Source organism: Myxocyprinus asiaticus, chromosome 12 (genome assembly GCF_019703515.2).
Source record: "Myxocyprinus asiaticus isolate MX2 ecotype Aquarium Trade chromosome 12, UBuf_Myxa_2, whole genome shotgun sequence".
Taxonomy (NCBI): domain Eukaryota; kingdom Metazoa; phylum Chordata; class Actinopteri; order Cypriniformes; family Catostomidae; genus Myxocyprinus; species Myxocyprinus asiaticus.
Window position 1 is genome coordinate 27,414,681 of NC_059355.1, and position 236,771 is coordinate 27,651,451.

The window sequence follows — 236,771 nt, forward strand, 5'->3', positions numbered from 1 at the left end:
ATATATGTATTCTGAGTGTTTCCCTCCTGGCTCACCATGAGGGTCATTGACTTGCGGCATACTCATGTCAGTCACCGTGCTGCGGGACTGCGGCATCATGTTTCCTCTCTGGGAAGGTTATGTCGTGTAGTGTGGTGTGATGGGAATCTTAAAAATCCTTCTGAAGAAAGGCAGAGGTCTGCCACACGGACAGCTTCACGCCTAAAAGGGTGGGGTTTTAAACACCATAGCCAATCCTGCCGTTGTTGTAGAAAGGTTTCGACTTGGTTGTGTAGTAGGACACTCCCCATAGCTTCAGCTTAGTGACGCAATGTCTCGTTCCTTTCATCTCAGGGAACCAAGGTTACATACATAACCGAGACGTTATCCCCGTAATTTACATCTACAGCGAAAACTATTTAAAATGTATAGCTTAAATAATGCACGAGTTTTAACAGGAGAATTAATGTAAGTGCTTTTATTAAATTATTAGCTTCACATGTCTGCCTTTAAACCCTCCAAAATTGGGCCCCCCACTGTAAGATCCTCACTGTAACCTTGATTTTTTTTTTTTTTTGTTTTAAGGAAAAGGAGGTACGAGTCGAAATTATTTTTTATGGTGATCAATGTTATCCCACAAATGATGTCGATTGAGCTTAATTTGAATTGAACACGGAATATTCCTTGAAATTCAGCAAAAGTTCCACACTTGAATAGTTGTACAGTTTAAATGAGTGTGGCTACACATAGTGAACAGCAGAGGTCGCTGTTGCTCCTTATATGTGATTTGATTATCAGCAGCATACAGGTAGAAGAGTCTCCCCCCATCCTATGTGCGTAATCCACTAACGACCCAACAGGTCAACCTTATGCCATCCAGCATTTCAGCTTTAGTGCCTCATCACAGAGTTTTTTCTGCGTTAGGATGAAATCTAAGAGGGAAAATGTGTTGTTACAGTTCGAACAGCAGTTGGAAAACTTTTAATGTGGTTCAGGGAAGAGATATAAAGTGCGGTGTTGATCCACTTCTTGATTTGCGGTTAGCTGACTAGCTCCACCGGTACACACACATACTTAGAGCAGGATTGGACGAACATAACCTATAGCGTGAACACAGCGAAACCTGTATGACGCATCTGTTGTGGGTGCTTACGTATTGAATCCGGGTGGTTGCGAGCTCTTCAGGCATCGCAATGATGCTTTTAAATTATTTTTATTAATTACTTGTTTTCGGTGGCGAGAGAAACTTGAACTGAATCCTTTAGCTAATGCTAACATAATATAAGGGGTTAGATAATACAACCGTTAACAGAATCAAGTTTAACATCTCCGTTCATCGTGGGGTGTTTTTCAACAGTGCGAACCTAAATATATAAGTTTGGAAGTTTGTTTTGGAAATTTCATTTGCGGTTTATTTAATACTGTTTTTACATGATGGGCAAAGCCTCGTCCTGGACGCATCAAACAGAGGAGATGATGGGCTGTGAACCCATTACTTGTTGCATTTAATTATCTCATGGAATAACATGAACAAAGTCATACTTTTTGGACTATGTAGGAACTTGACTAGGAATCTACCCCCGTTTTTATTGCAATAAAACAGAAGCCGGACATATTCTGCTATTTGAAACAGACTGTTTTTGAAATGGACACTATCAACCAATATCCTTTAGACTCTGCGTTTGCTGAACGAGATCACAGGATCATTTACAGTTCAGAAAGATCTGCGAGCTTTCATGAACATCATGGTAGTAGTGAAGGATGGACAATGGTGGACGTGACCCTCTCTGGGGGAGCACCATGGGGTTTTACCCTCAGAGGTGGACTGGAGCATGGAGAACCTCTTCTCATTACCAAGGTAAATAATCAGCCTTTTTCTACATAAAAAGAGAAAAGTAAGCTCTAACTATTTAACTAACTTAAGTTTTGAGTCTTAATAATGCTCAGAGTTAACCTGTTTCTATATTTCATATCTAGAAATAACAATTCTCTTTAAAAAAAAAAAAAAGTAGACTATTTGCTAAAGTAAAGGAGTATTCCTTTTTATTCATTCAAAGCCATAGAAAGAGCTTATACATGTACTGATAATTCCGTTGATACGTTACATAGCTAGTTAAAGTTAAGAAGCTGAAGGATATCGTTAGAGATTAGTATTGAATGATTTAGTTGAATAGTCATCTAAAATGCTTTCGGAATTTTCGGCTGAATCCTGCAGTTCTACCTATCGAGCGTTGGTGGTATAGTGGTGAGCATAGCTGCCTTCCAAGCAGTTGACCCGGGTTCGATTCCCGGCCAACGCAATCATGTTTTTCTACAAAATGTCTGAGCTTCATTTCCATCCTGGGATCAGTTATTCTCATTTTGTATATAGGGAGCTTGAACATTGTTTAGAAGGAAGAACTAGTCTCAGAAGCCCGTAGCCTGCTTTCTGAGACTTTCAAATGTAATCTTTCAATCCCACAAGTCAGCATTTGAGCCGACTGAAAATTGCAAATCCATTCCACTGATAAAACACTTTTGTCCATTATTTATGACAACAATCAGATGGCTAATTGGGTTGAGTTGGAATATCTGTAATGGCCAACTTAAATGTAGGTGTCTGCTGTTTTCCCATGTGTCATAAAGAATGGACTTTCTCTTAATGATTGCAGCTGCGACCGATATCTGCCTCAAACTAGGTTTATAAAATACCATTTGAAAACTTTTCATTTTCTCCTTTTCTTAACAGTTCAGCTGTTCAGTATGACCTTGACAGGAAAAGTTGCCTTAGTCGCATAGCTTAGGATGCACAACAGATATGGGCGATTTAAAGCACATGCTGATAAGCCAGCAGGTTAGATGCACTAGGCAGAGGAGAGCAGCCCTAAAGGAATATTCCAGGTTCAGTACAATTTAAAGGAATAGTTCACCCAAAAATGTAAACTCTCTCATCATTTACTCACCGTCATGCCATCCAAGGTGTGTATGACTTTCTTTATTCTGCAGAACACAAATGATGATTTTTAGAAGAATATTTCAGCTCTGTAGGTCCATACAATGCAAGTGAATGGGTGCCAAAAATTTGATGTTCCAAAAAACACATAAAGGCATCATAAAAGTATGACTCCAGTGTTTTAATCCATATTTTCAGAAGTGATATGATAGGTGTGGGTGAGAAACAGATCAATATTTAATTCCTTTTTTGCTTGAAATTATTCTCCCTGCCCAGTAGGGGGTGGTGTGCACGAAGAATGTGAATCACCAAAAACACAAGAAGGAGGATGTAAAATTTTGTTTAATTTTAATTACAGATCTGCATCTCAGTCAAAACCCGATAGCATCAAATCTGTATTAATGCATCATATCTAACAATAATTCTGTGAAGACTTGGAAACAACTGAGAAATATACTTTTTACCTCTAATAATGTTTTCCTTGAACATGGACTGATTAACTGTGCATGTATATGTAGTAATTATACGTAGTTGTTAAAAAGGTCTTCATTCACAGAATGTGACATCCACAGTGGGCAATTAGGCAAAGAAATGTGTGATGCAGCAGTTTCCTTCAGCACACGTTTTATTTTTTCGGGCAACATGAAGTGGTGTAATTCCATAAATGTACTGTTATAAACACTTTGGCCTTTGGTTTCATGAAAAAATTATCTAAATGAAATTAACCGGTTATCAGCATTTTAAAATAACGTTTTTCACTTTGTTCCTGTTTTCGGTTACGTTCCTTGAACTGTTTTTAGTCCCTGGTTAAAACTCACTGTTTCAAAAGCATAGCAACAAGACATAAAGGATATTCGTCTAAACATGATTTTAGTTTGATAAAATCACTTACAGACCTTTTCTGTGTAAAGTTCTAGCCAATTTTACAACTTCGATACCATGACGATGTGTTGTAAACAAACCCTAAAACGACTGTAAAAATGACAATTTAAACAACTTTACAGCTCAAATATTACACAAGTTTTAACAGAAGAATTAATGCAAGTCCTTTTATAAAATTATTAGCTTCACATTTCTGTTTATACCCTCCAAAAACTGGCCACATTCACTTCCATTGTAAGTGCCTCACTGTAACCTTATGCCACAAATGCTGTCGATTGAGCTTAACATGTACTGAACCCGGAACATTCCTTTAACCCTTCAATTTCAACCACCAAAAGTCACTTCTTTTGTTGAGAAACAGAGCTTCCTCTTAAGTTTCACTGAGGGCACTAGAACATTTAGTGTAATTAATAGTTATTTAGGGTATTTAAATCTGCTCATCAGCTCTCCTGTGCTCCTTAAGTTTTGTACCCCCAAAAAGCCTATAAAGCTGTCCTTTGTTTACATTACAAGGAGTTAATTATATCATGAGGCATATTACCTCATATAGAAAGAATGCTCTAAAATAAAGATATACACTTTTTGGCATGGTCATTTCAAACATATTTTGTAAAAATGTAAAAGGAGAAACTTGATGCAGTGTATTGAACACAGTGACAGAAACTATGCAAATGGTGGGAATGCTTGAGTTACACAGGTCTCTTCCGATTTGCTATTATTTAAAGCATATACCTTCTGAAGTGGTTTAATCCAGTGGTTCAAAACATTTTCAGACCAAGGACCAACTGATTTAATCAGACCATCCAAGTACCCCCAAAGAAAACTTTCATGACCAGTTGTGCCAGTATGGATTTGGAATGTGTTTGTAAAGTTTGTAATGTGGAGCCAAAGTGTAATCGAATGGGATGAGCTCATAAGTACAGTTTATTTTTACCTTGCACCAAGAATGTTAGCTACGTATCCGAGTCTAATTAATAGAATCACAATTATAATGGTAAATAGATTAAAATTGTAAAGTTAATGGGAAAATAAACAAATGGCAATTTCAGTGCAATTTATATTTTTTGTGTTATGTTCAATTTCCAGAGACATGTGGTTGATCTACGTACCACTGGTGATACATCGGCAGTAGCTTCGCTACAAATAGCAAAGCTATTAGCTTAACTACATTTCTGAGTAGTGAGGTGGTAGCTACGCTAGTTTTTAAATCAAGTAGCTTTTCAGTAGCAAAGCTATATTTTTGATTAGGTAGCGGTGTAGCTTTGACTACATCATGCCATGTACCCGCTGTTTACTAATGCCAGTTTTAAATCAGAACTAAAAATGTCAGACTCACAAATGAATTGCTCGTCTGAATCGGTTCTTTAAAATGAATTGGTTACACATGATAGCAAAGCGGTCTGAATCGGTTTGCGATTCGATCTGAATGACTCAGAAAGCTCACACATTCGCTGCTGAATCATTTGGTGTGTGCTCTCACTTGCCAAAATACTCACGGTATATTTTAAAATATGGAAAATTAAAATAACGCTGGTTGCAGTGGATCTACAATGAATGGAAACCAAACCTGCAAATGCGTCCTATCGTTTGCCATTAATGAAGAAGGTCTTTATTAAATTCAACACGTGTCGTCTGCAGCTTGTGAACAACACTGCAGGTAAAGACATTTCTCCACAAAAGGAGAATCAAAAAGTACCATGACATTACCATGTTTTTTAGACATGTACAGTTACCTGGGGGCACCATGGTAAGACAATGGTATATGAATAAGTTAATCATGTAGGCTAGTAATGGACCATAGGTGTCCCATTGTATTCTTTGAACTACCTTGAAGCACCATTTAAATTCAATTGTACAGTACACCGATCAGCCACAACATTAAAACCATCTGCATAATATTGTGTAGGTCCCCCTCGTGCCGCCAAAACAGCGCCAACCCGCATCTCAGAGTAGCATTCTGAGATGCTATTCTTCTCACCACAATTGTACAGAGTGGTTATCTGAGTTACCGTAGACTTTGTCAGTTCAAACCAGTCTGGCCATTCTCCGTTGACTTCTGTCATCAACAAGGCATTTCCGTCCACAGAACTGCCACTCACTGGATGTTTTTTGTTTTTGGCACCATTCTGAGTAAATTCTAGAGACTGTTGTGTGTGAACATCCCAGGAGATCAGCAGTTACAGAAACACACAAACCAGCCCATCTGGCACCAACAATCATGACACGGTCCAAATCACTGAAATCACATTTTTCCCCATTCTGATGGTTGATGTGAACATTAGCTGAAACTCCTGACCCGTATCTGAATGATTTTGTGCACTGTACTGCTGCCACATGATTGGCTGATTAGTTAATCGCATGGATGATTGTTGGTGCCAGATGGGCTGGTTTGAGTATCTCTGTAACTGCTGATCTCCTGGGATTTTCACACACAACAGTCTCTAGAATTTACTCTGAATGGTGCCAAAAACAAAAAACATCCAGTGAGGAGCAGTTCTGCAGATGGAAACACCTTATTGATGAGAGAAATCAACAGAGAATGGCCAGGCTGGTTCGTACTGATAAAGTCTACGGTAACTCAGATAACCGTTCTGTACAATTGTGGTGAGAAGAATAGCATCTCAGAATGCTATACTGAGATGCTGGTTGACACTGTTTTGGCAGCACGAGGGGGACCTACACAATATTGTGCAAGTGGTTTTAATGTTGTTGCTGATCGGTGTATATGAATATGGTAATCATATATCAAATTACCATGAGAGTACCATGGTATTCTTTGAAATACTTTGAAGCACCATGTAAAAACAGAATTGTACATAAATATGGTAATTGTATCTCAAAGTACCATGGTATTACTATCTGATACCATCAGATATCACATTGTTATTGCCCAGATGTGCGCGCGCACACACACACACACACACACACACACACACAAAGAATTTGGCCTCTGATCAGAAGCATCTAGTACATACAGAAATATAACAGCTAGACACAGAATTACAGGATAAGATGAATAGTATATGTATGAGTTTTATACAGGAGTGTGCAAAGAAAGGAAAATATGTTCAAATGGACATGGGTTTGTATAGGTAGCATGTATAAATATAAATGTACATGACTTGTTAATGATTAATTGCACATACATTTTATATTGCATCATACTGTATACTTGTATACTGTACTATACTGTACCATGGCTTTTATAAACATCATGTGATTAGTATTTGAGATGCTTTGTCTATGACAGTATGCTCTGTGCATCTGGTTGGAAAAAAAAATTAAGTAGCTTAAATGTAGCATGCTACTTTTGGTGTGTAACTTGCTACTTTCTCTGAGGTGTAGCTTTTAGCTTAGCTTAACTAGTTTTTTTGTTAAGTAGTTGGTAGCTTAGCTAGCTACATTTTTGGAGAAGCTTGCCCAACACTAAACAACACAGTTGTTAGAATAATGCATGCTATATAGCCTAGATCACAGGATCTGCACAAAAGACATAAAAGAGTCTTAAATCTGGTGCACACATTTGTCTTTATCCAAAGCACGAAACATTTAAACATAAGCAGATGATTAACTGAGGATTTTTGTTTATTACCTCATTCCTATTTTAAAATAATAATAATAATAATAATAATAATAATATATATATATATATATATATATATATATATATATATATATATATATATATATATATATAAATAATTTCAACAATACCACCAATATCTCCCTCAGAACAGATGTCATTTATTGAGAATGCAGTCCCAATGTAGACCTGTAATGACAAGTTATAAACATTAAACAATTTTGTAGTTGTAAACTTCCATTATGGGCAGTGTGTTATCTTTATGTTTGTGGAAATGGCAGTTTGGCCTCTTGCACTGTAGTTCTTTAGAAAGTCATTGGGTGACTGAAAGTTTTTGTGTGTTTTTCTTGTTAATAATCAACCCCGAAGGACCTTGCAGATAAATTTGGAAAGAAAACGAGTTGCTCTTTCTTTCAGTGTGGAATTTGCATGATGTTGTCCATGAATTGCATGATTCTTAGCCATACTTTGCTCAGAGTCTAGATATTCAGCATGATTAATAGGGCAGAACTTTACTGTGCCTAAAACTCTGGTAACTACCCCTACATACTCTGTATGACTTTGAGATGTGAAATTCCTGCCATCGCTGAGGTCTTTAAAGAGCAAACATTTTAAGTTGGTTCATTTCGTGGTAAACTTTGACTTGTTAGCATATGCAGGATTGTTTGGAGACGGCAAGGCTGAGTGGGTCTGTGTTTTTTCACGTCTTTGGAAGTGTATTCATCAGGAAACATATTGGTGTGCCCTACAGACGCTGTCACACTTCAGGAGCTGGTGAGAGTGGTTAATAATGTACAGAAGCTTTTTACCCCCCTCATTGATGCTCTTAAAGTCACTTGTTGTTCCTGATGGATCATATGATGGCAAATCTTGCCATAAATTAACCTTTGCACCAGATTTAAAAGATTTAGGCATAGTCCATTAAGTTTTCATCAAGGTTTCTTTAATTAGTGCCTGGCCAAAGTAATGTTTAATATGACATCAAAGTGTGTTGAACAGAGACTAAAAACAGTTCAAGAAACAAACCGCACTAACAATTTTTTTAAATGTAGAATGTAATTGAAAACAGAATGAAAGTTCCTTTCAGTTATTCCATAATGTTTTTAAATGCTTGTAACAGGTTAATAACTGGTTAATTTGGTTGAAATACCTCAAATACTACAGGCAGTAATACAGTGAAGAGGAATGCATTTTATAAACTGTACCTCACAACCCAAATCACCAACCTAAACCTAACCATCAGAGTAAAAGTGCAATGTTAGAGGTAAAAATGGAACCTCAGAATTGTGCTTGTCACTGATTATGCGAACGCAATTACTACCTAGTTTCAACGCAGTATAGGAACACAGGTCTCCCACACTGCAAACATGACACACATCCGTTCATGCCACAGGGGAAGGCTTAAAACGTGGGAATCGATGCAAACATGTCTGATATGGAGATGGCGTTTGTCGATGAGTCAGCATAACGTGGCTCATCTTGGGGTACCGGAATTATCAGAACAACATGCCGACCTCTGTGATCATGTTGGAAAAAATTAGGCTTCTGTACTTTTAGTTGAACATTAGCATGTGCTTTGATCCGGAAGTAAACTACAGCATCACACGTTTCTTGGCCTAATTGCACTTTGTGGATGTAGCATTCCATGACATGCTGTAGACCTCGTTAACAATTATATATTATTACTACATATACATTAACGGTTGATCCAGATACAAAGAAAATAGAAGTATACTGACTTTCTCAGTTATTTCCTAGTCTTCACTGAATTATTGTAGATATAATGCATTTATATAGATTTAATGCTGAAGGATTTTGACTAGATCTTTAATTAAAATTAAATTATTCTTATCGCAAATTTTTTAATCAAGGCCTTAAGTCCAAAATATACTTCAGGCGCAAACGCTGAGCATCTGCGTACAGGATGTGTGACGCAAATCTCGTCATCAGCAGAGTGCTCGAGCACTGAACGTGTACAGCCCGATTTTTACTGTATGTCTTTGAATGCGCAGAATGCGCATGCACTTGGAATTGTTTGCACAAATTTGTTGGTCCGCAAGGTGGCAACACTCACATTTGAGCCATTGTTGTCATGAAGAAGTGCTAGATAAAGATGTAATTGCCGGTAAATAACAGGAGATGAAGGTAAAAACAACAACTGTAGATGTGCACGTCAATAACGCGTTTGTCAGGCGGTAAGGAGATACCCGCATTTGTATAACTCGAGTCTGAAGGAATATAAAGACATCTTTATAGGTCTTAACTCCTGAAGAGAAATAGAACAGTGTCTTGGCATGTGCCAAACTTCTGCGTATGCGCACACAGTCATACGTAGTATACTTTTACAGGCTTGCATTTGATTGTATGCAAACGTCGAGCATTTGCGTCAAAATCAAATTATACTTTGGGCTTTACTTTGTGAAAATGTTTGGTTTCAGATGGCCTATTACAGCTAAAGAGCAGAGGAATGAGTGTGTGCTCCCTTTTGTTTTACCCCAATGTTGGTTATTAAATCAGTATAAAGTTGATTCACGATTGTATTAGCTTCAGAAGAACATGGGCTGTGCATGCACTCTCTGCAGGTACACCAACGTTTAAAATAATACAAATAATTTGCCTGTATGAAGTGACGTTTAGTCCAAACATGCCCATGTATGCATGAATACAGATATTTTTGGGATAGAATACATTTATTGAAAAGATGTAATTTTATATAAGCTATTGTACACTATGTTTGTTATGATTTCTATGCTTATAATTCTCCCGTATCTGAAAAAACCGAATAACTTATTTTTGCTTATATTGGGTGAGGCAAACCCCTTGTTTTGAGCTTGTTTTTCCAGACAAGGGCCTCGTTTCCCGAAAACATTGTAAGCCTATAAGTAGATTGTAGAATCCATTTTACAATTCATCTTAGTTTTGCGGCTCGTTTCCAAAGCCATTGTAACTTAAAGGTATAGTTCACCCAAAAATAAAATGTCTCAGCTGTTTTGGTCCATACAATGCAAGTGAATGGGTGCCAAAAGTTTGAAGCTCCAAAAATCACACAGGTCAGTATAAAAGTAATCCATATGACTCCAGTGGTTAAATCCATGAAGAAGCAGCGATACGATAGGTGTGAGTGGGAAACAGATCAATATTTAAGTCTTTTATTTTTTTTTACTATAAATTCTCCTCCTTATTCAGTCGACGTCCACTTTAACTTTCACATTCTTCTTCTTGTGTTTTTGGTGATTCACATTCTTTATGCACATGCCCACTACTGGGCAGGGAGAAGAATTTCTAGCAAAAAATGACTTAAATATTGATCTGTTTCTCACCCACACCTATAATATCACTTCTGAAGAGATGGATTACACTGGAGTTGTATGGATTACTTTTATGATGCCTTCTAAAAAAACACATAATTTGTGTTCTTCAGAAGACAGAAAGTCGTGCACATCTAAGATGGCATGAGGGTGAGTAATCGATGAGAGAATTTTCATTTTTGAGCGAACTATCCCTTTAAGTAGAACTTAAAGATGCTCGTAGATTTACGTGTGCCATAGATTTATGTGTGAGCTAAGATCATTGTAAGGACATAGACTTATGCAGACATCTGCAGGACAATTGCCAAATTACACCTTATACAAATAAATACTTATAACTTCACTTTATGCTGGGACTTAAATATCAGGATACATATGTTTTATTTATTTTTATTTTAACTGACAAGGCTACTAATAGTAATAATAATAATAATAATAATAATAAATGCATTAAATGGTTAGTCAAAATTGGATGAAGAGAAATTAATTGGCAAACAATTAAGTTATTTGTGCACTAGTTCATAATAACAAAATGGTGGCATTGTTGTTGCAGAGAACTGTATAAATTAAAATTAGAGAGAGAAGGAAAAAAGTCAATGACTTTCTTTAAAAATTGTCTGTATATTGATTCATTATCCTCGTCTCCTCGTCCTCTCTGACACCCAAGGGTGCTCTCGCCTGCACCACAGGTTGTGTAGATCCAAACATGTTTTGTAGCATTGCTCTTACCATTATCATTTTTGGGACTAAAGGGTAGACCTTCCTTTGTATAGAGTAGACCTTCCTTTGTATAGAGTAGACCTTCCTTTGATTGGTGAATGACACTAAAGTACATCTTCTACATATCTCCTTATTTTGCGCCTCGCAAAAACCCACAGAGCAGTTTGTGAAAACGAAATATTACAAATGCACACCTGATGAATGTGCAGTGATTGTGTAAAAGAAATAGAACGTTCTGCAAAAACTGTTGCAAAACAAAATGTGATTATTTCGTAAATAAGGTTGTACTTTTACGAAAATATCTTTAAATATTTCTATCAAGGTAAATTACAAATGTTTATAAAGTTACGCACAAATATAATGAATTTACAGTACAATGACTATACGGTCACATTTTAGCGTTTCACATATGCGGAGAGCGACTCTCTTAAGTAGCACTTAAAGTGCACCCTCACACATTCATGTTAAGTGCAGTTTTGGGAAACGCATGTAAAAAATAACAAATGTTTGTAAAATCGCATGTAGAAAATGCTCTTTACCGCTAAGATAATCGTTATTGGGAAACAAGGCCCTGGTCACTTGTTTCTTTTGCACAGCACTTTCTTCTAAGCACAGAGTACTTTCATTTTAAAAAGAAAGTTTTGAACCGTTCTTTTATTTCATTCTAACTAGGGATGCAAATTGCAAGGACTTCTCTTAATCGACAATCATTAACGTTAATGAATGAAATTCGATGAATCTTTAACTTTAACAATAATTAACTGTAAGTGCTGAACAGCTTGAAACTGAAAAATACTATACATATTTTTCTTTAACAAATGCTTTATAACTGAAAACATCAACAACGGAAAAAATAATACTTACTGTAGAAGGAAACGTGAAAAAATGAAACAGCCACTGAAGTATGTGCATGTAGCCTAATCATTTTAATAAATACACTTAAGAAATGCAAGTATTATTTTCCTATGAATATATTTTAGTTGTTTTCAGGATGCTTTGTGCAGAATATGTACTGTTCATCTACAAAGAAATGCACAATGATAAAACTGACCCCTGCTTCATCTTTACCAGCTGTGTTTCTTATTCTGTGTTGCTGATAAGACATGACATAAAGTGTGCCCTCTAGCCACGGATGACTGTATAGACAGTCTTTTCTCTATCTGCTGAAGATTACTAAAGGTATTTGTGCACATTAATTAATCAGTGATCGATAAGCTTAATCAATCAAACTATTACCGAATGGTCTCTTCTAGATTGTTCATTTACATCCCAAGTCTAACCGGTTACCATTTGAAAAGGCTGTGAAACGCAGAAACCTCAATAAAATATAACATTTTTGCTTGGAACGAAATTAAATGAATAATAATTTATTTTTAGTCCCTGGTGTTGAATCTTTTTGCCAAGTTTGCTTACTTGGTAAAAGCTGCTATAATGGCTATAACTAGAACACAAACCTCACCATGTAGAAAGTTTTTGCATCTGATTTTTCCAATGGTCATGTTCCTACCTTGTTTGCAAATAGTTTACATGGTGAGCATGTCAGTGGCACACAAACATTTTCAGAGAGGTCACTGCCATTCTGCATTTATTGTGATGGTTATCTCTGTTGTTTATTGGACTGTCACGCATACAGTTGTTACATACAATTATCCGTTGACATCTCCACATTCCACTTAACAAGTTTAGAGTAAAAAATAAGTACAATATCTATAGCATTTTCAAGGTAAATATAAAATATCCATGAGCCATTTAAGCCTGTTTTCCCTGGCCATCATATACAGTATAGTCATCTTTTTCATTTTCTAGAACCTCTTGTTCATTTGTTAATAGGTTTGATATTTTATAGGTACAGTACTGCATTCCATTGCAGAAAGCCTCAGTAGCATACTGTTTAATCTTCGACTGGCTGTGTAAACAGATAGATGTACTTTATTGATCCTCATGGGGAAATTTATAATAGAAGCCAATACCCCTGGAGCAACTTGAGCTAAATTTCCTTGTTCAGGGGTGCATTGGTGGTATGACTTTCTCAGGAAATCTGTTTCGGCTAAAGTTTCGGCTACCTGGGATTGAACCTGCATTACCATTCCAAGCCTTAACCACAAGTCTTAACAATAATTCCACATTTTTAGAGGTGTAATGCTCTTCCAAGAACAAATCTACAAATTTGAAAAGAAGCAAATTTTTTGTTTTTTCATTACCCAATTAGAGCTCTTGCCATCTGTGACCTCATTATATAACATACATACCTCATTTTCAAACTTTACAAGTAAACACGCTACTAAGACGGAGGGAAAACATGGACGTGAAAAGGAAAACTATCGATGATTGTTATGTGGGATAGTGCTGTGCCGTGGTATTTTTTTATTCGTAAAGTGGCAGAAAAAAGGTTGGGAAACACTGAGTTAGTGTCTTCTGAAGCATATCCATAGGTTTGTGTAAGAAATAAATTGATAATTCAAATGTTTTTAACTTTAAATTGTTGCTTCGCCCAGCGCTGTATTTCTGTTTGAAATAAACTAACACTCGTGTGACATTTGTTCCTCTGTTGTGAGCAAAGCGTGCTTCCGACTTCTCGCGTGAACACGACATTGTGCTTACGTCACAAGATAGTAATGTGATGCATCGACTGCTGCCAGGAAGCGGTTTATAAATGGAAGTTAATAAAGTTTTATTTGTTGATTTTATTTTTTTACACAAACGTATCGATTCTGTTCAGACTGGAGTCATGTGGATTACTTTTATGCTGCCTAAATATGCCTTTTGGACCGTCAAACAGCCAGCAGCCTGATGACACCCATTTACTTGCATTGTATGGACAAACAGAGCTGAAATGGGCTTATAAAATTCTTCATTTTGGTTCTTCTGAAGAAGGAAAGTCATACATATCTGGGATGGCTTCAAGGTAAGTAAATCATGAGAGAATTTAGATTTTTGGGTGAACTAACCATGCAATGCATTACGAACTAACATGAGCAAGCAATGCACAATGCTGTAAAATATAATGTTCATTGTTAGTTCATGATACAATGCATTTGCTAATGTTAACAAATAGAACCTTATTGTGAAGTGTTACCAATGAATTATACTAAACTTATTTTTTTTATACTTAACCTTTAGGTTCATACATTTTAAAAATGGCTACAACTTACATTCCACAACTTTTTTCCTTCTACTTAATAAATCAAAAGTGAACTGTTATGAACTCCTGTTGTGCAAGAGGTTGTCGGCATTAGCCCAAAAACATGCACGGATGCACAAAAATCCTTTTGATAAAGTATGTAATCTGGACACATTTGGCTTACTCTACTATTTCTTGAGATGTGCTAATTCTTATCTTGCATTTCGAATGGATAGTATGAGAACTGGGTCACAGTGCTAGTGAAGTTTTCTGTGATCAGATGATTTTGGAGATTTGTTAAAACTGTTCAACAATTGCTCCATTGCTTACAGAGATAAGGCTGATGTTGTACTGGTCTTTGTGAAAGTACACATTTCTTGCTCATGGGCTGGATTTCATCCAAACCTCTAGGCATGTAACAAGTGACAGAGATCTGTTAATGATGTGACAATTATATGTTGTCAAGTGTTAAACAAGAACTTCAAAAGGTCTAGCTTATAAACTGTCCATTACTTGAAGTTTATATTAAGCCCATTTAGAATGTTACAGAGACTTACAGACAAAAGCAAGAAAAGATTCAAGCTGAAGAATGCAACACAAAGAGTGTGATGTACACAAGGGAGTACAATTGAGGGTTTAGACTTTGCAGCAAATACTTAACCACTGCTACAGAAGTGAAAGGTTGGAATTAATGTATTTTGTCATAGGCTGATTGCAGGGTGCAGTTGATGAAATTAATTGTTTAACATTTCATTGTATGGTATTTATTTTTTGCTCTCTGAGTGTTTCAGTGGATTATCTCACTACATTCTCTGAGATTCCTGAGGCAAACTGGCAGTGCCAGGAACAGCACAGGAATGTTGGAGATTTGTTTGATTATCCAAATCTAGTGAATTATCTTTGACAGCCTGAAGCCCATTGGACTTGCATGATTCAGCATCTGGGATAAATTTGGACTGGATTAGATGAACCTGTGCAAGTTTTAAACTTTCACTCTTTGCATTTGACTCTCTCAAGTGAAGGATGAGAACATTCTGTAGTCTCACATATTTCTTTAAATAATTTCTGGGAAAAAAGTGAGGTTGTTGATACCCTTTTGGATACAAGCTATCTGTATTCTGTGGTTTTTATACTGGGCACTATTGCTGTGGTCCGAATTCGAGTGCATTTGTTTCCGTCGCCCCACGCAGCATTGGTCTGGGTTCAGACTCTTTCAGATTCTGTTGAATTCCGATGTTTTTTCTTCATCAACTTGCGTCATCACAAACGCGCACATGATGGAAAACACAATGCGGATCGCTATATTTGTGTGTTTTTTTTATTAATTTTGTGTCATTATGCGCACCACAGTGAACGACACTTGTGTCTTTGTGCGTCATCAGATGCCATAATTCAGCAGATATGCATGTCCAGGCCAAGGCGACTATATCTGATTCTCGCAAACAGTTTTTTTTAGAAGATAGCTGGTTGCGAGCAATGTTGCAGCTTTGCTTATGTTCTCCTGCCTTGTGTGTAGATTATAGTGCTTCATGAACAAGTGAGGATCTGAGTACAGGTTGCTTTCTCACTCAAGCGAACCATGCCACAGTTTAATTTAATTTCACCTCCTACAGGTAGTCTCAGGTTCGGGACCAAGGTCCACTCCTCAGTCCGCAAGACAGCTTTCATATTACCAATTTTTCATGTGAACCTTGCTCCGTTTCGGACCAAACTTCCAGTGTTAAAGCCTGTTGCATTTACCTTGGTGCTTAATTTTCCTGAAAGTAATATGGCCTGTCAGATCCATTTCATTTAAACATTTTTAATTGAAATATATGTTTATATAGTTCCGTTCCAGAAACTAGTGAGCTGCCTTGCTTTCTACTGCCTACAAAGGCATCTATCTTCTAAAGCAGGTCACAGACAAAAAGTACATACAAAGGTTTTTGTCTTTTTGATGTCAGTGAGTCTATTTTGGAGGAGAACAGACCAAAATATAACTTCTTTTTCGTTATAAACCTTGACATCAGCACTATTCTTGGAGATCATGATTCCAAGCTCGATTGTGCCATTTAGCGCTCTGCACAAGGATTACTTCAGAAGACATGGATTTAACCACTGGACTCATATGGATTATCTTTATGCTGCCTTTGTGTCCTTTTTTGAGGTTAAAGGTTAGTCACTATTCACTTGCATTGTATGGACACATATCTCCATTAAAGTATCTTAGTTTATGTTCCATGTTTTGGGTGAACTGTTCCTTTAATATTGAGAGAAAACTATAAGTAAGCCATTTGTAGGTGGATTTACTCGAAAACTGCAAATACTGTACTCTTCCAGACAACATTTGACTCAATCAATGAGTTGGGGGTGGGGCTATCTGTTTGTTCGATCAACAGAAGTCGGCGGCGTATTTGGAACAATGGTTATTTTTGCAGTTCTGTTTGGTGGTACTAGTTGTGCAGAAAGTGAATACTTTAGGTTTAAAATTTATAATTCTCACAGCAGACATTAAAATAGTACATGGAAACTGGTCTAGTATATTTTACCATTTTTAAATCCATTCTTCAGAATTCCAAAAAAGTCTGCAGAAAATGCCAAAAAAAAAAAAAAAAAAAAGTCAGCAGATTCCACCTGGGCCTGCTCATAAATGACCCATTGGGACTCCTTACATGGGCATCATGCACTCACACAAATGGGCACAGAATACTTGACTCCTGTGGCAAAAGAGTGACATTTTTGGGGATCTACAATTCTCTTACTTCATCTACCATCTTAGATAAAAGTTTTCACTGAGCTTTTCGCAATGCATTCTTTATAATCCTATGTTAGAGTTGTATTTGTGCATCCTTAACACATTGCTTGAGGCAACAAGGTGTTGGGATTTTAATAAAGTTGATTTTATTAGTATGTGGTAAATGTGTGGGTGGAACGTGTCTAATGCGGTGTTCATACTCTCTTTGTCTCTGTTTGTTCCTTGTATTTGATGGTAAATGGCTGTAAATTAATTTAATTGTAAAATAAGTTTCCATGAAATAAGAAAGTTTATTTGTTTTTACTTTATTTGTAAAGTACATCTTGTATTCTGTGAAAAAGGGGTGCAGGATGCAGCTTTATTTAAATCTAGTATTTATACCGAAAAAATGTAACTAATTAAAATTCCCCTCATTCCTCTCATACCGTTCATTTGCCAAAGGTCTTCATAGCATTTATTTTAAATCCTCTGTTTCAATAAACCCAAATAATCCTGTTTTACACCATGTGCATTCTCTGTGTAGCCTTTCACAAGCTCCTTATGTTTGTTTTTCATTTGAGCGTTCTCTCATGGCACACAGAGCCTAAAAGGGCAGCCATTTAATGAGCACTGGTAAACCTATTTGCAGAAAACAGCATTCATCAGTTGGCATGTCATGCCCCAACCCGTTTTGAGCAAACTGACAGTGAGGAGCTCTTCACCTACATACTGAAAGGCATCAGTATCAAAGTCTGTAATGATAGTCTTTTTTTGAGGAGTGGCAAGTATAGAAGGAAGCAACAAGTAGATTATAGACCAGCATTCATTAGTGTGTGTTTCAAATGAGCTTTACTTATAACTGAACAATGCATGGATATACACGTTCACTTTTAGAGAAAAAGTCACCTAAGTCACCCAAAAATTAAGCCTTGTCTTGCTCCAAACCAGTTTTAATACTTTTTTCTATGGAAAATGAAAGAAGGTGTTAGATCAAATGTTAGGCCTTGTTCAGACTGCCACTAAAAATCAGATTTTTTGCATATCCAGATTGTATCCAGATGAGTTTTTGATACTCTGGACAGCAAAAAACCACATGAAATCAGATTTTTCCGAATCTGATTCAAACCACATTGGGAGGTGGTTTCAAATGCGATTGAAATCTGATTTTTTCAGATGTGTCTCAGTCCGGATGCTCTGGCTGCTCAAATCAGATTTCAAATGGTTTTTTGCATCACTCTTAACGCGACACACAATGATGACGTCAAAAATCGGTGACTGCAGCATGGGACATCACAATATTTACCAGTCTCCTCCGTCGCTGAGTTTTTCTTGTGCGACAGAGGAGTTCTGCACCGCGACTGGACAGGGCGCTTATTTGGAGAGCGAGATGATGCACCTCCATTTTCCCCGCATCTGTTTTGAAAGCATCGTAACGTGGGTAAGCCTACGTCATTACCAAAGCAACCCATGCAGATAGGTTGGTTATGTCTGAACGCGCAAATCTGATTTGACTCACTTGCAATTAATAGTGTGGACAGTCTGCCTGAAAAGATCTGATTTGAGAAAAAATCTGATTTGCCTGCAGTCTGAACATAGCCTTAGTCTCAAGTCAACATTTAATTTTATGGAAAAAGAAGCAGTGAAAATTAATGATGACTCATTTGGTCATTTTGCCTAACATCACCTTTCGTGTTGTATGGAAGAAAAAAAAAGCAATTATGGGCAATGAGTTATCCCTTTAATATGTTTAAACCTTATTTTTAATGTATTTCAAGAGCTTTGTGCTCATCTTTTCTGAGTGTGTACTCGTTATATCTACATACACATTTGCACACATCTAGTATTTAGGCTCCTCCAAACTGCCAAAGGCTGGTGTGAACATAATGGTGTTTGTTTAAAGAAACAGTCCGCTTTGTGTAGGCTGCCCTTTGTGGAGTCATCCCATCTGTGGTTTGGAGGATATTATGAAATGTCAAACAAATTATGGTCCATTACCTCTTTAATAATTCTACATGCTTCTATGGATGCTTTGAACATACTAGGATCTGTCCATTCCCCTGCAAAAGCGATCTATTAAAGGGATAGTTCACCCAAAAATGGACATTCTGTCATCGATTTACTCACCTTGTTGTTTAAAACCATATGACTTTCTTTGTTCCGTGGAACACAAAATGAGATGTTAGATGGAATGCTAGCCTCAGTCACTATTCACTTTCATGGCTTTTCTTTTTTCTACATCATGAGGGTTAGTTAACTTTCCCTTTAACCCTATGGAGCATACCTGCCAACACTCCCGATTTTATCGGGTTTCTCCCGTTTTTCACCCCTCCTCCCGCTGTACTCCCGATTTACAATTTCTCCTGATAAACTCACGATTTTCCGCATCCACACTTTGCTCACGAGAATGTATTAGACCTCCAGGAAGGGTTGTCACCCGTCCCGTAAAATAACGGCATCGTCCTATAAGTCCACACATTGTGCTGAATTTTTTTATTGAAAAACAGTTCTATATAAATGTTCAATAAGATGTACAAAATTAAACAGATCCAACAAAATATGAATACTATTACTGATCATAAAGACAAGAAGTACAGCCGAAGGAAAAAAAATGAAATAAAATGAAATAAAAAAAAATCGTAAAAATACATAAACTCAGGACAAAAAAAAAACTTTTTCAGGACACTATATTTTAAAGATAATTTTGTAAAAATCCAAATAACTTTACAGATCTTTATTGGAAAGGGTTTAAACAATGTTTTCCATGCTTGTTCAATGAACCATAAACAATTAATGAACAAGTACCTGTGGCACAGTCGATAAGACACTAACAGCTTACAGACGGTAGGCAATTAAGGTCACAGTTATAAAAACTTAGGACACTAAAGAGACCTTTCTTCTGACTCTGAAAAACACCAAAAGAAAGATGCCCAGGGTCCCTGCTCATCTGCGCGAACGTGACTTAGGCATGCTGCATGGAGGCATGGGGACTGCAGATGTGGCCAGGGCAATAAATTGCAATGTCCTTACTGTGAGATGCCTAAGACAGTGCTACAGGGAGACAGGAAGGACAGCTGATCGTCCTCGCAGTGGCAGACCACGTGTAACAACACGTGCACAGGATCGGTACATCCGAATATCACACCTGCGGGACGGGTACAGGATGGCAACAACAACTGCTCGAGTTACACCAGGAACGCACAATCCCTCCATCAGTGATCAGACTGTCCGCAATAGGCTGAGAGAGGCTGGACTGAGGGCTTGTAGGCCTGTTGTAAGGCAGGTCCTTACCAGACATGCCCTTACCCTGGCAACAACGTCGCCTATGGGCACAAACCCACTTTCGCTGGACCAGACGGAACTGGCAAAAAGTGCTCTTCACTGACGAGTCACGGTTTTGTCTCACCAGGGGTGATGGTCAGACTTGCGTTTATCGTCAAAGGAATGAGCGTTTCACCGAGGCCTGTGCTCTGGAGCGGGATCAATTTGGAGGTGGAGGTCCGTCATGGTCTGGGGCGGTATGTCACGGTATCATCGGACTGAGCTTGTTGTCATTGCAGACAATCTCAACGCTGTGCATTACAGGGAAGACATCCTCCTCCCTAATGTGGTACCCTTCCTGCAGGCTCATCCTGACATGACCCTCCAGTATGACAATGCCAACAGCCATACTGCTTGTTCTGTGCGTGATTTCCTGCAAGACAGGAATGTCAGTGCTGTGCCATGGCCAGCGAAGAGCCCGGATCTCAATCCATTGAGCACATCTGGGACCTGTTGGATCTGAGTGGCTAGGGCCATTCCCCCCAGAAATGTCTGGGAAATTGCAAGTGCCTTAGTGGAAGAGTGGGGTAACCTCTCACAGCAAGAACTGGCAAATCTGGTGCAGTCCATGAGGAGGAGATGCACTGAAGTACTTAATGGAGCTGGTGGCCACACCAGATACTGACTGTTACTTTTGATTTTGAGCCCCCCCTTTGTTCAGGGACACATTATTCCATTTCTGTTAGTCACATGTCTGTGAAACTTGTTCAGTTTATGTCTTAGTTGTTGAATCTTTTTATGTTCATACAAATATTTACACATGTTAAGTTTGCTGAAAATAAAAGCAGTTGAATGTGAGAGGACGTTTCTTTTTTTGCTGAGTTTATAAACCATCACGGATGTATACATAAATAAGATAAAGAAGATAAATAATCGAAGAAATAAAATAATTATATTTAAGTCATGGATCAGGAAAGTTCTCTGCATATAAGAAAGGATATACACTTTTATTATTAATACCTCAAAAAAGCATTTATTGCTAGAACTGTGAAGGATGTGGTAAGGGACCATCTGAATACATTTCTTGGTATTATTCATCTTCAGTGTTGTATTACTGACCAGTACCGCCGCTCCTTATGAGCATATTATGCAGTCTGCGTAGTGCACATACTCCCTACGAGGGCACAATTTTAACCTAGGGGGGCACCAGAAACTCCACCGGCTGCCGTTCCTCGCACATACGAACCATGTATATAGCACATTCCATTGCAGCAACTTTTTTTGGATTCTGTCTTCAGTCTTTATTTTATTGCCTGGAGGGGCAGGAATTTAGATGCATTCCTGATTGTAAGCCACAGATACAATGGTCATTCAAGAAAACTTAAAGGGATAGTTCACCCAGAAAGGAAAATTCTCTCATTATTTACTCAACCTCATGATATCTAAGGTGTGTATGACTTTCTTTCTCACCAGAGCACATTTGAAGAAAAATACCTTAGCTCAGTAGGTCCTTAAAATGCAAGTCAATGGCAATTTCTCTTTTGAAGCTCCAAAAATCAAAAACAGTTAGCATAAATGTCATTCATACTGACTACAGCAGTTAAATAAAAAATAAAAATAAATGTCTTAAAGCAATACGATAACTGGTGCGAAAAAATATAAATATTATGTACTTTTAAACTATAACCCAACACTTCCGTTAGGGCTGGTCGATTAAGCACATTTTATTTTCAGTTACGATTTTGGCTTCCAACGATTATGAAAACAAGATAATCGAGATAAAATTATTATTGTGCTGCATTCCATTTCACAATGAAACACCCCGCTTTATATCTTTAAAGCATCCTTTATTAAAGTTCAAATAATAAGGAAGCGGGTTATGAAAATATACTCCAAAACTGGCATTTCTCTGTACGGTCAGCGACACGTCTATTAGTTGCATGTAGTGGCCAGGGAAAAGATTGAATCTTCTCCTGGCTGATGCACACTCTGTAGTGGGGACACTCATCACTCACGCATGTTTGCTGCAGCTAGATTATAACATGATGGCTCGCAACGTATTGATTCATAATATATGTCACGTTCACTGTGTGTATCTTATCATGAAGAAATCGCTAATTCGCAGCTCTATTAAAAAGAGTTTATTAAATTTGTTTTTTTGTGAGTTAAAGAGTTTTTTTTTTCTTTTGCCTTGTTTTCCAAAATATCTAAAACTCCTTTTAAAACAACATACATTTACTTCAGAAGGTATAATGCAGATTGTTATCAGAGAATGTTGAATACAATATTTAATTAGGGCTCGACATTAAAGCTTGTCCAGGACAAGTGGATTTTTGACGGGGCAAGTGAAAAATAATTTTACTTGCCCGACCGGACAAAAAGACTGATTAAAACATCAATAATGAATAAATAACCAGCTATATTTGTGATATCCTAGGCCTGTGCCACTTTTTAGAAAGTTAATATTCTTATTCTGCTGTTGAAAGTAATCCAGAGCATGTAATTTTATAGTTTGCTAGTGATCTATAACAGCGGCATCCTGTTTGATTGACAGGCGGCGTATGTGTGCTGAACATGTGCGTGTTCCGAAAATGCTCTCGCTAATGCATGCCTGAACAGTCAAATACTTTTCAAAATTCCGCCAAAATGCCCATCTTGGTGAGGTATTCATGAAATCACAGAGAGTGAGGTCGAAAGTGAATGTAAACAGTGGAGTAAAAAGCAGATTTGTATTAAAATGTCGGAATTGTAAGTATAAATGTAAGGTAATATACCTGCTGCCATCTAGTGTGCCATTATAATGATCAAACAACCATAACAAGAAAATGAGAAAACACTCACTGCTCTTGACTGGGTAACTTTAGTAGCTTTAAAAGTATTAATGTATTATAATCATACAGTGAAGACCAGTAGTAGTTTTATGTTGCATTTCATTCTGAATGTTTACTTGAATGCTTGATAGCCTACTGCTGTTAAAAACATTTGAAGCTGTTAAAAAAAGCACTGAATTTTCTTAATTTGTATTTTTTGTTATTACTGACTGTTTACTAGTCTTGAATAATTACTTGAAACCATTCTTCAATAATTAACATATTAGTTAGTGTTATTATTTGTTGTGATTTTGAAGCTGGTATTGAGAATCTTCAAATTTCATTATCAACTACTGCAATTTTTGTATTTTGATAATGTATAGCCTTTATTGTACATGGTAGATCTTGCAGCAATAACATGATGAAAAAGTAGATCTCATTCCATAGAAGTGTGAGCACCCTTGTGGAAATGATGGTGATGGAGGCTTTCCTTTATTTGACTACCATTCGTAACATAAAATAATTATCATATGGCAATAGACTCCTCCCCTACCCAGTGCAGTTTACATTTCAAGTTCAAGGAAATTGACTGTTAAAAAGACAAGTTGTTTTTAAAAAAGTTCAATAAATACATGATCTTTCCAAAGTCAATGAGTAATCATGTTAAATAATCGTGATCTCAATATTGACCAAAATAATCATGATTATGATTTTTGCCATAATCGAGCAGCCCTAGCTTCCGGTAATCTTCACGAGAGGGTGGAGATCATGCGGTCTCTCATGTGACGTATTCCATTGCCATGATATAGACATAATCTCACATTCTCCAATCGGTTGAGACATCCAGGATAAGCACACAAATGCACCATTGTGAGTAAAGAAACAGATAAATACAGATCTAAACCAAAACCAACCAAGCTACTGTACAGCGTCCCTTCTCACTTGTAAACAGCCCCGCTCTTCTAGCTGTGATGCAAGTGTGTCGGTTCTCGTATGTTTCAAATGCCAATGTGATTATGTCACACGCGCATACCGATCCTGAACGGAAGCATGATTTAGAGTTGAAAAAAATACTTAAATATTTATCTTATCGCACCAAAAGTGATCGTGTCGCTTTAGAAGTCATTAACAGCTGGTGTCGAATGGATGACATTTATGCTGACTGTCTGTGATTTTTGGAGCTTCAAAAGAGAAATCACCATCCACTTGCATTTTAAGGACCTAATGAGCTGAGATATTTTTCTATTTTTCTTCAAATGTGTTCTGGTGTAGAAAGAAAGTCATACACACCTGGGATGTCATAAGGGTGAGTAAATAATGAGAGAATTTTCATTTTTGGATGAAGTATCTCTTTAATCTACACAGTCAAACTCTTGTCGCGTGGCTCGAGTTGACTCACATTCTTTGGTGTTCGATGAAGTTTAACTAAAAAAAAACAAAAAAAACCTTAGTCATAATATTGAGCTGTACTGCATGGCCAAGTCCTGTTATAACACAGTGTGTATATTGTACATACTCTCTTTGTCAAGATTTGACAATGGCCCATTTGAGGGGAGGCAAAACACTTGTGCTTTGGGTGCTCAAGTAAATTTATGACAAGCACCCCAGTGTGTGTGTGTGGAGCACAGCGGGATATGCAGTAGCCATAAAGCTCGTTGCACTGTCGGTGTAGAGCAGAGGACACCAGTTAGCAGAACTCACACATTCCTTTGTTTCACATCCTTCCCCCACCCTACCCCACGCTGAGACTCTCAGAACTGCAAGGTCATGGAGTGGTAGAAAACTGTCTCTCATGCCTAGTGGACACTACACGACTCAAGCTCGTCTCCTTTGATGTTTTGAGTCGGTGACGAGAAGTCTTAGATCTCATGATCTCATGTACACATTGCATCAGTCGGGGACGAATGGTCGTGTAGTTGAAACACTACAGTCCTGTATTGTGCGCACCAGCACGACAGAAAACAAGACTGTGAGTTGCAGAGCGCCAACTGCAAGTCCTGTAGTGAACGCTTCGTTTCAGGCTCTTGAAAATTTCTAGCAAAATTCAGTGAGCTGTGGCACATGGGTGAGCACACATTTGAGTTCGGCCTGTGACGTCAAAGTCCCTTTAAAATAAGTCACTGCAGCCATATTGGTAGCTTTTCCGGGCAGCTATTACCGTACAGCTTCAATCCAATTCCTGAATGGGGAAAGATTGAAATCTGCAAAACTCTGGGTCAAGATTCTGTTATAAAAACATATTTCAAATCAGGTAAGAAGTCTGATTGTAATGGTATCATTAATAGTCTAAATCATGCAAAGAAAAAAATCTGGTCTAGCTCTAATGTGCATGCACATTCTAAAGTAAGCAAACAGGTGTTTGGCTCTTTTAACTGTCAGGCGGTACTTCCATTCCTACAGCCACTATATTGAGGATTGCAAAGCCTGTATCTAAAAAGAGTAGGGATGGCAATCTTAAAGGAATAGTTCACCCAAAAATTACAATTCTCTCATTATTCACTTACCCTGATGCCATCCCAGATGTGTATGACTGTCTTTTTTCAGCAGAACACACATGAAGATTTTTAGAAGAAGATAAATCTCTGTCAGGTCCTTGCAAGTAAATGGGTGCCAGCACTTTGACCAAAAGTCAGATTTAGGCAGCATAAAAGTAATCCATGCGACTCCAGTCGATCAATGAATGCTTCTTAAGCAAATCGATACATCTGTGTACAAAATAAATAGATAATTAAAACGTTATTAACTTTTAAAAAGCGCTTCTTGCAGTTGACGCATCACGTAGCTGTCGCGTGATGTAAGTGCATTGCGAGTTCACGCAAGAATTCAGAAGCATTGCTTATTTACAACAGAAGAAGGAACGTCATGCGAGAGTTTAAAACCGCATCAGAGCCCTGGATGGAAGCACCGATTTAAAGTTAAAAACGTTTTAATTATCAACAGGCTACACTGGTCATGCTGTGTATTTTTCATTCTTTTGTTTTGTAGATTCAAAAAAATCGGCTCATAAGAGTCCTTCGTCCAGGAATCAGACGACACTGGTCATGCTGTATGTTTTGCACTGCTAATTTAGTAGCGGTGTTGCAGTGATGCCGAGTAGTAGTGCAGGAAACACTGTCAGTTATTTTAGCATGGTGTTTCATCTGCATCGGGGAAAAATGCACGTTCGAGAACCGTTAACAGAACGGAAAGTCATAAATTATTTGGTTGCAGATAAAAAAAAAATAAATGGAACTAGTTCCGAATAAGAACCAGTTCTTGGTTCCCAACCCTAAAAAGCAGATTGGCTCTAATAACTGTAAGGCGAGAAAACAGATGTCCATATTTAGTGTTACATATATCTATGAGTGGTCCCTCTCATCCCCCTATAATGTCACTGGCAACATGTTCTGATCCCATTTCCTTCCCCCAAGCAAAATGCCCAAAAATAGAAAAAGAAATGGAAAAAGTATCATGGAAACAATACCCTTACAAACAGCACACTGTAGTGGAACCATGATATGGTAATTTCAGAGTACCTTGAGTGATAACCGTATACCAGTTATTTACATAGCACACAATTGAACTTCAAAGAATACCATGGTACATGTCTGAAAGGTTTTGTAATACCATAGTACACTTTGATATGTTTTGGTATTTATTTTTTTCATTAATGCTGATGTTGCTTAAAAGAAAGATCACTCTTGACATTTTCACTCTCACCTCCACCTTTAACTCACCTTAAATAACACTGCCACCTCCATTCCTGATGCTCTGGCAGTGTTTGCTATGCGTAGGCAGGCCTGAAGCCTCTCCAGTGAACATTTCCAATGTTCTAAGTCATTTATTCTCTCAGTATGTTGCGGAATGCCAGAGGGGGGCATCTAGTGGTGTGCCTGTTTTACATTAACGTTTGAGATTATTCTAAGTGCTTCTTATTCCGGCAAAAACTCTTAGGGGGGCTCTTGAGTCCGGATGTCACAGAGTCCTGCTGGTTTTAAAAATAATAAACTCAGGGTGGACCACATACAACAAAGTAATAGCTAAAATAGCCACATTTGTGCATTCTTTACTGAGCACAAATGCACGGTGTGATGGTTTATTATGGGGTCGATCGATCAGTTTTTGGATCTAGCCACAACTGGTGATAAAGCTGGCAAAGAAGAATGTTAGTGTAATCCCTCAAGGTCTGTTGTCCTTTGAGCTTAAACTTTACCTCCTGAAAAACACAAAAGGAGATGTTAAGCAGAATACTAGCCTCAGTGAAGTTTTACTCTCATTGCATCTTTTTTTTTTTTTTTTTTTTTTGTGCCTTAGGTACTTGTGTGTATCATGGAAGAAAAAGTCATATGGATTTGGAACAACATGAGGTTTAATGAATGATGACAGAATTCCATTTTTTGCTTTGAACTATCCCTTTAAGTTTGTGATAGTGCCCCATCTATAAATATTATAGTGTCCGAGGATCATGTTAAGACGAGTTACAGGCATACCTGTAAAGTAAATAATGAACAACCTTGGGCCAAAGGCTCAAAAGCAGATTACTGGCTTACTGGAAGATATGGCAGCATTACATTTCATGTCAGGAATTTACTTTACTGTACACCAAACCAACTATTTGGCCACAGGCTCCCTGAAATGTGCTCTTTATGACAGAATATGTATGATTAACTTGGTTCTAGCTTGGCTCTGGAGGTGAATGTGCTGATGTGGAAAGCTTAAGACTTGCCCCCCTGAGTGCTTATTTAGAAAGTTGAACATGCTTTTCTCATGTGGTCATTTAAGGGTAAAACTCCCACAGCGATAACATATTTGGCACTGGAGTGTGTGCAGTTGTTTAGGAAATGCTTTGACTGCTCTGCACTAACTGACAGAGTCCAAAGTCATTTAGAAATGTACTGAGAACAGAGTGACAGTGTGTGCTAGTGCAGATATGCTTTGTGACAGATCTTACACATTGTCACTGTTTGTTCAATGTCAAAAACCCGTGTGAACCTGGGTATCTCAGCGAGTAAAGACGCTGACTACCACCCCTGGAGTCGCAAGTTCAAATGCAGGGTGTGCTGAGTGACTCCAGCTAGGTCTCCTAAGCAACCAGATTGGCCTGGTTGCTAGGGAGGGTAGAGTCACATGGGGTAACCTCCTCATGGTCGCTATAATGTGATTCGCTCTCAGTGGGGCGTGTGGTGAGTTGTGCGTGGATGAAGCGGAGAATAGCGTGAAGCCTCCACACACGCTATGTCTCCGCGGTAACGCGCTCAACAAGCCACGTGATAAGATGCGCAGATTGACTGTCTCAGCCATGAAGGCAACTGAGATTCATCCTCCGCCAATCAGATTGAGGCGAGTCACTACACCACCACGAGGACTTAGAGCGCACTGGGCATTCCAAATTGGGGAGCAAAGGCCAGGCCTTCTTTTATCACTACCCATGCACATCTATACACACAGATACATTCTGAATGTGAAGGCATAATATTTTTCTGTTTAACGAGCATCACATTGGCCCATTGCATTTGAAAAGGAACAGGCAGGTCTGTCCACTTCTTTGTGTGCCAAAAAAAATTTTCTTTTTTTTTTGTCTAAATCCCAAAAACATTTGGATTTAGAAATCCAGATCTATTTGTTGGCTTGTTTATCTGCTTTTTATATATATATATATATATTTATTTATTTATATTTTGTTTGGATATTTTTAGTGGTGGTACTTTAATTAACGTGCTAACAGCATGTTGTGCTCTAGCAGTTTAAATGATAAAACCAGTTAAAACCAGCACGATAAAACCAGCACGATTGAAATTGTTTTATCTTTAAATTAATCCCCTTTAAAGCGCAGCCGCTACAGCTATATTCAGATGGATGTTATTGTCTAACACATCGTGTCTTGCACAATTTTATTTCTCTGCGTTCCACTATGCGCTTTGCATTTTAAGACAGCATGTTAAAAATACAGCCTGATCTCATGAAATTTACGTGAACATGACAACATTTTTGCAGTTCAAAATGTACGTGGTGTTTAACACGATTGGCTGCAGGTTTCCAGTGAAATGTCCAACTGGGGGTGCCAAAAGCGAGTAAAATGGTGTCGTATTCAGACGAGGTTTTAAGGATGGATATTTTTAAAACATATCTCTCTAACGTAAAACTTTTGCCTGAACCTAACCAATAGTGTTTTCAAATGCAGAAGCAAAATGAAAAATCACATTTTCTGAACCAGCCACATCATTTCATGCTAATTTTATGACTCTGTAATGTCACTTGTCAGCTTGAGTACATGGCTGGACTTGAACCATTGTCCTATGACTCTAAGTTGGATGCACTATCAGGTGAGCTACCGCACAAGCTAATAAGTCTAATAAGTATATATATATATATATATATATATATATATATATATATATATATATATATATATATATATATATATATACACACACACACATATATATATATATATGTAGGTGGGTCTGTAAAACAAGCATTGTAATTTATTGTTTTTTAAAAGATGTGTTAGATTAAAAGTGTGTCGACATCATAAAATTGCAGGATCTGAGTAATAGAGAGAAAAATAAGTATTTATAAAGTCATAATCAGCCATTAAAGTCATGATTTGAGTGAAAGGGAATAAAATACACAGTTATTGTTGCACCTCTAGTGTTCATTCACCTGGAAACTGCAGGGAATTGTACTTGGGGACACATATAACAAGTTTTGCTAAAAGATATATAGAGTCACGTTTTCACTATGAGACCAGGTTGTAAAAATAGTTAAAAATAGTCAAACTTTTAAAAACACGTCTTGGCATACCTGCATTCTGTTCCATTCCATTGTGCTCTGTTTAGCTGTTTTTTGTTTGTTTTGTTTTTAATGCAAGTACTCGTCTTATGTAGACACCTCTTAGAACGCATCTGATCAGAGTCAAGTTATCTTGAAACCAGACTAATCATACAGGGCTTCCTTAAAAGCATAATTCACCCAAAAAATTTGAACAAGCTTCTCTAATAGCACTCATGAACATGCAACAGATGTCAAAGTTTTCACTGAAAAATAACTTGCATTTTAGGTTGTTTCTCACCAAACCCTATTGTACAGTATGCCGTCAGAAGACTTGAAATATGACGCATTGACTGCATGGACCAATTTTATAATACTTTTGGGTCCTTTTGTAAGCTTTAAAGTGAGGTATTATCTGCAGTCAATTTATTGACAAGACAGTATGCAGTAGTCATTAAAACATATTTTGTGTTCTGAACAAGAAAAAAGTAAAACGGGTTTGGAACGGGTGAGTAAATTATGACAGAATTAAAATTTTTGGGTGAACTAGTCCTATAAGACCAATAAGTCGAGTAGTTCAGGCAACCCCACTACCTAGACGATTTTGAAAATATGTTGTTGTGCACATCCCTAGTCTGTAGCTGTATGGTTGTTTGAAACAGAGGGCATGTTGATTGAGCCAGAGTGTATTGTGTCTGTGCCACAGGTGGAAGAGGGCAGTAAGGCTGCGGTTGCAAGACTGCAGGCTGGAGATGAACTCCTCAACATCAACAACATTTCTCTCACTGGCTACCGACAAGAGGCCATCTGCCTAGTCAAGGGCTCCCACAAGACTCTCAGCCTGGTGGTGAAAAGGTAATTTATCCACAGACACACAAACAAACTCACGCCCTTTTTGGACTTTAGACATCTGTGCGTCTTATTGGTAAGATATCCCATTTCCGTGGTAATATTCTCAGAGTAACAAAATAAGGAATGGGAATATTGTGTACCCAGCAATATTGTATTGCTCTGTTGGGTAGAAACATCAGTGCTCAAATGTGTTCAGTTTTTTGGGTGGAGAGTGGCTACAGCCGTTGGGGATTGGTGTTGATTGCATCACTGGCTCAGCTGACGCTGAGGGGACCGTTGAATGCTTGACAGTCCAGTTCTGCCAGATCGCTTCCTGATGTTATAGCACTTCTCAGCATAGCCAGGTAGAGGAATAGAAAGCTAAAATGAAACAGAATAAGTTTCAATTGTATTTGTCATTCCAATTTACGCATCTATAGAATGGAACAAAATATTTTAAATAAATATTTAAATTAATTCTCATGGCAAACAATTCCTTGGCAGAGAATTCTGGTAGGACGGAATTAGCAAAGAGAGGATTTGCAAGTATGATACAAATATGCAAATATCTGCAATTTTCTCATGAAAATTTTTATACTAATCCAGTACCAAGGCAAAAGTGGCACTAAAGAGGTGTTTACACAAGAATTTAAATCGCAAATGTTATTGTCGCTAGTAGGGATTACTGCTCTAGAATCTATACTGTAGAATCCAATGGTACCATGACTGCATTTTTATGCACAATCTTAACTAGCACACCGAGTATGCTTAATAAGCAGACAACATGTAAGGTCATGTAAATGCCTTTAAATGGTTTTCTTTATTGGGGTAAGGTCATGAATGGTTTAAACGCTAACCGAATGACACACCTAGATTTTTGCCCATTATCCCAATTCTGCGTTGCATGTTAACACCTTTACCAACGTTTTTATTGACTTATCCATTGAGTGCAAGTGTTGTGCGCATGACTGCTCACGTTTTGATGCCAAAAGCAGAGAATAACCTGATGATTTCAAGTCTTATGTAAAAATGCAATTTTTTTGCATTGTCTGATTTTGAGCTCTGAAGCCACAGAACTCTTAATTTGATTTCAAGAGGTCTTAAAGAACATATTACTGTCTGTGGAAAGTGATTCAGTAGGTCAGTGAACATAAGGCGTGCCACGTAGTGTTATTTGTGTATTTGTTTACCCTCTGGCATTCTGCATATACTGTAGTTACAGGCTGACATTAAAGCAAACAGCCACTGTGTTTCACCAACAACCACCTCTGAAGTTTCTATCTGGGACAGTAGATTTGCATGCCGGCTGGAAGTTATATGCTCAGCCAGTGGACGCTGTGGGTAGAGAGCGTGTGTCGACTCTGTGATGCAAATGAAGTGATTTGGTCCTGATTCACGTTGGCTGATTGTTATCAGCTTTTCACATGACTTCTTGGTCTTGTTTTCAACTTCACTGAGAGGAGAACACAAAGGTGAGAGACTTTCTCACCTTGAAAGCAATGTGTGCAAATGTTTACAGCAACACTTACAGCCAAAGGAGCTCTCAACAAGAAAGATACACAAGAAAAGCTGAAACTGGCATCAGAGTGTTGCATTCTTTTTTTTCCAAGACGTCAAAAGTCAGAGAGGCCAGGCCTTCTTTTTTCACTACCCATGCACATCTATACACACACAGATACATTCTGAATGTGAAGGCATAATATTTTTCTGTTTAACGAGCATCACATTGGCCCATTGCATTTGAAGAGGAACAGGCTGGTCAGTCCACTTCTTTGTGTGCCAAACACTGTCCTCTTTGTCTTAGCTTGGCTTGTCTGGGGAGCACTAAGTGTGTTTGGTCGCATTACAGCATAACTCTTAAACAAACAATGTCGTCCAGGGAGAAAAACTGCCTCTGTTTATGCATTGCACAGAGCCATTACTGCGGGTCTGTGCGGCATAGAAGTTGACTCGGCTTGTGACCCACAATATTACTGAAGTATTGACAGTACCTTGGAACATATGGAAATGGAATAAAGTTATCAATTTAAAGCTCGATAACTGGAGTTCCTCCATCTTAGTTCTAAGTGATCTTACTTACTTAGTTCTAAGTGATCTTATTGCTTAGTATAATGGAGGGAAGAAGAGGTCTATTAGTCCTCCGTTGAAGACGTTGTAAGACACCCCCTCGTCTATTAGCCCTCCGTCGAAGACGTTGTAAGACTCCCCCTCGTCTGGATTTTTGGGTGAACTATTCCTTTAAGCTCCTGTTTAACCTGTATTAAAATATATTAGTTTACAAATAAAACATTGGTACATCACTCCACCCACACCCTCATGTTGCCTTAAAAACCTGTCGAGGCGGGTGTCATTGTCATAATCCTTTATAATTGCAACACAAATTTGTCAATTGAGGAGAATGGCAATGTGGCCATTGCTCAGCCAAATGCAGATGGGTTGTGTAACCTTAACAACCCTGGCTGTATGCTTCAGCGCATACTATTTGCCTCGATCTTAGCCAATATTTTAGAGCAAAGGGTGATGGGTGGCCTTTAACCAATGCATAGTGGCCAGTGCATCTATGTGAACTGCAGTTAATCCAGAATGAACTTCAAAGACATTAGTCATTAATCTTACAGTTCATACAAATCTTTGTTCAAACACTTACTTAGTTTACTTATTTTAAACCATGACTTGCACTGCACATAAATAACTAATACTGGCATTATATTCATGCTGTTTAGCCAGAGGGGAACTGGCCCCCACAGAGAGCCTGGTTTCTTCCAAGGTTATTTTTCTCCATTAACCAACATCTTATGGAGTTTTGTGTTCCTTGCCACAGTCGCCTTCGGCTTGCAATTATTGCAGATACAATTATTATTTAATTATATTTTTTAAACACAATTTACAATAATATTTAATCAAACTACACAATGATGACTCTAAGACTTTATAGATGTTACAGTTTCACTTTCTGTTAATGCATGATTTACTGTAAAGCTTTGAAACTATGTGTTTTGTGAAAAGCGTTATAAAAATAAAATGACTTGAATTCACCTCACACAACTTTTGGTAGAGATTCTGTGTCCATGTAGGGCCTAAATGTGGGTTTTGGCTAATGAGGAAATAGAACTTGTTAAGATGTGGCCCTGTGTGTGGGCGGTGCCTGTGTTTTGCATGTGATGCCTTCATTTGAAACTATGAGGTCATGGTATCAGCTGGAATAGATTTAGTTTAGCATGTCCTAGGTACTGGACAAACAGAGAAAGTAGGTTTATTTGTAGAACAAGGCCATATCTATATGCTTGAATATGCATTTCAGTTGTTCTTGAACATTTTTAAATTAGTTAATCATTCTTTTGTCTTCATGTAACTGTTAATTTACACAAGTAAATACTGAGTAATACTAATGAACTAACAACACAGATGACCCACTGATTTTGCAGTGTAACTACACAGATATTATAGACAACGTCGACAATAAAAAATTGTTGACAAAAATTTTCGTTGTCGAACAGTCGTTTGATGTCATTTAACGTAACATGAGATCACATTAAACTCTAATGATGGCGCGCGAGAGCAGCACCGCAGTTCACGCCTGACTGAGGAGAGGAAGAATTACACAGCTCTCAGTCCAGATGCACTCTAAATTTCCAAACAGCTTCCGGTTATGTAGATTGCAAAGTATGAGGGAATTATAATGCAAAAATAAAAAAATATTAAAATGCAGAAGCACTCTTTTTGTGGAGCTGGAGCTCTGCTGAAGCAAGACTTGCGTGTTGAGCGTCTTTAAAGGAAACACCCCTGAGTTACATCTTAAATGCAGTTATATTTAATGCATTATAGCTTTATTAAAGTACAAATAATATGGAAGAAGATCATGTAAATAACTACAAACTCTGAAACTAGCATTTCTGTGTGGTCAGCACCTCTCCTATGAGTTGCGCGAATGTCCCGATCTAAGGGGGAGAGATTGAAACTGCACCCAGCTCGCGGGGATGCTCATCCCTCGAGCGCGCACGCTTAATGCAGCTAGATTATAACGTGATGGCTCGCGACTTATTGAATCCTAATATATGTCACTGTGCATTTTCTTTTCGTGAAGAAAATTGGCAATACGCAGCTTTGTTAATAAGAGAGAGTTTGTTTTTTTGTGAGTAAGAGATGGATTGAAGTGAACAGAAAGGTGAGAGAGGGTAGTCTTCGCCCCATTATACACCGCAACAAAATACGTTTTTGATTTGTTTTTGTTTTGGCTTGTTTTCCAATATAAATATCTAAAAGTTTAATACAACATACATTTTCTTTAGCAGCTATACTGCAGAAGAAAACAATTTATCTGAGAATGTTGAATATAATATTAAAAATACAAATATTTGTACATATCTCAAAATCCTTAAAAAAAAAAAAAAAAAATGCATTCACCTGAGAAGCAGCATATTAGATATTTAGGCTTGCTTTTAGAGAATAGATCTTGAATATAAGTATATTTTGTCTTTACTGCAATTCCAGAAGTATAACCAAGTGAAAAAATACACTTATATACAAAATACACTTATATTTAAGATACATTCTCTTAAATCAAGTCTAAATATCTTATATGTTGCTTCTCAAGTAAATGTATCTTGTTTTAAAGATTTTTAGACCATTTTAAATGGAAAACAAGACAAAAACACTTGATAACAATAGGATTTTTTGCAGTGAATTTCTTTACTGAATAAACTTAAAAAAAAATACTTTTTTTCCTTTAATTCAGTGAATGTCATTTAGAGATATTATTAAAAGATGATTTTGTCCTCTTTATTGTTAGTAAGCACGTTTAATACAACCTTTTAAGTCGGGGCACAATCTGAATAATCAGTTAAGAGCTAATGATTAATTGCAGAATAGTCGAATAATCATTCTAATAATTGTTAGATTAATCGATTATCAAAATAATTGTTAGTTGCAGCCCTAGTCTGGTGCAACAATATGCACAAACATAGAACAGAGGACATACATACAGATGTACACTAGAGTTCAAAAGATTGAGATCACTGAAGCTTTGGCTCAAATGATACACTATATATACACTGTGAAAAACAGTGCTGACGGGTAAAAAAACACATTCGAAATCAACGGCCCCTTACGGTGTGAATAGTCCACCAACACTAGCATAGAGAATCTTTCAGTTGAGGCAATTTGAGTTTAAAAAAGAATCAAAATCTCCTCATCATTAATTTGTCCTTTTTTTAAAGGTAATGTTAACTGCCTTTAAATGTGTGATGACCATGACCTTCCATGAACCAACCACGAGACCTTCACTAAATGACTTTTAACATTAATTTAGCACTTTGCACACTGACTTTGGCAAAGGAGGGTAACCTTTAGGTGTCTCATTTACAGTAGCCCCAGGCCCAACAGACTTCACATACAATCCTGAGGCCTTTGATTTTGAGACACAGAAACAGCTTGGAGGAGGCAGTCATGTGACAGAGGAGTGCCTGGATTGATGTTTAGAGTTACTCAGACTTGTAACTGGCTTAACCTTGAATTCCCTGGTGAAACTATCAAAGAAAATGTGGATCATGTTGGGATTCACGCTTCTTCTGAATTTAGTTGATTGTTTATTTACTATTCTCTGAAACTTTAATTGGAAAAAGACCATGGGAGAGCAAGTTTGATTTGTTGTTTTTAAGCTATAAAAACGTTTTAATTAAATGTGGTTGTTTCTGTACCATCTTGTTTTTGAATGCCCGAATGACACAGTTGACCTTAGGGACCTAATGAACTAAAAAAGCATCCACAGGCCAGTCTTCTCCTCCAGCCAGCTCTTTATATAGAACAGCTACTGCCATGTAGTGGCCGAGAGAGCCAGGAAACAATCATGAATTAGATCATGTATTCTCAAAGAGGACAAATTAAAGGAATAGGCATGAAAAAAGAAAATTGTGTCATCGTGTACTCACAGTAATACAAAAGTAGTTATCCAGCAAAATGTCCAAGCTGAATATATGGACTACTTTGATGATGCTTATTTATCCTTTTTGGAGCTTGACAGCCTCTAGTCCCCATCCACTTTCAATTAGTGTAAAAACCTGGGCCTCGTTTCCCAATAACTTCTAGTGCTACTTAAGAGAGACGCTGTCCATAAACTTGAAGTGCTAAAATGTGACCGTATAGTGGTGCTCATCATTGCAACTTCGTTATATTTGTGCGTAACTTTAAAAAAGTTTTTGTAATTTAGCTCGCTGGAAATATTTAAAAATATTTTCTAAAATGTACAGCTTAATTCACCACATAATTGCATTTTGTTGTGCAATTGTTTTATGCAGAACAATATATTTCTTTTACACAATAACTGCTTTATTCATCAGATGTGCATTTTAATATTTCGTTTTCAAAATTTGCTCTGTGGGTCGAGATTAAATCTTCCAGGATCAGTGAAGACAGCGGAGTATGTTCCTGCTAATGACAAGCATTAATTGAATATAACAAGGTTCAGCATGTTATTGTGGAGCGCAAAATAAGGAGACGCTTGGAAGCTGCACTTTAGGGACATTCGCCAATCAAAGGGAGATCTGCTCTTTACTCCCAAAAGTGATAATGGTAACAGCAATGCTACACAACATGTGTGATACTACACAACACATGGTGCGGGCGAGAGCACCCTTAGGTGTCAGAGAGGAAGAGGAGACAAGGATGTGGAGCCAGTACACTGTACAGACGATTTTCATGTACGGCAGCAAGTTGTTGACTTTTTTCCTTCTCTCTCTGATTGTAATTTTTACAGTTCTCTGCAACAATCATGCCACCACTTTGATGCTGCCAACTAGTCCACAAATAACTTTATTTGTTTACTTATTAATTTATCTGTTCATTAAATATTGACTAACTAGTTTCTGCATTGATTATTGTTTTTATTATTATTATTATTATTAGCCATGTTGGTTAAAAGTAATAATAAAATAAAACTTATGTATATGATATTAAATTAGCATAAAGTGTAGCTATAGGTATTTAAATTGTATTAGGTGTAATTTCGAGATTGTCCTGCAGGTGTCTGCATAAGTCTGTGGCCTTACGATGTTCTTAGTGCTGTACGAGTACGAGAGCATTCGTTAATCTAAAAGCATTTTCAAGTACTACTTAAGTTACGATGCTTTTGGGAAACGGGCCACAAAACTAAGATGAATCGTAAAATGGATTCTATGATCTACTTAGGCTTATGATGCTTTTGGGAAATGAGGCCCTAGACAATTTTCAGATGTGGGTTTTTATTCAACTTTAAAAACACTTTAAGCACTGTGGAACAGAACATAAAAAAATTTCACACTCAAGAGATTTATGTCATTTCTTAAAGTCATGGAAACTCACACCACAGTGTAATTTTCCACCACATCTCAAATTCTGTATTGTGTTTAATAGAATTCCCTGGTAATGACTTTTTTTTATAAAAAAATTTTTTATCCCCTTTTCTCCCAATTTGGAATGCCCAATTCCCACTACTTAGTAGGTCCTCATGGTGGCGCGGTTACTCACCTCAATCCGGGTGACGGAGGACAAGTCTCAGCTGCCTCCGCTTCTGAGACCGTCAATCCGCGCATCTTATCACATGGTTCGTTGTGCATAACACTGTGGAGATTCCGCACGTGGAGGCTCATGCTACTCTCCGCAATCCACGCACAACTTACCATGCGCCCCATTGAGAACGAGAACCACTGATCACGACCACAAGGAGGTTACCCTATGTGACTACCCTCCCTAGCAACCGGGCCAATTTGGTTGCTTAGGAGACCTGGCTGGAGTCACTCAGCAACACCCTGGATTCAAACTCGTGACCCCAGGGGTGGTAGTCAGCGTCAATACTCACTGAGCTACCCAGGCCCGAAAATGACATATTTTAACATTTTTAAAATAAAATGAACTCCTTTGTCTTGCTATGGCTGATTTCATATCAATCATTTTATGTATCCTAAATACACATAATATATTTTTAATACTTTTTAACAAACACACTTTTTGCATAATTTTGCAATATTACAGCTTGATTGGAAATTACACCCATTAAAATACTGTGCTCGCAAATTAAATACCTTGAATTTTCTTTGTTCTCTTCAGACATCACTTGTCTCATATGTCATCTCAAGCATGCTCTTCACTGACACTGTTGTTGACTTGCTAAGTACACTAAATTTTACATAAAAATAAATTAAAAAGACCAACTTGTCTGAAGTTGTGGAAATGACACCACAACTGCGGCACAGTTGTAATTTTTGAAAAATGCATAGAAATCATTTTCACTCAATACATTTTGAAAATTTTTATTTCACTCATTTTTTATTTTCTTTATTTTGTTTTGTGATTCATCATTTAATATTGAAAGTCTGGGTCTGGGACTAGGCTAAAACAGTAAAATCTATAAAAGGCAATTGATAAGTACTCAAAATAAATTATGAAGGGCTGGTAAATAGTTTCAAATTCAGTTTTAATGAGACCTTCATATTACAAAAAGTAAAAGGTGAAACACATGGGACGTGAAAGTGTCTGAAGTTGAAGAAACACTTCTATACAGTATATTATAATTCACCTATGGAGGGGGAAAATATCATACATGTTTTGAGTGCCATTAGGGTGAGTAAATGAGGGCAGAATTTTCATTTATGGTAAGTATATATACTATCTCTTTAAATAAATACACACCCCAGCTGAGAGAGAGAACATGTTGACTGAGAAAGGGAATTGTTTTGATCCTAAATAATCCTGAAGTAACTGAAACTGGGGGAGAAAAGGAATGCTCTTTTCATTTCTTGAATTTTTGGGCCTGTGTTGACATTTGTGTCACACTTCCTCTAAAGCCCTCTGTTGAAGCAACATGATCACACGGGAGGTCAGAATGTTGTTTCCGATAGTTCCGATACACTAGGATCAGCGACATTATGCCGACTCACGGACCGCCGTCATGTCCTCACAGACATCTCTGCAATGGCTCCAACTCAGTTGCTTTCCCCTGTGGCACAGCCAGAAGCGTGTCGCATCTAGATGCATGTCACATCAGCGGGGAACACCGTGGATTGAATTCTGTTGTGATCAGGGAGTAATCGCGATTGCATAATCAGTGACGGCCGCACTGCAGACATTGCGTTTTCATATCTAACATTAAATTATTCCTACACTAATGGTTAAGGTTAGGTATATGTTTGGGTTTTGTAAACTTGATAAAACGGTCATTTCTCATATGTGCCTGTGCAGCAGAAAACAACTCGCTTCGCGGACATTACACCCAGAAAATGGCACTCACACGTGACCGTTACGCCCAAGAACACTTGCCACTTTGGCCACATGGGGCAGTGTTCCAAATTTCTGTAAGTATATGCCGATTTAGATAAAGAAAAGTCGACCTACTCTTTCCAATCTCACTGTGAGCTCAGCCTGGTTAAAGGAAGATTAGATTGCTGCTCTGAATGAATCGATATCCCCCTTGCATAGGGCACTGAGAATAAATTAATGATTTTCCCAGGATACAGCTGGTTTGGGTTTCATTCTTCATTTGGCTTTAATGTGGAGTATAGTTGTAGCATTGTTCTAAGATGCTGCTTTAATTAGAAAGTTAACATTTTATTTTCCCCTTTTCAACTGTCATTACTTAAGTATTCAACTATTAAAACTCATTTGAAGAGCCTGTATTTCTGGAGTAAATTTTTCAACTACAGGATGTACTAATGATGCATTTGGTAATAATCTCTCATGTGGATCCTTTCAGTATGTGTCCTGCCAAAAGATATGATTGAGGTAAGATTCTTTCAAGCATAAGGCTGCTCACTGTCCATGCCTCTACCCAATGTAATCAAGTAGCTCTGTGTCTATAATGACCAGAGTTGTGTCACTCTGGGCTTCAGAATCCAATTATAACTGGCAAAGCTCTTCTGTGGCATTAGCTGAGAGAGGAGCAGTTGGAGCTGATCATAACAGCAGGGGTGGGGTGCAGGTGTCTGCGTCTGATTTATAGAGGTTCTTAGTGATCAAGTAAAACAATGCTGATGTTTTCTTAATTGCACACTTTATAACTTTTGACTTAACACCACCTAAGTCCCAAAGAGGTTTTTAATTTACACTTCTATATGATGGTAATCCTTGAACTACCCTTTACCTAAATGATTTGTGGACCTGTCCATCAGCAAGGTGAGTGGACACCCGTGGGTTAGACGCATTTCATTAGCATTAAAGGAAGAGTTGTTGTTTACAGTACTTTGGGAGGAAATATATGCAAACACGGATAACCACAGTGGCGTGAGCTGGCCTTTCAAATCAAGCACATTATGACTGAATCAAGCCAGAGGCTCTTGTGGACTAAGACCTTTTGATAAAGGTGTAATTGCGGTATGTAAACTTTCGAAATGTTATGTTTGATGAGGTGATTTTACCAATTTTGAAAGTTATAAATGTCCTGATTCGTGATTCAGAATTTATTTATTGCACTTCAAAAATGTAATACTTAAAAATGTATACTTGTGAAACCTGACAGATTTTTTTCAGCGCTTTTGTTTGAAAAATGATTTTTGTTTCAATTACTTTTTTGAAGTCATCAGGTCATATTTTAACAGCAGGTGGCTTGGCTTTACAGGAAGCAGCATCAAACAATGGTTCAGACAAGCTCCAACAGTGCTATGGTAATGAGATCTCCCAGAAGTGGTGTTCCTTTCATTTAGTTGTCATGACACCGGTTACATCACGAGCTGGTGAAAGTGAAAGATACATGGTAAAGATGGTGCTGAGGGTTTTGTCTGCTCTTCGATCTTGAATTATTGCAACAACTTCTCGTTTAAAAATCTGTGGCAGATTGTAGAAGATTTCAAGAATTTATGTTAAAATAGTTGGGGTAATTTGCAGCAATAAGTGACTTTGAGAATCAAAAACTGAGCTCACATTATATTGTTTGCATTGTAACATCTTTAATTAACAGATATGCTATGTTGATGAGTGACATCTAAAATTTGTTTTGGTGCCAATCGCTCTTCGTTTTTGCCCATGATTAAATTCCAAAAGTAAGCCAATAAAGTTCTATTATCATTAATATTTTCAGAATTTGCAATATCTGTGTATTTATTTTTGTGAAGGAACGCAATGTACACTTTTTATTTAATCTTTAAGTCAAATATTAGGTTAACACAGGCTAATCCTTGGAGTATTCAGTCTAGGTCTGTGATCAGATGTCGATCCAGAGGTCACTTGAAATCATTAGAATGAAAAATTTTGTATAGAGGGATTCAGTCTCCTGTGCTGACTGTTTCCAAGAAATGTTGGCATAGAGCGGTGAATTTAGATTCTGAAACAGTCCTGTGCTCACCTTGTAAGTCTGATTACTGTGCACTTTCCTTGCTTCTTACAATGTTAGCTGAGGTTAGATCAAGGGCATCCTTGGCAAATTACTTAAAGTGCTGGAGGAAGCAGTCAATTTCTTGTTTTTATTGTGAAATTAAATATAATTTGAAATAATGACTTGTAATAATCATTTTTGTTTGAACTGCAAAAAGTAATTGTGTTAAGATCAGGCAAGAGGTAAACTTAGATAGGTGTTTAAGTCAATAGCTCCACATTTTGTGTTTGTAACAATGCTTTTACAATGCGCTTGATTGAACCATGATTTGAGTAACAGATTTAGATTGTGTATGCTCCACTAAGCATTTTCAAATCCTTTAAAACTCTGTAGATGTCATTTAATAAAGCTGTGTTACTGGAACTATAGATAAATAGTAACACATAGTATGCATACGTTTAAGGAATGCTTTACACTTAATGCATCGCTGTACTGTACACCCAAATAAAAGAGACGCAGCTGTGAACCCGGCAGGGGGCTAGACAGCTATTGCTTCTATAGCTGGTATGACATGCAGCTCAGGAATGTGCCTGTCATTACAGGGACCTCACGGTTGGCCTCTCCTGGCCTGGTGTAAGCGGTCTGATTGAGATGCATTCTGAAGACGGCCTTTGTGCAGACACTCGAGAGCCAGATGAAAAACTGACTCTCATGCAGCCAAAACTCAATCTGTGTCCCTGTGTGTCCAATATGACATTGAACAAAACACTGTTTCCATTTTTATATTCACAGAAAACAAAGTCATATTGATCAGATATTCATCAGATAAGATCTTGTTGGACATGATGCAAAACAGTTCTTCTTGAACACCTCTCCTTGAAGATCTCACCTTTGACAAACAAAGTGATTATTTCAGATGGATATTTCAACCATAACCTAATGGCTTGACTGTCTGGAATTAGATCTTTTGCATGTGATTTTGAAAAGTAAAGAAAAAAGAAAAATCTTTGCCTGCTTTACCTTTTTGTGACAGCAGGAAAAAATGCAGCATTTCAGGAAAGGTAAAGCCTGGGATTGATTTCCTGTCTGGAATGAGAAGTCGTCTCACAATAAATCATTGTGAAAGATTTAGTTAAAGCCCACCCATCAGTCATTGGTCAAAACAATTCTTCTGTAATCTTCTTGCCTGTCACCAGACCACTTGATTGGATGCCAAGAAAAGTTTGAATCAAACCCTAAACTCGGTAGGTCAAACTCAGATTGCAGTAAAGTCTCTCCTCATCACCTTCTCAGAAGACATCTGTATACAGTTTACTAAGCTAACAGGTTAATTTGACATCTCAAACATCTCTTAACCCAAATGACTTTTGTCAGAGCTGGAGTGATCATCGACCCTTACAGAGCCAGTCATATGATGTGTTTCATTTGTGGCGGTGGTGGGGGGATGGCTGAGGTCAATGGTCATGCCTGGAGACGTCCAGTGCCGCCAGTGAGTGTGGCGCCTCTACAATCAATAGGAAAACTGGTGTCATGCAGTCTAGAGTCACTACTTTTATATTCAGTGTCTTGGCTGTTTCTTTGCAGCTTTTCTAAGTAAATACTTTTCTGAGCTGTTCAGCGGTCAATAAAATCCTTTTTCACTGATTATCTGTTTTGATGGGTTCGCTCCACTTGAGAGACCAGTGCACTTAACACTTCTCAAAAATCAACCCGTTACTATAGTAATAGAAGAAACAGAGGACTGCTGCACGAGGGGTTCAACAAGAACATTTGGCCCTCTCGACTGCTCATTAGCATACAAGCCCACAGCCAATAGGGAGGCAGAAGCAGCTAGATTACTTAAAGGAGACTGGCTATGACAACAGCCCCCTCCTCATTCCCTCCCCCCCATCCTTCTTGGGTAAAATCAGCATAATCCCTGTAGAGATCTGCCTTGACCTCAACAGTCACATGGGTATTGGATATGAGAAGTGTATGTGATAAGGTTTGTATGATCAGATCTCTGCACGGGGTTCCTAAAGGCTACCTTTTTCTGTAGTCTTTTATATGGAAGAAGTGTATGGCTGAAAAGACTCACACTGCGGTCAGGGACTGGCCATCTATGGAGGGCCCTTTGTCCAGGCCTGTCTTTGATGTGAATGTGGAATGTGCTGCCTGGAGAGTCCTCTGGAGCAAATCCGGACTCTCACTACCATTTCATCCATCAAAGTGTCTCAGGTCTGCTCTTTTAGGGACCTGTTTGGAAAACATGCTCGCTTGAGGGACTGTTTGGTGAGTTTAGAAGTTTTTTGCTTTGGTGTCTGTTTTATCTCACACCTGTTGTTGTTCTTGTGCTTTTATCTTGACATCTGTTTAGTCTTGTCTTATTTTATTGTTTGTAAAGTCTGAGGTTTGATATACTGTAGATTGTACTTCAAAAGGTACATGATCTTCAACAGACTTGGTCTATATGTGAAAGTATGTAGATGATCAAAACTTGACCTCATGTGAAACCTGTTGCATTTATCTTGGGCAAACCAAATGTAACTTCTTTTTAGTTGTCAAATGCTGCATCAGATCCTTACTATACATAACTGATGTAAACAAGATCAATATATAGAAATCTGTATATAAAAAAACTTGTTAACATAGACACTTTTAAAACACTTTAACGTTGGTTCCTCTGTGAATATAATTTAGATTTTAACTCTTCCCGAGCTGTATGATTTTCAGTTGTGCACATTGGATTAGCTGTTGTCTTTTCAACGTAGATTTAGATAGTTTTTAAACATGCCTTGCTCTGAAAACGTCGGTGGGGTACTTTCCTCTCCAAACCCCCCTCTTTGGCCTCCATTCCGCCTGGGCGCCACTGATTCGGACCACTGGCATATCTGCGCTAGACCAGCTGTAGCCCTGACAATACGTCTAATAAAGAGAATGCCATTAGCATTTGAATAGCTAGCCCCATGTATGGCGAGCACATACACACTTGAAGCTTTTGCACAGGAAAAGAGAGCAGCATTGAGTGAGTGCAGAGGGTGTCTTTTGGACACTGCATAATTTGCACTCTGTCCATAATTTGCCGTTTAATCTGTTCTGCTATCATTTAAATCTGTGAGGGGAAAGTGTATGGATATCTTGTTTTAGGCAGCATCAGTTTATATAGGCAAAGGGTGGTTTAAGCAAATGATTTGGGGCAGGTCAAGCATATTTGGGTTAACAGAGTAGTTTTTTATTTTTCTTCTGGTAATATATCAAATAATTATTATTATTATTTTTTTTTTTTACTGTTAACTTTCTAGTGGGTGACTAGCATTTGACCTTGTGATTTCATGGAATAATACTTAATACCTTTGACAGACTGTTGTTCTAACACCCCAAGGCCTAAGGGTAGCCTCAGACCTGGGCTTTAAAGTAAAAGCCAAAGTGTGACGAAATTCAAGGAGACGGATTTTTCATTCACCAAGTTGAATGACCTAATTTCTGGTACTTGTGAATGTTTTGACTCTCAAAAACTTAAAGGTCATATGTCGAGTGTGGGTGGACTGCGAAGTTTGGGGAACTGTTGGGCATAGGCCTGTCACGATTATTAAATAACTGTCTGATGCGATTTGTCCTGTATTTAAACTGGTCAGATGGCGTTCCAGATTGCTAATTTAACATTGATATGAGTTAGAAAATGTGCCTATGGTGGGTAAAGGTCGAAAAGTCCACAAATGGTGCTAAAACTGTGGATTTTTTTTCAATATAAATGTTCAATAAGATCAAACAATGTATGAATACAATCACTGAGTCATAAAGACAAGTACAGGTGAAGGAAGGAAAAAAATACATATAAACCAACCAAAATATATAAATAAATAAGATAAAGGAGACAAATAATCAAAGATAAAAATAAATATATTTTTAACATATATATATAAAATAATACATCTTTTATAAGTCAGGGGTCAGGAAAGTTCTAATTTCAGCATATAAGAAAGAGTATACAATTTTTATTAATAACACATTAACTCTTCATGCATTTATTGCTAAAACTGTGGAGGATGTGGTTAGGGGCCGTGATCAAAGCATTAAAATAAGGTGTGAAAGTGAAGAAATTAGGAAATAAATATTTTATTATAGCATAATATAAATAAATATAATTTTTTATTTACAAATTATAAAATATATTAGTTCAAAAAACAAGTGTAAATGTAGAATTGACCAAAACTAAAGTTGACTAAAAAGAGACATATTTTAAGATTTAGAAATATTTTGCTATTTAAAGCATTACTTTTCATGTCATTCACAAGTTTTTAAAGCCTTAAAAGGAAATAATTGTTTATCCCAATTTTATTATTTGATTTATATATTTAAAGTTAAATATGTAAAAATAAGGTGTATGAAGCACACATGCAGAAAAAAGTACACCTTAAAAAATGACAATTTATATGACAATTAATCGTCACATCCCTAAAATATACAATTCATTGTTATAATCACAAATATTTGTTTGACAATTAATCGTCAGCCAAATGTCATACTCATGACAGCCCTAGTTGGGCAACATGCTGAGTAATGCCTCAAGCCAAACTCATTGATGCTATGCAGCTGGTATATATCACAAGAACAGATCTGGAAAGAGGTTGAAATTTTCGATGATTGTCTGTCTAGCTCCTTTATGTTTGCACACTAGATTTGTCACATAAGGAAAGGAAAAGTAGTATTCGGACCTAGCCACAAGATGTCTCCCTTTGTCCACTATTCACACTAAGACATAAGTTACTGATCTCCGGTAAAAGGAATGGGGTCTTTATTGGGGAGGTCACTATGCGTATCATAGGAATTATCCTTTTTTAAAGAGGTTTTTAACCTCACCCCATGATGGGACTGGTGTTTCCCTGAGGAACCATATGACAAAAGTCTTTGCTTGCAGCGATTCAGCAATATTGGTTTGGACATGAGAGTTTCAAACACAGGCTTGTTTATTTTCATCGTCTGTGTTTTGCTAATGTATGATATATTTTTCAGTTGTTAAAAGCTGCAGTCTAACATTTTGTGGTTATGTTGTCTGAATTGGTTATGGGGTTTATGCAGGGTTATATTTGTGTTTGTGTTCTTGTGTATAATGCTTGACTAATTACAGACAGTGTTGTGGCCCATGCTAGTGTGTCTGTATTTTCCCATCACAGAGGTGGCTTTTCATGTCTCCATTTGGATCACAGCACTAGAATCCCTGTCAAAGTGAACTGAAGATTCAGACTTTATGTCCCTACCTCCTTCACTTTTAACCCCCTTCAGGAAAATGAAAATGGTGGATATTGTAGCACAGAAAATGCCATCTGAGAGCGACGTGCATATGGCCCGGAGCTTTCTCACAAAGATTTTGCGAAGCTCCATGAGGTATGGAATCAATTTATCTACCAGCAAACCCACATCCATTCCTGTACCATCAAGTCAAGTCAGATCTACAATCATATTCCCTCCATGGCCTTGTGATATCATCCCATCAGAGTTTAAATTTCCATCCATTAGCTTTCCACCATACATGTGTTCTTCATTCTTCACTAGTTTGTACAATATTATTCTAAGAATGTTTCATCTGCATTTGTTCAATATTTTCTTGCTTTTGTTGTTTAGGCATTTTCAAAAGTGTGGTAGTATCAATTGAAATGTATATGTATTTTACTGTTGATTGTAAGGACCGTGGGTGTGATTCAGTGACTTCTACCAGATCGTTTATTAAATTCAATCACCATTAAATGTTTTTTTTTTTTTTTTTTCTGTTTTACTTCTTCATGCATTACAGAAAGAACTGCTTTAAAGGGTATGTTACTGTGGCATGAGTAGTTAAAGTGAATTTATGGGTTACAGCTAATTTAATTTTGTTTTTGTAGGTGTTTGTTAGGCTTTTCTTGTATTTGTGGTTTACATTCAATAAACATTTTGCTAATGGTGAATGACTTTAACATTGACATGCTCACTGGCTACTTTCTCTCTTGTCATCATCATTGCAGTGTTGCCATAATCATCTACAATTTTTTGATATTCTTCTGTCCTTCAGAATAGTTGTTGTGGTGTTTGATTATCTGTTGATGCCATTAGTTGTGCAGATGGTCATAAGGTACCATTTTTCTTGCCTTGTTTTCTAATCTTTCTTCTTTTGCTCTGCCTCTTTCTCTATCCTTCTCTCTTTCCTGTTTGCTGCCCACAGGAGAAATGAACCCATGAGCAGACCTCACTCCTGGCATGCAACCAAGTTCAACGAGAGTCACTCGGAAGCCAAAACACAGTCCACACCCTCAGCAGTCCGGCAAGCAAAATATGATGCAAGGTAATTGGATTCACCTAGAATTTTTGGTTTGTCTTTACTGTTAATAAAAAATAAAAAAAAACATGTAGTTTTGAAGGCCCACATTTCTTCTGAACTGTACATTAAAAAGGCATAAACCTTTCTTATGGCTTTCTGCAGTAACATTTAATAGTTCATACAGTCTAAAGCCTTATTATCCATGTTTTTCTTTTTTTTTTTTTAGTTCATTCTCCTCTGACCTCTCTACTGACTGGGAGACAACAAATCTATGGAGAGTGTCCGATCAGTTCAGTTCCTTGGGCAGTATGGACAGCCTAGGGCACAGCTCTCATCCCTATCCACCAGGCCACCTTTCCCCGAGCAAGTCCAACAATAATAGCGTTGAACATTTGGGTGGTGGTAAACGAGACTCTGCATATAGCTCCTTTTCTACCAGCTCAGGAACGCCAGATTACACACTGTCCAAAAGTAACGCCGCATCCACCGAGAACATGCTGTACAAAATTAATCACTGGGACTCGAGTGGTAGGCACAGCAACGGCAGGCACAGCCGAAGCCTAAGTGAAGGTGTCCGACACGATGAAAGGCCTGGAAACGTGCATCATCCCTCAAGTCCAGGAAGCTATGAGAACCCAAGAACCGAAAATCAGCCAGGCACTCGGCATTCAAGCTCTGGAAGAGCTAATATTGGACCTGTCTGGCATGTCCCAGATATGAAGAAAAACATTGCATCCTCTACCCCACCTCCTACTCCACCTACACGCAGTGATAGTTTTGTGGCTACCAAGGTTCATGAAAAGGGTTTGATCACAGGCACCTTTGAAGGTCTTGGAGTTCATGCTCAGGTAAAGCCTCTAGTGAAAGGACTACACAAGGTTGTAGAAACCCATGACAGCACTCTTAAGGGTCGAAACGATTATATCCTGCCATCCAAAAACGATTCCTCTAATTCCTACATTTCAGCCGATACCCATCATCAGTATCCCCAGCGTATATCCTCAGACAAGACATACTCCCTATCGACCACAGACATCAGAGATAGACTTCCATCCTACACCCATATTCCATATCATCCACGGCAATACAGTGATGAGAGCAATTTCCATGCTCAAACTAAGACTGTGCCGCCAATAAAGCCTCCTTTCACTGGTTACTATAGCAGTATGCAAGAGCTACACACAAACAACCACATGCAGCTAAACAGCCAGATTCAGGGTAGTAGACCAGCTGCATCTTTGTCCGGTCTAGCCACAGATCCTGAAACAAGCAGTCAAAGCTATTGTTATGGAGTCACCTCCCACCAAACCCCCCAGGGAATGTCCCAGGGTTCTTTAATGAGAGCTGATGACTCTAAAGCTTCTTCAGTGTCAGAAATGTCACACGGTGGAAGGGACAGGATGTCCGTAGGTTCTCAAGGAGGAACTAAAGAAAGGTATTTTCCACCTCAGTCATATCACCATGACCCAGATCATAAGAACAATAATGCCTGCTCCAAACTGATTGACAACCACCATCGCATCAGCTCTAATCCCTTGAATATGCCCAATTCAGCAACCGCAAAACCTGAGCTGAGGGGGAGCCAGAAGCAGAACCATATGTCCAGCTCAGATATGCATTCTGGTAGTTATTCCCCCAGTAAGCAAACTGAGCACAGAAGTGCTGGCCATCTCCATTCTAAAGAGTACTCTAAACAACCCTTGCCAGCTACAAATGAGTCAAAGATATGTCCCCAGAAAACACCTATGCTGTATTCTCTTGCCCAAGAAAACAATGACATGGATGACTATCAAGATGAGTTGAACAGTGGAAGCGTTCAACAGGAAGCCCTTGACAGTCAAAGTGGCAAACAGGCGAGACGAAGTGAACGCTTTGCCACCACTTTGCGCAATGAGATCCAGATGAGGAGGGCCCAGCTTCAGAAGAGTCAAAGTGCATCCACTTTAGGTAGTCCTGTTGAAGCTGTAGAAGAGGCTGCTATCTGGAAGTCCACTGGGAGTTCTTCTTCCTGTTCGGATGGCTCATTTTCCAATTCTTATAAAGACCATCTAAAAGAAGCCCAGGCCAGAGTACTCCAGGCTACATCCTTTAGGAGGAAAGACCTTGAGCCAGTGCTGTTCGAGCATCCAGGTACTGAGGCCGCTACTTGGAGAGAGACACCTCCTCTTCCAATCGTCTCAGAGATCCCACCTGTTAAACCCATCTCAGGTAGTAATCAGATGCTTCGCATTGGAAGTCGAAAGAGGTTTTCTGCGGAAAAGAAAATTCTGTCTTTTTCTGAGCCGGATAAAATTCATGAAGTTGGAGCTGATGAACGCTCCCCTTTGCCTGACAATGCTGCACTCTTAGAAAATCGTTCCAAATTTTTTGAGGCGACAGGAAAACCAGCCTTCTCTAAACCCATACCAAAACAAAACCTGCAGATATCTGAATACTCCAGACTTTCCAGGCCTGGAGGCATTCACCACCCTGCAAAGAGCAACACTGCTGGGCAGAATAACAATGGAAGCACAACCCCCAGCGAACAACACCTTAATGAAGGTCAGGATGGTCCTCAGTCAGTGAACCGAAAAGCCATGCTAGAACGACAGAGACTTGGCACATTTGCAGAGTATGAAGCCAAATGGAGCACCCAGAGGAACACAACTGAACCAAGAGTATCTGGAAGATACCATTCTGCTGATAACATCCTTGATACAGGAATTGAAAAACGGAGTAAGCCCACCTGTGTGCACGAAAGATCTAGATCTTCCCCTTCTGCTGACTTCTATGGTCAGGTTGGTTATTTCTTCTTTAAGCACCCAGAAACATCTTAATCTAAAATGCACTATTGTTGTCAGTGTTTTTATTAAGCAGCTCTATCCTAAATCAAAAGTGACTTGTTTCTGACATATAGTCTAAATGAGTGATAGCAATAGGTCATAACTTAGTTAAACATTAAACTGTGCACAAAAAAGACACACCCACAGACCAAGAAAGTTGCAAGTAAGATCAATCATATCAACATTAAACCAACCTGGAAAATAATTTAGAATGGTAGCCTCAAAATAGGAAAATCTTAGAGCAGTTGAGATGTATTATATCCTGAAAAAGGAAGTTAAGTTTTATCTGCATTATATTCCTCTTAGAAAGTTCCAGTTCAAGAAAAGAGGTCAGCTGACTACTCCAGACCTGAGAGAAATCTCTTCGAACAGGATAAGAATGAAACAGGGTGAGTAATATGTTTTGTTTAATTTTTTTTTTTAGAATTGCAATGCATTGCAAGCAATAGGGATTTATGAAAAATCTATGCTGTGTTTTAATGGGAACATAGATTATACATTAATTATAAAGTACTGATTTCATTCAGTGTCACTTGTACTTTTAAAGTACCCTTTGTATTGTTATTTATGTTCAGGATCCTCCAGGATATGTCAAGCCAAGCCAGGCAAGTTTCCAATTGTAATTTAAATTATAGTGTTATATATTATATTGTGTCTGTGTCTCAGTGAAACTATGCCAGTGCTAATGGCTCTGATCTTGGCTTTGTCATAGACAGAAATCCACAGTTGGGCCACTTAGTTGGCCCTCACTGGGTTAAAGACAAACAGTAGACTCTTTATGGTCCTCACAAGCTTTGGATTTAGCCAAGCTGTGACAGTACAGCTATTCTCACTGAGTGGGCTTTGTGTTTGGAGGAGATAGTTTTAGGTGTGGGCATGTGAGTATAGGACAAGGAAGTGTCCAATCAGCCCATTCATGACACCAAAGAGAAAGGTTTTGTCATTTCATTTTTCCTGTTCTATTGCCTGTAAGAGCTCCTTTATAGAAATGTTTTGCCTATTACCTTACTGAAAACCTTACTGATTCAATTCAAGTTTTACTTAGCATTATTATGAGCATTTCATACATGTAATGCTTTTAGTATGCATTGCATTTCATCCCTGAAGATCTATGAATGGTAGCACTGTACCCTGCAAAGAATTTGCTAATCAAACAGAGCATGTATTTCATGACAGTCTGAAGGAACTTTAACACTTAATCCAATTTAAAGCTTGTATTGCTCAACCAGAATTCAAATTTCAAAAACCATCTGGATGACTAATAGAGGATTTTTGTGTATTTTTTTGTACTTCAATAATGCATCAAACTGGCAGAGATGTAGCATCACAGCTTTACAGTTCCACTGCTGGAAAACTTCCAAACAGTATAAAGCTGAGCTTTAAATGACCTCCAGTTAACTTAACAACTTTTGAAATCACTTCTCTTCCTGTCTAGCTTTTATTCATAAATGTTTGATTGATTCTGCAAATCACTGAATTACAGTACCTTGTGGTATAGACCAGTGATTCTTAACTAGTGGGTCGCAAGTCTGTTCTGATAGGGTCATGACCAGCAGTGAAAACAATGCTAAATGCAAATTTATAATAGATCAAATTACTGTGACGTCACATAGCAGGCAACTGCACTTCCGGGTTCTTTTGAGCAGCAGATTTCAATGGTGGTTATGAGCTGTGCTGCAGTTTTAATAATCTTTATAAACATTATATAATGTAATAATGTTTATTAATATTATTAAAATGTACAATACATTTATAGCAATGGTTTACAGTAAAGAAATATATGTAGGTTCTTTCTGAACTATCAGCAACAAGTTTTAACTTGGTTCAATAGGCCTGTATGATTATGTCGAGTATGTAACAAGTTGATGAATGCAGTACACATCCTCACACATTTAGCACACTTCTAAAGCCTGAGAAATGTGGCATATAAAAAGTAAACTATGATGAGACATGAAAATGATTATTATTATTTTATTTTTATTTTTTGCCTTTTACTGCTGTCGGTGGTGCCTTTTCTAGTGATATCAAATAATTTCAATTTATATTCCTAAGTAGGAAAACAATTTCACTATACACAGAAAAGCACATTATAGTACACAAATAAAACAAATAACTAAAGACATTCATTAGGGTTGCAGTTTATGTGTGATTTTGTATGTGCTGCAATTAAAAAAAAAAGAATTTGGTGCAAATTCACCTGTCACTTTGTAAAAGTTAGACAGCTGCCATCATCATCCTCAAACCATGAACAAAACTAAACATGGTGAAAGAAAATACAACTGAGAATTCATTAAACATGTGTTCAACAAGTTTAACATGGTTTGTGAGGTGAATTATTAGCTTTAAGATTAGAATTATGAGATTAATATTATTTTAATTATTTAATTATTAGTAATTATTATTAGTTTTATTTAAAATTATATTAATACATTTACATTTTTAATTTTGAGGACATTTTAGTTTACGTTTGCATAAGCAATTCTGGGACTGTTTTGGGTCACCACTTAATGTCCAAAATCTGGGTCCTGAAACAAAACCAGTTGAGATCCACTGGTCTGAAGAACCCAACATGAATGCAGATGTACAGTATAAGAATATTTTTTCATCCTTTGAAGATGGAGTTTAAGGCAAATAAAAGATTGTAGGTTCATCAAGATATTATTCCATTTAGATGTAAAGTGCTCATTTACCTGCAAGCTGTGTTCTTTAGGTGGAGCTGCTGTAAATATGAATTAGGACACAGTGTATATTTGCTCTCAAGGTTTCAGGTTACATTAAAAAGCAATGTGTTACACCATATTAAAGTTTCATTTTGTTTCCATTCCATTAATTTGACTCTTTTCTATGAAAGTACCATTTTCTAATGTCAAAGACAGCTTTGCTGTTTTTCAGATGATCATACCTCTTAAAGGGATAGTGGAATGAAATAATACCTGAACTTCATAGTTTTACTTCACACTTGACTCTACATTTAAATGTATTTCATTTTTCATCAGACACTTACTTTAGAATGGAAAAAATATATATACTTTGCAAACCCAAGAAATGATTTGCATCTTCTTTTCAACATTCCCTTGATACAGTATAATCTCATCTTTCAGGTATTTCATCCACTGACTTCTCCTGACTACTTTGTGTAGATATAAGGAGTGGCAAACTTGAATAAGAATGTAACCGCCAAACATCCATCATCCAAAGCCTTGTAAATTGCCCCCTATGAAAGGTTTTGTTTTGATTCTTGCTTGTAATTAAGGTGTTGTGGAGAGCATGATTACTGCTGAGACTGTTCGTGGCCAGCTATGAATTATATTGTAGCCCTGCATCTTTATTCCATCGCACAGGAATTTTCTTAGAAATCGTTATTTAAAGCTGCTGTGTGTAATTTTTGCAATGCTTAAATACTGACTTCTGTTCCAGTTTTATGTGCAGAGAACACTGTAAGCCATTCATAGGTTGATTTTAACATTGTGGCTCTTTGGCGCTTTCAACATTTCTGTTTGTTGAGCATCCCAACAGAGAAATATTGGCTCAACCAATGCCATGAGTTTCGGGCAGGCCTACCTGTTTGTCCAAACAATGGAAGGTGGAGGAAAATTACAAATTGCAGCTTTTTAAAGTCTCCCTTTCTCCTACCCAATGCAAACACACTTGACTTGATTTTAAGACTTAAGTATAAAATCTGGGAGAACTGTTTTGCTGCTGTTGACTTTTATGAGTGCAGCAAGTGTTGAATATATCCAATTGGAAAAATGTCAGTTGAGCTATAAGCGTTCTAGCCCCACCCAGGTGAGATTACATATGTTCAGGGCTCCAGGAAGCACCTGTCGCTGAGATGAGACACCCCAGTCAGCAGAGGTGAGCATAGAATACTATTTAGTCTTAGAGCGACTTTTAGAGCGCAAAGCTTTATTGACGGTGTGTTTTAGTTGCGACTGCCTGAATTATGAACTTTTCATCATTGTATTTTACTGCCATTGATTAATTTCAGAGGTGTGATTGTGTTCACTTGGTGAGAATTCTCTGGACCTCTTGTACTAAATAGAGGAATACTGGTCCATGGCTGCAAGTAAAATGCACAATAATCTTTGAAAATGTGTTGTTGATTATTCACAAGGAAAGATGATTAGAATGTCTCCTGATTTGACATTTCTTGAAGAGAATGTTTTGTTGTACAAACTTGATCAAACAATGAAAGTTAGCAGGGTAACACTTGACAGATTTAAGACTGATGTGTTTGATTAAAGCTAGGGTGTTCCTTGGTGTTGGGACAAAGTGCTTACATAGTGTTATGGGAGACACTCTGCATGCCAGTTCATGCTGAGAACAAATGCATGTATTTGACACCTTGCTAAATAATATAAGACTTTATAGAGAATGCATCCAAGCATGAATGCTCTACTTCTCAGTGCACGTTAAACTAATGATGTCTGCCATGAAAGCATGTTTTGTAAAGTTGGCTTTTTACAAGAAATAATGAATGGCTGTTCATGATCATACTCAATACAGTGTCACTAAAAATATTTGGTTACACTTAAACATGGATGTCTTTGCACTGTATAACAATATATCAAACCAAGTGTCATACATGGCAAGATAGCACAAGCCCATTCAGTAATAGCATTTAAATAAAGAAGTTTATTTTGTTTCAGATAATTAAACAATATATATATTGTGACACTTTCTAGTTGTCAAACATAAAAGGAACCGGTCCATATAATGTAATGAACTACACCCATGGTTACTCTGCTAGGACATCTGTGTGAACTTCAGTGGAACAGAATTACTCAAAAACATACATCCTCTAAAAAAGACCTTGGGACCAGATGGTTAAAAGTAATTGCAAAAATGGCTAAGAAAAGGCCTCATTTGTTTGCAGATGCCTCTTGGTTTGATAATGTTTCTAATGCAGTGACATTTCATACATTTTCAAGTGTGACCAAACGTGTTCTATTTTTTGGAGCCACTGAATGTTTGCATCTGCTATTTGCTAATTTTGATCTTTTCTACACTTTGTCTTTACTTTTGTCTTTGTGTATTCCTCTCTATGTCTCCAACCACTATTTATCTTCTTTTTTACTTTTGCTTGTCTCTTTCTTTCCCCAGTCAAAATCTCATTATGTCTCTTTCTTTTGAGCACAGCCACTGGTTCTTTACACCCAGCAGGTAATTGAATATAATATGTATGTGTGAGTGGAAATTGTTGGTGTCTGTATTTTTGTGCAGTTCAGATTTATTAAATCCTATATTATATATAGTTTGCAAACATAGACCAGAATCAGAAATTAACCAGGGCTCGTGGCAAATATGCCATGGTAAGTAACAGAAATGTCCCAAATACTTAAAGCTGAAGTATGTAACTTTTTCTGTGTTAAAATATTTTCTCCTATCCAACCTTAATATGCAACTATAGGTAAGCTATTCATAGGTTAATTTTCTCAAACTGTATGCCCCTGTGTCTCTGTTGTGCTATGAAAATCCTCTGTTTGTTTTGATTGACCCATCAATACAAACACAATGACATTGACTTGACCAGTGGCATGAGTTGGGGGTGGGACTATCTCTTTGTTTGACCAACAGCAGAAGGGGTGTATTCAGAAAGCTGTTTTGAAAACCAATTTTATTTTTTAAATACCATCTGGTGGCACTAGTGGCGCAGAAATGTCATACATCATACATAATTCCTCAGGTTTATATATATATATATATATATATATATATATAAAAACTCAGCAAAAAAAGAAACGTCCCTTTTTCAGGACACTGTATTTTAAAGATAATTTTGTAAAACTCCAAATAACTTTACAGATCTTTATTGGAAAGGGTTTAAACAATGTTTTCCATGCTTGTTCAATGAACCATAAACAATTAATGAACAAGCATCTGTGGAACAGTCGTTAAGACACTAACAGCTTACAGACGGTAGGCAATTAATGTCACAGTTATGAAAACTTAGGACACTAAAGAGACCTTTCTACTGACTCTGAAAAACACCAAAAGAAAGGGTCCCTGCTCATCTGCCTGAACGTTCCTTAGGCATGCTGCATGGAGGCATGAGGACTGCAGATGTGGCCAGGGCAATAAATTGCAATGTCCGTACCGTGAGACGCCTAAGACAGCACTACAGGGAGACAGGAAGGACAGCTGATCATCCTCACAGTGGCAGACCACGTGTAACAACACCTGCACAGGATCGGTACATCCAAATATTACACCTGCGGGACAGGTACAGGATGGCAACAACAACTGCCCGAGTTACACCAGGAATGCACAATCCCTCCATCAGTGCTCAGATTGTCCGCAAGAGGCCGAGAGAGGCTGGACTGAGGGCTTGTAGGCCTGTTGTAAGGCAGGTCCTTACCAGACATCACCGGCAACAACGTCGCCTATGGGCACAAACCCACCTTCGCTGGACCAGACAGGACTGGCAAAAAGTGCACTTCACTGACGAGTCGCAGTTTTGTCTCACCAGGAGTGATGGCTGGACTTGCGTTTATCGTCGAAGGAATGAGCGTTACACCGAGGCCTGTACTCTGGAGCAGTATCGATTTGGAGGTGGAGGGTCCGTCATGGTCTGGGGCGGTGTGTCACAGCATCATCGGACTGAGCTTGTTGTCATTGCAGGCAATCTCAGCACTGTGCATTACAGCGAAGACATCCTCCTCCCTCAGGTGGTACCCTTCCTGCAGGCTCATCATGACATGACCCTCCAGCATGACAATGCCACCAGCCATACTGCTCATTCTGTGCATGATTTCCTGCAAGACAGGAATGTCAGTGTTCTGCCATGGCCAGCAAAGAGCCCGGATCGCAATCCCATTGGGCACATCTGGGACCTGTTGGATCGGAGGGTGAGGGCTAGGGCCATTCCCCCCAGAAATATCCGGGAACTTGTAAGTGCCTTGGTGGAAGAGTGGGGTAACATCTCACAGCAAGAACGGGCAAATCTGGTGCAGTCCATAAGGAGGAGATGCACTGCAGTACTTAATGCAGCTGGTGCCCCCCTCCATTCAGGGACACATTATTCCATTTCTGTTAGTCACATGTCTGTGAAACTTGTTCAGTTTATGTCTTAGGTGTTGAATCTTTTTATGTTCATAGAAATATTTACACATGTTAAGTTTGCTGAAAATATAAGCAGTTGAAAGTCAGTTTCTTTTTTTGCTGAGTTTATATGGTTAGGAAAAATGCCCTCATTGATGATAAAAAAAAATTGTCCATTAAAATCAATTCCAAGGGACAAATATATGAAACAGGGCATTTCTTAAACTGATATTGACTTTATAAATTTGTATTTAGTGACTTGGTCTGCAAGTCTTTAAAGAAATGAATTAATGTAAGAATTTTGTCTTTAAGCTCTGTAATATTACAAAGTATTCTATTTACTAAGCTATTTTATACAAAATAGTGACATAAGAGCCTTTTTGTCCCTCCTTGCCTCCATGAGTTATAATATCTGAGTTCATAGAGAGGGAGGAGTAAAAACATAAACGAAAACAATCGAGGTTAAGATGGGGAAAAGCATTCTCCTAGCCTATTGCTGCAGGGGAAAGATCATTCATTCTCACTGCATGACAGGCTTGTGGGAACAGAAATATGCTGGGTATGACAGCCAGCTTGGGAGTAACCACGGAGAAATCTGGGAGAAATGTCTGCCTGCCTATCGATTTACGCTCAATACAGTGCAGCTTTGTGCACCAAAAAGGACAAATACATTCTGTCTGAAAGTCTGGGCCTTTGATAAATGCATCTTTGGTAGCGTGCATTGGTGGACTGAGTACTTCACTTCAAAGCACTTCTCATTTGTTTTCGCAGGTTAAATAAAAAAGGATACAGTGAACTCATTTACAAGGAGAAACCAGAAGCACCTCCTTCAGCTTTGACTAAAGACCTGGAGAAAAAGCCTTCAGATCCTCCAGCCAGTCATCATAAATCTGGACTACATTTCTCTGACAATAGCACTCGCAGTGAACCATCAGCTCTTTCCAAAAATAAGAGCTCTGTTCTCCAGGCACCTCTTTTGTCCCATCTGGATAAGTACAAATGTCCTGAGGGCACACATCCTTCTCTTGGAAAACTTTGGGAGGTCCAGCCTGGATCACAAGGAGAAGTCTTGGCCTCACTCCCTCTTGCCAACAGTCAAAGCTCCATCCCCGTCTCAGCCCCAGTTCCCTGGAAGGGCTTGGAGCATAGCAAAAGGCCAATCAGGGAGGAGGAGCTACAGCAAGAGCTTGTGCCTCCTCCCTTTCCACCTCCTTCCCCTCCGACTGCCCTGCCCACCCAACAAAACACTGGCCTGACCCAGCCCACCATGGAGGGGCAGCATTCGCTCTCACCCCAGTTCGCTCCCCAAAGGCTGACTGACAAGCCCCCTGTCTCTGTCTCCATACAGGATGAAGCTCCTGGGAGGTAAGGCTCTCTGTATTTTAAAGCAAAGTTCTTCCATTCAGGAATTCTTTCAGGTCTGTGCTGGAATTTGAGGAGGTTTCCACTAGAAGACCACAGCTGGGCTCCTTTCGGCTGCAATCTTAAAACCATCACTGGAAACTCTCCCTACAGCCCAGTATTTTAATGACAGTGCTGCTCTGGCTGTCTCTTTATTGTATTCATACACATAAAAGGGGTTTATTCATATGTGTCCTTACTGCAGGTTTCCTATGTGTACTGCAGTTCTTCAGATCAGGCATAAGTGGAATATCCCCAACCTCAACTGAAGACCGTAGCAAATTATCATTGCTGGGGCTTTATTTTCAATTTTTGTTAACTTTGCTCTATTTTTACTGATGTTTACTAGAATGTTTACTAGAAAGTTTTTAGTATTCTTATAGTTTCTAGCCTTCAGGTGCCTCTTAAGAGGCACTAGTCCAGGGTGAGGTGAATACCAGATTTTTGGTCAGGGGCAAAATATGCTTCAGTGACATTGTGTCGATTGATTCTTAATTATACAGTGCATCCGGAAAGTATTCACAGCGCTTCACTTTTTCCACATTTTGTTATGTTACAGCCTTATTCCAAAATGGATTAAATTCATTATTTTACTCAAAATTCTACAAACAATACCCTATAATGACAACGTGAAAGAAGTTTGTTTGAAATCTTTGCAAATTTATTAAATAAAAAATGGAGAAAAAAAAAATCACATGTACATAAGTATTCAAAGCCTTTGCTCAATACTTTGTTGAAGCACCTTTGGCACCAATTACAGCCTCAAGTCTTTTTGAGTATGATGCTACAAGCTTGGCACAAATATTTTTGGGCAGTTTCTCCCATTCTTCTTTGCAGGACCTCTCAAGCTCCATCAGGTTGGATGGGGAGCGTCGGTGCACAGCCATTTTTAGATCTCTCCAGAGATGTTCAATTGGGTTCAAGTCTGGGCTCTGGCTGGGCCACTCAAGGACATTCACAGAGTTGTCCCATAGCCACTCCTTTGTTATCTTGGCTGTGTGCTTAGGGTCGTTGTCCTGTTGGAAGATTCCTTTGCCCCAGTCTGAGGTCCAGAGTGCTCTGGAGCAGGTTTTCATCAAGGATGTCTCTGTACATTGCTGCATTCATCTTTCCCTCGATCCTGACTTGTCTCCCAGTTCCTGCCGCTGAAAAACATCCCCACAGCATGATGCTGCCACCACAATGCTTCACTGTAGGGATGGTATTGGCCAGGTGATGAGCGGTGCCTGGTTTCCTCCAGACATGACGCTTGCCATTCAGACCAAAGAGTTCAATCTTTGTTTCTCATGGTCTGAGAGTCCTTCAGGTGCCTTTTGGCAAACTCCAGGTGGGCTGTCATGTGCCTTTTACTGAGGAGTGGCTTCCGTTTGGCCACTCTACCATACAGGCCTGATTGGTGGAGTGCTGCAGAGATGGTTGTTCTTCTGGAAGGTTCTCCTCTCTCCACAGAGAAATGCTGGAGCTCTGTCAGAGTGACCATTGGGTTCTTGGTCACCTCCCTGACTAAGGCCCTTCTCCCCCGATCGCTCAGTTTGGCCAGGCGGCCAGCTCTAGGAAGAGTCCTGGTGGTTCCAAACTTCTTCCATTTACGAATGATGGAGGCCACTGTGCTCATTGGGACCTTCAGTGCTGTAGAAAAATTTCTGTACCCTTCCCCAGATCTGTGCTTCGATACAATCCTGTCTCTGAGGTCTACAGACAATTCCTTGGACTTCATGGCTTGGTTTGTGCTCTGACATGCACTGTTAACTGTGGGACCTTTATATAGACAGGTGTGTGCCTTTCCAAGTCATGTCCAATCAACTGAATTTACCACAGGTGGACTCCAATCAAGTTGTAGAAACATCTCAAGGATGATCAGTGGAAACAGGATGCACCTGAGCTCAATTTTGAGTGTCATGGCAAAGGCTATGAATACTTATGTACATGTGATTTTTTTTTTCTTCCGTTTTTTATTTTTAATAAATTTGCAAAAATTTCAAACAAACTTCTTTCACGTTGTCATTATGGGGTATTGTTTGTAGAATTTTAAGGAAAATAATTAATTTAATCCATTTTGGAATAAGGCTGTAACATAACAAAATATGGAAAAAGTGACGCGCTGTGAATACTTTCCGGATGCACTGTATGTATGGATGTGTATGTATTTGATCACAGGAATTTACAAGGATATTTTTTCTGTGTACAAATCCTGAAATAAAAGCTCATATTATAAAAAAAAAAAACAACAACAACAACAACTACAGAGTATTTTCACACACATTAGACCCTATCAGGCCCTATTTTAAGAGTGCTAGCACTAAGCATTTGAGTCATTTTATATAGACACTGTATGCTGATTTTCAACTCAATCAGACTATCGGTTGCATAGTTAGAGCTGTTTTCATTTTTTTTTTTCCTGTTATAGCACCACCAAGTGGCCAAACTCCATTTTTTTTTTTACTGTGACCTCAGATTGAGCTCATAAGCATGTGTTCCGAGTTTGTTGAAAATATGTCATTTCTTTCGGGCGTTATAGCCATTTTAGTAAAAATGGCGCGCCCTTTTTGAACGTTTTGGCACCCCTTAGTGACCGTGAGTCGAAATATCAACTTTCTTTAGATAATTATTGATAATCAGATTCCAGAGTATATTTCTGCACTGGTTTGGTTCCGATCGGGTGAAAAACCTAGGACTAGTTCGCAATCCCATTGGACTAGTAAGTTGTTTAGAATGAGAAGAGCTATCAGATGATATATATTACTTGTGTTTTTCACAACACTGTATTATATACAGCCATTAACATCTACAAAAATCGTGATAGCACCACCTAGTGGCCGATTTTTTTAAAAAACTTTGCACAACCCTCTCAGACCAAGAGTCAAATAGATCCACCAAGTTTCATTCCGATCGGTCATTGTTAACCTTATGTAATAGCTGCTGAAATTTGATTGGCCGATGGCAGCCATGTTTTTCAACATACGTGAATGTCCATATAGACAATGATGGCAGCTGAGACAAAGACAATGTATGCACATTTTGAAGTCAATAGGATTAACGGTTTCATAGTTACAGGCAATTTCATTTTTTTTTTTTTTTTTGGTATTATAGTGCACCATGTGGCAAAACCATGCCAACACCTCTGGGCGACCAAAGATTGACCTCTTACATAAGCATGCCAAGTTTGGTGAAGATATCTCATTTCCTTCAAGAGTTATAGCCATTTATGTAAAATTGGCCATTCCAACTTCCGATGTTTTCACATACCGTAGCTAGCTCGAGTTGAAAGTTCAAACTTTTTTTGATAACTTTTGATATTGAGACTCCATAGAATCGTTTGGCACTGGTTTGGTCCCGATCGGACGAAAAACCTAGGACTAGTTAGCAAAAGTAGGTTTTATGAAAAATCCAAGATACCGAAAAATTTTTATAGGCGGAAATGAAATCAGAGATATACGTTTTGTTTGTGAAGGATTCCAATGTCTATGCCAAACAGTCTAGGAGTTATGAGCAGTTTCACGTTTTTGATCGATGTAGCGCCCCCTATTGACCGATGTGGCCGAGTCCGTGTTTCTGAGTAGCGAGCAGTACTACTACCATCTGACCTAGTTTCAAGTCTCTAGGCCTTACGGTTTGCTCTGCCCGATCAGTTTTATGGCAGAATAATAATAATAATAATAATAATAATAATAATACTAAAAATCGTAACCATTACAATAGGGTTTCAGCGCTAAGCGCTTGAACCCCTAAATATAATAATAATAACCGAAAAATAAACCATGACATATAGATAGTTTAACACAAATAGCATAATCTTTTTTGTTCATAAAACAGCTATAACAGTGATTGATGTTCCACTATATTTTCAGAGTTTGGACATTAAATTTACCACCACCTGCTGGTGGAATCTCCAAACTGCAAATGCAGGAACTGAATTTAGACTTTTCGCTGAAAATAGACGTGCTTTTGAAACGTTTTAGTGCAAGTACCTATTTCTCAGGAAAATAGCAAATTGTGCTTTATGCCACTTCATTAATATATGCAGTAATACACCCACTGTTTGCATGCATACACCCACAGATAGTGCAAACACTCCCACCCACACCTACTTGTACTTTGCGCTGGCACGAAAATTGCACTTAGAATTAACGTTCCCAAGAAAATTGGATAACACATAGCGCACAGTGGTTGAGTGGCAGCGCTGCGCTTTGAGCACTCATGAAAATAGAGCCCAAGGCTAGCAAGCGAATTAGCAAATCAAAACCAAAATAAATGCTTATCCATTATTCACAAACAACTGGAAAATTAATTAAAAAGTTATGTTATTCCATAGGCCAAAAATTGTGGGAACCCTATTATTTGCATTTGCAATATTTATTTATTTATTTATTGTCGTTTTCCAGGATGGAGAGGCTTAAAGATGAGAACACATCAGTGAAAAAAGTGCCCATTAAGATTGTCCACTCTGAGAGTGACACAGAAAAAGAAAGTCGACAATACCTTGACTTGCCCAATGAGACTCCACTCAGCTCTCAAGAATCTGGAGTAACTCATCTTCAGAGCTTGGGAAACCCTGATCAGTCGTACTCTCTGTTCTGTACTTACACAAGGCAAAAGGACCAAGGACCTGAACCAAGAGACACAGTCATGGGACTTCTGAAAGACCAGGAGCCACAAACCAATATTAACCCAGTATCTCATGTGGTACATAGCCTGAAGACGGTCCCTTTATCGGATCAGAGCAGCAACGGAGTGTCTTCGCATTCCTCCCGGGTAGCAGATGATGAAAAGAGACGGGAGCTGGCTAAAGACATCATGGACAAGGACAAAACCCTGGTGGAAATTTTAGACCAGAGCAAGATGAAAACCACCATGGATCTGATGGAGGGGATTTTCCCTCTTGGAGAGCAGCTACTGGAGGAGGCTCAACAACGCAGGAAGGCTGTACCTAAACAGCTCTCCCCTCGCAATTCTGTGGAGAAGTCAGTACCTCTTACATACTTAATCTTACTTGTATATGTATATATATTTTTATCAGGAAGTCAGGGTTATTGTTGAGCCCCACCCATGTGGTTTTCATAAAATGCTAAGAATGGCAGTTAGTGGATATTCAAAGTATAAACAGTCCAATTTTGCTTCCTCAATAAAGTTATGATTCATAGACATGTTTTATTTTTCTTGTTGGAAACTGGGGCACTAACTCATGTAGCAGTCTGGCACACTGTTGTTTAACAGGGTTCCCACAGATCCTTAAAATGTCTTAAATTCAGTTTTAAGGTCATAAAAAGTCTTAAATATCTTAAATGATACAACAAAATTCTTAATATTTATTTAAAGAGGTCTTAAATTTGGGGGCAGAAAGACAGGAATCGTGATATGATCTAATGTGATTATCAAACTTCAAAAGAATACAATTGAATTAAATAAATGCATGTGCTGCGTCCTTCAAAGTAAAAACGCAGCACTGCTGTATTCTCTCCAAGCACGCGGGGGCTTGTGAGTGTTTTCAGCTGTTGCAGAGCAGTTCACTATTATTAAGCCATATCGGAAATTTATGACAAACGATCACTAATGATCAACTGTTGATAATGATATAGTGTTGATGAAATATGACAGTGTATACTTTGAATTGTTTATATTGTAATACATTGTAGATTATTGCAGGAGTGCACATTTTATAACCCTTATTTGTTTGAATGAGAAGCTGGAAGCAGTGAAGCACAAACATTTCAAAATAAGTTTTAAAAGTTAAAGTGCCTTTAAAGTTAAAAGTTAAACCAATTTTAATGTGATATACAGTATATGTGGAAAACATGCCTTGAGTGTTTTAAACGTGCATATATCCTACCCTGTTTTACTGATGAGCAATATTAAGGCCATGTTGAATGTGTGACCCTGCCTGTTTAAGTAAGAGTCTGTGATTCATGATTTATTTTGAGATTGTGTTGGTATGGGGATACAGTATTAATTTTATTTCTTCAGGTCTTGAAAAAGGTCTTAAAGTCTTAAATTTGATTTTTAAAACTCTACAGCAACCCTGTTTAAGATATGTATACTTCCTTCAATGAATTTTATGATGCCTTTTATGTTTAGTTTCGATTATATTGCTCTACTTTGGGCAGACTCAGCATTGCTTTATCTTGGCATTGGACCCTAGAAAGATATTATAAAGTATTAAAAAAAATCTTAAAGTGGTATTTGGATCATTCAGGTTATGTTTTCTCATAACACTCATCTGTGGATTCTCAGGAAAGAGGAAGACAGCCCGGTGGCAGCCACTGCCTTAGTGACCAATTCAACTTACTACAGTACATCTGCACCTAAAGCAGAGCTGTTGATTAAGATGAAGGACATGCAGGATCAGAGCGTGGAGCACATGTCAGAAGAGGAACTGGAAGAGGACAATGAAAATGATCTCGCCAGCAAGAAGGTACTACTTAGATCTCATCCTCCAACACTCTGTTCTTCATTCATCAAAAACATAGCAGTTCAAGTACATCTGATTATTTGCATTGCATTTTGCAATCAGATGCTTTCTAACAATTTGCCTTGTAAAGTGACTTCAATTAAATTCACCAGCAACAATGTACCGTTATATTACCATTTTATGTGTACCATGTATTGGAAATTTCATGGTATTCTTTGAAGTGGCTTGGAAAACCATGTAAATACAATGGTATATGAATATGGTAATTATTTTGTCCCATGGTATAGGGGAAGTTGGTCCAAGTTGTACATCAAGTGGTGTGACATGCAATTCTCTATCTAAAACTAATATTAACATCATTGCTAAATATTTTATACTTATTATAAATTCAGTTTCTATTACTTTTAGTTAAAGAGAATGCATTAATTATTTCTACTTTTAAAAATCCATTTGTCAAACTGTAGGACCATTTAAAGTTAACTAGTGAAGGCAAAAAGGTGTTTGAAAATGGTGAAAATCTTAAAAGAAATGATGACCGGTCGTAGCATTTAACCATAACATTTCTCTTATCCTCTTGAGACCCGAGCGTGACTACTGTGGGCAATTTTCATTTCCCTTTTTGATTTGTAACTAGTAGCACCTAATAGACTTGGAAAAAGCAGGCCTAAGTTGTGAAATTTTACATAATACCAAGCTATAGAAAGTCTGCTTTTTTAAATCAAATTGTTTATGATGTTTCTAGGAGTGTTGGTTGTTATATTTTTAAGATGTTAAAGACATTACAGCTGATTTTCTGTAAAGCTGCCTTGGAACAATGTGTATTGGGAAAAGCACAAATTAAAAAAAACTATTCAAATAAAAATTATTTGACTTTTATGTTACTATGTTTTTTTCTACTTTGGCAACAAAATCTCAATGTTCCCTCTTTGCACTGTCAAACAAATTAAATCTGTTTCTCCCATGGGTGGTTGAGTGGTGCAAACATCATCTGCAGCCTGAAACCAAACTTTTGACTGTATGTTAGGAGTGAATTCACTTGGCTGCATAGGAAAGATATAAGATGCTCCCTTGCACCCTAAATAGTGGATGACTTAACCTCCAGTGTGTTGTCTGACTGCACTCATCTCAGAACAGTCTTAAATACACCTTATTTTCATCCTAACTCCGTATACAGCCTCTAAAAGCAACATTTTCCATCTTTTGAGTGCACCCATTGATTCTCAATGGCGATAACACACAGTGAACAAAGGATTTTTAAGGTAATATTGTCCTCACAGGAGGTCATTGTGTTTAACAGTGTGCTGTTTGCAATAAATCGCTGAAATTATCAAGATGGAATATTGGATGAAACTAGTGATGTTACTCTTTTGATACAAACAGGTTTCAATGTAAAAACATATTGAGGTTTCTTAACAGATAAAGGTGTGTTGCCGTTTTTTGTCCCAAAGACAAACTCCACTGAGATCGGTGCCATGTTGTTGTCACATTACTCCGTGCATCGAAAGTTTAACCCTTTACTGACAACCCACAGTGTACTGAACTGAGATCAGTCATTTTAAATGTAATTTAATTATGTGTAGTGTATAGCAAAGCCAAACACAATGTACGTGCATGAGGACACTGGGTCGCACAAGGTTGTACATTTATATAAACTTGAAGTTTAACTTAAACAGTCCATGGGTATGTTATGCATCAACTACCCATATATCAAAGTACCATGGGATTATCATCTGATTTCATCACTGTACATCATACCACCACAGTACTTTTTGTGGGTTTGAGTATCCTAATTGGGTATCCATCTGGTTGTGGTGATACTGAAGATGATGGCTGTCTTTCTCTCTCTCGGCAGCATGAGTTGATTGACAGCCTCAGCAAGAAGTTGCAGGTGTTACGGGAGGCTCAGGAAAGTCTACAGGACGACGTGCATGACAACAATGCTCTTGGGGAGGAAGTGGAGGCCATCGTACAACGTGTCTGCAAGCCCAATGAACTAGATAAGTTCCGTATGTTTGTGGGAGACCTTGATAAAGTGGTCAACCTTCTGCTGTCTCTGTCTGGACGCCTGGCCAGAGTAGAGAATGCCCTCAACAGCCTGGAGGATGATGCTTCAATGGAGGAAAGGGTGAGGAACAGGGTAGAACTAGAGCTTAGCCTACAAATATTGTATCTAAGTATTTGTCTGCTCTTTGATGAAATTTGATACATGCAGTACCTCTATTTATGTTATGATATTTATACTCTGCAACGGCTTTAAAGGTCATCGTCCCCATTTCAACCAAATTGCAGAGTAGATGCAAAATCTTTCATGCAAGAAGTAAATTACAGTTAAAAAAAAAAAAAAAAAAAAAAAGCAAAGCTTGTTTTTTTTTCACAAAGATAATAAGAATGATATTTAATTATTTTCATTTATATGCACGAATATAACTAATATATATATGTGTGTGTATATATATATATATACACACACACACACACACACACACACATATTATTTATATATATATATATATATATATATATATATATATATATATATATATATATATATATAAATAATATGTGTGTGTGTATATATATATATATATATATATATATAATATGTGTGTATATGTGTGTGTGTGTGTGTGTGTGTGTGTGTACATATATATGATATAATTAATTAATTAATTACACTCACTGAGCACTTTATTAGAAACACTCTGGTCCTAATAAATGTGGTCTTCTGCTGTTGTAGCCCATCCATCTCAATGTTTGACATGTTGTGCATTCTGAGTTGCTATTCTGCTCACTACAATTGTACAGAGGGGTTATCTGGGTTACCTTAGCCTTTCTGTCAGCTCGAACCAGTCTCTATTGCGCATACGCTGGGTCTCCCTTGGGCGGTTTCCCTTGACACCGATTCAGATGAAAGTGTAAGTGAACATTTTCAGGCGATGTGAAGAGATATGGCATTACGGTGTTTATTATGCCCAGAACATTCCTCGCGCATAATGAAAGACTGAAGTGTAATTGAGCTTGAAATCGTGATTGCCAAGGAGACTGCTGTGAAGATTTATTGTGAAAAAGGAATTACATTTTGGTCTGTTCTCACCCAAAACTGATTAGATGGCAAACCAAATGTGGCACCTAGCTCTCTTAAACTGTTGTTAAAGATATACTGTAGATATGCTTTTTACCCTAGATGGATAGAAGATTTGTGAAAGCAGGAAACTTGTGGGGTAAAAAGTAGCAAAAAATAATTTGGTTAAAGAGTAGATAAAAGACAGAATTATAAGGCTGTAGAACGGTAGGCTTATATACCGGTGGGTTAAAAAGGGCTTCCAGATAAGTCAAATGCATTTACTTACATTTTCACGTTTTAGTTGACATCCTTGTGTTAGGCAAGATGCTAAAATGTTCATCCTCCTCTTCCTTCTACAGCGCACATTGACAGAGAAGCGTAAACTGCTCATCCGTCAACATGAGGATGCAAAGGAGCTGAAGGAGAACCTCGACAGGAGAGAGCGTGTGGTTTACGAGATCCTGGCCAGTTACCTGGCAGAGGAGAGCATGGCTGACTATGAGCACTTTGTAAAAATGAAGTCAGCCCTCATTATTGAGCAACGCAAGCTTGAGGACAAGATCAAACTCGGGGAGGAACAACTAAAGTGTCTGATGGATAGTCTCCCAATGGATCAGAGGACAGCCAACTGAGGACGTCAAACCTGGTCATTGCAATGATCCAAAGCATATCTTCTGATGCACCCTGAATAACAGGCTTCCAAAGCAGTACTTAACATGGTTTATTTACTGCAAGTGGAATCCCTGCCTCCCTCCAGACACTATTTTGGCAAGACTCGTTATGTTTTTAAAACCCTGACAGTGCTGGGCACTTTCAGATTGTGATTTGAGCAAACTTGATTATATAGAGAATATTGTGGCTGTTACCTTTTTTAGAGCAGTCTTAGCTAACTGTTCTTAAAGGGATAGCTCACCCAAAAATGAAAATTCTCTCATCATTTACTCACCCTCATGCCATTCCAGGTGTGAATGACTTACTTTCTTCTGCAGAACACAAATACAGATTTTAAGAAGAATATTTCAGCTCTGTTGGTCCTCACAATGCAAGTTAATGGTGGCCAGAACTTTGATGATCCAAAAAGGACATAAAGGCAGCAAAAAAGTAATACATAAGACTCCAGTGGTTAACTCTGTGTCCTCAGATGTGATATGATAGGTGTGGAGGAGAAACAGATCAATATAAGTTCTTTTTTTTCCTGTAAATCTTCACTTTCACTTCAGCCACCTACTGGTTGCGGCTGGTCAAAGGTGGAGTTTTATAGTAAAAAAAAAAAAAGACTTAAATATTGATCTGTTTCTCACCCACACATATCAGATCGCATCTGAGGACATAGATTTAACCACTGTAATATGGATTACGTTTATGATGCCTTTATGTGCTTTTTATGTGCTGGTCACCAATCACTTGCATTGTGAGGACCGAAAAAACTGAGATATTCTTCTAAAAAACTTCATTTGTTTTCTGCAGAAGAAAGAAAGTCATACACATCTGGGATGGCATGAAGGTATGTATATGATGAGAGAATTTTCAAATTTGGGTAAAATATCCCTTTAAGCTTTCATAACCTTTCAATGTTACACAACCCATAAAATTTTATGATGAAATAATCATTTCACACTTTTCACTTTTTTCAGAACTATTTAAATACAGACTATAGCACTGTTTTCACAATGTACCTGTCTGTACATGCTGTGTGTGCTCATTGTGCTGTAGCTTTTTAACCACTAGAGGGCAATGAAAGACACCTCCATAAAGTGTCTTCTCTTATACAAACACAAGCTATTCAGACAAACACTCAATCAGAGAATTGCAAAAGCATCTCTATGCAGGTTGCATTAATTTTCCACCCATGCTTGTCACATGTATGCTGTGATGCCATTTACATCAGAAGGTTGAATGAACTCCCAATAATTAAATTTTGATGGTGCATTATTTCAAATGACATGCCCAACTATCCTGGTCATGTTAAAAATAATTCAATGTTATTTTTAGTAATTTATTTTAGCCTTTTGAATCTTTGTATATAACTAGAATAGACTAGTATTGTACCCTTTCACTTTATTTTAGCCAAGCAAACTACCACACTTTTTATAGATGTATTTCAACGTAAGATGCATTGTAACATCAGAATTAGGATTGACTGTAATTATTCTTTTGTTTAAAGAATCTGAGAGACTTGCCTAAACTATGTAATATTATATCATTAAGGATTAAGTGCTTGTCTATAAAATACCTGCTGCCTTTTGCTCCAAGTCTCATGTCTGTGTCAAGTCATTTTATTTGAATTGTACAGCTCTTTTTACAACACATCGTTTCAAAGCAGCTTTACAGAAAATGATGCTGTAACAGAAAATGATTCTGTAATGTCTGTAATGTCATATTACAATGCATTTGAAGTAAACGTAAAATCAAATTGACCCCATTAACTTTCTAAATACACATTTCTGGTCTTATTGTGTACGATTCATCAATGCACATTATTCCAAAGAAAAAAAATGTTTGTCTTCGAATTTATCAAAATGTAGTAACTTTCTCCACCTCTGAAACAGCTTTCCTTTTCTTTGGATGCCACCAAGCCCTCCTATTTTTATAACTCCTCCAACCATCTTTCATATGCAGCCAACTTTTCATGATCAAATCAATTGCTGATGGATAAACTTGGGTTCATTTCAGTTTTGCACTTCTGCAGTTTATATTACAATGTGGCAAAAGCACTTTTCCATAAAAGACACATTGTGCAGAATCATATGTACTACTGGAGTCACAGAATTGGATGTACTGTAGCTGTACTATTATTGGCTGAATTTATAAAAGTCCCATCTGATTGGCTAAAGAGGATGTACTTAACAAAGTGCATTTTTGAAAATATCTGTCAAAGTTTAAAAAGATCCTCGCACACATTTAAGGCGATCCGCAAATATGTGACAATGCGCACATGCACATTCAGCTATCAATAAATAAATTAATTTTCACAAATGTTTTGATACATATTAATACATCATTTTAACAGATGCATAGCCTATTTGTGAAAATGCTTTGCATTTAACTTTAAAATGTGAACATACTTTTGTATTTATGAATTGTGTTTTGCAATTCTGAATGCCGAATTAGAATTTGGCACTTCTGATTTTACTCATATTCTCTGGCCAAATTTTTAAAACAGTGTTATTGAACCTGGATGTAGTTTAAAATGCAAAAACTAATTTTTGTTTATGTGTTGCTGGCTTGTATGACAGTGGTGTGAATGCATGCAACATCATGCTAAAGGTTTCAGTTGTCTGTGCCATTGTAGAAGCAATCTTTTACTTTATCATTTGATTCAATCAATTAATCAGGCATTATTTAATCTGAAAAGCTCTGATCATCATTAAGGTTTCAGTAATATTTAACTCTAGACACAGCTCTGCTGCATTGGCCAGTAAGGGAAGAGACTTTGCAGGTGAAGAAATGTAATGGCATGGCTTACATAATGGCAAAACCATATGTATTGATCTGCTGAGATGCAAGGTCTACGTTAATGGTGTCTTTTCTGAGGAGTTTGTTATGCAATGTAACAAGTTATGCAATATTACAAATACATATTACTATTTATATTTTCCGTTCTGAAAACAAATAGTGCTATATAATAGTTGTCACAAATAACTGTTTATATTTTAGTGAAATATTCTGTCTAGTTTTTTTATTAGTAAGAGTATACAGTATAAAAGCACACAAAAATAAATACACATTTGAAATAACCTGCTTGTGCTGAGAGATAAAACTACTCTAGAAAAATTTTACATTATCATATACATACACTAACACAAGGTATGTTTTCAATAAATTTAGACCATTTTATCTTGCACAGCCTGTTTTATACAACCTGGAATTTCCTGTTTATTTTAACTGTGCAAGAAGCATTGAGATGGAGAGGCTGGAGCAATGTTTTTTGAGTAATATGAGAAATTGGCAAGTTATGGTAAAGAAACTGGTCCTAACCACACAAGTTTAATTGAGTATGTAACATGTAATTCAATGATACAGAACAGAGTAACATTTCTTTGTTTTGCATTGATTGATCCTCCCCGCCCTCTATCTTTCATTTATTGAATCTGCTCTATTAATTATTAACCACAGTTGTGTTTGTCCTGTACGTGACGGTTCAAAGAGTTGTCATTTTCTACTTTCATTTAAACAGTGGAGGTGACAAATCCTATATTTGGGCTGAGCTATGATTTACAACTTACAGTTTGAAGATGCTTCAGATCTCAAAGCTTTACCGAGGTAAGTGTTTGTGTATGTAAATATTAACATTGGAATGGTTGTACAACATGTTTAGTCAAAAGTCATTTTACAAAACCTAGACTGAGAGGTTACAAATCAGGATAAGGAGCTGGAGAAAAAGTTGTGAATAGTGAACAAATAAGAAATAGCACTAGTGTATGCATTTAATAGGCTGTTAGTAACAGATCAAATGAAACCTACACTGTAAAAAATGTCTGTAATTTTTATGGTAAATGACTGTAAAAATGCTACAGAAAAAAACTAACTGTAAAATATACAGTAAAAACTTTTAATATATTTGAAAAGTCAATACAGTAGTTTTTAAAATAAAATGTTGTAAAAATTAAATGTTTTGGATGTAAAAATTATGATTTTCCTGTATAATTAATGGTAAAAATTTACATTTTGTTTAACAAGAGAGTACATGTACTTTTTACAGTAAATTGTTGTTAAAATTACAGTAAAAAAAATAATCGGGCATTCCCACAATTCCCTGCATGACCCATAATATTTCATTATATTTTATTGGAATGTTTCTTCTTATTTTTATAATCAGTTACATACATTGGGGTGTTCTGTTTTATATTTGATGTAGTTTAGTTAATGTTTACTGCATTATTTAAATTTCACATGTGTTAACCTGATGGTGTTTAGTGTTTGTGTGAGTGACACTGAGCACTGTCTCTACATGTTTATTGGTCATTGCTCCAGGAAAGGCCTCTATTGATGAACTTCATGTCATCATGTGCTCTTCTGTAATTTTTATGGTGATTAACAATACCCTATATAGCAAAAAGCAGATTTTTACAGTTTCAGAAGATTAATATCAAGTTTATGACTTTTGATTTTTACTGTAAATTTAACAGAATTTTTTTTTTTTTTTTTTTTTTTTACAGTGCCATTGTGGTCATGTAAATTACAACAGGTTGTTCTGTAAAGTTGTTTAAATTTTTTGCTGTATTTTTACATAATTATTCTGGCAACCACAGCTGCCAGTTTTTTTTATTTTTTTGTAAAAACAACAGGATGTTTTTTACAGAGTATAATGTTTTTAGCTGTATCATATATATATATATATATATATTTACTTATCATTGGGGAGTCATTGGGATATAATAATATGAAAAGGAACGTGAATGATTAGAGCAATTCTCCAAAGCTATATTGAATGTAAAAGTTTATTTATTTTTCTTCTTTTTCTTTTCCCCCATCTCTGATTCCTGTGCGTGACGTACTATAAATGACATTTCAGCTTGTCCTGGAAACATTCCACAACCCCAGTTGTGCAGGGAGCCAAGCATGAAATATTAGTTTCAGTTCCTTCCGTCTCTTTCTCTGTCTGAAGGATTCCCTACTTGGCCAAAGTCTTGTGCCTGGTCTTCAATGCTCAGTGTCCCTTTTCCTCCCTCTGGAAACATTGCTCTTTGCCATTATGTTTTTTTTTCTTCTCTCAACCATTGAATATTAGGGGTGTAAATCACCAGTTTCATCACGATACGATCTTATATCGATTCTCTAAGCCAGCGATCCGATGCTTGCGGATACCTCAAAGTCTGCCACAATACCATTTCGATTCAGGGGCCTGCGATCAATATTACGATATTTTGTGCCTGTTTTACACAATCAATTACATTTAATTATTTACATTAAAAATGCAACCAAAATATGATTTGAATATTTTAATGAGTTCTTCGAAAAATGCAAATCCAGTATCCACATTGGGACATTCACAACAATATAAGGTACTTTAGTTAATACAAATAATAATAATAATAATAAATATAGCTGCAAGCAGCAATTATCGGGGTTCAAGCCTTTTAGGAACTTTGAAAGTATGAATACAAATATATGTATTATTTTGCATTAAGCACAATTATCAGGGTGAAGCCCATCATTGGCAGAATGAGCAGCCAAAGAAACATAATGATGTGTGAGGTATTAAATGTTATAAGCTCTGAAAATATGTAATGACCTAAATTGTTAAGGGCATTCAGGGTGTCGTGGTGATGAAACATCAAGTTTTATGTTGATATAACAATGCATAAAAAAAATGTAACAAATATGAACAAGAATGCTTCATCAGAGGTTAATCTACCTGATCTCAACCTATTAGTTGAGTCTTCCAGCCTTTAGTCTCAAAAATGTTTCATTGTCTGTGTACAGTATGTGTGTGTATAAGTGTGTTCACATGTGAGTGGGTGTGTCTAATATACACTCCTGATATTTTAGAGTTTAACCCCTTCATTGATGTGTGCTTTGTTCCTGCATTGTGACTGAATTATTGATTGAATATTATTGATCATATGTGTGTGCATAAGTGCTTGTGTGTGAGTGTGTATTTTGCAGTCTTGATGTTTTAGAGTTGAATCCCTTCATTGCTGTGTTCTTTTTATCTGCAGTTTGTATTCCCCCAAAAATGCTCTGTATTTTAAAATTTTTCATATTTCCAATTAATTTGTTATATTGGTATTTTTTTACTTTTTAACTGTTATAAAGCCACAAAGCACCGAATCTCCAACTAGATGGCAACACTGATTGTTTAAAAAAAAAAAAAAACGATGTGCATGTTTACAAAAAAACCCAAAAACAATACAGATTCATGATTGGTCCTTGACCACGCTGTTTGCACATGCGCAGCTCATTCACGTCTATGTCAGCTGCCGTGCGGTCAACTGATTGTGCTGCTCCGTCTTCTCATTGAACAGAGTAGACGCAGAGAGAGGTGTGCCTCCGAGTCCGGGCAGGAAAGCAAGACCACGCACTCGCGGGGCAGTACTGGCAACTTTCTTCTACGGAAGGTAGCTAAGGTTTGTCCAAAAAGTCGCTAGATTTGTTGCTAGGCGCTTTTTTGTATAAAAGTCACTAAAGAGGTCTGAAAAGTCGCTAAATCTAGTGATAAAGTCGCTAAGTTGGCAACACTGGTTCAGATCGGTCATTGTTAACCTTGTGTAATAGCTGCTGAAATTTGATTGGCCGATGGCGGCTATGTTTTTCAACATACGTGAATGTCCTTATAGACAGTGATGGCAGCTGATACAAAGACAGTGTATGCAAATTATGAAGTCAATAGGATTAACGGTTTCATAGTTACAGCCAATTTCATGTTTTTATTTATTTTTTGGTATTATAGCGCCACCATGTGTCAAAGCTGTGCCAACTTTTCTGGGCGACCAAAGATTGACCTCTTACATAAGCATGCCGAGTTTGGTGAATATATCTCATTTCCTTCAAGAGTTATAGCCATTTACGTAAAATTGGCCACTCCTACTTCCGATGTTTTCACATACCGTAGCTAACTCAAGTCGAAAGTCGATAACTTTTGATAATGAGACTCCATAGAATCGTTTGGCACTGGTTTGGTCCCAATAGGACTAGTTCGCAAAAGTTGGAAAAATCCGAGATGGCGAAACATTTTTATAGGCGGAAATCGGAGATATACGTTTTGCACTTGAGTCTACGACAAATGGTCTAGGAGTTATGAGCAGTTCTGCATTTTTGATCGCTGTAGCGCCCCCTATTGACCGATTTGGCCGAGTCCGTGTTTCTGAGTAGCAAGCAATACTATTACCATCTGACCAAGTTTCAAGTCTCTAGGCCTTACGGTTTTCTCTGCCCGATCAGTTTTATGGTGGAATAATAATAATAATAAAAATAATAATAATAATAATAATAATAATAATAATAATAATAATAATAATAATAATTAACAATTACAATAGGGTTTCAGCGCTGAGCGCTTGAACCCCTAATAAAAATTGTAACAGTTACAATAGGGTTTCAGCGCTTAGCGCTTGAACCCCTAATAAAAATCATAACAATTACAAAAGGGTTTCAGCGCTAAGCACTTGAACCCCTAATAAAAATCCTTACAATTACAATAGGGTTTCAGCCCTTCGGGCTTGAACCCCTAATATAATATAAAAAATAAAATCATACAATCAAATACTCAGCTCATTGCTTTGTGGAATGAGGTAGGCTAAACATACAGTGACAATTTGTCAACTCTACAACAGTCAAGCAATTTGATGTGCGTGTTTACATCTGGAAGATGTATTTTTTAGGTTGTATGCTCATCTGCAATATGTCTATAAGATGTTTCCTCTCAGATGTCAATAAAACATTCAGCAGATGTCTTTGAGACGTTTATGATTAAGAATGTTTGTAAATATGATATTTTTAAGATGTTTAGCAGATGTTATTTAGAATGTGATGCTTTCCAGATGAAAATATCTAAAACACACATCTTGGAGAGGTACATGTGCTATCTGGGTTAAAACAAAGGTGCATCTTTAAAAAAAAACATCGATCTTTACACATGTATCGATGACATTGAATCATTGGTTAAATGATCGATGCATCGATCCAGATCGATGGATCCTTACACCAGCATTGCATACAGTATATATATATATATATATATATATATATATATATATATATATATATACTTTATATATACTGTATAAAAACCTATTCATAAATGGCTGCTCAGTTCCTGACCTTTTGTGTCTAAACGAAGCCCTTTATAGATTGCAAACACAAATGTTTTGTGAATATTCTTCAAGGATCTTTTTACTGTCCAAGATATGTCCCAATAGGTGTTGCAAGTGTGCTTGTGACACATAAATAGCTATTATGCTCTTGGAGATGCAGGTTTGAATCTGACCTGCATCATGGCCCAGTCTATTTTCCTCTTCTTTCCTGTTTCCTCTCTACTGTCCTATCATTTAAGACAAAAAGTATTTTAAAAGTCTCTATAAAAGACCTTCATTATAAACAGTAAAATATTTCTTTGTTTGCATTTATACCGTTAACACAGTGGAGTTGGTGCCCACTAGGGGGCCTCAAGATGACTTAAAATAATTTAAGTTAATAATATAATAATCTAATTTACTAGATTTAATAGATCTGAAAATAATAATAATAATAATAATAATAATAATAATAATAATAATAATAAAAACAAGATAAATGTACATTAATCCTTGGAGTCTTGGAGCTTTGGAGTCAAAAAGGCTAAGAAACACTGATTTAACACATTGATTAATCCATAAAAAGCGTATTTATAAAAAAATAAAAATAAAATATGTATATTTTTAAATCCATAAACAGTACTGTTTATAATGTGATAAAATTGCATGACAACAAATCCCGGTATAGGATATAAGTTTACACATAAGGTTAGTAAGTGATTTTGCATCTTGTAGCCATACTTTTGAAGCAGTGTTTTTTTAGAGTTTATAAATTGATACATTTCACTTCCATTGTAAATCCCGTTGCTGTAACTTTTTCTTTTTTTTATAAAAAAATAAAAAAAGAAAGAAAAGAAAGAAAGAGTCAAAATATTTTTTTGTGGTGATCAACATTATGCCACAAATGCTGTTAATTGAGCTTTGCTTGTATTGAACCCAGAATATTCTTTTATTTGCCAGTTTGGTATGTATGTAATCTAAAGGCATTCACTCTAGGGAATGAAACTGGTAAATTCCCTGGTAAACTTCTCTTTGTTTTACCCCAATAATAAGGTGACTTTTTGTCTAATCCAGTGCTTGACCCAAAATGAGCTTGACACCCCTGACTGATAAAGTTCTTTCTGATTGATAACTGCATCCTGTTTCCCATGCTGGGCAGCCAAACATAACATCTGGATCAACGTGATTAAATGACAGAGGGAATTTCCTTATTATTTTTATAAATTGCCTTTTATCTGGCTTGTGCCACCACCCCTCAAAATGTCTGTGCACAGCCCTGTCTGGAATTGTTTTTGTCTTTAATGGACAAATGTGATTACAACCTCATTTAGTTCTCATCATCAATGACTTTGTAGTTAAAAATTGCATTTTAACTTTCTTTATTCGATCTGACAGAAGTCTTATGACTGCAATGCAACAACGGTCTAAAGGACAGTGTGCGGACCTGAAGGGAATTATTCATCACTATCTGGTCCTGGATGTTCTTCAGCTTTAGTCATGGCTTACCTGGCCCAGTCAACCCATTGCCAGTTCTTGGGTCTGGTGCTTGGGTTTGTAGGCTGGATTCTTATAGCATCAATTTCTGGGGTGAACGACTGGAGGATATGGTATGTGGATGATCAGTCTGTCATCACCGGAGGACTGGCCTGGGTGGGCGTATGGAGGGTCTGTTTCAACACCCACATTTTGGATTCAGCTGAGTTCTGCAAAAGCATCAGCCTTACAGATTCATTCACACCTCCAGAGATAGCAGCCGCCCAGGTACTTTGCATGACCGCCACTGGTGTGGGGGTGGCCGCAAACCTGGTGGCTGGATATGCTGTTAGAAATGGATTCATTGGGGTTCACAGTGGGCATGTCAGACTGACCTTTGTGATGGCAGGTATCTTGTACTGGCTAACTGCGGCATGCTCACTTGTCCCTGTGCTCTGGAATATGACTTCTGTATTATCAAATCTGACTATAGACTTCCCTTTAGACTTCTACATGCCTCCTGCCCCACTAAGACAGGAAGTGGGTCCAGGGATTGGGATCGGAATTGGCTCATCTCTATTGCTTATAATAAGTGGACTTCTCTTCCTGTGCTATACGCATCCCATCAAAACTAAAATGTCTAAGAGTAGGGCAATGAAACATTTAGGTAATGTAAATCTCAAGGCTGATGACTTTCCTGATGCAATCAAAGAGAGTAAGCATGAGGGGATTATCAACCCAGCCTTTGAGGCAGAGGAGAACCTTTAATGATAATGTATAATTATTCTAAGCTCTAAAAACAAATCCTTCAGTAACTTTGATGAATTCTTGCCGTTAAGAGCGTAGAATCAGCCTGAATATCTAAACAATTTATACAACAGAAATTCCCAGTCCTATAAATTGATTAGGCAAGCAGCATACCAAGAGTCCTATTATTTTGTATAACAGCACTGGTAAGTTTCACTTTTTGTAACACTCCAATTTCTCAAAGTCTGTATTTGCTTCATAGAATTGCAATTATTTGGATTTGTAATTTATTTATTTTTTTCATTTTTTTTTTTTTTCAACTATTTTCATTGCCGTAGCAAAGCTGAATAAAATAACTGGCCATGTTGTGTCTGAATTTGCCAGTTACTCGATTTTAATTTATTGTTTATAGAACTGTTGTGCAAAAGCAGTATCACACAACTGGTTGTGCTGTTGTACTGAATATCAGCACAGCTGTGATCGTAGACTGATGGGCACAGGAAGTCACAGTAATTTACCTTTTTCATTTGTAACATAAGCCATCTTTAAATTGCAAAGGTGGCACAGAAGCTGCATCTTAAATGGCATTTAGGTGTATTTACACAGACTGTTTAACGCTGCTCAGAGGTGGCATTAATGCATTTACACAGCAATTGCAACTGCATAAATAATCTAATGAGATTAATGTTTCAAATATAAAATTACGAATACACTGTAGAAGTATGAAATGAATTAAAATATGCAATTACACTTTTAAATATAAAATGAAATTATGAAATATATGTTCTGTCATGACAACAACAAAGTTTAAGGCTGCTCTGATGCTGTATTTCATTTACATAGAATTTAAGCAGCATCAGAACTGCCTTTGATACTAGGGGCTGAGGTGGGTCAGAGCAGGCATAATTTAGACACCTTTAGTCTCATAGAATGAAGGTTACTATGACCAATGAGTTTTACCAAAGGCCCTTTCAAGGCAAGTCAGTCCACTCAGCGGCCATCTTTGGAACGCTCCTGGGCAGGCTGGGCAGCTAATTTCTATGTAAACAAGCGGCACAGTACAGCTTCTATCTACTTGAAAGAGGAAAGACCGAGATCTCCAAAGTTGTTGGTCAAAATTACGATCAAAGAACATATTTTAAATTGACAGTAAAATCTGACAACAATAATGTCATAAATGGTACTTTAACTCAGATCAAGCTTCAAAAGCACTATTTTTCATGCTGGTTCATCTAATGCACATGCGCATTCTCGGGCTGACTGGCAGCGATGTCTGTGTCTAAAAGGTGATTGGTTCTTTTACCTGTAAGGCAGGACTTCCCTCCATCTGTTGTCCATTGGGTGTTCCAATTTCTCCCATTCATTTTAATACCAGTGGTACATTTTGGGCTAAATAGTCTTTGGTTTTACGTGCCATTTTCAAAGTTTTACCACAGTTTCCTGGTGAAATTGACACTAGAGGCACTACAACAAAGGTGCGATTTTTTTTTTTTTTCCACACAAATCATGAGTACAATGGCTGATTATAAATGTATAATTGTTCAATCTATTACTCACACACTGCTGTGTTATGATATCTAAACACTTTAACTCTAACACATACTTGAAACTACACATTTTAATGCTTGTATTACAGACCCACCTACATTTACACACTTATTCCAATGTGATTAGCTTGCTTGGTAGATCACCTTATAGAGTGTTGAATTTTGGACTTGATAGACTGAGGGTTAAGCCCAGCTAAGCATGCAAGCCGACATGTGAGACATAGAAGCGACACAAAATGACGTGGTTGCTTTAGAAAACGTGCTTTTCATGTCAAATATGCTTTTAGAACACTATCGGTTAGGTTTATGAGTTGGTTTAGGCTAAGGATGTCTGTTTTGCTTAACTTTCATTTGGAAAGTTAAGTGGAAATTACTGGTTAGGTTTAGGTTAAACTTTTAGGTTAGGGACCTTTTAAACCTCGTCTGATTACAACACCATTAGACTCACTTTTGGAGCCTCTTGCTGGTCATTTCACATGGAATCTGCAGCCAAACATGTAATGAAGCATGTAATTTCGCTTTACAAAAATTTTGCCTCAGTAATGTAATTTGGTTAATTTATTTTTCATCCTGCATTTTTAAATAATTAAAAATTTATATTTATATCACAACAATTTGTATTATATTTCAGTCATATTAATGGAAAACCTACGCTGTTGTGATGGGGTTTCAAATGCAACTACTGAGAGAATCATTTTGGCATTTTTCGCTGTTCTGACCACCGTAATCTATAATTTAGAAATACTTTTCTTTCTTTCTTTCTTTCTTTTATTTTTATTTATTTTGTATTATTTTGGAGCAAATGGGAATGCAAAAATAATATTTGCTTTGGTCTCCCATGTACCTCGGTAGATGTTTGCCCCACTATAGTTTCCTTCTGCATTCCAAACCTGGAAATGTGAAAATAGTCCATTGATTAATTAAACTAAATTCCAGAATTTTCAATCAATGTGAATAAACAATAAAGAATGCCACACTGTTTTACTTTTTAGGACATTTTTGTTGGTATCAAATGTATCATGTACAGTATCTAAGAGATAACACTAGACTTTCAAACTGATTTTTTCTCTATTTTTTGTTACATAATGTGCAGGACACGTAGTGATTATAATTATTGAATCTGTTATCAAACACAGCATTGTGCATGTTATTATTTTATAATAGTCATAACATAAACATTTATCTATTTTCATTGCAATATACATATCTCTGCATACATAGTTACATAATGGTTATAATGATGAAGTGTTATTGTGGTTAAAATGAGTGTTATAATGATGAGTATTAATCAACCCATTTGTTTAAAATGTTTTATTAAGTAGTGCATTATGAACTGTTTTCCTACATAATATACAGACACCCCAAAAAGTATCTGGACACTTCAGCCACACTTAAAAATGTGCCATTATGTAATTGTATTAGATAATAACATATCAAACCAATTTATTTTAAAGAAACACAAGCAAATTCTTCAAGCAAAAGATTTAGCAAAAAAAAAAAAAAGTTTATGCTTTAAAAAACAGTTGATCTACTGTTCAAAATGAAGTCAAAATGTATTGGACACTTTCTGGTTGTTAAACTTGGTTGTGCAACACGTCCAGTGTTCTAAAGTACACCTGTGGTTACTTTGCTAGGGCAACCTGTGTGAACTACATCCACTAGAAATTACCATGAACCATCTGGTTAAACGTAACTGCAAAAATGGCTAAATGCTAGTTCTGAGAAAAGGTCTGGCATCATTTGTTTGCAGACACCCTTGATTTGACATTTTCTTATCTCATGCAATGACGTTCATACAATTATTAAGTGTGATTTAAGTGTCCAAACACCTTTTGTGGCCACAGTATATTCACCTGCCACTAAATTGCATCAACGCTAAATGACCCTGGATACGTCTTGGCTTGCATGCCTCTGATTACAGTTATGATTAAGCTGACTAAGAATGGATCTTGGAGCAGGGACAATGTGCTTTGGCTTAAAGAGGAAATAACCCCTGCAATGCGTGGAATGAACTTTACTGTTATTCCTCAGCTTGACACTTGCCCTTATTACTGTATTTTTCAACACCACTCATGGTCCTCGAGTTTGTTAACTGCCAACATTTAATCTTGTTAAAACTGAACATTAATTTTGACAAATCCTACTGGATATTACATGATTTTGTCCATTATAAAATCACATAATCCCCCTGATTACGCCACAAAGGGAAATTATTTCTTTCCAATTAAAGCTGCTTTTGTTTTCTGTGTTGGTTCACTGGTCTGTCAAGGTTGCTACACCATGTAAAACACTCAAAATTAACTCTCAAATCAAACATGAGAATATGTGATAAGGTCCTAAAGAATAGTGAGTTTAGAACAGCAGAGAGTTTGTCTGCCGGGATGGACTCTCAGGGCCATTGCTGATTTGATTTTCAAAGAGCTGACAGAAACATCCTCACAGTGACGAGTCAAGGCCCCATGTGGAGACAGATGTCTCGAAGAGGGCAGCTTACATAAACACATTTCTCCTCTCATGTGACTGAGAGTGGGGCTTTATGAATCTCAGTTTGAAACCTCCTGTACAACAGACTGTTAGTATAATGGCAAATAACACTCTTAGTCTGTACGCATTTGGGCCTGTTTTTTCTTAAACCTGGCTCTGTTTGTAGAGTGTATGAGAGAGGCCTGACCCGGTTCTCCCTATGGCCAGTCTGCCCCTGGGCCTGACACCAACATTTCTTGTATGATCATACATACTGTGATAAGATAAAAAGTGTTGACAAGTGTGAAGGCCAGTAGCATTCGTGGTTGGATAAGACATTACTCTGGATGCACAATGTCTGTATTTGAAGAAAACTATTTGATAAAAATCTAAATTTAAATGTTTACATTTGCATCAGTTGCACATTCACTGCACATTCATATTTACTGTAACATTAGTCCTCACTTGGATGACAAGGATGAAATGTGTCATTAAATATTTGTGGCATAAAGTGGTCATGAGCAAACAAAAATTTTCAGGAATGCCAACGTTTTGCTTTGTTTTAGGGCAAGAAACATATCTTAAGTTTAAAGGTTTTGCCATATTAATGTCAGTAAAATCACTGTATAATTAAAAAAACAAGATCAGATCTCTTTCAGAATACTGTGTACATACACTGCATACAATTAATTAAACAAATTTTATTAAATTAATTAATTGAGGTGCCTGTTGATTAACTGAAATAATCACAATTAATCACATATCATTATTCACTGAGAAGGGCCCCCACATAAATATAATTTAGTATATAACAATTTAAATAATTAACATAATAATATATAATATTGTAGTGCAGTTATGTTCAATGTTTTCTTTTATCAGCTTCTTTCACTCTCGATTGTTTGTAGTGAGCTGCTTTAGGACATTGCTCCTAATGAGTCGAAGACACACCATTTCCCCTCCCTGAGAGCCGAGAGTAGTTTCCCTCTCAGCTAAAAGCTGGAAATGAGCGTTAACAACTAAACATCTAAATCTAAACATACCGCCCATTTTCATTTTCACTATCAATATCCATCGCAGGAAGTTTGATCAGGGCACAATCTCTTTGGCGCCTTCAAGTCTGAGAACTTTTCGTCCATAATGCAGTTAACCAACAAAATCACTATACACTGTGTTGTTACAGAAGATTAGTGAAAAAGAGATGACCTATGTCTATGCTGGGACAGATGTAGGGAGAATTCAGGTAAATTAGTCCACTTTTTGACAGGCAATGTCAAAAAATGGCCCAACTTACACCAATTCATCCTACCATTTAATATGGTAAAGGGATAGTTTACCCAAAAATGAAAACTCTTTCATAATATACTCACCCTCATTTAGTTCTAAACCTGTATGACTTTCTTTCTTCTGTCCAACACAAAAGGAGATATTAGGTAAATCATTAGTCTCAGTCACCATTCATTTTTACTGCATCTTTTTCTTATTCGTGTGAATGGTGACTGAGGCTAACATTTTGCCTAACACCTATTTTTGTGCTCCATGGGAGAAAAAAAGTTGGATTTGGAATGACATACAAATTTGGAGCAACATAACGGTGAGTAAAATTGCCAAAATTGTCATTGTTTTGTGTGCACTTTCCCTTTAATTTACTTGTATCACAAAGTATATAACATCTTTAGGGTAGAACTGCATCTGGAACAATCACCAGTTAAGAGATGTGATTCAGTTCGGATGACACCTCTTTGTTGTGCATCAATCTGGCATGGGACGATACCTGTTGCAGTATTCCGGTGGAAAGTTACACCCTGTCTGCTCGTAGCCTGGTCAAATCAGAGTAATGATGGAAAGAAGAAGGCAGCACTGTTTTGCATTCCTCAGAGGACATGCTGCTCGTTAGGGCCTTCATTAAACACAGCTTAGTGTACATTCTAATAGAGAGACCATCAGAGACAATTACACTCAAACAGGCACTTCACTGCCGTTAGCTCATCTGACTACCACACTAGAACACCAAAAGCTCTTATTTTGTCCTGTTTATCCTATTTGTATTCTTTTTGTTTCGAAGCTGACATCAGCCTGACTTCACATCCTGTAATAAATTAATACATAATGCTTTTATTGCATTTACTCAACAGACTAGAAATGCATAAACCACTACACAGAAAGTACTATGTATGCTGATATGTATGTCTTATGAGCTCAGATAACTTATGTAATTCCTAAATAAAAGTACACAGTATTCAGGATTAGCACCTGGCTGTTTTTTTAAGTGCTGTTCACTTGCTCTCCAAACAATATGCGCTGCTTTTGCAGGTGACATTAAGAGTACCTGTCTACTTTATAAGCAGTGTGTTAATGCAAGTGTGACCAAAGTCTTACCTTTACACATTTTCTTGTACATTTTTGTAGGCCTCATGTAGTATGACTTTAAACCCTATGTACTGTTGTTGTACAGTATGTCTTTAAACACTACTGTATATGACAGTGAAGAAAAAAGAGTAGGGAAAACACCTCAAATAAACCTCAAAAGGAATTTGACAAACAATACTTTTGATCAAAATTCCTTTATGAAAATCCACAAACTGTTTACTAAAAAAGTTCTTACCTTTCATTCACTACAGCTCTTTGAAAGCAATTAAAAACATACAAACAAACTTTAAAGATTTATATTACCTATATGAGGAGAATCAGATATACTACTCAGATACGGAAAGATAAATACATAATAATGCTTCACCTTTTTTTATGGGTTTAATTGAAGGATACACCGAGTGTAATTATAAAAGGTTTCCAAAGGGGCAAAAAAGCCTTTACAAGATAAATATTCAGTTCATAAAGTAAAATCTAAAATGAGCTTTTCTCAATATTCTGTACAGACATTTGAAGACAATATACACTCAAACATACTCAGTGCGTCTCCTTGAAGATCCATCAACAGTTCTGATCACTTGTCTTTGATGGTGATACACCAGATGTTGTTCACTGTCTCTTGAGCCAAAACAAGAAGACGTAAATAGCAGTACAGCTGCAACAATGTCCAAAAATCCTGCAGCCCAGCCAACAAATAGTGCGTCCCCAAACTCTGAACGTGACACTACATGAGGTACCGTCTCATCAAAGAACTTCTGTACAGTGTCATGGGCGACGTACGAGACGGGAGCAAGCACCAGCAATCCAGCAATGCACAAAAACACAGCCGCTGTAATCTTCAAACCTTTCTTGGTCCGCTGCCCCTCCTCACCCTTACAGCAGTTGATCTGACTCATTGCAGGGATGGCCAGGAGAAGTCCAAGAAGAGATGTGGCATCCGACAGGCACATCAGAACCCGACCCAGCGTGAACATTTGCTTTAGGCCTAGGATAGTGTCATAGGGACGACACTCACTTCCAGCTATTTCCTGAACCACACAGGCCTCCCATAGCCCTGTCTCATAGCTTTCTGTGGCCAGCAGTTCAGATGACTGTGACAGCCACTGAGGCATGATAGTGGCAGCCAGTGTGCAGAACCAACCTCCTGTCCCAATCAGCATCCCCAGTAGTTCCAGAGCCAACATGCAGGGGTTTGTCATGTTTACTGCTAAATACTGTGTCCGACTCAGGGTCCGACAGCCTCTACGTCTGGCTCTGGTACCTCAAGAGCCTCCTCTTGATGAGAAAGAGAAAAATGGCGAGAAAGAGAAGAGTGATGAACTCTTATTACAGTGCGACCTTGGATCCAGCACTAACCTATACAGTTCTGCTAGCAGGTTCTTCACAGTCAGTCAATCTCCACTAGAGAGGCACTCATCATCTGAGCATAAGAGGTACGGGAGGGGTACAGATGGAGAGAGAGGGCACTCAGATCTTAGGCCCTGCCCTCTAGGATCCTTTTGAGAGAGAGAGAGAGAGAGAGAGAGAGAGAGAGAGAGAGAGAGAGAGAGAGCTTCAGACCCCAGTCTGGCAGCTGAGACCAAAGGCCACACGGGATGCCATTAAACTGTAGACAGGATGACATTAAAAGGTTGATTGTTGTCATTTTAATGGGACAAACCATTTAGATTTTACCACCTCATTACTGTTTGATTGCATCATTTAATTTTCTCTATGCTATTGGTAACAACACTTGACGTAGGGTTGCCATGGGGAAAAGAGAAAGGTTTATAAAGGCAACAAACAGTGAGGAACATTTTTGCTGTTTACAAAGCTTTTTTGGAAAGAACAAATGGGTGAGAGATAAGCTCCACTAAGTGCCTGGCAGCCGATTCTGTAACCCAAAGTAGAGTACGGCAAATATGCAACGAGTGCCTTACCATCTTACATTTGATGTCTGCTAACTATAATTCCAGAATAAGGTTTATCATTATTATTATTATTAATCAGTAGATTAGAAATTTAGTATGTATCTGAAGTGAACTTCTTCTTTTAGAACCGTTAAAACAATTTGACAGCTTTTTCTTGAGCAAAGTGGAGACTTTTTTATTTTATTTTTTTATTTCAAAGCCCTTTCAATATCATAATGATCTTGTGAGACATATTAAACTATGAACATGCCAACTGGTCCATTTCTTTTTTTTTATTTAAGAATGGTCAAAGCTTCATTTGTTGTATTATAACTAGCAAGATAGTTTCCACATATATTCTCATTGTCTTAATTAAAATATCCATGCAGCTTTATGGAATAAAGCATTGCCATCAATATTCACTGGTCAGTATCCAAGTTACTGTATGTCAATTGGTTACTTCTTTTGCTGTGCCTAAAGAGTAGTCAAGGATATGAGAGTGTTACAGTACCTTAAGCATGAGGCTGCTTCATTTGTCTGAGAGTTATGCAGGCTTCTGCAGCATTTGAAAATGGTGCAGAGAAAGAAGTGTGTATTTTATGGAAGTGGGAAGCTGAGGAAGAATTCTGTGACGTGACACAGTGGCTCTCAACAAACACATCATTCACACACACACACACACACACACACACACACACACACACATGTTGGTGCAGCTATCATTATGAAGACTCTCCATAGACATAATGATTTTTATACTGTACCAACTATAGATTCTATCCCTCACAAAAAACTTTCTGCATTTTTACATTTTCAAATTTTTGGGTGAATTCAGGTAAAATAAGCACTGTCATTGAGATGACTGTCAAAAGTGGTCCCATTTTTCTAAATGTACACCACATGATTTAATATGCATTGAAGTCATAAGCAGGATCAAACGTTAAATTATGCAACAAGGGGAAGAGGGACAGATGGAAAAGAAGATGAAAAATGAACAGGGATTAGACTGAAAAGACCAAACAGAAGTAAAAAGATACCAAACAAAATATACATATTACACCAGTGCTGGCGTCTCTCCATTGGCTATGAGTTCAATACAGAATCGATTTTAAGGTTCTGTTGTTTGTCTTCAAGGATTTACATGGCTTAGCTGCACAATACATTGTGGATATTATCTGTCCCAATCATACCGCAAGACCTCTGAGATCTTCGGGTCAAATGCTATTGTCTGTCCCCCGGTCTCCATTAAAATCTAAAGGTGATGATGTCTTCCCTGTTGTTGCTCCCAAAGTTTAGAACAATCTTCCTCTTAGATGCTCACCATCCATATAGACTTTTAAATCTTATCTTAAAACCTTTGTTTGTATTTGGCCTCTGAAATTGTCATCTGGATCTACAACGTCTTCCTCGCTCTCTGACTTGCTGCCCTCTTCTAAAGATGGCTGCTCTCTCTCCGGAGGAGTGGGTACGGGGTGCTCATGGCAGTGTTGCACCGGGGCGATGGATGAAGGAAGGTCCGGATACGTGATAGCAAGTGCATTCTTGCCAGTCCGACGTTTGGAAGAGTCCACCATGCAGAAGTAGCAGTTGCTTGATTGGTCAGTGGGTTCCCGCAAATTCTTGGGATAGCGAACTTCATGGCTCTCTGTTCCCCTCTGTACCATCCCACAAAAATACATTTATTTCACCCATGACTAATGTGTAAGAGATTCTCGCAACATTTTTCATATATGATATATTTTTTCAATAACATTGAAAATTGTAAAACATTTAAAATTAAAAACTTTTACAATTTTAAAAATGAACAAATTTTATAACATAAAATTCCGAGCAACAATTGTCCATCTTACCTTCCAGAGTTTTTTTGCAGTGCTCGCAGGTGAAATGAGGTGCCCAGGGTTTGTCTTGATCCCTGACAGGCATGCTGAAATATGCCTTGTAGGCCTCACACATCTTAGCAGATGCTTCCACGGCGTACTTTTTCACTCTTGTCTTGATAAATTGGCCACAGACATAGCAAAATTCATCTGCCGGATGCTTGCAGCCTCTTGATGCCATCTCAGAAAAATGCAGATATGTATCCACTTAGGCAGCTGGAACTAAACTGAACTTTGGGCTTAAGGCCCCTGTATTTACACCACTATTTATATTACTGGAAAGTTCTAGAAAGTTCTAGAAGTTACTCCAAGTTTACTCAGCACTGAATCTATCTGGAATGTTATGGAAAATAAGTACATTTCAAAATATCACTGTCCTGGTCACAAAAGCAATATATGTGGGGAATAATAGCCATTTTCTATACTTTTGAGGCATAAGCAATTAGGAAATAACACTTACTACCCAGGAACCAAAAAAAATAAAATAAAAATTATTTGTTACACGGTGTAACACGTGTCGTTTCTTAAAGAAAAGCCTGAGAACCTGTGAACTGTGATTTTTTTTTCCCACTAGATGACGCTCTTACATTAAGACAATGGGAACATATGCTCCCACAAATCGTTGGTTTCATTCTGAGATTGGCCGGAATATTTCTTTTTCTAGAAGAATATCCAAGCACAGACTATAGCGATATCACTAAAGGAATAATAATAATTATTATTATTAATATTATTATTTTGTACGATTTTAAGCGTATTTACACTTGTAATGATCTAAAGAAACGAATTACAAGATAAAAAAAAAAAGAAAATGAAAAGATAAATAAAAAAATCGAAATAGTTTAAAATTGGTCCAATGAGATTAAATATTGCTTTGAGGAATTTTATTAACAATTCTTTACATTTATCAATTGAGTGGGTATGTACAAAAATAAAAAAAATAATAAAAACAATGCTTGTATCCATCAACAAAAATCCCCAAATCATGAGAGTGTCGCTATTGGCTCGGTTTCATATGCGTGTGCGTGTGGGGGCGGTGCTTATGCAAATGTGCCTGCCCGAATATGGACACTGTGGAATGAAAGATGGTAGATAGAGTCAAACATGGAGGACCGACACACAGAGACATGAGAGCGCCGCAAAAGTTTTTGGAAAAGGTGGATGCAGGACAGCCTGTGTCGATTTGAGTCCCGGTCGTTACCTCGTTGTGCAGTTTTGTGTTTTTCAGAGAGTCGATGGGAGTTCAACATTTGTAATGAAACTTGTGATATATTTGTTGTTGGAGTAAAGGCAGGGGGTGCGACCCCCCTACCGTCCCAGCAGCGCTATGCCGTGGGTGAGCAGCTGTAAACGGAGAGAGAGCTCGGAGCTGCCGCTGCCCCCGGGCTGGGAGGAAGCCAGGGATTATGATGGCAGAGTCTTTTACATTGACCACAACACTCGACAAACTTCATGGATAGACCCCAGAGACAGGTAAAAGTGACCGTGAGTGGAGCTGTATGCTTTATTGGCTGAAGTTTAATGATTATATAGTTGTGGAGGGCGGGGGCTCAGATTGAAGTGATGATTAAGAAGCGAGGGAAGTTGCACAGTTTGGGATGGAAGTGTTTTCATTTCAGAGTCCAGAGCTGATACAGTGTAGCAATGTGAAGGAAGAGAGGAGGTTTTCTGAACATGAATTTAAATAGACTATATAACCTAATAGAACCCAATCATAACATTATGTGCAAATCATATATTGTGAAAAGCATTTCTGTTCATCAGGGACTCTCCAGTGTAATGGCCATTTAAACTATCTACTGACCAATTACTCAAAATCACTGTGGCTAATTGTTGTGTTTAAATCTCTAACTGGATGAGACTAATCTTACATTGTACTGTTAAATCAATCCATTTGTCTTGTTTACGACTGTTGGGTTGGCTCTTGCATGTTACAGCACTAGGAAAGTATGATGGCATTATTGTTGTTCCCCACTGAATGCTTTTTGATGGTGTAAAAAAAGGTCCTTGAAGTTCAAAAAGAGTCACTGAATAACTGTAATACCTGACAGAGCATGCCAGTCATGTGTTGCCTTCAATTAACAGTGGCACACAAAATGTAATGCATTGCAAATCTGTGGATACTCTTAATACTACCTTTTCAGTTCATTAAAGCAGGCTGAGTACAGAAGATTACAGTGATGGATAATTGAAAACAATGTCACTTAACATCTGACAAGCAGCCAAAATAGCTTCTCTCAGATAGTGCTTCATTTCTCTTTGAGAACTGTAAGAAATAATCAATTTCATGTTGCCATTTAATGATTGGCAAGATAATAACCATTATAGCTACATTACGTTTGGAGAATAACTCCATTGGCTTGGTAAATGTCAGGGATGATAGTGACTGGTTTATTATTTACATTTACATTTACATTTATGCATTTGGCAGACGCTTATATCCAAAGCGACTTACAGTGCACTTATTACAGGGACAATATCCCTGGAGCAACCTGGAGTTAAGTGCCTTGCTCAAGGACACAATGGTGGTTGCTGTGGGGATCGAACCAGCAACCTTCTGATTACCAGTTCAAGAGAGAGAGCCACATGCGGCCGCTGTGTGTGTTTGTCTATGTGTTTGGGTTTAAGTTGATTTGAGTTACTTTGCTATTAAAGTTTACGTTGACTGTTCTGCCAGTTCCCGCCTCCTCCTCGCCCATCCGTTACAATCATTATTCTCATTCACAAGCTTCCGATTCCAATTAATGTTGGTATATTCAGATATAATGTCCATTTTGCTTCCATACTGTATGAAAGAAATTCTCTTTCAGCTAATGCCTTTATGAATTATACAGGGTACCTTTTAACTTGTTAAATTAGAGAAATATAAATTTAAATGTTATAATTTTATTTTATCATTAGTTTTTTATAATTTCGGTTACATTTTAGCTTTTTAAAAATATACAAATTCCATGTATTCCATCAATAAATATGATGTCTTGAAATTGCATATATATTGTATATATAAACTGTATTAGCCTACACTCAAAAAAACCAGTTATGTGCTTTTACCCACTACGCCACCACCACTCGAAAAATTATAGAGCTGGGCTTCTTTATGTATGAAATGAGTCTCATTTTACTTAGATCTCCCTTTACCAATCCTCACAATTTAATTAAAATATAAAAGTTGATACATATATCAGCATTTGCTCCTGTGTCACCTGCATGATTTCCACAAAAGCCATCTTGGCTAAATCTAAATTTTAGATTTAAATTTTACATGGCTCTAACTAATAGTGGGTGGGTCATAACAGAATCAGAATTTTTTTACTTAAAAATGCAATGCTTGAAATATAATAAAATGGGAGGTTGTCTGTTGGCTTTAAGTTTGAAAATTTCTGACCAACATTTCAACAGGAGGCATGCACCACTATTGCAGTATTCCTAAGAAATAGTCTGCTGTATATTCTTATTGCTGAAAGTTGAGTTGGAAATCACATATTGTATTATGTCGGTATTGTAGTTATTAAAAGCTTGGCTTTTCATTCCATTAATTGTTTTAAGTGGTTGCATAATGTAAACAGTGTCCAAATGAAAGACAGAATTGAACTGTAGCTCCAAGAGTTCCATGTGCAGATATGTATGGAATGCTAGTTGGGCCGCTGGGAAAGCAGTGTGGATGTGCTTTGTGAGGCCTGTATTTTCACCAGCAGAGAAACCAGCCTTTCAGCCGAGTCATTTAAACACGAGTTCACTAGAAGCCTTGTGTAAATTAAATAGAGGGGATTTGCTGTCACTGGGAAAGTTATAACTCTTTTTCATCTTGAATTGTATGGTCGGCTGCTCAGCCAAACAATGAGCAAGTAGCTCGCAACCTCAAAGGCAATTCTGTCATTGTGCGGCACTATTTCACTGGATGGTGTCATTGTGCTGAGCACAGAGGATACATTCTCAGGGGAACTGGTAACTATTAAAATTTCCACTCTAATCTCTAGAATGTCTTTGTACTATTTTAATGAATAGCAGTAAAAATAGGGGTTGTTGCGACAGTGTGTTTAGCGGGCCCCCTCATCATATCGTGGCCCACTTTCGCCACTTTTCTGCCAGTCTAATGGATTTCCCATGAGAGATCATTTAATATGAAACTTGGTTTACTTGGTTATAGTTTACAGTGAATTTTATTAAGGATGTTGATGTGTAGTTCAAAAAGTCTTAAGGCCAAAGTATACTTCATGCGTCTGCATTGCTGATTGCTCCACGCACATTATGCGTGATGTAAATTTTGTCATAATCCAGACCGTGCGCCGGCCAGATTTTCTTAACTCGCGGACGTGGGACGCGTCTGTGCGCATTGTCAGCGCATGCGCCGGCCATTGACTCTGCAAAAAGAGTATCACAAAGAAGTTGTTGTGGGCATGCGTCAAACACGTTCATTTTCGATCGTGATCAGAAAAGTATACTCACAAAGGCAACGTGGTCGACCAGCCGCGAACACACAAATACGAAGAACACCTGGGACTTTATAATTTATGTTGGTGCATGAAACAGTGTTGTCTCCTCTTTTCCTAGTCAGTGCTGTTTAGAATCTCTTGCTGTTTAGCAGAATTACATGTTTTTTAATTCCACGGTGCTTTAAATTAGAAAATTCTCAGTGTAATTTAAATGGGTCACTAATGTTTGAGGTCTGCACTGCAATATCATGGTAAGTCCGGTTGAAGCGCTTTGTAAGAGCGTAATGCTTTTCATCTGAAACACATCTGTGAGTGGTGATTGACGCTTGGCTTCATGTGAGAAATGTTACGCCGAACCACTTGCGCAAGTGATCTGCTCTGCGCTGTCCTATTTCTGGAACATGTATATTGAGGCAAGCCGGGCCATGAGGACACAAGCCCGGCTCTGAATCGGGCTAATCAGCTGGGAGGGGGATAAATATGAGCCGGAGGTGCCAGTTCGAGAGAGAGAGCCACATGCGGCCGCTGTGTGTGTTTGTCTATGTGTTTGGGTTTAAGTTGATTTGAGTTACTTTGTTATTAAAGTTTACGTTGACTGTTCTGCCAGTTCCCGCCTCCTCCTCGCCCATCCGTTACAATCATTATTCTCATTCACAAGCTTCCGATTCCAATTAATGTTGGTATATTCAGATATAATGTCCATTTTGCTTCCATACTGTATGAAAGAAATTCTCTTTCAGCTAATGCCTTTATGAATTATACAGGGTACCTTTTAACTTGTTAAATTAGAGAAATATAAATTTAAATGTTGTAATTTTATTTTATCATTAGTTTTTCATAATTTCGGTTACATTTTAGCTTTTTAAAAATATACAAATTCCATGTATTCCATCAATAAATATGATGTCTTGAAATTGCATATATATTGTATATATAAATTGTATTAGCCTACACTCAAAAAACAAATAAAAAAACAATTAAGCCTTTCTTTAAGATTTACGCATTTCAATTTCATAACAAACTTCTATAAAAAAAATTTAATATACTGTGTTTAATTTTATTAATAAAATTATATTAAAGATTTCCCAATTTAATTTGATGGAATTTTGTCATGAAATTGAAATGCGTAAATCTTAAAGTTTTGCAAAAATATTTTTTTTTGAGTGTATATAACAGAACATACAGAATATTGGCATTTATCAGCCATTGGCAACCCCACTAGCCTAGTTATTGGTAAATGGCATCAACCGTTGAAAAACCCATTTCAGTCGTCCACTATTTGTTATCATAAAAGTCACTCACACTGCTGTTGTAGTCATGGAGACAGCAGCACGCACAAAAGTGAAAGACTTTCGCTTCTGCTTTTATTGCTCTTGTGTTGCTTTCTACATATTCCATTTTCACTCAAAAGCATTTTTCATGCCCTTCTTACACTTTTCCTCTTTTTTTTCAAAAGTGGGAATGGAGTAGTTTCAAATGAATCTAGATAAGAAAAACCTGATCTGCTTGAAGACTTCCCTTGGCAGAGTCATGTGACATGCTTTGTAATGTGAAGCTGATTGGAGTCTGTGAAATCTCATATTTTATGTCAGAAGCGCAATATAAGGAGTTCTACAGCAGATGTTTGATGTGGACAGTAGCCTGTTGGTTAGCGCACATCCTCCAACATGTTGAACTTTGATGCTCATGTGGGCAACATGGGTTTGAGTTCGGCTCATGACATTTTACAATCATTTTTCTCCTCATTGTTTCCTGCAGTCTCTGTAATAGAAACAATATACGTATCAAAAAGAATGAATGACAGGTATCCACAATGGAACCTGTGAATGTTTTTCTGTTTGTTGATCATCTGAGATACTAATGCTCTATTGACCTGTAGAGATGTCTGGTTTCCCCCTAATTCTGCTTTTATTTGCCTTTCTTTATCTAAATATTATTTGGTGTGCTTCTCCACTACTGTTTTCAGATTAGCCTATTATGTATTTTATTTTTTAATTGTGGAGACACTTAATCCACACCTAAATTTTTTTTAAAAGTGGCATTTATTTTCAAGAAATATAGCTTGTGAATTAAATTAAAAAGACTTGTTAATTAAAAAAAAATGTATTTATTGATTCTTATACATGAGACAGATTAAAGCATAATATATGTGTACAAAACCATTATCCCCCTTTCTCCCTCCCACTACCCAATAGGGCTGGGCGATATGTCTTAAAAAATTATATCTTGATAGTTTTCAGCCTATTGACGATATTCTATATACAGTTGTGCTCAAAAGTTTGCATACCCTGGCAGAAATTGTGAAATTTTGGCATTGATTTTGAAAATATGATTCATCATGCAAAAAAAATGTCTTTTATTTAAGGGTAGTGATCATATGAAGCCATTTATTATCACATAGTTGTTTGGCTCCTTTTTAAATCATAATGATAACAGAAATCACCCAAATGGCCCTGATCAAAAGTTTACATACCCTTGAATGTTTGGCCTTGTTACAGACACACAAGGTGACACACACAGGTTTAAATGGCAATTAAAGGTTAATTTCCCACACCTGTGGCTTTTTAAATTGCAATTAGTGTCTGTGTATAAATAGTCAATGAGTTTGTTAGCTCTCACGTGGATGCACTGAGCAGGCTAGATACTGAGCCATGGGGAGCAGAAATGAACTGTCAAAAGACCTGCGTAACAAGGTAATGGAACTTTATAAAGATGGAAAAGGATATAAAAAGATATCCAAAGCCTTGAAAATTCCAGTCAGTACTGTTCAGTCACTTATTAAGAAGTGGAAAATTCGGGGATCTCTTGATACCAAGCCAAGGTGAGGTAGACCAAGAAAGATTTCAGCCACATCTGCCAAAATAATTTTTAGGGATACAAAGAAATACCCACAGGTAACCTCAGGAGTAATACAGGCTGCTCTGGAAAAAGACGGTGTGGTTGTTTCAAGGAGCACAATACGACGATACATGGTCGAGTTGCCAGAAAGGAGCCTTTACTGCGCCAATGCCACAAAAAAAGCCCGGTTACAATATGCCCGACAACACCTTGACACGCCTCACAGCTTCTGGCACACTGTAATTTGGAGTGACGAGACCAAAATAGAGCTTAGAACAAGGCCTGTAATGAAAAGAATACCATCCCCACTGTGAAGCATGGTGGTGGCTCACTGATGTTTTGGGGGTGTGTGAGCTCTAAATGCACGGGGAATCTTGTGAATATTGATGGCAAGATGAATGCAGCATGTGATCAGAAAATACTGGCAGACAATTTGCATTCTTCTGCACGAAAGCTGCGCATGGGACACTCTTGGACTTTCCAGCATGACAATGACCCTAAGCACAAGGCCAAGTTGACCCTCCAGTGGTTTTCTGCTTTGTGGTGAGAAGAATAGCATCTCAGAATGCTATTCTGAGATGCAGGTTGGCACTGTTTTGGCGGCATGAGGGGGACCTACACAATATTAGGCAGGTGGTTTTAATGTTGTGGCTGATCAGTGTATGTGCATGTGTGCTTGCAAACATAAAGGCCTCGGATCTGTGCATGCGCACACACACACGCACTAGACTAGCACACAAACACAAACATGCTCACGTACACGCTAGGGGTGTAAATCGGAAGTTTCATCACGATACGATCTTATATCGATTCTCTTGGCCTGCGATCCGATATTTGCAAATACTTCAAAGTCTGCCGCGATACAATTTCGATTTGATTCGTTTCAGGGCCCTGTGATCGATATTCCGATATTATTTGCCTATTTTACACAATCAGTTAAAAAAATGTTTGCCCTCAAATGCAACTAAAATATAATTTGAATATTATATTGAGCTCTCTGAAAAGTGCAAATTTTGTATTCACACTGGGATATCCACAACAAAATAAGGTACTTCAGATGTTGAAAAAAATTATACAATTAATAATATAAAAAATAACGTCACACGTGATCATCAATCATTTGATTACAGCTTATTTTTCAGTTTAATTCAATTCAAAATACTTACATACCCATGACTTGTTTCCAACTATCCGTGCCATCCGCGTTTTTCTTGGCTACAACTTCCACAGTTGTAATGAAAAATTCTGTTACAGTTAACTGGGATAAATGTTAGTAAGGGTGTTGATGTGTAGATGTGTAAAGTCTTATAACTGATGTTAGTGCTTGGCAGCAGGTGTTTCTCTTTCCCTCATTAGTGCTGTTCAGAATGTCGGCATTGTCAAGACGTTTCACATGATGGTTGAACTTCTCTATGGTACTTTTAAATAGCAAATTCTCTTGTAAAATTCAAATGGGTTGCATGCACAACAGTATTGATGGAAGCCCGAATTAATTGCGCATGTTAGCTGCTCTGCGTTTGTCACGAGAGCTCGCATTTTAAAGAGTGCCCGGTTGATGTGCTCGCACTGATCCTTTAACTAGTGCACATCCGTCTCCCACATGAAAAGCGTATTTAGCGCTCATAAAGTGAAATGAATGTAATGAGGTTACTTCATATGGAAATGCGTATGGACGAGACTGACATGAGAGTATTTAAATAAAGGTACATATTAAAAAAAATTCTATATCGATATTTACGCATTGTATCGATAACACTGGATCATTGGTTATTGGATCAATGAATTGTTACACCCTTAGTACACGCACAAACTCTGAGTATTACATGCTTTCTTACATGTTGGTTCACATATTTGCATATGTGCTTGCAAACATAAAGGAATCGGATCTGTGCACATACACACACATGCACACGCACACACAAACACACACATGCGTGCAAACATGAACACACACATAGTCACGTACATACACAAAAACTTTTGAGTATTACATGCTTTCTTTTTCAGAGAGATGAACTTTATCCTACCCTGAACTGCATCCAACATCCATTCATCCATCCAACATTACCACACACACACACACACACACACACACACACACATACACACACACACACACACATACATACATACATACATACACACAAATCAGAACTGTCTTTGTCTTTGTCCTACAGTGACCCCTCTCCAATAGAATCAATAGAATTGTGGTGTTCCCAGTCAAAGATGTACGGCCATTGAACATGAATGGAGAAGATCATAAAACACAGGACTTTTATTTTGAAATGCTTTTATTTTCTGAAAAGCGGCACAAAGTAACACTTGTGGTGTTCCCTTTCAAATCTGACCATAGTGACAAAGAAAACTGGCATAAGCCTATTTACACATTAACACTGTTATATAAAGAATATTTCATGGAACAGAAATACCAACACTGTTCATATTTCTGTTATATCAACAACAACAACAAAACAAATCACCGAACACCTGGTGGTTTTGTGTCCTCCTGCACATGACTGACAATAGCTTGTTGCATGTGCCTTGTAAATGTGTGCTCTACATTTGAAACACACAATGTTTGTTGAAAGAAAGATCATTAAAGAATGATTCTATTGGAAAGGGGTCACTGTGGGGCAGTTTTGGTGCGTGTGTGTGTTTGTGTGTGTGTGTGGTAATGTTGGATGGATGTTGAATGCAGTTCAGGGTAGGATAAAGTTAATCTCTGTGAAAAAGCATGTAATACTCAAAAGATTTTGTGCGTGTACGTGAGTATGTGTGTGTTTGTGTGTGCATGCACGTGTGTGTGTGTTAGTGCGCATGTGTGTGTATGTGCGCGTGCACAGGTCTGAGGCCTTTATGTTTGCAAGCACTTATGCATATATGTGAACATGAACATGATGAACATGCTCCTGAACACAACATTTTTCTCGTATTTTTGATCTCCCCCATTCATTTTCAATGGCTGGTCATTTAGTGTGATAAATAGTACAGAATGTTTTCATATTTTATGTAATATTGCCAAAATTATCCTCAAATAATGCTTTTTTTTTTTCACTAAAAAACGGAGGTGCATAAGCTCAGGTCAGTGAGGCCTACGATCAATAAGCTCCAAAAAGAAATACAAAACCTGTGCTAATTGAAAGAAAACAAGTTGAAAATAAGATCTAATCCAATATTTGGTGATAATGTAGCATAACGAGAGATTTATAAGCAATTTTTCATAGGCCGGTCATTTTTGACTGGAACACCAAATTAGGTAAAAAATTTAAACACAGCACAAGGGTTAAAATGACTCAAGTGTGAAAACCCCAGTAGCCTTTTGGCAGCTGAACTTGTGAAAAACATTTAAAAAAAAAATGTGTCTCTCATAATCACAGTTCAGATGTTTCTAAATAATTGCAATATGAGTTTTTGTCCAAATCATGCAGCACTAAAATAAACACAGAGAAAATAATATTTGTAAAACATCAAAAAGGGAAAGGAAGAAAATATTCTACATAAGAGGATAAAATTTACAGTTTCGAGCAGAATCAAGTTTCTCTTTCTCCATGTGGTCATTACTGTGTGCCCTCCAGAAAGGTCAAGTATTTGTCCCATTTCTTACTATACACTTCTGCCAAGCTGGCATAAACACACTTTTTAAAAAATGCACATTAAGACAGTTGTTAGGTGTAACATTACAGAAATTAAGAAAAAAATTATTTTGGTTGTCAAACTTTGTGAAATATGTTCGTAGTTAATGTAATGAAAAAATACACCTGTAGTTACTCTGCCACAGCACCTATGTGAACTTGAGGGACTGACATTCATTAATATATATTGCAAATATTATATAATTAATTGCAAAAATGTTTGTTCGGGGAAAAGTCTTGAATACTTTTTTCTGATGTTTTGCAGAAAAGGTTTGATATTTTGTTATTAAATGCAGTGGAATTCAAAGCCTACATTTGTAAGTGTCCAAAAGTGTGTAATAAATGTTTTCATTGTGGATTTTGTTGCTTAAACAATAATAATAATATGATGATCTCTTAACTATTGTTCTCTCAAACAGAACAGGTTAGTCTAGTCTGGGTGTATATTATATTGAAGATATATTATATTGATAATTTGCATCTGGGTAACCCCTATTTGTGAATTTGTTTTGTTTGGAAGCTTAGAAACTTAATAATTTGTGAACCCTACATCTCCTTTCAAACCATCATCATGATTAAAAATAAATGTAATTAGCATGATGAAACTTCAAAAATGACTTGCAGAAAATGGAATTGATATGTTGATATGGCCTAAATGTTTTACACCACCTCCTTGTTTAAGCAGCAACTGTGTACTAGTGGACATGAATTTTGGGGTTTTTTATGCAAGGTGACAACTTGTAGTGAAAATTGGAATGAGTATGTGAATTCACTGCACAGTCACCTGGGAAACCACTGGATCTCCTCTGTGAAACAGGGCCATATTCCAGCACCTGGCCCACATTACACACACACACATACACACACAAACACACAAAGAGTTACTCTGAGTACTCAAAGAGCTTGGTAGATGGTCCAACGAATCAGATCTTATGTTGTCATCGAGAGTTGAACTTTTCATTTGGAAGAATTTAAATTTGAACAATTTTTATAGCATTTCTACCAACAAAATTCTAAAGATTGAAGCCAGTTCTAAAGAGGTTTAACCATTGTGTTGTGGTGTTTAATGGTCGCTGTCATTTAGGATGGATCTGTGATGAAGTTTTCCTCATTTTAGCTGGGTGTGACTTCCTTTGAAAAAGGGTAAAACAAGTCTTTGGTATTGTTTTTCTGTCTTGGCTTGAAATTGTTGCTTGACTGCAATTCGAGCAGCAAATCTCACAGTGTTGGATGTGCAATAATAAGTCTATCTCCTTCATCCCTGAGGAGTCATGTGACACCATGCAAGGAGCGGACATGTAAACGGCGAGCTCTGCGCACTTTGCTAGTTTTTAATTATTTTTATGTCATAAACCAGTGAGATTCAATACACCCTGCTACATATCTTTTCTTTGAAGTCAACATGGCAAATAATTCAAAATCCTCTGGCTCTGGAGATATTCAAAGACACTTACGTGCTCAAGCTGAAACCTCTGACAGGCCCGCAGACCAGGGACTCGGTTTAGACGGTGTTGCAGGAGAAATTCAGCGTCATCTGGCGAGCATGTCTGTGATGCTGACGAAAGTTGTTGCTGACTTGGAGGATCTTGCTGTAATACGTCGATCGATTACTGCAATGGAAACGAAATTCTCTGAGTTGGTTACAAGAATTGGGGATGTTGAGAGACTGATCGATTATCTGGAGTCATCGGAGAGGGAATTAGCTGCTAATCCGCTATCGAACAAAATAGACTTGGAACGCATTTTGGAAAAACTGGAGAATTTGGAGAATCATAGCAGGCGAAGCAACGTCCGAATTGTTGGAATTCCTGAGCATGAGGAGGGCCGAGATATGGTGAAATTCCTAGACGAGCTCTTCCCGAGTCTGCTCGACATAACAGGCCATAAGCTGGATAATGAACGAGCTCACAGAGTCCCGGCTCAGAGATCCTCTGAGAGAGACAAGCCCCGATAAATTCTGGCCAAATGTCTGAGATCATCCGATAAAGGTCACATGTTATGCGAGGCAAGGAGCAAAGGAAGGCTTTCTTGGAAGAATCACAACATTTTATTGTTCCCAGACTTTGCGAATTCGACCAGAGAAACGTGATCGATTCAAAGAATGCAAGAAACTCTTACATCAACGGAAGGTTGCTTTTGCTCTGATGTTCCCGACCAAATTGAGAATAGATACTAAGGATGGCCGCAAAATATTTACATGCCCAGAGCAAGCATTGTCTTTCATAGAGGCAATGGGGTGAGTAAGCCATTTGATGTTTCTCATGTGGCCCCCGAGTGAGCTTGTCTCGCTGTACATACTCTTGGCTGTCTGAGGAAACTGAGTGCCTTTTTTTTATTTTTATGCTGGTTCCACCTAGCGGCTGGAGTTTGTTTTGTGGAATAACACTCCTTCGGGACAGTTGTGGATGAATCTGCTCATTCTTTGTACTTGTGCCTCCTATTGGCTGGAGTTTGTTTTGTGGAGTATTTTTTGCTGGAGATTGGAAGGATTACGTCATCTGCTGCACTCATGAATAGCCGGCTCACTGAACATTCGTTTGACTGCCCGAGGAAACTGAACGGCTTTTTTTTTTTTGGTGCTGGTTCCGCTAGAGGCTGGAGCTTGTTTTGTGGAGGATCACACCTTCGAGACAGTTCTGTGAATGAATCTACATGTTCTTTGTGTTTATTCTGCATATTGGCTGGAGTTTGTTTTAGAGTATTTTCTGTTATGTAATTTTGTCTCACAAAAGTTGTATAGAAGCACCGGACTTGAGCAATCCGACGGCAAAGTTGTCGCGGGGACACTCGTAGGCGTACATGGACTTTTTGAGTTTAGAGGGATGGACACCGGTTGGCGCTGTCATGTGCGGGTTTAATGCACACGCTTTTCTTTTTTCTGTTTGTTTGGTTCTGGGGAAAGTTCGGGGTTTGATTTTTGCATTAATGGTGAATGTGGTCTTTATAATCTTGTTTTTGACACAATTTATGTTTTCTAATATGTCAAAATGTCAAGTGTTAATATTAGTGGATTATCTTTCTCCACGTGGAATGTGAAAGGGTTGGGGCACCCCATAAAAAGAAGGAAGGTTATTTCTTTTCTTAAACGTAAGAAATATGATATAGTGTTTCTTCAAGAAACGCATCTTTCCCCACTGGAAGCTGAAAAATTTGGGAAGATATGGGGTGGACATATTTTCTTTAGTCCTGGCTCAAGGAAGAGCTGGGGAGTCATTACATTGATAAGTAAACATCTACAATTCAAATGTCTCAAACAGATTAAAGATAAATTAGTCATTATTGTTTTAGCTGAAATTCAGGGGCAAATGTTGATTTTGGCTAATAATTACGTACCTAACGCTGATGATTAGGGCTTTTATATAGATCTTGAAGGGATGTTGCAATCTGCTGGCACCCCTCATGATATAATATTGGGAGGAGACTTTAATCTATTGATGGACTCAGCCCTTGACCATAGTGAAGCAAAAGTGTGTAAGCTCCCTAGAGCAACATTGTTGCTTCTCAGGATGTGTAAAAAATCTTGGTCTTGCAGATATTTGGTGAATTTTGAACCCATCTGGTAGGGACTATAAACATTTTTTTCATCAGTCCATAAAATTTATTCTAGATTTTTTTTTATATATCTAAGTCCCTAATTTCATCTGTTGTTGATTGCTCAATTGGAAACATCTTAGTCTCAGATCATGCCTTGGTGTTGCCACATAGGGTGAAAAAGAAATCATATAGTTGGCATTTTAATGTGTCCCTTTTGCAAAATCCTGATTTCCAACAAATGTTAAAGGCTGAAATCAATGTTTATATGGAGACCAACTGGTCCTCAGTGTCCTCTGTGGGCATGGCTTGGGAGGCACTTAAGGCGGTTTTTAGGGGTCGGATCATACAGTATGCCTCATACATAAAAAAATCCAAAGCATGAGAACTCGTGGAGTTGGAAGGGAGTATTAAAAGTGCAGAGGCAGAGCTGAAGTGCCGAATGTCGTCTGATGGCCTCAGAGAATTGACCCGATTTAAATACAGATATAATACTATTTTGTTGTGGAGTTTTGGTTATTCAGGGCAAGACAGTCATATTTTGAGTCGTGGGACAAAGCATGAAAACTTTTGGCTAGAAATATTAAGCAGAGAGAGTCTTTTTCTACTATTCCCTCAGTGAAATCTGCTGGTGGTGAAATATTTACCTCAGCCATTGATGATAATAATGTTTTTAAAAAGTTCTATCTTGATCTTTATAGTTCCATGTCTTTGTCTACGGATGAAAATATTAGAAACTTTGTGGAACCTCTAGAATTCCCTAAATTGATGACTGAGCAAAAATTCTCTTGATTCTGAGATAACCTTGGAGGAGCTTGACGAGGTAATTAAAGCCCTGCCTACAGGCAAGGCTCTGGGGCCAGATGGCTTTGCCACTGAATTTTTTTTAGATCTTATGCTACAGAACTGGCTCCACTTTTGTTAGAAATTTACACAGAATCATTAAAGAATGGAAAGCTTCCGCCAACCATGATACGGATCAGTCTGATACTTAAAAAAGACAAAGATCCAAGCAAGTGTAAGAGTTACCGTCCAATTTCCCTGATCCAGCTAGACGTTAAAATATTGTCAAAAATTTTGGCTAATCGATTAAGTTATGACATCTCTTATACATACAGATCAGGTGGGGTTTATTCGGGGCCGCAGCTCTTCTGATAACATTAGGCGTTTCATCAATATCATGTGGTCAGTGGCGAATGATCAGACTCCGATCGCTGCCATCTCACTTGATGCCGAAAAGGCATTTGATATGGTAGAATGGGATTATCTTTTTAAGATTTTGGATATGTATGGGTTTGGGAGTACGTTTATTGGATGGATCAAGTTACTTTATAGACACCCTGTAGTGGCGGTACAAACAAATGGATTAATTTCAGATTATTTCACTCTGGATAGGGGCACCCGGCAGAGTTGCCCTCTTTCCCCATTATTGTTCTGTCTTGCCCTGGAACCATTAGCAGCCGCAATAAGAAAGGAGGATGATTTTCCAGGGGAGGTGGCGGGAGGTATGGCGCATAAGCTTCTGCTTTACATAGATGATATTTTATTATTTGTCTCTGACCCTACTAGATCTATGCCTTGCCTCCACAGAATTATTAATTCCTTTTCTAAGTTCTCAGGATACAGAGTTAATTTGTCTAAATCCGAAGCTTTGGCTGTGACAGCGTACTGCCCAGTAACTGCTTTCCAGCCAGGCGCCTTCCAGTGGCCCAGACAGGGCATTAATTATTTGGGTATTTTGTTCCCAGCAAATTTGTATGATTTAGTTTGACCCTTTAATAAAAAGGTTTCGGAGCGATGTGGGCTGGTGAGCTCCATTACATTTATCGATGATTGGGAAGGTTAATGTTATTAAAATGAACTTTATTCCAAAATTCAGCTACCTGCTACAGTCACTCCCTATAGATGTCCCCCTCTCTTATTTCAAGCAATTTGATAGCATAGTGAAGTCCTTCATCTGGAATGGTAAGCGTCCTAGATTACATTTTAATAAGTTACATAGGCCGATTGACAAAGGTGGGCTATCCCACCAAGATTTTGCCTACCCAAGATTTTGTTTTACTATTATGCATTCGGTCTCAGACATTTGGCTCATTGGTCGCTTCCGCCTGAAAGAGCCCCTCCCTGGTTTTTTATTGAACAGGAATTTCTTGCCCCTATTATGCCATTGCAAAGCCTTTCTATCAATCTAACCGGAGAAGTTAAATGACACCCCGTTGTCTCGCGTTTGCACTCTGTATGGACAAAAGTATCCAGAGTGTTTAATTTGGATATTTATCTAAATGTTGCCTCGAGCTTATGGCTGAACTCTAAACTACGTATTAATAAGTCCCCTTTCTGCTAGTCAGAGTGGATTGTGAGAAGGGTTACTACACTCGGTGAGCTATATGAGAGTAGTGTGTTAAGGTCCTTTGAAAATTTGGTTCAACATTTTGAGATCCCCAGATCTCAGTTTTTTAGGTATCTACAGCTGTGCCACTTACTCTGTACTATTTTTGGAAATAGCATTCACCCCCCCCCCCAAGCAGCAGATACTATTAGAGTGGAGATTACTGCTTTTGGAAAAGGTCATGAGACATCCGTGTATTACTCCCTGTTAATTCAGAGTCTGGGGGACACAGCTTCAACTTCTCTCAAGAGATTATGGGAGAAAGATTTAAACCTGGAATTGGAGGAGGGAGAGTGGGCTGGGATTCTAAAAAACATCAAGACTGCATCTAGAGACGCAAGGGTGCGCCTTTTGCAATTCAAGATTTTACATCAGTTCTATTGGACCCCCTCTAGATTGTATAGGCTTGGTCTTAAAGACACACCCACCTGCTGGCGATGCCAATCAGAGGATGGAGACATAACCCATGTCTTTTTGGGGGGTGTTGAGATCCAGGAGTCTTGGTTAAAGGTTCAGAGTCTGGTGTGTGATGTATTAGGCACTTGGGTATCATTTTGCCCCAGACTCTGTATTTTGGGCGATGTGGCGGTCATCGAAATTGAAGTCAGACACATAAAGAGTTGGGTCTTAACCAGTGTCATGATCGCCAGACAGATAATTTTAAGGGGCTGGAGGTCAGGAGGTTGAGGAGGGGTCGTTTAGTAGAATGGGGAGTACAACGGGTTCGTGGAGAAATGGGGCGGGTATATATCATTTATGGAAGGGTGATTATTTTTATTATATATATATATATATATATATATATATATATATATATATATATATTGTTTTTTGTGTATGTGTGTGTGTCTTTATAATTTGTGACCACTGGGATGTTGTTTGGGCCAGGGTGGGGTTGGGGATTGGGAGGGGTAATAGTGGGGGTTAAGATTGATTCTGTGTATATATGTTTTGTTTTTCTGTGTTTATTTATGAGAATCAATAAAAATTGTTAATCTGAAAATTTTTCATCCCTGACAAAGTCAATGTCAAAATTCTGCATTCACTAAATGTGAATCGGCATATCTACAGTATAATGTCAATAATGTACTGTAAATGTACAAATATAAAAGAGGTCTTTTTATACAATATTTTCAGTATTGCCTTTAAGGGAATAGTTCAATTAAAAATGAAAAATCTGTCAAATTACTCACCCATATGACTTTCTTATGCTGAACTCATAAGAACTCATTTAATACAATGGCAATTGATAGTGCCTCGCTTAACCTTAATATTTGCCTCAAAATTATCATTCAAATAGCCCGTGCGTTATATTCAGAGTCTTGCAATAGATTTTGGTGAGAAAGGTCCTGAAATCTACACCATTTCTTGTGAAAATCTTGACGTCCGTTGTGTAAATGCATTGTGGCATGTGTGTCAATATTTACACTGAAAAATGGCTTACTGGCTAAAAAGTGAAAAATTTAAGGGTTTTCACCAAAACCAAAAATCGTATGCCTTTTATGATACTTGTCAGCCTCATCTCATTAATATATGTAGCTATTTGTACGTTAATATTTGTAACATTTAAACGTACATGTTTGTACGTTTGGATAGACACTAAAATGTACAATATGGACATTTGAAATCATCTAAAATGTAAACATTTTTAAGTATTTACAGCTTTAGAAACGTAAAATATTGATGAATCCATTACAAATATATTTGAATACACGAATCGATTATAAATATATTAGTATATTTTTACTGTTTTATAACCCTACTTCAACCTCTAAACATAACCGCATTTCAAAAATATAAAAACAAGCAGATTAATGTACAGTAGCAATAATTTGTTACAATATACTAATTTATATATTTTTACAGCCACTAATCCCACACCTAGTTCTAAACCTAACCATAACCATAACCATTTATTAAGCATATAAAACACGTAAAAGGCAGATCAATTTAATCACAATAATTTATTCAGAAAAATTGCAAAATTCTGCACAAAAATAGTCCAAAGGGTGATGCGCTGCATACGATGTGCTCCCTGATGGCATACAATAGCATTGTGTGAGGTGGAGAATAGAATTTAAATTATTGATCACTGTAAATCATCTGATGCACTCCATAACGGTGCTGTCATTTCTCGTTCAAACAGATACATTACAGAATACGGCATGTCGCAAACGGTCAAGAGCCAATGAGCGTTCGACATTGCCATAAATCCACTGGTTGTAACGCTTGAGGCAGCAATTTTTTAATTTTGAAAAGGAAACCAATGCATGTTGACGGTTACAGCGGGCGCGATGGCGCTGCGGCGGATGGAGATGGAGGATTAATTTTATTATCGTTTTATGGTGTTTTTTGTGGTTTATTTTGCTTTTTGGTATATTCCGAAAACTCCTTTTGTGTCCCATGACAAACAAAAATAAAATTAAATGCTTAATAAATGATTAAACAGAGTTTTTATTCATTTTAACATTTTAAAGTTTAGTCTTGATTAAAGTGGTTGAATGAAAACATTAAAATGTCATATTATAATGTCAACTGCATTAAATAAATGTGATTGCATTTAACATCTCATTGACTATAAATTATTAATTCTATGAATTATTCAATATTAATCAATTCAAACAGTACACGTAAACATTTGTAAGTTTCTGTAGGTGTTAATACATAAAATGATGATGTTTAGATGCTGTCAATACGTCAATATTGTACGTTTTGGTGTCTATGTAAACGTAAAATAATGTACGTTTTCTAGAACCAAACTTTACGTAAGAATACATACGAATTCTCATGAGATCACATTGTACTTGTGGGTCTTTTTAAGCTTTAAATTGAGGAACAATCAGATACCACAGTTTTGAAAAGACAGACATCATAACATCTTTTGTGTTCAGCATAGGAAAAAAAAGTCATACAAGTTTAAAAGTAATGACATGAGGGGTGTGTAAATTATCACAGAATTTTCATTTTTGGGTGAAATATTCCTTTAATGCTGTGCAAGAAAGGCAGCTTTGTGGCAGAAAGGGTGCTTCACAGCAAGACAAGAGTCGGGTAAACAGCGAATACAATCTGTGTCCGTTTGCTGCAAAAACTGTCTGCTGGTTTCCTAAGGTGGCTCCATAAGAGTCCACTCTTCTCTGTCCACATGCCCCAGTGGAGTTACTGTGGGAAGGCTTTTGTGACTGTGGAATGAGTGCAATGTCAGGCATGCTTACACTAATGCCTGAGGGACTCTGTTGTGATCAGCCCCTGACAAAGCTGCCCAATGGAGGCAGCAGTTCCCTTGTGTCTTCACTCCCTCCATCCCCATGCCCTAGCGGCTCTCCTTTATTCTTTACAGGCTCTGTTATGCAATGACCACAGCCAGGCCTGCCGCTTGGCAAAGGGAAGCCTTTATACGTGGTCACAAAGCACACCAAATTCAGTTATTCTGGAAAGTGGAATCCGTGTTGCCAGCGCCAAAAGTTTATTCACATGAGTGCGAACCCCTCACCGCTATTTTGCTTCCCTTGGTGTTTCATTATGTCGTCTAGGGGAGGGCGAGTTTTTTTTTTTGTTAAATGGGGCTTGGTGAACATGGCCTTTGTTTCATGCAGAGTAATAAAAAACAATTTGAAAACAGAAATGTGCATTATCCATAGATAAGTCTGGAACTGACACTAGGCAGAATTGGGCACAGTTATCGGTCAATGCAGAGAATTTTAAAATAGCCAGATATTGGCTGATTAATCGTCCTGACCGATATATATTAGTCTATCATTAGTCTTGGGAATCCTCACAGTTCCAGTAAGGCTCAAGTACCAATTCATCTAGCTTACACCAAACCAGATATTTTTTCCTTTTAAAGCCCTGTTCACACCGCTAGCAACTGTCGCTGGATGCCTCCACTCTGTACTGTGAAGACACTAGTGGGTGTTCGTGGTTCCTGTCGCTTTAGCGTTATTGGTGGACTGCATGACTGGTCATATCTTTTGAAAATCTGATCACAGATGAGAGGTACTGCCGATAAAACTAAGATATCATTCTGATTTGACAAGGAATCAGATCTTTTGCTTCTAAAATCAACATTCTGCAGGGAGAGTGTTTTATATAACCTGCACCAGTGCTTATTGCAGCATATTATTATTTTTTTTTTCTGCCCAATTCCCAATACGCTCTAAGTCCTCATGGTGGCGTAGTGACTCTCCTCAGTCCCGGTGGCGGAGGACGCGCTCAACAAGCCACGTGATAAGATGCGTGGGTTGATGGTCTCAGACACGGAGGCGACTGGGATTCATCCTTCGCCACCCGGATTGAGGCAAATCACTACGCGACCACAAGGACTTAAAAGCGCACTGGGAATTGGGCATTCCAAATTGGGTGAAAAAGGGGAAAAAATCCCCCCAAAAAAGGAGATGGATGGATGCACAGCCTTCCCTCCCTTCGGTAGTCGCTCCTGAATGTCGCTTGTCATTTGCATAAAGTTAAACTTTTTTTTTTTTTTTTTTACTTTGTCGTATCACACGCTACACCCACATCTTTTCGCCAGCGGTCTCTGTCACTCTGCTCTCATTGAAAAGGAATGGCATCCTATCGCTTTGTCTCTGTGTGTTGCTGCGGTGTGAACAGGGTTGAACTCATATTGAGCTTGTTCACAAGGACACCAGAAAGCCGTTCATTGTGGGAGAGCGGTATCCACATTTACATGCACTGTGTAAGCGCCAAACTCTTTACCCATGCATGCTGTCCGGTCATTGAGCAGCTTTCTCCACAGTAACATAATTTCACTTCGATGCTGGTGTAAATAACAAAGATGGCATCTGATGATGACTTCGATGTTTTTTTTTCATTCTCTGTTAATTGTTTTGCATTATTTCGAGAAAGACCCAATGGGATATGTACCCTTGTACCCTTGAACAGTCTGTTCAATGTTTTGTGCTGTTATGTACCATGGTATTAGTCCTTCAGATGGTGAATCTCCAAAATTCTAGTAAAAAAATAAAAATAAAATCATGGGTTGTTAAAATAAGACATGACCTGCATGGCACCTTAAAACAGTAAAACCCATTTTACAGCCCATTTATCTATCCTTCTCTGCCATGTTTTCATCTGCCTTGTGTTCCCTGACTAAGGTCCAGAATGAAAGGCTTCACATCTGTACGGAGTCAGGAATTCATTGAGGGAAATTGATTAATTGTAATGCACTCTAGAATTTAGGGATGCACCAGTGGTGTTTGCTCATTGCTAAGAGTGTTTCACTGTGAGTGGGAGTGTCTTCTGATTCCTGTTGTCACAATGCTCACACATTTGTCAGCACTGTCCTGTTTTTTTTTTTTTAAATATTTTTCAAATTTTTAGGACCATTTACTCTGTCACAGTATTAGTGCAATACAAATACATTTTTTTTTTTGTTTCATCTCTGAAACAATGAATAGACTTTTGTGAAACTGCGTGATATCAGTGCTATTGACCTCTCAGTATTCATCCTAATGTCACGAAGACAGTAGATAAGCATTTCTTCCTTAGAAAGTATTTTCCTACTTAAAAGCTTAAAACTATGAAACATAGACCTCTGCCTCTCTCTGATTTTAAAACACACCAGGTGCTCTCGGTCACACTCAGGTTATGCCGATAATGCTTGGAATGCTAGCTTAGCAGCAAACTCGTCAGGGCCGTTTACGGAGGAATTTTAATGCGTTGCTGTCTGAAGAAATCCATCATGTTTGTAATCAAGCGCATGACCAATCAAATTATCATAATTTTACCCTAAATATCACAAACACTTATTTACTCTCAAGAACCTCACACCTTGGTGTACGTACATCTTACTTAACTTAAAACAGATTATACGTTTGGTTGCATTTATGAATGTTTTTTTTTTCATTAGGCCTTTAAGTATGCTGTTTGAACTGCAATATGATTAACATAAACCTAGTGATTCAAATTTACGTCATTGGAAAACATGCTCTAGATACTGTTCAAGAAAGGGTGTTTACACATGAGTCATCTTAGGCTACGTCTACATTAATCCGCATACATTCGAAAACGGCGTTTATAGGGTCTCAGCCCACTTCTTGGAACCTGATAATAATTTATATCTATAAATTGTTCAGCCCCAGACCATTTCTTTTTTTGGGGGGGGGGGGGGATTTTCTCCCCTTTTCTCCCCAATTTGGCATGCCCAATTCCCTATGCGCTCTAGGTCCTTGTGGTGGCGTAGTGACTCCCCTCAATCTGGGTGGCGGAGGACGAATCTCAGTTGCCTCCGCGTCTGAGACAGTCAATCACGCGCATCTTATCACGTGGCTTGTTGAGTGCATTACCACGGAGACCTAGCACGTGTGGAGGGTCATGCTGTTCTCCGCGGCATCCACACACAACTTACCAGGTGCCCCACCGAGAGCAGGACCACAATATAGCGACCATGAGGAGGTTAACCCAACGTGACCCTACCCACCCTAGCAACCAGGCCAGTTGGTTGCTTAGGAAGCCTGACTGGAGTCGCACAGCATGCCCTGGATTCGAACTTGCAACTTCAGGTGTGATAGTCAGCATCTTTACTTGCTGAGCTACCCAGGCCTCCCCAGCCCTAGAGCATTGTAATTTTCTTTTTCTTTTGACATTATTTGACATTATCAGGTAGAGACTGACTGATAGTGGATTTTGCCAATACCGATAACTAAGGTGTTGGGAAAGGCCTATAACCGATTAATAGGCCGATAGTTTTTAAAATTGATTGATAGAATATAAAAAAAAAAAATTCTTGTTCATTCCTTACAGTGACAGGCACAGACAAAGAGTCCTAAATGAATAAAATCCCAGATGCAGTTTATTGTTCAACCAAAATCCCCAAAATAACAAGAAAAAATGAAGATTTGGTGCATAACGTTGGACTTTTAAGTATAAATAAGTCCAAAATACACTGCGGACTCTTATTTTGAAATGACGAAAAGATGAAAAAACTATCGTCAACTATCGCCATATATTTTTGCAGATAATGATAGTTCCAAAAAGCAACTATCGGCACCGATTAGTTGGTAAAACTGATATATCGGTCTACCTCTATTATCAGGACAATTAGGCACATTTTTTTTTATCCAATTACCATAATGCGATTTAAAAAAAAAAGAAAATAGGCATAATTTTGTTATGCAGAAATTCTCTTTTTTTATTTTGGGGTGAAATGTGACCAAATGACTTTTGATTTGTGAGATACATCAAGGTAAAAATATGCTATTTTCTATTTCTCTTTAAACAATCTTCCATGTTTTTGATTGTCTTGCTGTGAAAGTGATAGCAGGGGTTATGGCTGTATCTAAATGTGTCTGGAGACAGAGGTTCTTCCCAGTGCTACTTTTAGGCAACCTATTTCTATAAGATGCTGGATGTAATGGTAGAAGGGGAAGTCTGTCTGATGTTCTCAGCTGCCTAGAATTAAATGAACATCATAAATGAAATTCCTCCTAGAGTTTTAATGTTTAAACTGAGAATGGAATTTTTGACACTTTTGAATCCTGGCATATAGATAGCACAACCCTTGCATTGTTGTGGTTACAGGATTATCTTTGCTATAAGTGTGTCTTCTTATAATTGATATGTGCTGTCTGTGGACAGCATATGTCCTTGTACTTCGTGCCTATTTATCTCATACAAGTAGTCACTTTGATAACAACATTTTTATGAAACCAAGTGGAATACCTGCTGAGGTTGTGAGTGACGTGATTTACCAGTGCGTAAGTTATTCCATGCCTCTTAAAAACCTCTGGTTTGTAGAGTGGTGACATGTTTTCTTAACAATACAATATCTCTGGTGGAAAGCAAGCCATTAAACAATTAAATAGTAAACCACAGTGAAGAGACTGTACTGTGGCATGGTGACAATTTGTCTAAAGGCTGTGAATTAAGCCAATAAAAGTCATACTGAGCCGATAAATCCACATGAAAGGTGACGTCTGTAATAGGGATGCCGCGGTGTGAGTTTTTGACGGTGAGATTACCATCTGAGAAAAAAACGCGGTTAACGGGTTTTACGATTATTTGAGATTCCCGAGCTCAGTGATGTGCTTCAGTGTAACCGGAGTGCTTCAAAAGTGTGTAAATGTAGGATTATTGTGGGTGCGCAATGTGTAGCCTAGTTCAAGGCATCCAACAGTTTTTTCTTGTGCATCAGTTTATTAAAGCAATCCGTTGTCTGTCAGACACCCCAACATAAAAAAATCGGCAACAGCCTCTATAAAAGTACTGTCCACAACACCTTACAAATAAACCTGTGGACTATGCATAATAACAGGAACATTGCTCACAGCAGTCAATTTAAAGTCTGATAATGACTAAAATTTACATTTATTGATGAACGTGATGAATTTGTAGGCTACAGAAGCAATGCTTTAAATAATTAGGACGATTTAAGATGCAACTTTTCAAAGTTTACTTGCTAATAGTAACTACACACAAATGCACTCTTAAACATTACAAAAAGTAGCATCTTTTAATTCACCACTTTAAAATCACCACAGCTAAAAATATTAAACTTACTAGCTTGTTGTTGGACAACTAGTGGAGCATCCTGTTCCATTTGTAGGATGTGTGTCTTTCTATGACTTCTGTCTGCGATTTAAGTAGCTTTTTTTGGTGGATTTGAGTGTGGTAGATCGAATTCCTCTGTTATTTTGGAGTTTGTGTGTAGTTGCCCCAGTTTCATATGAATTCTGAATTGAAAGTGCACGTTCAGTCCGAGACACCTGGCTAAGCACCACATGTCCACCGTCCATAACAATAGCAACAGCTCCAGTGCACACAGGCACAAGAGTTTTCACTTTTAGTCTTACAAAATCTTATGAATAGCTCTTTTATATTATATATTTATACATTATTTATATTATATTTGCCATGTCTAAATAAAGAATTTCATGGTTTTAACGGTGGATTCTAAATTCTTGTGGTTAAATGAACCATAACATTTTTAATCGTGGTTAATAGTGAAACCGTATAATCGCGGCATCCCTAATCTGTAACAGCAGCTTTCAAATGAAATAGCTTCTTCAAACATGTGGTTGCCAAAACAAAAGTCCTGCCACTGGATTTTGCAGAACCAAGAAAGGAGAAGTGCTCGGTGCTCCAGAGGCATTAAAACTCTGCCTCCAGGCTACTATAATTAAGTTTATTTGGGTATATTATTTTTAGAGAAACACATTCTTGAAGCGGAATGCAGAGCCTGTTGTTTGGGAGAATCTTAATTTGCAGGCGGAATGCTGGTCCTGCCCTTTGTTGTCGAGAACTGCACAAGCCGAAGAAGCGACAGGGTGGATGTCCAGACAAGGCCTGGACCTACGGCACAGACTCCAGTTACACATGCCTTTCCCACCAGGGAGAAGAGTGTCGTTCCAGATGGAAATATCTAATGGGAAACATCAGGGAGACGGCGAAGTCGAGAGTCGATGATTATAGAATTAGCAAATGTCTGCCACTCGTGTGTCGTGTGGTAAATTGCTTGTCATTTTTAATTTTGGCCCGCACACTCAGCCTGAAATTCTTTTACACTCCCCAAAGGAAGACTCCGCTGTAAAATTATCCCTCTCTCCCGGAAGAGAAGACAATCCTAAGATGTTTAAGCATATCCTAGAAAGTTTTTTTGATGAATTTCAAAGTGTTATAAATATGGAATTGTTCAGAGTTGCAGTCCATAATAAAAGAAGATCATTTGGCTTTAGAAGTGATCTCCTCTTGTTGTCCTTTTAAACTGGGATTTTAAGTGGGTCATTTTTTTTTATAGTATTGTGTATGTTCTGTCTGGTGATCAGACCTTTGTGTTTCCAAAAATCACATAAAGGAAACATTAAAGTAATCCATATGACTCCAGTGTTTAAATCCATATCTTCAGAAGAAATATAATAGGTGTGGGTGAGAAACAGAACGATATTTTTGTACTTTATTACTCTAAATATCCACTTTAACTTTCACTGTCAGATGTGAAAGTGAAACTGAACAGGCACCACATGTGACTTTCAGATGTAAAAGTGAATGTGGAGATTTAGAGTAAAAAAGGACTTAAATTTTGATCTGTTTCTCACCCGCACCTATTATATCACTTCTGAAGATGTGGATTTAACCACTGGAGTCTGGATTACTTCTATATTTTCTTTGTGATTTTTGGAGCTACAAATCACTATTCACTTACATTGCAAGGACCAACAGAGCTGAGATATTCTTCTAAAAATCATACACCTCTGGGATGGCATGAGGGTGAGTAAATGATGGGAGAATTTGTATATTTGGGTGAACTATCTCTTTAATCTTCTCATGTGGTGCGACCGGAAGCATGTTGCGTCAGCAGCATAAGGAGACCTGGGTTCTCATCCTGCGTTGAAACCATGAATAATCGCGTTCACATTATGAGTGATGACCGTGCTTCGGAGGTACCATTTTCTCTCTAAGATTTCATCTTTACTCCACTGATGGTTAGGTTTAGGGTTGTGGTTTGGGTTTGGAGGTAGAGTTTATAAAATATGCTTTCCTCTTCACCGTATTACATTCAAAAACACTTCCCGCTTCTGCCACTGCGGACAGTGCTTCAAATTTTGGTAAGCACAGACCAAGTTTTGCTCAAGAAAAGTCAACCTATATGCTCCATGCTACATAAATGGCCTTGACATTCATTCCTTGTTTGTTTAAAAGTTGGGACACATTTCATTTATCCAAGTCTATTTGAGAAATTCCCAAGTCTTAAAATAACCCATGGACCCGTAACTCTTTTTTTTTGTTTTTTTTTGGCTGATGACGGTTTCTGGGATTCAGCCCACTGAACACTCCGAGATCTCTCCTTCTGGCAGAGCTGCTTTCTTCTCTGGAAGAAAAGGCGTGGTATGGGAAGATTAGCTCTCTCCGAGCACACAGGGTCTCTCAGGAACTGAAACAAAACACTCGCTTGAGAAACTCACAAGTAACTTCAGTGCCGAATTGAGTCTAAAGCCAGAACTGGTTTGATAGTAAATGTTCTACCAATCTACGAAGCATTTACTGTAGCATATTGTTGTTCAGGATTGTGCTGTGGAAGTGACGTGTTAAAGGGATAGTTCACCCAAAAATGAAAATTCTCTCATCATTTACTCACCTAGATTTGTGTGACTTTCTTTCATCTGCTGAACACAAACAAAGATTTTTAGAAGAATATTTCAGCTCTGTAGGTCCATACAATGCAAGTGAATGGGTGCCAAAACTTTGAAGCTCCAAAATCCTCATAAGGGCAACATAAAAGTACTCCAGATGACTCTGGTAGTTAAATCTATATCTTCTGAAGCGATATGATAGGTGTGGGTGAGAAACAGATCAATATGTAAGTCCTTTTCCTTTACTTTCACTTTCTCCTTCTTCTGGTTTTGGTGATTCACATTCTTCATGCATATCGCTCCCTACTGGGCAGGGAAGAGAATTTATGATAAAAAAAAATTTTGATCTGTTTCTCACCCACACCCATCATATCTTTTCTGAACACATGGATTTAACCACTGGAATCATATGGATTACTTTCATGCTCCCTTTATGTGGATTTTGGAGCTTCAAAATTTTGGCACCCATTCACTTGCATTGTATGGACCAATAGAGCTGAAATATTCTTCTAAAAATCTTCATGTGTGTTCATACACATCTGGGATGCCAGGAGAGTAAATCATGAGAGAATTTTCATTTTTGGGTGAACTATCCCTTTAAGGACAAAACTAAATTTATTTAGCAAAATTGCAGCAGAAAAAAATATCAATGCAAGTGGAAGGTCAGTTTGATAAATTTCAGCTTAACCTCTTAATGACGGGTGGTTCAAAAATGACCCACTTGGGTATTTATTTACATTTAATTTGTTTAGTGCATGTTTAAACTGTGAAATTGTAAACTAATACTGACATCCAATATATCATTTGAAAGATCTGGTCTCAAGATTTGATATTTTAAAGCGATTTTGATGATCGCAAATTTACAACAATAAGATTTTATTAAACGTGTCAGGAGTGAAAATCAAAACACGGAAAATGATACTGGACATTCTGACCTTTATTGTCTTCCAGCCAAACACAGATGAGCACAGTCTTCCAAACTTCGGTATGCTTTTCATTGCAAAACTCCAATAAATAAAATCCATTTGAGATTTTAGTCCAAAATTTTACAAATATGAAGCAATATTGATCAATCTGTCTTTGTTTAGGTTTTACATATTCAACACATTATCATTCATGTCAATTCTCTGCAAAATCTTGCACTCTGTGAAGTGTTTCAGTAGCAAAACACCCAAACATGATATTTGGAAGGGTCTTCCCAACAAAATGAGCCCTCCCTCAAAATTTTCTGTGCAGTTGTAATTGGGTAGTCATTCAAAATAGCCAAACAGGGCAGTCGATATGAGTGATTGTGTCATCCATGTTTGTCTCTGGATAAAGCCGGCCAATGAAAAGCTAGGTCTTTTTTGACTGATGGGTCGTGTAGCTAATGAAAAGATGAAAACAATGATAAGAGGGTTGTATATATCCCTGATGCCGATTCGCGAAGGTTTGGAGTGGAAAACCATGGACTGTGTTTATTTGTGTTTGCGCTTTTACGCACGGTGTGCAGTTTTAGCATGTTACTGCCGTACTGTCAACAGAGAACTCTGTTTTTGGACCCGGGATCTGATCCACTCTTCTCGGCTTCAGTCACCATCACTGAGGGTATGGAGAACACACGCTCCTGACTGCATTTTTTCATCAAACCCCCTGTTCAACAGCACATCCAGGGGGCTCGGACATGTCATTCAAGCCGAGATGAGCCACCCTCCCCGGCTTCGCTCACCATGAGTTAGACCCTGGAGCACACGCGCTCCCAATGCATTGACAAAGGGCATTTTTTCACAGATTTTCTTTGCCGTTCACCCAGGGCCTTTAGTCTCTGCCTCAAGCCGAGAGGCGCCACCCTCCTCGGCTTCAGTCACCATCACCGAGGGCCTGGAGAAACCGCTCCTCCCAACTGCATTTTTTTAATAAAACCCCCTGTACAACTGCACATCCAGGGGGCTCTTGCATGTCATTTAAGCCAAGATGAGCCACCCTCCCCGCCTTCGCTCACCGTGAGTTAGACCCTGGAGCACACGTGCTCCCAATGCATTGATTTAGACATTTTTTTCCACTGCTTTTCATTCAATTTTCATTGGGAGCAGGTGTGCTTGAGGCTTCACTGACGGTGATCGAAGCCAGGGACAGCGAGGTTCCCTGGCTTGAGGCAGTAGCTAAAGACCCTGAGTGAATGGCAGAGCAAAAGCTCTGAAAAATGACTAAGTCAATTTACATTTGTATGGAGTAAAAATGAACAGAAGCATCTTTATTGTAAGTAAAAGTTTATTTCCATTGCAACATTTCAAATTGTAATGTTCTTTTCACATTGTTTTTAAAATGCATAAATATACACTACCATTCAAAAGTTTAGGGTCACTTTATTTATTTTTTTTTTTTTTTATTTCACATTTTAGAATAATATTAAAGTCATCACAACAATGGAATAATAGAAATGGAAATATGGGAATTATGTTGTGACCAAATCCAAAATAAATCAAAACTGTGTTATATTTCAGCATCTTCAAAGTGGCCACACTTTGCCTAGATTTTGCAGAAATGTACTCTTGGCATTTTCTAAACCAACTTCTTGAGGTATCACCCTGGGATGCTTTTTAACCATTATTGAAGGAGTTCCCATCTATATGCTGGGCACTTAGTGGCTGCTTTCTTAATTATTCAGTACAAGTCATCCATTTAAAAAAAAAAAAAAAAATTTTAAATAAAATTTTAGTTTTGTAATAAAATATAATTTATTATTATTATTATATTTTTGTTACAAAACTAATTTCAAACATTTAAGCATATGCTTCAGATCAAAAGGTTTTTAAGATCATGAGAAACTTTTCAGGCAAATGACCCTAAACTGTTGAACAGTAGTGTATATGGAATGCATTATAATATATTCCCAAATAATAATAAAAATATCTTCATGTATATTTTGGTTTTTGTGGTATTGTTTACATTGAAATATAAATAAATTGTGTGTTTTGAACCACTTTGATCATTGGTTCATGGAGTTACTACAAGTGGTCTATTGGCACCTCCAAGTGGACTTTTTTTGGAAGTACACTTACATAAATCATTATGGAACAGAGTTTTGGTCATATCGACTTCAAAATTGTGTCAGACCTTCATCAGACATGTGGCTTTGTATCAGATGTGTTTTTGGGGCCCTGAGCATAGTCTTGCATATTTAATGCGGTCACTATTCAAAATATTTGAATAGCTCTAACTAGGGCTGCACAATTAATCGAAAACTAATCGTGATTACGATTACGGCTGCCTCGATTATGTAATCTTGAAAACTGACGATTACAGCATTCAGTTTAAGTCTGCTCCTGTTGCATCAATTGTTTCTATTTACAATGTGTTTTTGCAGCGGTTGAGTATTCTAACCAATCACCAACATGTCCGTTGAGCAATGAAACGGCAATGGCCAATCAGAGCCGCTTAAATTAATCCTCCGTTCTATCAGTAATGATAACTGATCCTAATGCGCAAGTTTTAAACCATCTGAATGCCCAGATGCCTACTTTATGTCCCACCTCTGTTCGTGGTGGCACACGAAAATTAATACTGAAGAAATATCACTTGACACTTGAAAAGAAGCTGTAGAACAAGAGCAAAAAGTGCTTTGGAATTATTTTGGATTCATTGCATATTGCACCGCTTGCTTTGAATGTAGATGTTATATGCACTGCAAATGAGCAACATGACAAAACTAAAATGCTCCCATTCTAATCAAGGCATAGACGCGGTGTAAATAATTGATTTATTATGTTGATTAGACAGCTTTGTTTTTAATGAGAGCATTCGCGAGAGTGCAGAACTTTGTGCAGAGTGTCACTGAGCTCGCGTCGAGGATGCAGGACTCAAACAGTGTAAACCTACAGTGAGTGACAGCAGTCACTGTAATGGGAGAGTTTGTCGCGTTGCTCGATTTCTGTGTACAATTTATTAAAAATGTAATAAGTTTTGTTTGTCATGTTAGTAAGTAGGCCAATGTGAATTTGATTTGTACAAAATAGCAATAAAGTAATTCAGCTTAACTGTTCTAAGTTTGTTTTGGAGGTGTATCCAACATAAAGAATATGGCATGAATAGCATATTTCAGGAATCACCGTCATTGTTATCGCATCTGCTGTAATAAAACCCATTTGCCACGCAGCTGGTACTTGTAGATTTAACATTTTCATGAATCGCACAAACTCCAATAGCAAATGACTGTTTTTAATTTCCAAAGTGCAACCACTGAGGCCAAAAATGATCTAACGATGATCTTACATGAACAAGATCACCATTGAAGATCTAATGGGATGAGTGGTCCCGTCTCGCCACCAAAGGGCTTACTGAACGCAGTAAGTAACCTGGTCAATTTAAATCGGCTGTTAATAAGTTTGAAAATTGAATATGTCATACTATTTACTGTATGTGGACTAATAATTTAAGAAGTAATTTAGCAATAATTTAATTTAATCTATACCATAGATATCCATTTAAAATAAGTTTTATTTGGCCTAACATTAACAAACATTATTGCAATATTTAATGCTTAAAAGATGCTTAAAAAAAACTGGAGTGCAGCTCATATCCAACATTGAAATCTGCTACTTGGCTTACTTTGTGACGTCATGGTATTTAATATTTTAATCGACATTAATAATCGCGATTACAATATCAAGGACAATGATAGACAATTATGATTTTTGTTATAATCGTGCAGCCCTAGCTCTAACTAATTTTTTTATACTACAATGATCATTTTTTACTCTTGAATAACAAATGTCTACTTTCAAACGAGCCCAAGTTTGTGTTTGTAGACCAAAGGGTTCAAGAACTGGAAGAGTTTTACTTTGGGTATGTCGTTTTCAAGCTCATGCACAAAAAGAGGCCGGATGTTTGCCCTTTAAGTAATGGGCTACCTTTACAATATTTAATGAACCAAGTTGCGAGTGTAGCCTATATTCATGATGTTATTGATTAATTTAGTACATTTAGTGATTTTTTTATTTAGTTTGTGGGACATGTTCGCTGCAGAGCTCTGCTTATGGAATCTGCCATTCTTTTGTTTTTGAAAGCACTGCAGAAAGAGGAAACTGACCCGAGGTTCCTGGTGAGAATGTGGGGTGGTCCCGTTTCCTGTCAGAGGTCCACATCTCACATTATGTTCAATGTTACAGTTTCTGTGAGAATCTCAACTACATGGACAATGTTTTTCTTCTGTCCTTGGGAGAGATCGATAAAGCTGGCAGGAGACCTGCTTTAAAGCTTTACTTCAGGCTTAGGAAATGGACATTGTGCTTGTGTATGTGATGTTTCCTGCTGTGCTGTATTGTGAGAAGCGAATCTTGGTGTATGTTTGGAGGCCTGTAAACCTGAAGACTGGTCACTCACAGCTGATGCTCTTCATTTTTTAGAGTCCTTTTAAGTGTGAATATTTATCTTTCCCTTGTACTGCAATATTTTACCTCACATCACTGTGTCGACAATCTCACACTCAAAATTAATTTTAGTTTCATATTTCATGTTAATGGTTTTGGAAAAAACAAGGTTGAACACCATTCATAGCAAGTGTGTGAGATTGGCAAGTGCTTTAGAATTATTTAAAAAACCACACTAATAAGTTTTTGTTTGAAATAGGTCTGCAACTAATGATTATTTTGATAATCGACTAATCTAACGATTATTCGACTATTTGGGCGATTATTGCAACGATTAATCATTACCTCTTAACCAACTATTCTGCTTGTGCCCGAAGTCATAAGGTTGTATTAAACATGCTTACTAACAATGAAGAGGACAAAATCATATTTTAAAAATACCTCTAAATGACATTCACTGAACAAAATTGAAAAAAAAAAAAACTTTTTATTAAGTTTAATTCTTTAAAAAATTCACTGCAAAATCCTTTTCCAAATCCAAATCCTTAAAACAACATACAGTTGTGCTCAAAAGTTTGCATACCCTTGGAGAATTGGTAATAAATGTACAATTTTTAAAGAAAACAAGAGTGAGCAGGCAAAACACATTTCTTTTATTTCTTATGGGATTCATATTCAACTGTAGGTTATAACAGAATGGCACAATCATAAAACAAAACATGGCAACGAAGAAAAAAATGAAATGACCCCATTCAAAAGTCTGCATACCCTTAGTTCTTAATACTGTGTATTGCCCCCTTTAGCATCAATGACAGCGTGCAGTCTTTTGTAATAGTTGTCTATGAGGCCCCAAATTCTTGCAGGTGGTATAGCTGCCCATTCGTCTTGGCAAAATGCCTCCAGGTCATGCAAAGTCTTTGGTCGTCTTGCATGAACCGCACGTTTGAGATCTCGCCAGAGTGACTCGATGATGCATTCATCTTGCCATCAATTTTCACAAGATTCCCCGTGCCTTTAGAGCTCACACACCCCCAAAACATCAGTGAGCCACCACCATGCTTCACAGTGGGGATGGTATTCTTTTCACTATAGGCCTTGTTGACACCTCTCCAAACATAGTGCTTATGGTTGTGACCATAAAGCTCTATTTTGGTCTCGTCACTCCAAATTACAGTGTGCCAGAAGCTGTGAGGCATGTCAAGGTGTTGTCGGGCATATTGTAACCGGGCTTTTTTGTGACATTGGTGCAGTAAAGGCTTCTTTCTGGCAACTCGACCATGCAGCTCATTTTTGTTCAAGCATCGTCGTATTGTGCTCCTTGAAACAACCACACCGTCTTTTTCCAGAGCAGCCTGTATTTCTCCTGAGGTTACCTGTGGGTTTTTCTTTGTATCCCGAACAATTCTTCTGGCAGTTGTGGCTGAAATCTTTCTTGGTCTACCTGACCATGGCTTGATATCAAGAGATCCCCGAATTTTCCACTTTTTAATAAGTGATTGAACAGTACTGACTGGCATTTTCAAGGCTTTGGATATCTTTTTATATCCTTTTCCATCTTTATAATGTTCCATTACCTTGTTACGCAGGTCTTTTGACAGTTCTATTCTGCTCCCCATGGCTCAGTATCTAGCCTGCTCAGTGCATCCACGTGAGAGCTAACAAACTCATTGACTATTTATACACAGACACTAATTGCAATTTAAAAAGCCACAGGTGTGGGAAATGAACCTTTTAATTGCCATTTAAACCTGTGTGTGTCACCTTGTGTGTCTTTAACAAGGCCAAACATTCATGGGTATGTAAACTTTTGATCAGGACCATTTGGGTGATTTCTATTATCATTATGATTTAAAAAGGAGCCAAACAACTATGTGATAATAAATGGCTTCATATGATCACTATCCTTAAATAAAAGACAGTTTTTTTGCATGATCAGTCATATTTTCAAAATCAATGCCAAAATTTCACAATTTCTGCCAGGGTATGCAAACTTTTGAGCACAACTGTACATAAGTTACTTTATAGACACCCGGTAGAGGCAGTACAAACAAATCGATTAATTTCAGATTATTTTACTCTGGACAGGGGCACCCGGCAGGGTTGCCCTCTTTCCCCATTATTGTTCTGTCTTGCCCTGGAACCATTAGCAGTCACGATAAGAAAGGAGGATGATTTTCCAGGGGTGGTGGCGGGAGGTATGGCGCATACGCTTCTGCTTTACGCAGATTAAATTTTATTATTTGTCTCCGACCCCATTATATCTATGCCTTGCCTCCACAGAATTATTAATTCTTTTTCAGGATACAGAGTCAGTTGGTCTAAATCCGAAGCTTTGGCTCTGACAGCATACTGCCCAGTAGCGGCTTTCCAGCCGGGTGCCTTCCAGTGGCCCAGACACGGCATTAAGTATTTGAGCATTTTATTCCCAGCAAATTTGTCTGATTTAGTTAGTTCATTTTGACCCCTTAAAATGTTTTCGAGCGATGTGGGCTTCATTATATTTATCTATGATTGGGAAGGTTCATGTTATTCAAATGGATTGTATTCCAAAATTAACTACCTGCTACAGTCACTCCCTATAGATGTCCCCCTCTCTTATTTCAAGCAATTTGATAGCATAGTGAAGTCCTTCATTTGGAATGGTAAGCGTCCTAGATTATATTTTAATAAGTTACATAGGCCGATTGACAAATGTGGGCTAGGCCTACCCAAGATTTTGTTTTACTATTATGCATTCGGTCTCAGACATTTGGCTCATTGGTCGCTTCCACCTTAGAGAGCCCCTGCCTGGTTTTGTATTGAACAGGAAGTTCTTGCCAATATTTCACCATTGCAAAGCCTTTCTATCAAACTAATCGGAGAAGTTAAGTTGCACCCTGTTATCTCGCATTTGCACTCGGTATGGACAAAAGTGTCCAGAGTGTTTAATTCGGACATTTATTTAAATGTTGCCTCAAGCATATGGCTGAACTCCTAAATTATGTATTAATAAGTACCCTTTCTGCTGGTCGGAGTGGATTGTGAGGGGGTTACTACACTCTGTGTCCTATATGAGAGTGGAGTGTTGAGATCCTTTGAAAATTTGACTCAACATTTTGGGATTCCCAGATCTCAGTTTTTTAGGTATTTACAGCTGCGCCACCTGCTCCGTATTATTTTTGGGAGTAGCATACACCCCCCTAAAGCGGCAGATACTCTGGGAGTGGTGATTACTGCTTTTGGAAATGGTCATGAGGCATCAGTGTATTACTCCCTGCTAATTCAGAGTCTGGGGGACAGAGCTTTATCTTCTATCAAAAGATTATGGGAGAAGGATTTAAACTTGGTATTGGAGGAAGGAGTGTGGGCTAGGATTTTAAAAACGTCAAGTCTGCATCTAGAGATGCAAGGGTGCGCCTTATGCAATTCAAGATTTTACATAAGATTCTATTGGACCCCCTCTAGATTGTATAGGCTTGGTCTTAAAGACACACCCACCTGCTGGCGATTTCAATCAGAAGATGGAGACACAACCCATGTCGTTTGGTGGTGTGTTAAGATCCAAGAATTTTGGTTGAAGGTTCAGAGTTTTATGTGTGATGTATTTGGTACTCAAATTTCATTTTGCCCCAGACTCTGTATTTTAGGCGATGTGGCAGTCATCAATATAGAGAATAAGCACATAAAAAATTTAGTCCTAACCAGCATCATGAATGCCAGATAAATAGTTTTAAGGGGATGGAAGTCGACTGGAGCGCCCCCATTTCAGGAGTGGTGCTCGGAGTTGGGGAGGGTGGCAGCTTTTGAAGAAGGGTCATCTTGAAGACGTGGGGGTTAAGTATTGATTCTTTTTGTATGTTTTGCTTTTCTTTGTTTAATATATGAATCAATAAAAAAAATTAATCACAAAAATAACTTTAGAAGCAACATTTCAGATATTAAGAATTGCTTTCAAAGAATGTATATATCTTGAATATGAGTGTATTTTGTATATAAGTGTATTTTTATGTTTATACTTCACTTATCTATACTTCAGTGCAGTGAAGACAAAATATAATTATATTCTCTAAAAGCAAGTCTAAATATCCTATATGCTGCTTCTCAGGTGAATGCATATTTCTTTAAAGGATTTTTAGATATTTTGAAATACTTGAATTTTTAATATTATATTCAACATTCTCAGAAAACACATTTTTCTTCTGCAGTATAGGTCCTAAAGTAAATGTGCATTGTTTTAAAAGTTTTAGATATTGTAAAACAAGCCATTATATAAACAAAAAAAAAATAATTTTATTTTGTTGCAATGTATAATGGGGCGAAGACTACCCTCTCTTACCTTTTTGTTCAATTCGATCCATCTTTTACACACAAAAAACAAACTCTCTTAATAAAGCAGCGTATTGCCAGTTTTCTTTACAATAACAAATGCACAGTGACACATATATTATGATTCATTACATTGTGAGCCATCGCATTATAATCTAGCTCCAGCAAGAGTGTGCGTGAGGGACAAGTGTCCCCGCGACAGAGTGTGCGTCAGCCGTGATGCAGTCTTAATCTCTCCCCCTTAGATTGGGTCACTACATGCGACTCATAGAAGCGGTGCTGGCCAAACAGAGAAATGGCTGTTTTGGAGTTTATACTTGTTTACATGACCTAAAGGATGCATTAAAGATATAACGCTCAAGTTAAAGACGCTAGAGTTGCTTACGTGGAATGGCAGCTCCGGCTCCGCTTTATTTCACAACGAGAGTGCTTCAGTATTTACTTATTTTGTATTTTTGTATAATTCCCTCATTCTTTGCGATCTACATCACCTGAAGCTGTTTGGAAAGTTTGGAGTGCGTCGATCTGGACTGTGAGCTGTATCTTCTTCCTCTCCTCAATCAGGCACGAGCTGCAGTGCTCCTCTCGCACGCCATCATTAGTTTCATATGAACTCATGTTACATTAAATGAGATCAAACGACTATTTGACATTGAAAATTTTTGTCTAAATGATTTTTATTGCCGATGTTGTCAATAACATTTTCAGACCGTACCTGGAATGGCAATTTTTCGCATGAACAGTAAGGGGATTTAAGCATTTTCATACGTTTCAGTGTGAAATTTATCTGGATTAATGTGGATGTAGCCTGAACTGAGGACATATGAGAGGTAGTTACAGTCTTCTCTGTCAGAAACTGGACTTTCAAAATCACATCTCCTGGTTGTGATACATACTGAATTCTCACATGACCTGGTGATCATTTTAATAACTCGGTTATTTTGTTCTTTTCACATCTATTTCACTTTTTTCTCATATGTACTGTATGTATTTCTTCATTGATTTAGTGTTTTGAAATGAGAGGAACTCACAGTTCTTCCAAAAAGCCTGTGCAAGAGGAATTACCAGCAGGCCATAAAAGCTCTTCTCAGCTGAAATGTGAATTGGAACCTGTTTTCACACACATTGTGTCCATCTGCCTCTCACAGTCACAAGTGTAAATTCCCCTCTAGATCTATTTCAATCTCATCATGTTTTTATTTGTATTTGAAATTTTGTGATACAGCATCATAAGGCAGTGTTTGCCTTCTCTGGGAGAAAATGGACTGTTGTTCATTCTGTAACTCAGGTTAACATAGAAGCAATAAATTAAAGGTAATGGGTGATTTTAAAAAAATGCTTTCTCTTACCCAAGTTTAATGCCCAGAGGCAATAAGTAAGTCATTTGTAGGTTGACTGCTCAAAGGGTGTTAGTACGTTAGTATGATTCTGTGGTGCTTTCGGAGCATTACTGTTTGTCAACTTCTGGCTAGCATGCTAGGGCAAGGATCACTTGCATTACTCTGACTTACTAGCTGGGTCTTCATCCAAATGTTTAGCATTTTTAAGCACATTTCTAGAAAAAGTGAATAATTGCGCGTTTCCATCCACCACATGCGCATTATCTTGAGAGAGCCCACCTTGTCATGATGAAGCAGCTGAAAGACCTCCTTGCTTTGGGGAGAGTTGTATTTGCGGTATTGGAGCAATCATACATTGTTTAATTAAATGCTGCCAGGAGACACAGCAGAATGAGTGTAATATCTCAAATAAGGAGGGCTGAAATGGCTGCTATGCCCAAACCCCGCCAGCCTCCATATACCTGGGAGTGCATGCATTTAAAATTCCAAACTTCCAAACGTCAAGGGCTATGTTCGAAATCTTGTGTTCCAAAGTCAGACCTTTTGTCGGGCCAATAACATCAAGCTGTCGTACACCTTTAACGTGCATGACTTATGCAAACCTCTAGAAAATCCACCTCTACCTATCAGATAAACTTTAAAGAGAATTTTGAGAGTTTATGTGTATATCAAAAGTTTCCATTCAGGTTTTCTTAAGTGCAAATGTAAAGTTTGCATAAAATTGTTGGATGGAAACCCAGGTAGGAATTTGAACCAACCCCTAACCTTAAGAGTTTAACAGACTGATCGCACTGTGAATTCGGCAACAATAGGTCGAAAGTTCTGGTGCTGAAATCAGTTTGTGCTTACAGAAGTTCGAGCCACTGCCCCTAGTGGCCGTTTCTGGGAGGGTTGTTGAACGTAAAGGCACGTGTGAGATCCAGGTTCCAAGGGAAATATTCACAGAGTGGTGCCAAAAGCGAGTTGTAGTTTTAATTGTAAATTATGTTATACAGTCGACAGTAATGAATATTTTATTAACCATACTCCCATACCCCAACCCTAAACCTAACCATCAGTGGTTTAAATATTTAATCTTAAAGCAAAAATGCAACCTCAGAATCGCGCTCACCATTGTTTATGTGAACATGATTACTTTCTGGTTTCCATGGAACAAGAACCTGTGTCTATGAGGTTGTTTAGTATCAGTAGCGCCATAGGAAAAGGTGAATATGGTTGAACTGATGCAAAAACGTCTGTTGGGGAGTGGCACTTGTCAGTAATTCGGCAGAATGTGGTCAATTTCAGTGTAGATTTGCACTGGAGTGACTTGAGGCCAGAATATAGACTAAAGGGTAGGCTCTTTTGACTTGTAAGAAAACACCTAGCACTAAAAAACATCCTAGCAGCAAGTTTTGCATGGGCAAGCACCACTCACATTTTCAAAAATTGTGTGAAAATCCATTTCTTTTTGCAATTCCGTTTGATGTTATTAGTGGTGCAGAAATTACACAGTGGAAAAAAAAATTATATCTCAATTTGCCTCTAGAATCATGTCAAATGATGATTCAAGAGACTTTGTACAAGCACAGATTACACTGTGGATCTGTTAATGAATAGAGTTTGTGAGTCCAGAATGTTTCAAGCCTTGTCCAACAATACTTTATAGCCCTGCTAACTAACCCATTCATCTCCCGCTTTCAAAGCATTGAGATAACAGCTCTGCTTTCTGGGCTCTGTTCCAGAATTGACATAGTTGGTACAGTGTGGTTTTGATTGGAGAATAAAGAGGTTTTTGAAATTTGATGATATGATTGCCACAGTGCGTATGTTTTCTCTTGTATCTTAGCAATATGTTTGTATTGGCTTGTGCTGTAGATATTATGATCTTCAAACAGCCCTTTGTCAATGTGTTAGTTTGAAGACACTGACAAATGTACCTCAGCTTCTGTATGTATGTCTCAGTTTTTTTACTCTGTTACTCATAGATTTGGAATTACAGGTCTGTTATGTTCTTAATTTGTAAGAATAAGTTAAACCAAGAATGAAAATTCTTTAAATTTTGTTGTTTCAAATAGGGATGTGCTAATCAATTTTCATAATCGACTAGCCAGTCAGTTATTTGAGCGATTAGTTGGATAATAATGCATAACAGGGTTTTTCCTGGCTCATAATGAGGCAGAGGTGGTACCATCCTGATCATGTGCACACATGCACTTGTACCATGCCTTCCACTGGCTGAAGCAAACACTTACAAGCAACATATTTTAGGTGTTCTAATAATTAGATGATTGAAGAAAATGACAATTATCGACTTATAGCATATTTAATTAAAGAAGCTAACCTGTTCAACATTAAATTAATTAAATACAACTTAACAGTTAATGTGTTCATTTATAGTTAACAAACAGCAAACTCGATTAACCTCTTAAACCCATAATAAGATCATCTCTGATCTCAGGTATGTGGGTGGGTATGGTGGGAAGGGACGATGTGTAGAGACCAATTGGCCACTGTTTTACAGCTTGGATTGGACTGATCGCTTAGATTGACAGGTCTTGATTTACCATGCGCACAACTGAAACAGTGCTGGATCTTATTACTTGTTACTTATTCTATGTAATTATGTGTCTAGTTTATTGTGGCATTTACAAATGTAAGTAGTTCTTAGGTTCAGTAAAACCCTCAGATCACTTGTTTGGAGAGTTTTTGACTTTTGATAAAAAAAGGCTACCTTGGTTCCAAATGCCATAACTTGCTTTGAGATAACAATACAAAATTTTGCCCAGATACAGTTGACATGATTGTAGTCATCATGTCAAGCATGAATAATTAACAAAATGAATAAATAAACTGCATCACTTTCTCAGCAGTGTTGTAACATAAGAGCCTCCAAACATGAGATGTACATGTTTGCATTTTTGAGAAAATCAAGATTATGCGTGGTTAGTAATTATTAAGTAACTGGAATAAGGCCATGAAACACATAATAGATTTTGTAGACTCCAGTTTTCGCTCACAAAATTAACTTTTGTGGGACACTTTTTGTGTTAGAAAGGCCGTATCGGATCACGCTCTTCTTCTGAGGTAAATTCACAGCGTGTCTTCTTCCAAAAACGATAATGAGCTCAAACAGGAAAGACTGTACCTCTCGTTGGTTTCATACGGATTACACAATCAGAGAATATTTGTTTTCGTTTTATTTAAATTGGTTCATTTAAAAGTAGACAATTAAAGCTTTCTATAGACATATTTCTCATGTCTGCGAGGCAAGTATATGCTGACTTCATTTTCGTGACGCGCTCCAGAAAGTTCACGGAGACCGAGACAGCAGAAAGCGCATCCTGTAGGATTTCTTTATTTTACAAAACCACAGCGTTTTGCTGTTATTGTGAGTGTACACAAATAAAAGTAAACCCTTTATAGTTTCAAATGATGTCTTACTCTTATCTGTATGACCAAAATTACTGGAGTATTTCTTTCTGCTGTTTTCAGGGAAAAAGTCAGGTGATCGCGCCGGCGCCTCCGGGGACCACAGAGGATTGACTATGTTATGTTATCAATATAAAAAAAACAACTCAAACAGGAGCAATTCAAATATTGAATTTTGGGGGCATTTCCGACCCTGCGTGATGCTATTTTGAGCCAACGTCTGATTAGCTTGCTTGTTGTTAAGCTTAAAGGAGGGCTATTGCCTAAGTTCTGCTGGCTCTATGGAGATTTTTTTATAGTGGTTTAATTTCACAGCAGTGGCAAACAATGTCGAAGTTTAGGGCAAACATTATCCTTACCCTGACAGTCAGAGGCGGCACAAAATTTGACGGAGGCGGCCGCCTCATAATTCTCTACATACTTTAATCCTTTAATCTTTAAAGGAGAATATACTTTAATCTCTCCACAGTACAAATAAGGGAGCATTACTCACAGCGGAGGATTTAACGTCCTTTTTTACTTGAAACATATTGTTGATGCGCCACTTTTCTGTAAAAACAGCACATAAAAAAAGACTAAACCCAAAGCATTAAAAAGATCAAACATCTTGCAGAGGCTTTTACTGTTATTCACTGTTTAGCACAGTAAGCTATCATCATGCAAAAATGCTCTCTAAAGGCCCGGGAATAGTTTGATTTTCTGTGTTCTGGAATGGATCGTGCCTGGCCGACTGCGTTGCCCTTTCTGAAAAGTATACTTTTCTAACCGCGAATGAATATGAACGTGTTCGACGCATGCCCACTATAACTGCTTTGTGATACTCTTTTAGTACAGTCCAAATATAGCCGCCTGCACCGACGATGTGCACAGATGGAGACGAGTCTGTGCGCGGGTCGAGAAAATCTAGGCCATGCACGGTCAGGCCGTACGGACTATGCCGATGATTAATAATGTGCCAAAAGTATACTTTGGCCTTAAGAACTGCCGTCTCCCAATTAATTTGAGAATTGCGACTCCCATTAAAACCACCATCACTAAAAATATTAATGTTAGTAGTTGACCCCACTAATCGACTAGTCAGTTGTTGAATAACTTTCATTATTCGACGACCCTGGCACACATTTAGTTTCAAACTCATGGCTTTCTGCCGTGGAATGCAAAAGTAGACATTTTAAATAATGTAGGCCTTCTGATTGTACTCTAGAATAATGTAGTCTTTTCCATGCAATTACAATGAGTTTTAATGAGCTTTAAAAGGACACAAAAGCACCATAAAAGTATCATAATAGTGGTCAGAGATGAGGAACGTATTAAGGTTGTGTAAATAATGAGAGAATTGTGTGAACTGACTGTTGCTTTAACAAGAACATTTAAATGATTAATATGTTGTTATTTTCACCTGAACTCTGAAAGGCAGTCAGGAAAAAAAGAAATTCTGGATTTACAGACTCAGTGTGGCTGAACGGAATGTATTGCATGAATGCCATGAGTAGAGGGATCCAGAGGCCGTCAGCAGATGGACCAATATTCCAGCTGGACATTCTAAGCTACGTTCGTCTTATGATGGAATCATATACATGCCTGACAATAATGATTTTTGTTGACAGAAATGTATTTACTTTTATTATATTGTGTTCAGAATGGAGCAAAAAAAGTTGCAAAGAACAAATTAAATTGGTGTCTTCAAAGTCTAAGGATTGCATTGAAATCTCATGGATTGCATCACCATGGTGACATCAGTGGGATGTAATTCTAACTCTCACTGCTCAATAACAATTACATTACAAATAGTCATTCTTGTGTGAAGGGTTTCCTGAGTATGTCTATGTATATAAATGTCAGACATATGTCTTTGGCTGCTGTTCCAGTGTCTCGTCTTTTATAACGTAATCTGTTACAAAAACTACAAAAGATTGCAAAATCAAAATATATTGTATAATTTTTTTGTCATTGTTTGGAATCTTGCTGGTCAACTCAATTAAAGAAGGCTCAGAACGTGCAACTCTCTGCTCTTCCTTCAGGATACTGTAATTATCTTAGGAAGATGCTGTGTCATTGTGGTTGGCTGAACGTTGTATTTGCAAACCGTTTTGGCTGGCTGAACTGTGTATTTGCAGTTGGCTTGACCGGATATACCATAACTATTGTGTTTTAATACACCATGTTATGTTGACCGTAGTTTGAAAGACCCTTCGTTCTGTTCCATTCAGCTGCGCTCCATCTAGCTGTTTGAAAGAAAGTTGTTGAGCACTGTCTCTGCCCCGGACAAACACTCTGTGCTGTGTTGGATTTTGTTGCTGTGATTATTCATGATGCGTTTCATTAAATTCAAAGACTCTAAATTTCCAACATCCTACTGGGAATGGAACGCCACTTTATGTCAGACTCCTAGCTCGGAAAACTATAACTCAGATTTCGCAGAGATGCAGGTGTGTGACGTCATGCAAACATGTTGGCACCCAGAGAGATTTACAGAGTCAATGATAAACATTTACTTATATTAAATAATATTAATTAATGAGACAAAGTTCCCACATTACAAGATAATATAACTTCTTTGGCAAACATTTTCAGAGACTGGTGTTCAAAACACGTAATCATTCTCTCTTTTGATTATCGTGAACCTGTAGAACAAACGCTAGCTTTGCAGTATTGTTTATCAGTTTGGTTGCAATGAGACGTCTCTGTGGACAAGGTACCACTGAAAATCACAAAGTAAACAATCTCAAAATTAAAAATGACACAATTTTAAATTTAGTGTAAAGTCACATCACACATGATCATTATTGATCATCGTTTTCATGATCGCTCATTGCTGTCACGAACGAGTACTTGAGTGCTTGTGCCCATCCCAAGTAGGTGAAGAAGTGTCAGTCATAGGGTTGCGCGGTTTACCGGTACTAACGAAGTATCGCGATACCAGAAAAATTAAAAGGTACAATATCATCTTGTTACTAATTTCAGTATCATATTACAGTATGCTGTCATTAGCAAAAATGATGTGACAGTTTTGAGATGAAATCAATGACAATTTGAAAATAAAATAAAAAAATTATTTTTATTAATAATTAATAATTAATAATTTAATTAAATGTTATACAGTCACATGCGTTGCATGCTACAGAATGTACAAGAGGTGCTGCTCTGCTCTGTCATCGGCTCCACACGCATGCGCACACACTCACACAAACGCAACACACACTACTGTTGCTTAATTTTTATGCATTGTTTTTAGAGTATAAACGGCTGTTAACACTTAAATGAACTCCTCCGGTGCAGCTCAGAGACTTCAGCTTGAGAGTTGCGACAGGATTATCCCTGCATTAATGGGAAGCTTGATATAACTAACCCGTCACAAACAGGAAGAACTCAAAGTTCTGTCAAAATAAAAGTCCTGCTAAAATAATATGTGAAATTGAAGACAGAAAGTACTGTATAAAAATGTAATATTCAAAAAGTAGCAATAATACTCATAATAATAATAATAATAATAATAATAATAATATAATATTAAATGGATGTTTTATTATTATTAGTAGTAGTAGTAGTAGTAAGCAATATTACAAATGCAAGTGATTCAGCCATAGCAGCCTTGTTCCACAGGTAATCAGATTTTTTTTCATTCATGTTTTCATTAATACTGTGCAGCTCTGTTGAGCAGCATTTTATTTTAGCAAAAATAAAATTGCTATTTTCTTTTTTTGTAAAAAAATAAAATAATAATAAAAAACTATATATATATATATATATATATATATATATATATATATATATATATATATATATATATATATATATATACACACTATATTGCCAAAAGTATTCGCTCACCCATCCAAATAATTGAATTCAGGTGTTCCAATCACTTCCATGGCCACAGGTGTATAAAACGAAGCACCTAGGCATGCAGACTGCCTCTACAAACATTTGTGAAAGAATGAGCCGCTCTCAGGAGCTCAGTGAATTCCAGCGTGGTACTGTGATAGGATGCTACCTGTTCAACAAGTCCAGTCGTGAAATTTCCTCGCTACTAAATATTCCACAGTCAACTGTCAGTGGTATTATAACAAAGTGGAAGCGATTGGGAATGACAGCAACTCAGCCACGAAGTGGTAGGCCACGTAAAATGACAGAGCGGGGTCAGCGGATGCTGAGGCGCATAGCACCAACTTTCTGCAGAGTCAATCACTACAGACATCCAAAGTTCATGTGGCCTTCAGATTAGCTCAAGAACAGTGCATAGGGAGCTTCATGGAATGGGTTTCCATGGCCTAGCAGCTGCATCCAAGCCATACATCACCAAGTGCAATGCAAAGCGTCGGATGCAGTGGTGTAAAGCACGCCGCCACTGGACTCTAGAGCAGTGGAGACGCATTCTCTGGAATGACGAATCACGCTTCTCCATCGGGCAATCTGATGGACGAGTCTGGGTTTGGCGGTTGCCAGGAGAACGGTACTTGTCTGACTGCATTGTGCCAACTGTGAAGTTTGGTGGAGTGGGGATTATGGTGTGGGGTTGTTTTTCAGGAGCTGGGCATGGCCCCTTAGTATGCTTCAGCATACCAAGAGATTTTGGACAATTCCATGCTCCCAACTTTGTGGGAACAGTTTGGGGATGGCCCCTTCCTGTTCCAACATGACTGCGCACCAGTGCACAAAGCAAGGTCCATAAAGACATGGATGAGCGAGTTTGGTGTGGAAGAACTTGACTGGCCTGCACAGAGTCCTGACCTCAACCCGACAGAGCACCTTTGGGATGAATTAGAGCGAAGACTGTGAGCCAGGCCTTCTCGTCCAACATCAGTGTCTGTCCTCACAAATGCACTTCTGGAAGAATGGTCAAACATTCCTAAACCTTGTGGAAAGCCTTCCCAGAAGAGTTGAAGCTGTTATAGCTGCAAAGTGTGGGCCGACGTCATATTAAACCCTATGGATTAAGAATGGGATGTGAGTTAAGTTCATATGCGTCTAAAGGCAGATGAGCGAATACTTTTGGCAATATAGTGTGTATATATATATATATATATATATATATATATATATAATTTTTTTTTTTTTTTTCATTAAAGCTGTATGTATCAATTTGATTAAACACCATTTGATCATAACATTTAATTAAAACATTTAACGTGGAATCCAGAAAAAATGAAATGGAAAATGCATAATTTGCATTGCAGATCTTAAAATCAAGTAATTTTCTGTGTAATTTAATGATTTTTTTTTATTTTTTTAAATCGGAGGCTTTTTATTTGTTGATTATAGTATCAATACCAAGGTACCAGGGAAGGTATCATACCGAAGCCAAAATGTTGGTATCGGAGCAGCCCTAGTCAATCATGTGATTTTATTTTATTTATTTTTTTATTTTTTATGTGAATACCTTTGAATCCTTTTGCGAAGTATTCATTTCTGGATAGTATCTGAATAATATTTAGCTGAATTTACACCTTGCACTTCAGTGCGTCTCTAGTGTGACTGGACAGAGATTTGCTTGCATTTACCTCCGTAAAATTACATAGTTCTATGCAGATAACAGAAACCCATTAGCATTAAGACTTTTGTTGATTGTAGGTAGAATTCCTTAACCACCTCTAAATATAGTTTGAATGATCCGATCACAATCCGATCACAATGCCTCTTGGGTGCATTTATACGGGCTTTTAATGTGGTCAAGCACTAGCCTATCTGATAGGGATCCGATCACCAAAAATTGATGTATATGTCAGATGTAAAGTGGAGCCAAAGATATGTTTGCTAAACCTGTTCTGTCCACTTTAAAATGGTTAAAGGAGATTAACATCTCTAATTGTGGTGGTGTTTCAAAAATCTGTTAATAATGGTAATTCCAGGGGTTATGGAATCTCGACATTCCTCAGCTATCTCCTCCTCTCATCTTCCGCACAGAAATTCGGTTTTAAATCCACACAGCCGCCCTGTACATATCTTGAATTTGTGGAAGTGTTTTAAATGTGAAACACATTTACTTGAAGTCCTTTGATTTTCATGAGTAACTGATGTCGTTTCCTTTGGGAAATGAATGTTGTCAGAACATTCATGAAGATAATCATAATCCTAAATCATTCACAAGCTATTTCTGACTGAAATCCGATTGAAGTCTGAAAACTATTAATTAAGAGATTTTTGTGTGTGTAGAATTTCAGAATTATGGGTGTATTGTGCTAACTGATTGCAGGTTCCACATGCTTCCCAGGAATTCTTTTCATAACCCCACTGTTATCTGCCACAGACAGAGAGAGGGGTCAAAGCACAGAGACAGTCATACAGTGCACCACAGGGCAAACAGGGGTTAAGTAGCTCAAGGGCACAGTGACAGGCATTTGAACCTGGAATCCTCCTGTGACTCCTCCTGTAAACTTTTAATGTGCATGTAAACATACCAAGGAGTAGTTCCATCAACTGGCCCCTAATTCTGTCGCACTGGCCCCGGCCTCAAACTATGATTAAAGAGCCCTTCCTTGAAGTATCATGTACAGTAAATACCATGGTGTATACCAAGTACAATGAATATGTGCCAATATATGCAACATTGAAAATTCCTAGGGACACAGAGCTAGTTTTAAAGATATTTGAAGAATGTGATTTGCTTTAGAGTTTAAGGTTGGTGTGGTTCATTAAATGTGCGAAAAAGTGATTTGTGCAGAGTATCCCGTGTACTGGTTGAGTTTGTTGGCTGTGGGGCAGGCCTGCTCTCTGCTGTGTGGAATGTGTTTATGGGCCTTCTCTTCCTGCAGTGCCTATATTACACACATTTTTGACCCAGGGTGAGGAGATCAGTAGCTGTTGACTGACTGAACACACATTCATTAGGGATTTCAAGGAATGTTCCAGATTCTTTCAGTGTCCTCACAGTTTTCTTTGCCCAGTATGATTCGTTCACCAAAATATTTTTTTAATTTTTTAATTTGTATTTTTTGGACAATGTTTGTAAACACTCAGAATGACATCAGACATCCCGTAATGTTGTGAAAAATGCACATCTTGTTTGCAGATATTCTAATGTTAATGCTGTTGTATTACATAACAGCACAAAATGTTGTTACTCGCCCTCATGTAATTTCAAACCCGTATAACTTTCCTTCTTCAGTGGAACACAAAAGGAGATGAATGTTAGTCTTAGTCACCATTAACTTCCCTTGTATGAAAAAAAAAAAAGATGCGATGAAAGTGAATGGTGACCGAGGCAAACATTCTTTCTAACATAATTAGTGTTAATTCCACAGAAGAAAGTCAAATGGGAGACAGGTTAAAGATTACATGATTTTAATTTATTGGAGAATGTTTTTAATTTTTTTAATGTTTTTTTATGTGATGTTCTGGACCAGTTGTCCAGAATATTCCTGTTTTAACGTGTTTTCTACTCTTATGTTCATTCTGGCATTCTCTCTTTTTCTGTAGGATTACCAAGCCCCTGACTTTTGCCGACTGCGTGGGGGATGAGCTTCCTCTTGGCTGGGAGGTGGTGTATGACCAGCAGGTGGGCGTCTACTACATCGACCACATCAATAGTAAGTTTAGCTCTTTAGTTCCGTCTTTAAACTACATATTCTGCACAGCTGCTCCAGCAGCAATTATGTTAAAACTTGGTGAAGGAGGGGCCTGGGTAGCTCAGCGAATAAAGACGCTTACTACCACCCCTGGAGTCGAGAGTTCGAATCCAGGGTGTGCTGAGTGACTCCAGCCAGGACTCCTAAGCAACCAAATTGGCCTGGTTGCTAGGGAGGGTAGAGTCACATGGGATAACCTCCTCGTGGTCGCTATAATGTGGTTCGCTCTCGGTGGGGCGCGTGGTGAGTTGTGCGTGGATGCCGCGGAGAATAGCGTGAAGCCTTCACATGTGCTATGTCTCCGCGGTAATGCGCTCAAGCCACGTGATAAAATGCGCGAATTAAGCCTCAGACGCGGAGGCAACTGGGATTCGTCCTCCGCCACCCGGATTGAGGCGAGTCACTACGCCACCATGAGGACCTAGAGCACATTGGGAATTGGGCATTCCAAATTGGGGAGAAAAAGGGGAAAAAATAAATACTTGGTGAAGGAGGCATTTATACATTTTGGCTTGTTGTTAACAGTTTTGTAGGTTTGTCAATTTTATGTGTAAATTCTGTGTGATTAATTATATTAAAATTAAAGCGTTCAAAAAAATTAACGCAATTAATCATGTCCCCGGAGTGTAATAAGGAATATTCCTACCATCGGAGCATTTTAAGCTTGAAGTATGACCAGTTTTCAGCAAGGGGCAGTAAGCGAAACTCTATAAAGAAAAAGCTAAAAAAATAAAATAAAAATACCCTAAATACTGTATTTGTGAGCTTTACAAAGTTTTTATTTAAATGAGATATGTATTTTTTTTATACCTTTTTTTTGCTTTATATACTTTTACATTCCCCTGGCACTTTGTTTTGCTTTTCTGTTTTCTCTTTTGTTTTAAAAGTAATCTTATACATTTCCTGATGTATAATATTTGTAATTACACAAATTTATAACACTGAGGTGATTTGAATAAAAAAAATAAAAAATACTCTCAAACTTGTTTGACACTAGTAACAGCACAAGATTAGAACATGTTCTTGCTTTCAAACACAGCTGGACGGAGTGCAATTCCAAATGCAGGGATCTTAATACATGGTTATCTATTTTTCAAACTACATTTAACTTGACACAGCAACCTAAAAATGCTGTGTTTATGACACAACACAACCAAAGTGAGATGCTCCAAAAGCATCCATCTGACACAGGTGTACATTGATGCATCCTTAGACGAGCCCTTTTAATAAATCTATCTCGGACAGACTGACTAATTCAATTGCAAACTGGATTGCTTTGGACATCGATAGGCTTATGTTCAATAATATGGAAATAAACAGTATATTGCCTTAAAAAGACTTTACTCGTCTACCACAATAATGTAATGCATTTTAATTATCTGAATTATTAAATTTATAATGTAATATTTATAATTATTGAAAAAATAACTATTTATAATGATTTAATCATATATTGAACTATAGTTATTTGAGGGCATTTTCATCAAATATTTATAAATGTTATTAATTGCTATTAATTCAGTTAATTCATCAGAATATCATGTAACAAATTCTAAACAAAATTTTAATCAATCGCAGTATTTTTTTTTTCGGCCAGTCTTTAGGAATGACTGTTTGTCCTGACTGATTTTGCAGGTGAAGAAATCAGATCTGTTTGTTCAGATAGTGTCGTCAATATCCAGTATACAGTGGTTGCCAAAAATATTGGCACCCTTGGTAAATATGAGCAAAGAAGGCTGTGAAAAAAAATCTACATTGTTTATCCTTTTGATTCAAAAACATCACAAAAATCGAACCTTTAATTGAAGTAAAACAATTGAAACGGGGAAATATCTCATTATTAAATAAATATTTTTCTCCAAATTGGCCATAATTATTGGCACCCTTTTATTCAATACTTTTTGGAAACTCCCTTTGCCAAGATAACAGCTCTGAGTCTTCTCTTATAATGCCTAACGAGGTAGGAGAGCACATGGCAAGGGATCTGAGGCCATTGCTCCATATATCTCTACAGATCCTTCAAATTCAGAGGTCTATGTTGGTGGACTCTCCTTTTCAGTTCACCCCACAAATTTTCTATGGGGTTAAGGTCAGTGGATTGGGCCATGGCAGAACCTTGATTTTGTGGTCAGTGAACTATTTTTGTGTTGTTTGTTTTGGATCATTGTCCTGCTGGAAGATCCAACCAGGGCCCATTGTAAGCTTTCTGGCAGAGGCAGTCAGGTTTTTATTTTTTATCTGTTGGTATTTGATAGAGTCCATGATGCCATGTATCCGAACAAGATGTCCAGGACCTCTGGAAGAAAAACAGCCCCAAAACATTAAAGATCCAGCACCACTGGTAAAAGACACTGGCTACCACCCCTGGAGTTTGCTAGTTCGCTACTTCGAATCCCAGGGTATGCTGAGTGACTCCAGCCAGGTCTCCTAAGCAACCAAATTGGCCCGGTTGCTAGGGAGGGTAGAGTCACATGGGGTAACCTCCTCGTGGTCGCTATAATGTGGTTCATTCTTGGTGGGGCGCGTGTTGAGTTGAGCGCGGATGCCGGGGTGGATGGCGTGAAGCCTCCACATGCACTATGTCAACAAGCCATGTGATAAGATGCGCGGGTTGATGGTCTCAGAAGCGGAGGCAACTGGGATTCATCCTTCGCCACCCAGATTGAGGCGAATCACTACGCGACCACGAGGACTTAAAAGCGCACTGGGAACTGGGCATTCCAAATTGGGTGAAAAAGGGGAAAATCCCCCCCCCCACATAAAAAAGATCCAGCACCACATTTAACCGTGGGCATTGGGTACTACATCTCTGTGTGCGCCAAACCCATCTCTGGTGTTTGCTGCCAAAAAGCTCTTTTTTTTTGTTTTGTTTTGAAGTTCCAGTAGTGTCTGGCAAACTGAAGACACTTGAGTTTGTTGTTGGATGAGAGCAGAGGCTTTTTTCTTGAAACCCTCCCAAACAACTTGTGGTGATGTAGGTGATGTCTGTTTTTTTTTTTATTATTTTTTTTTTTTATAGACTTTCTGACCCCAAGACCCAACTAATTTCTGCAATTCTTCAGCTGTGATCCTTGGAGATTCTTCGGCCACTTGAATCATCCTCACTGTGCGTGGAGACCATATAGACACACGTCCTTTTCCAGGCCAATTCTTAAGATCTCCAGTTGATTTTAACTTGTTAATTATTGCCCTGATGGTGGAATTGGGCATTTTCAATGTTTGGCTATTTTCTTATTGCCACTTTCCATTTTGTGAAGCTCAACATCCTTTTGCCGCACATCAGAACACATCAGAGTCTAACCCACTGTGATTGATGATTAAGGGAATTTGGCCTGTGTGTTACCTCATATTTATACCTTTTATATATTAAATATTTATTTAATAATGAGATATTTCCCCTCCTTCAAATGTTTTATTTCAATTAAACATTAGATTTTTGTGAATTTTTTGAATGAAAGATCAAAAGGATAAACAATGCAGATTTTTTTTTCACAGCCTTCTTTGCACATATTTACCAAGGGTGCCAATATTTTTGGCCACCACTGTATCTACATCAGTTTCTAGTAATGATGTAGACTCAAAGAATATATATTTTTTTTTTACCATGATACATGTCCAAAAATATGGAAATACCATGTTACATTTTGGCAGTGGCATAGCCAAGGGTGGGTCGAGGTGTGTCTAGGCCCACCCAAATTAGACCCTGGCCCACCCAGAATATTAGAGATTATTCTTTGACTTCAAATATATATTTATAAAATAGTTTCAAAAATGCAGAGATTCTAATTTTTGAAAGTGTGAAAGAACCGTTTGAATGCGCTTCTCTATTGTTAAGGAAAATTTGGTAAAAAAAACAAATTGGGTGAAAACTTTGCCCTTTCATTTTTATTGAGGCCCACCCAAAAGTAATTTCCTGGCTACGCCCTTGCTTATTGGTACCATGTGAGATCAAGTTTGCTGAGCTCTGAGCTTGAGGTTCAAATAGTGGTTTTATGTGACTTATGTGAACATTTCTTTCTTGTTGCATTGTTTTGTCCCATGCCTTTTTATATAAACAATGCAAGTTATTACCTTTGGATTCATCTAAGCATAATATGATTGCTGTTTATAAAATGATTATCAAATACTCATTATGGATTCAAGAGGAACAGGTCAGTCATGTCATTATAGTCATGAGTGACGGCTTTAACACTTGCTACATTTCCGTGCCTCCTAATAATCTGTTAATAGTTCAACTAATAGCTCAATGTGAATGAACAGCCTTAATGTAATTGGAACGACATGATCCAACTGAGTTTGATCAAAGGAAAGATGCGATGCAGATAATCTTTTAAATAGGAGAATAATTGACATGTTGACCTTTTGAATCTGACTACTTTCACATTCAGTGTCAAAAATACCTCTCCGTGTACTCTCATCCAGAGATGTCTAGTTATTGGAGGAAGAATGGGCATTAAGACATTGATCTTATCTTAAAAAACAAAACAAAAAAAAACTGTGCTTCTGCTCTAGCATTGCGCTTATTGAAATTTGATGCAGTATTGCAACTTCTCTTGTGTTCTCCCTTTGATTAATTGTTTCTGCTTGTAATATTCTCATTTAGCTTCTGCTGAAAATGATGTACACTCACAATGCATGAAGACTCCAGTCATATCAGAAGCCCAATAAAAGCTGTTTAATTTGACATGGAGCGAGTCGCCCCCTCATGGGCGCTGCCATGTCGACAGCACATGACAACCTTTGTCATGCAGTTGACTGAGTTACTGCCATTAATAATAACATAAAAGTACTTGTAAACTAAACAAGCAAACAAAACAATAAAACAAGCACAATATTCTTACTTCAGACTACAACGGGGCATAAGTCAACCATATAGTCCATAGTTATGGTATGGTATTAATAGACAGGAGTGTGATCCACCAGACAGTCTGAACAGAATGACTGCAAGTGGAAAGATAAAATGTCCAAACAAGTCCCTGCTGGAGTCATGAAAAAAATCACTACTACCTGCAGCTCTCACGGATAAGCGGAGCGACATCGAACGCCAAGCCCAAGCACAAGGCGGTGTTCAGCCAGGGCAGAGAGCTCTCAAGCCAAAACAAAAAAGTAACAAAACAGAAGATAAACAAACGTATTCAGTGTAAAGCGCCAGCACTTGGTAAACAAACTTCCAGTATCCAGGATGATGTCAGTATAGAGTCCAAAACCAAGTACTACTGGGACCGATGGGATGAGTAAGAGCCAGCTAAAATCTTACCCTGCGTTCCAAACGGGATAAATCCGCCTTCGTAGGGGAAATGAACGTGACCGCCATGTTGAAGGGTCATTCCAAACCGAAGGGCTAAATAAATTGCTGCTTCTAAAGGCCCTTCAAAACGGGCGTTTCCGTATGGTTCAAATGATGGACACTTCGCTGCCAAGCAGACCGGAATGGGACCATAGGTCATAAATCTGAAGGCTTGTTGTAAATTAACCATTCTGTTGTGTTTGTTTTGTGCTGACACATTTTATGTTTCCGGTCAAAAATGACTGGCCCAGTAAGATTGTTTATAAATCTCTCATATTGTATATATTATCACAACTCTTTATAATTAAATATATATATATATATATATATATATTAATTGATAGAAGGATTCATTAAATTGAGCTTAAACTGGACCAGAGGGAGGCACTCCCTGTGGGTGAAAAAAAAAAATTATTATGTAATTATTATTAATTAATAACCACTTTCTTGATCTGAACAAAATAGTTGTCATTTTAAAGCTTAGAATCTGGACTTTACAATGCATACAGCTGATCCTACCAGTTCTCTAATGCTTTTTAATTAGCTGACAAATAAGAACCGTTTCGTTCTCATTATTTGCAAATTTGTTATCACAAGTTGCTAAAACCATAAAAAAGATGAGATAGCCATGTGTTATATATCGTTGGAAAGGTCTCAATTAGTAGAATGCAATGAGCAAATTTGTTTCACTCAGAGGCCAAATTGCAATGAGTATTAGTGTATGAAATTCCCAGTGACACACGTAAATACACCGATCAGCCACAACATTAAAACCAATGTTGTGGCAGATTGGTGTATAATAAGCAGGAGTGGCTTTTTATCATGTTTTTCCTTATTACTTCCTGAAACATACATATAACATAGACAATGACATATCGTAACTTACAGCAGACTTTCCTGTTTCAAACGAGCCCAAAAACAACATAATAAAGTAGATCTTGAAATATTCCTCAAAGATGCACATTGTGTGTTTGTGTGTGTGTTTGTGTGTGTGTGTGTGTGTGTGTGTTTGTGTTTGTGTTTGTGTTTGTGTTTTTGTGTGTGCACACATCCACATATCATCTAAAGGATTGGGATATTCCTGAACACTTAATTGTTCTGTATTTTGTAGTCTAATCTATTCATTTCCATTGGCCGGTCATTCTTGACCGAGAACACAAGTGTAATAAAGTGAAATAAACCAAATAAATGTAAAGAAAATTGTCTTTTTTTGTGTGTGTGTGTTTTTTTAGATACCATATGTGAACAAAGTCAAGGAATTTTATTCCAATTGGATTAAATTTAAAAAAAAAAAAAATTTACGAAAAAAAGTGTCTGGGTCAAAATGGCCAGAACACAACATAAGGGTTAAACCAGCTACACCTCTAAACACACTGTGAATCTATAAACAAAAAGTCTGTGGTTTAAAAGTGCTTTTAATTATTATAATTAGCTTTTGTTAAGCTTTTAAACCCCTAGCTTTCTGTTTGAAACTGGCTTTTTCTTGTGTTATTTTCCTGTAAATTCGCTTGATCTCTCATTCTAATAAAGGAGTTGAAATAAATAAATATACACAGTGACATTTTATTTATTTAATAGTTGAACATATTTGTATACTGGTACATTTTTTGGTTCATATTTTTTAAATAAATAAAACAAATATTTAAACAGGAAGCTTAAATTTCTCCATAAACTTTTCGGTTTGATTTTTCTGAAAATATTTAATAGTAAGGCAAATTCATGTATAAATATTTCTGATTTGGTGCAGGTCATTAGCGTCACCTTTTTTTTTTTTTTTACACAACGGCAGTGGCTCAATTTGCTTGAATAGATGACATTGAAGTGCATTCCGAATGACTGATATTTTTTAACCTTACACCCTTCAACCCGCCGAAGCTCTCAATCTGAGGGAAAAACCCTCTGAAGGGATTAGGGCATAGGCATAAGCCCTTTGGAATGGAATGCACCCTTACTTAGTGCACCTTTAAGTGATATAGTGAAGTTATCATCATGAGAAGACTTTCTTTGCTTATTTTAGATATGTTAGAAAAGGCAAACATGGCAGTTACACACTGGCTTGCTAAATAGCCCCACTCTAAGGGGGCGTTCACACAGGACACGTTCTTTAATTTTGTCGATGCTGTTTTTCAACGCGATAGACTGAAGTTCTATGCCAGAATACATCTAATTCACATGTAAACAGATATTTGCATCATATTGCACAGTTTAGGATACATATAAAATATACATTCAAAATCAGCAATCAATTTGAATTAATTCAGATTGATAAAATCTGTGCATGTAAATGTTGTCATTGTGGTTTGATGTTTCTCTCTCACAGAGACAACCCAGATAGAGAACCCTCGCACACAATGGCGTCAGGAGCAGGAGCGCATGTTAAAGGAGTATCTGGTGGTAGCGCAGGAGGCTCTCAATGCCAAGAAAGAGATGTATCAGATCAAACAACAAAGACTGGAGCTGGCACAGCAAGAGATGCAGCTCTTCAATCAGCTCACTCAAGATGACAACCGCTCCATCACCAGCTGTGAGACACATACTCTTTCCTTCTCATTTCTCTCCCACATTTTCACTGCTGATTCAGCATTCTACAGTGCCAGTCCATTAGTCATATTGTATGAGGTTTCAGTGAAGTCATTGTAACTGTAGGTTTGGTTCTATGCACTCATTGGCTGGAATCTGTCCCTTTCCTCACCCGTACTTCCCTGTTCTCCTCCCTTCCTCTGTTTCTTTTCCTCTCTTCTTTACCACACCTCACCTCTACCATTTCACCCCTCCTTTTCCCTCCACCTTCTCCTCCTCTTCCTGCCTCCATTCAGCAGTTCTGCTTTTTCTTCCTGCCTCTCACTGAAACATGCCTTTGCATTTATTCATACCGGTCACTCACAAAAATGTGCCATAGCGTTACAGCTGTTTTTGGACGTGGTACCATAGTAGTACCATATATTAGGGTACTACCATGATGGTAATATCAGGGTATTTAAGTACCATGTAAATACCGTTGTACTGTTTATGTATTTGCAAAACTTTTTACAGAATCATAGTATTACTAGCATCAGTGTACACACTATGTTACCGGAGTGGTTATGCGAAAGATAACATATGATCAGACAATAAGGTTGTATCTGTGAAGTAAGGGATGAGGAGTTAGCCGGTTGTTATTGTTTCACGTCTGAGCCCTGATCAACCTGCCGGGGTTTATTTTGCGATAACAAATGGCTGACTGTACATCATCCCACTTATTACACTACTACTAACCAAATAAATAAATAAATGTTGATTTGCTTTGAAATTATGTTATTATGTGAGAAGTAGTAAATCGCTAAACAGCTGAAATCCACCTTTGGTTTGCATCAAAGTTGTGTTGGTGTTTATTCTGTAAATAATGACATTACACATCTTATTAAAAGACTACTTGCCAAATAAATAATCAAATGGACATGAAACATTGATTTGAGTTTAAATTATTTTATCAGCTTACTTAAAGAGATCGCAGAGTGATCCGAGAAGCAGGAAAGATGACTCGTTAAACCTGCATGGGCGGTCTGATATAACCTTATTGTAAAGTGGTACCAATTTATAAGCATAATTTGAGTGAAATGTTTTATTCAGACATTTAGATAAATGTCAGAATTGCTTAGTAGTTTTGCTCTAATGACAGAATGCTGGCGTGGACTCTTAACAGTTTGTGCAAAAGCTGATGATCAATGTTATTTCAGTATGATTTGTGAATGTTCCAAAGAGTATCTTGTGTGCTTCAATGGAAGCAAGGACATCTGGCCTTTTGTACAAAGGAGTAAACATGGTCAATGTCACATTTTCTTCTTTGATTAGTTACTTACACTCACCGAGCATACGAGTTACCGTAGCCTTTCTATCAGCTCAAACCAGTCTGGCCATTCTCCGTTGACGTCTCTCATCAACAAGGTGTTTCCGTTCACAGAACTGCTGCTCGCTGGATGTTTTTTGTTTTTGGCACCATTCTGAGTAACCTTTAGAGACCATTGTGCGTGAAAATCCCAGGAGATCAGCAGTTACAGAAATACTCAAACTAGCCTGTCGAAATCACTTAGATAAAAAAAAATTCCCATTCAAATGGTTGATGTGAACATTAACTGAAGCTCCTGACCTGGATCTGCATGATCTTATGCATTGCACTGCTGCCACACGATTGGCTGATTAGATAATCGCATGAATAAGTCGGTGTAAAGGTGTACCTAATAAAGTGCTCGGTAAGTGTACATCCAATAAAAACAGACTGTTGTCATTTTAGAGCAGGAAAAAAGCTTGGTGACAGAATCTGAGAGTAATGAAAACATGCACATCAGCTTGACATCTTGTCCGTTCATCAGTAAAAGAAGAATTTCATTGGTCACTTGACGAGAACACAAGACCCCGTCTCGGTGACAGAATGATTTTTTTAAAGCAGGCCGAATGTGTTTTTTCAGTTTTTGAAGCCATTAACTCAGCAGGTAGTCCAGACAGTCAGGTGATTAATACCTCCCGCTTAGAGACACTAATGCGAGCTCTGTCTCCCTCTGCCTGGCCAGTGATTACGTAAATAAAGCTAACACCTGAAAATCATTGGAAAAATTAGCAAGTTTGATATCAGCTTAAAAGGATGATGGCCTTAATTCATTATTAGGGGGTGGCTAAAAATGCATAGCACAGATGAGATAAAGCCGTTCGAATGTCTCTCTCTTGTTAATATGCACTCATTTTCAGACACTCTTTTTTTTTTTTCTTTTTTTTTTTTTTTTTTTTTTTATTTAGAATGGCCAGTTCCCAATGTGCTTTTAAGTCCTCGTGGTCACGTAGTGATTCGCCTCAGTACGGGTGGCGGAGGATGAATCCCAGTTGCCTCCGCGTCTGAGATCGTCAACCCATGCATCTTATCACGTGGCTTGTTGAGCGCGTTGCCACGGAGACATAGCACGTGTGGAGGCTTCACTCTACTCACCACGGCATCCATGCTCAACTCACCAAGCGCCCCACCGAGAATGAACCACATTATAGCGATCACATGGAGGTTACCCCATGTGACTCTACCCTCCCTAACCGGGCCAATTTGGTTGCATAGGAGACCTGGCTGGAGTCACTCAGCATGCCCTGGGATTCGAACTAGTGAACTAGAGAACTCCAGGGGTGGTAGCCAGCCCCCATTTTCAGACACTCTTGAAATGCCGGTTTTGTTAAAGAGACAGTTCTGGTTTTAGCACTGGTTCAACAAATCAATGTACTGTGGAAATAGTGCAGTATCTTAAATATTTTGTATTCATTTTACATCATCACGTTTCGTTTTTTACATTTTCAAAATCCTAAAACTTTGTTTATTTCCATGTCTAAATTACATTTAGAATCCCACATTTTCAGTGTCGACTCTGAATTTTGGACCCCCAATGTTTGTTGGCTCATGCTTTCCGTTGTCTTGTTTGAATTGCTCACTTGGAGTTTTGGAGTTTCATCAACTTACTCCATCACTTTTTCACAATTTTTTTCTCTCTCTCTCTCTCTCTTAGCTCACTCTGGTTCCTCTTCAAATGCAAAATATGACCCTGACCAAATCAAAGCGGAAATCGCCTGTAGGCGTGAGCGGGTAAGTCATTATCCTCTGAGAACAATGCCTCATACGTCAGGCCCTGGGGGAGGCAGGGGCCCCTCACATTCTGTGTTGATTGTGTGTTTGTATATGTGGGTTTGGGGAAGGTGGGCACCTTTAGAAACAAGAGGCCTAGGTTTGGGTAAACTGCAGTGTTTCTCTGTGAAAGAGCCACTGGGCCCCTCTGGATTAGTGCTGTGCTACAGGAAGAGTCATTGTGTTAGGAACGCCGGCCTCTGGATGATGAAGTTGTGTGCTTGGCTTGCCATTTCATGTTGATGACTAAAGAAGTCATATTAAAGGAGGAGTTCTTCCAAAAATGAAAACTGTCATTATGTACTCACGCTCATGTTGTTCCACAACCGGAGTGCTATTTTTTTTTTAATGCAGCACAAAGAAACATTTTGCAGAAATGTTCCAAACAAGCTCTATACAACTATGCAAGCTCCATACAACTCCTGTGCTATATTCCAAGTCTTCTGAAGTCATTTGCTATCTTTGCACAAGTAACAGACAAAAATGTATGTATGTCATTATTCACTGATCATTTTCCCCTCCACCAAAGATCACAAAGCTAATATGTTCACGTTTAGATTCAAAAACTGATGTAATGACGCAAAATCACAATTGGTTCTCTTGTGTCGTAACCAAACATGAAACCAGTTTGAACATGTGTAGTGGAGAATGGAACCTAGATCCGGATTTATCTTTAATGGTGGGTGCCCCCCCCCCCCCAATTTGAACTGGTATTGTATGGAAAAGGGCTTCACAAAGGTTATTCAGATTCTCCTTTTGAGTTCCATGGAAAAATAACATAGGGGTTTGGAATAACATCAAGGTGAGAAAATAATGACATAATTTTCATTTTTGGGTGAACTGTTGCTTGAATGTTTTTAACGTTAATAGCATTAAAGTAAACTTGTAAAAACTCTTTTGTTTTTTGAAGCAACTGTGGACATATGTATTTTGAGTTGCATTGACCCAGAATCACACTAAATTAAAAAAGGTCTCTAATGCTATAGTTTTTATGTTTCTATCCCAAAACTTTGCTGAGATATAATCATTGAAGGGTGACTGTCATAAAACTTTTGAGAAATTGTCTGAATGTCTGAATTTTTCAGACATTAAACAAACTGAAATACTGTAAGTTATGTCAACTCTGCATCTGTTGTTGCATCTCTTACAATGATGGTATTTAAGATTTTAGCAATTTGCTCTTGAGATCATTTTTTTTAACACACTCACTATGTACATGGGATAACTTTCCTGAGGTAATTGTACCATTACGTGAAAGTTGTTCACATCATCAACTTCTTTCTATAGCTGAAGCACTGATTCGCTGATTACATTAGAGATGATCATTTCATCCAATTGCATTGTATCTTTCAACATCCCCTATAATGTTCATACAAGTGTTTTTGTATTGCTGTAATTTGTAGTTAGGGTTAGACGAGGGCTGATTGAAGGAGAGACGCCAAATGCAGCGCTCCCATTTGAACGGACAGCAGCTACAGTGATTTGACACACTACATTAAATACCATAAAAACATCATGTATATTTTGAATGTAATGATAACCTTGACATAATTTGAAAGCTGAGACTTTGTTTTATCAATAACAATAGATTTCATTGTGTTGTGGCTTAATTTAGTTGTTTTGTGGCTTATTTCCGTTGTGCTGTGGCTTTTCTGTTGTGTTGAGGCTTAATTTCTTTGTGGTGTTTTGTTTTCAGCTTTTATTTGCTTTGCTAATTTGGTTGTGTTGTGCACCTCTTGGCCACTGTAGAAAACATGCATTTTTTTCAAAAATGGCTCATAGCGACTTGTGACTCATTTTGATAGAGCATGTCACATATTGTCGTATTTTGTCTACTGGTGCTTATTATCTACTGTTAATGTGTGCGTGAGGATTACTGCAGTATGGGTGTTCATATCTGGGTGTTTTTTGCTTTATATTGAATGATCCTACATTCCTCAGTTGCGGTTTTGGGAGGGCCGTGTGTGTGTCTGTGTACTATAAGTTCAAGGTTCCTGTCAGGGTGAGTGAATGTGTGTTGGGCGGATCGGGAAGCGTTAGACATGTCTCTCTATCGATGACTCAAATGTTTTTTGCCATGGTGGCTCTGAGGGAATCCCACTGTGTTTTGATGTGTATTGACCGAGTGGCTCTTGTGTCCACAGCTCTCCAGACTCAAACAGGAGCTGGCTCAGATGAGACAGGAGCTGCAGTACAAGGAAATGGGAGTGGAGACCCTTCAGGAGTGAGTCTTCCTCACACACAAACTCATAGGGCTCGAACCTTGTCTAGGGAACAGAATATCAATAATACTTGCCGGTAAATACTTGGGGCTCTTTTAGCAACCAAACAGAATACTCATGCAACCTCATAGCAATGCACTAAAAAAACCCTCAAAACACCTTAGCAATCGCATAACAACGCTCCTTTATTCACCCACAACACCCCTGCATTGTGCTTATGAGTTTTGCACCGTCAAGCACTAGCATTTTCTTCAGCATATGTAGAAATCTAGTATACATTTCTCAATGAATTTCTAATCCTCCCTGTCCCCATTTCTTTTTTGTGATTCATCACCACACCCCACTCTATCAAAAACTGTCATTATTTTTTTTATTTTTTTATTTTTTTTTCTCCAGCCTTACCATATGTTTCCTGTTTGTTCATGTTTCTGTTTGTCACAATTTGTGTTTGAATGCATCTCTTATTTAGTGGGGTATTTCTGTCAACATGAGTTTTCTTTTAACAAAAAAGCAAACAAAAAAATGTTCAAGTTAAAGTTACAACAGCACCCTCAAACTGTGTCTTTGGTTTTAAATGCACAGATGGATGCAGTATGTTACCAACAACAATATAATTTGATATTACAGAAAGCAGTACCGCTTTAACAATAATAAATCTCCAAACATGTTCTTACTTGGCATGATGTCATACATAGCTTTCATAAATAGCAGCAAAATACTTGGGAGTGAAAACTGCGCAAGTCAGCCTAAATTGGGTCACTGTGATTATGGCACCAACAGCCACATACCAGCCCACACTTTGTGTTTTCTGTCCATGACACAACATAGACCAATCACAATTCAGTATGTCAGTAGATGTAAGATGTAAGGACCAATCTGACTTCTGTATGCATCATTGTTGTCGGTTAGATTTTGATTTTTACATTCTAAACAGTTATACATTCCATTAATGTGAGTCAATAGGAGATTCTGAAACTTTAATCTTCATAATCTTATAATGTAAAAGATATATATATAAGTTTACAACAACAACAAAAGAAACTGAAAACAAACAGATAGCCCACTTGAAAATATCGACTGAACAAAGTTTGAATCTGTATGTTAGTGTCTAAGTGCAATTTAAGGCAGAGGTTCAATACTTAAAGATGCACTCAGTACTTTTCTCCTCATTAAAAGTGTTTTACACACAAAGAAATGAAGAGTAAGTTTGAAGTATATGTAAACAATAAAAGAAAAAGAGCACTAACGTGAGATGAAGACTATCAATAACCTTATAAATATGTTTTATTCTACATGAAGTGGGTCCACTCATGGGGGCTGCCATGTTGAGATCACATGACCAGCCGAATAGACTCCCTCTATCTCAGTAGCTGTCCTCTTATTTGACTCTTTCGTTCATAGATTAAATTCATTATGGCTGACTGTGAATAGTGAATTTCTACAATGGCATCGGTAACTGAAAACTGTTAACTTTGAAAGATGCTACATCCGTGCCATTAAGTGTCAGTAAAAGTCCAAAAAAGACATGCACTATATGGCCAAAAGTTTGTAGACACCATATGTGCTTGATGAACATTTGATTTCAAAACCTTAGGCATCAATTTCCCCCTTTGCTGTAATAACAGCTTCCACTCTTTTGGGAAGGCTTTCCACTATACTGTATGTAGTAACATGGCTGCAGGGATTTGCTCTCATTAAGACACAAGGCTATCAGTGAGGTCAGGAACTGATGTTGGTCGATGGGGCCTGACTTACAGTTGCTGTTCCAGTTCACCCCAAAAGTGATCAGTGGGGTTCAGGTCTAGGCTTTGTGCAGGCCAGTCAATTTCTTCCACACCAGACACAGTAAACCATTTCTTTATGGACCTCACTTTGTTCACAGGGGCATTGTCATGCTGGAACAGAAAAGGGCTATCCCCAAACAGTTGCCACAAATTTGGAAGCACACAAAGCCCAAGACATTACAAAAAGATTTGTCTTTACTGGATTTAATGGAGTAACCAAATTCATTAATTAGAAGAGGGTGTCCACAAACTTTTGGCCATATAGTGTACATACAAAATTACTGAGTGCACCTTTAAGGTTAGGGGTTTAGAAGAAATCAAGACAGTGCAGCCTTGCAAAAAAAGAGTTCTACACTAAGATAAAAAGTGGTCTTTATAGTGAGCGCAGGTAGCTAGTGCATTCAGAGCTAATTTCAGCCCTAATTTCACTATTAATCAATTCGTTGGAGCAGCAAACCAAACAGTTACCTGATACGAATCTCCAAAAATCCCAAATTAAAAACCTGCTTCTAAATGAAGGTCTGGCTAAACACTGTGGTCTTGTTTGCATTGTTTTCATACTATTTTTGAATTGAGTAGAATGAACAGAATGAATGGACATGAGCTGTTGGGATTGCTATTTGTTGGCTTTAGTGTTTGTGTAACATTTTGCGTCGATTTCATCAGTTGTTGTTTTTTAGAGTGATCTGGGAGTGAGTGTGTCTGGAAAAGGAGACTCCACCTCAGGAAGAGGATGCACCAGTTGACTGTGGGCTGCCAAGGCAGGAAGAGCTCAATAAGCAGAAAGAGTGAGAGTCTGGAGTAGAGTGAGAGAGAGGGAGGGGTGGGAAGAAACGAGGAGGGGGCAAAAAGTGCTTTAAAGCAGTTTGAAAAACACAGAATTATCTGGCAGCAAATTCCTCCCTGCTTCCTGCATCCCAGTGAGGGCCCTTATCTCTTAGATAGAACGAAACTCTACTTGCTCCCATAATAGCAGGATTAACTCTTTACTCAGTGCTCTTAAGAAAATGGGAGCTCCCTCTTACATAAGCAAGTGTCAGAGTCTGGGGCACTGTTGGGTTTTAAACCCAATCAGCTGGAAGCAGGAAAATTTTTTCTTCATGATACTAATTCCATCAAAGAAAGAAACTTTTCCTTTTAAGTGATGTCACATTTTTAAAGACCGCCATATTATGCAGATACCCGTTTAGGTTTGATGCAAAATGAGGCAAAGATGCTGTAAAAGATTGTTTGGCTTATTTAAATATCAAAATGGACGAGATGGTTTAATGCAGATGATTTTGACTCTAGACCAGCACTACTAAGCTTTGCGTTACTGTGGTGGTAAAATCCTCAGTACTCAAGGGGGTGATAGATTTACTGTCAAAAGTTTGTGCGATCAAACCGGATGTTATTATTCAGGTAAGTTGCTATAAATATATTGACTTTACCTTACTTGCTAAGTAATATTCTTTTCAAACTGTTGACCTGAAAGAGAAAATTCATCGTTGAAGCAGACAGTTCACACATTTGATATAGCGCCCCTTGTGGCAATACTGAGATTGCTTGCATTGTGTTACGAACTGCGGTCAGACTTTGGAAATCAATGGCACGTGTACTTGTTTAGAGTATATTTTGCACTGAATAGTTTAAAGGTGCACTCAGTAGTTTTTTCCTCATTAAAAAACTTTTACTTCTAAAGAAATGAAATGTTATTTTGAAATATATGTATAAAACGATGAGCACTCACATGAGATGAAGACTCTGGTTATATCAATAAACTTACAAAAGCTGTGTTATTCTACTTTATCAGTAATAGCCCTGTTATTGGACACTTTCAGTCTTGGATTAAATTAATCATGGCTAACTGTGAATAGTGAGTTTCTACAATGGCATCTGTAACTGAAAACCATTTATTTTGACTGATGCGGCAACCATCACTGTCCAAGGTGACACAAACAAAAAAGTCACTGAGTGCACCTTTAAAGCAATTAAATGATACAATTCATTTAATTTAATTTAATTCTATTTAATTGTATTTTTTTTTTTTTTACTAAATGTGTGCCTTCACTGCAAATGTACCAAACAATTTTGGTAGGAACATACATTGGTGAAATTTCCTAACCTTAAAATAGTTGTAATTGTGCCACATTTTTGCAAATTTCACCCCAAATCAAATTGTGCATGAACATCATGACCTTTATAACCAAAGTCTTTCTAAAACACTTTCAAGGAGGAAAAAAATAAAGTATAGGCTACAATTAATATTCATGCTTGGGCGCGGGTTAATATTATATATATCGCAAAATGGACTGACAGATTTTTTTTCCGGGTTTATGAAGCCATCTGGGTTTGTAGGTTGGGATAGCAACAGGTTAAAGGATGGTGGCCTAAAGTCATCATTGGGGTGGGTAAAAATGCAGAGCACAGATGGAGAAAAAGCTGTTCAAGTATCTCTCATGCGCTCATTTACAGATGCTCTACACAGAAATGCCTGTTTTGTTAAAGAGACAGTACCGGTTTTGGTACGGGTATGTAAATACTTGTAAATAGTACAAATTATGCAATTAAACAATAAACATGTAACAAAAAATAATATATGAAACATAATGTTATTAATTCATTAAATACATGGAATTGTTAATTAAAAAGGCAAAATGTGACCAAAATGATGAAAAACTATTAAATAAAATATAATTATTAAAATTAGTAGTTTCATTATGTACATAGTTACAATGTTCCCTGTATTAGCTGGAAAATAGTTTATTTCAACTGAAATAAACCCATAACTGAAATATACCCATATGAATCGATATCCAATCGAGAGCTTGTGAATCGGAATCATATCGGGAAATCTGTGTCAATACCCATCCTTAGTCATCTTGCAGAGTTTGTAATCCTAATCCCAAAATTTTCAGTTTCATTAAACGGTGCTTTTTAAATTATAAAAACCATCAGACTGTCTTAGCTCTGACCTCAGTGTAGGTATTCCACAGTAAAAGTGTTTAGTTTCTCTCTCTCTCTCTGTTTCTCTATCACTTCTTCCCCCTCAATCTGGCTTTTTTTTGTTTTAAAACTAGCAGCCACCATGTCTGTTCAGTGTCACCAGCCAGTAGTGCACTGAAGTATTGGGTGTTAGGTGGAGTGCGTAGACATCCGTAGTAGCCTGGCAGGCTCAGGCCCTGGACAGCCTGGGCTGTGAAGGTTGGGGCTGAAGGTTGGAGGTTTGAAGGGGGAAACAAAGCCCTGCTTGTGTAGTGAGGAGGAGAGGAAGAGGTGGGGCAGGCAAGCTGACTGTACCTGCTGTTGGAGGAGGTTAGCCTGCAGGAAGTGGCCTATGGCAAGAGCTCAGGCACCAAGCCAGAGATATTCTAATGTAAAAGACATGCTTTACATGGCCTCTCTCTATTTCTACAACTTAATATGTATTTCTTGTGTTATTTTGTCATGACCAGTATCTATTGTATTAAAGCTTAACAATATAACAGTTTTGCTATATACAGTTCAGTAGTATATGTATACACATACAGGGGTACATGTGCCCCAGATTTTGCTTTTGTTTTGTTAAATGTATAATACAGAAAGTATTACTTAATATATTAGGGCTGTCAAAAGGTTAAAGTAATTAAACACAATTAATCTAATCTAATCAATAGTACTACTTTTTTGAGTGAATTGTCCCTTTAACACAGCAGTGTTTCCCCTATATGCATTATGCAGTGGCACTGTGCCACTGCTGGGATTTCACATGGTTAATTTAACATTCTTGATGCAACATAACACTTGCCAGCCCCAGTCAGCTGTATGTTTTGGAGAGCATTTTGGTCGCTTCAGAAGCTGAATGAAACAGTGCTACACGGGTCAATTATCAACACAGCTTAATCATAGCAGCATGAGGGCAGAGCAGGTGCAGTAATTCACAGACTGGTCTCAACCAATCAACAGACTATTTTAAATGCACTTGTGAACCAATGAGATTTGCAGCGGGGATCACGAAACCCATTTGAATGTGGTACAGAATTGTCTGTTGCAATTGTCTTATGTCTCTTATGTGATGAAACTAGTTTAAAACATACAGCCCCCGCATTCTAAACGGCACTGACAAAGAAAACAGGAGAAAACAAATTAGAAGGCTTTTCAATTCTCAGATCACAACTCTTTCAAATCTTTACCATGGATTTATTGTAGTAACTTTAAATGTACTGTATTACCTATGGTAGTCTAAATGTATTTAGACTGCTGTTTTTTCATTACAGAAATGTCATAGTTCTTTATATAGAAGTCATAGTTACTAACCATGGTAGTGAGAAGCCATGCATGGTTTTACCTATAGTTACCATGAACTATTACAGATGTCACTGTTAAAACTATGGATACTATGAAAGAACTGTGGTGCATTTTCATAATTATGGACCAAGCTATCAGTGTAAAATCTGTACTCTTGTAATGCTCTCTGATTGGAGGAAAATGTAAATGGTTTTGTTTGCCTTCAGAAATTCCAAGGATGACTGTAGTTTAATCAGTAGAAGCCTGATGAAAGGAATCTGTAAAGAAGACCCAACTTATTCACACTGTCAGAATATTTCAGTTTAGCCATATAAAATGTAGGTGTTAATTTTTTCCACACTGTTGTTAATATCATAATTTTCATCTGCATCCCAACCTCAAACTCAGTGCTGTACTGTCAAATGTGCATTTCAATGCACATGACATGTAATATTATTTGCATGGATGCTACCAAAGCAGGTGCTGGTGCCACACTTTCAACGGGCCCTTTGAGGGCACAAATAAACCCTGATGTGGCCCAGGCTGAAATTGAGCTTGACACCTCTGTTTTAATCTATTCTTTGACCAACATGCGTTAATACGGGTCCAGCGTTGTGGGCTTGTGGACACGCGCACAACAGCACCGCTGCTGAAAAAAATCCTAGTGGAAAACACTGCACAGTCCAGTATAATACGAGTTACACATCCAGTATTATGTGGGTTAAAAGGAAAACATTTCAGGTCTGGTGTCGATGAAGGGGTACTAGGGGTGTGGGGGTACCTAATACAAAACCTGTTATGAAACACTGCAATAGTATATTGACAAAAGAGTTGTTTACATTGGTTTGCTGTGCATATTGATGTCAGGTAGGCCAACCTGAGGCATTTAGAGACATTATTAAAATTTTAAGTATTAGTTCTGCATGTTTCTGTTTCTAGAATGGCATCCTGTGTCTATGCCTAACATTTCAGGCATTACACTCTGGAGGAGATATATCCCACAGGCCACAGCGCTTTGGTGCTTTAGAAGGCAGACATTGCCTGATTGGAGAGTTTTAGTGTGAAGCTCTCCAGTTTCACTTGCCTAATTATTATGCCTTGGAGACCAGAAGCTGGTTTAAGTTAAAACAATATTATTCCAACATGGCTAAATAGTTAACCAGTCTGTAAGCCAGGTCAGTGAGGCACGTTTTAATAAATCTAAGTTCACAACTAGCTCTGCCATCTCTCACAGTTTCCCTTTAAGAGCAATAGTGAGATTTTGAGTAATCAGAATATTTTCTTTTGAATGTTTTCACACAATATTGTATGACTCAAATGGTGGTTTGTTAGCTACTTTGCATGAAGCGGTGATGCTGACATAGCTCTGGTAGTGTAACACCCTGTTTGGCATAAATAAGCCCTGATGTCATTGCTAATTTAATTCTTTATAATTAGTTGAGCGACATGGGTATGGGAAGATTCTTCAAACTATATTTAGGTGTTTGTAAACATACGCATCCAGGCACAGTTGGTGCATGGCCATGTCGAATGTTAAATGTAATGCAATGTCTTTGGGAAACCTGGTTTTCTCAATTCAGTCTACATTAAAGGAATGTTCTGGGTTCAATACAAGTTAAGCTAAATCGACAGTATTTGTGGCATAATGCTGATTACCACATAAATTAATTTCGACTCGTCCCTCCTTTTCTTCAAAAAAAAAAAAAAAAAAAAAAAAGCAAAAATGGAGGTTACACTTAGGCACTTACAATGAAAAATTAATGTGGCCAATGTTTGGAGGGTTTAAAAACAGAAATGTGAAGCTTGTAATTTTATAAAAGCACTTACATTAATTATTTTGTTAAAACTTGTGTATTATTTAAGCTGTTAAAGTTGTTTAAATCATCATTTGTACAGTCATTTTAGAGTTTTAGGGTTTGTTGACATTACATTGTCATGGCAAAGATGTAAAACTGGCTATACTTTACACAGAAAAGGTTAGTAAGTGAATTTATCACACTAAAATCATGTTAACATGCATATTGTTTACATCTTGTGGCTTTGCTTTTGAAATTGAGTATTTTAACATTCAAAATTTGGCCTCATTCACTTCCATTGTGTGTCTCACTGGAACCCTGATTTTTGCTTTTTTTAAAGAAAAGGAGGGGAAAGTCCAAATAAATTATATTATGCTACAAATGCTGTCGATTGAGTTTAACTTGTATTTAACCCGGAATATGTGTTGCATATACAGTACAGCAAAAAATTATATTTAAAGGAATAGTTCATCCAAAAATCATCATTTTTCTAACCCTCAGGTCATCCCAGATGTGTATGACTTTCTTCCACAGAACACAAACAAAGATTTTTAGAAGAATATTTCATCTCTGTAGGTCCTCACAATGTAAGTGAATGGTGACCAGAACTTTGAAGATCTAAAAGCACAGAAAGGCAGAATAAAAGTAATCCATATGAATCCAATGATTAAATCTATACCATCAGAAGTGATATAATAGATGTGGGTGAGAAACAGATCACTGTTTAAGTCCTTTTTACTATAAATCTCCACTTTCACTTACACATTCTTCTTTTGTTTTTTTGGCAATTCGCGTTCTTCGTGCATATCGCCAACTACTGGTAGGGGCTGGAGATCTATAGTAAACAAGGACATAAATATTATCTGTTTCTCACCCACATCTATCATATCGCTTCAGAAGACATGGATTTAACCACTGGAGTCTTATGGATTACTTTTATGCTGCCTTTATGTGATTTTTGGAGCTTCAAAGTACTGGCCACTATAAACTTGCATTGTAAGGACTTACAGAGCCGAGATATTCTTCAAAAAATATTTATTTGTGTTCTGCGGAAGAAGGAAAGTCATACACATCTGGGATGGCCTGAGGGTTAGTAAATGATGAGAGAATTGTAATTTTTGGGTGATCTTTCCCTTTAAGAGGGAATTATGCCCAATTATTATTATTATTATTATTATTTTTTTTTTTACTTAATATGATGTTTCTCCAGTATATTATGTGTCTCTGTTTGTGCAAAAGAAACATGTTTGTTTGTATTTTCTATTCAGTTCTATTCCTAGCACCACAATAACAATCAGTGTCTGAAAAATAACACCAGTGTTCGTGGCTGATGATTTAACCTTGTGTTGTGTATGTTGTGTTGATCAGAATTGACCGCAAGATGTCCAGCAGTCAGACCAACTATAAATTAGATGAAGCCCAGGCCATCTTCAGCGAGCTCCGCAGCATTAAGAAGGCCATCAGTACAGGCGAAAAGGAGAGGCAGGACCTCATCCAGGTCAGCTACACCCAATTCATATGTTTTTCTCTTTTTTTTTTTTCTTCTTAAAAAGAGAAACTGTAGTTTTGTATTGGGTAGTTAACTTTTCTTTGTAAATATTTAGTGCTTTCACTCATTTGTAAATCACTGTAAATCAAACTCTTATTTCAAAAGAGCAAGGGATATCCTTATTTCAATTAGGTGTCCCCCTTTCATATATTAGTCATTTCAATGCCTTCAGCTTCCCTTCAAATGTCGAATGATTGAGGTGCTGCCATCTTGTGGTCAAAAGTAAACTCAAAAGAGAACTGCTTTTGTTATGGAGATAACCAAGTTTAATTGTTTTTTTTGTTGCTTCTTATGTTGTGCATTTACCGCAGAGCCTGGCCAAGCTGACGTTGAACTTCTGTGACTCCATTAATGAGGTGGCCAACACTGCAGAAACCCTGGGTGACTCCTGTAGTGTGCAACAATACACAGACACTGGCTGTCAGACTGATCTGATGGGAGAGGTTTGCCAGCATTCTTCTATGTCCTATAAGCAAATTCTGTGTAATTCCATCACTAAGGTTTACATAATTTTCTTTTGTGTCATCGCAGAGATACGTCTTACAGATATTTAATCATAATCGTCTATACTCGATAATGTATGATAGTTATTTCTCTCTTACAGTTTGGTACCCAGGAGCCATCACTGTTAGCAGACAGAGTCAAACTCAGTTGGCAGTATGAAGAGGCTAAGAAAAAGTAAGTACATTCACAAAAAATGGATTGTATCCATATTTAAGACAAAAGACAGTAATATAGCAGTAGTAAAATAGTAATGGAAGAAAATAAGTGGTGCTTGCTGGTACAAAACATGCCTCCACAATACTAGTTAATACTAATACTAATACAAGTTCTGGCCCAGGTTAAACGAGACCACCCCACACCTGTATTCTGTACTGGTCCTTATATACTGTATGTATGAGGCCCCTTTTCAATTCAGGTCTATGGGATATTTTCCCCCACCCATTTTCATCTGCAGTATCAAAATCTGATAATTTAGCAAACCTTTGCATGCACCACTAATAAGTAATATAATACGTTTTTTCTAATAATGATTTTATGGATTACTTCTTATAATGGGAAAGTAAAGTATAATTGGTTAAAGGCAACTGATTGTTATTAAACTATATGATTTTAAGGATATTTTGACAACAGAAGTTGACAAAGTGAAATTTATATTCAGCCCTGCTGTGCTTCCTGAGACTTGTGGTTGAATTTACCTTGTAATAACTTGTATTAAAAGTAGTTGGAGTGGTGCATTAATGTGGCCTACATTGCATTTGGAAGCTCCTCTGTATTTTTAGGAGGTACAGTATGGCTGCTGTGGCAGTTGGCTCCTGTGTTATAACTCCATGCAGACCTCTTTACAAGATGCACGTTTCCATGGCGATAGAGCTAGCCACAAAGCACCAGCAATGACATCAGAGAGAGAGAGAGAGGAGAAACCTGTGGAGACTTGCATGCTCTCTGACTGAGTCATGATGTCTGAACTCTGAAACTCATAAACACAGATATTTCACCTAAAACATAAAGCTGCAGTGTCTGTTATTGCATTCATGTTTTATGGCAGCCTTTTGAACACAACACACATACACAAACAATATTACATGCCGAGCACACGATTTTTCTTTTTATTCGATAATCTTATTTATTCTTTTTATAGCATTTCAGTTTTTAAATGAAGGGTTGCACCCAGTTTGTGTCCCTAAATAGCACCTTATTTTTCTTTACTGTATTAAAAATGGAATTTAGTTTTTTCCTTCAATATTTGTCATGGAAAAGTCAGTGAAATTTCTACAGTAAATATACATTAATTCTTTATTCTAGATCAGTTCTCTGCTCTAAAATAATTAATCAGCTAGAGATACAGTACCTTTTGTATAGAGCGGTGTTAAAAATTAACTTTTCCATAAAGGGGCAATAATCGCCCCCTGGATTTAATTTCAGGGGCATTTTTTATGTTTATGAGGGCATTTTTTTCTAAACATATCAAAAATATTCTGTGACATTCATTCAGACACTTCAATTTAATAAATTTATTTCATTCATACATAAGTTTTCAATCTGAATAAGTACATAGGGAATACATATTAGGCTAAATCAACAGCAAATCATATCTTATGTGACAATGTGTACACCGGCGGCCAAAAGTTTGGAATAATGTACAGATTTTGCTGTTTCGGAAGGAAATTGGTACTTTAGTTCACCAAAGTGCCATTCAACTGATCACAAAGTATAGTCAGGACATTTCTGATGTAAAAAACAGCACAATCGCTATTTGAAAAAAGTCATTTTTGATCAAATCTAGACAGGCCCCATTTCCAGCAGCCATCACTCCAACACCTTATCCTTGAGTAATCATATGAGTAATCATTCTAAATTGCTAATTTGGTACTAGAAAATCACTTGCCATTATATCAAGCACAGCTGAAAGCTATTTGGTTCGTTAAATGAAGCTTAACATTGTCTTTGTGTTTGTTTTTGAGTTGCCACAGTATGCAATAGACTGGGTTGTCTTAAGGTCAATATTAGGTCAAAAATGGCAAAAAAGAAACAGCTTTCTCTAGAAACTCGTCAGTCAGTCATTGTTTTGAGGAATGAAGGCTATACAATGCTTAACATTGCCCAAAAACCTGAAGATTTCATACAAAGGTGTACACTACAGTCTTCAAAGACAAAGGACAACTGGCTCTAACAAGGACAGAAAGAGATGAGGAAGGCCCAGTTATAACTAAACAAGAGGAAAAGTACATCTCTAGTTTGAGAAATAGACGCCTCACATGTCCTCAGCTGACAGCTTCATTGAATTCTACCCGCTCAACACCAGTTTCATGTACAACAGTAAAGAGAAGACTCAGGTGCAGGCCTTATAGGAAGAATTGCAAAGAAAAAGCCACTTTTGAAACAGAAAAACATTAAGAAAATGTTAGAGTGGGCAAAGAAACACAGACATTGGACAACAAATAATTGGAAAAGAGTGTTATGGATCTTAACCCCATTGAGCTTTTTTGTGATCAGATAGACTGTAAGGTGCGTGAAAAGTGCCGGACAAGACAGCCACATCTATGACAAGTGCTTCAGGAAACGTGGAGTAAAATGTCACCTGAGTATCTGGACAAACTGACAGCTAGAATGCCAAGGATCTGCAAAGCTGTCATTACTGCACTAGGAGGATTTTTTGATGAGAACTCTTTGAAGTAGTTTAAGAAGTTCTGAACATTTTCTTCAAATTGTAATAGTAATTTTTGACGTTATTAATGTCCTGACCATACATTGTGATCAGTTGAATGTCACTTTGGTGAATAAAAGTACCAATTTCTTTCCATAAGAGCAAAATCTGTACATTATTCCAAACTTTTGGTCGCCAGTGTATAACTAGGCTTAAGAGTAGGATATTAAGTATTATTTGAGATATTATAATTTAAACAAAACAGAAACCTGGGGCATTTTTGTCACTTTGGGGGGCTTTTTTGCTATAAGCCCCCCTTAATTTCTGACCCTTGTGTAGAGTAAAACTCGACTGCAAGCCATAGTTTTATTCAGTATGTGAGCGAATCATTCTTTTGAGTTTGGTTCTTTTCAAGAAATCGGTCAAACTGGTTCACAAATCGGTCTTAATGATTCAACTTATTTTTTTTAATTCTCCATCAGTAATTATAAATGACTGGAAAGGTCATGGAAAAGTTATGGAAAATCAATGGTCAAAAGTGTGGGAACCCTGTTATTTGCCAAAGCCAAATTTAAGTTTATTTTGGCTCTGGACAAGTGTTATTTTTGGACCCTGCTTGTATTTCTTTACAGATGTTAAGATTAGCTCTATTTGTCTCTTCCTCTTTCAGGATGTCCAGTATTCAGCATCAGTTGGCTCAGTTGGACAGTGAGAGCTGGTCTGGGCGTGCAGAAGCTGACAGGGATTTGGACTGTCTGCAGCTCCTGCGAGAGAAGGAGGCGCTGCTGCAGGAGATCACTCTGCTCAGCCAGCAGCAGCACTCCCCAGACACTCTGCTCCAGCTGCAGGAGGAAAAACACAGGCTGGAGGAGGAGGTGCAGAGAGCCCAGATCATCCAGAGTCAGGGAGCCAATCAGAGGTCTGCATTCACACTTAAAGCTGTATTCCTTCATACACAAATATTTTTGTGGACTACAATGATTTTATCGATGTTAAAAGGGTCATCCATAATGTAATGTCAGTGAAATGCATGTCAGTCTCCAAGCACAGAACCACTTTTTTTTTTTTTTTTAATTCTGAGGGATTTTGCAGGCAAGTCAACATATCTGAGACCTGCAGCTCATAGTAAACCTGGTTACCACTAGGAGAAAAAGTTGCGTTATCATGGCAATAAAGAAAAGCAAGTCCCGTAGACATTAAAGAAATAGTTCACCCAAAAATGAAAATTTGCTGATAATTTACTCACCCTCAGTCGACAAATAAAGTTCTTCTGAACGCAAACGATTGCTTATTTTTAGAAACAAAACAATACTTATATACTTTTTAACTACAAATGTTCGCTTCTGTACATCTCTGTGACGTGCGCTCATGAGAGGGATGACGTAAGCTTGTTGGTAAGGTCACGCGTCACGTGGAGGAGGAGTCAGAAAGCGCGTCGTTGTTTACAAGAGAAACTTGTGCCGTTCACAAACCAAAACAGTCCAAAACAATATAAAAAAATAAAAATAATTTTTTTTCCAAATAATAATAATAATAAAAAGTAAACAATGGCGTGCTTCCTGACTCCGCCACGTGACACGTGACCTTACCAACGTGCTTACGTCATCCCTCCCATGAGCGCACGTCACAGAGATGTACGGAAGCGAACATTTGTAGTTAAAAAGTATATAAGTATCGTTTTGTTTCTAAACATAAGCAATTGTTTGCGTTCAGAAGAACTTTATTTGTCGACTGGAGTCGTGTTGATTATTTTGATGCACACTAAATATGCATTTTGGACCGTCAAAAAATGGAGTACATTCACTCGCATTGTTTAGAGGAGGCGGCCTGAAATGAAATTCTAAAAGTCTTAAATTCTGTTTTGATGAAGAATGAAACTCAGATACATCTTGGATGGCCTGAGGGTGAGTAAATTATCAGCAAATTTTCATTTTTGGGTGAACTATTCCTTTAAATACTTCCATCCAAAACATGTACTTTATGTCAGAAAATCTTGCCAACAAAATAGTTTCGTGAATGTTTTGTAGATGCCTGCTGAAGTAAATCATGGTGCCCCCATTTCCCTATAGATCAAAGCAGATGTGTTTGTGCCAGTTCTGATCTCCTCATTATGAGAGCCTTATATCCGAGACATATAGGGGTCCCTTTATTTTTTATTTATTTATTTATGTACACTGGTGGCCAAAAGTTTGGAATAATGTACAGATTTTTCCTCTTATGGAAAGAAATTGGTATTTTATTCACCAAAGTGACATTCAACTGATCACAATGTATAGTCAGGACATTAATAATGTGAAAAATTACTATTACAATTTGAAAAAAAATGTTCAGAACTTCTTAAACTACTTCAAAGAGTTCTCATCAAAAAATCCTCCACGTGCAGCAATGACAGCTTTGCAGATTCTTGGCATTCTAGCTGTCAGTTTGTCCAGATACTCGGGTGACATTTCACCCCACGCTTCCTGTAGCACTTGCCATAGATGTGGCTGTCTTGTCGGGCGCTTCTCATGCACCTTACAGTCTAGCTGATCCCACAAACTCAATGAGGTTAAGATCCATAACACTCTTTTCCAGTTATCTGTCATCCAATGTCTGTGTTTCTTTGCCCACTCTAACCTTTTCTTTTGTTTATCTGTTTCAAAAGTGGCTTTTTCTTTGCAATTCTTCCTATAAGGCCTGCACCTGAGTCTTCTCTTTACTGTTGTACATGAAACTGGTGTTAAGCGGGTAGAATTCAATGAAGCTGTCAGCTGAGGACATGTGAGGCGTCTATTTCTCAAACTAGAGACTCTGATGTACTTTTCCTCTTGTTTAGTTGTACATCTGGCCTTCCACGTCTTTCTTTCCTTGTTAGAGCCAGTTGACCATTGTCTTTGAAGACTGTAGTGTACACCTTTGCATGAAATCTTCCTCAAAACAATGACTGACTGACGAGTTTCTAGAGAAAGCTGTTTCTTTTTTGCCATTTTTGACCTAATATTGACCTTAAGACATGCCAGTCTATTGCATACTGTGGCAACTCAAAAACAAACACAATGTTAAGCTTCATTTAACGAACCAAATAGCTTTCAACTGTGTTTGATATAATGGCAGGTGATTTTCTAGTACCAAATGAGCAATTTAGCATGATTACTCAAGGATAAGGTGTTGGAGTGATGGCTGTTGGAAATGGGGCCTGTCTAGATTTGATCAAAAATGACTTTTTTCAAATAGTGATGGTGCTGTTTTTTACATCAGTAATGTCCTGACTATACTTTGTGATCAGTTGAATGCCACTTAGGTGAATTAAAGTACCAATTTCCTTCCAAAACAGCAAAATCTGTACATTATTCCAAACTTTTCGCCGCCAGTGTATTTCAAATTCCGTCAATATACATATTAGCTTCCATACTTTGCCTGCATGTTTTTTTTTTCTTTTCTTGCCCTTAAGTGTGGAGTTATTGAAAAGTGTCATTAGGAGCCATAAAATAATAGATAACAAATTTTCACTTCAATGACATAAAAGAACATAAATACTACAACACTTCTGCAGGCATCATTGTGCTGACATCATTACCCAAAAATAATTTCCAGTTGTGTGCAATTAACAGTTGAATAAATTGTTGAACAGTTGGCATCGCATTTGTGTTCTCAAGTCTGGGAAATTGTGTGGAAGAAGCAGAGAAAAATAAAATGGCCTTTCCAAGACCTCTAGAGAATGGACTTTGATTTAGTGAGATGAACAGACATCAAATATTTAGACAAAATGGACTGATACTCAATGTGGCAAATCTGTAAAATTTGTCATATTATGTGTGTATGTGTTGTGTAGGATATTACAGCAAGAGAAAAGGAATGTACTTATGAGACAACTAGAGGAGGCCACCCGTATCACCACCTATCTACACTCTCAGTTGAAGAGGTACATCACACACACACACACACACACACACACACACACACTGCTTGCACACTTAAAAGCTTATAACACACTAGGGATGTCACAATTCCAAAATGTCAATAGCATACCAATTTTGAATCCTACAACTAAAAAATGTATAATCCTAATTCAGCACACTCCTTTTGTTTAACCCTTAAATGCATGGGAATTTCACCAAACACTCTTACATATTTGGATCTTTAGAGACCTGGCATGTATATCTATCACAAATGGATCCACAAAATGCCTAGATAGTGTAAAATGTTCCAAATATTTTCAAGAGAATTAGAAAATAATAAAATAAAATATATTTTGATATACTGTATATTAAAGAGATAATGCAACAAATCAGGACAAATCTAGAACAGGATTCATTACTTTCCAACTGAAATGTCATGAGACACAACTGGAAGAAGATACACATATGCTACACAAGCTACACAAGTATTTTCTCAGGTACTTGAGTCTGAACAGATGCACAACTAACATAATTTCAGTAGTACACCCAAATGACAAGTCATGTCATACTGTTCATGGGTTGTATTTACTATAGTTTACTTTCATGTTGTTTCTTCATCAAATAGCAATGTCAAATGTAAATCAAGTCAATCACTGAAACAACAGCACCACCTTTAGTAAGAAATAGCATGTACTGTATATTATGTGTGTGTACACGCATATGGGATACTGATAATTCACCACCGTTGCTCAGAAAATCAATGTGATATGGAAGTAATTTGTATGAATATAATACTAATTTCTTGGATATCTGTTCAGGATGTCTACATCATATGAAATAGATATCCTGTGATCGTAAACTTATATAGATAGGAAATAATCATAAAAATATAATTTATGGAGGTGCAAAAAAAAAAAAAAAACACTTTTACATTCCTAGGGTCTCTAATGGCCTTATACACTTTTTTTTTTTTTTTTTTTTTTTTGTGTTACATTATTCATAAGAGAAAGATTGAGGAATACTAAAGAGGTGTGGGCATAACTCCAAAAAATGGATGAGGTACAGGGTATGGTATTAGGTTAAAGGGTTAATAAGATAAATATTCAAATTAAATAACATTACATGTAGGCTACAAGTATTTCTACCATAATTAAACATTGCTTCAAGTTTTTAAGTAATTATTAAAATAAGTAGTCTCTAATAACAAAGAAATAAATTAAGAGCAGCGTGTATTTTTCTCTTGTCTTGCCAATACTGTTGTTTGAGTGATTTTTACAACATAATACCATATACTGTTTGTACAAATGCCAAAAATTGTGTAGTTGAATAAATTATTCAATTTAAACGGTAAGGATAAAGAGTAAATTGTAAGGATAATGAAGAGCATTCGAAAGCAGTCGCCCATCAGTATGCCCTTGAGTACTCTGTGCTACCAGTACTGTATAATGACTGGTATTGTTGCATTTTATTTTAGTATCCACTTAGCAATACTGGTACAGAAGTACCATTACTTTTGACATCTATAATATATACATTTTTGCCATATACTCAGAAGTCAAAACATTTTCGCTCCCACAAGATGATCTTGTAAAAATGGGATGCACAACCACATCGTCCCAAACGGAAACTTCTGAACCATCTTCTCTCTTCATCTTTCTCTTTGTGCAGCCTATCAGCCAGTAATCTGACTGTGTCGTCCAGCAGTAGCCGTGGCTCTTTAGCCTCCAGTCGTGGCTCTTTAGCTTCCAGCCGTGGTTCTCTCAGTTCTGTCAGCTTTACCGACATCTACGGCCTGCCCCAGTATGAGCGTCCAGAGGGCGGCTCTGATGTTCCGGACCCTTCTTTCCGATACCTTCTCCCATTGGAGACCCACAGCAGGGACGGTTCAGCCTTTGGCCCAAAACGCTCCCATGACACACCTCAGTCTCTCACCTCTCTATCCTCTCGGTCCTCGCTGTCCTCTCTTTCACCTCCCAGCTCCCCCATGGACACCCCCTACCACTCGGCCCCCCCAGATTGCCTTCTGGCTCAGATGACTGAGGAGTACATGGAGGTGGCCGGCAGGGGGTTGTTGATGGAAGGGCTGCGGTGTCAGACCCAAGCCCAGCAGCAGTCAACTCTTCCTGGGGAAGGGGAAATGGGAGGCCCAGCCACTGCATACCTCCTGGAAGGAAAGAGCCATCGAGATGGAGGGCTCCAGGGCACACACAGCTCCACAGGTGATGAATGTCTCATGGAGATTGCAATGGGAATTTTAACTTTCCATTGCAAAAGTACTTATCTTGGTGTGTTGTATTGTGTTTGTAAATGTGACTTAAAAATAGGAGTGACTCTGCGCTGTAAGAGTGTGAGTAGGACCAGCAGAAGGGCAAGACGAGTGTCTGCTGGAGTCAATGAAGATGTTTTGGCAACAGACAGTGGGGTGTTTGAAGCTTGGAGCAGAAGGTTAGAAAAGATTCTCCTCTAAAGATCTACACCCAAACACAAACAAAAGACCTGTTTTTAACACAGTGAGCTGCCTCTTTTTAAAGAAATAATTCACCCAAAAATGAAAATTCTTTCATCATTTACTCACCCTCATGCCATTCCAGATTTGTATGACTTTCTTTCTTCGGCTGAACACAAACAAAGATTTTTAGAAGAATATATCAGCTCTGTATGTCCATACAATGCAAGTGAATGGTGATCAAAATTTTAAAGCTCCTGAAAGCACATAAAGGCAGCATAAAGTTAATCCTTAAGACTCCAGTGGTTAAATTCATGTCTTCAGAAGTGATATAATAGGTGTGGGTGAGAAAAAGATCAACATTTATTTATTTATTTTATTTTTTTTTACCATTAATCTCCACTTTCACTTTAATTTCAAAATTTTTCTTTAGTTTTTTGGTGATTCGCATTCTTCATGCATATTGCCAACTACTGGCTGGGGCTGGTAAAAGGTGGAGATTTATAAGGACATAAATATTAATCTGTTTCTCACCCACACCTATCATATAACTTCAGAAGACATGGATTTAACCACTGAAGTCGGATGGATTACTTTTATGTGATTTTTGGAGCTTCAAAGTTCTGGCCTCCAGAGCTGTTTATTAAATTATTCTTTTAAAAATCTTAATTTGTGTTCTGCAGAAGAAAGAAAGTAATACACATCTGGGATGGCAGGAGGGTGAGTAAATGATGAGAGAATTTTCACTTTTGGGTGAACTATTTCTTTAAGGTAACATAGGCGCGCTCCTGATGCGAAGGCTGTTCCAAAACGTAATTATGCTGCCTCTTAAAATACCTAATTTTTGCCAAATTCAAAGGCAGCATCGTATGTATCATATTATAAATATACTTATAATTTAATCAGTTTGGAAAAGTGTCAATAAATATAGTATTGATTAAAAAAACTGACTATTTTACCCAAAATGTGTGTGTGTGCTATGTATATTTGTGCTCATTAGAGTATTGCGGTGTTCCTCTCACATCATCTGTATTAAAATCAGTTGTGAGTCTAGTCTCCAGTGCGCTGCTTTTGCAGGGTGCTATTTGTGTGGCACACGAAGTTCCTGCCAATGGAGAGCGTTTCAAATCAGTCACTTATGAGGTTCCATATCAGTTATGATGCTGCCATAGGTGGCAGATGCCCATTTAGACTGGAGGCATTCCACTAGATTTTGTATAGATCCAATGTGTCACAGTGAGATGATCATAACATGTATGTAACACTTTTTTTTGCAAGTCTTATTCACTAACCACCTGCAATCTAGTTTAAGCAGGTGCAATCAAGGGCGTAGATTTGGCTTGAATATTGGGGGGTTGCAGCATAAAGCATCTACATGTTTCCATTGATCATGGTATAAATATTGGGGGTGGGGGGGGGTGGGTTTACTTGCTTGTTTTGATTATTTGGGGGGTGGTTGTACTTGCTTGTTTTGATTATTTTTTTGGGGGGGGGGGGGGGGGGTGTTACCTCTGCACAGTGTTTTCAAGTGCACATTCGACATGTTAAAAAGATGATTTAGGATCACAGTACTAGAGTGATGCTGTTCAGTCCTGCCAAAGTGTGTAAGGTGATGGTGGTCTGCTGCATCCTCCACTAGATTGCGCTCCGAATCATCCAGCAAGATTGGAATTGCGTGTGCAAATAGCATTCAGCAGCATTTTTTGTTCCCACACTTGCATGATGCCTGATCTCCATAATTCCTTTAGTGAGTTAGGCAAGTACAATACGTGCAAATAAACAGCGCTTTTACCGGGCACAATTCATTCTTTGTGAATTTCCCCCCTATGTCTTTTGATTACTGAATATTGCCAGTGGTCATCTGTACATTACAATGAAAATTGGATGTGTTATAAAGATTGTGTTGTTTATCTCTTCTGTCAGTTAAATCCTGGTCCACTCTCTGCAGATTTTCTGTTGTGAGGCCATAATTACTAAAAGTCTGTTATCTTGCTGCAGATGTTGTAATTATTTATAAATGTCTCTTTTCAGTAGGACAGAGGAATCGGAGGAAATCACTTTTGCTCAAGATGTCACAGTCTTAGAGCCAGTTCAGATTCAGCTTGGCCTTCTGTAAGTGCCACACTCACCGTCCTGATTATGAGTTATATGTTAACAATATTCATTCATTCATGCATTCATTCATTCATTTTGCAGATATGATACAAATGGCATGTTTTTGCTGCTGCATGTTCTTCAGATGAGAAATTTAAACAAGCCCATTGTGAGAGATGGATGCAAAGTGTAAGTAATCCAATCATATTCGTAAACATACTCATCCTCCTCTCTAAGAGTGATGTGCCCTACAGAAATGGCCATAGCTTTATTTAATTGTCTTTATTGTCTCAGATTTGTGAAGGTTAATGTTCTCCCGGGGGACCCTAGTCGGCCCTGCACCTACTACTGCTGTAAGGCCCAGGAGCCTCAATCCCTGCTCAGCTTTAATGAGGGCTTCCGGATCCCCCTGAGTGCTGGAGGCCCTGGGGCCCATGCCTTACAGCTAAACCTCTGTGTCGTGGGGACCCTTGGTCAAGAGGAGCTGCTGGTAAGACACTTGAGCACATCATATACTTCGTATCTTTGTCAGCAGTGTTACCAGATTTTTCAAGAGAAATAAGCAATAATTTGGGCTGGAAAAACTAGGCCAGAATAAGCGACCCTTAGTTTTTCAGCGGTGCCCGGGATCATTTTTTTAGGATTTCATAGGGGACAATGGGGCTAGTTGCCAGACTCCAGTGACTATTGCGCAGGGTAGGTGGTAAATTATCAACACAATCCAGCAAAATAAAAAAGCATAACATTTACAGTATGAAGAAAAAAATCATGAGCCAACAAAATTTCAAACCATTTTTTCAGTCTATTAATTGATCAAATGCATAATTCAAAAAACTTTTGACTTACCTGACATTACCTGTCCTGAGAAAAGTTCCCTGAATGGATGCCAGTGTGGTTTTATTGTGCTCACTTTTTAACCCAAAAACTAAAAATAAAAAATGGCTTGATAATTGCCCAGTTGCTATGTAGCCCAGCAGCAAAATACACCTCACTGACCCCTGCCTGCATCAAACCATGAATTTTTGGATGGACTACTAAGACTCTTAATCTATAGATATTTAATAATTATCTTTAAAGATGTAAACGCTGCCTGACTGTCATATTGAAAAATGAATTCACTTAATTTAATGAATACATGATTTGTATTACACATACCATAGATAAGTAATATTGGCATATGTTCATGCTGTAGAGCCAGAAGAGGATGGGTAATCTAAGCAAACATTAACACAAAGTAAGGCCTAAATAAAAATAAATTATATGGATCATTAACAGGTCTATCAGTCAAACTCCAACAGTATCATATCAGATAATCATCCAGTGCTGATTTGGAAACAATGGAGTACCTTATTTTTACCTCCTATTTTTTCTTGCTTCATGTTGTCATTGTGGGTTGCCTTGTGACACTGTGACTCACTGATCCAGTTTATGGTGTGAAGCATGAATATGCACATATGCATGAGACCGTGTGTCAGTTTGGACCTGGTTTGGACTCTTTCACTAGCCATATGATTGACACGACTGATGTAGAGTGCGGCAATAACGTTTTTACTACCAGTTGAAATGCTAATTCTTGATATCAGGAATGGAATAACTACTAGTGAAAGTGCACATTTTTTATATCAGTAATTAAATTTGCTCTATTAAAAATGTTAATTCTTGATATCAAATATCCATTCCTGATATAAAAAAAAAAAATTAAATCTAGTGAAAATCTAGTGAAAAGTTTTCGGTATTTCAGATATCTGGAAATGGATACTCAGATATCAACAAATTTGAGAGTAATTAAGGATATCTAGAAAGGCTTTCTTTCTAGTAAAAATCTCATTACAGATGTCAGAAATTAGCATGTTCACTAGTGAAAACAAAATTACTTAGATCATAAAAGAGCATTTTCACTAGTTGTAATGAATTTTTGAAATCAAGAAAGTAACCATGTAACAATTGATATAAAAAATTGTCATTTTTACTGGTTAGGAGTGCTTTGCTAATATGTGAAATTGGAATTTCAACTAGTAAGAAACTAATTGAAGATATCTGTAATTTAGTTTCGAATAGAAGTGGGTGACCGATCATTGTGAAATTCTACTTGTGAAAATGCAGTTATATTTATCAAGAATTACCGTTTTTACTAGCTGAAATTTAATTTGAGTTATCAAGAATGTGTATTTCTGCGAGTGATGTAATTTTTTTGATCAAGAATTAACTTTTTTACTTGTGCAAATGTAGTTAATGATATATTAAAAAAAAATCACTATTAGTAATTACATTCCTGATATCAAGAATGAGCATTTTTAACTAGTGAAAATTTAATTGTTGATATCAACAATTTATATCCTGCGAATGATCAGCTTGCCATAGACAGCTGCTATTAGTGATGGGTCATACTTTATTGTATTAAGTGCAAGCCCAAAGTCACTTATAATAAGCAGAATTGGCAACAATGTTTGTGAGGTTTGGACAAAATAACATACAGCTAAGTCCAAAAGTCTTAGACCATATAAAAATAAGGGATTCAAAAGTTTTAGGATTTTACACATTTTGAAACAAAGAAATGTTATGACGTAAAACGAAGAAGAAATTCTGAGAGATTCTGTACTATTTCTAGGTCATTTATCAAATCTGTCACTAAGCACATTTGTGACATTGACCATGTTAACTCCTTTGTATGGAAAGAAATATGTGCCATTAGGACTTGAACTTGAATTAATGGACTTGATTTTGAACATATTTACTTGAAATTGAATTAGCAGTTTTGAACTTGAATTACATCTAACTTGAATTTCAAATGTGTGTGGAATGAATTCAGATTCAATTTTTTAATACACTGATTAAGTTTTATATTCAGATTCGGGTAAATTTGAAAAATACTCAGAAAGAGCAATCAAACTCCTTCTTGACCAATAACAACGTAGCTCACAGTTCACATTTGGAAGAGGAAGTTACTTGTTCTGCCCTGATGCAAACTCCAGAGGTAATTAGTGTGATTGGTAAACAAGCTGTTTGATGCATTAGATAAATGTTTATCAGATCAATATTTGCCACAGGCTCCAAAAGCAATTAGCTAATGTTTGCTGTTTCACTAGCCAACCACCTTCTGTGTAATGTCATATTTGCTAGATAGTCTACTCTACCTTTATTTCATTTTTCAAGTTTAGATGGTAAGTTGGACGTGCCTTGAGTGCAGGTGTCCAAATCGTAGCAACTGCAAAGTTAACGTTCACATAAGTCAGGTCTGGATTGGAAGGTCGGCCAGCAAAGATTAATGTATCCCCTGGGTGTTATGTAGGGCATTAATAAAAATAAACAATCGCAGCAAAGAAAAGCTAACTGCCTTGTAGTTACAACACTGGTGGCAAACGTTGATCTGATAACGAAAAGTAAACACATCAGATATCAGATGACTGATAAACATTTATGTAATGCATTTAACAGCCTGTTTACCAATCACACTAATTAAGTCTGGAGTTTGCATCAGGGCAGAACAAGTAACTTACGCTAGAGAAAGGTGGTGGCTCTCATTCAGCCATGATCCCACTATTTCACAGTGGACCCTTCCTCTTCTAAATGTGAACTGTGAGCTACGTTGTGATTGGTCAAGGAGGAGTTTGATTACATTCATGCTCGATTGCTCTTTCTGAGTACCCCGGATGTCTTCATCAAATTTACCCGAATCTGAATATAAAACCTGAATCAATGTATTAAAAAATTTTATCTAAATTTAACAATCTGAATTCATGCGACATACATTTGAATTTCAAGTATGATGTAATTCAAGTTCAAACTGCATATTCAAGTTCAAGTAAACATGTTCAAATTCAAGTCCTCAAATTCAAGTTCACGTCCCAGTGGAAAATATTTAATTTCATACTTTGTACAAAAGGTCAGATTAGTGCACTTTCATAGAAGCACAGAAGATGCTTTTTAGAACATTCTGAAAGGAATATTCCGGAAAGGAATATTCCGGATTCAATACAAGTTAGGCTCAATTGACAGCATTTGTGGCATAATTTTGATTACCACAGAAATTCATTTTGACTCGTTCCTCCTTTAAAAAAAAATAAAATAAATAAAAAGCAGAAATCTGGGTTCCAGTGAGGCACTTACAATGGAAGTGAATGGGGGCCAATTTTTTTACATTTTAACTATACTGTTTCAAAAGTATAGCCACAAGACATAAACAATATCTGTGTTAAAATGGTTTTAGTGTGATAAAATCACTTTTTTTTTTTTTTTTTTATTGAAGCAAAAAAGTTATCCAACACCTACACCGATCAGCCACAACATTAAAAACACTTGCCTGTAGGTCCCCCTCGTGCCGCCAAAACAGCTTTGACCCATCGAGGCATGGAAGTTGTCCTGTGGTATCTGGCACCAAGACGTTAGCAGCAGAACATTGCCCAGAGCATCACACTGCCTCCGCTGGCATGCCTTCTTCCCATAGTGCATCCTGCTGCATTCTCTTCCCCAGGTAAACGATGCACACGCACCCGGCCGTCCACATGATCTAAAAGAAAACGTGATTTATCAGACCAGGCCACCTTCTTCCATTGCTCCATACACAGCCCCATATGAAGTAAGCTGCGATGACACCTTTCTATCATGGCCAGCATTATGTTTTTCAGCAATTTGTGCCACAGTAGCTTTTCTGTGGGATCGGACCAGACGGGATAGTCTTCGCTCCCCGCACGCATCAGTGAGCCTTGGGTGCCCATGACCCTGTTGCCGGTTCACCGATTGTCCTTCCTTGGACCACTTTTGTTAGGTACTAACCACTGCATACCGGGAACACCCCACAAGACCTGCCGTTTTGGAGATGCTCTGACCCAGTCGTCTTACCATCACAATTTGGCCCTTGTCAAAGTCGCTCAGATCCTTACGCTTGCCCATTTTTCCTGCTTCCAACACATGAAATTCAAGAATTGACTGTTCACTTGCTGCCTAATACATCCCACCCCTTGACAGGTGCCATTGTAACGAGATAATAAACGTTATTCACTTCACCTGTCAGTGGTTTTAATGTTGTGGCTGATCAGTGTAAATCACCCATGTGAAAAACAAACTGCCCCCTTAAACTTAATAGCTGGTTGTGCCACCTTTAGCAGCAACAGCTGCAACCAAACGCTTCTTTTAACTGGAGATCAGTCATTCACAACGCTGTGGTGGAATTTTGCCCCATTCTTCTTTGCAGAACTGCTTTAGTTCAGCCACATTGGAGGGTTTTCGACCATGAGCTGCCCATTTAAGGTCCTGCCACAGCATCTCAATCGGGTTCAAGTCAGGACTTTGACTAGGCCACTCCAAAACTTCAATTTAGCTTCTTTTGAGCCATTCAGACATGGACTTACTCCTATGCTTTGGATCATTGTCTTGCTGCATAATCCAGTTGCATTTGAGCTTCAACTCACGGACTGATGACCGGATGTTTTACTACAGGATTTTCTGGTAGAGAACAGAATTAATTTTTCCCTCAATTATTGCAAGTCGCCCTGTCCCTAAAGCAGCAAAGCATCCCCACACCATCACACTACTACTACCATGCTTGACCGTAGGTATGATGTTCTTTTTGTGGAATTTCTTAGTTTGATTTATGCCAGATGTAACGGGACCCCTGTCTTCCAAACAGTTCTACTTTCGACTCATCAGTCCACAGAACATTCTCCCAGGTTTGAGGACCATCAAAGTGTGTTTTGAAAAAATTCAGACAAGCATTATAGTTCTTCTGGATTAGCAGTGATTTTCACCTGCCACTCTTCCATGGATGGCATTTTTGGCCAGTGTTTTTCTGATAGTGGAGTCATGAACGGTGACCTTTATTGATGCGAGAGAGGCCTGCAGTTCCTTGGTTGTTGTCCTTGGCTTTTATGTGACTTCCTGGATGAGTCGTCGCTGTGTTCTTGGTGGAATTTTGGAAAGTCGGCCACTCCTGAAAAAATTCACTACTGTGCCAAGTTTTCTTCATTTGGAGATAATGGCTCTCACTGTGGTTCTTTGGAGTCACAGAGTCTTCGAAATAGCTTTGTAACCCTTCAGACTGATGTATTTCAATCACCTTTTTTCTCATAATTTCTGGAATTCCTTTCGACCTTGGCATAGTGTGCTACTGAAAGAGACCTTTAAGCCAACTTCATGTTGTTGAAAAAGTTCTATTTACAGTGTATCTGGAAAGTATTCACAGCGCTTCACTTTTTCCACATTTTGTTATGTTACAGCCTTATTCCAAAATGGATTAAATTAATTATTTTCCTCAAAATTCTACAAACAATACCCCATAATGACAACATGAAAGAAGTTTGTTTGAAATCTTTGCAAATTTATTAAAAATAAAAAAACGAGAAAAAAAAAAATCACATATACACAAGTATTCACAGCCTTTGCCATGACACTCAAAATTGAGCTCAGGTGCATCCTGTTTCCACTGATCATCCTTGAGATGTTTCTACAACTTGATTGGAGTCCACCTGTGGTAAATTCAGTTGACTGGACATGATTTCGAAAGGCACACACCTGTCTATATAAGGTCCCACAGTTAGCAGTGCATGTCAGAGCACAAACCAAGCCATGAAGTCCAAGGAATTGTCTGTAGACCTCCGAGACAGGATTGTATCGAGGCACAGATCTGGGGAAGGGTACAGAAAATGTTCTGCAGCATTGAAGGTCCCAATGAGCACAGTGGCCTCCATCATCCGTAAATGGAAGAAGTTTGGAACCACCAGGACTCTTCCTAGAGCTGGCTGCCTGGCCAAACTGAGCGATCTGGGAGAAGGGCCTTAGTCGGGGAGGTGACCAAGAACCCGAAGGTCACTCTGACAGAGCTCCAGCATTTCTCTGTGGAGAGAGGAGAAACTTCCAGAAGAACAACCTTCTCTGCAGCACTCCACCAATCAGGCCTGTATGGTAGAGTGGCCAGACGGAAGCCACTCCTCAGTAAAAGGCACATGACAGCCCACCTGGATTTTGCCAAAAGGCACCTGAAGGACTCTCATGAGAAACAAAGATTGAACCCTTTGGCCTGAATGGCAAGCGTCATGTCTGGAGGAAACCAGGCACCGCTCATCACCTGGCCAATACCATCCCTACAGTGAAGCATGGTGGTGGCAGCATCATGCTGTGGGGATGTTTTTCAGCGGCAGGAACTGGGAGACAAGTCAGGATCGAGGGAAAGATGAATGCAGCAATGTACAGAGACATCCTTGATGAAAACCTGCTCCAGAGCGCTCTGGACCTCAGACTAGGACGAAGGTTCATCTTCCAACAGGACAACGACCCTATGCACACAGCCAAGATAACAAAGGAGTGGCTACAGGACAACTCTGTGAATGCCCAGCCAGAGCCCAGACTTCAACCCGATTGAACATCTCTGGAGAGATCTGAAAATGGCTGTGCACCGACGCTCCCCATCCAACCTGATGGAGCTTGAGAGGTCCTGCAAAGAAGAATGGGAGAAACTGCCCAAAAATATGTGTGCCAAGCTTGTAGCATCATACTCAAAAAGACTTGAGGCTGTAATTGGTGCCAAAAGTGCTTCAACAAAGTATTGAGCAAAGGCTGTGAATACTTATGTACATGTGATTTTTTTTTTTTTTTTTTTTTTTTTAATTTAATAAATGTGCAAAGATTTCAAACAAACTTCTTTCATGTTGTCATTATGGGGTATTGTTTGTAGAATTGTGAGGAAAATAATGAATTCCATTTTGGAATAAGGCTGTAACATAACAAAATGTGGAAAAAGTGAAGCGCTGTGAATACTTTCCGGATGCACTGTAGGTGTTGATTTGATTGATCAGGGCTGGCAGTAATCAGGCCTGGCTGTGTCTTGTCCAGCTGAACCCCATTATGAATGCAGTTTCATAGATTTGGGGATTTAGTAACTAAGGGGCAAATACTTTTTCAAACAGGCCCAGTTGGTATTGGACAACTTTTTTTGCCTCAATAAATAACATTATCATTTAAAAACTGTATTTAACTGTGTTTACTCAGATTGTCTTTGTTTTATGTTACGTTTGAATTTTTGAAGCAATTTAGTATACACAAAAACAGAAGAAATCAGGATGGGGGCAAATTTTCACAGCACTGTAATGTCAATAAACCCTAAAACCTTAAAATGACTGTTAAAATGACAATTTAAACAACTTTACAGCTCAAATAATACACAAGTTTTAACATAATAATTAATGTAAGTGCTTTTATAAAATTATAATCTTCACATTTCTGCCTTTAAACCCTCCAAAAACTGGCCACATTCACTTTCACTGTAACCTCCATTTTTGCTTTTATTTATTTATTTGTTTATTTTAAGAAAAGGAGGGACGAGTTGAAATAAATGTTTGTGGTAATCCAACATTATGCCACAAGTGCTGTTGATTGAGCTTAACTTGTATTGAACCCGGAATATTCCATTAAATCATGCTGGGATAACATGAATCAACAGGTTTTTTTGTCTTTTGACTTGTGGAGTCAAATACAGGCTGTCATTAAAGAAAAATGGGGACATACCAGTTCTGAATAAATACTAAGAAATTCTTACAATTTTATAAATTGTTCAATTAAACTTAATTAAATTGACAAAAAAAAATTATTCTGTTAATAATATAATTTGTAATGACAAATAGGAATTCATTTGGAAAAGAATGCGAAATAGAAGCATTTTCACGAGTGATCTCTGACATTTGGACCCCACTGTTTATTAATCATTGAAAGCTTGTGCTAAAAAGTTTTCTGCCTTAGTGTTCATACTGTATGTTTCAGTCTTGTGTCTGTGATATAATATGTTAAACTGACCAATGGCTGTTTGCGGTTCAGGGCTCTACTCAGGTCTCGCTGGCGGACTGCACAGGCAGCACAGAAATGCTCTTCCAGTGGCACAGAGTGCAGATACACAGCACAGAGAACCACAGGCCCGAACACAGCAGCCTCAGTCTGCCCAGCCGCATCATGGATGAAGAGGAAGAGAAAGAGGAAGGGCAGGACAGGGTTGAGGTGATGTTTGAACCCGACTCTGGATGCTATTCTTCTGCCAATAGATCTCTCTCTCTAATAACTAGTAATAACTTTCACTGCCCCTGCTGACCCTTTGCTGCATTTTTGCTTTAAATAAATGCAAAGAGATTCCAAGTTATACATTGAAAGCAAGGGATTTTATTTGTTGTATTTTTTGGGATTGTATCTTTAAAAAAAAAAAAAAGAAAAAGAAAAAAGAAGTTTCATTACAAAAATTATTATAATTATTAGGGCTGTCAATTTAACGTTAATTTAGTACAACTCATTATAAAAATAATGCAATAAAGATGTATACATTTAATCATGCCCTCCGACCTGTATGTAATTTCTGGAGTATGACATTTTCCTGTGATCAGAGCATTTCAAGCTTGAAGTAGAACCTATTTGCAAAGCTACAACAGACAACATGCCTGGAAACGTTTTTGCATTCAGAAACTGCCAGACGGTGCAAAACAAAGTTTTGCACTTTTAACTTGACGCATCATCTTAAAAACAGAAGTGAATTCAGTGGACTGTAGGCCATTGATAGGATTTTGTTCAATCAAAATGAGCATCAATTGATTCTGTATTGTCTATTCAATGTTTTAGTCATCTTCCAGAATGAAGTTATGTCTTAAAAGCATTGACGCTGTATGTTCATTTGCTATTTTAGTGTGATTAATCAGCATATCATGTACTGTAATTCATTTGATTAAAATGTTTTAACCGATTGACAGCCCTTGTAATTAATGTAATGATGCATCAGATCTTGAAAAAATAATGTCTACTGCCCATTTTTTGTGTAGGTGTCAGTGGTGACTCATTTGGAGGAGATGAAGAAAGAGTTACAGAGGAGTGAAGAGGAGCTGGAAAGGAAGGAGGAACAAGGGGAAGCCGTTTCTGAGAGGTCTACACACTTTCTTTCTCTCTTCAGACCAAACAACGTCCAGCTTATAAATGTGACTGCATAAGTACAAGGCTCAAATAATCCTTGAAACAGTTTCTCTGGTCTAACTGCTCTGTGTGATGTAGGAGTTGGCAGGCTGAGTCAGTAGACAGTGGCTGCAGTAACAGTACAGCGTTTGTCACTCCCTGTCCTGAGGGTTTGTGTGCTGAAGGCATCTGCTTGGCTTCTGGGAGGCGCTGTCTCCAGCCCACAGAGAGAAATCCAATTATAAAGGTATTGTAAATGTTTTTAAGTTGTAATAACTGCAAAAAGTCTCCACTTACTATTATACATTTTATTATTATTATTATTATTTTTAAAATTGTAAACCCTCTTAATTCTTTAATAGTATTAAAGTAAAAAGGTTTTGCTCTGTGGAAGTTCAGCAGTGAACTAAAGAGTAGATTCCTTACATTTATGATTGTGTTTTTCAGGTGGACAAGGCGACCAACACAGAAGGTGTGTTCCCAGAGCCAATGAGGATGCGGCCGAAGGAGAGGGCGGGCCGCTGGGGTCACAGCTCGCCGTTTATGCGCAGTAGCACAATAGTGAGATCTCAGACGTTCTCACCTGGTGCTCGCAGTCAGTATGTCTGTAGGGTAAGCAGAAACACACAGACATTGTACACTCTCTGGGGATGTTGCTGGGTTTACATTGTGGTGTGTCTCATTTACTGTAAATGCTGGGTTATTGATAACATCCTACAACTGATGAAGCCACTGAAATGAGTGTTGAAATTACTCAAAAAAACAAATAAACAAGTCCAAATGCTCCTGAATGTATTGTTACCTGGTGTTATATCTCTCTCTTTTTTTCTCTTGCTCTCTCAACCTCCCTTTTTGTCTTTGACAGTTGTACCGAAGTGACAGTGATAGCTCTACTCTACCAAAGAAATCTCCCTTTATCAGAAACACTCTGGAGCGAAGAACTCTGCGATATAAACAGGTTAGAATGCAAAAGCTGCCTTATTAAAGGGATAGTTCACCGAAAAATTTAATACTCTTATGATTTACTCACCCTCCTGGCATTCCAGATGTGAATGACTTTCTTTCTAGAAGAATATCTCGGCTCTGTAGGTCCTCACAATACACTTGAATGGGTGCCAAAATGTTGACACTCCAAAATAAAGGGAGCATCCATACAAAAAGTAATCCATACAACTCCAGTGGATAAATCTATGTGTTCAGACATGATATGATAGGTGTGTGTGAGAAACTGATCAATATTTAAGTCATTTTTTAATCATAAATTCACCTCCCTGCCCAGTAGAGGGCGATATGCACGAAGAATGTGAATCACCAAAAACAGAAGGATAAAGTGAAAGTGAAGGAAAAAGGACTTAAAATTGATCTGTTTCTCACCCACACCTATCATATCGCTTCAGAAGACATGGAATTAACCACCAGAGTCGACTGGAGTACTTTTATGTTGCCCTTAAGTGGATTTTCGAGCTTCAAAATGTTGGCGCCCATTCACTTGCATTGTATGGACCTACAGAGCTGAGACATTCTTCTAAAAGTCTTCGTTTGAGTTCTGCAGAAGAAATAAAGTCATACACATCTGGGATGGCATGATGGTGAGTAAATGATGAGAGAATTTTCACTTTTTGGGTGAACTAACCCTTTAGCCATTCACTCATCCATTTTTTTGTTTTTTGATGTACAGTGGCATGCAAAAGTTTGGGCACCCCTGGTCAAAATTTCTGTTGCTGTAAATAGTTAAGTAAGTAGAAGATGAACTGATCTCCAAAAGGCATAAAGTTAAAGATGAAACATTCTTTTCAACATTTTAAACAATAATAGTGTATTATTTTTATTTAGTAAAATTTTAGAGTGAAAAAAAGGAAAGGAGCACCATGCAAAAGTTTGTGCACCCCAAGAGATTTGAGCTCTCAGATAACTATTATCAAGTTCTCAGACCCTAATTAGCTTGTTAGGGCTATGGCTTGTTCACAGTCATCATTTGGAAAGGCCAGGTGATGCAAATTTCAAAGCTTTATACATACTCTGATTCCTCAAATCTTGTCCCAACAATCAGCAGCCATGGGCTCCTCTAAGCAGCTGCCTAGCACTCTGAAAATTAAAATAATTGATGCCCACAAAGCAGGAGAAGTCTATAAGAAGATAGCAAAGTGTTTTCAGGTAGCCGTTTCCTCAGTTCGTAATGTAATTAAGTTGAAGTCTGGAAGACCAAGAAAACTTTCAGAGAGAACTCCTCGTAGGATTGCTAGAAAGGCAAACCAAAACCCCTGTTTGACTGCAAAAGACCTTAAGGAAGGTTTAGCAGACTCTGGAGTAGTGGTGCACTGTTCTACTGTGCAGCGACACCTGCACAAATATGACCTTCATGGAAGAAAACCTTTCCTGCATTCTCACCACAAATTTCAGCATCAGAAGTTCGCAAATGAACATCTAAACAAGCCTGATGCATTTTGGAAATAAGTCCTGCAGACTGATGAAGTTAAAATATAACTTTTTGGCCGCAATGAGCAAAGGTATGTTTGGAGAAAAAGGGTGCAGAATTTCATGAAAAGAACACCTCTCCAACTTTTAAGCACAGGGGTGGATCGATCATGCTTCAGGCTTGTGCTGATGCCAGTGGCACAGGGGAACATTTCACTGGTAGAGGAAAGAATGGATTAAATACCAGCAAATTCTGGAAGCAAACATCACACCATCTGTAAAAAAGCTGAAGATGAAAAGAGGATTGCTTCTACAACAGGATAATGATCCTAAACACACCTCAAAATCCACAATGGACTACCTCAAGAGGCGCAACTGAAGGTTTTGCCATGGCCCTCACAGTCCCCCGACCTAAACATCATCGAAAATCTGTGGATAGACCTCAAAAGAGCAGTGCATGCAAGACGGCCCAAGAATCAAACAGAACTAGAAGCCTTTTGCAAGGAAGTATGGGCGAAAATCTCCCAAACAAAAACTGAAAGACACTTAGCTGGCTACAAAAAGCTTTTACAAGCAGTGATACTTGCCAGGGGGTGTTACTAAGTACTGAACATGCAGGGTGCCCAAACTTTTGCTTCGGGCCCTTTTCCTTTTTTGTTATTTTGAAACCGTAAAAGATGAATATAAAAAAGTTAAATTGCTTAAAATATTAAAGAAATGTGTCATCTTTAACTTTAAGCCTTTTGGAAATCAGGCCATCTTTTGCTCGCTTAGCTATTCACAGCAACAGAAATTTGATCAGGGGTGCCCAAACTTTTGCATGCCACTGTATGACTTCATTGGTTTTGTTGCAACACATCTCGCTGTATTTTTTTGCATTTGTGCTCTGAGCATCACATTTTTAAAACACTTTGCCAGGTTGAAGAGTTCTAGGGTTTTGAGATACCTACATATGTTGCATACCATTGAACTTTGTCTAGCTGTTTTTGAATGTAGTAACGCGTCCTGTATGAACGGTCTCTTGGACATATTGCACATACAGGTGGTTATCCTAAAAGACCGGGCAATTACAATATTATATCAATAGCTAGGTTTGTTTAGTGTATTGCAATACAAAACTGTGATATTTTACAGTCTTGATTAATAGCAATCAAATAATGTGATACTTTGAAATATAAGTACCCACCACCTCTTATTACACCTTGAGTTTTCTGAATATTATCTTGTGCTCTGGAAGTGTACTTATGCATGTCTGTGTATTTGCTGTGACTTCAGCAGTCTCACCGCTCGTCGCTGGCTGAGCAGCCTACGCGTACCTCTCTGGACCTGGAGCTGGACCTCCAGGCCTGCCGTACACGACAGAGACAGCTGAGCGAGGAGCTGGCGGCACTGCGGGAGCTCAAACTGCGGCTGGAGGAACCCATGCAAGGCCCCCGCGGACCCGCAGACCTCCCTCATTGGGCCCTACGGGATGAGGGTTTCCGAAATCTGCTCCGAGAGGCCCAGAGACAGGTACTGCCCATTTTCACTCAAGCACTGTGTATTAATCAGACGTGATAGTGACAACCAATTAAAGGTGTATCGTCCTTGTTAATGAGAATTATTTTTCCTAACTAGCCTCGAACTTGACATGGCGTCAGTCACTTGAATTTCTTTTTCTGCCAGGTAATTCCGTTCACTGGGACCTCTCATTGGTCCAAAATCCCACTCCTCAAAACTGTATATTTTGACATCAAATTTCTTCTGATTTGCAGTGATTCAAGCAGCATAATCACTGCAAGTCAGAAAATATCTTGTGTTTAATGTACAAGTATAGTCATGAGGAAAGTGATTTGGACTTATTGGACCAATAAGAATTCATAGTGGACAGGGCTACCTGACGGTTTAGTGTTCTGTGTAGACAGACAGATTGCTTGTTACTGGAATGTTTTGCATCATGCTTAGTTAGGACACTGTGTAATACAACAGTTTTGCATTCCTTTTGCCATTTTCTGTATGTATTAGTATATGAAAAATTTAATGGATGTAGCTTTTGGAGTGATTTTTTGGAGTGTTGTATTTTTTTTTAATGGTCATTGACAAACAACTTTGTCTGAAATGATACAAATTTTAAATCTTTTTAAAAATATAGCTTAAAACACGTGTTAAGTTCATTGAAATATTATCTTTGTGTTCATGTTGGTTTCATGCATATTTGAAAAACATTTATAGCATTTTCTACAAAAAAATGTTTAATGACTTAAAAAATGTCAAGTGGTGTTACCATCAAGTTAAAGGGAGAGTTCACCCAAAAATGAAAATTCTCTCATCATTTACTCACCCTCATGCCATGCCAGATGTGCATGGCTTTCTTTCTTCTGCAGAACAGAAATTAAGATTTTTAGAAGAATATTTCAGCTCTGTAGGTCCTCACAAGCCAAGTGAATGGGTGCCAACATTTTTGAGAATTTATAGTAAAGACTTAAATATTAATGACTAAAGATATGGATTTAACCACTGACATCAATCATCTGGAGTACTTTTATGATGCCCTTATGTGGATTTTGGAGCTTCAAAATTTTGGCACCCATTGTATGGACCTACAGAGTTGAGAAGTTCCTCTAAAAATCTTTGTCTGTGTTCAGCAGATGAAAGAAAGTCATACACATCTGGGATGGCATGAGGGTGATTAAATTATGAGAACATTTTCCTTTAATGTGTGTGAATATATATATATATATATATATATATATATATATATATATATATATATATATATATATACATACACAGATGAAGTCAGAAGTTTACATACACTTAGGTTGAAATCATTAAAACAAATTTTTTAACCACTCCACAGATTTAATATTAGCAAACTATAGTTTTGGCAAGTCATTTAGGACATTTGTGCATGACACAAGTAATTTTTACAATAATTGTTTACAGACAGATTGTTTCACTTTTAATTGACTGTATCACAATTCCAGTGGGTCAGAAGTTTACATACACTAATTTAACTGTGCCTTGAAGCAGCTTGGAAAATCCCAGAAAATAATGTCAAGCCTTTAGACAGTTAGCCAATTAGCTTCTGATAAGAGGTGTACTGAATTGGAGGTGTACCTGTGGATGTATTTTAAGGCCTACCTTCAAACTCTTTTTGAAGAGGATTCTTTGCTTGACATTATGGGAAAATCAAAAGAAATCAGCCAAGACCTCAGAAAAAAAAAAATTTGTGGACCTCCACAAGTCTAGTTCATCCTTGGGAGCAATTTCCAAAAGCCTGAAGGTACCACGTTCATCTGTACAAACAATAATACACAAGTATAAACACTATGGGACCACGCAGCCATCATACCACTCAGGAATGAGACACATTCTGTCTCCTAGAAATTAATGTAGCTTGGTGCGAAAAGTGCAGATCAATCCCGGAACAACAGCAAAGGACCTTGTGAAGATGCTGGAGGAAACGGGTAGACAAGTATCTATATCCACAGTAAATGAGTCCTATATCGACATAACCTGAAAGGCTGCTCAGCAAGGAAGAAGCCAATGGTGTCAAAAACAAAAAAATTCCAGTGAGTGGCAGTTCTGTGGACAGAAATGCCTTGTTGATGAGAGAGGTCAGCAGAGAATGGCCAGACTGATTCGAACTGACAAAGTCTACGGTAACTCAGATAACCACTCTGTACGATTGTGGTGAGAAGAATATCATCTCAGAATGCTATTCTGAGATGAAGGTTGATGCTATTTTGGTGGCACGAGGGGGACCAACACAATATTAGGCAGGTGGTTTTAATGTTGTGGCTGATAAGGTGTATCTTTATACAGTATATACATATGTATTTTTTTATTTGACAAATATCCTGGATTTTTGAGTAATGAAGATCAAGTGGTTTTCTTAGGGTTACTCCAGTTGACCTGAACAAAATGTGCCTTATCATAAAAATGTCAAAATATGATATTTTTTTAAAGTGTAATTACATTGAGATCAACCTTAATTTTGATTGATATGCATTTCTAGTCTGGTCTGGCCTTAGTGTAAAATTCAGTTGACTGGTTCTGTAATATGTGCAAGGACTGCAATGTTCATGGGCACAGTGAGGTGTCCCATACTTTTATAATGATTACACCTGACCTTTGTATTGCTTAATGTTTAGCCTCTGCAACACTGCATTTTGAAACATTTTATTTTAATAATCTAAACTATGGCATCTGGGCTTTTTTCACTTGACTTAAAATTAGTATACTTTTAAAATAATGAATGACCTGAAAATGTGGAGACAGAGACAAGCAGACACCGTTCTAAGACACTGTGCATTGAATGCATTGTTTAGAATAAGAGTTATAATTCATAAACTCTTTCTCTCCCCTTATCTCTCTTTCTCAGTCAAAGCAGAGTAGACAGGAGCAGAGGCAAGAGGAGGCTGCTGAGAGGAGGTTGCGTAAAGCTTCTAAAGAGGTTCTGCAAATGAGGGGCCAGAGCCACAAAGAGCCCCTTCCTGTGCAGACGTTCAAGTAAGTGTACCATGACATGCCCATCTTACACTCTAACAAGGGCGTAGGTTTGGTTTTGGATAATATTCAAAATGTTGGTATTAAGAAAATGCAATAAAGTCAGTCTGGTAATATAGACAAAATAACATCACTAGCCTACCACACATAACAAGGCTCATTTCTTATTTCTCTGCCCCACTATACTAAATATTAGCCCTTTTTTTATTATAGCAAAAAAAAAAAAATGCAATTATAGAAATTTTAATTATTAATTTATAACAGGTAACCTCAGGAGAAATACAGGCTGCTCTGGAAAAAGATGGTGTGGTTGTTTCAAGGAGCACAATACGATGATACTTGAACAAAAATGAGCTGCATGGTCGAGTTGCCAGGAAGAAGCCAATGCCACAAAAAAGCCCGGTTACAATATGCCCGAGAACACCTTGACACGTCTCACAGCTTCTGGCACACTGTAATTTGGAGTGACGAGACCAAAATAGAGCTTTATGGTCACAACCATAAGCGCTATGTTTGGAGAGGTATTGTACTCCTTGAAACAACCACACCGTCTTTTTCCAGAGCAGCCTGTATTTCTCCTGAGGTTACCTGTGAGTTTTTCTTTGTATCCCAAACCATTTTTCAGGCAATTGTGGCTGAAATCTTTCTTGGTCTACCTGACCTTGGCTTGGTATCACAAGATCCCCAAATTTTCCACTTTATAATAAGTGATTGAACAGTACTGACTGGAATTTTCAAGGCTTTGGATATCTTTTTATATCCTTTTCCATCTTTATAAAGTTCCATTACCTTGTTACGCAGGTCTTTTGACAGTTCATTTCTGCTCCCCATGGCTCAGTATCTAGCCTGCTCAGTGCATCCACGTGAGAGCTAACAAGCTCATTGACTATTTATATACAGACACTAATTGCAATTGAAAAAGCCACAGGTGTGGGAAATTAACCTTTAATTGCCATTTAAACCTGTGTGTGTGTCTGTAACAAGGCCAAACATTCAAGGGTATATAAACTTTTGATCAGGGCCATTTGTGTGATTTCTGTTATCATTATGATTTAAAAAGAGCCAAACAACTATGTGATAATAAATGGCTTCATATGATCACTATTCTTAAATAAAAGACATGATCAGTCATATTTTCAAAATCAATGCCAAAATTTCACAATTTCTGCCAGGGTATGCAAACTTTTGAGCACAACTGTATGCAAAATGACATCACAAGATAAACAAACTGTAGGGAGAATGGATCATTGACATTTTCCCCCAATTTTTGCTTTCCAACTCCCCTCACTCCCACATAATTTTTCTCATGTTGCTTATTTATATGTACAGTACTTAAACTTTTAATCTGAAAAAGTAGGCCTTGTGAACAAAGTAGGCTTTAGGCTTACAACTAATACATTTTTTGATCACAAAAGCCTTATTTTATTGACAAAACATAATTTTTCAATCTATCCCGATGTTGTTCTCCAATGTCTAAATTAAAACATTTATTAGGAGTTATACTAGCATCTTAAATGTCCCTATCATCCCTACCTAAATCTACGCCTATGCAGTCTAACTATATTCAAATTGTATGAAATGACTTAATCAGAACCAAAGATGGTTGGATGTTATCATCAAAACTCTTTTCTTGTGTACACTTCATACAGAGAGAAGATGGCTTTCTTTACCAGACCAAGATTCAACATCCCGCCTCTGCCAGCTGACGACGTGTGAGCACCCCCTAGGCCACACTATCAAATATGAAGAATCTGTCTGTTTAGTTTTTTGTATTCAAGCCCATGAAGTAATTAGAACAGAAATGTAGTTATTTCAGCACAAGATTGTTGTTTGATATGCAACATTTGAACAACAGAAAGCTGTACAAAACAAGCGTGTGTGTGATTGTGAGCGAGTGTGCGTGTGGTAGTACTAATGATCACGTACACCTATATTTTATGTAATTATTGACATCATGGCAATTTTCCTGCTTGTTTAAAGGGGGAAATTACTTTTTTATAAAAGAACAAAGCATCTTTTTACTCATGTATGATGTACTTCTGATATTTCAATGTCTACGCTTACTTAAGGCTGGAAGACGGGAACAAAGTCAGTTTAGACAAATTCACTGTACTGTAACTTATTTTATAGTACTTTTCCTTGAAGGAAATAAAAATGCTCCCTGCTTTTTAATGTATTTTATAAAAGCTTAAAACAAATAGCACTTACTGTAAGTGTTCTTTGACGTACAGTAGAATGGACATTTTGGCTGATTTTGTTTCTGTTACCTGATTCTTTAAAGTTATTTACTTAAAATGTCACTTTTTTTTATCCACTTTTATTGCAGTTGTCATTGTACCTTGAGCTGTTATTCTATTAAAATGATTAATATTAATTATTACTTATTACTTGTACTTTTCAATATATAGATGAATATATGAAACACTGTTTTCAGTTGTTTTTTTTTTTGTTTTTTTGTTTGTTTTTTTTTAATGCTGTCTGTAAAACATCTGCAGTGTTACCTCTCTTATTAAGTTAAAACCATTAAACAGTGAAAGTTCTGCTTTTTTTCAGAAATGATCTTTCAAGGTCTGGCCAATACAGGTGAATAGGCATATTTAGCTAATTTAATCAGTGGAATGATGCCAGCTTTTGAGTTTTATATGATCTGTGATTTGTGGCATCTCTCAATCTCCTTTGCATTTGTTATTCTGTTCATCTGGGAATTGGTGTTTGGTCAATAAATGCCACTTATTTTCTTAGCATTGTCCAGAAGGTGGCATCTCAAGCTTAGTCCTGTCTTTAGATTTGATGGTGTTTCAACATTGTGGACTACAGAAATTGATTTCTCTTGAATAAATTATTGCACAGACTAATCCTTAATTACATATTGGGCTTGGGTTAAATTTATTCCAACAGGATAATTCTGGTACACTCCAGTACTTTCCCTGCCTTTTGATGGTTTTAAATAAATGCACAGAAGGATTACTTAACATGCATCAGATCTGGAACATTAATGAGGTGGAAATCTTAACACTATAAACACAAAAATTGGCAACAGTGTTGTTTGTTTAAAAATTGCTGTTGTAATCATTAATGTTCTTTAAGGCTGCATAAAACTTTTTATCATATAAAAAGAAATTTACCATTGAGAGAATTGGCAGCTTTTCACAAACAACACAAATTAGAGATGATTATCAAACTGTGTGGTGATGGGGACTTGGCTGAGCGACGTCTGTAGAGAGCGAGGCTAAGAGAGTGAGTGCGGTAAGGTTCGGCACCTGTGGAAAATCACCTCTAACAGCTGTTTGTGCTTGCAGTGAGAGCGGAGGGTGGTTTAAAGACCACCGGAGAGAGAGACGCACAACGCTGACTGTGTGCTTTCATTTTATGTTGTGCTGAAAAGCAGTTTATTTTGGTTGACACTGAAAAGTGTAAAAAATAAAACTCACATTGAATTGTTCACCCGTCTCCCGCTTCCTCCTTGAGAGAGAGACAAAGAACTTGTCACAAACTGTTTTGGGCCTTTCTCTCAAAAGCATTGAAAGCACAACATTTCATCTGAAATAAATGTGAGAAACAGAAAATGATTCTGGGTTTTTTTACTATAAATTCTCCTCCCTGCCTAGTAGGTGGCGATATGCACGAAGAATGCAAATCGCCAAAAACAAAAGAAGAATATTGTAAGTGGAGATTGATAGTAAAAAAGGACTTGGATATTGATCTGTTTCTCTCACACACCTATCATATAGCTTCTGAAGATATGGATTAAGCCACTGGAAATGTATGGATTATTTTTATGATGACTATGTGCTTTTGTAGCTTTAAAGATTTGGAACCCATTCATTTGCATTTTGAGGACCAACAGAGCTGAGATATTCTTCTAAAAATCTTTCTGCAGGAGGAAGAAAGTCATATACATCTGGGATGGTATGAGGGTGAGTAAATGATGAGAGAATTTTCATTTTTGGGTGAACTGTTCCTTTTAACATTAACTAACATTGAACAATACTTTAACAGCATTTATTAATCTTGGTTAATGCTAATTTCATCATATACTAATAATTTTTTTAAATCAAAAGGTGTATACGTTAACATTGGTTAATTATTATGAACTAACAATGAGCAATTATATTTTTATTATCGAACATGAATAAAGATAAATAAATGCTGTAAAACATATTTTGTTCATTGTTAGTTCATGATACCTAATGCATTAACTAATGTTAACAAATGGAACCTTATTGTAAAGTGTTACCATAAATGCTATTCATTATTGTTTATTGTTAATTCATGATACCTAATGTATTAATTAATATACAAATAAAAACGTATTGCATAATAAGGTTCTATTCAACCATTAACATTGGTGAGCAACGACAGTCATTGAAAGGACATAGGTGACCATCTATTCTGAAAAAAACAGGAACTGAATGGACTCAATTAATTTAGAACATCAAATTCATATGCATTACTTAATTACATTTATTGAACAGTTGAGGCATCAAAGCCACTAGTGGGGTTATGACAGGGTGTCAAAGTAGATTGAATTGGGGTCATGACTCATAGAGTCTCAGCTGGGGATTTCTGGATGAAACCGCTTTATCAACAAAGAGATAGGTCTACGCAACTAGTGCTGTGTATTTTAGCCTGTGCTAAACACTGAGCTTGCCATTAATCTCTCAGTGTATCCATGCAGAACACAAATTATGATTTTTAGAAGAATATCTCAGCTCTGTAGGTCCATACAATGCAAATGAATGGGTGCCAGAATGTTGATGCTCCAAAAAGCACATAAAGGCATCATACTTTAATCCATATTTTCTGAAGCGATATGATAGGTGTGGGTGAGAAATAGATATACACCGATCAGCCACAACAACGAATGGCCACACTAATTCGAACTGACAAAGTCTACGGTAACTCAGATAAACTCTCTGTACAATTGTGGTGAGAAGAATATCATCTCAGAATGCTATTCTGAGATGCGGGTTGGCGCTGTTTTGGTGGCACGAGGGGGACCTACACAATATTAGGCAGGTGGTTTTAACGTTGAGGCTGATCGGTGTATATATAAAATATTCAAGTCATTTTTGCTTGAAATTCTTCTCTCTGCCCAGTAGGGGGCGATATGCACAAAGAATGTGAATCACAAAAACACAAGAAGAAGAACATGAAAGTGATCTGTTTCTCACCCACACCCATCATATTGCTTCTGAAGAAATGTATTTAACCACTGGAGTCTTATGGATTACTTTTATGTTGACTTATGTGATTTTTTAGAGCTTCAAGATTTTAGCACCCATTCATTTGCATTGTATGGAACATAAGAGCTGAGAAATTCTTCTATAAAAGATTTGTGTTCAGCAGATACAAGAAAGTCATACACATCTGGGATGTCATAAGGGTGAGTAAATGATGAGAGAACATTCACTAGATAGTAAAAACACTTGTCCTGATCTATGAAATGTTGAAACAGGCACTGTCCTAATGATAACAACATATACAACTTAAAATGTTTGTTAAAATTCTTATTAACCAAGATTAATAATTGCTGTTAAAGTGTTGCTCATTGTTAGTTCATGTTAACTTTTGTGCTAATTATTGATAATTTATGCAAACTCATTGTAAAGTGATGCAACTCTTATTTTATTGGGATTCATGGCATTCAACCCACCTTTATTTAATTATATTCAATTAACATAATGTAACTACATTGATCCTGTCCTATAAGTTGATTATTACCATCATTGTGTTTGGTTTTAAATACCCAAACATTTTAAATTAGATTAATTAATCTGTAGATAAACCACTTTGTTGAAAATATTGGATTTTATTGAAGCAATTTCTCCAACATTCTAGTGTGGGTACTGATTTCACCAAAGAGCAAACTCCAGGAATTGTCGGTTTGTGTCTGGCTGTTCTTGGGGGTGCTGGCTGCTCAACTGAGGGAGGGTGAGATAAGGCAGATGGAGAAAAATGGACATGATGTGATTGTACTTTTAAACCCAGGAGATACCAGCCTTTCATCTGTAAAGAATTAGCATCTGGTGAAGTCAGTATTATACACAGGAGGCATAGATTCCACTAAATAGCTAAAGCGCTTTTCAAAATGTAATTGTACTCTGAGGAATGCTCAGAAATGCTGTCCACTTACAAAGAATTATGTTTCAATGTCTGACTCACAGCTTTTACTGTAAGAACAGAAACCAACTTCGTGTCCTTTTCTTGATGCTTAACTGTAGTTTTCAATGGACCAGGCTGTGACTTGGACTAAACATTTAGCTCTCAGTTTCAGTTTAAAACCACTTCCAAGGTAGTGTAAAGGCATGATCCAACTTTGTGAAAACATTTTAAGATATGTAATATTATAAGAGAGCAAAATATTTTAAATATTGGACCCACTTTATATTGGGTGTCTTTTACTACTGCATTACAAAATATTAAGCATTTGATTAAATGTACTTATTACATATGTGTTACATTGTACTTATATTTAAAGTACCTGCATGTAGTTACATCTGTAGTTACACTGATGACCTATTGACCCTAGCCTGGCCCCTAAATCTAACCCTACCCATACCCCTACCTCGATGGCTGCAATTGCAAATTTGGGAGAATTTCACAGAACAACGTGTAAGTACATTGTATAAAATGCTTTATAACACAGTAGTTAAAAACATCTAATATAAAGAGGGACTAAAATAGTTTACAGTGAATGAGTTTACAGTCCTCTTTAACCCTGATTAATTACTGCTAAAATGGATTTTGGAATGTATGTACAGATGAGTAATTAACAGATATCCTGGGTATGGCAAGCTTTCTATCATCCTTTTGTCTTTAACAGTCAGCTATTACATCCCCAAGTGCCTCTCACAAGGCCAAGCAAACTCAACTCATCTGGATAACAGCCACTATCTCTTTCTACACAAACATCTTCCTGCCAGGCCACTCACCTCCCTGGAAAAAGTTCTGTGATTTCATAATAGTCGTAAAAATAAACTTCAGTATCCGATTTGATTTATCGGTCAAGTTCCGATATTAACCACCTGGCTTCACTGGTGCAACATCAGGTCAGTGAATATAAAAAAAAACCGAATTGCTTGTATAGCATTATATAAGAAAGACATATGTATTATGAAAATAATTATAAACCTGCTACTACCACTGCAGCTATTATTACTATTACATGCAGATGCATACGTATGTGGAGGAAGAGTGACCCATGCTGTGGTAATTAAAAATATTATTATTGTCATGTAATACAAATCAGTTCATTTCTAAAGCTCTGCATTCAAATGCAGTGCTCAAATTCACATCTGTTGTAGCTTTTTCTCAGTCCTTGTCTTGATACAGTTAGGTCACTACATTAGATTGTCAGTTTATAATCTTCTTGTTAAACGTGCCAGCACTTTGAAAAAGCTGATACATTTTGCTTTTCTAAATGTTGTTATAATACTACGTTTAAAGTGCAAGAACAAAATTATGCATTTTATAAAAATTAAAAAGTACTAGTAAAATAAATTCAGCCCAAATTTCTATCACTTGTTATTCCTCTGTGAGTGTGCAGCTCAGACAAGAGATTTGGGGCCATGCTGTCACAAATCCTTCATTGATCGCAAGGCATTTAATGCAGCTGGCAGCACACAGGGCCATTATACAATGCAAACAAATTCCCCTCTTCAAAATATCTTGCAGAACTCGGTTTCCAGTGCCATAATCACCATAGACATTGACAGGGGCATGTCCCCTGCAGTATTTAGATTAAAAGCTGACTGATATGTTTTTTTTTTTTTAAATGGACGACTTTTAAACTTTTACATTTGGTCTTATCAAATCCTAAATATGTGTATATGTAAATACAATTGTTTTCGGGGCAGTTTGGCTTTGTTTCTCTGTCAGCAGTATAGAGCTACTACTGTGTGTGGTGGAATGGTAATCTCTGTAGTCTACAGGCTAACCTAAATAGCATTGTATGACAAGCCAGTGAGAGAGAAAAAGTTATGACATTTTTTTTAAAATCCAAGTTAAAAATAATGGGCAAAAACAATTGCTGTTGAGCTTTCAGTGTTGTTTAGAATCGTTATCATAAAGTTTTACCCTTGGTTTTAATTGGAAGACAGTGTGTCCAAAATTTATTATATCCTTCATTCTATCTCAGCATTTTTTTCTGGAACACACTTGTACTCAGTGGGAGGGAGCAGGTTAGAATTTGGCCCTTGTCTGGTTTTACTCGACCCCTTAAGTCTTCTGCTGTTTCCTTCTTTTAACATCAGTAGTCAAGGAGGGACCAATAAAGACAAGAGACTGATTCTCCCACTCTCCCTCATGCACTTTCTATGACTTGTCGAGACTATGTTTCTCTCTAGACTACAAGCTGCATGCCCTCCCTTGTGTCTACTTCAACAACTCAGCACCTGCTTCCAATTTAGTGCGGTATTTTAGGCTTGCGAAAATAGACATGCCGAGAAAGAGTGACCCATGCTGTGGTCAAGATTATTCAAAAATTATCACTGACATGTAATATCAATTCCTTTCAAAAGTTCGGATTTTAAAACCAAATTCACATCAAGTCCTGTACATTAGACGGGCAGCTTATAATCTTCTTGTCAAATGTGCCAACACAAGCCTGTTAGGTCTTCTTTTCTTGTTTTATTTGTGATATTCAGGTCATGAACATGGAAGGTATGATGGCTTAGGTTGAAGGCAGTGAACTTACAAGATTTTGTGTCTGCTGGGCTGGATGCGTTCAGTGTGATCAGCAAGGTGATGTTAGCACAAGCTGCACAAAGCTTACTTGTCTCTGGCTAAATGAATGTAAGAGGTTCTGGACAGGCCCAAGTGCTGTCAGGCACAGTGTTTAAAGGGCTTGGATTTAGACCATCAAAGGAGTTTAACCCACATTTCAGCAGAACTAGTTCAGTTCTAGCTCTGACTATCTGAAAAAGACCTTTTTAGTTTTGTATTATTATTTACTACTGTTATTAATAATAACAATATTATAAACAAATAATTAATTGCAATAATAATACATTTGTTATATTTATAATTGGTAAAAATTAATAATAAATGTATATTATTATTATATTTATATTATTATTCTTGATGTTGCTTATTTACGTATGTATTTAACTGCTCTTAATACTTTAATAAGTTATAATAATGTAGTAATTTATAATAAATAACAATAATAATAAGAATAATCATTTTAAAATATTATTAATTTCTACATTATTAAACCTTAATAAATTATTTTTCAAAATAGATTCAAAAATAAACAACAATAATAATAGCAATACTTTTCTATACTTTTACAATTATAAAAATAATAAATGTGATATTATTATTATTATTACTAATTAATAAAGTATTAATTGCTATATTATACATTTAGAAAAATAATATAAACAATTAAACATGCATTAACAACAATAATAATAACAATATTTGTATTATATTTTTCATACATTTGCATAATGAAATTGTTTTATTATATTTGTATTATATTTATTTTTATTATGAAATAATTGTATTATTATAATTGTATCACTTTTATTATAACTTTAATATATTACAGATAAAAGTATTATTATCATTATTATAGAAATAAATGATATAAATGAACTTCACTGCTATTTGATAGACCCATACGTTCTAATTTTCATCAAAATCTCATCATACAATTGTTAGCATCTAAAAGTAACATATTTGCCCTAATGATTCAATAATTCAGATTTAAAACATAAAACATATTTGAAATGTATACTTAATACTTGAAATGTGTGAATGTTTCAAATATGGTCTCTATAACTATTTCATGCATTATGATGCTTATGGGTTTTTTTGTTTGTTTGTTTGTTTGTTTGTATGTATGTTTATGAAGGGTTGTCATCTCATTTTGCTACCAGAGAAGCGTGAGTCACATGAGGTCTTGCAACACCCACAAAGAAAGATAAATTAGATTAAAAAAAATCTGATAAAAACATATTTGCCCTTATGATTCAATAATTCAGATTTAAAACATAAAACATATTTGAAATGTATACTTACTTAATACTTGAAATGTGTGAATGTTTCAAATATGCTCTCTATAACTATTTCATCATAAAAGAGTATAGGTTAGAAAGTGCTATTTTGCATTCTATCTAGTAATTTAATATCTTAATTTCACATCTGAGTAGGTGAAAATTTGATGTTTATTTTAATAACATGTAATGGAACCAAGCAATTACAAAGATTTTATCAGACTAACTAACTGCTATAACACAACACTAAGAATCACTGCACTAATAATAAAAACAAGCTCATTTAGCATTTTAATGATTATATAATACCGATTACAGAAATAAATATCTTTAATTCAATGTTAGCAAAAACTATTATTTAAGGAATATACTGTATGTGTATTCTCAAAGTTGAAAGAGAACCCCTGGGGTGGATGGGGATGTTTCTGCCTCTGTGGGATGGAACAAAACAGAAGGGAAAGAGATCCAGCTGCGGTTAGGCCACAGTGACGGAAAGACTTGTGCCGTTACTGTTTGTCTGATGTGGTTAGCTAAAGAGATTCTCTGCTTTGGAGCTTTATTACAAAATATTCCGTTTTTAAAACACAGCTTTACCTTCATATGTAAATATTTGAATAGCCATTGTGGTTGAATGTACTGAATATAAAATGGGCCTCATTACTGCATGACAGTGATTCATAATGTTTTTCATAATGTCTTCTTTCTTTCTTTCTTTCTTTCTTTCTTTCTTTCTTTCTTTTTTTTTAACAGTCTAGGGTAAAACTGCCCAACCAAAGAGCTTAACAAATAGACAACTAGAATATAGTATAAGATTTTGTGTCAGCCATGAAAGCCATTGTAAATCATAAGATTTAACTGTACACTACAGGTGCCAAAACCTTTTCTGGTATTTGGTTGTGGCTGCTTTTGTGAAAATTATGGTTCAGTTCACAAATGGACTCCGAAACTGAGCATTATCCATAAACCTGTAATAACACCGCAGTTAAACATTATCAGTTACAGAATAAACATGTTTAGCTGCACCAGAAACTCTGTCATAAGAATCTTTGTAAGTAAATCTGCATTCTTTTACAGAAATGTGAAAGACATTACATGAGTGATGTGCATATCACAATACAGTATATGTATCTGGAAAGGCACAAATGAAACATCTGAACCACTCATATGAAATCTACTATATGATACACATATATCAGTGTGGAGAGGTCAATGAAATCATTTTTTCCAAAACACTGGCCCCAAATTTGGAGAGTTAACCACTTACTGTCATTGCTTTAAATTACAATATACTGAATCAAAACAAATGGCAACTGCAAACAAATGATGCTAGGCTTTTCTAAGGAATAACTTCAAATATTGTAGCTGAATCTGTTGCTCAAGATGATATTTAGTGGCTACATAAAGTCAGTAAATCAGTTCATCATTAAATATGGACATGTTCCACTAGGTGTCCAAATAGAAACAGAAAGTTTCCATATACCTCTTGTCTTCCCTTTGAACAGTATATATATTCTCTTATAATTAAAAATCTAACACCCTCTTTTTGTGAAATTTTTTGCTTGAAATGTGTGCTTTTGTTGTATTGCTTTAAAATAAATGCCACTTGGTTTGATATTTTATCAAATGTAATGCCATTATTTATAAGTGTAGCATGTCCAAATACTTTTTGAGGCCTCTGTATAGACAATGTTCTAGTTGTACAATTCATTTAAAGTTTTGCTTTACATTTTATTCATTGCCGGTGCCAACATCTAAAATAACATGTCCTTTAATCCCGTGAAACAATCTGTGAAGTATGGGAAACGCATAAAGGCCCAATCTTATATTTGTACCAAATCTACAAATCATATGGTGCTCATTTCCACTAACCTGCATTTTTTCTGTGTTTGTTGGAGCCCCAGCACTGACTCTGTGGCTAAAACCCCACCGATTCCCTCTAGTGGCTTCTGAAAAATTATCAGCATCCCACCATCTCTGCCGTTACAACAACCAGTGTGGTTGGTGGTCAAATCTGCTTGGTTTTCTCATCTAGACAAACACTCTCCTCTCCAGACAACGCTCATTTGCCCCAGTATTTGGTTGTGCACACTGACACAAGCACTGCAGACATTCATTACTAGGCTTGTCCATCACACAGCTCCAACCACAAATAAATAGAAGAGTAACCACTTGGACACAGCCATAGAGCAAGAATTGGTTATTATTGGTATGGCAAGAGTAGGTAAATACTGAAGCCATATGGTCTAATCTGATATGTACAGATGATGTTAGGTATGACAATAACATCATATTAATACTGCTCAAAGCTTAACACACAATGCAACCTCAGACTGATCTCACAGTGAATTCAGTGACAGAAAGTCGAAGGTTCTTCAGCTGAAATCGTTCTCAGTGGCCGAAGCTAAAGTGTTGTTGAACGAATGGGCTTGTGTGAGCTCTAGTTTCCACAGAGTAGCGCCAAAAGCGAGTTGTTTTAGTTGCAAATGATGTTATAAAGTCAACAGAAATGCATATTTGATCAACCCTACTCCCTAACCCAAATCTCAACCCTAAACCTAAGCGTCAGTAGGGTAAAAATGTAATCCTGCAAATTGCCCTTATCATTATCATTGATTATGTGAATGCGGTTGCACGTAATGTGCAATGTGCTTTCAGCAGTGGCACAGGAAAAAGTCAGACCAACACAACTGAAAACAAGCTACTGCAGATGTAAAATTGATATAGATTGAAGCACAGCACTCGAATGTGGAACAGCAACTATTGCCACAATGTGAAATAAAGAAAGAAATGAGAAATGTTATCTGTTACTGACCCCTCCTCCGCACTTACAGTACTTTCCAGCAGTTTAGTGCAGCTTTGATGTTGTATACTAATTGTAGCACATTGTTGCTTCTTTTGCAATGTATTACGTATATGGTGTGTTTAATCACGCAGTTGCAACAATGCGACTTCATATTTGCAATGTAATTTCTTTGTATTTGGACAATACATCTTGTAGTTGCAACAAGAGGGGGCCTCCAAAGAGGCTGGTGCCCTGGGGCCTTACACGACCATAATCCATCCTGGGATACAATGTGAATAACATCCTGTGAAAATATTTTTATTGGGTGTCAGACAGAGGTAGTGGCCAAGCAGATGTCTTGTACACAGTGAAAAAACATTTTGTTAGGTTGCCTAAAACCTGTGATTCATATAGTAACATGTAAATTAACTGTTTATTTTCAAATTAAAAAGTGTTATTTAATCTGACTAAATCAGACTGACACGTAAGGTTACATCAATGAAAGTAGAAATATTATTCCCTAAACTCTGGTTTTCTTGCTGTTGATTTCAAGCACACTTTTTTTTAACTGTGCGTTTATCTCCACAAGCATTGTAACAGAAAATGAAACAGGAGCAAGGAAAATGTGTGAAAGCACTGAAAAGCCCCCGTTCTTTCAGTAGTGGTCAGGTGGTGGCAAACAGTAGCATTAGATCAAGGAGACTACGGGAAAACAGAGGCGGATGTTTCTTTCATCTTTGCCTGTGTTCATCAATCTCCATAGCCAAAGAAATAACACACTAGTATTCCCTACAAATCGTTCCTGCACAGGTCTCCAGTGCATTCAAAAGCCTATTGAAAGCATCTTAGCTGAATCATACAGTATGTGACTTGCATTTTAATTTAGGTGAAGATTTGCCACTCTGGCTGGAGTGTGGGAAAACCAGTCTATTTTTATAGGGTCATTGTAGGAGGTGAGTCATGACAGCCTGTAGGTTTTCTTTACGTTTAAAGGATGGGGTGTGGATATTATGTAATTGAGACTTTATGTGTGTGGTAAGGGTGGGTGGGGGATGTTATGCAATTGAGTGTGTGTGCATACATGGGTTGGGTGTTTATGGGAGTAGTGGGGAGGGGTTAGGAGAGGTCAGATACGTCTTTGAACCCTTGACATACTGTATGGATAAAACGTACTCAAAAATATATATTTTTATGGACTCGAAAATTTTACTTTGGACAGTATACAGTACATACACTGTAAAAAATGAAAGATACTCGAGGTACCATTTAGGGTTCCTCAGCTCTCACATCAGCGGAATCCAGACACCCTTTAAAGGTTCAACAAATATCATATTTATGTACACAAGGAACTTCAATATATATTTAAAGTGCCTCGAAGCCTTTCCTTTATGATGATTTTACTAAAGGAACCATTGACAGTCCTTACAGGCATTAAGAGTTTCTCAGAGAACTGAAAGGGCGTCTGGTGGATCTCCAGAGGGTTCCGCCAGTGTGGCACCCAAATGGTGCCTCGAGTGTCTTTACATTTTTACAGTGTATATGCGCATTCTGAGAATATAAGACTTTATAATCACTGTAAATGTAAAAGTGGCTCCTACTGCACAGGGCAACATACCAAAAATATATAGTCCTATATTTTCTCTAAATGGGTGGCCTGATTTAAATGGCATAGCATACAACTGTTTGAAAGGAAAAACTCACTCAGGTTTTGGCATCAAGTATTTTATAACTGCCAGCCATTTTTGCTAATAAAATACCATATACCCATAATGACACCACTTGCATGACCTGTTTACACATAGTTAAATCTAGGGGAAAAATCACAATTGCATGCAAATACCACTTTGCAGCATGATGGCTTTGAGTCATAATTTAACTACTTTATGTAAAGAAGAATCTGGGGTGTTTTCTTTTGGTTAGCCAGCCACCCAAACTGTCCTTGACAACTGTGCATGATTTACACTGTCTGTTAGCACACAAAAAGCTTGTTTTAAACATAAACAACTTTTATAAGCAGAAGTGCAGAGACGCTTCATTGTGCGGTTAGCGGTGAAGAGCAAGGTAGGCTGTATTTAACTACCGAAGCATATTTAACACAGAGGGTTAGCCGCCATGCTAACTAAGCAAAAATCTCTCATTTGGAACCCATCATATGTATGAATTAACATCCTGCTGTGCTGAGGAATGCTTTATTTGTGACCAAAACTGCCAACTGCAAAAGCTTTTAAAAACAAGTTCAGCACAAATACTCCGATTGTCATTAGTTTTTCAGCGAGGCATGAACTGTATGATCCTGTTGGCTAGCATGGTGAGAAATGAGGTGCTCCAGTCTAAACAGCTACTCAACATTTAGCTTTCAGTATTTCCTAACTATATTGCCATATGCATATCTATTTGTATACTCATTGAACCTTAAAGGAAAAGAAAAAAAGAAAAAAAAAGAAAGGAAAGGAAAGGAAAGGAAAGGGGGGAAATCACCAAAGTAATTATGACAAAGTTAATTTGTTAATACTGGGTTTCTCAACTGGGTTTTCATGAGATTGTGACAGAAATGCCAAAGCTAAATTAAATTTAATATAAACAAACACACACACACACACACACACACACACACACACACACCCCACTAAAAATACTTATCGAAATTGTGATAACGTGGTAAGATGTTGTAAATTCATTATCACTATTTATTGAAAGGGTAACACTAAACTTAAACTTAAAATCTCAGGGGGTTCTTCAAGTAAATATTTTAGGTCATAAAATAGCAACCCTGTTTGAAGTCATAATAATAGTATGAGATGGTGAAATTTTGAAAAAAATTATGAATTTACTCGAATAGAGAGAAAAATAAACAAACCAATGAATGATGTTATTACAATTTTTCCTAAGTTTAACCCTTAACCCAAACCCTAAACCTAACCATGATTTTAATTGGAATGGTGTGTACCACGGCAGGAAAAAAAAACTTTGGGGTTTGGAACGAGATAAGGGAAGCCTATTCCAAGTTATTGATACATTAGTCATTTGTATCATATAAATAAATATGGAATGAGTAACCATATTTGTTCACAGACGTTTTCTTTCTGAAAAAAGTGTTGGATAGGAGCTAAAAGTTGATGCCTGTATTGTTTCGATTTAAAATTCTGTTTGTTGATTGGTTGGTATAAAAGTTGTACCTTTTCATTCGAGCCAAGTCATACGATATCTTCCGATTTTGCCATGTTGTATGAATTATTATGAGATGTCATGAGACTATGCTAGTCATATACTTTGGGTAGCAAAAAAATTTTGGGAACCCCTAACTGCAGTAACCTCTTCCTAGACTAAAACAGGTACTACATTGCAAGTTATGCACAGTAATTTGCATACATATAACAATTGCACTGAAAACATGGAATATGTACAGTAAATCACTGATTCAGACAGTATTGTCATATGTTGATCCAATTGCAAACTAGGTTATAATATAATTGAATGCACAATTGTGTACAGAGTGAAAATGAAACTCAATCTATAGTTTATTCAATGCTGAAAAGTAAGATGTTGAATCAAAGTTATTTCAACATTGATTCGGTTTGCAAAATCAATATTTAATTCAATGTTGATGCAAGACCTTAATTCACCCATGTTGAAAAGTAAGATGCTGAAACAACGTCGCGATATCAACATTGTAAATTCAACAGTGATTCAACCTTGATCCATGACATTGATTCACCCATGAATAAACGTTGAAATGGTGACTGAGCTGGGTCTGTTTTGTGTGAGTTTGTTCTCCTCATACTCCTGTTCTGTTTTTGTCCATGATGACTATAACAGAGGGGAGATCCTCATTGTGCAGCCAGCAGATGTGCAATGATGTCATCTTGACTTTACTTGGTCTTGACCCGGGGTGAACACAAGTATGACACAGTAGGCTATGGACTTATCCTTCTAGTCTAAACCTGTAAAGTATTTTATTTCTCTATGTAACTAAATACAGGAAAAGATCATGAATATCAACCATGTGGTAATATGCCGCACAGACCAGCATGACTTTTTTTACTGGAATGGAAAAACAGTGTCAACTCACCATATCCTTTTCTGACATACATTTGGCAAGATTATGGATAGAATTTGGGTGGAAAAATATTAAATGTCAGTCCATAATGTTCTTGGCAGACAATGGCGGTTGATATTCAACATTTAAACAGAACAGTTTTAGTCTGAACAGCATCTTCTCTTTTTGAAAATATAAAAATGCAAAAAGGTTTCTGTGAGGGTTAGGTTTAGGGGTAGGGTTAGGAGATAGAAATTATTGTTAGATCTGTATAAAATCCATAAAATACATGGAAGTCTATGGAGAGTCCACACAATGATGTGTGTGTGTGTGTGTGTGTGTGTGTGTGTGTGTGTGTGTGTGTGTGTGTGTGTACATGTTTATACTACATTGTGGGGACCAAATGTCCCCACAAGGATAGTAAAACCTGAGATCACCTACATTGTGGGGACCAACCAGCGGTCCCCACGAGGGAAATGGCTTATTAAACATACTATACAATGTTTTTTTGAAAATGTAAAAATGTAAAAAGGTTTCTGTGAGGGTTAGGTTTAGGGGTAGTGTTAGGGTTAGGGGATAGAAATTGTTAGATATGTATAAAATCCAAAAAATGCATGGAAGTTTATGGAGAGTCCCCACAATGATATAAAAACAGTGTGTGTGTGTGTGTGTGTGTGTGTGTGTGTGTGTGTATATGTGTGTGCCCATGTTCATTACAATGTACTTCCCCCAAAAGTTCACCCAAAAGCGTCATATTTTACCAAACTCAAATTACTTATTTATTTATTTAATTATTATTATTATTATTATTATGCGGAACACAATATGTTTTAAGGTGCGCTCGGTATTTCTTGATCATTCAAAAACTTTTACTCCTAAAGAAATGGATAATACTTTGAAAAAAGATGTTTAAATCATGCACACTCACGTGAGAGGAAGACACTGATTTCAGTATTGTTATAACAATGGGGCGGTTCGCATCATGGGCTATTTCTGGGTAATTGTGTTGTGAAGCTACATATCAACCCATTGTTATTGTCATTAGGTCCTTTGTTAATCATATCAGAATGTAAAATGTTGTAAATATCGACAGTGTTATGTAAAGTATGATTGTACTACTTGTTGGATTTAATCTTTTTTTTTTTTTCAGTTTACACGGTCGTATCTACTACAATATTTACGGCAATGAAGTTCTGCGCTCCGCAATGTGTTTTCTCTGCGCGCGCTGTCATGCAGGTGGAATTCAGTCCATACTCAACCACATCAGGAGGACGGACATTTCAGTATGAGCACAGCTCCTGTCCAGACCTGACTTCATCTCCGAGCGTCTCATCCATTATTATTTACCCGAATATTGTCATGCACAATCGAGGAGTTAAAACTGCGCGTAGATGGAATACATTTGGACGGTCGAATCATCAAATAGACTCGTGTTATGCTCAGGTGGTCTGTTTTTACCACTTAAGGAGATGTTATATACCGCATTTGGAAAAGAAGACTGCCGTATGACTGTTTAGAATATTAAACAGGTATGTCACTGTCATGTGTGATGCCGTTCAGCTCAGTTGACGCAGCTGTTGTGTTTTCTTGTGCGTTGTTCATGCATGCGCGGATTTCAGCAATACTGAACGACTGATACTGCATATGCTTGCAAACAATTAAATGTTGCATATGCTTTTCAGTCATAATACTGGTTATATCAGTGGGGGCAAATTGTTACAATTCACAGGAAAAGTCAAACAGCATTACCCTTTTTTCTGTCTTTTTGTCCGTTTCTTTTGAGAAAGGCCTTTTTGAAAATCATGGAGGAGAGCAATACCAGTGAATCAGTGCCAGATTTAAAGGATCTGGAGGTGAAAGTGGGGAGGAAGACGCCGGAGGGACTCCTGAAGTGGATGAGAGAGGACCACAAGATCATTTCTCATCATCATCAGACAGAGAGCAACGAGACAGAGAAGAAGGGCCTGGACGAGAAGATCCGAAAACTTAAATTGGAGATGGTAAGACCCCATTATCAATATCTTAAAGGGTATATTTTATTAAAATAAATAATAATAATAATTACATATTTTGGGGGTAGGGCTATGAAATTAATAATTTATTGTTATTGATTGTCACATATCTATAGAAAAAAAAAATCTAGTATAAAGTTCTTACATACTGACTGAGTTCATCTTGTCATAAACACACAGGGAGAAGCCTGCAGCCTGTTGTTGTTGTTTTCTCATTTTGAAGGGTCCCAAGTTCCCAACCCACATTCCACAAACCAAATCAACCAGACGCTAAAGAATTTCTCACAGCATTGCCAAATAGTAAAATGTGCATTCAAACAAGACCCAAAAATGTCTAACAAGGAATATATATGTTTTTTTAAAATGTTGAATTGCAGTTGCTTGCAACCACACATCTGTAATGAGGTTAAAGTGGGGGAGTGGCATGATTTCCATAATTTCCTCAATAAGCTGCTGTTTTCAAATGTTCATATTGTAACCTAACTTAAAGCTCTTAGGGCATTACACCCTCAGCTGTGTGGACTGGAGAATTGTTGTAGTTAGGGAAATTAGATTGTTCCCCAGTGGAATGCAGAGCCATTAAGGAAATGGACCCTGATGTTGTTGCTATGGTGCTTTTGAATGGGTCAGTTCTTAAAAGGGCTCAAAACTGTCAAGATTTATGCTACTACCAGCTGCCATTTCTGATTTGAGGAAGGTATGTTTATTAAAGGAATAGTTCACCCAAAAATGAAAATTCTCTCATCATTTACTCACCCACATGCTTTCCCAGATGTGTATGACTTTCTGTCTTCTGCAGAAAACAAATGAAGATTTTTAGAAAAATATTTCAGCTCTGTTGGTCCTTTCAATGCAAGTGAATGGTGACCAGGACTTTGAAGCTCAACAAAGCACACAAAGACCGCTTGAAAGTAATCTATACAACTCCAGTGGTTTAATCCATGTCTTCAGAAGTGAAACAGATCAATATTTACCGTATTATTGCGACTTGTAGTCCGAAGCGACCTATACGCATAATGTTTCGGCTATGTATCCGGCTGTTTAAATACACTGCACAATAAAACACGTATGCTTACAAACAGATGAAAACAACAGTCATATTGATGGTAGTAGTGTTTTATAGTAGTGTTTTAAAGTAAAGTAAATTCTAAAGTTTACTACACACTCGTAGTAAAAACATTCAGTCAGTGAACAGGATAGTGAATACTGTAGCAAAGAGGACTGCAAATATAAGAAAGATCCACAGATTGACAGTCGCTAACATTAATGAATGAATAGAATACAACAGGCATATTGTTTTACTCACTGACTAAAACCTGTTTATTTGTGCACAGCATAGAGGTACAACAGATGTGGCTTATTTTATAGTGTTTTTTTTTTTTTTCATGAAACAAAAACAGAATTTGAAAAACTGTTACACACGATTACTTGGAGTAAATACTCCTGATTAAAATATGTCGTGAAACGATGCGTAGATGCTGAGGAAATCTTCACGCTGGAACGGGTCTGACATGATGCTGAACGGCTGAAGTGAAGTCAGGCGGCTGCTCCCAGGTCCTAATGCCTGCCGCATGCAACTTCTGTCAGTGCGACCTATACACAGATGCAACCGATCTGTGTTTATCTCTCAACTATGCAATTTTGACCCGATGCGACATATATTCAGGTGCAACTTTTTTCTTCTTCTTTTTTTTTTTTTTTTACTATAAATGTCCTTTTTCACTTTCACTTCCACATTCTTTTTTTGTTTTTGGCAATTTGCATTCTTCGTGCATATCGCCATCTATGGGGAAGGGAGGACAATTTAGTTCTGGCCACCAGACTTTCTGGCCACCATTGACTTGCATTGAATGGACCAACAGAGCTATTTTTCTAAAAAATCTTCATTTGTGTTCAGCAGAGTTGGAAAGTAATGAATTATAACTACTCTCATACTTGTAATTACTCTTGTAATTCCAAAAAAGTACTTGAGTAAATTTTTCACATATTTGTACTTTTTTAAGTATAAATAAATAATAGTACTTTTAGTTTTAAAAATGAAGTATTCAACTTCGCTACAGTTATTTTTCACCGCAATTACAAAATACAAAAAAAAATACATAATATTTCAGAATTTTTGGGAAGTTTTTTGGGAAGAAGAAATCGGCAAGTTATAAGCACTAAATCTGTTTATAAACTAAACCACGCTGTGCACAGCATGACAGAAGCCCACAGGGCAGAGCATCATGAGCACAGCAGCTTGCATAAACTGCCGCCGGTTTCCTCTCTTCTCTAGCTTCTCTAAGACTTTCTGCCTTGTCTCTATACAAGAACTGTAATACTGTGATTTTCTGCATATTTCATTTAATTCTGGAAAGGTACCATTCATTAAGGTACGAGGGAACCATCTGAACATGCTTAACCACTGATCAAACTTCACTTATTTTTAAGGTAGGCAATGTTTTAACCCTGTCAAGCATTAACACAATGTAGTTTGACATATATGTGGGGATATCTTGTTTACTTGCTACTATATGTCTAAAACAAGCTTTTTAAATACCATAGAAAGATACAATGCCAATAGTGTTTAAAATTAACAGGGACTCTGGGCAAAATATGCCCACGCAACGAGTTCACATGTTTTATTAATAATATCTGATATAGTTACAATTACATACATTGCAATCTTCTTTTGACTTTTCACTGAACATAATTTTTAACCCCGCTGTCCGGCTCCTCGCACCGTCGTGCGCACAGACAGGCTCTCCGCTTCCATCAATCCGTATCAGTTTGGTATTGTACTCCTGATAAATAAATTGTCCTAGTGGGTAACACTCTTGCTCACGATGCTGTACTTTACTTCCCTGCTCTGTGCTGCTGTTTATCTGTCTGAAAAGCCTCACCCGCTAGAGGCGAAAAGTGTGCAAGGAATGGATGTTATTTAAAGAAGGTATGAGAAATCATAAAACATAATGTAACCAAATGCTATAATTGACTTAATAATAATATCTCAATATGTTAAATTACCATAATGTTAATTAAGACTTTATTATTACAACTGTAGTACAATAATACATATACAGAACAACCACTTTTAGTGTTTGAATCAATCATATCTCTCACTAAACACTGTGTGAAATGTTTATTTTTGCCTTATTTTTTTTTCAGTTGGCAGGTAGGAATTGATAACAGTTTTCTTAATAATCTCATTCCATATCTGGATAATTGCTGCAATATCATAGAGGATAAATTTCCTCCTCTATGATATTGCATTATATTAGTTTTGTACACTATGTTAACTTAGCCAAAATACTTGGATATACGTGAATGAGAATAAACCAGAAATAGGAATGTTTCAGTCATAATGCACATTATGTAGTTTAGAGACGATTTAGTGACATTTAATGTTACAAATATTAAAAATATTTTGTATTCTTAAAATATTCTGTTTGTCTACGAATTCTCTTGCAGCAGTGCAGGTCTTTGGCATTTAGAAGTTGCTAGTTTATGACCTGTGAGGAGTCTTGTTTCTGAAACTAGGACTGTGATTTACTTGTCTTTTTGTTGTGCATCTGGCCGTCTACTTCCCTCTCTATCCTGGTTAGAGATTCTTTTTTCAAAACAGTAATGCATGATGGAATAGCCTTCATCTCTCTAAAACAATAGACTTTAGGAGAAAATAGAATTTCAGGAGAAAAGTGTTTCATTTTGCCTATTGTTAAAATCAAAATTTGACTCGGAAGTGTAAAGCAACTTGTAAGATACCTCAGCAAATGGGGAATAAGCCCATTGTATTGTGATTTCCACATGGTAGCGCAACCATTTTCAATTGTTCTAATAACAAGAACATTTTCTTGAGTACCAAATTAGCACTTAAGAATGCTATTGTAAGAAATAGGTGACACAGTATATGTTTGCCATCAAGGGTAAAGAAAAAATGGAATAAATACCACTTAAAACAATTATTTCAAATGTAATAATAATTTGCAATTAATGATTTTGGCAGTATTTTTGATCATTGAATGCATCCTTGGTGAAAATGTCTTTGTGTTCTAAAAATGGAAGTGTATATACTATATATAATATAATTTTCATTAAGGAACTTGTAACATAATTACTTGTAGTTTTTCGGCAAACTACTTAGTTACTTTTACTTGAGTCATAATATTTCTCTGTACTTCTACTTGTACAAAAGTGAATTATTTCTCCATTAGCAGTACTTTTACTTAAGTAAAAAAAATCAGTACTCTTTCCACCACTTGTGTTCAGCAGAAGACATTCATACATATCAGGGATGGCATGAGTGTGAGTAAATGATAAGAAAATGTAAATTTTTAGGCGAACTATCCCTTTAATTTGGCGTTATGATGATTGCTGCAGATTCCTCAGTGATCAAGACTTCTTAACGTGACGGTGGTTTGCTACATCAGCCAAGATCTGTGATTTTAAATAAAAAGGGCGCTACTGTAAAAAAACAACATCCTGGTATGCATTTTATATACCAGTTTGATTTGGCAAATTATAGTGCAAAAAAGTAATTGAAATGTTTGTTTGTGTAGAAAAACAATTAGTTTGGCTAACAGTGAATCAACACTGGAAACAAGCAATAGTATATAGTACACTCATAATCTACAAAATTGTCTACACTGCTGGTGCTCTACAGTCTTCTTTTGTTGTGTCACATTGCATCGCTTGCTTCTAGTATAGACAGTTGATTTTATGTTGAATGTTTTGTTTTGTTCTAATGTCATTTCATTCTGTTCCCAGTTAGTCACAAGCTACAGCAAGCATACTGTCAATGCACTTTGTGATACACACACACATAATGATACAGTAGGTGTGAGACAGTGTAGACATAAAGTAAAATAATGGTGGGGAAATACACATTAATCATTACAAAACACAAATTTAATAGATTTCCAAATAACATCTTGCAAATTACTTTAGAAATTACAAATGGCTTTAAAACACTGGAAATACTTTTCCACAAATCCAACAAACAGCTTGTTATTTATGCCACCTGTGATCTGCTTGAAGAAAGAACGAGAGAGGGGTGTACTCGATGACTTTCAGCATCTTGGCTGCTGGTGAATGCAGCTCTCTCTCTCCCTGCCTGATACACAGATGGAAAACGCAGGGGATGGTGTGCTGACAGATGGAGAAAGGGGAGATGACTCTTCCAGTCTGATAGAAAGAGTGGGAAAAGAGGGAGGGGAAAAGAAAGAGAAACAGAGCGAAAGGGAGAGTGGTAGTTCATAGAAGTTAAGAAGGAATGCATAGAGACAGAGCACACGTGTCACAGTGTGTTGTAAAATTAGATATCCTCTCAATACTGCCAATGTTGCTGTGTATCAGAGAGATGTGTAAAGAGAGCTGCTGTTACTTTAGTGGAGTAAGAGAGTAAAATGTGAGGTTTATCCATATAGACCTTTTTCACGCTAGCACCATCTTTGATTTTTATCGGGAATGACAATGAGGTTGTGAGGGATAGACTTACCATCTCTTCAGTGGCATGCACGGTATAAAGCTGTAAAAAGCTTCTTGATTGCATCTGATTTTCTGCAACTCATGTTGTCTGGAGTTTTTTTGTCTACTGAATGTTCTTAGAAAAATATTTTTTCAATGTTTTGTCCACGGAACAATCCAGAAACACTTTAAACTGCAGTACAGTCTATTGAAGAGACTGTACATCTATTCCTCACAGCCTCATTGTCATTCCCTTTAAAAATAAAAAATGGCGCTGGTATGAATAAGGTCTATAGGGGTTTGGTTTCTCATATCACACACCTACATGTGCATCTTGACTCTGGTGTTTGTGAAGTGACTGGGAGTTTGTCTGCATAAGACTTTATTTTATACACAGTTTTATTGCAGCTATGACTAAATTTACTGCAGTTGCCAAAAATGGCTACGTCAACATTCTTCACATACCTGACTGAAGGCTTGGAAGCCTCCTCATCTTTGAAGGGCTTTGTTCTAAGCACAGTAAGCTGAAACTGAAAAAATGCGTCATTATATATTGTATATTGTGATAGTATTATGGTCTGTAAATGAGTAAATCTTGTGAAAACTGTAAAAAAAAAAATGTCTGAGTCTTATTTCACCACAAAAGAAACAGAAAAAAGTAAATTATATTTTGCTTAACAAAATTAAGCCATTGCATTGTGACATTATTTTCATGACTATTAAGCATATTAAGTGCCTCCTCCTCCAATAAAAAATGGCATCTAGACAGGATGATTTCATTACTGTATTACAGTTTATGCAAAATATATATATACATAAGTGTATATATAAGTGTAAAGTACAAGTAAATATATAAGTGTAGTACAATACAAACATTAATAGTTCTATATATATATATATATATATATATATATATATATATATATATATATATATATATATATATAAATCAAAAGACAATACATATAAAAACAAAAGACAATATATACTGCATATATATTCAGATTTCATATATTGTCATTTGATTTTATATGTATTGTCTTTTGGTATATATATATATATATATATATATATATATATATATATATATATTAATGTTTGTGTTGTACTACACTTATATATTTACTTGTACTTTACACTTATATATACACTATATATATATATATATATATATATATATATATATATATATATATATATATATATATTTTTTTTTTTTTTTTTTTAATTGTTTTTTTTTTATTGTTTTGAATATATATTGCATAAACTGTATTTTGGATTATGTGACCTGAACATTTCTCCATACTATAGCTGACCAAACAGCCCTCCAGCCCAAATTGTTCACTAAACTATGAAGCTATGATAGAGTAATAAAACAAAGTGGCAATCTGTTTGTAAAATGCATACTCATTTACACATGACACGTGGTGTTGTGTGCTACTTAACAGAGCAGGACATCACAGCATGGAAAATTAGCTTTCCAGAATTCCATGGATTAGAACACTAGACGTATGAGCTATGGTTTTGAGGAGTGGGAAACTGGAATTCTTCTGGCTGTGAGAATAAAGAGCCATCTCCAGTGTGAACCTCAGACACTGTGGAATGCTCTCCCTAAGGAGAGTTTGTGGGTCACTGTGGCTCTAAGCCTGGAACTGAGATGGAAGCTACGGAAGGACAGTCAAGCTCTTTTAAAAAGATGATTGCAGTATTAGTGACATTGCGATTGATTCCTTTTCATGATGTCTTTGTTATTTGAACCTCTTTGGAAAAATACTGTGGCTTCTAGACAGTTGCTTCAGCTAAACTTCTCAAATAATTTTTGAATTCAAACAGTGCTACACTGCTTAACCCTCTGATGTATGATGTTCACTACAATGGGCAGATTTTTAAAAGCCGTTTTTAACTATTCATCGTGGGGTTTTGGGCGCTCTCCAAATTGCGTTTATGCCTTCTTGAAGGGCACTGTGAGAAGGGGACGCCATGCGAAGGGTTGTTCCAAACAAAAGTAAGAAAAATATTAGTTTTTTTCATATAGAACCTTTCCACAAGACTGTTAGTGTAGGGTACATTCATACAGTAATGCCATGCTCCCACATTAAGAGCTGTGTCCTTCTGAGTGAGTAGGGCATTGGGACGATCACTTTCGATTGGAATTCGCCCTTTGTTTCCAATCCAAACAGGTGACCCTTACCTGTAAGTCTATATGACTTTCGTCTTTATTTGGCTGCGTCCAAAGTCGCGTACTGTCAGAGGATGTACTATATTTGATAAACAGCATACTTGGGCGTTAAAAAAGTATGTTTTTTTGCAGGTGAGTGTTATGAATACATTCCCAGATATAATTGATCTGGGAACGTGGACTTTGTCCCGTGACCAGAATATATGGTGTAGTAACAATAAGAGTAAAGATACAAGTAACCACAAGGAACAATTTTCTTATAGCACTAACAGTTGAAAAGAGCAGCCTAACTTGCTGTTCTCTGTGGGGTATTTTTTAATTAAGTGTTTTGAATGTGACTTCTCAGCAGCTTTTGTGTCTTTATGGGATAGTATTGGGTTCAGTGGAGGCGCACTTCAGAATCTCGGCGGATGCAGTAAGTCATCCAGGTATTTTCCACCAACTGTTTTTTGAATACTGAGGATTCGGACTCCCCGCTCGATTGACAAACTACTTTTGGCATACTATTGTAGGCAAGTATGCAATTGCTGATGTAGTCATTGTCTTTCTTATTTATGACAACATAAATTCAACAGGAATTATGAACGTTGTGATGCAATGGTTCTACTCTTGTTTTGAAATGAAAGAAACAGATTTTTCCTTTGTGATTTAATAATTCCTGCATTGGAGGGTTAATATTCTGATATCCAAAATACTGGCACTGTACCTTTATTCCTGGAATTGCCTGATATAGATATAAGGATGCAGACAGGCAGTTGTGTTGGGCAAGGCCAGATCAGCGCTCACCACATCAGTGCTGAGACAAGGAGAATATTTACAAGTGTGTTCATTGGTCTCAGCAGCTGAGACTGAGATGGAGTGCTGAGGTTAACCCAAAACGAGCTAAATTGTTGGTGTCGGTTTTCTTGATCCCTCTTGACTTTTACATATACTATTTGCATCTTTCCCTATTTACTGTACAGAGTCTTATTTTATATACTCTTTAATGCTTGTTTGTTTTTGCTTTCTAAATTTGTCTCTATCCCCCCTCCCCCCTCTCTCTACCTCATTTGTTCCTTTTGTCTCCCATGCTCTCGGAATGTTCTCTGTCGTTTTTTGTACTGTAATTAGTGTGGTTGACGTCAGCAGTCCTCTAGTGCATTTATATTACACAGCAAGCCTGATTGTATAGGGTAAGAGCACACTGTCCATTTATGACAGGCCCTTTGCATTTAAACTGATTTATATCATTCTGCTGGTCCTGAGTTTATTGGTATCCAGCACATTAAAGGACGATTCTGGATCTTATTTTGATTCCAGTTAACGATTCCATTAACGATACCCTGATTTCCCCAACTGCCACCCCTAATTGGTCCTAATTACATACTTATAAAATATATTTTTTAGAAAATATACTTATAAAATATACTTTTTGATAACATAGTTTAATGTGTTTTTTTTTTTTTTTTTTTTTTTTTTTTACATGCAGAAGAATGCAGACATTCAAGTTCATGTATTAGTCATAATCAAAAGTCAAAGAGCTGCTTTGTGAAAAACTTATTTCTTCCTGAATGTTATTCATTTCTGTCTTTAAAAATTAAAGAAAGAAAAAAAAGAGTAGCACTTCAAGATATGCCTGGTGACTGTAGCTCATTGGGTGCAGACAGGGCAGTATCCATTAGAGTTAGTGGGAACCAAAGTACAGTGGCTTTCAGACGAAGCACAGAAAGTTCATGAGCACAGTATTATCGGAGAGCTACTCAATCAGCAAGTAGAGTTCAGGACTTTGTATATCATATTACATATTTGGTAAATCCCTAACTTGCTGAAATACTTCACTGCTGCCAAATGAAACATTATGACATCTTATGAAATTTATGAGAACTTCCCTCACATCTTGAAGGGTACAAGTAATACAATGAAAATCCATTCCAAAAGAACAGAAGGAAGGGATCTAAAGCATCGCTTTATTTAAAAAAAAAAAATTATTATTATTTTATTTTGGATTTTTCCCCTTTTTCACCCAATTTGGAATGCCCAGTTCCCAATGCACTTTTAAGTCCTCATGGTCGTGTAGTGATTTGCCTCAATCCGGGTGGCGGAGGACGAATCCCAGCTGCCTCTGCGTCTGAAACCACCAACCTGTGCATCTTATCACATGGCTTGTTGAGCGCATTGCCACGGAGACATAGCATGTGTGGAGGCTTCACGCCATCCACTGCGGCATCCACGCTCAACTCACCACACGCCCCACCGAGAACGAACCACATTATAGGGACCACAAGGAGGTTACCCCATGTGACTCTACCCTCCCTAGCAATCGGGCCAATTTGGTTGCTTAGGAGACCTGGCTGGAGTCACTTAGCACGCCCTGGGATTCGAACTAGCGAACTAGCGAATTCCAGAGGAATTCGAAATGGAACCTGGTAGGGGAGGATATATTTGAGTGAAAATGGATGTACACTTTCAAGATTCCTTGTTCCATAAACATATACTGTAGATCCTGATGAGAACTTAACATTTGATATGGAATTGCTAATTATTATAGATTATGGAAACTGTAGCTTGAATTTGGACATGCTTTTTTAGTTGTCTTGGCAATATTCATTTATACAGTCTGATGCACTAGGGAGAGTACCTATGCCATGATAAGTTTATTTATATACTCTTCCTACAACTTAGTTACAGCATTAGCAAAAGTTATAAGCATTGGACAGCATGCTTAGATGTGTCAGATGAAGAGAACTTAGCCCATTTGCTGTGGGAATTAGGAAGAGCAGATGAGTGTTTCACTTGGGAAATGGATGTTGCCGGGAAGATCTATAAATCTGAACAGCATTTACATTAATGGACCTCCGGCTCTGCAGTCAGCAGCAAGAATCCAGTCAGGCTTTTGAACCCCAGAAAATATTGAGTGAAAAGCAAAAGTAAAAAATTAAAAACAACACTTTTTGTGTTTCACTCAATATTTTCTGGGTTGGTGGGGATTTGAAAGCCTGACTGAATTTCACAGCAAATAACCTACATTGTGCCTTCAGAAGAGTTGGAAGAGCAGGCCAAGTTAGAATCTACTGAATTTTTTTTCACATTTTCTGCGCTGATTTTCAGTGCTAAATCTGCAGAATTCTGTGGAATAGATTTATACATGGTACAATGTGTTAAATGGAGCTGAGAGTGCTACACTCTTATTGATAGCTAATATCAATTAAAAATGAGCACACAAGGGTGTGTTAAAAGGGTGTGTTTTGGATTGTTATAACTATAATCATAGTTGTTGAAAAATCAGCACACTTGATTTCCATCTATCTTATCTCCTGTGCCCAGGCTCATCTACGAGCAGTGGATGTCAAGATCTTGAACCAGTTGCTAGCCTTGCATGAGGGAATTGAGGCAGTCAAATGGCTCCTGGAAGATCGTGGCACGCTCACCAGCCGCTGCAGCAGTCTGACCAGCAGCCAGTACAGCTTAGGGGATGGTCCCGACACCTCCTGGAGGGGCAGCTGGAGTAGCCTGCAAGATCCCCATGACAAGCTCGACAACATTTCCATCGGCAGCTACCTGGACACATTAGCTGATGACCTGGATGAGTACTGCCCCTCCAGTGGGACTGATTCTATTCTCTGTGCTGCCCCTATGGGTACAGAGGGCTCCCGAGGTACTGGAGGAGGGATAAGCAGTGCCACCGCATCTGCAACCAGATCTCCACAAGTCAAGACTGAGACTCCTAAGGAAGAAGCTCAGATTTGGAGTAAAGCAGTTTCTGAGACAGGGCGACCTCAACCTTCGGTCAACTATGACTCGAATCAGGAACAGCCCTGCAAGACCAATGGAATCCCTGATAAAGCAGTGAAGCAAATGGTTGGCTCAGACTTATCCAGGGCCTGTCTGACTGAGAAGCTAGGGACGAGTCTGAGCCCTAAAGTGAAAACACATAAGAATGGCAAAGTTGAGCTGGAGACCTGCAAAATGAATGGCAAAGTTGAGTTGGAGACCTTCAAAATGAATGGCAAGGTTCAACTAGAGTATGACGCACACTGGCGCTGGGTGCAGTCACAGGATGATGTGACATTTTTGTGATAATGTATATTATTATCAACCCAAAGGTGTTGATCACCTGGTCTGGTTCTCTAGTCTCCACTGAGCTTTTGTTTGCAGACCTTGATGTCAGATTTCTTTGAGGCCAACTTCTCAAAATAGATCTTCTTAAAATGTCAGAGGTTAAGAGCCAAAGTTTGGGTCAAAGTTTGAATACCCTCAATTAAACATGGTGTTTAACATGGTGTTTATTAAGTATTTTTTCCTCTCCTAGCTTAATATGCAGAGATAACTATAAGCAATACATCGGTTAAAGGTGCTGTAAGTGATTTCATTCATTCTACTTCCATGAGACTGAGCCGTTGAATTAGCCATGCCCCCTCTTTCCAAAACCCAGCACTCCAAAGATAACAAATGAGCTTTAATGAGACCAACATAGTGCAGAAACGGATATTTAAAACAACCGCAGCAAAATAGCACCCTCAACAGACAACTGTTATGAACAACATGGCTTAAAAAAGGCAGTAAGCCTCAATAATTCGCTGCAAATACAATACTATGAGAACGCGCAAAATGATTGACTGGTCGAAAACATCATTGTCCATGGCCCGTGGACACATTTTTATTTGCTGTTTACAGAGTCTAGTGCTATCACAGAGACAGGTGAGATATCTTACGACACTTATTTCATTAATATCTTTCAGGGAGTAGGAACATTTTTTGCATACTTTTCCATTAAAAAATAGCTTACAGCACCTTTAATTCCCCCAGAAAAGTGTAAACATTGTTGCTCTCTGGTGCTGTTGAAACATTGCTTTGTTTATTTGAGCATCCCGACTAGCCCGACGCTGCAACATTGCCTCTAGGGTGAGTTTGGGCCAGGTCTATCCGTTGTCTGACCAGGTGTTTGAGAAACCTGTTTGTAAACAAAAAAATTTTTTTGAAGTTCTGTTTGGTGACGCTTGGTGATGTTTGGTGGCAAAGAAATTACACATTTCACCTTGAATTATATTATAGGTTATGTAGGTGTTTAAGGATGCATGTGTCAAATGTCGATTTTATATGCAAATCATAATCTTTTCTTAAGTGGCATCTGTTTCCAGAATTTCAGCACAACTATTTATTAACAAGAGTCATCTTCTTCAGTTGTTTTATTACTGTTTAAGTCAGTTACTTATTTCTTTTAAATTATATAATTGCTCTAAGCTTACTCTCTAAGCTTATGTTGTTGCTGTATTCTATTTTAAGGCCTGTCAGAGAGTTAAAACTCTAAAACAGTCCTCAGTAGCAATCAGTCCTCAGAAAAAAGTTAAGAAGATGACGAATCATGTATTCTAGTGGGCTGTTCAGACCAAATGTGTTCTTGCTTTAAAAAATAAAATAAAATAAAAGCAGTAAATGGAACAGAATGCAGGTGCCTCGAGACAAATTTGTAGAACTTTAAACATTTTTAAAAGTTCTTTTAACTCTACACGGCATCTTAAAACCTCAACATTTATGCACAAAACACAGCAAAAACAGTGAGTCGTGACACAACAGACGCAATCACACATTCTGTTTGAACAGCCCCTTAGTCTGTTATTTGCACATGTCTACATAATGCACCAGTGCTTACAACTGAAAAGAACATAGATCATTTCCTTAATATTTCCAAGTGGACCAAAGTTTGTTTAGCTAACACAATCCAAGAGGTTGAAACCACAGAGTTTTTACAAAATCACAATGAATAGATGTTTTTTATGCTGTAGATGACCATTTTGTCTGACCTTTCTGGTGATTACAATAATGGAAAAATGAAGTGTAACATTTGCTCTTAATCAAACAGGAGGGAATATTTAAATCATACTCCATTTTACTACCAAACTCTTAAATCTCCCTATAGTGCATTCTTTTGAGTTAACCTTTTAATGTCACAAATTCATTCTGAATACCAAGCATGTTCCCATCTGTTACAATGTGACCCTGTTACAAGAGGTAGTGTCCAGAATCAGCAACGCCCTTGAGTTGCCTTTGACAATTAATTATACGGGATACATTTATTAGACAAAAAACCAACGCGTTTCGGCACACAAGCCTTCATCAGGGTTTACTAACAATTTTTATTTGTCTTCTCCATGCACCAGACTGATTACTCAACAATTAATTACACAATCAGAATGTAATTTTTTTCTCTATATCTAAAATGTTTATTTGAAAACTGCTTGTACTATTTGTCTGTCAGAATGATTATGTAATCTATGAGTAAAATGCTGTAATTTAAATCTTTTAATCAGGTAAACTGGGTGTTAGTTTTAGAGCATCAACTTTGGGTCAATTTTTGGAGCACCGATTTTGGAGTACCTGTTTTTACTAGTTCTGTTGATTGCCGATGACAGAAACTTTGTGAACGAGAATGTCAAATATTGTTAATTTTACTGCACAGTTTCAAGTATTAATGTTCAAACAATACAAATCCATGGAGACCAGTGGTTATGCTGTTGCCTTTGCAGTGGCAGGATGCCATTTCCATGCAATGAGGAGATTTAGCTTTAGCACTTAAAGTGCAGTTGTAATTTAAAGTTGCTCAGAAATGGCTAACTCCTACCAATTAATAAAATTCTATATGTGGTGTAAATGTTTGGCTTGTCATGGTGTTAGCACTGGATATAATCCTGCATTGCCTGTTTTGTATGCAAAGAGAACTGCATTGTTATGTAATATATGTTTTGTCTAATTGAGCTTAGCTACAGTATTCACTAATATAACATTTAGTGTTATGTAATAAAACATGGTACTTGACAAAATGTTGGATTTTAATTCTAAACGTGAAACTTATGTATTCAGTTTGTATTTAGTAATGTGTGCAGTATTTATGCATTCATTGTTGTTTTGTTTTCTGCAGAACAAGAGGACAGTATTATAACTACAGTAAGATCAGATCAGGCCCTCTCTTCCTCTCACAAACACCCACTCGTAGTTAATAATGTCTGTGCTTCTTGGAAAAGGGTTTCCATGACTACTGAATATATATATGTAACTTGTGTGTTGCTCAGCTGTTTGGTCAGAGTCCAATAGAGAAATATAGACTGTCCAATTCCCAGGGGCTACAGTAAACTGGATTATGGCAGGAATAGGGGAAGATATTGTGACATGTGAGGGTAATCAAGGAGGACTGAAATTAAATATTGGATGAAGAGGGATGAAATAAAAGATATAGATGCAAAGAAGAATGATCTTATAATATTGGCTGTTTTACAAATACCCGTTAGACATTACACAAAAATAAACACTTCTAAATAAGTAAGTAGTAAAGCTTGAATGTGATCAAATGAGATTCATTTGAGATTATGGCATCTTCCTGAAAAAATATTGTATGGGAGTAAAAAAAAAAAAAACACTGTATAAGATGCCAGAATGAAAACACAAACCACTTTTTTGGGATATATATTCCTCTGAATAAAAATAATCAATAAAATAAATAAAAAATTTATTCAGCGAGTAACTGCTTGGGCGACAACAGTAAAAGCATGAAACTATAACGAAACAAACTGAAGTTCCACTCCAGAAATATGGGTCTTTAAACCCTTAAAAATAATCATCATTTCTTGTGCATTTTGCAGATCGCTACACGCATTTGTCGATTGAAACAAATCTAGTGTCAAGATGTGCACACAAATCTACAAATAGGTGGACTCCACCCATCGTCTACTCAAGCCGGACTGGACTCACATTTTATACTTCTTAATAACACACTGGCAACTGACGATCAACTGACAGCTGAATATCTGTAGCGAAGACGCTGGGGCAGTTGTGTTAAGATCCATGTGCAGTTTAATAAACGCATGAACAGTACAAAGTAGCAGGCTTCAGGGTCTACCACGACTTTTGGGAGCGGGACGTTTTGGGAAATTGTTGTGGAATTCAGAGATGAGAGCAGGGTCAAGAATGTCCTTAGAGTTCATCCAGGAATGCTCCTCAGGGCCGGAGCCGTCCCAGTGAACTAAGTATTGGAGAGTCCAACCCCAGCGTCGAGAGTCCAAGAGCTTGTGTACCCAAAAGCCCTCCTCTCCATCAATGAGGAATGGAAGGGGTCTCTGGGGGTCTTGAGAGCCCTCCTCTCTCAGAGGTGCTGCGGGTTTGATGAAAGAAGACATGAAAGGTGGGGGAAACACGGTAATTAGCAGAGAGTTGTAGCTTGAAGGACACAGGATAGATTTGATGAATGATTTTGAAAGGACCAACATACCTGGGACTTAATTTCTTGCACAGGAGCCGAAGACGAAGATTTCGGGTTGACAGCCAAATCCACTGCCCTGGAACATAGTTGGGGCCAGGTCGCCGATGGAGATTGGCCTGCTCCCTCTGTTGGCGAATAGTATGTTGTAAGTGGACGTGTGCTTGATCCCAGATAACCTCATTGCGCTGTATCCTGTCGTCAACTGCAGGTACATCGGATGGTTCCCCGGACCAAAGAAAGAGTGGGGGGTTGAAAACCTAGGATGCACTTGAAAGGAGTGGTTCCGGTGGCTGGTTTGAACAGGGAATTTTGAGCATATTTGGCCCAGGGAAGGAAGCGGCTCCAGTCGTGCTGATTCATTTGACAGTATGCTCAGAGGAATTTACCTAGGTCTTGATTAAGGCGTTTACTGGAACAGGTTCTCAGCACATTCCATAGACAAGGGGAGCTTGGGCAGAGGGATGAATCTACAGGCCTTAGTAAAATGATCCACCATGGTTAAGATGGTAGTGAAACCCTGGGATTGGGTAAATCCATGACAAAATCCACTGCAATATGAGACCAAGGACAACAAGGGGCAGGTAGGGGCTGAAGGAGACCAGACGGAAGCTATCGAACAGATTTAGAGGTGGCAAAACATTGCAATTTTTAACATAGTCAGTGACCTCTGTCACTAGGTTCTCCCACCAAAACCAGTTTTGCACTAACCTGCAAGTAGCTTGTGTGCCTGAATGCCCGGAGCAGGCCGAGTCATGAACACATTGAAGAACTCTGTTGCGTAAGGATCTGGGAACAAAGACTTTATCAGGAGGGCAGTCAGTGAGACTGGGTTCTTGATTCTGAGCTTGGGTGATTTCAGGCATAATGTCCCATTGTACAGGAGCGACAATAAGGGTTGGTGGGATTATCAGGGTCACAGGGTTGTTGCAGTTAGTAGACCAATAAATGTGGGACAGGGCATCTGCTTTGGTGTTCTTGGTGCCGGGTCGAAAGGTAATGGTGAAATCAAATCTGGAGAAAAACAGAGACCATCGAACTTAACAGGGATTTAGTCGTTTAGCAGACTGAATGTATTCCAGGTTGCGATGATCCGTGATAACCATGAAAGGATGACGAGCTCCCTCTAACCAATGCCTCCACTCCTTGAAAGCCACTTTCATGGCCAGAAGTTCACGGTTGCCGACATCGTAATTTCTCTCAGCAGCTGAAAACTTGTGCGAGTAGAAGGCACAGGGAGGGAGTTTGGCGGGAGATCCTTGTCATTGAGAGAGCACTGCACCTACTCCTGAATCAGAGGTGTCCACTTCCAGTACGAAGGGTCGAGTGGGATCTGGATGATGGAGAATGGGTGCAGTCGTAAAGCGTCGTTTAAGATCATCGAAGGCTTGATGAGCAGAAGGTGTCCAGATCAGTTTCAGAGCTTTTCCATGGAGCAAAGAGGTGAATGGAGCAGCAACCGAGCTGAAACCTCGGATGAAACGTCGGTAGAAATTTGCAAAACCAAATAAGTGCTGTAGTTCTTTGACAGACATGGGTAGTGGCCACTTCAGCATGGCTTGCACCTTAGAAGAGTCCATGGTGACTCCCTCTGGGGAGATGACATACCCCAGGAAAGAGATGGTTGATTTGTGAAACTCACATTTCTCCATCTTGGCATACATTTGGTTTTGAACAAGGCGGTTGAGCACCACATTGATGTGTTGAACATGTTCATCAAGGGAAGAAGAGTATATCAGTATATTATCAATGTAGACAATGACCCATTTGCCAATAAGATAACGAAAAATGTCATTTACATAGGATTGAAAGACAGATGGACTGTTGGAAAGTCCAAAAAGCATCACCTGGTATTTGTAGTGGCCAGTGTGTGTAGAAAAAGCAGTCTCCATTCATCTCCCTCCCGAATGCGGATTAAGTTGTAGGTGTTGTGCGCTACGTTCAGGAGCAGGTTTGGTTATTAGCAATAATTAATAAAGATAATCAATTATTAAAATAATAGAACATTGATTAGAATCAATGTTAGCTTTTTAATCCTTTAAATCAACAAAGATAACCATCAATTATCAAATTCAATAGAATATTAATTATCAAAGCTAATTATTAAAATCAATGGAACATTGATTAGAATTAACACTAGCTTATTTGATCCTTCAAATTCAACAATCAAAGATAATTATCAAATTCAATAGAATATTAATAAGGATTAATATCGCCGGGGCACCACCTTGGAATCAGGGACTAATAACCAGACAGTATAACAGTCTCAATATTAGATTGTTCTCTTAGAAAAACCAACGTCCGGAGAACATCGACATTCAAAAAGAAACAACGAAGGCTTGAATCCGAGCACTGACATCCCCTGCCAGCCGGCGGAGAGAAGCCAGTTAATGGCGTCTGCCCATTTACCGTGTGTCTTCGCTTGTATGATAACTTAGGGACAAAGCTTGGCTTTATCACTAAGTTATCTACTAGCCAAATGTGTGTGCGGGAATGTTTGTGAGGGGTCGTGCATGCACGTGTACATGTGCGTGTGTGTGTGGTTAGTCCGAGAGAGAGAGAATAAAGTGCCAGCATCGAAGCCGGTTTCGCAATCGTGGGAGAGAAAGCAGCTGTTAGTTTATCACTCAGAGATGCGGTGAACGGCTCGTAAACCATCCCGCGGTCTTTCGTTCTTTAATGGATAAACTCAAGTGTGCTGGTCTCATCCGATGGCGGAAATACACAACAGTCCAACATGGTTGGATTACAACACAGCAAAATCTAATTCGTGATAACAGTACGTTACATTAATACCTTAAGTATTATTAGCAGCAATGAGTGGACTCGGCGGTCCGTAAACTGTACAAGCAATAACCTTGATACACAAAAATAACAAACTATAATATTCTATCTCTGCCCAGACGTAAACCTTTTACTTGAGTCGCATGAGTATGCAGTAGAATGCGTGTTCATCTGTCATTTGACTCCGACTCGGTTCCTCGAGGCTCGGGTGATGACGGGAGGCCGTTTCCTCACTCTGTCGGCAGGCAGTACGGCTGCTGATTCTCGGCGGGCTGGCAGAGAATTCAGCGACGTTGACTCGGTTGAAGAGGGAAGAGAAATCTTCTTCACTTCTGCAGGCAAACAGATGAAGATGCGGATTGCGCAGCAGTCTTCTTCGGATCTGTTAGAGTGTTCGGTGGAACACAGAGAAATCTCAACTTGTCCAGCAAGATGGATATTGTATGGCCACAGTTTCAAGTTGTATGTTACTTCCTTGTGCAACGAGGCTACACCTGAGAGCAGCAATGAGCTGTGTCTACGCATGGCAAGCAAAGTTGGTGGAAGCACTGCCCAGAAGGATCTCAGAAGTATTTCTACTCTCGATGATATCATGGTTGAGGGGCGTTCTGTCGTGTGCCTCATCCAATAGGAGTTGGGAGTTCGATCCTTTGAAATTTCACATTTAGGTGCAAAGTGAGCAAAGTTTCATGGGATTTGTAGTCTGTTTTGGACTCCCTTTTTTGATTTTGGCACGGTTTTTATCAGTAAGATTTATGACTGTGTGTGTAGGCCTCAGTCAGGCTTTACGACTGCCTTTGTCTTATATCTGAATACATGAGGCCCAACATAGGCGATACGAAGATCCAGTTTGGTGAAGATCTTGGTGCATCGTAACTGCTCTAATGCTGCTGGTACCAGAGGGAGAGAATAGCAATACTTGATGGTGACTGTGTTCAGGCCTCGGTAGTCAATGCATAGACGAAGACCCCCATCCTTCTTACGAAGAAGAAACCAGCAGAAGCAGGAGAAGTGAATGGCCGAATGAACCCTCTATCTAGGGACTCCGATATGTACTCCTCCATAGCTTTAGTTTCAGGTTCTGATAAGGGGTATATTCATCTGCGTGGAGGAGAGGTGCCCGGCAGAATGTCAATGGCACAGTCACAGGAACAGTGAGGAGGAAGTTGCGTAGCCTTTGATTTGCTGAATGCCTCCTTGAGATCCGAATATTAATGTGGCAGAATCGACATCTTCTCAGTGAGGATAGTCGTGGTGCTTACAGGAGGAAGAGAGATGGGTTCAGGAAGGTTGAGGCAAGACTGGAAACAGGAAGCACTCAGAGTGATTTGTCCCTCTCTCCATGAGATCTCAGGGTTGTGAAGTCTCAGCCATGGCAGGCCAAGAACAATCGGGTTCTTAGGATAATGAGTCACTAGAAATTGAATCTCCTCATAATGAAGAAGTCCAACTTGAAGACGGATGGGTCGGGTGATTTGTTGAATCTTGCCAGACCCCAGAGGTCATCCGTCTAGTGCTGATACATGCAAAAGAGGGACACAGCGGTGATATGATAAAGGAAACACGAGCTTCATCATTGGGATACATTTGAGGTAGTTGAGATAAAGAGCTCACATTGCAAGAGAAATCCTCGACACTTACTGGGTGATCCCTCAAACTTCTCAGGAAGCGAGAGTCGAGGATTAACAGGAGCTGTAGAGTGCGTTGTGCTGCTGGCTGAGTTACTTGTGGAAACTCTCATCGGAGATACCTGCGGTTTTGGCTGCACGGATTTAAAGAGTTCTTCTGTGATAGAGGTGAGCTTGCACAGCTGCTGATGGTGACTGGTAAGAATTTCTGCTTGTGCTGCAACAAGCTCGTGTAACTGTTGGAAGGCTGCTGGATCTAAGTTGGGCAAAGTCTTCTGTAGCGAGGACGCCGGGGCAGTTGTGTTAAGATCCATGTGCAGTTTAATAAAACGCATGAACTGTACAAAGTAGCAAATAAAAGGATAAACAACAAAACATGCAAGGGTCCGGTACACAGGAGACAGTCCGAGAAATGCAAACCAAGTAAATCCGAGAGATAGAGGGGTAATCCAATAAACAGGCAAATGGTCCAAAAACTCACAAGTAGGCAGGGAAATACAATAAACAGGCAGGAGTCAAAAACACAGGAAGAACAGGAATGGTAATAACACTCAGAATTGCAGACTAGGCAGAACAGAGAACATAAATAGTCTGGGATAATATGAAACAGGTGAGTGAGAAATCAGTCTGAGCGGGGGATTATGGGATATGTAGTTCGTGAAGGGAAAGCTAGAATTCCGGAGATGGAGACATCTGGCGGCGTTCTGGAGAGATAGCAGACGCTGCAGGTGTAACAATGTCAACACAACATTTCATATTTATTTCCACTGATTACATAGCATGAGTCTGCTATCGTAATTTTAACCAAGTTTCTTGACTGAAATTTGTCGTCAAAACTCTTTACTCTTAATGTTACATGGCAGATCCAAACAGACACACTAATAGACACTACAAAAGATCAGTAGTACAGATAGTGTCTTTATAAAACATCATATTAGATGATCTTAGGAGCACAAACCATAAATGAATACCCTATATTACAGTGTACATGATCTGCTATGGCATTAATTTGGTTTCACATTATGTTAATATATATTTTTTTTTTGAATCATTGAATTAATATTTCAAATGATTTATATTTTTAGCACTTAGTGTTATGGCAGACCAGTCCAATGTTACTCACAATAAATAATTATGTTAACCCTGTAAAACAATGCGTGTTTCACTTATGAATTATATGGGCTGTGAGATAAAGGAGGACAATAATAATAATAATAATAATAATAATAATAATAAAAGAGTCGTGAGGATAATGGAGAACTGGTGCTCTCTGCTCCACATCACAAAAAGATGGAAACTGTTGTGGGACTTTTGTGCTACTGGTGATAAGACATCACAAAGCTCCATGGCTCAATCTTGTTTGTGTAACATGTTCTTTTCTATACTGTACTGGACTTGATTTTGACATGTAACTGTTATTTTTTCCAATCATTTGTGCAGAATGCTCCTTCCCTGACTAGGAGTATCCGTCCCAGACAACTGATACAACACCATGACGTGGCAATGAAGATGTTCATGTACAATAAAATCGAGCAAAATGCAAGCACTCCAGTTGTAATGTTCAATTCCAGTGTTTGTGTGTGTAAATACATGTACTCAAATTTATTGTCTTTTGTAGTTATATGTATGCAGGGTTGGCGAGTAATGGAATACATGTAACGGGATTACATATTTAAAATACAAAATATAAGTAACTGTATTCCACTACAGTTACAATTTAAATCATTGGTAATTAGAATACAGTTACATTCAAAAAGTATTTTGATTACTGAAGAGATTACTTTGCATTTTATTGTCATTTGTTTCATTTAATATTTAGTCCTTTCAGATGGAAAACTTTTATACATATAAATGATGCAGTCCAAAGTGCATTTGAACAGCGGTGAAAAACTTTCTTATGATGTGTTACATTCATGCGAGCAGACAGAGAAGTAAGTTTGAAGTAAGTTTGGAGCAGAAGAAATAGAAATAAATCTTGTGTAAATTGTCAGCTTTACGCTAAGCTAAAATGCTATTTCTAGCCATTTTACATGCACATGTTACCAGGCACGATCATATTTGTTTTATCAGGAAAATTCACGTTGGATCATAATTTCATTTTTTCTAGTAAGACCTTTGATATTAGGGCAAAAGTCATATTCTTGATAATAATTGTTGTATTGTTTTCATGTAAAAATATCTAAAAATCCATAAAACAAGATCAATTTGATTTATCTTGTTTTAGAAACAACTCTGCATAAGATATTTAGGTTTTTCAGACAATGTATTTTTAACATGTGTATTTTGTATTACTGTACCGGCAGAATTTTTATAGTCAAAACAAGTGAAAAAATCGACCAGTGCTGAAGAAGTAATCCAAAGTATTTAGAATACGTTACTGACCTTGAGTAATCTAACGAAATACATTACAAATTACATTTTACAGCATGTATTCTGTAATCTGTAGTGGAATACATTTCAAAAGTAACTCTCCTGTCCCAACCAGACACTCTTTAAAACCTGTTTACCTCAAAATGCCTAAATGACAAAAAATATTTTGTCAAATAAGATGAGTCATGATTTATGCTCATATTTATGTTGTTCCAAACCCAAACGACTGACTTTCTTCTGTGGGAGGAACTCAAAAGAGATGTCAGGAATAATGATAGGGACTGACAGCCTCGCTTTCATTTCAGCCTCATTAGCAGCATCTACATTTTACAATGTATTCTCATATTCCACAGAAGAAACTAAATAGTACAGGTTTTAAAAGAACGTGGTGAGTAAATTACAGATTTTTTTAAAGTTTATTTAAATGTTGTATTGCACTTTAATTTCAAGACATGACATTTCAACTTAAAAGAAATCTGACATAACAGAAAAATAAAGAATCTCATATTACACATTTTAAAAGGTATCCTGTATTGGAGCTGGAACCACTGAGTTTGGGAGCATGTGAGTCAAGTGCTCAAAGTTGATGGGCAGTACACAGGGGAAACGCCTGAAAAAGATGGCAATAACTAAAGAGTAAATTATCACTGTCAGAACATGATGCTGTACTTTATGAAGGGACCCCGTAACAGTACCTCCTAAAACATTCACACAAAAGTACTCAAATGCAAAATTCTAATAAATATTACCTTACAACTGCTTTTATTAAATACATTAGCACAATGCGAAACCAAACTATAGGCATAGCAGATTTTATACACTGTGTAATATAGGGTATTCATTTATGGATTCATGTTTTCTAAAGACACTATCTGTACTTCTGATCTTTTGTAGTGTCTAGTAGTGTGTCTGTTTGGATCTGCCATGTAACATTAAGAGAAAAGGTTTTGATGACACATTTCAGTCAAGAAACTTGGTTAAAATTAAAATAGCAGACTCATACAGTCAGCCAGCTTAGCTATAAAGCTAATGATCAGGACACTACAAATGGGCAATTTTCAGCTATCCACATTTAACAAGACACCACACGTTTATAACTGAGAGAAAATTATACGAACCTTAAGTCACATTATTCCTCTGATGGCGTCCATTTCTTTAAGAGTTTGCAGCCTTGAAGCTTATCTGTATGTGCTTGATTCCATGCTCATAAGAGCTGTGACTCTGGTCCTGCCCTAATAGTAAAACGAAGCGTGATTGGTTGAAGATAGAACGTGCTACGACTGGTCCAAATAATGTGGCCGTTATCTGATTGGCTTCAGTAGACGATGGGTGGAGTCCACCTATTTGTAGATTTGTGTGTACATCGTGACGCTAGATTTGCTGCAAAATCGACAAATGCGTGCAGCGATCTGCAAATGCACAAGAAGCGATCCACAAATAAATGCATGTAATTTACAAATGAATGCTGGACAGAGTTGTGTTTGTGAGTTAAAAAAAATATTTGTAAATAATTTTTTTATTTGCAAATCTCATTTTATTACTCCTAACTTATATTTATAAATCTCATTCTTTTTATTTGTGAATTCATTAAATTTTTGTGAAACTCCTTACATTTAATTGTGGATCTCGTTCCATATATTTGTGAACCAACTTTCTATTTGTGAATCTCTTTCCATTTGTATGTTAATATGCAACACTTCCATCTTCATATAGCAAAGTTGTTTAAGTAGGATCACATTTAGGTCACACTTTGTATGTTAAGAAGCGCAAAGTGCGCAAACTCTCTTGATTTGTGAAGCCAGAAAACCACTTTGTTGTTGCTAGGTAACCATACTTCACTCAAGTATGTCACTTGGCTAGCATCTTCAACAGCATTTTTAGCCAATTTCACAAAAACTTTGATCTATTATTGGGCCAAAACTTAGATGGGCAGAGGACACTTGTGTGACAAGTTCAAAAGTAATGATAGACTGACAACCAGCTGATGTAGGGTGCTTTTTCCATACTGCATGAATGAATGAATGAAAGTTACATTTATATAGCACTTTTCTGACACTACACTCAAGGCACTTTATACAGTGAACAGGGGACTCTCCTCAACCACCACCAGTGTGCAGCATCCACCTGGATATTACGACAGCAGCCATAGTGCATCAGTACGCTCACCACACACCAGCTATTGGTGGAGAGGAGAGAGTGGAGTGAGAGAGCCAATTAATGAATGGGGATTATTAGGAAGCCATGATTGATAAGGGCCAATGGGGGGAATTTGGCCAGGACACTGGGGTTACACCCTGCTCTTTTCAAGAAGTGGGATTTTTAATGACCACAGAGAGTTAGGACCTTGGTTTAACGTCTCATCCAAAGGTGTCCACATCACTATACTGGGGCATTAGGACCTACACAGGTTGAGCACCCCCTACTAAACTCCCTAATACCGCTTCCAGCAGCAACCTTTTTTTTAATTTTTTTTTCCTTTTTCACCCAATTTGGAATGCCCAATTCCCAGTGCTCTTTTTAAGTCCTCGTGGTCACGTAGTGATTCGCCTCAATCCGGGTGGTGGGGGATGAATCCCAGTTGCCTCCATGTCTGAGACCATCAACCCGTGCATCTTATCACGTGGCTTGTTGAGCACATTGCCATGGAGACATAGCATGTGTGGAGGCTTCACGCCATCCACCACGGCATTCGTGCCCAACTCACCACACATCCCACCGAGAACGAACCACATTATAGCGACCACAAGGAGGTTACCCCATGTGACTCTACCCTCCCTAGCAACCCAGCCAATTTGGTTGCTTAGGAGACCTGGCTGGAGTCACTCAGCACACCCTAGGATTTGAACTAGCAAACTCCAGGGGTGGTAGCCAGCGTCTTTTACCACTGAGCTACCCAGGACCCCCTTCCAGCAGCAACCTTAGTTTTCCCAGGAGGTCTCCCATCCAAGTATTGACCAGGCTCAGTCTTGCTTAGCTTCAGTAGGCAACGAGTCTTGAGCTACAGGGTGATATGGCTGCTGAATAATACTGTATGTCAAATTAGGACCATATTCTACTCACTGCACACCAAAAATGTCTGGGTGCCCAAAGAGTATAACCAAGAAATCTGTCAAACATATTTGACTGCGTGTATTAATGATTTGCTTTTCATCAAAATGTATGCACTTTTGACCACTAGAAGTAAAAGAGGCACAAAAATAATTAAAAAACAGCCATTAACTTATGTTGAAGTTACATCACTGATGAGAAATTACAATTTGGGACTACTTGGTGAAATTTCTCAAGAAAACCTGGAAATATCAGGAAATTTGACAATTGTAATTTCGAAATCTGGACAAATCTTAAAGAGTCATTGAAAAGTCATAGACATTTCTAACTATACATTTTCTAGTTACTCAGCTCTAAACTATTTCTTTGGCCAGAAATTGCTTTTTGTAAGTGCAATCTCTTTAAAATGATTTTTAAAAATCCTTATCCAGTTATAGAGAATAAATGTGTGGAAGCTGTTAAATGCCTCTGGTGATCACTCTGATTATGTAATGTAATCACATTTGATAACAACAAAACAGCTATCTAAACAGCTTTAAAAGAGGGAACATAGATTTCAATTGGTAAGGGGAACATAGCATCATCAAGATATGATGGCACTGAATACATGTGCAGAGGATACAAAGAGCAACACAGGTAGATATATTAATTTTTCTGCCTGACACGTTGTTTTCACGTTTGTATTACTTGATTGAAAATTACCATTGGAGGCCCTCTGTTCTTACACTCACATTTTTGTCATTGCGTGCTCTTTATACTTGATGAAAGGATTCATTCTAGTGGTCAGAATGGGAATTGCACCTATCAATTGAAAACCATAAACTGACATTTAATTCATGAAGGTACGCCCTTTCAGGATTGTATTGCTTTAAAATACACAATGTTTCGTAAAACAGACCATAGGTATATAATCTCATGTAAAAGAATACATTGTATAGCATAGGTTGTTCATGGGAAGGACTGACCAATCAGAGGATCAGCCAAAAGAAGACTTTTCTCCAAACACTGACTAGTAATAATTATCACACTGATTAAATGCACTGACAATCAATAGGAGAGAAAACCAACAACTTACAAACAGGATCACAGTAACTAAAGGAACACTAATCTCAACCAGGGTAAATAAAATACATCCTTTATTTGAAACAATATAATTAACATTAAACAGAACTTGAAACATGACTACTGTATAACCCCCAATTACTTTTAAATGTTA

At 37.6% G+C, this 236,771-nt stretch overlaps 5 protein-coding genes and 1 non-coding gene across 11 annotated transcripts; 5 read left to right on the forward strand and 1 right to left on the reverse strand.

The window, feature by feature from the left end:
• The first annotated feature begins 927 nt into the window (after positions 1–927).
• Positions 928–72,109, forward strand: LOC127449386 (protein Shroom2-like). 5 transcript variants are annotated; one of them, XM_051712754.1, is made up of 11 exons: positions 44,392–44,433; positions 47,316–47,526; positions 47,933–47,950; positions 48,338–48,457; positions 48,660–51,210; positions 51,562–51,644; positions 59,068–59,661; positions 64,080–64,658; positions 65,926–66,106; positions 67,956–68,228; positions 69,527–72,109. In XM_051712754.1, the coding sequence occupies exons 2-11, from the start codon at positions 47,390–47,392 to the stop codon at positions 69,797–69,799; spliced, it is 4,809 nt and encodes a 1,602-aa protein (XP_051568714.1). In that variant the 5' UTR covers positions 44,392–44,433; positions 47,316–47,389; the 3' UTR covers positions 69,800–72,109. The 5 variants fall into 5 exon arrangements, with proteins under 5 accessions (XP_051568713.1, XP_051568717.1, XP_051568714.1 ...); XM_051712753.1 differs by lacking the exons at positions 44,392–44,433; positions 47,316–47,526; positions 47,933–47,950 and adding exons at positions 928–1,837; positions 30,763–30,911; XM_051712755.1 differs by lacking the exon at positions 47,933–47,950.
• On the forward strand, positions 2,208–2,279 carry trnag-ucc (transfer RNA glycine (anticodon UCC)). Its single transcript has one exon. It is a non-coding gene; the product is annotated as a tRNA-Gly (tRNA).
• A 1,226-nt stretch (positions 72,110–73,335) lies between the features above and the next one.
• Positions 73,336–80,479, forward strand: LOC127449408 (claudin-34-like). The gene is made up of 2 exons (XM_051712817.1): positions 73,336–73,430; positions 79,298–80,479. Exon 2 carries the CDS (start codon positions 79,400–79,402, stop codon positions 80,141–80,143), a length of 744 nt encoding a protein of 247 aa, XP_051568777.1. The 5' UTR covers positions 73,336–73,430; positions 79,298–79,399; the 3' UTR covers positions 80,144–80,479.
• A 6,213-nt stretch (positions 80,480–86,692) lies between these two features.
• Positions 86,693–102,739, reverse strand: LOC127449411 (claudin-22-like). Its single transcript, XM_051712819.1, has 2 exons — positions 102,626–102,739; positions 86,693–87,998 (listed from the first exon to the last, which is right to left on the reverse strand). Exon 2 carries the CDS (start codon positions 87,699–87,701, stop codon positions 87,030–87,032), a length of 672 nt encoding a protein of 223 aa, XP_051568779.1. The 5' UTR covers positions 87,702–87,998; positions 102,626–102,739; the 3' UTR covers positions 86,693–87,029.
• Positions 91,355–194,479, forward strand: LOC127449393 (protein WWC3-like). 2 transcript variants are annotated; one of them, XM_051712783.1, is made up of 23 exons: positions 91,355–91,741; positions 139,993–140,102; positions 147,749–147,952; positions 150,945–151,021; positions 153,205–153,284; positions 162,476–162,605; positions 162,968–163,099; positions 163,261–163,334; positions 166,475–166,723; positions 169,616–169,705; positions 171,351–171,901; positions 172,007–172,127; positions 174,160–174,240; positions 174,325–174,411; positions 174,517–174,712; positions 183,025–183,201; positions 184,008–184,108; positions 184,234–184,381; positions 184,582–184,746; positions 185,000–185,092; positions 187,825–188,061; positions 190,916–191,043; positions 192,690–194,479. In XM_051712783.1, exons 1-23 carry the CDS (start codon positions 91,596–91,598, stop codon positions 192,754–192,756), a joined length of 3,444 nt encoding a protein of 1,147 aa, XP_051568743.1. In that variant the 5' UTR covers positions 91,355–91,595; the 3' UTR covers positions 192,757–194,479. The 2 variants fall into 2 exon arrangements, with proteins under 2 accessions (XP_051568743.1, XP_051568744.1); XM_051712784.1 differs by having other exon boundaries at positions 187,828–188,061.
• A 14,625-nt stretch (positions 194,480–209,104) lies between these two features.
• On the forward strand, positions 209,105–225,247 carry LOC127449407 (leucine rich adaptor protein 1-like). Its single transcript, XM_051712816.1, has 3 exons — positions 209,105–209,391; positions 209,650–209,862; positions 220,802–225,247. The coding sequence occupies exons 2-3, from the start codon at positions 209,665–209,667 to the stop codon at positions 221,552–221,554; spliced, it is 951 nt and encodes a 316-aa protein (XP_051568776.1). The 5' UTR covers positions 209,105–209,391; positions 209,650–209,664; the 3' UTR covers positions 221,555–225,247.
• Positions 225,248–236,771: the final 11,524 nt, after the last annotated feature.

Bases quoted from the DNA above. Each gene is read 5' to 3' on its own strand.
- LOC127449386 (XM_051712753.1), top strand. From the start codon at position 1,625: ATGGACACTATCAACCAATATCCTTTAGACTCTGCGTTTGCTGAACGA. The intron at 51,211-51,561 runs GTTGGTTATTTC...TATTCCTCTTAG, and splicing joins CTGCTGACTTCTATGGTCAG to AAAGTTCCAGTTCAAGAAAA. The intron at 59,662-64,079 runs GTAAGGCTCTCT...GTCGTTTTCCAG, and splicing joins CAGGATGAAGCTCCTGGGAG to GATGGAGAGGCTTAAAGATG.
- LOC127449408 (XM_051712817.1), top strand. From the start codon at position 79,400: ATGGCTTACCTGGCCCAGTCAACCCATTGCCAGTTCTTGGGTCTGGTG.
- LOC127449411 (XM_051712819.1), bottom strand. From the start codon at position 87,701: ATGACAAACCCCTGCATGTTGGCTCTGGAACTACTGGGGATGCTGATT.
- LOC127449393 (XM_051712783.1), top strand. From the start codon at position 91,596: ATGCCGTGGGTGAGCAGCTGTAAACGGAGAGAGAGCTCGGAGCTGCCG. The intron at 174,241-174,324 runs GTAAGTGCCACA...TTCATTTTGCAG, and splicing joins CAGATTCAGCTTGGCCTTCT to ATATGATACAAATGGCATGT. The intron at 185,093-187,824 runs GTTAGAATGCAA...CTGTGACTTCAG, and splicing joins GAACTCTGCGATATAAACAG to CAGTCTCACCGCTCGTCGCT.
- LOC127449407 (XM_051712816.1), top strand. From the start codon at position 209,665: ATGGAGGAGAGCAATACCAGTGAATCAGTGCCAGATTTAAAGGATCTG. The intron at 209,863-220,801 runs GTAAGACCCCAT...TCCTGTGCCCAG, and splicing joins GAAAACTTAAATTGGAGATG to GCTCATCTACGAGCAGTGGA.